This window comes from Stenella coeruleoalba (genome assembly GCF_951394435.1).
Source record: "Stenella coeruleoalba genome assembly, chromosome: 16".
Lineage (NCBI taxonomy): Eukaryota > Metazoa > Chordata > Mammalia > Artiodactyla > Delphinidae > Stenella > Stenella coeruleoalba.
Window position 1 is genome coordinate 28,185,632 of NC_137162.1, and position 229,553 is coordinate 28,415,184.

The window sequence follows — 229,553 nt, forward strand, 5'->3', positions numbered from 1 at the left end:
ATGTATTTTAACACACACACACACGCACCACTAGAAAGGAGAAATAGCTGATGAAAAATTTGAAATACCTCCACTTACAGTGGGGTTATGTCCAGTGGGGTTAAGCCCATGGTAATTTGAAAATATCCTAAGTCGAAAAACCATTTAATACACCTAACCTACCCAACATCATAGCCTAGCCTACCTTAAACGTGCTCGGAACACTCACATTAACCTACAGTTGGGCAAAATCATCTAACACAAAGCCTATTCTACAATAATGCATTGGTTATCTCATGTAATTTGTTGAGTACTGTACTGAAAGTGAAACCCAGAATGGTTGCATGAGTACAGAACGGCTGTAAGTGTATCGGTGGTTTCCCTCCTGATTCTGTGGCTGACCGGGAGCTGCGTCACTGTCGCTGCCCAGCATCAGGAGAGAGTATCCTAGAGCATATCGCCAGCCCGGAAAAAGATTGAAATTCAAAATTCTACTGTGGTTCCTCCTGAATGCCTACGATTTTCTCAGCATTGTAAAGTGGAAAAATCTTAAGTCCAACAGTTTTAGGTGGGGACCATCTGTAGAGGTTTATCTGTTATACGTTCACAGTGACAGACTTGTTCCATCTTCTTCAGCATCCCCCAGGTAGATCCCAGAAACTAGGCACAGAAATTCAAGCAACAAACCAAGCAGTGTGACTTTGAGGCCATTAATACACAAAAGGAATCCCGCGAGGATTCACGAACGAGTTAAAAGCGTGCTCTCAGCCCTGCCTAGTTCTTGCATTCTGCTGTTCGTTGCTCTTAAATTCTCAAAGGTGTCCTGAGAGACTTTCCTCAGAAAAAAATGAACAGACCGAAGTGAACGCCGAGTATTTGTGAGGTGATAAAGGAAACTGCCTCTGGGCAGCACAGAGGACCGCACCACAGGCAAGAACGGCATGCGGCTTCTCTAAATGGGATTTAACCCTTTTCTAGGTTGGAGCGGGAGTGTGGCGGTTGAGGGATCGGCAAGGAAGGAAAGGAGGTTTCGATCAGCGGGAGCTGCACGTAGAACTGAACGCTCCACGAGCAGCCAACGCTCGAGCTGCCCTAGCAGGGTCGGCGCCGCACCGCCAGGTGCCTCAGTTTCCCAGAATGGAGGTCCTGGGGCACCGCCCCCTCTGACGTAAAGGGGCGGACGCATCCAAGGCGGGCCGTCAAGGAGTGCGAGAGCTGGGCGGGCGTCTAAGGGGGTGGGCGCGCGGGTAAGGAGCGTCGCGCCCCCGGGCCGCGCGGGCCGCGCGAGGCGGAAGCTTGGGCGGGAGTCCGGAGGCGGGGCCGCCACGCTGAGTCACGCAGGATTGACCCGCCCGCCGCTTCCAGGGGCGGAGGTGACAGCGGGCCTGGGAGAGGCGGTCGTAGCTGCCCGCTGCGCCAAGGGACCGCCAGGCGGCGGAGAGCTGGTCAGGGGCCGGGCGAGGCCGGGCGGGGAGCCCGGGTCGCTGTCCGGGGACGGCGGGCGGAAGGGACCCGCGCCCCGAGGAACGCGCCGGGCGGCCAGGCCTGCGCCGCCCCTGCCCCGCCACGGCCGCTGCCCCGGCCGGGAGCCCCCGAGGGGCAGCAGGGCGCCGGGCCCTCGTCGGAGTTCTCCGGTCCAGGTCAGTCGGGCCCAGGGAGGTACCGGGGAGTTGGAGGCCGGGGGGCCGGCAGTCAGAGGGATGCAGACGTGGGCTTTTTAAATGGTGTCAGGCAAGCCCAGGGCTCTTTTCACTGCACCACCCTGCCACTCCGGCAATGAGGCGGAATTTGAAAGCTGGAAAAGAATCCAGCATTAGTCCAGCCCCCTTATTTAACAGATGAAGAGATTCTTCTGGCTTGCACAGAGTCACATTCAGTCGGAATAGGAGTCCGTGATTCTGTGTCAGGGAGACAAGGGGGGAATGGCTTACCGAAGCAAGAGTAAGACCTGTTTGGCTAGAGATGCAAGTTTGGTTATGGTGGAGTTTTGTACACCTGCATTCCTGCCGCAGGTACTAATGTCCACCAGGCATCAATTTCTCAGAGTATTTAACCTTGAAAAGGATGTCAGTGCTGTCAGTTGAATAAAGGAATATTGGGGTTACAAACAGGCCAGGTCTGCTGCAAATTAGGTGCTGTGGGGAATATATGGTGTATAGAGTTAAATTTTAAATGAAAAAAAACCCACTTTAAATGGAATCTCATTATCCTTTATTGTCTATGTCATTTATATTGATATAATAATGAAGGGCACTCACAACATTATTCTGTAATTGATAACTTGCCTTTAGGTCTATTTTTACAGTAATTCTTTTATAGTCATATGAGCGTCTTGTGTTTAAACACTTTCATAATCACCGATGCTGTGGTATGTGGCAAGCCAGTGGTAGCACTAATATTTAGCGTTTGAGCATAGTTTAGCTTCACGTGTTTGTATAGCTGAAGTTACAGAACTGATTAATCTGTAGTTGTATACTGAAAAGTGAAGTACCTGCCAGCATACAGGTGTGGTTTCTTAGAGTTGGTGCTGCGTTTATTACTTTCGTAGCATAGAATAGATTCCAGGTGATGAGCAAGTTAGTTTATCCCCAGCACCTGTTTTTCTCTACATTATTGAATCAAAGGATCTCTAAGACTACCTTCCATCTCCAAAGTTCCCTGATTTTTACGTGTTAATTTGAAACATATGTCACCCATTGTGTCAACGACACAAAGTTTTGAGAAAACATGTTTTTAAAAAATTCTGCGTGATGCATAGTGAATCTTCAAATTCACTGTTGTTCTCAACACTCCCAGTCACTTTATCATTATTGAGCTAACATAAGTGAAAAGAGATTTTTCAAATTACCTCAGTGTTAAATTCATTAAAGTCAGAGACTGGAATAGAGTGCTTTGTGTATGGTGGAGAATAGCTAAAATTTGGCCTGGGGATGGCGTCTGTGCAGCACACAGATAACTTTTGCAATAAGCCGAGAACATTCTGCCTCAGAAAATGTGATAAGATGTTTTTTATACAGTGTTCATATTGTGTGAATTTTCAACTGAGATACAATAATCTTCATAGACAATCTGTCCAAATATGTTCAAGTTATTTTGTCTTGCAGCCCCAAAGCAGAGCCTTTCCCATCTCTTGTTTCTTCTTTTCTGGGTCCTTTCTTCTTAGGGTCCCTCTTACTTCGAGAGACCCTTTCACATTCCTTTTTCATCCACATGAAAGAGGCAATTCAGAGCTTCTCTCAAGCACTGATTGAACTTACACTACTTTTTCTCCTCTTAAAGCACATGATAAATCATAATTCTTGAATTGTCATTTAGATCTCCTAAAAACTAAGAGTGGGTGCTCATTTTTAGAACATAGTGCAAGACTCCATGAGGCTCTCGTTCTGAAAAAGGGTTAAATGGAATGTGTTTAGATTTTTATTTTCCCTAAACTTGGAGACTGCAATTTAGGAAGCCTCCAGAGCCAGTAAACTCATTTCTCTCTGCCTCAGAAGGAAACCCTTTCTGCAGAATGCATAGTGAATCTTCAAATGCATTATTCTTCTCAACCCTCCCATTCACTTTATAAAGGTTGGGCTAAATAAGCAAAAAGTGATTTCTCAAATTTCAGACACTTCAGTGATTGTTCAGCTTACAGGTACTTTTTAAATTTGGGGAACTTTTTTAAATGATAAAAGCAATTAAACTACAATGCAAATGGAGGCTTGCATACCCACTGCCAGGTATAAGGCTTGAATTTTTTCTGGGTTTATTATTCTGTCGTTTCTGAAGTCGGTTAATGTATTACCTACCCCACAGCATTATTACAAGATTATCTGCTTTGAAATTCTCAATTGTTCTTGATCTTCAGCTAAAGCATCCTTAAAATTCATTCAGAATACTTATGAAAAGTTTTAAACATAAATTCAATTAATATTAAATAGTTTCTTATTATGCCTTGCTTAGGAAAACATCTGAATAAACTAATCTTCAAGATTGGATAACTTAGTCTCGTTTAGCCTCGTTGGCCAGGAGCTAATTATAAGATATCAGTCTCTTGCCTGGAAAGGCAGAAAGGTCTAAAGTAGCAGTCATGAAATCAGATCACAGATCAGCTCTGTGATGAAAGAGCTGTTAAACCAAGGCTCAACAAATAGTCATGGAGCACCTGTATCTGTTCTTGGTGCTGGGGATACAGCTGTGAACAAAGCAGACAAAGCCCTGCCCTCATGCAGTAGGTATTCTGGTGGTGTGGAAGCAAACAGGAAATAAATATGTGAATGGATCATGGTCACATGATTGTAAGTGCTGTGGAGAACCTGAAGGAGGCGTAAGGGAGAAAAAAAGTGGGGCGGGGGAGTACGCACAAAGTGCACAGTGGTCAGAGAAGGCCTCTACTGTAATCACTTTTGATCTAAGACTTGAGAGGAATGAGAGAGTGAGCAGGAGGCGGAGGGATGAGCAAGTTCCAAGCCCTGGTGTAGGAGCATGTTTGGCATGTGTGAGGGATGATGAGGTCACAGTGGCCAGGCGGTCCCCACGTGGGCGAGGGGAAAGTGCAGCAGATGAGAGGTGGTGGGAGTGGGGAGGGGCACAGCCGTGTAGGCCGTTTTGTAAGGATTTTGGCCTTTCCTCTGAGTGAGGGGGGAGCCAGTAGAGGGTTTTGAACAGAGAAACTTCTGATGACTTATGTTTTAACAGGATCACTCTGGCTGCTGGGCCAGAGAGACAGAAGGGGGACAAGGGCACAGTCAGTAAGAGCTTGCCTTTCATACCAGCTGTGTGAGCCTAAACCGCAGTCCTCCTCTGGCCTGTGTTTCCTCATCTGTAGAATAACCAGGTGCTCTCTAGCTCTAGAATTTTTAGATTTTAAATAGTGTGGAATCACTGTGAGGGGGCCAAAGGATTGTATATGAAGAGGTTCTGAAAGTAAATAGTTTCAAAGGACATGAAAACTTGACGCCAGCAACGTGTCTTGAGCTGAATCACTCCTAATCAAGAGGTAGTGGGGTCTTTTCAGTCAGGTTGTCAGGTCATGAGAACAAAAACACTGATTCGTGACTATTTTCCACTGATCCCTTTAGTACTCTGCTGATCCCTGAATTTTTCCCTTCCTGCTTGAAAAAGGATGAAAAGCTGTTACTCATCAACAGAGCTGGCAACCAAAGTTGCTTTTGTTGTTAGGAAAGTTGGAAACTTAGGGGAAGGAAACAATTCTAATTTTATTTTTATCATAGGTCATTTGAATTCTTTTTTAACATGCAAGGAGCCTAAAAGATTTCTTTTGTTTTTAATTCCCTTCTCCTCCCATTCACCTCATGCTTCACAGGTGCTCATTTGAACACATATAACGTTTCTTTTTGTCTGTATAGGATCTTGCAAAGTGGGGATATTTGTTTTATATGTATTTTAATTTGTAATGTATTTCATTTTGCTTCTTTTTTCTCTGAGTACTGTTTTTAAGATACACCTGTGTTTCTACATGTACATCTAGTTCTTTGCTTCCAAATGCTGCATTATATTCCATGCTGTGTGTGTGAACCACAGTTTTACTTATCTCCTCTCTGTGTGATAGATACTCAGGTTGTCTCTACTTCCACCACAAACATTGCTGCAGTGAGCATCTTCATACCGGTCCACTTATAAAGCTGTGTAATATACTTGTGGGATATACACTTCGAAGGGAATCACTGCGTCATAGGCTTGCATGTCCTGAATTTGATCAAACTGTGCCAGATTCCTCCCCACAATGGCTGCACCACTCTCTCTCCTGCCAGAAGTGTTCGAGGGGTCCTGTATCCTCATGTCCCAGCCAGCACTCAGCTTTCTCTAGCTCTCCACCTTTTATAATCTCATAGGTGCAAAGTGATACCTTGTCATTTTTATTTGTATTTCTTTGGTTACTGATGATTGTGAGCATCTCTTATGTATATAGTTTCATCTGTAAATTACTTATTCCTGTCTTAGCCTGTTTTCTATTGGAGTTACTATCTGTGTTGCTATTGACTTGTGGAAGACAGTTTATAGATGTTCACTTATCGTAACTTTGCAGATATCTTCTCATATGTTAATTTTGTCTTTGTTGTCCTTTCATCAAGAAAAATTCTTAATTTCAATGTAATCAGGTAAATAAATTCTTTGGCTTAGAGTTTTTCAAGTTTTGTTTAAGAAGGCCCTCCCAGTCCGTAGGTCATTTCTTTAATTCATCTAGAGCCCACATTGCACGTGGTGTTAGATAGGAATCCAGCCCTATTATTCTCCATTTAATGAGCCGGTTTTTCCAATAACATATCCAAAAACCCCATGCTTTCCTCCATTACATTGTGGTACCCTCTTTCTCCTATATGGTTCCCATGGATACACCAGTCTAGCTCTAAGCCTCTATTCTGTTACATTAGTTTGTCAGTTCTTGCTCTGTTTTTTTTTTGTTTTTTGCGGTACGCAGACCTCTCACTGCTGTGGCCTCTCCCGTTGCGGAGCACAGGCTCCGGATGCGCAGGCTCAGCGGCCATGGCTCACGGGCCCAGCCGCTCCGTGGCATGTGGGATCTTCCCGCACCGGGGCACGAACCCGTGTCCCCTGCATCGGCAGGCGGACTCTCAACCACTGCGCCACCAGGGAAGCCCTTTGCTCTGTTTTTTATTGCTCTGATTTTATTACAGTGATTTGGTAATACATCCTCATGACTGGCACAAGTGCCCCATCTCTGTTCTTCATTTTTAAATTTTCTTAGCTACTTCTGTGCCATTATTTTTCCATATAACATTTGGAATATGTTTATCAAGTTCCTCAAATTTTTTGAGGAATTTTTATTGGGATTACATTGAGTTTATCAATTATTTGGGAAAGGCTTGACATCTTTTTGATATTAACTTACTTCATTCAAGAGTATGTAATGTGTTTCTTCATTTACTCAGCTTATTTTTTTCAGAATTTTTGTTTTATTTGGAAATAATTTAAAACTAACAGAAGAGTTCTAAGATTAGTACAAAGAGCTCCTGTATATCCCTTACCTAGATTCACCAGATGTTAGCATCTTGCCGTATTTGCTTCATTACTCCCTCTCTTCAGTTCTGTGCATTTTGCTGACTCATTTGAGTTATTAGTTGCAGACATCATGACCCTTTACCCCTAAATACTTCATCAGTTCATTTCTAAGTCCTTTATTAGAACTTCAAAGTTTTCTCCATAAAGGTCTAAGAGTATATTCTTGGTTGAATTAATTTCTAATACTTGATAGTTTTGTTGCTATTGTGAATCATGTCTATTTCTATTACTGTTGTTTTCTAGTTAGCTCTTGGTAGTTTAAGAGAAAAGGTATTGATTATTGTAAGCTGATCTTGTATTTCACAGCCTGGCTTCACTGTCTTATTCAAATAGTCTCCTGTTTTCTGTTGTTTCTTTTCCCCCATAGTTAATCATATCCTTTGAAAATAGTGATAGTTTTGTTGTTCCTTTCTCATCCTTATACTTCTTATTTATCTTTCCTTTACAGCATTGACCAGAACTTCCAGGACAGTGTCAAAACAGTTGCTATGCTAGTGAACATCTTTGTCTTGTTCTCAGTCTTAAAGAGAATGAGTCTAAAGTTTCCCCATTTCATGTAATGTTTGTTTTAGGTTGTAGGTGTACCTTTGTCAGGTTAAGGTGTTCTCCTCTATGTATTCCTAGTTTACTGAGCATTTTCATCATAAATGGGTATTAAGCCTTGTCAAATACTCTTTCAGGATTTGTCTCCAAAGAAATAAGATGGCATCAGGAGGCTGCAACCCAAAATCCTAAGCTAAGCTTAAGCTTCAAGCATAAGAAGATTAATAAAAGTCTTCAATATTTTTGAACCCTATGTATATAAATTTATGGTAAACATCTCACAATTCCAATATAAGCTTATTTCACCGTTAGATGAGCTTTTCCCTCCTGCTTTGAGTCAGAATTTAAAAAGCTGTTGTGAAGAATGAGAGTGCCATACTCAGCATAACTGTAGTCGTCAGCATGATTGTAAATATAAGATATGTAAAATTATAGTTTCCTTACTCTGTGGATCACTCTCTGCTCCGGGTATAAATCTCACCTAAGTATATCTCACAAACTATTGACACGGTTCAGCAGGTAGCTCTTTAGCAGCCATAACTGCTAGGGTGTTGTGCAGTAGAGTCTCAGGGCTATCTCTTTTGGTTCATGATTGGGTTTTTTTGTTTTTTTTTTTTTTAACTATTTTCCCCGAATTATAAAAATTATACCTCTTAATTGTAAAAAATTTGCAAGTAGAAATGCAAATCTTTAATCCTACCTTTTAGCATCAACCCCTGTTAAAGTGTTTATTTCTCTCTCTCTGATCTTTTTTTGGGGGGGTGGGAATAGAGGGGCTACTTTGTGGAGGAGGAGAATGCACCTAACATTGGGCTATATAATTGTGTATCACCCCTCCTTTTTCAGCCTTAGGCCATCAACTCTTGTTTGTCTTGCTTTGATTGATCTTCCAAAAAAAAGCAATAAGAAAGATATGATTAGCTTATAGGGCTGGGGTTACAGTTTGCTGATGACTTGGACATTTCGAACAGGCTGTGTGGGAGTGCCCAGGCAGCCCGGCCTCAGAGTATGCAGAAGTCATAGGCCACATGCCAGCAGACCAAAGACTAGCTCGGAGGAGAGGAAGGGGAGAAGTCTATTTGATGTCACTTTGCTTCAGTTCAGTTAGCACCTTCCTTCTTTAGACCACATTTGCATTCATCTTTCAGAAAATAAAAAGTATGAAGAAAATAGTTGTATTTATTTTCTTTTGACCCTGAAATAAACCCAATGCTGTTGTCTTGTTTCCCTAATCACCTTCTGCTAGTGTGATGACTGGTGAGGGAGTGTCGTAATAAATTGCAGGAAGTGACAGAATTTTTAAGGTAACATTCTTATCAGCTGGTAGATTCAATATCCAACTGCCCTCTCCTCCTCACTCCTCATCCCTTCACCCTGCTTTTTCATTTTGCCAAAACACCTGTCACTTCCTAAAATGCTGTTGTCTGCCTTCCCCATCCCTCATGGAGGAAGTTCTTCAAGGGCAGGAACCTTTGTTTCATTCACTGATAAATCCCAAGCACCTTTTAGCCTTGCCTGGTACATAGCATGCCCTCAACAGATGGAACCCACAAAATGAGTCAGTCTGTAAGGAGGCAGCTCTGTGATACAGAGAGGGGAACTCTTAAGGGAGGGATAAGGGAAGAAAATTCTCTTAGCCTCCTTTAAATGCATGGGTTCAATAAACTAGTAGAGTCCCCATTTCTTCCTTCACCTTGTAAGCGTAACTGTCAACCCAGCCACAGAGCTAATTTCTCTACATCTGTTTTAGCCGCTCCTGTGGGGTCTGTGGTTTCTGAAAGTGGCGTGTGAGTGTCTGTGTTGCTGACAAGCACATGGTGGGAGTAGGGCCCCAGAGAGAATAGTCGCTGCTGACGTTCTAGCCGTGGGTTCTGGGCCCAGCACACACTCTGCATTGTTTTCATGAGGTGATTGATTCTCTTACGATAAATGATCTGTCCCATCAGCAGAAAAAGTTGCAGTGAATGTGCCGAGTTGTGCTGAACTCCCAGCCTCACACCCCGTGTCCTCCCGCTTTCTAGTTTATTCTTTCCTCCCATCCCCAGCCATGCAGAAACCTTTGGCATTTCTGTCTCATTTCTGGATCTGGTTCAGAATTGTCATGATGAATAGTCATGCTGCATATACCTGGTCACTTTATTGTAAAGCAAGGCTCAGTCATATGAAATAGCACTCTGTAGGGTGCTAAAGAAAAAAAAACTGGGTTGCCACAAATGCACCAAAATGCTGTCCTGGAGCCCAGTGCCATAGACCCAGTCTATCTTGTGTAGACCATTGTCTGAGTCATGGCCCTGAAATACTACTTTACTATTATTTTGCTTATATTATTCTACTGCTTGACACTTGTTACCTGGCCCTCGAATCTGATCCAGACTGTCCATATATATTCTAATTTACTTCCATGTCCCTATTTTCTACTCTAATCAGATATGTCTCTTTTTCTTTCCTACAACAATATGATAGCATTAAGTATATTATTAATTATAATTATATGTCTTTGGTTTCACTAGCAGTCTGAATTCAAATGAAGGGAAAGGAATATAAAACAACAACAATAATATAATAACAGCAGCTAATATTTTAGCCAGTCATAGTACTAAATGCATTCCTATTTAATCTTCAGAACAATTTTATAAAGAAGGTGCTGTTGTAATCCTCATTTTGCATATGGAGAAACTAAGGTACAAACTGGTTAAGAAACTTGCCCTAAAGTTTATGTTGCTGTCAAGTGATAGAACAGGAAATCAAACTCACATCTATTTTTCTCCAAAGCCCACCCTCTTAACCAGTGTGCCATAGCAGGCCTCAGGTAAGCAGGTGACTGAAGAACAGGAGTGACTTATATGGTCACATGGTTATTGGTAGTTGTGCTTTTTTCATGTTCGCCGCACTACTCACCAGTGCTCTGTGAGATGTGAAGGGGCTGGGAGGATTTTGTCTGCAGCTGGGACTGCTCAGGGAGCTCCTCCCTGGATCCTATGTGACGTCGACTCTACAGTCAGAAATGGGTGGCACCTCAAAACAGGAAAGGCTCTGAAACTACAAATCCAGGTAGCATTCTTTGGCTTTTTGACCTTTTCCTAATAATGTATTTAAGATTTGCAAAAATGAATAAAGATCAATACAATAAATGTCCATGTATCCAACACTCAATTTAAGATGTAGAAAGCTGGGCTTCACTGATGGCGCAGTGGTTAAGAATCTGCCTGCCAGTGCAGGGGACATGGGTTTGAGCCCTGGTCCGGGAAGATCCCACATGCCACGGAGCAACTAAGCCCGTGGGCCACAACTACTGAGCCTGCGAGCCACAACTACTGAGCTCGTATGCCACAACTACTGAAAGCCCGCGCACCGCAACAAGAGAAGCCACCGCAATGAGAAGCCCGCGCACCTCAACGGAGACCCAGTACAGCCAAAAATAAATAAAGTTAAAAAAAAAAAAAAAAAAGATGTAGAAAGCTAAGTTGGTTCCTGCGTTCCACCTCCCTTTGCCGTTTTGTAGATCCTCTGGTTCTAGCGACTTAGAAAACAAAAAGGATTCCCTTTTATTTATATATGACAACAGTACCATTACTGTCACCTAAAAAAAAGCAGCAGTAGTTCCTTAATATAATCAAGAAACTAGTCAGTGTTCAAAATTTCTGCCATTTGTCTCAATTTCTTAAACAATTGATTTGTTTGAATCAGGATCCAAGAAACGGCACCCATTGCATTCAGCTAATATGTTTCTTAAGTAGCTTTTAATTGATAAGTTGCCTTTCCTTCCATTTCCATTTGAATTTTTAAAAATTAATTAATTTATTTTTGGCTGTGTTGGGTCTTCGTTGCTGCCCGTGGGCTTTTTCTAGTTGCGGCGAGCGGGGGCTGCTCTTCATTGCGGTGTGCAGGCTTCTCGTTGTGGTGGCTTCTCTTGTTGCGGAGCACGGGCTCTAGGCACAAGGGCTTCAGTAGTTGTGGCTCACAGGCTCTAGAGCGCAGGCTCAGTAGTTGTGGCGCACGGGCTTAGTTGCTTCTCGGCATGTGGGATCTTCCCGGACCAGGGCTCGAACCCGTGTCCCCTGCATTGGCAGGTGGATTCTTAACCGCTTCGCCACCAGGGAAGCCCTTCATTTTAATTTTTGATTATAGTTTATTTTATTAAAGAATTTTGTCATATAGTTTCCCACATTCTGGATTTTTAAAAATGGTTTGTGATGCAACCTTATTGTCCTGTTGTGAGTTAATTTACATTTTTGTTAGTCACTCTAGGAGGTTCCAAGTTATTCAGCCTCCATAAATAGAAAGGATTCACCAGCCCACATATAGCTTGGTCTGGCCCAGAGGTCATTTCCAAGGAGTCTTCCAAAATGTTCCAGGTGACAGGGAATGACATAATCAACAGCAGACCATCTCTATTTAAAAACATTTTGCCTCAGAAGGAATTTTATATCTTCTCTTTGGCAAGGCATTTTCGTGTTCCCTAGAGTCAGAGAAGAGAATAGAGAAGCGAGTGAGTGGTCTGGTTTTCTTCTTTTAGACGTGTCTGTTGCTTTAAGGATTTCTGGGGCTCAGTGCCAGAACCTCCTTGGGATATTATCGTCTTACAGTTTAGATCTGCTTATCAGGAAACAGAACCCCTGGAGGATCAGGTAAGAGGAGAGTGAGTTTACATTAAAACCAGACCTTTGTTAGTTCCTGTTGGGGGTCCTGTATTGTATTCTTGAGCATGTAGCCAGACTGTGGAGCATAATACTAATACGTATGGTCTTCAGACCTATAGTGTACATTACCTGGTCTTTTTGCTGCCACTGTCTAGATGTTGTTCAGTAATTATAATATCTGGACCACTGTAGACATGAAGAAGTCCAGTTTTTGTTTTGTTTCTCTTGTAGTCTTGCTGCCTTGACCTGCTAGTCAACTGTGATAATTCTGCAGGGTAATCAGTCAATATTAAAGTAAAAAGAATGAAAGTTGTTGAAATGTGACGCTATATTTGGCTTTATTTAGTGACTTGACGATTGTAAGAATAAAGTATCTCAATGTCAGTATTTTCATCTAGTTTTAAAGCCGAACAGTTAACCAAGGCTAAAAATCTAACATAGAATGAGAAGGACATTTAATACATTTGTTACAGCCCTGCTTATACTTTTATTTTGAGATTAACTGGTTATCTTAAGTAAGAGGTTTGCTTTAATTAATAACAGTAAATTACTGGAAATCTTTGTGTTGAATTTTACCAGTATGTTCAAACTTTATTCTTTTTTTTTTTTTTAATATTTATTTGTTTGGCTGCACTGGCTCTTAGTTGGGGCACGCAGGATCTTCACTGCTGCATGCAGGATCTTTAGTTGCAACATGCGAACTCTTAGTTGTAGCATGTGGGATCTAGTTCCCTGACTAGGGATCAAACCTGGGCCCCCTGCATTGAGAGTGTGGAGCCTTAGCCACTGGACCACTGGGGAAGTCCCTCAAACTTTATTCTTATATTCCATAGGTGGGAATTAGGCTTGGTCAACATTCTCTTCTCGTTACTCCAAATACTTAAAAAGTAAAATATAATTATTATTCACAATAAAAGTGTCAGTCAGACACTGGCAAAAATATCAGTGATTTGCTAGTTATTGATTGCTCTTCCTTGCAGTGATCAGTTAATAAAAATAAGCACTTCATATTCACCCTGATCACAGGAAGCAACAGCACACACATGAGATAATATGTTTGAAAAGCAGTCTGTAGATGTATTGTGTTCTAATAATATGTGTTACAAAGCTGTACTGCCTTGCAGAGAACTGCCAGTATTTTGATGAGGCTAGAGTTTAGGGTGTATGGTGGGTGGGGAGTGTCCAGAAATGAGGCCAAACTTATGCATGGGGACCAGATCATGAAGAGTTTTGTACGATCTGCATAGGAGTTTTAGATACTTCCTACCAGTGATGGATGGGAAGCTCTTGTGAACTCCAAGCAGTAAAGAATTATGAGATTTTGTATTAAAAAACAGTAATCCTAGTTGCAGTGTGGAAAATAGAACAGAGGGAGATAAGACTGGTAGGGAACCAATTAGGAAGCTATTGCCATGGTCCCAAAGAAAAGACGGTGAGAGTCTAAAGTAGGGCAGTGGCCATCTTAAATTGTAAATGTCAAGCCAAAGAACAATTTTTCAAAGGTAGATGAGTTTGAAGGACTGAACGATAGTGTTAATGTTTTTCCTAGAAGTAGAGGGTTTTTTTAGAAGAGTAAATAAATTAATTTCATATTCCTCTTCTATCCCTGGAAGGCATTTGGCAAAGGTTTTCTTAGACCCATAGGCAAGGATCTTGTAAGTGAAACTGCTGCCGAATCCTTGTGGGAATACACAGTTCATTTAGAGCTTAGGGTAGAAGGGGATGCCAATTGCTATGTCCTTGTGACCAGTAACAACAGTCACATTACTCCCCCTTCCTCTCAAAAAGACAGTAACAGTTTTGAGCAGTTAACCCCACCCAGAAGTTGCTGCCTCATCTGTATTATTGTTACAATCAGTCTGCAGGACGATGACAGTTCTCCTTCTCCTCCCCCTTCATCATCATCATCATCATCATCATCATCATCATCACCACAATCCTCATAGGTGACATTTACAAAATACCTGAGTGCTTACTATTTACCAGGAAGTGTATTAAATGTTTTACCTATATGATCAAACTTAATCCTCATAACACACCATGAAATAAATTACTATTGTTATCTTCAGTTTACAGATGAGGAAACGAAAGTTCAGAATGGTTTAAGTGACTTACCCAAGGTCACATAGCTTGACAACCGGCAGAGCCAAGAACTGAACCTAATTCTCTCTGACTTAATTCTGAGCTCTTAACTGTTATGAATGTAGTTATTACTTAATACAATTTAGTAGCAAAAATGATTTCTCATCTTAAATTTACTCCTTTATGTAGCCATGCCCAGTGAAAGTCCACATAATCAAACACTGTATTACCTACCCTCCATTTGCAGCTAATAGCGAGGACACATTTTTAAAACATAAGTACAGGAAAATCTTGGGGATGGGGCAGGGCAGAAATAGGGAGGCTATTTAAATTTCTAGCTTTTTTCAAGGCAGGATATCCATGTATGCCTTCACTATTTTTTGCTTGAAGTACAGCAGTTTCTGAAACAAGAGAGCCACTCAGTTTTTAAAATTGAGATATAAGTCGCAAACCATGAAATTCACCCTTTTAAAGTATGCGATTGAGTGGGGTTTTTTGGGTCTGTTACAAAGGTGTGCAATCATCACCACTGTCTAGTTCCAGAACATTTTCATCACCCTGAAAAAGAACCTTGTATTCATTAGCAGTCATTCCCCACCTATGAAAAAGATTTTGAGACTATCTATCCATAATCTCCTCTTTAACGCAGATGATGATGATAACAACAGTAATAATAATAACAGCTAACTCCTGTGTAGTGCTTACTATATGTAAGGTACTATTCTAAGTGCTTTATGTATACTAACAAATATAAATTTCACTGTGATCCTGTGAGGCAGGTTCTATTACTAAACCCATTTTATAGGTGAGGGAATTAAGGCACAGAGAAGTTAAGTAACTTGCCTCAAATCACGTAATTTTTTTAAAAAAATTATTCTATTTTTGGCTGTGCTGGGTCTTCATTGCTGCGTGTGGGCTTCTCATTGAGGTGGCTTCTCTTGTTGTGGAGCACGGGCTCTAGGCGCGTGGGCTCAGTGGTTGTGGCACGCGGGCTCTAGAGCGCAGGCTCAGTAGTCGTGGCGCACGGGCTTAGTTGCTCCACGGCATGTGGGATCTTCCTGGACCAGGGCTCAAACCCATGTCCCCTGCATTGGCAGGCGGATTCTTAACCACTGCGCCACCAGGGAAGCCAAATCATGTAATTTTTTAAAAATTAATTAATTTTATTCCTTTTTTTTTTTGGCTGAATTGGGTCTTTGTTGCTGCGCGTGGGCTTTCTCTAGTTGAGGCGAGCGGGGGCTACTCTTCATTGTGGTGCACGGGCTTTTCACTGTGATGGCTTCTCTTGTTGTGGAGCACAGGCTCTAGGTATGCCGGCTTCAGTAGTTGTGGCACACGGGCTCAGTAGTTGTGGCATGTGGGCTCTAGAGCACAGGCTCAGCAGTTGTGGTGCACAGGCTTAGTTGTTCCGTGGCATGTGGGATCTTCCCAGACCAGGGCTTGAACCCATGTACGCTGCATTGGCAGGTGGATTCTTTTGTTCGTTTGTTTTTTTTGTGGCAGGTGGATTCTTGACCACGGCGCCACCAGGGAAGCCCACATAACTTTAATATGGGGTGGAGATAGGAGATAAATCCAGATAGTCTGGCTTTGTAATCTGTGCTCTTAATTATTCTTTGTGTTTTAAGCTGATTATATTTGTATTTGAAAATTATATGAAGACCTTGAAAATACCATGCTAAGTGAAAGAAGCGTGTCACAAAAGATCACATATTGTATGATTCCATTTATATGGAATAGGCAAATCTTTCTGTCTATAGAGACGGAAAGTAGATTACAGGTTGTCTAGGGATGGGATGGATGGGGAGATTTTATGGAGGGAAATGGGAAGTGACTGCTAGTGGGTATTGAGTTTATTTTTGAAATGATGAAAATGTTTTAGAATTGATAGTGGTGCAGATTGCACAACTCTGGGACTTTACTAAAACCTATTGGATTGTACACTTTGAATGGATTAATTATATAGTATGTCAATTATAACTCAGTAAACCTGTTTTTCAAAAATGATATGAAGGACTTCCCTGGTGGCACAGTGGTTAAGAATCCACCTGCCAATGCAGGGGACACGGATTCAAGCCCTTGTCCGGGAAGATCCCATTTGCCATGGAGCAACTAAGCCTGTGCGCCACAACTACTGGGCCTGCACTCTAGAGCCCGTGAGCCACAACTACTGAAGCCTGCTCGCCTAGAGCCCATGCTCTGCAACAAAAGAAGCCACCGCAATGAGAAGCCCATGTGCTGCAATGAAGAGTAGCCCCCGCTCACTGCAACTAGAGAAAGCCTGTGTGCAGCAACGAAGACCCAATGCACCCCCCTCCAAAAAAAAAAATGATATGACGATAAGTGACCAGGATGATTTACCTTGGAATACCTTTTTGTCTTCATCTGGAAAAAAAATTGTGTGTATACACACACACACACACACACACACACACACACACACACTTTTCCCCCTTGTATTTGGGGGTGCTCAGTTACTTAGAACCAGTTCTAATTCTAACAAATAAACTTGCTTATTTGAATATTTCAGGTGCTCCCAAGTACCTAAAATCAAAGCCCAACCTTCCTAATGTGGAAATGAATCCTGTGAGATCCTGTATAGCTCTGTGTGAAAGAGGAGCATGATCATTGGGAATATGAATATATATTTTGATATATAACTTAAAGTAGTTCAGTGTGTTAACTCATTAATTCTGCAACTATTTATGGAGGGCCTGCTACATACCAAGCAGTGCTCTAGGTGCTTGATATACATCGGTACATAAAATAGACGAAAAGAATCCCTGCCCTGTAGAGCGTGTAGGAGATAGGGACTAATTCTGTAGGCTTCATAGAGGAGGTATCATGAGTTGGGTCTTAGAAGATAATAGTTTACCCAGATAATAAGGGTTATGCATGTTTGATGGAAAAGTGAAGTGCTCAGCTGATCCAGTCAAAACAGCTAATATCACACTGTGTCCTTTTTTTTTTTTTGGCTGTGCAACAGATAACTTCAAAATCTCAATGGCTTATTACAACAACCATCTGCTTTCGTTTTCATAGGTTTGAGAGGGCTGAGATTTGTAGGTCAGAGTAAAGGAGGATAGACAGCAGCAAATGGATATAGGGGCAGGAATCTTCTTGGGGATTTATCTCAGGTCTTTGGCCAAGGGCTGGGCTGGGCATGCACAGGGCAAGCTTCTGTGAGGCCTGAGTCAGAGTTGCTTCTGTGGGGCCGAGAGCTGAGCAGAGATACCTGAGGGTGCACAGTGCTCAGAAATATTGGATTTATAGTCCGGCCAGAGTAGAGAGACCTTGATGAGCACTACAGGCATTCCTTTGAGACCCCAGCTAGGACAACTTTAGGAGTAAGAATAATACCTACAATAAATGCCATACCTTAAGACTCAGGACAAAACCCAACCTACATGCTATAAAACCAAGCCTAATAGGATCAAGAGGATCTTCCTGTAGTTTAACTGAATGTCAAAACAAAATTCAACACACATTAAAGGAACAGTATAATCCAGACCATCTATAACATATCATACACAATGTATATCATACAATAAAAATTACTAGAATACAAAGAAGTGAAAATATGACAAGCAAAAATGTGACACATACTGTAGAGGAAAAAATATAACTCATTGTGTGATGACTGAGATAATAGATTTAGCTCATGAGGAATTTAAAACAGCTAATGTAAATATGTTCAGATATTTAAAAGAAGAGATGGCCATAATGAATGAATAGATAGGGACCATCACCAGAGAAATGGAACTATTAAAAAGAGCCAAATGGAAATTCTGGAATTGAAAAGTACAACAGCTGAAATAAAAATTAACTGGATAGACTTAAAAGAGCAGGAAGGATACTGCAGAAGAAAGGGGCCAATGAACTATAAGACAGATAAATAGAAGTTATACAAGCTGAAAAGAAGAAAGATTGGGGACGGGGAGAACAGAGCTGTAGTGACAGTGAGACAGTATCAAGTAATTTAGCATGTCTAATTGGAATCACATAAATAGAGGAGGAAAGATGAAGAAATATTTGAAGAAATAATGACCAAGATTTCCCCAAATTTAGTCAAAAACATCAACCCATAGATCCCAAACTCTTAGTGAACCTCAAATATGGTAAATATGAAGAAAACTACACCTAAACACTTTGTAGTCAGCTGCTGAAAACCAAAGGTAAAAAGAAAATTCTTAAAAGTAGCCAGAGAAAAAAGATATTACATACAACAAAGAATGACAGCTGACATCTCATTTGAAATAGGCAGAAGACAATAGGACAACATCTCTAAAGTTTGAAAGAAGAAAAATAAAACCATGAATTCAAAATACTATACTAAGCAAAAAATCCTTGCAAAATGAGAGTAAAATTAAAATATTTTCAAATTTGAGCAGATTTGTTGTCAGCAGACTTATACTGCAAGAAATGCTGAAGGAAATGATACCGGGAGGAAACTCAGATCTATAGAAAGGAATGAAGAGCACTAGAAATGGTAATTGTACAGGCAAAAGTGAAAGACTTCTTTTCTTTTCTTAATTTATTTAAAGGACAACTGATTGTTTATAACAAAAATGGCATTGTATTATGGGATTTATAATATATTGCATTAATTATCTATTACTCTATAACAAATTTTCTCCAAAATTAATGGCTTAAAACACTAAATATTTATTATCTTACAGTTTCCGTGGGTTGGGAATTCAGGAGTGGCTTAGCTGGGTGGTTCTGGCTCAGGGTGTGTCACAAGTTGCCATCAAGATGTTGGTGGGGGCTGCATTCATCTGAAGGCTTGTCTGGGACCCTAGAATCTCCTTGCAAGATGCTTGCTCACATGCTTGTTGGCAGGAGGCCTCAGTTTTTTTACCATGTGGGCTTCTCCATAAGACTGCCTGAGTGTCCTCACAACCTAGTCTTGGAAATCACACACTGTCGCTACCACCTCATTCTGTAGGTTAGAGATGAGTCACTAGTATGGCCCACACTCAGGAGAAGAGGAGATAGGGAGTAGTATCAAAACATTTTTGCATCTATTTTAAAGCTACCACAAATATGTAGAAATAATATATATGGCAACAATAACACAACGGACAGGATGGTGTGGTAAATGGAATTATACAGTTATGTATCTCATACATTGTATGTACAATGGTATAATAGTAAATGTAAGTAGACTGTGATAAGTTAATGATGCATATTGCAATCCCTAAAACAACCACTTGAAAAATCCAGTGGTATAAATAAAAGCCACTAGAGGAACTAAAATGAAATACTAAAAAATATTTGATTAACCCAAAGAAGGCAGTAAAGAAGGAATTAAAAAATAGGACAAATAGAAACAAATGCAAGATCAGTAATTACATTAAATGGTCCAAATATTTTAATTTAAAAGTATAAATGATCCGACTTAACAACTGTCTAAAAGAGATGCACTTTAGAAATTCAGAGAAAGACAAATAACTATGTGATGTCACTTGTATGTGGAATCTAAAAAAAAGCCAAATGCATAGAAAAAGAGTAGAGTGGTAGTTTCTGGGGCTGGGGGGTGGGGGAAATGGGGAAATGTTGGTCAAAGAGAACAAATTTCCACTTATAAAATGAATAAGTTCTGGGGATCTAATATACAGCATTGTAACTATAATTAACAATACTGTATTATATACTTGAAAATTGCTAAGAGAGTAGATTTTAAATGTTCTCATCACAAGAAAAGAAATTGTAATTATTTGAGGTGCGTGATGTGTTAACTTACCTTATTGTGGTAATCATTTTACAATATATATGTGTATCAAATCATCACATTGTACATGTTAAACTTGAACAATATTATATGTCAATTATGTCTCCATAAAGCTGGGAGGAAAGAGAGATGTACCTTAAATATAAAGGCATAGGCATGTTGAAAGTAAAAAATAATAATAAAAAAATAAATAAAAAGAAAAATGTATACCAAGTAAACAGTAAGCATGAAAAGCTGGCATGGCTATATTAATGTCAGAGAAAGTAGACTTTAAGGTAAGGAGATAAAGAGGGACATTTTGTTATGATAACAAGGTCAGTTTATCAGGATGATAGAAAAACTCAAAATGTGCATTTACCTAGTAACAGATCTTCAAAATACATGAAGCAAAACTGACAGAATTAAAGAGAAAAACAAATCCCAATAAGTTAGGGATTTAACATTCTTTTCTCAATATTAATAGAGTAAGTAGATAAAAAATCAGCAAGGGTATATATGAGATGAAATAACACCATCAATCTTCTCAACCTAACTGACGTTAATAGAACACCATTCTCAACAACTGCATTCTTTTCAAGTGCACATAGAGCGCTCACTAATATAGACCATATATGCCAGGCCATAAAGTATCTCAATAAATTTAAAATAATATAGAGCATGTTTTCTGACCACAGCAGAACTAAACTGGAAATTAATAACAGAAAGATCTCTGGGTATTTGAAATATTTGGAAAGTAAATGTCACCCTTCTAAATAACCCATAGTTAAAAGAAGAAATCAATGGGAAATTAGGAAATTTTTAGCTGAATGAAAGTGAAAGCACTGTATCAGAATCTGTGTAGCTAAAGCAGTGTTTAAAGGGAAATTCATAGCTTTTGATGCTTATATTAGAAAAGAAGAGGGGTTGAAAATCTGTTATCTAAGTTTTCACAGGAATGAGAAGAACAGAGTAAACCTAAAGTTGAAAGAGGGAAATAACAAAGATACAATAATAGAGGAAGAAATCAATGAACTAGAAAACAAACAATAGAGACATTTAGCAGAGTCAAAAGTTGGTTCTTTGAAAAGATGAACAAAATTGATACACCCCTAGCACAACTAAGAAAAAAGAGAAAACAAAATTTCCAATATCATTATAGATCATACAGATATTAAAATCTTAATATAGGAATATTTTGAACAACTTCATGCAGCAAATTTGACAGCTTGGATTAAATGGACAAATTTCTTGGAAAAATACAACTTAACAAAATCAGTACAAGAAGAAATGAAAAATTTGGGTAACCCCATATGTGATAAAGCTATTGAATTTTTAATGAAAAATCTTTCCTTGAAGTTCTCCAGGCCCAGATTATTACAGTAACAAATTCTATTAAATATTTAAGGATGAAATAATACCAATCTTACACAGACTTTTTCAGAAATTAGAGGATGAAGGAACATTTTCCAGTTCTTTATGTGGCTAGCCTAACCCTTACTGGCAAATCTGACAAGGACACTTAAAAGAATATTACAGTCTAATATCCTTTGGGAAACATAGGTGTAAAATCTCCAACAAAGTAAATTTGCACTATATAAAAAGAGTAATACATCACGAGCAAGTAGGGTTTATTCCAGAAATGGCAGGTTGACTTAGTATTTGAAAATCAATGTAATTTGCCACATCGACAGAATAGAGGGGGAAAAATGATCATCTCAGTAGATGCAGAAAAAGCATTTAATAAAATTCAACACCTATTCATGGTTTAGAGAAAAAAAGCCAAAACAAAATAGTATGCAGAACTAGAGCAAAGTCCTGAACTATTTCCTTCATTCCTCTTGCTAGGAATCACCATGATCTGACATGCTAGCTGCCTGGATAGCCCAGCAAAGGGCTCTGAAATCTCTAGGATGTAGCTAATTAATTGGATTGTGATTTGTATGTATTTGCTGTTTGTTAAGGAATTAGTATTCTAGCTCATATCAACTACCAGGCACTACTTTTGGTTAGTTTCTGTATCGATTTTGTAATCTTATTATTAATATATCATCTTTGTTCTTCATCTCTCATGGCAGCCTGTAATATAAATCTCCCACCTGTTTGTTTCTCCTTTTTTCTTATCCTAGCTACAGTTCCTAATGTTTCACTCCTAGATTCACATGTTTCCATGTAGATACATTAGTTTCTTTACATATCATACCATTGCCCTTCCTTTCCTGTGAGAGATCTCTTTTAAATCAAGTGAACCTTTCCATTGTTGAATTTTAGGTTTGAACATCCTGACTTAGGACATTTAATCCCCATTGATACCATCTAAGGAATCCACCATTCACCAAGTTTGCTGTGTCTTGGCGTAACTCTCTGGTTCATCTTGGATAGAAACTACCAGAAGATCCATATATACATTTTCCTTTCAAGTATAGTGACTCTAGTTTCTATAACTAGAAGTGTTAGTTTTTACTTATTTGTATAGAGCTGCTGGTCCCTCTCTTCCACGGTCCTTGGAAGTTGGTACTGCGTAGAATGATCTAGAATCACTCACCCTGAGAATGGTCTCAATTATTTTTAACTCCAACTGCACAGTTTCTTTCCTCCCTATTTTTCTTTCTCAGAATCTTTAGTTTTCTAAATTCCTTTTCTGATTCTTTCTTACAAAATATCAAGAATATTTTATACTGTAAAAAACCTGAAGGGTAGAGAAACTCCTTGTCTTTTAAATCTTCTTTAGCCAAAAAAATAGCCTGTGCTTGAAAGAGATAAGGAAAAGAAAAAAGATGCTTACCTTGCAGATCTCTGTACTATTAATCCTCATAGCTTGGGTTAATAAATGTTCTTGGCATCTCCTGGAAACTGTCCTAAAAACTGCCTGTTATCACATGTTTGTTTTGTTCCTTGTTAACTGCAGCTTCACCCTGAAGTTTCACTTTATAGTTTCCAGTTAATCTGCACTTCTGCAGCTGCTGTCAGTTGTATTATCTGGGCATTTATTGTATACAAAACGTATCACAGCTGTTAATTTTAATAAAGCTCCTTAGCTCAGACATGTCCAATGTATTTACTTAGGAGTCAGTGATGCTTAAATTTCATAATTGAGATTCATGCAGGATTTAAGAAATGGGAACCCGAGCAAGTACTTAAGGAACTCTTAGGTTGACCCATTTGAAAAATGTTTCTTTAATGTAAATGTCCTCAAATTTGGTAGTCCTAAAATATTAGTCTTGGAACCTTCCTCCACCAGTGCAATTTGCCAAAAAAGACAAAATTGATGTAGAGATGTATAAGAAATTTTTAAAATAACTGAAAAGGGAGAAAAATATCAGCTTAATGTGGGGGAGAGAGGAGGGTGGAATCCTTCAAGTTACTTGAAACAGCTATTCCATAAGAGTCAATCCTGAAACTTTCTTAATTTAAATTGTCTTTTGTAAAAAAAAAAAAAAAAAAAAAAAATTAGTTGTTTTAGATGAGAGGTGTTCCGTTTAAATCCTGAAGAGGACTGAAGGGCCCTTCCATGATTGGCAGAAACTCTGATCTATGTCCTGTTCCATCGCTTGAGGTTGTTGCCTTCCAACTTGAGACAAGTTTGAAATAAGCAAAATATAATATAAACTGTAAGACAGTTTACAATAGCAGATTCCTTTTCTACCTCATTTCTCTGATCATCCCACCTAAGTCAGAACAGGCTTTTTATTTTTTCTTACAGTCCAACATTCCGTAACCTGTTTAGCAAAGTACATGTGAGTCAGTGCTGCTGTCATCAGGAGAGCACAGTGGGTTGGAAGAAGATACTTGTTGGAGGACAGCTAGCCCAGGCCATGCTGCTCAGCTTCATGGGGGCCACCATGATCTAGATGGGTTCTACTTTTCCTCTTCATCTGTTGCTAGTTCTCTGAGTAATCACCTGGCAGTGACTGCTGACCTTCTGTCCAAAATGAACTCTAGTGACATAAACCAGAGGAGGAAATAATGTTTTCCTAGCTTCTCTCATTTCCTTTCGGAAACAGATTTAGACTTCATTTTCTGACACCTCTTATCCTTTCACCCAGAGGAAAGAGCTCATTCTTTTTAGTCCTATATTGCCAAGAATAAGAGAACTGTGCAATTGCTTTTGAGGTTAAATATTACTTTTCATTGCTTGGACTTGAAATTTTTTAAATGGATTTCCATTCCCCAAAATGTTTTATGGAGAGTTCAGTTTCAAGACATAAGGAAATTTCCAGATGCTCGTGAAAGCATATTCCTTTGAAGGAACCTATACTGGAGAGTCCCTACGAAGAGGACCCTCTTGCATCTCTTCTCAGGTTGACAAAGATGTACCTCCCACTTTGTAGGCGCAAACAAGAAAGGAGAAACTGTCTTTTAGTTAAGGAAACTCCTTCAGAAATTTTCTTCTGAAAGTCCAGAATTTAGACTTATACTATGAATTGGGCAATATTAGGAAGAATGTGCAAGGTATCATCAGTGCTATTTGAAAGAATATAGTAAATTTTCAAAGCTCTCACACATTGTGTCCTACTTTCCTAGTAGTAAAATAGGTCACTCAGAATTTCAAAACAATTTAGAGTCTGGGTCTGATGCACCAAATCTGTCAAAAAAGTGGAGATTTTTTTGAAGGGTGGGTGCACAGGACCCCAGGCATCAATATCTTTCTAAACATGTTTTAAGCTTTCAAAATTTATATATCTACCTCTTATCTCTCACCTAGATTTAGAATGGTAGATTTAGGAAACTAACTTTATATAGTTTCCTATATTTTCTGTCTTTTTTTTTTTTTTTTTTTTTTTTTGCGGTATGCGGACCTCTCACTGTTGTGGCCTCTCCCGTTGCGGAGCACAGGCTCCGGACGTGCAGGCTCAGCAGCCATGGCTCACGGGCCTAGCCGCTCCGCGGCATGTGGGATCTTTCCGGGGCATGAACCCGTGTCCCCTGCATCGGCAGGTGGACTCTCAACCACTGCGCCACCAGGGAAGCCCTGTCTCTTTTTTTATGCGTAGTTCTCATAAATTCAGAAAATCCTTTTGGGCATGTATCTGTCAAGGGCTCAGCAGAATATAGAAGGCACACTCAAATTGGATAATTTGAGGAGGTCCCACTTGGAATGGACAGGTTTAGGGAAAATAACAGAGAATTGTACTGTACCCCAGGGATAGCAGGTGAGCCACCCAGACCTCAGGGGCAAGAAACCGGGTGGTTACCTAACCCAAGAGAAAGAGCTGTTTTGAGGGGGCTTTCTGATGGTGGCTGTGGCCTTTAGTAGAACAATATAGCCAACCCACAGCCCAGCAGGGAGGGACACATGGGAATAAAATACCCAACCTCACCATCCCTCTGCCTTCAGATCTCCTGCTGGTGCCACCCATTGGCTGAACCCAGCTGGAAGCCAGAGGTAGAAGAGCGCCTTGATGCAGTTCTTGGGGGTTAGCCTTGTAGAGCACAGAGCAGAGCAGAAGGGTGGAGGACAGACCTGGAAGGGGAAATGGAAGACACCCAGCACTGGCTTATTGGTCAGTGTTCTCAGTCTATCCCAGGTCTGATATCTGTGTCTATCAGGGGAAAAGTTTAGTTTGTTATCTCAGGAGATTTTTGTAGTAAAGTCTGTCCAGACTTGCATATATGTTTCTTATCAAAAATTATTGAAGTTTACCAGGCCTTCTTTCACATTCTCTCACATTTTATGACATAGATTTTTAAAATCTTTTTTCTTTTGGTAAATATATATATATATATATATATAACATAGAATTGACCATTTTTATGTGTACAGTTCTGTGGCATTAAGTACATTCACATTTTTGTGCAGCCAATCACCACCATCCATCTTCAGAACTTTTCCATTGTCACAAACTGAAACACTGTACCCATTTTCCTCCCCATCATCCCCTGGTAACCACCTTTCTACTTTCTGTTTCTATGGGTTTTACTACTCTTGATACATCATATAAGTGAAATCACACAGTTTTTGTCTTTTTGTGACTTAGCATAATATGCTCAAGGTTCATCTATGTTGTGGAATGTGTCAGAATGCTCTTCCTTTTTAAGGCTGAATAATATTCCATTGTATGTATATGCCACATTTTGTTTACCTATTAATCTTTTGATGGACACTTGGGTTGCATGATATACTTTTTTAAGTGTTATTTTTATTTCTGAGTATTTTTTTTAAGATGTTGGGGGTAGGAGTTTATTAATTTATTATTTATTTTTGATGTGTTGGGTCTTCGTTTCTGTGCGAGGGCTTTCTCTAGTTGTGGCAAGCGGGGGCCACTCTTCATCGCAGTGCACGGGCCTCTCACTATCACAGGCTCTCTTGTTGCGGAGCACGGGCTCCAGATGCGCAGGCTCAGCAGTTGTGGCTCACAGGCCCAGTTGCTCCGCGGCATGTGGGATCCTCCCAGACCAGGGCTCGAAGCCGTGTCCCCTGCACCAGCAGGCAGATTCTCAACCACTGCGCCACCAGGGAAGCCCAATTTCTGAGTATGTTTTCATTAATACATTCTCTCTCATGGCTGTAACTTTTACATGTCCAGTCTGATGTCTCACAAATCTACAAGGTGAATAAGAGCAAGGGAGCTGAGACATGAAAGGTGGAGGTGGGCTTGAGCAAGAGAGAAGGGCATCATCTGGAAGCAGTAGAGAGTGGGGAGAGTTTAAATGTGTGGACAGACAGTGGAACCCCCCATGGAAAAAAGAAACAGCATGTAAACAAAGAACAAGTTCTGGACAGAAAGTGCTTTATGGGAGCAGAGAGCATTTCGATTGGCTAGAACTGCACAAGGACTATTTATGAATAAGTGGGGTGAGAAACAATTTAAAAAATTTAAAGTTTGACTTGAAAAAAGTGTGCTTTGCCAGATAAATTTAGGAAAGCTGGATTAAAAAGTGATTCTTGCCTGGATTGACTCAGTATTTATTTTTTATGCCCCTCCAAGAGAGAAATATGGCTTATAGCCTTTCCCAGGTTTATAATGACCATAGAGCTCTTGTATTTGGGTGCAATATGATTAGTGTCCTCAGAACATATTTTGGGGAAGTGGTGGAGACTAAGCTAAGCTTCTTGGGGGCAGGAACTACAGCTTATATCATCTTGAGTATTCCTTGGTACATCAGGGGAGCAAAAATGGATTAAGAGGTAGCTGCCAAGGTCTTCAGTCCATAGAAAGTGTTAAAGTATCCTTGCGGCACTAAAAAAAAAAAAATCACTGCAGATTTAAGAATCAGGGAACTTCCCTGGTGGTGCAGTGATTAAGAATCTGCCTGCTGAACACTCTATGACATAAATCACAGCAAGATCCTTTTTGACCCACCTCCTAGAGAAATGGAAATAAAAACAAAAATAAACAAGTGGGACCTAATGAAACTTAAAAGTTTTTGCATAGCAAAGGAAACCATAAACAAGACGAAAAGACAACCCTCAGAATGGGAGAAAATATTTGCAAATGAAGCAACTGACAAAAGATTAATCTCCAAAACTTACAAGCAGCTCATGCAGCTCAATATCAAAAAAACAAACAGCCCAATCCAAAAATGGGCAAAAGACCTAAATAGACATTTCTTTAAAGAAGATATGCAGATTGCTAACAAACACATGAAAGAATGCTCAACATCATTAATCATTAGAGAAATGCAAATCAAAACTACAATGAGATATCATCTCACACCGGTCAGAATGGCCATCATCAAAAAATCTAGAAACAATAAATGCTGGAGAGGGTGTGGAGAAAAGGGAACCCTCTTGCACTGTTGGTGGGAATGTAAATTGATACAGCCACTATGGAGAACAGTATGGAGGTTCCTTAAAAAACTAAAAATAGAACTACTATACGACCCAGCAATCCCACTACTGGGCATATACCCTGAGAACACCATAATTCAAAAAGTCATGTACCACAGTGTTCACTGCAGCTCTATTTACAATAGCCAGGACATGGAAGCAACCTAACTGTCCATCAGCAGATGAATGGATAAAGAAGATGTGGCACATATATACAATGGAATATTACTCAGCCATAAAAGGAAATGAAATTGAGTTATTTGTAGTGAGGTGGTTGGACCTAGAGTCTGTCATACAGAGTGAAGTAAGTCAGAAAGAGAAAAACAAATACCGTATGCTAACACATATATGTGGAATCTAAAAAAAAAAAAATGGTCATGAAGAACCTAGGGGCAGGACAGGAATAAAGACGCAGACGTAGAGAATGGACTTGAGGACACGGGGAGGGGGAAAGGAAAGCTGGGACAAAGTGAGAGAGTGGCATGGACATATATACACTACCAAATGTAAAACCTATAGCTAGTGGGAAGCAGCCGCATAGCACAGGGAGATTAGCTTGGTGCTTTGTGACCACCTAGAGGAGTGGGATAGAGAGGGTGGGAGGGAGGGAGAGGCAAGGGGGAAGAGATATGGGGATATATCTATATGTATAGCTGATTCACTTTGTTATAAAGCAGAAACTAACACACCACTGTAAAGCAGTTATACTCCAATAAAGATGTTAAAAGAAAAAAAAGAATCCGCCTGCCAATGCAGGGGACACGGATTCGATTCCTGGTCCGGGAAGACCCCACATGCTGCCGAGCAACTAAGTCCACGCGCCACAACTACTGAGCCTGCACTCTAGAGCCCGTGAGCCACAACTACTGAAGCCTGTGCGCCTAGAGCACATGCTCTGCAGCAAGAGAAGCCACCAATGAGAAGCCCACACACCGCAATGAAGAGTAGCCCCTGCTTGCTGCAACTAGAGAAAGCCCGCAAGCAGCAATAAAGACCAAACACAGCAAAAACAAACAAACAAAAAACCAAACAGTTTCTGCTCTTTAGATCTCTCCCTCATTGAAAGATAAGCCTGAGTATCTCCTTCTAAGAGAGTGGTCAGGTTATCTGCAGGGTCTTATTTTGTCCTGTGTAGGGTGGATACCTTGGGATAGGAGTTGAGTTGCTTAGGACAATAGAGGAGAGTTTAAATGCTCCTGTCAGTCACCAACAGAATTAGAGAATAAATATTTAAAGAATATGGGGTTAAAGAGTCATCAAATGATTAGCAGAGCCAAATTTTTAGCCTGCGTGGGAATTTGATTGACTCTGTTTGGCTTGATTAATATTTGTTGAATATGTGAATGAATTATAGAGAGTAGGAAAACCTTGTAAATTCTTAACAACTGTGTAATATGTAAAGATTGACAGTTTAAAAGATTAACCAGGTTCACTGACAGATGAGTGGGGAGAAAAGAATCTTTAGCCAAGAAGAGAGGAAAATGGTACTTCCCCAAAAGAAAACAGACAAACTGTAAACAAATAATAAACTCTAGTTAAGACATATGCTGAAGTACTGGGGGAAATGTCTGTGCTTTATTTTGAAATGCATCAAAAATAAAATATATTTGAAATGCATCAAAAAATAACATGGACTGATAAATGGATAAAGAGAGAGATGGTATGTGATCAAGTGGCTGCAGTAACCTCTTAATGGTAGACCCTAGGTGGTGGGTGTAAAATTCTTTCAACTTGGCTGTTTGAAGATTTTTGTAATACAATATCAGAGGACTAAGGAGAGGAAAAAGGAAATCTAGAGATTTTGGAGGAAGAACCAGTGAGATTTAAGAGAAGTAACATTTATAGTAAAAAGAACATGGGCATTGGAGTCAAACAGACCTGAACTCTGGTTCTGGTTTAGCTCTTTGCCAGAGAGCTGAGCCTGCTGTCTGTGGGCTGTAGAAGATGAAGAAGTGCAAGATTTTAATGTTTGATCTGAAAGATTTATATGACACTGTTACTGAAGCCGGAAGGTAAAACTGTGGAGAAGAGATGGTTACTTTAGTTTCAGGTAAGTGGAAGAAGAGATTTTGATATGAACAGTTCCATGTGTTTTCCTAAAGTTCAATAAATCATTTGCTCACCAAAAATTACTCATTGAGCATTACTCCAGACCAGTGAACAAAACAGACAAAAATCTCCTCCCTCATAGAGTTTTACATCCTGTAAGCGTTTGAAGAATGAAGGATCTTTACACCTCAAATGCAGTGACTCTGCAAAGGTGGAAGGGCTGGCATTCACCAGCAAGAGAAGAAGCGTTGTTTTCATAGCAAACTTTCTGATGTCCCAGACTTTATGCCATACAGGCATTTATTTCCTCTGCTTTCTCTCAAGCCCATCTGCTTTCTGATTTCCAATGTAGTTCTTTTTACTTCCATCTGAAGTTGGTGGAACAGTTCATATATAAGCTAGTTATGATTGAGTTTCAAAACATATGTTTTGGGGTGTTTTTTTGTTTTGTTTTTTCTTTCTGTTTGTTTTTTGTTTTGGCTGCACTGTGTGGCTTGCAGGATCTTAGTTCCCTGACCAGGGATTGAACCCGGGTCACGGCAGTGAAAACACTGACTCCTAACCACTGGACTGCCAGGGAATTCCCAGTCCCGGCTTCTAAAATGGCCCAGACCAAAACAATAATTGTTGCTTTTTATAGTGTATACAGGGAAGACAGATGAAACTCATGATATTCCACATAAAACAGAGGACATAAAGATCTCCTCTCTGGTCTCACCCACAAATCATGTAGTTTAGCCAGGCTCTGATTTCATCACCCTTCCAGGGTGTGTATTACTCAACGATTACACACTCCTTCCAATAGGGTGGGAGGTCAGTCAGTAAAAGTATTTATTGAGCCAGACCCTCCTCTGCTTCTGAGTCATATTCTGGTAAAGCAGGAAGGTTCTCAGGGAGAAGCTTTAACTCTTTCAAATAACAGAGGTTACTCCTCCATGTAACAGGGTAGGTCTCTAAGTTATCCTGTGGGACTTATGCTAATTCTTTACTTGATACTTTAGATAATGAGGTATATATTTAGTCTGATAGTGAGATGGAATTTGAGAAAATACAGTAGTAGAAGGAAAATAATATCTACCTGGCTCAGCCTTGAGGAATTGTTTTAATAACTTATAGATGGCTAAGGGTTTTGAAAAGTATTGTTTGTTTTAGGGAAAAACCATTTATGGCACCACCCTTATGTGGAAATTTGACATCTGGAAGACAGCCATAAAGTAAGAAAGGGGCCTCAGAGCACATAAAAAATAACTGTTGAAGGACTCTAGCACTACCACATGTACTTTACCACTGCAGAAGAGTTTGTTAGCCTCTCATTTGGCGCATGTTTACTTTTTATTTATCTGGAAACTTTAAATAATTTTGGTGGGGTGTGTGTGGTCCTCCCACCCCCTAACAGATTATAAACAACAATCTAGAAAGAGGTAGAAAAGTTGACAGAGGAAATAAAGTGATAGCAAAGGGAAAGCTGACATTAAAAGAGAAAGACCTAAAAGTTACATAGTACTGGTATTTTGTATTACAGCAGAGTACAGTAAGGTATGGTCTTAATAATGAACTTACTAAGTTCATGTTCAGTGTCTTTTCTTCTACTGAAGAAGGCAAGGGTGTATATAATGTGCCTATTTTAAAACATGGTCAAAGTTAACCACGTTTTGACGTGTTGAAATGGTAAATTCTGTAGAGTTTATATACTTGAAATATCACATTCTGGCGATGCTGTATTGGTGGCACACATTTGATCTTGTAGCTGATTATGGGAATGATGTTTAGTAATAACTGCTAACATTTATTGAGCACCTAGGTGCTGGCTTAGGTCCTTCATACTATTAGCATACTGGTTAAGGCTTTGGAGACAGGCAGATCTGGGTTCCTATTCCATGTCTGACTGACTTTGTGACCTGGACAGGTTATATAAGCTCTCTGACCTCGTATCCTCACTAGCAAAATGGGAATCAATTATATACAATAAGGTTGTTGTGAGAACTCAATGAGGGAATTCATAGTACAATGCATGGCACATAGTAAGTGCTCAATAAATGTTAGGCATTCGTATAATTATTTTTATCATTATGATCATCCTCTTGATGATTATTATGAAAGTATGATTATCTCCATTTTTCTGAAAAAGGAAGCTGAAGCCCAAAGAGTTTAAGTAATATATCCAAGGTGAAAAAGCTAATAACTAGTGGAGCTGGGAGTTGAACCTTGATTTCTCTGACTCAAGGAGCCTCGTACTTTGCATTCACATTATGCTGCCTCCTCAGTGCGTGATTTTAATTCTATATTTTTTTAATACTTAAAGAAAATATGTGGTGGGAGAGGATGTGGGGAATGGTACTAGCTACTTCTCTTCTCCATTGTGTACCCAAGTCATATTATAGGAAAAAAAGTTTCAGTAACTCAAAGATAAGCTCTTTTTACTCAACAGTTCAAATTAAATATGTAATATGTGTGTTGCATGTGCCATTAAAATCTTATAGGCCCTTCACATTAACGGACTGAACAGTTTCTTGTGTGCCTAAATGTTTGTCCACATCATTTGTAGACTGTAAACTTAGAGCTATAACTATCCTTTTTTGTAATTAGACACTTAGTGCTTTTTGATGTTGTTTATTGTTATATGTGAGATGAAAGTTAGAATCCTCATCTCTGCCAACACCAAATGATACTTGAGGCAAATAAAGAAAAATAGGCTTGGGGCCTGGACACTCTGGAGATCTTCTGCCGCTCCTTGCAAAAGACCTTGGAGAAGTGTAAGGTAATCATGGCTGAAGGTAATCATGGCTGATGGCATATGCCCTCTATTTATTGCCTCCCTTTCTATTGCTTAACATGTCCTTAGGCTCCCTTGACACAAAGTAACAGACGCATTGTCTTATTACAGCACAGACACCATAAGATAGTATGCAAGTTTGGGCCGTAGGCGTCCTTGAACCGAAAACACATTCTTGATCTGGTATAGTGTACTAAAGCTTGTCTGGAGGCGCCATCTACATAGCCCTTTCTTATTCTTCTTATGGATTTGTCTTTTTCAGTGCATTTTAAATCTGGGCCACTGAGGTATGGTCCTGCTGCTGTTCTTCAGGTCAAATCGTTTTTTTTACAGGCACGGTCTCAGTAGGTAGAGGCCGGAATGCACTCAGTCTGAATCCTGGCCCTGCTGCTGTAAGCTCTGTGATCTTGCACAAATTTTCTAACTTGCTGAGCCTCAGTACCCTCATCTTTAAGATAGCTGTGGGGAGGGACTACACCAAATTAAAAAGCTCTCAGTCACTCCCCCCAGTGGTTGAGAGTCCATCTGCCAATGCAGGGGACACGGGTTCGAGCCCTGGTCCAGAAGGCTCCTACATGCCGTGGAGCAACTAAGCCTGTGCGCCACAACGACTGAGCCTGCGCTCTAGAGCCCACGAGTCACAACTACTGAGCCTGTGTGCCACAGCTACTGAAGCCCGCACGCCTAGAGCCCATGCTCTGCAACAAGAGAAGCCACCGCAATGAGAAGCCCGTGCACTGCAGCAAAGAGCAGCCTCCACTCGCCGCAACTAGAGAAAGCCCACGCACAGTAACAAGACCCATGGCAGCCAAAAATAAATAAATTTATATTAAAAAAAAGCTTTTGTACAGCAAAGGAAACTATCAGCAAAACGAAAACGCCACGTACTGAATGGGAGAAGATATTTGCAAATGATACATCCAACTCAACATCAAAAAAACAAGCAACCCAATTAAAAAACAGGCAGAGGATCTAGACATTTTTCCAGAGAAGGCATACAGGTGGCCAACAGGCACATGAAGGAAATGCAAAGAAAAACTACAATGAGATGTCATCTCACACCTGTCAGATTGGCTGTTAAAGATAATAAATAACAAGTGTGGGCGAGGATGTGGAGAAAAGGCAAACCTTATGCAGTGTTGGTGGGAATGTAAATGGGTACAAACACTATGGAAAACAGTATGGAGTTTCCTCAAAAAATTAAAAATAGGACTACCGTATGATCCAGCAATTCCACTCCTGGGTATTTATCTGAAGAAAGCTAATTCAGAAAGATATATGTACGCCTGTGTTCATTGCAGCATTATTTACAAAAGCTATGGAAGCAAGCTTAGTGCCCATTAACAGATGAACGGATGAAGAAGATGGAATGGAATATTCCATGACAATGGAATATTATTCATAAAAAAAGAATGGAATCTTGTCATTTTCAATAACATGGATGGACCTAGAGGGTGTTCTGCTAAATGAATAAGTCAGAGAAAGACAAATACTGTATGATTTCACTTATATGTGGAATCTAAAAAACAAATGAACAAACATAAAACAAAAAAAGTCATAGATACGAAGAACAAACAGGTGGTTGCCAGAAGGGAGGGGGGTGAGGGGAGGAAAGAAATAGGTGAGAGAGTTTAAGAAGTAACCTCCAGTTGTAAAATAAATGAGTCATGGTATAGTGTGGGGAATATAGTTAATAACTAGTATCTTTGTATGGTGACATATGACTAGACTTATCGTGGTGATCATTTTGAAATGCATAGAAATATTGAATCGCTAAGTTGTGTAACAGGAACTGACAGTGTTGTAGGTCAACTATACTTCAAAAATAAACAAACAAACTCATGGAAAAAAAGATCAGATTTGTGGGGACCAGAGGCTGGGCGGGCGGAGGGGCGGGAATTGGTCAAAGACAGTCAAAAGGTATAAACTCCCAGTTATAAGGTAAATAAGTACTAGAGATGTCATGTACAGCACGATCAATATAATTAACACAGCTATATGTTATGTATGAAAGTTGTTAAGAGAGTAAATCCTAAGAGCCATCCTCATAAGGAAAAATACATTTTTTTCTTTTTCTTTCATTTTGTATCTGTATGGGGTGATGGACATTCACTACACTTATTGTGATCATCACTTCATGTTGTATGTAAGTCAAATCATTATGCTTTGTACCTTAAACTTATGCAGAGCTGTATGCCAATTATATCGCAATAAAACTTGAAGAAAAAATAAAATAAAATACATGTGGAAATACAAAGGGAAAAAGATAAGCAAAAAAGATAGTTATGGGGAATAGATGAAATGCCATATTTAAAATCCCTACTTTTTAAATACCATATTTTAAGAGCACCCTCTTGCCTGGTACCTTAAAAATGTTAATTCCCATGTTGCCTTCTTCAAGCATATTGGAAAGTCTGCATTTCCAAGTTGCATGTTTTCTATTCCACATAGCTATAAGTCACTTTTTTTTTTCAATTCCAGAATAACTTGGAGAATTAAATGAAAACATATGAGGAAATTATTGTTTTTAAAGAAATGAGACAGTATTTTGAAAGTACAAACTTCTTATTTGCTTAGCTTTGACTTCATTATAAGTAGTCTTATATATACTTTATATTTTAGTAATAATTTATTATTAATAAGATACTTTATATCTTAATGATAATTCTCAAGATACCAATCTATATTACAGTGTCTTAAATACTTATGCTTTCCCATTTCTTTTGACCTTTCTTTCCAGGTTATGAAAGATGGAGGCTGGCTCAGTGGTTCGAGCCATCTTTGACTTCTGCCCTAGCGTATCAGAAGAACTGCCGCTCTTTGTGGGAGATGTTATTGAGGTGTTGGCAGTGGTGGATGAATTTTGGCTTCTAGGAAAGAAAGAGGATGTGACAGGTAAGAGGTTCATAATTCCTCACGTACAAAATAGACCACAGACCCTCCCTTCTTTCCATATTAAAAATAAAGGTTTGGGCTTCCCTGGTGGCGCAGTGGTTAAGAGTCCGCCTGCCGATGCAGAGGACACGGGTTCGTGCCCCGGTTCGGGAAGATCCCACATGCCACGGAGCGGCTGGGCCCGTGAGCCATGGCCCCTGAGCCTGCGCGTCTGGAGCCTGCGCGTCTGGAGCGTGTGCTCCACAATGGGAGAGGCCACAACAGTGAGAGGCCCGTGTACCACACAAAAAAAAAATAATAAAAAAATAAAAAATAAAAAAAATAAAAAATAAAGGTTTAAGGGGAAGCCCAATAAATACACTTCAGATCCTTTTGTGTTTTCTGTGTGTGTTTACTGTGGTTTCTGCCAGCAAGGAGAGAATGTCTGTTATCACTGCCTCTCTCCTTACTGGTTCCTTTAAAAGGTTGACATGGTTAGGTACCAGCTGCCCTCCTAGATTCCTGGGTGTCCTAAATTTATTAAATCTGCCCTCTACCCTAGATGCACTTAACTCCCACTTTCCATGCAACTGGTTTCCTTTTTTCTATTCTTGAAAAATGTTAGCACCAGTTTCTTTTATGAATTTGCCAAGGGAAGGCTGGAAGTTTTTCCCCCACACTATGCATCTATGTTAAATCCAATCTTTAACTTATATATATTTATGGAAGTCTGGGCTGGAGTATATCATACAGTCCTTAGAACAGACTCTTATTGTTACTTAAGCCACATTTGGGAGATGATAGATTATTTCCCAGTAGAAGTGACATCTCAGCTGAGATAAAAATGGTGAGTAGGAGTTAGCAAGGCAAAGAGGATAGGCAGAGAGAATTATTCAGAGGCCCTGGAATGAGAGAGAAAGAACATGGAAGGACTGAGAAAGTTCATTCTGGCATATGGAGTGTGAATGGTGGAGCGGGGGGAGATGGCATGGGGAGATGAGCAGAAGCTAGATCATGGAGGACAGCGCATGCCATGGAAAGGAGTTGTGGAAACAGGATACTGTAAACGTGCTTTAAGCACAATCAGATTTGTCTTTTAGAAAGCTCGATGCTGCAGATTGAAGAATGATAGGAAAGGGCAAAGCCAAAGGCAGGGAGGTGGGATGGGAAGTGGTTGCAGTAATCCAGTGAGAGGTGCTGATGGCTTGGACCGAGGTGGTGAATCTGGAGATAAGTGGACATATGCAAGAGATAGTTAGAAGGTGGAATCAACTAAACTTTCCGATGTGTTCCAACTGACAGGCCCTGTTTGTCTATTATTACTTGTTAAAACCCTGCCAATCTTCAGATTCAACTGTAGTCTTTTTCATAAAATTTTTCATTTTCTTCCTGACCCATTTCCTACCTTCTCTGAACTTCCATAGCAATTTGTGTACCTAGGATGTGACACTGGATTTCAAACTGAATTATTGTTTATGTCTGAATTAGATTTTATGTCTGAATCAAATTTTAAGATTTTTCAGGGCCAAGACTGTCTTACTCATTTTCCCCTCTGCAGTGTGCCTTTGACAGAGTGACACCCAGTAAATGCTCATTGAATTGAATTGCACTCTCTGTGTTCTGCATGCACCTAATTTTGTGCACTGCATGTTTTCTACACTATATTCTCCAGTGATGAGTACTCAGTGAGTTTTCAATTCAGGGTTTATAAATGGGATCACAAAAAAGGTTTTTGTCCTGGTACACAGACAGAAAAAAGGAATTTTAATATTGGAAATGTTTGCTTTTATTTTCAGGACAGTTCCCCAGCAGTTTTGTGGAAGTTGTTACCATTCCCAGTCTAAAAGAGGGCGAGAGACTGTTTGTCTGTATCTGTGAATTTACATCCCTAGAATTGAACAGCCTTTCCCTCCATCGAGGTAAGTTGATCATCCAAGAGTAGACTGTTCAAAATAAGATTGGTGGAGTCAGTCCATTTTGACAACTAGATCTTTTTTTTTGAATTTTTATGTGACTAACCTCTAGAGAGTCTTCAATAATACCAAGATAGTGCTGACAATAATAATGCCTTATATTTGAGTAGCATTTCATAATTCCCACAGCATTTTCTCTCACAAATACACTCTCATTTCATTCTCAGCACAGACCTGGCAGGTAGCAAAGTGGGTATTATTAACTGCATTTAAAAAATAATGAAAATGACTTCCTCCACTTACCGTAAAAAAAAAATGATAATAATAATGAGAATGAGATTCAAAGAATGTTACCTGCAGTTGAGAAGTTTTGGCCTCAGAATGTGAAGTTACATCACCTGATTATTTGTAAGCCCGGTATTCTCTTTCTACTGCCCCAGATTGTAGCTACACTTCAGACTACAGTTATCTTTTTTCCCGTAAAAATTGATATGACTTTGCTAACAACATACTATTTATTAATGCATAATAGTAGAGCAGGAATTACAGTATGCAAATTAAGAGAGAGATGCAAAACAGCCCCATTGCTATTCAACTATTAGGTAATGTTATTAAAGTTCTCATCAGAACCAGTTTAAAGGGAAGTGGTTTAAAACGGATGGTCATAGCCATGTCTCAGTGATATTCCAAGTATTTCTCACTTCTTACACTCTGATAGACATATGAACGTCTAAAGAGTGACTAAACAGTTTCGGCACATGTACTTGATTAAGTCCATACATTTCTGCATAAGCACAGAAGCCAGTAGTGTTCCACAAACTGAAGCTTATGATCAGTGCAATTTTATGATGACTCACAACAGTCATCAAAATTGTATAATTTATTAGGTATGTTATTACTGTTGTTACTTACTCTTTTGAGTATGGCACTAAAGGGATAGGCTTAATTTCTTAAACTGTGTACACATATGGGAGAGAGAGTGCAGAGGTGGGGAGAGAGACCTAGCAAAGTCCCTAACCCTTAGTCAGTGAGAAGAAAGGAATATTGGGCTTTGACCTTAATCCTCAAAATCAGCTTTCAGAGTTTCTTGCCTTCACTTTACACTAAGCCTCTACCTCTGTTCTGTGTGCTTTTTTGCTAATCCACGTTGGGAAGACAGACAGAAATAGATGAAGATGTTATAGGAGGGAGCCTCATATGTCCCTACTCACATCTCTCCCATAGGGGGGCTGAGTCCATGTCAGACCAGTCAGAGGGTCTGGTGGAAGCCAAGGCACAGTGGCTTCCACCAGAGCTGTGCAGAGGATGTGGGTGGCCTGGCATTGTTTTTTCCTACACCTGGTTCCTGGAGCAAATACTGTGTATAACAATGTACTATGTGGGAATATACAGTATGTCTACAACATTTGAGGAATTTGAGGAAGTGGCTTCTGGAATTAGTTTTTTTGCTTCATAATATATCTTGCATAGTCAAGTCTTAGGTACTAAACAGATTTTCTGCTGAATGCCTCTCCTGGGAAGACTGGACTGATGTGTTCTGAACTTGATTTGAAGTTAAAATCCACCTCAGGAATCCCAGAGCCACCTGAGATTCTCAGGGAAACCCAGTTGTGGACCTTTCAGCCACAAGTCACCTCTACCAAGACTGACTCAAGGTCAGGCTGGGTCCTGGAGTCTGTAGATCTTATCTTGACTATCTTTTAACAAGTTAAGGCTGTGGAGCTGAAAAACATAAGCAGAGCTCAAAAGAAGAGGATGCAGGGCAGGGGGCATACATAGGAAAAGAGACAATAGAAAGAGATGTACTAATTATTAGTGGTTTTATCTTCTGTGATATTGTGCTGCCAGTAAACACACTGACTATTCAGCTCTCTTTCCTTCTATGCTGTTCACATATTTTAGCTCTGTATGTCTTCCGATTTGAACATAATAATAGCCTTTGAGGATGGGGAAAGTAGGTGTATCTATACAATTTGTCTTTTTCTGGGAAGTTTAGCTTGAGACACAGAAATGATTTTAATTCCTCTTGTTTTCTATATATATATAACAGATATTTTACTAGTTAGAAACAAAACCACTAAAAAAAATGAAAGTATTGTTTTATACTATATATAGTTTATGACTTGAATCTAAGTCTACTGCTTGGAATGGCCCTTCTACTTCTTAGACTGAAAATGGCCCTTCTGCTTTTTCCATTAGATCAGTGTCTCCGCTCATGAGTATATACATTCCTTTATCCCTGTCCTCTAGTACTATTAATCCAGTTCCCTGTTGTTTCTTTGCCTTTCCTTTGGTCCTTCAGTGTAGCAGTGAAGCTTCTCCTCTTCTGTGATTTAATATATGTCAGGATGGATTTGGAAACCTTTAAGAGCATGTGGGATAATGTTTGAGATCTGTTTTGTTTTACCATGCTGCCTTTAGTTGTTATTTACTTACCTTTCAGAAATATCGAGAGTTATAAGAGAAAAAATTATATATTTTAACTGAAAAATTATATTATTAAAAATATATATGTATTTAGGGCAGGCAGTATAGTTTAGGGGATAAGAATTCTGATGGCTCTAGATTTAAATCCAACTTCACAACTCAATAACTGTGATTCTGTACTAATTACTTAAGTTCTTTTGGCCTCAGTTTCCTTGTCTACAAATAATAATACCAACATCAGGGTAGTTGTGAGGATTAAATGAGGTTATACATGTAATGCATCTGGCAGAGGGTAAGCACTCAATAAAGATTAGCTATTTTATTATTCTCAACCTAGGATTCTTGGGGTTCATGGATGTGCTTCGGGGGACCTTATTTTCTGATGATTATGTGAAGTTTTGTGTGTATGTACATTTTCCCTGGGAGATTCTATTTCGAATCCAGACCACCAGTAGTTCTTCCAGCAGGTGTCACCCTTTCTCCTTTTCCCGAAGCTTTCTATTTGTTTTGGTCTGTTCCCTGTATTTTGAGTTATATTTAAATTCAGAAACAAGTTTGTCTCTTAGATCAATGTAGGTGCTGTCCTAGAAAATAAAGAGGGGAAAAAAGAGAGAAAAAACAAAAGACAAAAACAAAACAACAAGGAAAAGACAGAGAAAGAGGAGAGAAAAAAAATTAGTGAGAGCGATGAAATATTTAATTGCCTGACACAACACAGAATGCTTATCCCTTGCCTATAAGCTCATGCTTCTAGGCCACCTCTCAACCCCCAGAAAAGACCAATGAAAATTGATAAACTTATTTACAAATAAATAGATAAATGATAATTATCAGTTAAAGCACTTGTGTCATAAGTCTGTGGTGCCATGTGTGTGAGATATCAGGATTTAGGTTCTGATATGGCTCGTGTGGAAACCCAGGTAAAGAGTGGTAGGTCTGCATAGAGTACAGAGTCCCTGGGCAGTAGATTTCAGTGAGGGACTTTATCCTGCAGGGTCAAACTACTTATATTCAGATTCTAGGACGTTCATTCTTTCTTATCATCTTATTCTTAATGCATTTCTTGTTTGAATAAAAAAATCTAACCAGAAGAAACAAGCAGTGTGGTGGCTGGGATTAATCGTGCATAAGCAAAAGGCTCAGGCTGACCCTAAGAGTCACCCCACTTCCTATTTTTTTGTTCACTCTATTCCAGGAGTTCCTCATATTGTTGTTTTTGAAGTTTAGAAATGATCACTAAGCAGCCTCTATTCCTAAGGCATAGGAATGCAAAAAACTCAGTAACAGGGCTGTAAAATAAAAGTGTTCACCAAAATTATCTCTAAAGTGCTTTTCAGGGCCTAAATTGTGACTTAAAACAAACAAACAAAACCTTTATTATATAGAAATAATCAGCAGAATGACAATCTGCCAGGTAACAAAGCTTATCAAAACAGTCACCCAGGGAGTTCCCTGGTGGCCTAGTGGTTAGGATTCCAGCCTTTCATTGCCATGGATCGGGTTCGATCCCTGGTTGAGGAACTGAGATCCTGCAAGCCGCATGGCATGGCCAAAATAAAAACAAACAAAATTGTTTTCGGACTTCCCTGGCAGTCCAGTGGTTAAGACTCTGTGCTTCCAGTGCAGGGGACATGGGTTTGATTCCTGGTCAGGGAACTAAGTCGTGCCGCATGGCCAAAAGAAAAAAAAAGAAAGAAGGAAAGGGAAAAAACAGTCTGAAAAAAACAACTGAAAATAGGAAAACAAACCCTATTATAAGGGTTTCATGAAGATTTGGTAAAACAAGAAAATATTCTAATTCTGCAGGTTTAAAAAAGCCAGTTCAGGGCTTCCCTGGTGGCGCAGTGGTTGGCAGTCCACCTGCCGATGCAGGGGACGCGGGTTCGTGCCCCGGTCCGGGAAGATCCCACATGCCACGGAGTGGCTGGGCCAATGGGCCATGGCCGCTGAGCCTGCGCGTCCGGAGCCTGTGCTCCGCAACGGGAGAGGCCACAGCAGTAAGAGGCCCACGTACCGCAAAAAAAAACCAAAAACAAAACAAAACAAACAAGCAAAAAGCCAGTTCAGGGACCTCCCTGGTGGCACAGTGGTTAAGACCCCGCCTGCCAATGCAGGGGACAAGGGTTCGATCTCTGGTCTGGGAAGATCCCACATGCTGTGGAGCAACTAAGCCCGTGCGCCACAACTGCTGAGCCTGCACTCTGGAGCCCGCGAGCCACAGCTACCGAGCCTGCATGCCTAGAGCCCGTGCTCCACAACGAGAGAAGCCACCGCAATGAGAAGCCCACACACCGCAATGAAGAGTAGCCCCTGCTCGCCACAACTAGAGAAAGCCCGCATGCAGCAACAAAGACCCAATACAGCCGAAAGGAAGGAAGGGAGGGAGGGAGGAGGGAAGGAAGGAAGGAAAGAAAGCCAGTTCATTTCAAAGCCAGGAGAGTGGGAGTTTTGGCACGCTTTTATTCTTTTTTTTTTTTTTTTTTGGCTGCGTTGGGTCTTCGTTGCTGCACGCTGGCTTCCTCTAGTTTTGGCGAGTGGGGGCTACTCTTTGTTGTGGTACGCGGGCTTCTCATTGCGGTGGCTTCTCTTCTTGCAGAGCATGGGCTCTAGGCGCGTGGGCTTCAGTAGTTGGGTCACGCGGGCTCAGTAGTTGTATCACGTGGGCTTTAGAGCGTAGGCTCAGTAGTTGTGGCACATGGACTTAGTTGCTCTGCGGCATGTGGGATCTTCCTGGACCAGGGCTCAAACCCGCGTCTCCTGCACTGGCAGGCAGATTCTTAACCACTGTGCCACCAGGGAAACCCACGCTTTTATTCTTAATCACCAAAAGACCTACTGTGTCTGAACAGTAGCCATGTCTCCAGTGAATTCCCTCTGTGGTCCTGATGGAATGGCCTTAGAACTAGTGGGGGAAAAAGTCACTTGTAATTCTCAGGACCCCAAGCTCTGACCAATGGATATTGAATCAGGAATTAAAGGAAAATAGAAATACAGGACCAAGACCTATTTTCAGGGACATCTAAGCAAAACAGCATGAAATCAGTGAAAATGTATTGGGTGCCTACCAGTAAATGCAAAATCTTACATTAGAAGCTGTGTAGTATATAAAAATACAAGTGTCAAAATTGTTGATATAAGTGATAATTTCTTTAGTAGGCTACAGATGGCCAAGATGTGTGTAGGCTTCTAAGGTTTCTCAGGGAAGCATGCTAAGGTTTCAGATGGAGAGGAGAGGCTTCTGTAGGAGACAATGAAAAGTCCCCTTGTGTGGAATAGGGTCTCAGAGGTGAGATAATATTGGATAGCTGGGGATGGGGCAAGGGGAGGTTGTGACTGGATGTGAATACCAGTTTGCACTGAGGTGAAAACATAAGAGTAGCCTTTTGGTAGCTTAGTTAACTAAACCTCTTTGGAGAGTGTCCACAGCAAACTTATTTTTTTAAATATATTTCCCATAGTAAGAATAGGATAATTAGAGTAGAAGCCTTAGGCGGTAGGAAGAAGCCTTCATGCCTCATGGTAAACGTTTGAGCAGGGGAGGGATATGATAAAATGGGTACATTTGTAATCTTAGTTTGGCATGAATCATTTGGTAGACTGGAAGAGACAGTGTCTGGGGCGAGGTTTAAAAGAGTGAGATATGATGGGAGTTGGATAAGGTAGCAAAGAGTAAGTGACGAATGGAATAAATATTTTGAGAGAAGAAATTAGAGGACAAAAGGAAGTTAGAAGCGTGGAGCTAGTTAAAAAAGTTAAAACTGATGATCTACAAAATGAATAGTTCATAATCAGGTAATTAAAAGTTTGCTGCAAAACAATTTGCTGCAAAACTATAGGGTAATTTTTTAACTGGGACAAATCCTTTCCTCACCTTCTTCAATAATAAGGCAGATGCTAACTGTTTAGCTTATATTTTGTGAAGATAGCCTGAAACAACAATATTGGAGCTACTGGTTATTTTCAAAAACAAACTGCTGATTACTAGAACATTCTTCTAAGATTTCATTATGATGTATTTTCAGGATAAGGATAGTTCAAGAAGGGCTCTAACCAAGTGAGAGAGTGGCATGGACATATATACACTACCAAATGTAAAACTGAGCTAGTGGGAAGCAGCCACATAGCACAGGGAGATCAGCTTGGTGCTTTGTGACCACCTAGAGGGGTGGGATAGGGAGGGTGGGAGGGAGGGAGAGGCAAGAGGGAAGAGATATGGGGATATATGTATATGTATAACTAATTCACTTTGTTATAAAGCAGAAACTAACACACCATTGTAAAGCAATTATACTCCAATAAAGGTGTTTAAAAAAAAAAAAAGAAGGGCTCTGGAGAAAATAAATGAACAGTTTGTTGTCCACACCCTACACTTCCAACCCATTCCTGAAGATTCTTTCTTTGTTCGATTTTTGATATTGAATATAATTTAGTGTGAGAAATTAGATCCATCTATTCAAAGGACTGTAGTGGCCATGACTATATTCTTCATCATTTATAAATGAATCCAGTGGTACAGACTATTGCTGGTAGTAGCATTTCTCTAACTTTTTGATCTTAGGATGCCTTTACATTCTTAGAATTTTTTGAGACCCTAAAGAGCACTTGCTTGTGTGAGTCTATTGATATTTACCATATTAGCTGTTAAAGCTGAGAAATTTTTTAAATTATCAATTTATTTTTAAAAACTCATATTAGCATTAATAACATAAATAACAGTTTATGAAAAATAACTAGTTTCCTAAACAAAAAAAATTTAGTGAGAAGAGTAACATTGGTTTGCATTTTTTGCAGATGTCTTTAATACTTGGTTTAATAGAAGAAATCTAGATTCTTGAATCTATATTCAGTTTGCCACGTTACATTGTTTTGACTGAAGTATATGAAGTGTATGAAGAAAATATGATAGTTTTGACCTCACAGACCCTCTAAAAGGATCTTAGGGATCCACCCTAAGTGTCAAAAAGTGTTCATGCACTTAAAACTCTAGGTTTATATTCCCTTGAATTTGGTAGCTATTTAAGATGATGAGTTGCACTATTAGTTATACCAGTATCCTGCTGAGGTGGTAACCGAGGTCATTATCTTTGCTTCTCTTCTCTTTCTTCAGGTGACCTAGTGGTTCTCGATGGCACTCCCACTGCCGGCTGGCTGCAGGGCCGGAGCTGCTGGGGTGCCCGGGGCTTCTTCCCATCCTCATGTGTTAGGGAGCTCTGCCTCTCCTCACAGAGTCGGCAGTGGCACTCACAGAGTGCCCTTCTCCAGATTCCCGAGTATTCAATGGGACAGGCCCGGGCACTGATGGGGCTCTCTGCGCAGCTGGATGAGGAGCTGGACTTCAGAGAAGGGGATGTGATTACCATTATTGGAGTTCCTGAACCAGGCTGGTTTGAAGGGGAGTTAGAGGGTCGAAGAGGCATTTTTCCGGAAGGTTTTGTAGAGCTTTTGGGGCCCCTGAGGACTGTGGATGAGTCAGTAAGTTCTGGAAATTGCGATGACTGCATTACTAACGGTGAAGTAGATACCAACACAGGAGAAGAGAGACAGCCAGAAGAGGAAGGCGAGCAGCCAGGCACCTACGGGATTGCCCTCTACAGATTCCAAGCCCTGGAGCCAAATGAGCTGGATTTCGAAGTAGGCGATAAAATCCGAATCCTGGGGACCCTGGAAGATGGCTGGCTAGAAGGATCACTGAAGGGCAGGACAGGCATCTTTCCTTACCGCTTTGTAAAGTTATGTCCTCAAACAAGGGTGGAGGAAACCGTGGATCTGCCACAGGAAAGCAGCCTCACCAACATCCCTGACACATCTTTGGATTGTTCAGAGGACTTCTTAGAAGTGGAAGGAAAAAAACATGAATCTCATGAGTATAAAGCAGAGAAGTCCAACTCAGTTATTTCTGAAACATCCACTTCCCCACTGGAGCATCTGACTTCTGAGTATGAAGAAGACAAAAACTCTCACTGGGACGTGGGCAGCTCAGAAGGGCCCCCAAGAAGCACAGGTTCAGGGCACGAACAGCTTCTTACCAAATACTCTTCCACAAAGGATCCTTCAGAGGTGGTAAATGGTGTTACGTCCCAAACTCCAGTACCTTTTCATCCTGAATTGCAGAAAAACCAGTATTATTCTATAGGAGGAGGAAGCAACCCCCGCCCCCACCAGTACTCTGACCCTCTTCCTCTAGAAGCAAGGACTAGAGACTACTCCAGCCTACCTCCCAGAAGAACATACTCCCAGCCGAAAACCCTTCAGAAGCCAGTGACACCTCTTCATAGCACCTTTTCCCGTTTAGCCTCCAGGGCAGTCAGACCCAGCCAGTTGAGCCCTCAGCTCCAGGGCATGGCGAGGTGTGTGAAAAAGCACCTCACACCCAAAGAAAATGCTTCCAGCTTTTGCTCTGCATCAGAGAAATCAGAGATGAAGCCTGGTCTGCAAGACGAGACACCTGCTGTGGAAGCAGTGGCACTTTCACAGGGAGACGGCAACACGGACCTGGATTCTAAGTTGACACAACAACTGATAGAGTTTGAGAAGAGCTTGTCAGGGCCCGGCACAGAACCAGATAAAATTTTGCGCCACTTTTCAATCATGGACTTTAACTCCGAAAAGGATATTTTCCGAGGTTCCTCGAAGCTGATCATCCAGCAGGAGCTGCCTGAGAGGAGAAAGGCTCTAAGGCCACCGCCACCCCGTCCCTGTACTCCAGCATCCACTCCTCCCCATTTGCCAGTGGACCAGAGCCTGAGACCGGAACCACCCTTGGCAATGCGACCTTCTCGCCCCGCTCCCCTGCCTCCCTCGGCCCAGCAAAGAACGAATGCAGTACCCCCCAAGCTCCTAACCTGTAACCGTCCTGGCTGGGAGAGCCTAGAAAAGGAGGGCCCTGAGAACATGGAGAAAACTTTGGACCAGACTTCCCAGTGTCCCTTAGTCTTGGTGAGGATTCAGGAGATGGAACAGGACTTGGATGTGTGCTGCAGGGCTCAAGAAGAGCTGAACTTACCGCTGGAGGAGAAGCAAGAGGAATCACTAAGGGCAGAGACCCCTGAGAATCTTGAGTTCTACGAGAGTAACATTGAGAGTTTGGATATGGAACTCCAGCAACTTAGAGGTGAGTGATGAGGAGATAGTATATACTTGTTTCTTGACACCCACAAGTCCAAGTAACAGCCTACCCAGGCTTTTAGCAATGTGTTATCATCTATGATGGACAATTAAGGAATGGTTTGCTTTTTATTACCTAATTTCTCACTCTGTCACCACAATTAGATGGCTCTGTCTGAATGTATCCTATGACCACTATAGCCTCCTAACTCCATTTGCTGCTCAGGTAAAAAAGCTCAGACCTCAGTGACATTTATACCTCCTATACCTCTGTGACATCCATAGCAGTTGTGCAGATGGAAGTCCCCAGATATAACTTTCTTTAACCAGACTCTGCTCAGGACTGAAGACTTCCAGGCTAAGACTCATGAGAAAACAGTATGTTGTATCTTTGTGGTCCAGGGACTAAGTTTCAATAATAATAACAAACATTTATTAATGTATTAATAAGCATTTGTCACAAAGAATCTTCACAGCTACCTTGAAGGTACTGGGTTAATTCATTTGGCTACTTTATAGATGAGGAAACCAAGACTTGCAGAGATTAAGTAGCTTGCTAAGGGAACCGGGAATCGAGCCCATGTCTTTAACTACTATGGTTTACTGTTTCCCACCTTGCATATTCAAAAATTGAAATGCTGTCTCTTAACTTGGGGGTGACCAGGCTCTGGAGACTTCATTTGTATTCACCAGCCTATCAAGAGAAATAATTTATAAAGTAGGAAGAAGAAAAGAGTGAGATAATAGCAACTGGTCTACAGCCTGAGGAGAGCATGACTGCATGCCCTTTGGCATGCGTGCCAGAGAGCTCTGAACCTACATGTCGTTAGGAAAGTCAATAATAAAAAGCACTCTGTGGATCTAGGAGTTGCAGGATCCTAATAAATAAAAACAAGGTAATGGTGGCCCAGAGAGACTAAATCAAGATGGCAGACCAAGTACACATACCAACTTCCCCTTGTCCTTTAGATCTCTAAAAGTGAATGAAAAAAAAAAATAATAAATTCCAAGAAGAAAGAGTATTATCAGAAGGCCAGAAGTCGAGTAACTTTCTGAAAGATGGAAAGCAGATGGATTACAGAAAGAGAGGAAACCTCTGTCTAAAATATGCTCAGGCAAGAATTGCTGTGCAAGTGGACACAGTTCTGCGGGAACTCCACACTCAGAGGCATGGCCCGGGAGGATGTCCTGGAGCACATGCAGGGTGATGAATTAGGGACCAGCCAGATCACTGGGCCCCTGGGTCATTTGTGCTCAACAGGACAGTGGTGACATTTGCTCTCAAGGTAAAGCACGAGGGTGAGCACCTAGACATGTCCTCAAGAGGGTGTTCATTTAATATGAGTATCTGAACTCTTGGGGAATGCCAGATGCCTTGACGATTTCAGAGTGCCTGAAAAGGAATCCTGAGGGAACTTTGGCTCAGCGCTACATCCTCAAAGACATAGCAAGCCCCAGATTCTCCATCACCTTCCATACATACAAGTTTTGAGATATACTTGTAAACTGTTCTTGCATTAGACATACAGGTGACAGAACAAAACTCTCCCAAATTCCAGGTAGCAAAAATTTCTCAATAATGATACTTATTAGAATTAGTAGTGTTCCAGAGAAATATTATGTCTTCTATGCATAAAAACAGTGTGCAGTGTTTTTAAAGGACTATATGGAGTAATGGACTGGTACTGAGGGATGAAATTGGTATTCTTTTTTATTCAATTGACCTTCTTTTTCAGGACTAATAATTCAGCTGGTGTTCTTACTATGTTTTTGGTTTTTTTTTAAGTTCTAAAAGTTTAATGCTGTGAAAGACCTGCAGTAGGTGGGTATAGTCTTAATCAGGAAACTGTTCTTTATTTGCATTCACCAAATACAGCATTGGCTGTATTAATATTGACTTGATTGCTTTTCAATAGGTGTATTATTTGTATCAATTGCTAGTATGATGAAATTACTTACTTCTTGCAATCACTGACAGTTCCTCTTAAGGTCATCTTTTTCTGTCTTCATAAAAAGTGTATCCAGCAATACAAGAAGTCCCTTGAAAGAGGCAGAATTAATCAGTTTGAGCACCAGGCTTTACCCCTCCAATCCAGTCCCATACAATCTCTAACCTTGAAATTTAAGGCATAAGATTTAAAGAACTTTTGATACAGTATTTATCTAATCCTGATTGATATTATATTTAGTTGTTTATATGCCTCTCGATGAAAATTTTAAGCCTAATGAAAAGACAGATACTGTACATTAGTTGGTTTGTCATTTCCCACACACCTGGTATAGTGTCCAACAGGTAGTAGACTCAGTAAATACTTGGTGAATTTAGTTTAACTGAATGAAGTTGAAGTTTCTGCTCTACCTTCCAGAACTTTCAAAGATCTCCTTCCTCCATTGTTATTTTGAACTTGGACTACTGGAGAGCTAAGGACTGTCAGTGCTGAGATGCTGGTCCCCTTGTCAGACACAGTCAATGGTAGCAAAATAGTCCAGTGCTGTGCCAGACCCAAAATTAGGTTCTTTATTGTAGCTATTGCTCCTCCTTCCTCTTCTTTTTTTTCTTCTTCTTTTTTTAAATAAGAAAATGTATGGACAAATGCCTAGCTATGCTTATCATGTGATAGGCATTTAATAGGGGTTTGAGAAATTAGAAGAAATATAATTAAGAAGCACTTCTAATTGCAAGACTTAAGTATAAGAAGAAAGGGTATGGCTTTATTTATTTGAACTGTAGTCAACTGAGGGCTCTGGTTTGTGCTTGGTGGTTTTAGAGCAGGATACACTTGACGGTTTGGTTTACATTCAGCTCCACCTTATGCATATAAGTGTGAATCTAGTTAGATCAACAGGGAATACATTGAATGGATTCAATTTAAGTATAGGATGGTATATAGATTTACATATAGCTCACACTTAAATATATATAGCCTTTATACTGTTCTTCATATTGCTCCTTAAAACTCTGGAATTATTACGTCATGAGGACTCATTTCCTAGAAGCTGTATTTTTTTTCAAATCTGATATGTTACCTTTTATAGTTTTCTGTTTCCTGTAGGTATCTTTCAGCTTGTTTTTTATTTTCTTTACCTATGGTAAGAATAGTTATTTTATAGTCTGCATATGATAATTCCAAGATATTAAGTCTTAGTGGGACTGTTTTTGGTGTCACATGGTTCTCATTCATGTGGTCTAGACTCCTTGTGTGTCTGGTTACCTTTTACTGTGTGCTAGTTCATAGTATTTAGAAAACATTAAGACCGGAGATGAAGGCACCTGTCTCCAGAGAGGATTTGCACTTCTTTCTGTCAGCTGCTTCTGGTCAGCTAATGTTTCCCAATTCCTGAAGAATAGTAATCTTTGAGATTCAGGAACAAGAAATTGGAATTCCTGAAATTATAAATTATTCTGTATTTAAAAAAAAACTGTTATTTACGTGTTCTTAAGTAATAACAGTAATGTATGTAATAATCAACAGTGAGCAATTTTCCTGTGTTAGGATTATACTAAAAGTTTCAGAGATTTTATGTATATATACACATATATATGAAATAAATGCATAATTTTTATTATTATGAACCAAAATATTATGAGATTATATATTTTAATGACATGTAAAATTATTCTCTACCTGATAATTAACTTTGAAATATTTTTTACTTTTTTTAAAAAATTTTATTTATTTTTGGCTGCGTTGGGTCTTCGTTGCTGCGCGAGGGCTTTCTATAGTTGCAGCGAGCGGGCTCTACTCTTCGTTGCGGTGCGCGGACTTCTCATTGCAGTGGCTTCTCTTGTTGCAGAGCATGGGCTCTAGGCACCGCAGGCTTCAGTAGTTGTGGCTCGTGGGCTCCAGAGCGCAGGCTCAGTAGTTGTGGCGCACAGGCTTAGTTGCTCTGTGGCACGTGGGATCTTCCCTGTCCAGGGCTCGAACCTGTGTCCCCTGCATTGGCAGGCGAATTCTTAACCACTGCACCACCAGGGAAGTCCCTATTTTTTACTTTTTACTTTAAAATAATTTTGGATTTATAGAGAAGTTGCAGAAATAGTAGAGTTCCCTTAACCCTAATATCTTACATAACTCAAAAATATTTATCAAAATTAGAAAATTAACATGATACTAGACATCTGATAATATAAAACATTAAAATAAGGGAATATTAACACAAAATAAATGTTAAATAAAAATAATTTAAAAACTGTAAAATCATACCACAAATATTTAGTATTTAAAGTGATTTTTAAAACAAAATTTTAAATACACAAAGTATTAGTTGCCCTGTCTGATGGGATTGATCTTTGTTTTGTGACTAATATTCCAGACATAGAAAAAAGTTTCCTTTGATGTTGGTTGAGTGTTAAGAATGTATCCAAAAACATCTTCAGGTGGGGCCATTAGGGTACATGTTGCTTTGCATAAGCTCATAATCTTTTTTTTTTTTTTACAGACAGGTTTTCTTTTTTTATTTTCTAGCAACTATTTGCATTGAATATTTCTTTTTTTAAAATTTTAATGAAGTGTAGGTGATTTACAGTGTTGTGTTAATTTCTGCCGTACAGCAAAGTGATTCAGTTATACATATGTGTGCTTATATTCTTTTTTAACAGTGAAAATATTTTGTCTACTTGCCCTGATTTTGACTTTGCCATTGGAATCAATATTGTTTTGCTAATTCAAATTTTAGACAATAAATTTATGACAACATTCACATCTTTGAAAAGTTTTTTAATTGAAATAATTAACATACAATATGATGTTAATTTCAGGTAATACAACATAATGATTCAATATTTAACATTCACATCTTCTCTGCATTTCTCTTGTTAAAATACTTACAAAGAACTATAGCCTATAGCAAATACAAACACTGGAAAACACTGAGCAAACATTTTTGAGTAGTATTAAAATAATGGAACATTTGCCTCTGAGCAAGATTCAGTGCTACACAGAATCATGTATCAGAATTGCCAATTTAAGGACTTATTTTACTTCTAAAATTTGATATTTCTTGGACCATCACTTACAAGGTTTATATAAAATATACTGTGCAAATACGCTTATTAGTATTTATTTATTTTTTATTTTTATTTATTTTTGCTGTACGCGGGCCTCTCACTGTGTGGCCTCTCCCGTTGCTCCGGACGCGCAGGCTTAGCGGCCGTAGCTCACGGGCCCAGCCGCTCCGCGGCATGTGGGATCTTCCCGGACCGGGCCATGAACCCTTGTCCCCTGCATCGGCAGGCGGACTCTCAACCACTGCGCCACCAGGGAAGCCCCTTATTAGTATTTATTTTATTTGCAAGAGTGACTCACTGTTAGCGCACAGGGCCATGAACACACGTGCTTTATAAACACATTCATAACATAGCAACAGTTACAAGCAATACTAACTGATTAGGTCCTAGTCACTTTTCTCCTATGTACTTTTGTCCCGGTCAACGTTAATCTTTACTCTGTGGGTCAGTATTTTCTGCTCTTGCTTTCAACTTGACACTGGTAGATTCTTTCTACCAGTAATGAGACCAGTAATGTCTCTACATTTATTGTTAAGCTTTATTCTCACAGAGAGTTATAGTATTTTCTCCTTTTTTTCCAGATTTCTCCGCTGATTTTTTCTTACGATTCAGAAATCGTAAGATCGTAATATAAATTATATAAATATTATCGTAATATAAATTCCCTAAGCAACGCTGAGGAGGAATTCCCACGTGGAAACGATATCATTCTGAGTCCACCTCCACCTTAAACTAATTTCAAGGCTTAAAGTACCTTGGACAGTGAAGGTATTAGAGCCCGAGATGTAATTTTGCAGGAGGGCTGGTCCAGTTCTGATTCTCTCTCAGGAGTCTCTGGAATCTTAGCTTATTTATAGAAAAGGTCTCCTTTTAGACTCCTTACCTTGCCTTGGGCTTTGGGTTATCAACCTCTTCTCCTCAGAGGGCCATTGGAACAAAAGCTGAGTTTTCTGGGACTGGTAGATGCCCCAGGGCATTGTAGTTTCTGTGGTTATTTACCCCTCTGGATTCTAGTTTTCCTTTTGGTTTTGGCCTGTACTCTACCGTCTTGTCATTGATGATAGTTTTAAGATTTTTAAATAGTTCGTCTAACTTTTTAAGCTTTCTTTCTGTGAGATGGTTGGCCTAAATGTCAATTATTGGAAATAGAAAGTCCTTTATTAGTAGTTTTAGATAAGCTAGTGTTTGGCTGTGTCTGAGAATTAGGAGTTTTAAGTCTGGAATTATCATGTAGAGTCAGGGTAGAATGCTAGGAGGCATTTGTGAGTATAGTGTGTTGGGGATGATATGTCATTGTAGGCTTCAGGATGCTATCGAGTCAGTCACTCATTCATCCAGCAAATGTTGGTTAAGTTTTTACCATGTGCCAGGCACTGTGTTAAGGGCAGCGTATATAGTAATAAACATAGATGTGTTGTCTGCCTTCCAGGAGCTTCTGGTCAGATGAGTTGCTAATTAACAAGTAGAAGTCCATATCTAAAACACAGTACCTTACTAGTTTGGGAAAGAATTCTTATACCTGAGGCATTCCAAGGAGTCTTCAGAATAATAAATTGCTTAATAATTTAAGCATATAATAATAATTGAGTTCCCTGGTGGCCTAGCGGTTAGGATTCCGGGCTTTCACCGCCATGGCCTGGGTTTAATCCCTGGTCGGGGAACTGAGATCCCGCAAGCTGCGGGGCATGGACAAAACAAAAACAAAACCAAAAATGATACCTTCAAATCTGATAAATAGTTTGGCTTCTGAAGCAGTAGAAACATTCAGCGTTAGTCCACAGACTTTTCAGATTTACCAGTACAAGTTACTTTTAGAAGCCCGTATTAGAACTACATCCTGTGGCCCTGAGAGAATCTCATTTTAGCATATAGTCCTTTTCTACCTCGAGGAGAGGTTCACATGCCTGAATTGGACAGTCAGGGTTGTACATTCATTTCTTTACTCAGCAAACATTTCTTCAGCACATAGTATGACCCAGGCACTGGCTATACACTGATTAATAAAAAGGATATAGTCATAGTATCATTCATATTTGTGTATCTTTGAAACTCTAGTGATCATACTGATATTGACCTCTGTATTTAATCACACTGTCTCTCTGTCTTGCTGCCTTTGAATTATGGCCATAGTTAATTTCTGTGTGGGCCAAGACCCTGTTGTTCTAAATCAGTGCCGTGGTTGGTAAATTGTAGAGTCAGCCTCTTCCGCATCAGGAACCTTGCTCCTGAACGTCTCCCCTTAAGGTAATGCCAGGAAGAAGGTTGGCCAGAGACACTCGGGGTAATTTTTAATTTGAATTTTAAATGACTGTTGCACATCAAATCAGAATGTTTTTCAGGAAAGTAACATTTTCCTGAAATGTTAGTAATGAAATGAAAGTAACCAAGATATTGGGTGAGATCTAAGGTCCACTAAAGAGAGCCATTAGGTTAACCAGTTGGAGAATGACTGATATGGAATAATAACATCTTTACACTGAAGTGATACATAATATTCCAGACAGATTTTTTAAAATTGAAGGTATGGTTTTTCTACATACAGAAGCAATTTATTATTCTGAAGACTCCTTGGAATGCCTCAGGTATAAGAATTCTTTCCCAAACTAGTAAAAGGTAATAGAGTTTAAAAGGTAAAACGTTTCGTGGTCTTTTAAGATATAAAAGTTCATGTAAAAGAAATAATGATTTTTCTTTCTAGTTTGTCAGTACATAAGAAAAAACCCAATATCCTCGGCTTTTGTAACATCTAGTTCAGGGTGCTGGCTCAGTAAAAATTAGCTCAGTTACTTGTAATGGATTTTATCTTGGTATATAAATCCATAAAACAGCAACCATAGTCAGAAGCCATTCAGAGTCCATGATGATTCAGGACAGAAGCTAGTTTTCCTTTTAGCAGACAGGGTTTAATGTATGTCAAGAACCGTAGCTAGGAATGGTTAACTTATAATTAGCCCGTGATGCACTAGTCTTTGCAGTTTGTAGTGTGGCTTTGTGAACATTTCTTCACCTCAGCTCCAGGCAGAGGGGTGGAGAAACTGGAATAGCTCCAGGGACTTCAAGTATGGGTTTCAGATTTCACCCAGGCTTTGCAGCACTTAGTGCTAGCCTCCTGCCTCAGCCACAGGCATTCCTGCTGCCACTGGCTACCTGAGCGTGTTGACTACTACTGTTCACTTTACCAGATGTAGCAAGACCCCAAAGATGAAAAACTCTGGGGCAGTCATTTATTCAATAAATACTGTTGAGCTCCTGCTGTATTCCAGGCAGCGTTCTAGAGTTATAGCCGCGATCTCTGCCCCCATGGGGAGAGACAAACAATAAGTAAAAATATGCGTATTATTAGGAGGCAAAAGAACCTATGGAATCAGGAAAGTGACTTTTGAGTGAAGATCTGAATGATTGTAGGAAGCCAGCCAAACCATTTTGGGGGTGGGGGAGATTATTTCAGGCAGCTAGAACAGCAAGTATAAGAGTGTGCCTGTTGTTTGAGGAATAGCAAGGAGGCCAGTTCAACTAGAGCAAAGGCATGGGCTTTGTAGCCCATCATTCGGAGTAAGACGAGAAGCCCCAGGAAGGTTCTGAGCAGGGGAGCAACATGATCTTAGAACTTTACAGAGTCACTCTGTCTGTGGCGTTGAGAAAATACAGAAGTGCAGAGGCAGAGAGACCAGTTAGGAGGCTACTGTAATGATCCAGGCAAGAGGTGATGGTAGCTTGCACCAGGATGGCAGAGTGGGGTTGAGGAGAAGTGCTCAGTTATTTTGAGCATCATATATAAGGTATATTTGAGTTGGAGCCAGTAGGACTTGCTGGTGGATTGGATGTGAGGTGAAAGAGATGAGGATGACCCTGAGATTGAGCAACTGGAAGGACTGGGGTTGCCAGTAATTTCTCAATTAATAGTGAAGAGTGCAGGAGACGCTGGTTGGTGGGGGAGGTGGGACAAGGCAGAGGTCAACCGAACAATTTGATACACAGGCCAGAGTTCAGAGGAGTTAGGCCTGGAGACATAAATTTGGGACAAATGAATTTTGACAGCACATAGACAAATTCTTTCAGCACATAGACATTATTTAAAGTCATGACATTTAATGAGATTACTTAAAAAAACAAAAAAAGTATAGATAGAGAAAAAGAGAAGAGGCCCAGGGAGTGAGCTGTCTGGAAGATAGGAACGGAAAGAGTAGGATGATGACAGCAATTATAAATAATTGAGTGCTTATACTTTGTCAAACAATGTGCTAGGTGCTTTTATACACTTTTTCCAGTTCCCCAAATTGTCCACAGCTGACAGATGAGAAAACTGAGGTTTGCCGAAAGTCTCACAGTTGGTAAGTGGGAGAGCCAGATTCAGATTCAGGTGGGTTTCACTGTACAGCTTTATGTACATTCTCACTGTGCCACAGCGAAGTGGCAGCGTGTTTTGACGTAAGGAGGGATTGCTTGACCTCTGAGAGTGGGTGGTAGAAAGCAACAGTTGGAAAACTCAGATCTACAAGTGCTCAAGGTGGAAGGATCCCAACTGACTCTTGCCAACTTACTTCCAAAATAATTTATGCCAACAGTAACATTTTTAGTACTCTGATTGGTTGAAAACTATTTGCTAAATTACATATATCTGTGGATTTAAGAGCATATATGTATGTATTGACATATATATTTTTAAAATATTTAATCCTTCCTCACAGATACACTTTTTTTGTGGTACGTGGGCCCCTCTCACTGTTGTGGCCTCTCCCGTTGCCGAGCACAGGCTCCGGACACGCAGGCTCAGCAGCCATGGCTCACAGGCCCAGCCGCTCCGTGGCATGTGGGATCTTCCCGGACCGGGGCACGAACCCGTGTCCCCTGCATCGGCAGGTGGACTCTCAACCGCTGCGCCACCAGGGAAGCCCCAGATATACTTCTGACTGTTGGCTTATCATGAAGTTATTTAAGTTTCCAAAGTGTTCACTCATTCATACTAGTAACATCCCCAAGCTGCTCACGGTTTCCAGTTTCTCTATTTGAACCCTCACCTAACTCACCTTTAAGTGCATCATAAGGTTTAAACTCTAAAACATCTTGAATGCTTCTCACAGCCCTGTCCATTTAGAACATCCTTCAAAGTATATCAGATCCCCCCAACACCTCTTATTTTCCTGTATTGCAGTCTTTATTTTTCTTTTTACAGTGCTCTCAGACTCTTTTCTCTGTTTCTGCCTTCCCCTGTCCCAGTCAGTTGTCTTTTCATTAGTCCACAGTCTCTTCCTTTACTGGGGAACTTACTTTTTGATCTTAAGTATCTGTCTTCTCCCTCATTTCCAGACCCTCTTCCCACTTAGCTGGAGGCTGTTGCTGTATTGAGATCCCTCAAGTTACTTTAACCTTAATGATAGGGTCTTCTTTACAGCTCCTCCTAATTAACCCTTAGGCTGAGAGGCAGCTGCACTAAGAGTGGAAACCACATTCCTAGTCAAGGAATTTCTTGAATTCCTTCTGTGTGCTAGGTAACTGGGTACAAAGGAAAAGACCTGGGGCAGCCAATGTTGGGAATGTGGAAGACAAGGGAGATGAACTAGCAAAGGAAAAGGAGCAGCCAGTTAAGTGAAGGAAGAGCTTCAGGAAAGAGGAAGTGACTCTGTCCAAAAGCTACTGAGAAGCCAAGTAAGATGAAGTCTCAGAAATGACCATTGGATTGGATGACCTTGTCAAGGGCAGTTTCAGTAAAGTGATAACAAAGGGATAAAAGCCTTATTGGAATGGATTAAAGATAGAGTGAGAGGTAAGGAAATAGAGGCATTGAGTATTTGGCTTGCTCAAGTCTTTCAAAGCAGAAGTTCTTTGTAAGATGGGAAACAGGACTTCCCTGGTGGCACAGTGGTTAAGAATCCGCCTGCCAGTGCTGGGGACACGGGTTTGAGCCCTGGTCTGGGAAGATCCCACGTGCCGCGGAACAACTAAACCCGTGCGCCACAACTACTGAGCCTGTGCTCTAGAGCCCGCAAGCCACAACTACTGAGCCCGCGTGCCACAACTACTGAAGCCCGCGTTCCTAGAGCCCGTGCTCCACAGCAAGAGAAGCCACCATAATGAGAAGCCCGCGCACCGCAACAAAGAGTAGCCCCCGCTCACCGCAACTAGAGAAAGCCTGTGTGTAGCAACGAAGACCCAATGCAGCCATAAATAATAAAATTTTTAAAAAGATAGGAAACATTCATAGGCTCATGAGACTGATGGTTAGAGGGGGCACACTGAAGTGCAGGAGAGGGAGGGCCTAATTGCCGAAACAAAGTCTTTGAGGGGTCAGGAGGGAGTGGATCAGTGAACCAACAGAGAGAGAGATTGGCCTGTTATCAGAGCAGAGACAGTTCTTCCATTCTAACAAGAGGGAAAGCAGAGCAGATGGGTACAGATGCAGGTAGGATGGTAGATTTGATGGTGAAAAGATGAAGAAACAGGCTTAGAGAGCTTAAGTAACTTTCCCAAGATGATACAGCTAGTTAGTGGCAGAGTCAGGATTCAAAAAAAAACCACAGCCTGTGCTTTTAACTTGTAAGCTCTCCTGCCCTCTGCCTCGCATCTAGCATGTGCCCAATAAATATGACCACCATCAACTCATTAAACATGGGAGTACCTCTTGTGCCCCACGTACAGAGCTGTGCTGGAGATTGGACTTGGTCCTTGCCCTCAAGCTTTCAGTGTAATAAAAGGAGGTAAACAAGTATAATAAAGTAACAGGTAAGATGAGAGGGATATTTGCATGGTGCTCTGGAAAATAGCAAGAACTATGGGAATCAGAGAGCGTCACTGGGGCAGAGTCTTAGAAAGTGAGGAGGAATTGATCATCAGGCTGGAGGAACCACGTGGGCAGTTACAGAGATACTGTGAAAAGTTTAGGTAATTACCTGTTCTTACTAGATTGATTTATTTATTTTTACTGTCTCCTCCCTTTTGTTCCTTTACCTTTCCTCTACTTTCTGCCTCTTTTCTCTCATCCTTCAAATCCTGCTGCCCCACCTTCGCTTCTAGCATTATGTTCAGAGAATTTCTATCCAGGGATGCTCATTGTAGCTGATCACCCACCCTATAGTAACCAGTAACAAACATCATGGCAGAGTACTGCTCAGGGCTTTTGAAGAGGGCCTGTGGAATGTGACTGTTGTTTCAAGTGAAAGGGAAGATAACTATCTACAAAGTTGTATTTCACCAGCAGGACTAGGACTGAGAAAAATAAGAAAGTTATTTCTCTGTTATCTCCTCATTCCCTTGGGCCACATTTCTTTGCACACAGATTTATCACATGAAAAGTGCAACCCATTCACAGCTTTCGATTAGTTCTGGGTCTCAGTAATGAGGCAAACCTGAGGCAGTTTACATTTTTATACAGACTATATCTTTAAAGTCCCACAGGCAGTAGGGCTTAGAAAAAGAGAAGAGGGGGTAAGGTGGGGAGAGGGGAGCTCCATATTATAACCAGCTCATCACTCTCCACTCATCCAAAGATCATTTCTTTTTACCTTTGTGTAACTTTTACTACTGGATTATTTTTATAACTAGTATCCTTCTTACCTGTAATTTATCCTCTTTTTATCTGTTCTCTTGGTCGATTTACTAGGTGTGTTTCTTATCATGCTAGCTTTATCAAAGACTTTAAGTTGCCAAAGGAAACTCTGTTTTCCATAACAGTTAGGGAAAGATAAATCTTTATTTTTAACTTAGAAATAAGTAAGATCATAGAATTTTAGATTTAAAGTGGCAGAGAAACTATTAACTTCTTCATTTTACACTAAGAAAACTGACAGCCAGAGGTTAAGCATAGCTACAAACTGGTTATTAGCAGAAATTGAACTTCTAGAAGCTAGCTGTCCTAATTCCCCCTCCTATGTGCCCTCTTTTACGCTGTTCCTCTGTATAACTCATAGTCAAAGCTGTCCTCCCAAATTATGTTGTCATCCTGTTGGTTTGTGAACCAGACCACAGTCTTTATTGGGTTTAGGCAGTAGGTTTTAGATTATTGAGCCGGCCGATACTGGACAGTCCTTCTGTAATGTGCTGGTACAAGTGCTCATCGCGGTTGGGTGGTGAGGTTCAGCACTGGGGCAGGGTGGAAGTAGGCCAGGACTGGAGACAAAGAGGGAATGGCAGTGTGGGCCGAGGTGTGTGCACACTTGCCTCGGCAGTGGTCCACCCCTGAATTAGACCATGATAGAGTGTACTTGTTTGTTTACTTGGTTTGAGGGAAATTAAGGCTTTCCTATGTTTTTGAGATACTCCTCTGAGCCTAGTGCCGTGAAGTCAGACAGATCTGGGTTCAAATTATGGCCCCTCCTTGTACTAGTTTATGTGATCTTGGACAGGTTTTTCAAAGTCTCAGAGATTCTTTATCTGTGGTAAAATAAAGATAACATAATATCCTCCTTACAGTTAGTGAAGATCAAAAAGCATTTATATCAACTTCCTAGCCCCTCATCCTGATCCTGGCACTTAATACACACTTGACAACACGGCAGCTGCCAGGGCTGTTGCTACTACTGCAACAGAACTATGGAACAAAAACCTTTGCATGAAAATCAGATTTAACAATCTAGAGGTTCATTCAGTAACTATTAGTGTAGAACCTAAAAGGTGTGTAACAGCACATTAGGTATTTGAGGAAAGGAAAAAGGAGTTGCGAGGAAAATAGAGCATGGATTTTTAAAACTGGAGGAATCAATGATGTCATTGAGGCCAGCTGCCTCATTTTATAGATGGGTTGGTTGAGTCCCAGAGAGAATAAGTGGTTTACCCAAGAGTAAACATCTCATTATTATTATTATTATTATTTTTTTTGGCTGCATTGGGTCTTCGTTGCTGTGCACGGGCTTTCTCTAGTTGCAGCGAGCAGGGGCTACTCCTCGCTGCAGCGTGCGGGCCTCTCACTATGGTGGCCTCTCCCGTTGCGGAGCACGGGCTCCAGCTGCGCGGGCTTCATTAGTTGTGGCACGCAGGCTCAGCAGTTGTGGCACACGGGCTAGTCACTCGGCGGCATGTGGAAACCTCCCGGACCAGGGCTCGAACCCGCGTCCCCTGCATTGGCAGGCAGACTCCCAACCACTGCGCCACCAGGGAAGACCAACATCTCATTATTGATAAAGCATATAACCCTGGTCTCCTTAGGGTACTTACATTGTTTCACAAATAGGGATTAGATAAAAGTTCAAGGATACTTGATAGATGACCAGATAGCTAAAAGAGTAATCTTACTAAAGACTCTCTTAGCATGTCACTCCCCTATTCAGAAACCTTCAGTGACTCTTTATTATCCATTGAATAAAATAAGTGGCATTCGAGTCCCTTGGGATCTGCTGCAACCTACCCCTCCAGCATGATCCCTGTTACTTATTCTTCAGAGTGTTCCCCATTACCTAGTTCTCCATATGTGGAAAGTCTTTGGAAACCCTGCTTATGCTTGAAGGCACAGCTCAAATGCTACCACTTCCATGAAACCTCCAGTTGTCCTACCAGGGACTTCTGCTTTGTTGCCATTGCCATTTGTGTTTGTCAAAGCACTTTTCACATGCAATCTTACTTTATAGTGTGTTGCTCCTGCATGGTAAGAGACAGAGACCAACTTCATCCTTTTCTCTTCCACAGTGCTTCACATAAAATAATCTAATGTTTGATGAATTCATAATGGTATTTTTATACCCACCTTTCTGATTTCCAACCTCATTCTCCAGTTCCTAAATATGCTATATGAATTAGATAGGAAAGAGATTTAGGAGATGAATGGTTTTGATGCTTCTCTGGCATGACAAGTATCAAGGAAAGTGTGAAAGCATATATAACTGTATTCCTCTGGGAAAGAGTCTTTACACTATAAAATTCCATACACCAGATCAGAATAAAAGACGTACTTTTTCTTTCCTGAGTGGGATAAGCCAGTGTGTCTGCAGACAGGAGCTGGAACAGCTTGTGATTTGAGTATACACTAATGGGTAACCTGAATCCCATAAAAGCAAAGCTCTCAAAGGCGGAAGAGTCCTGCCGCTGACTAAAGGGAAGGGGAATCCCGAAGAGTTTCAGATGTCCAAGGAGAGTAGAAAGCCAGACTGGGAGGACAGGTAGTGGAGGTCCCGTTTGAGCTGCACATGAAAGCATTTATTCGTACCCCTGATTGATTACTAAAGGATTAAAGAGGCAGATGAGACTGTTACATGATCTTACCTCGGGCTTTTAAAGGGGGCTCTTTCTCTTTCACTCTGCGTTTTCTGCAAAAAGAAATGCTTCTTACCTTCAGCTCATAAAGCAGCCAAGCCAGTTTGACCAGCTTGAGGGAAACACCAAACAAAGCTGCCAACTCCAATCACATGAACGCTAGTTACTAATTACCTTCTGGGCTCCCTGGGGAAAGATAGAGCAGCCCACTGATTGGATCCTGAGGTCGAAATAACCTCACATCTCCCCGTGCTCCAACTGAAGTAGGAAGAAGAACGTTTAAAGGGCTTTGGGAGACATTTTAAGACACTTTAAGAAGGACAGATTCAGGCTTAGGCTACACTGCACCTGTTCACATCTCCGTTCAACCCAGGTCCATGGAAGAGAGTGATAAAGCGTGTGTCTTTGAGCACAGTGAATATGTGTGAAACTCATGAGATGAGGAAAGAAAGAGAACTGGAGGAGAAAGGGCACTGGAGCTCCAGCTGGGAGTATGAAGATTGCAGAAGTCTACAGAAAAGGAACCTTAATGCGCTGGATGGACTTTACAGAGAAGGTGACTTGGATTCCAGATACCAGGCCACAGGGCAGAATCGACCTTACAGAAAAAGGCATTGTGGATACTGGGATTTTGAGCAGAGTGAACCAAGCTATATAGACAATGAGGAATCAAAGGAAAGTAGAAAGGACTGTATGCGCCACGGAAGTGTGACTCCAGGCTGTAATGATTATAAGAATTCAGAAAACGTAGATTATGGGAATCTGAACCCTGCGACTAAGGATGATTGGTTTGCAGGAAGCCCAGATGTAACCTGGAAAGCTGGAGGATGTGGGGAGACGAATGGCTGTGTAAATCGTAAGAATCGGAATCATAATCCTGAGGACTCTAAAGAAACTGGACAGTGGACTGGCTACAGGGGTCTGGATGATTCTGTGGAGAATTTTGGTCAACCTCAAAACCGGCATATAGACCGCAGGAATTTTAATTACAATCTTGAGGATTGTAAAGAAACTAATTTTTATTATAGAGACCTCAATGATTTATATCATGTTCCTGGGAATTATACTAATGGTCAGTCTGTGGACTTCCCAGACTTGAATGGTGTCAGTGAAGGTAATGAATTTGTCAAATACTGTGACAGGGACAGGAATGTTTATCAAAATGATAAAATCGATCTCAAAGTGAAGACTCATGCCGGGGATCAGAGTAATTTTGATATGGAGAATAGAGGCTCTGATACTCTATTTGCAAACTGTGAGTATAAATTTCAGAATTACAGAGGAACAGATTCTCTCCACCAAATGAAGACTTTGGAGTGTAATGGCATTGACAGACAAGGAATGATGGCACCTGGGAGCAGAGGGGTCATCCCGGAGGGTCTGCGGAATCAGTGGACCGGGGGCAACCAAGGAGAACATCATCGTGGCGTTCCTTGGGGCGATTCATTAGAGAAGAATAGCTGGCATTTAGAGGAAGAGAGAAAATTAAATGGCCCGGAGACTTGGAAAAGGAATAGCCGCTTCCGCAGCACAGCACCCAGCACCCTGAGATGCTCAGAATTTGTGCAAAACAGGAAGAGAGCCCAAGGTATGAACTCAGCCAGCCTTCTTAGAGGATAAGACCTGGACATAGATAAAAGGGGTGATGGTTCTACCAGGCACCGGGTACATTTGTATACTTAAGGAACCTGGCCCCCAAAATTCTTATTAAGTGTATCTTGAGTGAGAACAGCCTTAGAGATTTAATTCTTCTGGGTGGGACATCACAGAGCGAGAGTGTGCATAGTACTGTAAATTTGTGACATGGCTTTGAAAATCAGACTGTTGTCATGGGAACTCTCCTTTACCTTTCTTGGTTTTTGTCAGGGTCTCTAATCCCAGGTATCTTTCCCTTTTTACTTTAATATCTTTTGTTTGTCTTATGGAGACGGCAAGTCCTTTACCAGGGCACCAAGTGAAAATTTATTTTCCTGGTGTGTTCTTTCTCTCAATCCCTGCACTTTAGACATTAGGGGGTTAGAAGACTTAACTTGTTTTATAGTTTGTTCATTCCTTGACATTCAGGAATCTTAAGTGAATGGTGAGCACTAAAACCCTTGTGGAAATGAGAAGATTATTTATATTCTTCATGGTGCTTTGTACATGTTAGGTATTCAGATGGCTTCATCTCACTGAGCTTTAACTAAGGTATCTGTAAAATGGGGATATTAAGAGTCTTTTATCATTAGAGGTTCTTTCTTTCTTGCCAGTTTGTCTTCTCTTCTCCAGGTCTCAAATGAACTATGTTTATTTTATTTTGTTGTTCCTGTTAAGTCTTGAATTTTTTTTTTTTTTTAATATGTGTTATACTCATGCCAAACAGACTTTCTGGTTTTGGCCAGTTTGGGGGGAGTCCAGCATATGATGAGAGGAGAAGGATTAGAGTCAGAAAATGTGAACAATCTGGAAAATCCATGTCACACCTTCCTCCCAAGTGAAGCTTTCTCATCCAGGTCTCCTTCAGAATAGGCCCACCGGTTAGATTTGTGGTGGGGGCCACTGAAAACATAAGTCCCTGGTGTGATCCTGGAACTGCCAGTGGTTTATCCAGTGGTCTTTCAACACAGGCTTGACTTAACTTGAATTTCCAGGGCACCATTTTGGACAAAGCAGGCTTTCTACCTGTATTTATAAAGATAAAAATGAAACCCGGCTTTAGTTGGGAGGCTGAGATATTTAGCAGCTAGGTGTTTTTTCCTAGGTGCATTTTTGCTCTGAAATGATAGGGATTGGATGACTTCTAAATTCCTTCCAGCTCAAAAAAAAATCTGATTCTGTGATTCCTTAGGTTAGTTTTTGCATCGTTCTTTTTCCCTTCCCCCACAGCCGTTCCTTAGATGAACTTTGTTTCCTATCTTTAGTTCCTTATTGTATTAAACCTCCTAATTGTGTTTATTCTGTTTGACTTAGCAGTCAAACCCTTCTCTCTGGAGTGTTGTAATATGCCCTATGAGCTCTCTGAAATCAGCTCAGTTCCACTTTATACCATTTCCATTTTTACAACTCTCTCTCTACTTGAGGACTTAACTAACTTTTGATAGTATATTCATATTGACACCCCTTTTTATACCACTAATATCCTCCTTGACTTGTAACAAAATCTTAGTCTGTCCCAGAGATCTTTTTGTTTTCTAATGTTCTTTGCTAGCTGTTTTACAGCACATGTGCCACTGCCCTTCCTGAAAGTTCCACAGTTACAACAGTTAATTACAGAAAGGAAACAAGCTTTGGAGTTGGTCTTCTGCCTTGAATGCACATCTCAGCTCCACCATTTACTAATAGTGTAACTTTAGAGGAATTACTTAGCTTCTCTGAGCTTTGGATTTCTTATTTGTAAAATGAAGATGATCATACCTGTCTCATAGTAAGATAATATAAATAAAACAATCACATGTCTGGGACATAGTAGGTGCTCATAAGTTATGATTTCTTCATGTTTTATCTACCCACCTCTCATCCCCCTTACAAATCCTTCCGCTACCCCAATTGTCACTGCATGGTCCCCGCCCTGCTGAGATCCAGACTGACCCCCCTCCCCCAACTGGACAGACATCTGCCCTCGCACCCTGTGTTTGCAGGTGTAATTACCCAAGTGGAATGCCCGTGCCTTCCTCTCCCCCACTCTTCCCCACCCTCCACCTGCTGCATCTGAGAGACAAAGCGCTGTTCAGTGCCTGCTCCTCGACCATCTTCCAGGCTAGAAACCAAGTTGGTCTGCCAGGGTTTTTCCTTCCCCTCACCTTTCTTATCAGTTTCTCCTGTGAAGGCCTCAAGCTTAGATTTTTGTTAGGGCAGGTTTGTTACGGTTTTGCCCTTAGTCCTAGGGTATGGCTCCTGGGAGGTGGGCCTTACTCCTAAGGTGCGGCTCTGCAGAGGTTTCTAAGTGGAACACTGGACATATTTATTGAACTTCCTGATTTGAAGGGACTCAGATTTCAAACTGTCTTCCCAGCTGCAGAGAGTTCTGAATATCTGCCGGGCTCTTTAGCCTCCAGCTGTTATTGCTTTCTGCTGGGTTCCCTGGAGTCTCATCACTGCATGCACAGTTCAAGGATTTGAAGGGAATTTCTGCATAGATTTTGGGGCTGTCCTCTCTGCAGCATACTCTTTTGCAGGATTTCTCCCTTAACATCAAGCCACTTCAGAGCCCCAGAACCTTTTTGACTCTGCAGCCCAGTAAGATTACCACTTGCTGGCTCTCAGTTTTTGCTTTATTCTCCAGCATGCTGAAAGACTAGGGATTGCCTTGGGGTAGGGGGAGGAGGTATCAGGTAAATAGGGATCTTACCTAGTTTTCCAGCCATGTTTCGAGTCGTATCCCCTCCAGTGTCTGGCTGCTTTTGGTGGCTTTCTAGTGTCTTCACACAGTTATTTTTTAAAAAAAAATCTTGTCCGGGGGGCTTCCCTGGTGGCGCAGTGGTTGAGAGTCTGCCTGCCGATGCAGGGGACACAGGTTCATGCCCCGGTCCAGGAAGATCCCACATGCCGCGGAGCGGCTGGGCCTGTGAGCCATGGCCGCTGAGCCTGCGCGTCCGGAGCCTGTGCTCCGCAACGGGAGAGGCCACAACAGTGAGAGGCCCGCGTGTGGCAAAAAAAAAAAAAAAAAAAAAAATCTTGTCCAGAGTTGCTAATAATTTTCAGTAGGGAGGTTAGTACAATGTAGGTTACTCTACCATTACTAGACCAAAAGTCAACACTAGGATTTTACACTTGCTAATAACATAAATAGTTTTGATGGGAAGGGGACCTGGTGCTTCAAATTCCATGTTAACTAGGTTAATTTAAGTGATATTATGATATCTAAATGAAGAACTCTTACAGAGAGAAATAGAAAGCTGGAATCCAGATGTGAGTTAAGGCTAATGGTTCAAGGTTGGAAGGCTACAACACAAAATCCTCTTATATTATTACTAGAAGGAACCTGACATTTCAACAAGTCTAGTATTTTATACATGTGGGTAACCGCCCGTGATTGGGTTTTGAAGTCTATTTAGTGGGTTACAACTAGCATTTTTTGAAAAATAAAATAGAAATGAATAGAAAGTTTCAAGTACATCTCATGTAGTAAAAGTAAGCATGTAATACTTCTGAGTGTGTGTATATACACATACATACATGGATTAGATAAATGTATGTATGTATCTACTGAAGCACAATGTAAAATGTGAGTCACACTGTGAAAAAATACTTAAATCCAACTCACTCAGTTTATAAATGAAGAGACAGAGCTCAGAGAAGTTGAACCGTGTGGCCAAGGTAACTGGTCGATCCTTAGACCAGGAATAGAAACTGGGTCTCTTGATGCCCAGACCAGTGCTTTTACTACAGCACCACAGTTAAAGCCAGAAGTGCAGGTTTAGGTTCATTTCAAATAAATGAACATAGAAGAGCAGAAAAGTATTGTGTTATGGGAGCCAGAGAAGGGCTTCGAATGGAGTGGGTTCAACTGTGTTACATGCGGCAAAGCTATGAGAGGATGTGTTCTAAGTAAAGACCATTGGGACATGAGGTGAGGAATAGGAGCAACAGAGACACAAGGCATATTACAGGGAGTTTAGGAGGGAAGTGGTGATGAGGGATATATAGTCATCTCTTGGTATCTGTATCTGCGAGGGGTTGGTTCCAAGACCAACACCCTACCCCCACCTTCACAGCCTTGCAGATACCAAAATCCACAGATGCTCAAGTCCCTTCGATAAAATGGCATAGTATTTACAGGTAACCTAATGCACATCCTCCCATATACTTTAAATCATCTCAGTTACTTATAATACCTAATACTCTGTAAATGGTTGTAAATGCAGTGTAAATGCTGTTTAAACAGTTGCCAGTGTAGCAAATTCAAGTTTTGCTTTGGAACTTTCTGGATTTTAAAAATATTTTCTCTCTGCAGTTGGTTGAATTGGCAGAGGCAGAGCCTGTGGATACAGAGGGCCTACTGTAAAAGCGGTTCCTTAAAAGTTTGGACAGTAATTGCAGTGGAGCAAGAAAATCTTGTTTTGTTTTTCTCCCAAGATAAAAACCTGCGCAGATTTGAAGGCACTTTTCCCAGTGTTACACAGATAGTTCAAAGTTTTTAAGACTCTCAGAGTCAAGGTTTCTTTTCATTGCGAGTATGTGAATATATCTCTATAGCTACAGTCTGTATTCAGACTATTGGAATAAAATATCTGCCAGTCAATCCAAGACATTAACTTTTTTTTCTTTTAATATTTATTTACTATTTATTTGGTTGCATTGGGTCTTACATGTGGCACACGGGGTCTTCATTGTGGCGTGCGGGATCTTTCATTGTGGCACGCAGGCTTCTCTCTAGTTGTGGCATGTGGGCTCCAGAGCATGGGGGCTTAGTTGCCTCACAGCATGTGGGATCTTAGTTCCCTGACCAGGGATTGAACCACATCCCCTGCATTGGAAGGCAGATTCTTAACCACTGGGCCACAAGGGAAGTCCCCAAGGCATTAGCTTTGTATCCTTCTTAATTTCATAGGCTGCTTACAAGCCATGAGTATAGCAGGTGCCAAGAGGTCTCTGCCCCTCCAGAGACCAGGGGCCTGCTTCTAGGAATTAACTGGGCAGTAACAAAAGTTCAGCAGAATGAACTGTGGCATTTCATCATCAGCAGTAGTAATAGTGGTACCACTTTAATTTTACATGCTTTACAGTTTTCAGAGCCCTTTTTGCAGCTTTTATTCTAATTTGGTTCTGTTTTAACAAACATGAGCCATTCATGTATCTTTATCTAACAAATTTACTGAGTACCAAACACTGTACTATGTTCTGGTTAGACAGAAACGACCTTAAGACCCTGAGGAGGGCTAAGGCTGCTGTTGTAGTACAAGTGGACTGACGCCAGGTACCCCGTGGACCAGCTGTTCGCTTTCTCTGTATCCCTCTCTCACAGGCCATCTTTCCTCAAGATGTTTTTGCTGTTCTCTGAGCCTCTGCCTTGGTCTTCTCTAACCACAGACCAACACCTTCCACTTATATTTTCTACTCCTTCACTAGATTGCACATAACTATAGTTGTCCCAACACTCTCTGGGGCATTCTTGCAGCTTCTGCCTCTGTTCTATCTAATCTGCCTGGTAGTTCTTTTTTTTTTTTTTTTTTTTTTTTTTTTTGCGGTACGTGGGCCTCTCACTGTTGTGGCCTCTCCCGTTGCGGAGCACAGACTCCGGACGTGCAGGCTCAGCGGCCATGGCTCACGGGCCTAGCCGCTCCGTGGTATATGGGATCTTCCCGGACTGGGGCGCGAACCCATGTCCCCTGCATTGGCAGGCGGACTCTCAACCACTACGCCACCAGGGAAGCCCTGCCTGGTGGTTCTTAATTCAAATTCCCAGGAGAGAGTATAATTGACTCAGCTTGAGTTTTTTAGTTAGGCCTCATCATATGAATTAACCGTTCATTGATTAGGTATCCAGCCGTGGTCCAATGGCAGTAGTGAAGGCTGGGATGGGGAATCACCTAGCTTAAATCAGAGCTCTAGGGACTGTTGAGGTGTCGATTTGGTATGTAGAGGGCTCTGGAGGCGGCAGGCTTTCTGAGGCTTGGCGAGCTCAGCCCCAGCATTTGGAAATGGGTGGAGATATCTTTTGGTTGTCACAATGGCAGGGTGCAGGGGACTACTTGCACTTATGAGGCAAGGACCAGGGACACTAAATGTCTTCAGGGTGTAGGACCATCCTACACAGTGAAGAATTGTTCTGCCCCAAATGCAAGCCGTGTCCCTAATGAGACATTGGATAAGATGAATAAGACTTGTGCCTGCCTTCAGGAACTCACAGTTTTAAACAGAAAGCAGCATATAAGCAAATGATTCAAATACAATTTTATAACTGCAATAAGAAGAACTATTAGGTACCTTCCCCCACCTTGGCCCTGCTACCTGTGTAACTTTGTATAAATTATTTATTGTCTCTATGCTGCAGTTTCCTCATCAACAAAACCAGATAATGTACGTACATGATAGTATTATGAGGAATAGGTGAGTTTATAGATGTGCAAATATTCAGAATAGTGCAACAGAGCCTGGCACATAGTAAATGCTAAATAAACATGAGCTGCTATCATCATCATGAATCATACTATACCAGCACATAGATCCCATATCCCCTTTGAATGCAGTTCAACAGGTGTTTATTAACTAGTGTTTGTACTTAGCACTGTACCAAGCATTGGGGTATCCAGGGAAGGATACCTCCCCCTGACCCCTCCCCATCACGGGAGTTTATAGATCAGTTGAAGAGACAAAATGTAAAAATATGAATAATTAAATAAAGTAGAGAAGTATCTAGCATAGACAGTTAATGCTATGGACAATCAGAAGAGGAATACCTCAGTTTTTACTTGGGTTAATGGAAAAGACTTTAGGAAGATGTTTGAATTTGAGCTAAAGCTTAAAGGAGTAGTGGGGTTGAGATAGGAAGAGAGAAGCAAGGAGAAAATTCCCAGCTGGGGAAAGCCTATGAGCAAAGATGCAGAGTTGTGGTGACAAAGAGGAACACGGTGTGGGGAAGAACTAGCGTATTGAAATCTTACAAACCAGATGGGAGTTTGGACCAGAACCTGAGGAAGGAGTCAGAGCTGGACCTGCACGTGGTGATTCACCCTCTGAGATGTGATCACTGACACTGTGAGTGGATGACTTCTCTGAGGATGGGAATGGCTGGGGAAAGCACAAGCGTCTGAGAACTGGGCTTAGGGGACGCCCACAGCGTGGGACAGGAGGAGGAGAGATGGCAGGAACACTAGGGGAGGGCAGAAGAAAACCAGAGGACATAGAGTAGGAGAGAATGGCCAACACTTTCAGATGCTGCAGGGAAGTCAAGGATGATGCCGTGGGTTTGTTGAGGTTATCGGTTGACTAAAAAGGCAATATTATTGGAATATAGTGATGACACAATTAATTGCAAAAGATTTAGATGGGGGAGGGAGGTCATAGAGGGAGGGCATGAAGACCACTCTTTCAAGGCCTTGCATAGAAAGCATCAAAGAGGTGTGACTGTGGCTGAGGGGGGCACAGAGTTGAACAAAGTTTTCGTGTATTTACTTTTTAAAATCAGATGTCAGTGCTTGTTTGAAGATAGATGAGTAGGTAGGAAGCAAAGGAGAGGGAATGAGAAAATATGTGGAGGCAAAAGGGAATAAATGAAGGGCCCTATTTTGTCAAGAGTTGGGAGATAATCGAAGCTTTAGAGAAAGTAAGGCGGTCCTGCCTACTGGGATCATGTGTGGTAGTCTCAGTAAGCTAGACTGTCTGCTTTCTCCACAAGCTGTTACCTACATTATTTTTATGTAATGTTTCATCATCGATAAAGGAATATTGCTCTGGGAAGATCCCAGGTCTCTGTAAAAGCAAAAAGATAACCAGGAAAGGCAAGAAATTGAGGTAGGATAGGAAGAGGCAGTATTCTAGGGCATTGTCATTCCTGTGGACCTGAGGATGTTGAAGCGGGGGCAGTGGGAGGGGGGTGAATTCAAGCAGCTAACTTGCAGTGCCACGGCAGGCCCAGCCTTCAAAGGAGTGTTGGGCTGGGAGCTCAGAAACTTGACACTCCCACCCTAACACAGAGTTGTCCAATTTGATATTTCCTGAGAAACCAGAAAGTGCCCGAACTGTGTAAACATCAGGCTGTCAAGTCACAGGGGTGTGACAGTGCAATGCAAGTCATTTCTGGTGGGAAGATACACATTTGTGTACATGGCCACACAGCAGGGAGCTGGGCTAGATTCTAGATCACGGACCTCATTCCATGGTATCAAGAAACCCCTTCAAATCATAAGCTGAGAGGAGGCAAACAGATGAAATATATTGCATTTCGTTGAATCTAAAACACCATCTATTGTAAGACACTGAATAATTTATGTAGCATTAGAAAGAAAGAAGAGGAAATTCCCCAGTGGTCCAGTGGTTAGGACTCAGTGCTCTCACTGCCAAGGGCCCGGGTTCAATCCCTGGTCCGTGGTTGGGGAACTAAGATCCCACAAGCAGAGTGGCATGGCCAAAAATGAAAAAAAAAATTTTTTTTAATAAAAATAAATAAATTTTTAAAAATTTTTAAAAAGAAAGACTTCTAATTAGAAGCCTTTTTTTTAAACTAGTTCCTTTTAAAAATTAATTAATTAATTAATTTTTATTTTTGGCTGCCCCAGGTCTTAGTTGCAGCACGTGGGCTTCTTAGTTGTGGCACACGGGATCTTCGTTGTGGCATGCAGGATTTTTACTTGCAGCATGTGGGCCCTTAGTTGCGTCATGTGGGCTCTTAGTTGCGGCATGCGTGCAGGATCTAGTTCCCCAAACAGGGATCGAACCCTGGCCCGCTGCTTTGGGAGCGTGGAGTCTTATCCACTCGACCACCAGGGAAGTCCCTAGAAGACTTTAATTAACATGCTATTGATTGGAAAAGATATTTCCATTTCTGAAATGTTAAAATATGAAAAAGTACGCATCTTAGCATCTACTGAAATATGGAGATGCTTCCACTTACCATTGACCTCACAGCAATACTTAGGTAAAAATTATTGTAGAATTCCTCTAGTCCTTTCCTCAGTGATTTGGAGATATGGAATTCAGTTTCCTCTGCTCTCCACCCTCTGCCCCTCAGGGGAAGATTGAAACCTTATTTACCCCAGTGTCATAGGTATGGCAGCTAAGTACTTAAGACAAACAAAAATTAGGATATTTAATGATTTTTTAAAATCTTTGCATAGTGTTTTTCATTACAATCATGCAGAACAATGTGTAGGGCACTCTAAATAATAATAATAATTGGTGCCTTCTCTTAAGTGCTGGTTGCTGTGCTACCTGCTGTAAATTAGGTACAGATTAGGTATGCAGAAAAGTTCAGTAGACTCTAATCTCCATGATGGCAGTGAAGGTGGTGTTTCCAGACCCTTACATAGCATACAGTAGGTACTCAATGAATATTTGTTATCCAGTGAAATATTCTATTTGAGGGCACAGAACATGTACATCAAAAGATAAATAGTAAGTATTATTTTGTGTTGTTACTCAAGAAGTAAAGTTTAGAGAAAAGAGTAATCCAAGGACTAGAGAAGCCTTCATCTAACTGGGCTAAAAGGACAGTAGGTAAGCAGAAAAGCACAGAGACAAGCTGAGCTTGTTATGTTCAAGGAATAATAAGGAAACAAATACTTAAAATATGTTGTGCTATGTTCCGTAATAGCACAGACCTCGGGGAGGGGAAGCGACTAACTGCCCAGGTTAGTCACTAAGTGACACACTAAGTGACACTCCTTGTGGAGCTAGTTAGAGACTAGGGTAGTTATACCAAACCAAGAGGAGTAAGTGAAGTAACAGAGTAGGAAAGTACATAAGATTTTAGAGCCTGGAAGTAACCAAAGAGGCTCAACTGCTCTGTTATACACACCTGGGAACAACAGCCCAGAGAGGCTTGTGTAACATTTCAGGTAAGGTGGGGGCAGGGCTAGACCCCAGATCTTCTGACTTGTAGTCTGAGTACCTTAATTCACTGAGCCTGCTGCCCTCTCAAGATCTAGAAGCAGCTCCACATGTGTCCCTAGAAGTGGAAGCCTGGGGAGATATAGGGGAACAGAGTGACTATTGGGATGCTGAGAGCTCATTGAAGCCTGTACAGCATGAATGACTGGGGTCCCGGGGAAAACCCAATTTATGTTCCCTCATATTGAGGTTTTGTTTTTTTCCCCAGGTTTCAGCTAGAAAATAAGATAGTACTAACTGATATCCTAGGCTTAATCAGGTTTTACCATAAAAATATTGGATCACACTTGGAAAGAATCCTTATTTTGAAAGACTGGGTTCATCCTTTTAAATTAATGTAACCAAAATACGTAATGCTTAAGTTCATTCTATTTTGTATTATTGTTTTGTTTCATGAATTTATGTCTAACACCACCTAGTTTCACGCCACTTGGTTTGCTGTTCCTGAGGACCAGACAGATGAAATGACTTGCCTGAGACGGAAGAAAGCTTTAGAGGACTTTTCAGCTTTCTGTACTTTGCCCCATCTCCTAGCAGTCTGCTTGGTAGCTCTCTATTCAATATTTTCATATATTTTTGTAATTAAAACTTTGAACGGGATTATAACTCAGATCAACTGGTTTTTGTTTTGTTTTGTACACAGTTCTAAAAGATACATAAAATGTGAGAACAAGTGGAAGGAATAAAAGTAAACTAATAGAAGCTGAAGAAAATCTGGTTTTCTAGAGTAGGATAGAAAAATAACCAGAGGGTCCTGTTAATGAGCAAAATTTGAGACATCACTGTAATGTTATTATCAAAAATGGAAATACAGTGCAGGAAACAGCCACACTCATATCAAAAAGCCATGCAACCCAGAACAGGCCTTGACATTTGATGGAAAGCACCGGCTCGAGATGCTAGTTTTGAATAGTTATTAGCTGCGTGGTCTCAGGCAAGTCATTTCATTGCTTTTTGCTCTCATTTGAAAAATGAGAGCAATAATACCTTCCTTCAAGAGACCTGGTAAATAAAACATCAGATGTGTGTCTGAAAATAAAGTTTTCATGTAAAGTTTTATTGGCTGATTGTAATCAAAATTTGCTTATTAAACAGTGATGGTTTATTTCTAATTATTATTTTACAAAAACTATCTTTGCCTTCTTGGTTATTTCACTTCTGCTGCCTAAAGATTCAACAATAATAATAACCTCATAGTTTTAAGCACCCTAACAGCACACCTTTCTAGGATTTGGTGAGTGTTCAAAAATGGTGTTTCAGAGGATCTAGTGTTAATTTCGCTATCCTGGCAGCATAAGAAGTTGCAGACTCTTGTACTCTGGGCACTTGACTCTTGTTTGCTCTTCTTTTAGAGGCCAGGGTAGGCCCTGGTAGAAGAAGGGGGAAATGGGTTTCCCGAGGTGGAAACCCTCCCAGCAGGGATTGTGCTGGATGGAGGCTACTTGCCAAAATAGGCAAGGCAGTCCCTGAGCAAAAGGCACAGGGAAAGTTTTTTCAGTTACTGTTGAGATTTAGGACCAAAATATAATAGATTCTTCCCTGAAGTCTGGTGATCCGGGAAGAGTCTGCTATGAGTCCTACAGAAAAGTCAGGGACCACAGTGCTGAAAGTTTAACATTGAGCAGGATAAACTTTCTCCAAATACAAGTAACATAGGTGCTGAAGGAAAAGAAGTGGTGGGGCTAGGTGGGCCGGCTGGAGTGATGTGGTCACATGGAAAACCAGGACTTAATGATCCCCTACTTGGCCTGGTGGGAATATGAACAAATTTACAAAGATCGCTTCCTCTCAGAGTTTTCTAGACAGATTGCTAAGCAGGTGGGGTTTTTTTTTGCTTTTCTTATTAGACTAGCAAATTGTTATTTCAAGTGTTTTATTACCCATTTTCTTCAGCAGTTTGAAGGGATTAGGTCAGGAAAGAAATCTCAGATTATAAAAAAGTGAGGAAAGAATTTGAAAGGGATTTAACAGGGTAATTGAGAGAGGACTGAGTAGTAGAGTATTCTTGTTGTATAGCAAATGTTCTTTTTTCCACCTTATTATTTGTCATGTCAATATTATGTGTTCACTAGAGGAAAACTAGAAAATACAGTAAGTTGAAAAGAAAAGAAAAAAATCAGAATTTTGTCACCAAGACTTTTTCATTTTCAAATATGTGCATTGAAAATATTTTTCCCTTTTTAACAAAATTGCAGTTCTTTCACAAGCTCTTTTGTAATCTTTTTCCATTTAGCAACACACATGAGACAATGTTCTGTATTAATGAATATAAATCTGTATCTCAGTGGCTGTAGTAGCATTCTGCTATGCAGATACACAGCAATTTATTTAACAGGCCCCTTTTGGGAGAAATTTTGGTGGTTTCTAAATATTCTTTATGCGCTGATAAACATCCCTTCACTTGCACATAATTTCTGCCATAAATTGTCTGGAATACTATTGAATATTTACTGTGTATGACACTGCTAGATTTGATTCTGTCTGGGGGATTATTTATGTCATACTGAGTAGGGTTTTACAGCTATAATGATGTGAACATATGTATATGTGATTAAATACATAATTGTTCACAGTCTTAATGGTGGGTGACCTGTGGCTATACAGAGGTTAAGTGTGCTTTAAAATCACATCATTTTATCATTAGCTACCAGGTGGTCACCAAAACCCACAAGTAGATTTCCAGGTCACAGTTCCCAAGATTTGCCTGCCTGGAAAAAGCACTAGAGGCGGAGTAGCAATTGCAGGCTCTGGAGCCAGTGTGGGCTCACATCTTCCATATACTTGGCCAGTTACTGAATTTCTCTTCATTCATCAGTAGTGAGATGGGGACGATAGTAGGATTGTGATGAGGGTTAAATAAGCCAGTATTTGTAAAGTGCCTGAACAATGCTTGACACATAGAGTAAGTGCCATATAAATATGTGGTAAAATTTAAAGTTAAAAAGAGCTTCATTCGATGGTGGAGGGAAGCAACAACCCGGGAGTTAGGCACCATCCAGTAAAGCCTCAGGAGTCAATGGTGCCATCTTAGTGGCAGTGGGATGGCTCTTTACCAAAAGTTCTTTTCTCAGATTGCTTAAAATTTCACTAGTAGAGATGAATCTTGGCTAGCATGACAGTTTGTCTTAAATTACTGGCAATACATTAATAGATTCTTGTGAGATTAAGAAGTACTGATTCAGCTCAAGTCCCCATTGATCCTTCTATCCCAAATCCCAGTTCCCTCTCTGAGGCAAAACTCGCTGAGAAGTGTAGTGTATTCTCTTCCCAGACCTTTTTCTGTGAACTTACATATTATATGTGTGTATATGGAAATATGTAGAGGTTTTTGCATGTTTTCTCTCTCTTTTTTCCTCTCCCCTCCCCTTCTTCCACCTTCTTTTTTAAACAAAAATGGCATGTTGTTCGGCAACTTTCTTTTTCCTCACTTTCTTTTAAAATGTAAATGTTTGTGAGCTGTGAGCATGGCTCCCAATTCCAGTGAATTACTCTGTGCTGTTCTTGCTGTCCTGGGACCAGCCTGGTAAGATCTGCATTCTGATGGCGTTATGGTAAGGTACCTAGAGTACCAAGACCCCGGGGGGTGGGGGGGTGGGGGGAGAGCGGGGAGTGAGGCCTGTGCCTGGCCAGGGAGAGGGACTGCCTGCCGAATGAGAGGTCCTAAGGGCAGAAAAGTAGACAAATGCTGCCCCCTTAAATCCTTGCCTCTTACCATAAGACTGCTTCCCTGAAAAGAGTATCCAAAAAAACACAATATGTAGCAAGGCGTAGGAAAAAGAGATAAAACTCGTGATTAAAACTCCTGAAGTGGGCTTCCATGGTGGCGCAGTGGTTAAGAATCCACTTGCCAATGCAGGGGACACGGGTTCGAGCCCTGGTCTGGGAAGATCCCACGTGCAGCGGAGCAACTAAGCCCGTGTGCCACAACTACTGAGCCTGCCTGCGCTCGACAGCCCATGAGCCACAAATACTGAGCCCACGTGCCACAACTACTGAAGCCCATGTGCCTAGAGCCCATGCTCTGCAACAAGAGCAGTGGAAGTGGAAGCCCATGCACTGCAAGGAAGAGTGAGCCCCTGCTCACTGCCACTAGAGAAAGCCCGCACGCAGCAACAAAGACCCAACGCAGCCAAAAATAAATACATTAAAAAAAAAACAAACCTAAAAAAAAAACAACTCCTGAAGTGGAGTTTTGGCTGTTTTAGGACTAGGAAAGGAAAGCTAATAGGGAAAAGGCATTGAGTCTGAGCAGAGCTGGGCCCGCTCTTCTGCATCTCAGTCCAGGAATTGGAGAATTCCAGCTCCGTCCTTTAGAACAGGCCCTGTTGTGATAGCCTGGAGGACTCGGGACGATTCATATGTAAATATGGGAAAGCCTGGGGGAAATGCCTACCCTATTCAAAGGATTTTAGGGGGTTGTGGAGCATTCCAGAGCTCTGGGAAGATTCTGCTCTGGCTGCCAGCCCTTCCACCCGTGGGAACATTTGCACCAGAATTTTGGCGCTGCAGGTACGTTCCGGGGTTGCTGGAGCCTCACAAAAGCAGGTAGAACAGTTAGCCGCCTCATTCAAGTGCCGCTTGGGACCTCGCCGGGGTTCAAAGATTCTCCCCAGCAAAGACGGAGCCAGCTTTCAGAGGCAAGGGAAGAGTGAGCGGCTTTTCTCTTTAACTCTGCTTTGGAATGTGGTTGGTAGAGTTGTGGGAAGCTGCAGGTTAACTGAATCGCTTCCTAGGAACACTGAGGTATGAGCCTGGGACCATGCACTAACCTGAGGGGGTGAGGATATCTTGAGAAGGAATGGAATGGGGACTTTGCGGGGGAGGGGATGGGGTGGGACAAAAGAAAAAAAACAACCCATCCCTAATTGCTTTATCACAGTAGTAAGTTTGTGCAGTCAGCCCCAGCTCCTAACGCCTCCCGGGCCGCCCTAGGAAGAAAGTGGGGCTAGTCTGCAACTTTTATTGTTAGGCTGGTACTGGGCCTCAGTTTCCTCCATGTGCTTCCGCATCCCCAGATTTTATTGTTCTTATAGAAAAGTGGAACTTTATGGTATCTGAACCATTTCTCCTCGGTGCATTTTACCTTAACCTGGTACAGGTAGCATTTTCTGGCCCGTTGTGGGAGAACTAACTTGTGTTGAGTAATTACCTTGTTTAATTTGCTCAACAGTTCTGCAAAACAGGTATTATCATCCTCATTGTACGTATGAGGACGTTGAGGCCCAGAGGTGAAAATGGACTTTCTCAGGGTTCCCCCAGTTAAAGAGTGGGGGAGTGCGCGATTCAAAGGCTTTCAGGGTGAGGGGCCCCCTCTCTCACTTTGGTGTCCCAGATAGTAAAATTGTTGATCATTTTTCCCCCCTAGGGTATATTTGGAATAATGGAAAAACAATTTTACATTTGCAGCTATTTCAAGCCAGGTATTCCTAGTTTGATTTAATCCTTGAGTATTAATTCATGTGTGTGTGGAGCCTGGAGGTCACCTGCATCTTCAGAAGCACCTAGCATTTTGTTAAAACTGCAGATCCACCCAGATTTGCTGAATCAATCTCAGGGGTGGTGCCCAGGAAACACAATTTAGCAAAAACACCCCACAGGGATTTTTGATCGAGCTAAACTGTTTTCCTTTTTGTTTTTTAAAGTCTGTTCCAGAATTTATAAATCTACCTGCAGGGAAAAAATAGCATGCTGATATTTTAGAAGAATTGTTACCATTTCTTTTTCTCTTTTTAAATATAAATAAAAATCTAATTGTGTCTCTTAGGTTGTAAGTTGCTGACTTCTAATTGATGAGTGCTTGCTGGTATTTTATGCTTTCAAGTATTATAATTAGTAGAACTTTGATTCCTGAGAGATAATAGTTTCCAGGGAATTTTTAAGATTTGAAGCAAATAGGCCCTGACCTTTTTTTTTTTTTTTTTTCGGTACACGGGCCTCTCACTGTTGTGGCCTCTCCCGCTGTGGAGCACAGGCTCCGGACGCGCAGGCTCAGCGGCCGTGGCTCACGGGCCCAGCCACTCCGCGGCATGTGGGATCTTCCCGGACCGGGGCACGAACCCGTGTCCCCTGCATCGGCAGGCGGACTCTCAACCACTGAGCCACGAGGGAAGCCCCGGCCCTGACCTTTTTAAATTGAGATTCCAGGCTAGAGAGGCAGAATGGTGCAGGATTAAGTGGATTTAAATACAGGATTTGGATTTAAATATATTTAGATTCAAATTCCAGAACTGCCATTTACTCATCACATAGGCTGGGACAAGTTGGTCAGTCTCTCAAAGGCTAGGTTTTCTTATCTGTTAAATGGGAATAGTAATACTACTTTAGAGTTTTGATGTGAATATTAAATGAGTTCAGGGACATAACTCGTAAAGCACCTAGCACGTGGTAGGAATTCAGTGAGTGTTCTCCCTTTCCAGAGCTTTTTAGTCCTGTGTTTAAGGTGAATTTCTCTTCTCAACTTACAGCTTCTGAAACCATATTTGGGCCTGAAATTCTGTAGCTTTGAAATCACGAAGAAAATTTAAAATAAGGCCATTGAAAATCAATTTTTTGTACACTACAATTAATTTAATCATGATTTACTTAATTTCTGATGAAATAAGAGTTATGCTTGAAATTTTGTCATTCTACCAAAAAAGAGAAATTTTCTAATGTCTTTTTAAGTTTTATTTTGAATAATATCAAATTTATAGAAAATTGCAGTGGTACACAGATCCTCCTTTATTCACATTTGCCAGTATTTAACATTATGCCATATTTTTGTTTTCATTTTCTCTCTCGCTCACTTTCTCCCTCTCTCTCTACACACACACACACACACACACACACACACACACACACACGCACTTTTTTTTCTTTACTGTTTGAGACTAGGTTGCATATATTATGCCCCTTAGTAAGTGTCAGTGTGTAATATGGATATTTTCATACATGACCACCATAGATGTGCCATGTCAGGAATTTTTTTATTAAAAAATTTTTTAATACAATTTTTAAAGGTTACTTTCTATTTACAGTAATTCGAAAATATTGGCTGTATTCTCCGTGTTGTACAGTACATCCTTGAGCCTATCCTATACCCAGCAGTTTGTGCCTCCCACTCCCGCACCCTTTTATTGCCCCTCCCCGCCCACACTGGTAACCACTAGTTTGTTCTCTATATCTGTGAGTCTGCTTCTTTTTTGTTATATTCACTAGTTTGTTGTATTGTTTAGATTCCACATATAAGGGACTTCCCTGGCAGTCCAGTGGTTAAGACTCGGAGATTCCAGTGCAGGGAGCGCAGGTTCAATCCCTTGTCAGGGAGCTAAGCTCCCATGTGCTGCATGGAGCAGCCAAAGAAAAAGATTCCACATATAAATGATATTATACAGTATTTGTCTTTGTCTGATTTATTTCACTTTGCATGATGCCCTCCAAGTCTATCAGTGTTACTGCAAGTGGCAACGGTTTGTTCTTTTTTTATGGCTGAGTAGTATTCCATTGTGTGTGTGTATATGTATACACACCACATCTTCTCTATCCATTCATCTGTTGATGGACACTTAGGTTGCTTCCATGTCTTGGCTATTGTAAATAATGCTGCTATGAGCACTGGGGTGCATATATCTTTTTGAATTAGTGTTTTTGTTTTTTTCAGATATATACCCAGGAGTGGAATTGGTGGGTCATATGGTAGTTCTGTTTTTAGTTTTTTGAGAAACCTCCATACCGTTTTATACAGTGGGTACACCAGTTTACATTCCCACCAACAGTGTAGGAGGGTTCCCTTTTCTCCACATCTTTGCCAACGTTTGTTATTTGTGTTCTTTTTGATCATAACGATTCTGACAGGTGTGAGTTAATATCTCATTGTGGTTTTGATTTGCATTTCCCTGTGATTAGTGATGTTAAGCATCTTTTCATATGCCGTCTGCATTTCCTCTTTGGAAAAATGTCTATTCAGTTCTTCTGCCCATTTTGAAATAGCGTTTTGTTTTTTTTTTAATATTTATTAATTTATTTGGTTGCACCAGCGGGCTCCTTAGCTGTGGCATGCAAACTCTTTGTTGTGGCATGCATGTGGGATCTAGTTCCCTGACCAGGGATCGAACCCGGGCCCCCTGCATTGGGAGCGCAGAGTCTTCTCCACTGCGTCACCGGGGAAGTCCTGCGTTGTTTGTTTTTTTGATGTATAGTTGTATGAACTGTTTATATATATTGGATATTAATCCCTTATCGGTCATATCATTTGCAAATATTTTCTCCTTTCAGTAGGTTGTCTTTTCATTTTATCAGTGATTTCCTTTGCTGTGAGAAAGCTTTTAAGTTTAATTAGGTCCCGTTTATTTTTGCTTTTATTTCCTTTACTTTAGGAGATGGATCCAAAATATTTTGCTGCAATTTATGTCAAAGAGTGTTCTGCCTGTGTTTTCCTCTAAGAGTTTTATAATATCTGGTCTTACATTTAGGTCTTTAATCCATTTTGAGTTATTTTTGTATATGGTGTTAGAGAATGTTCGAATTTCATTCTTCTACATGTAGCTGTCCATTTCAGGAAATTTTTAATTGGTTTAATCATACACCCAATCTATAGTCTATATTCCAGTTTCATCAGCTTGTCCTATTAATGTCCTTTGTAGCAATTTTTTCCCCAGATCAGGATTCAGTTCAGGATCACACATTGCATTTATTTGTCATCTCTTCAGTTATCTTTTCTTCCTTCTTTCTTTCTTCCTTTTTTTTTTTTCCTGGCTGCACCATGTGCATGTGGGATCTTAGTTCCCCAACCAGGGATGGAATCCACACCCCCTGCCGTGAAAGCTTGGAGTCTTAACCACTGGACTACCAGGGAAGTCCTTCAGTTACCTTTAATTGGGAATTGCTCCTCAGGCTTCCTCTGTCTTTTATGACATGACATTTTGAAGGATGCAAACCTCTAGGTTTGTCTGATGTTTCCTCAAGATTCATTTCAGATTATGCATCTTTGACTGTCTTTCTATATAGGGATATTGTGTTATTTCTAGACCTGACATTTGGTAGCACATGATGTCTATTTGTCCCTAATTGGTCGTGTTAATTTTGATTACTAGGTTATGGTGTAACCCACTTCTCCACTCTAGAGTCACTTTTTCATTTTTGTAATAAATAATTTTTAATAACTAGTTCAAAACTATGTAGATATCCCGATCATCATCAAAACCCTACCACCAACACCAGAATCATTCACTGATGGTTTGTTCCTGAACCAAATTTTATTCCGATGATTGCAAAATACTGATTTTTCTAATTCCATTGTTCTATATTTATTAGCTGACATTCTACCATAAGAAAGAGCTTTCTCTTCTCCCCCATTTATTTATATACTTATATACTATCAATAAGAGCTCGTGGATTCTTATTTTAGTCAATGGATTACAATGCTTTGCTGTGCTTAGTTATTTTGATACTCAAATTGTACAGATTTGGCCAGTGGGAGCTACTTCAAGTTGGCTCCATGCCCTTTCCACATGAAGAATTCTGGTTCCTTTTACTGAAGAGTGGTTTTTAGAAACCAGAATCTGGGTTACACTTTTTAAACATTGGAATTCCTAAATTCTTAGAGAAGGAGCAGTGGGGAAGGTTTTTGGAGACTAAAATCTGCTGTGAAAGCCTAGTTTTCCATAAGTAGTTTGAACACTTGTGTTTTTGCTTCTTAGATCTGGGTAAAAATATTCTTGTAATCATACTCAGACTTGCTAGTATGTTTACTTACCAAATTTGTCATTTTTTAAAGTGGATCTTAAGGAATTTGAAGTAAACAGCAGAGATTGCTTCACTGTTGAAATTTTCTCAGTTGTTTATTTTAGCATTTAACTTTCATTTTAAATGAACAAATGCCATCTCATGCATAATAGTTCTCTCCTCATATGTATCTAAGTAACAGGTATTTGTAAAAGCTAATGACAAAATACATATTTGTTTTCATTCTTAGATCATGTGGTGTGGTTTTATAGAGGTTTTTTTAATTGAAAATACTATTAAAGAACTTCCTACTTATAGGACATTTGTATCTTCCAGGACATTTGAAGTAGCAAAACTTGCTTGTGAGTCTTCATTAATGTTTTTTTGGTTGTTGTTGTTGTTGTTTTATAAATTTATTTTATTTTTTTATTTTTGGCTGCGTTGGGTATTTGTTGCAGTGCGCGGGCTTCTCATTGCGGTGGCTTCTCTTGTTAGGGAGCACAGGCTCTAGGCAAGTGGGCTCAGTAGTTGTGGCTTGCGGGCTCTAGAGCGCAGGCTCAGTAGTTGTGACCCATAGGCTTAGTTGCTCCGTGGCATGTGGGATCTTCTCGGACCAGGGCTCAAACCTGTGTTCCCTGCATTGGCAGGCGGATTCTTAACCACTGAGCCACCAAGGAAGTCCCCTTCATTAATGTTTTGATAGGGAGAATCTAAACAGTTTTTACATATTTTATTACATGCTAATATTAATCCACCATCACAGTAACTGGAATAAGGTGGGCCCTACAGTCACCCAGATCTCAGACAGATAATTCCTACCTAATTTTTGTCTTTCCCTTAGTTGGCATTATTATGTTCCCCATAATATTATTTTTAATGTGCTGTATCAGTATTTGTAACTTCCAGCTTGGTATTTCTGCTGCTAAGTTCATGAAACGGGTTTTATACCTAACTAAGTGAAAGCAGTTCTTTTTATTTATTTATTTATTTATGGCTGCATTGGGTCTTCGTTGCTGCACGCGGGCTTTCTCTAGTTGTGGCAAGGGGCTACTCTTCATTGCAGTGTGCGGGCTTCTCACTGTGGTGGCTTCTCTTGTTGCGGTGCACAGGCTTCAGTAGTTGTGGTGCGCGGGCTCGGTAGTTGTGGCTTGCAGGCTTTAGAGCACAGGCTCAGTAGTTGTGGTGCACGGGCTTAGTTGCTCCACAGCATGTAGGATCTTCCTGGACCAGGGCTCAAACCTGTGTCCTCTGCATTGGCTGGCAGATTCTTAACCAAGCAGTTCTTTTTAAGAACAGCACCTCTTTCCACCTCTTTCCCAAGGAGGTTGTAGACGCTGATTTGTCCTCATAAAATGGGCCAGCTACTTGTTTTTAGGACAGATTCTAGAAATGGTATCGCAGATGGGAGAAGTTCTTTCTGCAGGGATGGCTTTCTAAGCTCTTCATCTTCGTGATTAGAACTGACTTGAGGATCAGATTTCCTGATGATTGACAATTGCGAGACCTTTGGTTCTCAAAGAATGTGTTCTTTTCAACTGAAACTATTGCAGAGGTCTGCTTTTACACCCAGAGCTACTGACCAGTTCTCTTTTCCTTTCTAGAAATGACACTCCTCTCCTCCCAGTCTTCAGCACTAGTGGCCCCTTCTGGGTCTGTGTCCACTGAAAGCCCAGAGCAGAGGATGCTGGAGAAGAGAGCCAAGGTGATAGAGGAACTTCTTCAGACGGAGAGAGACTACATTCGGGATCTGGAAATGTGTCTGGAGCGGATCATGGTACCCCTGCAGCAGGCACAGGTGGGAACTGTGGGAGAAAGTTAGCTTTGCCTTGAACGTGGTTCTCCAAGCCTGATGCATTAGGGTATGGAAGCTTTCACCACAAAGATTTATTGGGTTTGAAATAAAATTTATTGGGTTTGCTGCTCTTAATTCAAGGGCCCCAGTTTACATTTGTCATCAACTTAAGCGTTCACCATCCTGTCACTTATCAAGTCCAATATTAACTTATTAACTTAAGTTACTGCAATAATTCCTAGGACATTTCCTGTTTCTGTGGCTCCTGAAAACAGTTCCAGTGAGTCTGGGATTGTCACTTTACTGGGAGGTTGTGCAATAATATAATGAAGTCTGGGGATGGTGGGTTACCTGGCTGTAGCACCTGATTGTATAAGGTTTATTCCAGAAAGTCTTACTAATATGTGTATGCTAGACACTCTCTTAGATGCCGAAGACAGGGAAAAAACGTTATTGGTATCCCAGGGATTTACAATCCTATTGCTTGTTACTTGACCACTGGGCTCAGCTTGAGTGTGGACTCCTGGAGCAGTCACTCACAGAACTTCTCTAGGATGTGGACGGTGCCATCCGATTTTGGGTACTGGGTGGAATTTGTGTCCCAGTACAATTATAGAAATTGGTTCTACGGTCATTTTACTATGGTAGTGGGGGAGGGGGGAGCAGAAAGTAGTTGGATCAAGGACAGATGGTGACACTAAAGGCGATGTTAGATGTTCCCATTCTGGAAACTTCGTGAGAGTGAGTGAAGATAACCTTGAGCAGCTTTTGTATCATCCTTTGAAGAGATGTTCCTAATGTGAATGATATGCCGTTAATTTTATTTCTCTGCATCTTTGTTTTGTTTTCCTTTCTCAGATACCAAACATTGATTTTGAGGGACTTTTTGGAAATATGCAGATGGTGATTAAGGTCTCAAAGCAATTATTGGCTGATCTGGAAATCAGCGATGCCGTAGGTATGAGCCCCTGCCATTGTTTCAGAAGCAGGTTTTTTTGTTTGTTTGTTTAATTTCATAGGTAGGAGGCAGGGGAAGAAGGGCCCAGCTGGTACTGAGTAGTTTTGTTAGGAAAATTAAGTGTTAATTACTTAGTTCGAAGGTTATTTGGCCCCTGCTTCTCCTTTTATATACCTTGAGGTGATAGAGGATGCTTGCAATAGAAGAAATTTTTGTTGTCACATGATATGATGTTTTTCAGACCAACAGTTGCAGCCTGTTAGTGGGTCATGAGATCAGTTTAGAACCCAGTAACACAGTGGGTTTATCTTACAGCTAAGGAACCAATCACACTTAGATAAACCGCAGTATTATAGCAGGCTGCTGGCAGATTCGTCCAACTTTGTACAGGAAGAAGACATTGTTATTCTGGTCAGGAACAAACCTGCCGTCTGTCCAGGAAGGAGAATCTATCTCTATTTTCCAAGGCTTTCTGTTTTTATTAACATCCTTGGAAATATTATCTGGGACAAGAGCTGTCCCAAGTCATGTAGAAATGCCGTGGAGAATTGATCTTCAAAAAGTTGCCTTTCAGGCTTCCCTGGTGGCGCAGTTGTTGAGAGTCCGCCTGCCGATGCAGGGGGACACGGGTTCGTGCCCCAGTCCGGGAAGATCCCACATGCCGCGGAGCGGCTAGGCCCGTGAGCCATGGCCACTGAGCCTGTGCGTCCGGAGCCTGTGCTCCGCAACGGGAGAGGCCACAACAGTGAGAGGCCCGCGTACTGCAAAAAAAAAAAAAAAAAAAAAGAAAAGTTGCCTTTCTTGGGAATTCCCTAGCAGTCCGGTAATTAGGACTCTGAGCTTCCACTTCAGGGCACCTGGGTTCGATCTCTGGTCAGGGAACTAAGAATCCCGCAAGCCATGTGGCCAAAAAAAAAAAGGATGCCTTTCTTTATTTATAGTCTTATTAATAAAAAAAAAAACTACTGAATGGTCTCTAAAAAAAATTAGCACCCAATATATATTTTTCCAATAAAATAGAAGATATCAGAATGTACTGTAAATAATAACTATAGTTTTTTGAAACTTTTTTCCAATTCTTTGTATATGTATACTGAGTCACGATTTTTTTTTTTATTAATTTACTTTATTTTTGGCTGCGTTGAGTCTTCATTGCTGCACACGGGCTTTCTCTAGTTGCTGCGAGCAGGGGCTACTCTTCGTTGCGGTGCGGAAGCTTCTCATTGCGGTGGCTTCTCTTGTGGAGCACAGGCTCTAGGCTCGTGAGCTTCAGTAGCTGTGGCATGTGGGCTCAGCAGTTGTGGCTTGTGGGCTCTAGAGTGCACGGATCTAGAGCTCAGCAGTTGTGGCGCACGGGCTTAGTTGCTCTGCGACATGTGGGATCTTCCCGGACCAGGGCTCGAACCCGTGTCCCCCGCATTGGCAGGCAGATTCTCAACCACTGTGCCACCAGGGAAGCCCTGAGTCATGATTTTAAATGTATTTATTCATGTGGGTCATTGTCAAAATGTTTGAAAAACAATTATTTCTTATAAACAAGGGAATTGTGTTAGTTATCTATTGCTGTGTAATAAATTATACTAAAATTTAGTGCCTTAAAACTAGAAACACGTTAGATCACTTTCCTGTGGTTCAGCAATCTGGGAGTGGCTTAGCTAGGTGATTCTGGCTCAGGGTCTCTCATGAGGTTGGAGTCGAACTGTTACCTGGGCTGCTGTCATCTGGGGCTCCATCAGTGATCCAGTTCCAAAAGCTCACTCAGCTCATCAAGCCTCGGTTCCTTGTCATGTGAGCCTCTTCACCATCTTCATGACCTCAGGCTTTCCTCAAAGTGAGTGATCCAGGAGGAAGAGGAAGCTCAAGATGGGAGCCAGCGTCTTCTTTTTTTTTTTTAATTTATCTTTATTTTTGGCTGCGTTGGGTCTTCATTGCTGTGCGCAGGCTTTCTCTAGTTGTGGCGAGCGGGGGCTACTCTTCGTTGGGGTGCTTCTCATTGCAGTGTCTTCTCTTGTTGCAGAGCATGGGCTCTAGGCTTACGGGCTTCAGTAGTTGTGGCTCGCGGGCTCTAGAGCGCAGGCTCAGTAGTTGTGGTGCACAGGCTTAGTTGCTCCCCAGCATGTGGGATCTTCCTGGACCAGGGCTTGAACCCGTGTCCCCTGCATTGGCAGGAGGATTTTTAACCACTGTGCCACCAGGGAAGTCCCCCCAGTGTCTTCTATAACCTGATCTCAGATACTACATACCATCACTTCTGCCATATTCTGTTGGTCATACAGACCAGCTCTGGTGCCTTGTGGGAGGGGTCATCTTATCACTTTGCTATATTATTGGAATCATAGTGACAAGTTGCTACCACAGTTCTAGCCATTCCACTACACACATCACAACGTCTAGCAGAAGGAAAAATTGACCCTGTGTCATTTAATAGTAAGCAGCCTTTCCAGAGCCCCCTCACCAGAATCCTCTTTGTTTCTCATTGGCCAGAGCTGGGTCACATGCATATGCCTACACAGATCACTAGAGAGGGGAGTAGGCTCATGATGTTGACTTAGGCTAGGTGGTATTGACCTGACTTACCTGGGAGAGAAATGGACATAAGAACAGTCACGGCTCTGCCCTCCTGCAGGAATGGCTGTGGGATGTTAGGTGATAGTGCAACTTACATTTCTCTGGTATTTATTGTACTCCACACACCCTTTCAAGGTATGTCAAGCTTTATCACACTTGTTGCCTACAACAATCCTATGAGGTTTAGCTGCTATTAATCTTACTTTACAGACTGGAAACTGAGACTTACAGCAGGAAGTAATTTGCTCAGGGTCACATGGCTAGTACTTGATGGGACTGACATTCAGACTCAGGTCTTTTCTGTCATCTCTGCATAGGCTGTTAAATTCTGTACAGAACAGCTGCAAGAGAAACTGAAGCCTGGGGTCCTGCTCTCAGTTTAATTGGAGAGGTCAGAGGTCAGGGGGGTTGAGGAAGAAGAAGCACACATTGATTAGAGGTAGCCATGGTGACCCCATTTTTATAGAGGTCACCCTATAAAGCATAAAAGCCAATTTATAGGATTTCATAAGGCACTTGAAATAAGTATCTGTAGGTTATTAATTTGAATTATGAAAGAAATGAGAGAAACTGGTATCTGAAAGGAATTAATTATTAATCAAACATTTTTTCAATTTATTTTATTACCTGTGTATTATGACAACAATAAAAGAGGAAATGAAAACAGAATATCCATAATCTCACCCCCATACAATATCAGCTGTTTATTTTTGTTTTTCCCTTCCCCTTCTTGTCCCAAGACAACCGAGGATTTAGGTAGCCGACTGAGATGAGCTGAAGGCGTGTGGGGGATGGGGGAGGAGAGGGCCTAGGAACCGCTGGCTCAGAGCTTTACAAGGAGGGACAGTGTGCAGTGACCGTGGTATGCAATAGGCGAAGCCGAGGTTGGATGAGAGCACCAGCCTGGGAGCTCCAGTCTTGGTCCACCAGGAGGCCAAGCAGTGCATTCAGTGGAGAATTAATAAAGGACAAGGTTTTGAATGTCTGATAAGGGAAGGTTCTGAGAAGTCAGGGAAGGCAAATTAAAGCTTCGCTGAGCCACTAGCAAAGGGCAGATTGACATGAATTGCATAAGCAATGTTTTATTTTGCTTAAGTTTATTTTAATATATGATACATATTTTATATATATATATATATATATATATATATATATATTTTTTTTTTTGCGGTATGCGGGCCTCTCACTGTTGTGACCTCTCCCGTTGCGGAGCACAGGCTCCGGACGCGCAGGCTCAGCGGCCATGGCTCACGGGCCCAGCCGCTCCGCGGCATGTGGGATCTTCCCGGACCAGGGCACGAACCCATGTCCCCTGCATCGGCAGGCGGACTCTCAACCACTGCGTCACCAGGGAAACCCTGAGTATATTTTAAATGTAACTTATTTTTAATACATTCACATGGCACAAAATTTGAAAGGTACCAAGAACTGCTTAATGAAAACTCTTCTATCTGTCCCCTGCCACCCAGCTCTTCTCAACCAGAAGCAACTAATGTTACCAGTTTTCTTACATCTCCTTCCAGAGATAGTTTATCATAACAGCAATTACATATGTATTTCTCTACCCTGGTCCCCCATCCCCACTTTAAAAATTTATATAAACAGTAGCATACTATTCAAACTGTTCTGCACTACGCCTTAACTCCCCTTTTAATAAAAGTATGCCTTCCAAGCAGTTTTTATGATCCAGGAATAAAAATGGAAAAGTATACAGTGAGGGGATAACTTGGTGAAAATCCAGGGTAAACCAGGATGCTGGAAAAAGCATCATTGAATTAACTTATAAGCCTGATTGGAGAAGGATTCTAGTTACAGCCAGAACAGGGTCCACAGGGAAGGAGAGAATGGTAGGTGTTCAGGGCTTGGATGATTTAGAAGACGAGGAGGTTGAGATGAGGAAGAAGTACCAGGAGACTCTGGATATGTAGTAATATCTAAGGAACTGGCTTTTTTATTATTTTAAACATGTCCCACAGAAAGAAATACATTTTACCTAATGACCAGGATACATGTTTGTGTGTGTGTGTCTGTGCTTATTTTTACTGTGTTCAATGTTTTCTGTTCTTTTCTATTCCATTTTATTTCCTCAAAAATGTGTTGATCATACCCATAAAGTAGATTCCATGACCCATTCATGGGTTTTGACCCAAATTTGAAAGACACTGTAAATTAAGTTGTAGCTTTGTTAGTTTGTAGTTGATGTAGAAGAGTCACCATTAGGGAGGGTAAAACCCATGAATGGAGGACGTACAGTGTAACTGGTGTGAGAGTGAAGGTTCTGGGAGTGCTGGTGGGGAATGGAGACGTAGGGGAGAAGACAGGCAAATACCGGCTGGTGAAACTGGATAAAGACGTTGGTGGCTCAGGGATTCCAAAGGGGCCCTGAACGTCAAAAGGAAGCAGCCCCACTCTTAACTCCTGTGCCTGTTGAGTCACAGGATTAGACAAAGAAAGGCTGCCAGTTGGACGGCAGCACGAGTGTGGTTTGTATGGACACAGTCACGACTCTCTTTTGGAAGGAGCTATAATCAAGGAAATACATTTCATTTAAATAGAAAGTGCTCTGCATGAGAATAGGGAATTCCATAGGACACAACATGGAGGGAACAGAGGTGACCTTGTAGAGAAAGGGATGGGGTTCCCTGAGGGAAGGGGTTTATGCCCACAGCGGCTGGGAGAAATAGTTATAGGGGAAGCAGTAAGTAGGGTCCTATTTTGAGGGAGGAGCTCAAGGATGAGAGGACGTTGTTTTTTGGGGAGCAGTGCAAGCTGAAGAAGGAAGGACCAGGTACACAGAGGGAAGAGGGGCAAGAGGAAGAGCAGTTTTAACAATTCAGGGAATCGGCACATTCAGGCAGCTGATCTAAATGAAATTGCTCCGGGGAAGTTTGCTTAGGAATTATTCCTATGCCCAAATGGTGTAGACCAGGGGTCCATGAGTAGATTTCAAGTACTCCACCAACTTGTATAGAAGTTTCTTTATTTATAACAGAAATTTAGCATTGATTTAAGGTATGACTGTAGGGAACAGTGACTTTGTCACCAACTGAAGTCACCTGCTCGTATCACATTTAAGTTGTTGCATGCAGTATCTCGAAATTCCATCAATGACCAGAAACAACACGTTATACCAGTTTCTTGTGTCACTCATCATACTTTGAAATTATGGTGATTATTAGATTCATTGCTATGTTTTGCTATTCAGTGCTTTATCAAGAAGTACATATATTATTATAGATTCAGAGGGTTTATATTTATATAATATAGTATTAATATATTTATATATAATTTATATTATAAATTAATATATTTATTAATATGATAAACTTCATAGTCTTGTGTATTTACGTGCAAAGAAAAGGTTGGAAGCTGCTGCTGTAGAAGGATCTCTTCACCCCTGTGGAGATTTGGGGCTTAGAGAGCTGAGGGGTCTTTACAGGTTCTGATCACATGCCTATATGGAGAGTACTTGCAAATGCCTTACTCTGCCTGACGGAAAAGGGACTGGACTCTGTTTCAGGGACCAGCTGTGTGTGTGTGCATGCACGTGTGCATGTGTATGCATTCTGAAAAATAAATACATGGATGAGATAGTTCTCTTAAATTTTGCTTTAAATAAGTAGAATTTTAAGCTGTTACATGGAAATATCATATTAATTTGAAGGATAGTCTTATTCTCATTTCTTGTGATAGGATTATCTGGTATTAAAGTTTGGTTATATACCTTCCATTTAGTACGCTGAGAAGAAAGTTACTAAAAAACACTGTATGTTTGTGTATATTCCAAAGGACCGGTGTTTCTTGATCACCGAGATGAGCTTGAAGGAACATACAAGGTTTATTGCCAGAATCATGATGAGGCCATCTCATTGCTGGAAATATATGAGAAGGATGAGAAGATCCAGAAGCATCTTCAGGACTCCTTGGCAGATCTTAAGTAGGAGTTTTGAGCACTTCATTCCATCATAGCTCTTCAGTTCTGCCTTTTGGAAGTCACTCCCATGTCTATGTTATGGATCTATCATATTTTAAACATAAGTGATACATTATCGTAGGTCCTATTATGTAACTTGCCGTTTCCCATTCTATATCATGGAAATCTTAAGTAGCTTCCTGCTTGTAGTTTTATCCATTAAAATCACTTTTATCTATACACACAAAGTATTAAGTTAGCATTTTCAGGTAAGAAGCTGCCAGGAAGATAGTTTGGTCCAAATGAGAGAAAAGGTAAGAAGATAAAGTCAGTTATTCTTGACCATCAGGTGAGAGTCTCCTGTCTTAGGGAGGCAGGCTATAAGGATATAATATATGTCTAAGTAGGTCAAAGTGAAGTTAAGGGCTTATTGACTTTTTTTAATAGACTAGATATGCCACCATAGACATTCACAATTCCCCTTCTGTCCCATGTGGTTTTTGTCTGCCCAGCTAATAGGCATTAGTTGGACTAATATGTTCTGAGAGGAATGTGAAAATCAGCATCAGTATTTTCTTTAATCTGTTGTTTCTTCTTTTCATGCTCGCTGCCCTGTAGGAGCCTGTACAATGAATGGTAAGTTCTTGCCACTTGATGCAGAAGCTCATTTCATTATTTTCTTCCTTTATAGACAGAAACCTAGAAGTAGACCTGCCTTGCTGTACTTTCCTCCGTAGCACTTACCACCTAATGACACTTCATATAATGTTTGTTTGATTATTGTCTGCCTCTTTCCACTAGGGCAGGGACTTTTTTGGGTCACTACTAAATCCGCAGCACCTAGAACACTGCCTGGTGATTATTAGGTGCCCAGTAAATGTGAATGAATTAAGTTGGGAAGTAGGGTGAAAGAACGGAGCTATATTAGGAATAACAAATACTACCTGTAGGCCCTGTGTTACTGACAGTTGACTGAACTCTCTGTTTTTCCTTTTCTTGAAGGGGATGCACAAATTATATTAACCTGGGCTCCTTCCTCATCAAACCAGTGCAGAGAGTAATGCGCTACCCACTGCTGCTGATGGAGTTGCTGAATTCCACCCCCGAGTCCCACCCAGATAAAGTGCCTTTAACCAGTGCAGTCCTTGCAGTCAAGGAAATCAACGTTAACATTAATGAATATAAACGTCGAAAGGACCTGGGTAAGAAAAGCATACTTGCTGAGAAGGAGGTATACCCTTGAGAATGTTCTTCTCAAAAGAATTAATTACTTCACCAGAGGTGGACAAGCAGATGGTAGGTCATAGGGCTGTGATGAAGAAATGGTAATAGAATTTGGGGAAAATGAGATAATGAAAGAAAAAAAACAGTGATCATAGTAAAAGCACAACCATGCATGTTGGAAATAAGGCACCTGTGATAAAGCTTATAGCAGTGAGTCTTTCCTAAGAGATATAAAGACCTATTAGAGAATGGCTGATCAGGAGAGTTCCTTCAAGCATGAGTGATGGCCTTCTCAACTCACTGAAGGCAGTCCTCTTCAGTCCATGCTTATATGTGTTTGCTCCGCACGTCTGGTTGGATATTTCAGTGTTTCCACTTAAGCTAGAACTTTTTTGTGTTCTTTCAGAAGACTCGGGTTTGCCCACCTCCCTGGTCCCATCAGTCCTGCCTCTGGTCTGTGCCCCTCCCCTCCCCCACAGAACTGTGCAGTCAGTTGCCAAACACCCTCTCTTTCTTTATAATATAGAACAAACTGAACCGTTTCTTTTGTCTCATCAAATCTCTTGTTGAGACTTTGAACACTCAATGAGTATAGCACGGTGACCATGCTAAACTGATTTATTATTCATATCCTCAATCTATAATATAGCCTCTTTGCCTGTCTCTCCACTATTGTCCATATTTATCTAAAATCATTTTCCCCTTCTGCTTCAGCCATGACACCCGTGTTTAATGTTGACTGTGGATGTTAAAGCTCTCTGGCCATCTGGCCCTTTGTCTTGGTTCATATCTCCTCATGTAATGTCATCTTCATCTCCTACAACAGTAAAGTGTGCCTTTTTGCTACCACCCAGCCTTCCCTTGCTACCCTTCTACTCTTATTTCCAGGCTTTTCTGCAGACTGTGCCTGATGCATGACACATAGATTAATCAAAAACTCCTGCACAGCATTTCAGTATGAGACGATTGTATATAAATATCTCGTTTGTATATGAGACCATTTAAGGTGGTCTTATAAGTCAGGTACTGTTACTTTCTACATCTTATTGGAAAGGAAAATGGGGCTCAGAGAAGTTAAGTGACTTATTTAAGGCCACACCTTTTTTTTTTTTTTTTTTGGCCGTACCCCATGGCTTGCAGGACCTTAGTTCCCTGACCAGGAATTGAACCCAGGCCCTGGCAGTGCAAGTGCAGAGTCCTAACCACTGTACCACCAGGGAATTCCCTAAGGCCACACCTTGATGAAATGACAGACCCAGGCACTGAACTCAGGTTTCCTTGACTCCAAATCTTAGGCTCTGTTCTTTACACCTCTGCGACCTTCCTTCCTCATCTCTAACCTTCTCCAGTCTGCGCACAGTCTCTGCTGTTCTCCAGGTATCCGATCTGTCCATAAATGGTGATTTGGATTAACGTTTTGTGTACTCAGTTATAAGCTCATTGAAAACAAGCACTAGCTCTAGTTTGGGTTGTTAGTCTCATTTGTAGTCTGTCCATGCTCAGAAGAGGGCTTTCTTCACTCACCAATTTGACTCACTTCCCAGTCCTCAAGTACCGAAAGGGTGATGAAGATAGCCTCATGGAGAAAATTTCTAAACTGAACATCCACTCCATCATCAAGAAATCCAACCGGGTTAGCAGTCACCTGAAGCACCTCACTGGCTTTGCCCCACAGGTGAGGTTCCTGCGCTTGAAGGTTCAGCCTGTCTTTGGCTGCTTTTCAGGGCTCCACGGGGCAGCCTGCATGGTGTGAATTGGCAGGATTCCCCTCTTAGTACCTCCCCTGGTGTTTGCTAGCTGGTGGATACAGGACCCTGCAGCTACTGTTCATTTAGATCCATCCACCCAACCCTCCATCCGAGCCTTGGTGAGCTGCTTACAGTGTGTATAAAGGCAAATCAGGAGGCCAAATCGGTCACCATGTAATAGTTATCATGGTTTTAGACACCCATAAGGAGCTTATAATCTATTTGGGGAGACAAAATTAAAATTGTAGACATGTTAAGCTAGAAGGGATTTCAGAGATCACCCTGTTCAACACCATATGTCACACATGAGGAAATGTAAAGTCTAAGGTTTGAGTGATTTGTAAAACAGTTATCAACAGAGTAGATCCAGTCTCCAGACTTCATGCACTGAACCATGTGTATGTGATACAGTCAGTGGAAAATACCAGCTAAAGAATCAGTTGCTAAGCTTTGTAGTTTGTTCTCTACACGCTGTGGTACTTAAAAAAACTGGAGCTCCGTGAGAGTGTGCTTCATGTTGGCAAGAGATTTAATCTGAGTCTTAAAGGAGAGGGGCAGGTTTGGCATAGGGAGAGAGGAGGGCAAACCAGGCAAGGCAGCAATACTGGTGAAGCAAACAGCCTGACCAGCAAAGGGTTTCCATCAGGAACAGAGGGGGTCAGTTAGAGCCAGGAGGGCCTGTGTGTACTTATGAGCTCTGTCAAATCCAATTCATATGATTCAGGGAAACATCAAAGGCTTAAAATTTAAACAAAAGATGCTTTAAGAAAGATGCTTTTGCCAATAAGATCTATTGAGGGAGAGTCCCAATTTGCTAACAGCACTTTTTTATTTTGAACAGATTAAAGATGAAGTATTTGAAGAAACAGAGAAAAACTTCCGAATGCAAGAAAGATTGATCAAATCTTTTATCCGAGACCTGTCTCTCTACCTCCAGCATATCCGGGTGAGTAAAGACATCACTCTCATTAGAATCATGTACAGTGGGGAATTCCCTGGTGGTTCAGTGGTTAGGACTCGGTGCTTTCACTGCTATGGGCCTGGGTTCAATCCCTGGTCAGGGAACTAAGATCCCAGCCAAAAAAAAAAAAAGGAATCACATATGGTATAATTCCATCCGCTCTCCTGTTCATCCAGCATATTGCTTAATGAATGTGGAATAACCTGGACTCAAATGACCAGTATGCCATGACAGACTTTTTATTGGGATTCTTACAGATATAACTACTGAACGAATATCCTCCTGTTATTGTTTTATTTATTTATTTGGTTGCAGCAGGTCTTAGGTGCGGCAGGTGAGCAAGTTTTGGCTTGTCAGCTCCTTAGTTGCGACACATGGGCTCCTTAGTTGTGGCTCACGAACTCTTAGTTGTGGCATGAGTGTGGGATCTATTTCCCTGACCAGGGATCAAACCTGGGCCCCGTGCGTTGGGAGCGTGGAGTCTTAACCCCACTGTGCCACCAGGGAAGGCCCTCTTACAGGTTATTTAAAAGTTAAACAATGTCAGAAGATCAGTACTGTTGTATTCATAGTAAAGGGACCTAGCTCTTTCCTCCCTCTCTTTTGAGCTTCATCACCCTTTTTTCCCCCTGTCTCCTGTACCCAGTTATAGAAGAAGCACTTGTGACAGTTCATTTTGTCAAAATCATTTTGAAGATCAAATAGTAAGAGAATGGTTCCTGTGGGGTGTGCTTCCTAATAATAATATTTATTTACAACTGTACATAGGCCTCTAAGGTTGTTAGAGCCACGAATAGGTCTAGAGAGTTGCAAGAACTTGGGAGATCAGGCGGGCCCTGGTCTTCCTTCGCTCAGGCAGTGCTTCCTTCATGAAATCAGAACCAGGACTAGAATCCTTTCTCTTAAAACCTGTAATTTCTCTGTTGATTTAATAGAATAGTGTTTATGTAAGTATACCATGTACCCCTGTCCCTCACACAGGAAAATCTCATCCCATGAAACAAATAATTTCCTTTAAAAGAAATCCTTTGCTTTTTAAAAATCATTATTATTATTATTATTTTTTAAGTAAAATGGTACAAAATTCAAAAACTACCAAAGGGATAAGTATAAAGTAAAATAACTCCTCCCCCTCCCCTGTCTCCTAGTCATCTATAGAGGCAGACACATCTATCAGATTCTTCTGTCAGAGATATGTGTGTGAGGGAGAGAGAGAGACACACACACACGCACTGTTGAGCACCTTGGGTTTTGCATTTTGGAAATCGTTCCATATTTGCACACACAGAGCTGCCTTGTTCTTTTTTACAACTGCATAGTATTTAATTGTTATGGACATGCCATAATAAATTTAACTAGTCCCCATCGATGGATGTTTAAGTTGTTGCAAAAAGTTAGAAACATTGGCACGAGAAATATCTTTGCATGTAGATCATTTTTCTGATCTATGTGAGTATATCTGAAGGCCAGAGTACTAGATTTTCTGAGCCAAATCATAAAGCAATGCAAATTTCATAGATATCATACCCGTGAAAACTCCCCACCAGCAATGTATGAAACAGTTTCCCCATCCCTTGCTAACATACAGTGTTATCAAAATCAAAATGTCTTATCTTTGCCGGCAAGAAAGGTAAAAATTGCTGTTTTAATATAGTTTGAATTTACATTTCTTATATTATGAATGAAGTTGAGGATAGTTTTGTATGTTTAAATCATTATATTTCTTTTTCTGTGATTTGTCTGTATTTGGGGGCACTTATTTATTGATTTATTGTTCTTTTTCTTATTGACTGGTAGTACCTTTGTATATGTTGGAGAAAAGAGCCCTTCTTCTGAGATGCTGGCTTACAAATACCCCCTGCCCCAGTTTGTTGACTTTTGAATTTGCTTAAAATGTTTTCTGTGTGTAGAAGAGTTTTATTTTTGTGTAGTCTAACTAAACTTTTATGGTTTCTTAGTTCTGTGTCATACTTTAAAAGGTCTTTCCCATTCCAAGATAATTTTAAAAAGATGTCCTATGTTCCAGTACTTTTATCATTTTATTTTTTTATATTAGTCAATCTAGCTGGAATTTATATTAGTATATAGGAATCCAACTTTTTGTTTTTTATCTAGTTATCTGTCATTATCATTTATTGAGTAATACCCACTGATTTGAAGTGCTTCCGACACTTCTTTTAAATAGCAAACTCTCTCCATTCTTGTTTTGAAAATGTGATCAAGTAAAATTGAGGGCTTATAAGACTTTCCAGGAACACATTGGCTTAAAGCGAGAGATTTGACCAAGTATGGTTCCCTTGCCTTAGGACTTTAGCCTACAATTCCTCTAATTTTGATATCTCCCTATTGGCTATTTTCTCCCCATGTTATCTAAATGTGTAGCAAGTATACACCTGAGCACCCAACTCTTAAAAAGCCTTGTCTCCCTAGCAATGGGTGACAGCCCTTGGACGGGCAGGTCGCTTTGGTTCTGACTGCTAACTGCTATCTAGGATGAATGATGGAGGCTAGAAGTTCTGTCTGGTCTTACCTGTGTTTGTAACTGGCTGCAGGAATCCGCATGTGTGAAGGTGGTGGCTGCCGTGAGCATGTGGGATGTGTGCATGGAGAAGGGACACAGAGACTTGGAACAGTTCGAGAAGGTGCATCGCTACATCAGTGACCAGCTCTTCACAAATTTTGTAAGTGACTCTTCAGCCCAATTTTTTCAGGCTGGGCCTCTTCCCGGGGTTCTCTGTAACATCCAGCTCATGGAAAAGTTAATTCCATAGAGATACGCTTCCATGGACCAGGAATCCTAGTGTTCTTTAGCTACGTTCATATCAGAATTTTATATTCAGAACCTGACTTTCAATCAGCTGAAAGGACAAATAGGACCTGCATGTATGCAAACAGATTTTTTTTTTTTTTGCGGTACGCGGGACTTTCACTGTTGTGGCCTCTCCTGCTGCGGAGCACAGGCTCCGGATGCGCAGGCTCAGCGGCCATGGCTCACGGGCCGAGCTGCTCCACAGCATGTGGAATCTTCCCGGACCGGGGCACGAACCCATGTCCCCTGCATCGGCAGGCGGACTCTCAACCACTGCGCCACCAGGGAAGCCCTGCAAATAGATTTTTTTATAATTGTGATCAGCCCAGTTTCAGGGGATAAAGGAAAACCAGGAAATTTAATCTGGTATCACTACTGATAACTGATCAAAAGAAAACAACTAAAGAACTAATAACTTAAAACGGAATATTTTTGCATAGTTAAGAGATTAACAAATAGATTTTTGAAATGGCACAAACTATTTTGTAAAGACTACTAAATGCCAAATTGCTTGGGAAATTCTAAATATATATTCTGTATTCTCCTGAGTAGAAATGGGTGGGCTTTGATAGCTTCTTGGAGATCTCTGGATGCTTGAAGCATCTTTAGAAAACATTGGGGGAACTTGGGGGAACATATGGTTATTCTAACAGTAGCATCTTATTAAAAGTAATTTACTAAGCACCTATTTATGTTCTTTTGTGTCAATATTGTGCCCTCTATGTCTATCCCTCTAGAAAGAATTAGACAAAAACTTTTGAAAAGTGAAAACAGAGTATTACTAAGTAGTTATGAGTAGAAGAGGTATGATGGGTGTGTGAAAGTTTCTCTACCCCAGATTATGTAACAACTAAATCTTTTTAAAATTTATTTCTTATTGATGTATAGTTAAATTACAATGTTATGTTAATTACTTCTGTACAGCAGAGTGACTCAGTTATACATATATATGCATTCTTTTTTATATTCTTTTCCATTATGGTTTTTTTTTTTACACCAAAGAAAAATTTATTAAAGTATAGATTACTGGTTATTTAAAAATACATGAGAAAAGACAAACATACAAAGGCATTATCATACAACTGATTTCTAAACTCAATACTTTTGAAATACAAAACAATGATCATTACCTCCAAAAGTCAGTTTGAAACAAATTGACTTTTAAGTTGGCATTATAATTCTTTTCACTCAGTTTTGCTTACAAATGTTCTAGGTTTTTCAGTTTCATCACATATCAGAACTTTTTTTTGACGTGTTTACTTCTCAAAGTAGAATATAGTTATTTCTTGCAATTAATGTCAGCAACTATAGAAAGCTTCTCTTAAGTCACAAGGATTCAATATGGTTGCTGCTTTGGAAATAGTTACCATTCTGAGTTATCTATACTAAGACTCGTGCATTGACAGGCAAAATATTAATGGGCAAAGTATGGAGACTGAGAGCAGGAGGACTAAGGAAAGATACCTTTTACTGCAGACCTGCTAAAAAAAAGACTCCATTATTCACTCTGATAGTATTGCTAGAGAAGCAGTTTCTGCCAGATCGCAGGTTGGCTATGTAGTTGTCCATTTTAAATTTCCAATGCTAAAGAATGGCAGACTTCAACAATTAGATTGCTCAACCAAATCAGCAGAACTTTAAGTTACCATATACTTTAATTACAAGAAATAAATTATTTTCTTAATTGGTTTAGCAGCCTTGTACCTGGAAAGGCAGCAAAACCCACTTTGTTCCAAAATTAGAAGGCTGACTCAGAGGCTGCTTCTAAGATGCCTAACTATCTTCTATCATCAATCAGTCATGAAGGTGGACCTTCATGAACTCAGTAACTTAATAAATGTAAAAATGAACTCATCTATCAACACAATGTTGAGCCTGCAAAACCAAAAAAGTACATTCATAAGGTAGGAATTGGTTTGTGTAAAACAAGAGGGTATATATCCTCTTATATAACACAAGAGGAACATGCATGGTAATAAAAACAATCTATAATAAACTTGTAAAGAAATGATTCTGGTTTACATGTAACTCTGCTTAAACTGACCATGACTGAATGATTAAACATTTTCTTCTCCTAACATAATGCCCATTCATTATAAGCTAAGCTGGACTTAGTTTCTTATAAATCTCTTATTTCCTTGGATTTATCTACTACACCCTTACTTTATAGCCATTTAACTAAAGCCCCTCGTCAGAAGGATACCAGATTCATTAAAGAGAGGCATCTTCTCGTAAGAATCTGCGCTTCAAAACAGCATATGAAGAACCAGCAGTTGGCTCTCCAATGTAGCTACCTCTCATTTCACATTATCACAGAAACAGTGCAGTTTACTAACCACTCCTTCCTTACAGAAAACTCAGTAGCTGTAAAAAATTTTTGTTCATTTCAGAACACATTTCAATACTTATTAATTCCAAAGATCCGAACACCATGTAGCTGTGGCATTTTGGGAATTAGCACACTCAGGAGAGAAGCTGTGTTTAAGATGAAGTGAGTTGGATCATACTTCATATAGAAACTTGCCAGAAAATATAGAATTATTGGAGAAATTGTGAAAAACTTCCCTGAAGATGTAAACTGTACTCCATAGTCCAGTTGTTCCCAATGAGTTAGGAGCCTCGCTTTACCCTGGTCAGGAGTTTCAAATGGTGTTCCTTTTACGGCATGCAGAAATACATACATGCCCAGATTATGTATAACATTTGTTAAGGTCCAAGCAACAGGAACACTGAAGAAGGGAGTACTGAGTAAAACGATATGAAGCAAGCCAACTCCCAAAGCATATGTCAGCCACATACCCCGGCTGTTCATTACATGGGTATTTGGATTCACCTCACTGTGGGCAGCTCCAACATTCATGTTTGCACTGCCACCCCACTCCCGGCGGCTGGCTGGCTCAGAGCAGTATCAGCTCCGCGGTGGCTGCAGGGCTAACGGCGGCATCTCCTCCATTATGGTTTATTGCAGGATATTGAATATAGTTCCCTGTGCTACACAGCGGGACCTTATTGTTTGTCCATTCTCTGTATACCAGTTTGCATCTGCTAATCCCCAATCCCAATCCAAGCCTCTCCCACCTCCTTCCCCCTTGGCAGCCACCAGTGTATTCTCTATGTCACTGATTTTGTTTCTGTTTCATAGATAGGTTCATTTGTGTCATATTTTATTTATTTATTTATTTTTGGCTGCATTGGGTCTTTGTTGCTGCACGCGTGCTTTCTGTAGTTGCAGAGAGCGGGGGCTACCCTTTGTTGCAGTTCATGGGCTTCTCATTGGGTGGCTTCTCTTGTGGAGCACAGACTCTAGGTGCATGGGCTTCAGTAGTTGTGGCACGCAGGCTTAGTTGCTCCGCGGCATGTGGGATCTTCCCGGACCAGGGCTCGAACCCGTGTCCCCTGCATTGGCAGGCAGATTGTTAACCACTACGCCACCAGGGAAGTCCTGTGTCATATTTTAGATTCCACGTGTAAGTGGTATCATGTGTTATTTGCTTTTTCTTTCTGACTTACTTCACTTAGTATGATAATCTCTGGTTGCATCTATGTTGTTGCAGATGGTATTATTTTGTTCTTTTTTATGGCTGAGTAGTATTCCATTGTATATATGTACCACATCTTCTTTATCAATTCACCTGTCAACAGACATTTAGGTTGTTTCCATGTCTTGGCTATGGTGAATAGTGCTGCTGTGAACATAGAGGTGCATGTATCTTTTTGAATTATGGTTTTGTTTGGGTATATGCCCAGGAGTGGGATTGTTGGGTCATATGGTAATTCTATTTTTAACAACTAAACATTAAGTTAAATTCAAGTTATATATAGACACGTACACGTAAGTGATACCAGACAGATGGTCACAAATGGGTTGTAATGCAAACATCATGTTCATGTATGTAGTTTAGCATTTGTTATCAACTATGCAGCTATTTTGCACACTCTTTGGCATGAGCAAATAGTTGGGTGAAGAGTTATAAGCTGAGAAGCTTTGTAGAATATGTGCGTACATCTGGTGTCGGATCTGCATGGGTTTAGCTCGTGCACTAGGAGCAAAGCAGGTGGTACAGGACATAACAAAATCCACCTGAAGATAGTTTTGAGAATAACAAATTCGGGACACTGAACACCGTGCCTTTCTCTCCCCACAGAAAGAGAGGACAGAGCGGCTGGTCATCTCTCCCCTGAATCAGTTACTGAACATGTTCACGGGGCCCCACAAGCTGGTGCAGAAACGCTTTGACAAGCTTCTGGACTTCTATAACTGTACAGAACGGGCAGAGAAGCTGAAGGACAAGAAGACCCTGGAGGAGCTGCAGTCGGCCCGGAACAACTACGAGGCCCTGAACGCCCAGCTGCTGGACGAGCTGCCCAAGTTCCATCAGTACGCGCAGGGCCTCTTCAGCAACTGTGTGCATGGCTACGCCGAGGCCCACTGTGACTTCGTGCGCCAGGCGCTGGAGCAGCTGAAGCCGTTGCTCTCGGTGAGGCCCGCCCTCCCCATGGAGAGGTAGAATCCCAAGTTCTCCTGGAGTTTTTCTGGGAGTACACAGCCAGGTTGTCAGAGACATTATTAAACTAGGTAGATTAAGTATGTCACTGGGTCAGGCCTGTTGGGAATCAGAATTCTTGATCCCTTCATGGAGCCGGGGAACCTGTGGCCTTTAAATGGCTCTCTTTCCACCCTGAGAGATCCCGGAGGAGCCAGCCAGCTCGGGCTGTGGGCACTGGGCTGCGGTGTTGGTGGCTTACACTTGAGGAGTTTTAAGGAGACTGTGCCAGTCCTGGGATCGTTCACGTGTGTTCTCTTCTTTCCTCTGTCTCTGCTCTCCCTGTGCATGGACTCCAGTTACTCAAAGTCACCGGCAGGGAAGGGAACTTGATTGCCGTCTTCCATGAGGAGCACAGCAGGGTCCTGCAGCAACTCCAGGTTTTCACCTTCTTCCCAGAGTCTCTTCCTGCCACCAAGAGGTCATTTGACAGGAAAACTATGGACCGCCAGTCCACCCGAAAGCCACTCCTGGGCCTGGTGAGTGGAACTGGAGAGGCTCATATGGCCTGGTGGTTAAGGTGTGAACTCCTGAGTGAGACCGCCTGGGTTCAGATCCCAATTCTGACAATGACTCACTGTGTGTCCTTGAGCAAGTGCTTGATCGGTTTCCTCATGTCTAAAACACAGATAATAGTTATACCTACATCATAGAGTTGTTTTTTTGTTTTGTTTTGTTTTGTTTTGTTTTGTTTTAAATTTATTTATTTATTTTTGGCTGCATTGGGTCTTCGTTGCTGCATGTGGGTTCTCATTGTGGTGGCTTCTCTTATTGCAGAACACGGGCTCTAGGCACGTGGGCTTCAGTAGCTGTGGCACACGGGCTCAGTAGTTGCGGCTCATGGGCTCCAGACCACAGGCTCAGTAGTTGTGGTGCACGGGCTTAGTTGCTCTGTGGCATGTGGGATCTTCCCGGACCAGGGCTCGAACCCATGTCCCCTTCATTGGCAGGCAGATTCTTAACCACTGTGCCACCAGGGAAGCCCCATAGAGTTGTTTTGAGATTCAAATGAGTTAAAATATGTAAAACACTTGGACGTTGCCTGACACCATTATTAGTTAGCGTTATTCAAGTAAGCTATTATCATCATCATTATTATTATTAATATTGATGGACTCAGCTCTGTCTCTACAGATGAGCAATTTAATAGGAGTTTAAATATTTTATAATAATTGGAGAATAAAGGTTATTGAGTTCAAATCTATCATGCTCTCATTCATTCCTTCACTCACTATCACTAGGCACCACTAGTGTGCCTCCTGGTACAGACTTCAAAATGCCCTCTGAAAAGCATTCTTGGATCCTATCCTATACAATGAAAGGAATTATAAAGGATTAATATTAGTACTTTGATCAGTGAAAGGAACTGGCTTAAGGGTATGTTAATTCTGCCAGGCTCCCTATTTTTGATCATGTATTGGAAAAGGTGGTTATCTGATACACTGCCGAACAGTTAATGGCTGACCACTTTTTAACCTGGAGTTATTTTCTTTTTGAACTCGATTCTTGCATATTCTGAAAAGTACGGTAAGATATACCAGATTATATGGGGTAAAAACCTAAAAGACTGCTGATTTATCTGTGCTTACAATATTTTTGCCCCATGTAATCCCATAGACATTAATTTATATGATCTAAAAGAGGGAATCCGATTTTTTAATCACGTTTACTTTTTCTTATTTTTATGAATATTGTTTTTATAGATACGAAGTCTAGATAAGGAAAGTCTCAGTTGTTTAGATTCATACAGTAAAATAAAAGAAGCCCTACTCATGTTACTTAGATATTTTGATTCTTTAGGTGGCACTTTAATCACGTATTTTTGTCACAGGATAACAGATATAAAACTAAGGGTGTGTTAAATTTTCTTACTACAAAGGCACCAAAACGTGACCCAAGAGATTACAATTTTTACCTGTAGCCACATGGACTGACTCAGGCGCAAAGGTGTCTGATGGGAGTAGGGAGCTGGCTGTCATTGCCTCCACTTCTGAGACTGACAGCATATGGGATTAAATAGAGCTGCTGGGATAACGGCCAGGAAGGGGTTTTGATGATTATATTTCTTTTTTTTTTTTTTTTTTTTGCGTTATGCGGGCCTCTCACTGTTGTGGCCTCTCCCGTGGCCTCTCCTGACGCGCAGGCTCAGCGGCCATGGCTGACGGGCCTAGCTGCTCCGCGGCATGTGGGATCTTCCCGGACCAGGGCACGAACCCGTGTCCCCTGCATCGGCAGGCGGACTCTCAACCACTGCGCCACCAGGGAAGCCTGATGATTGTATTTCTTATATTGCCTTTCAGCCAAGTTACATGCTTCAGTCAGAAGAACTCCGGGCCTCCCTCTTGGTAAGGTATCCCCCTGAAAAGCTGTTCCAAGCAGAACGGAACTTCAATGCTGCCCAGGACCTGGATGTCTCACTTCTGGAAGGTGACCTGGTGGGCGTGATTAAGAAAAAGGACCCCATGGGCAGCCAGAACCGCTGGCTGATTGACAATGGAGGTAAGAACAGTAGGCGACAGATTACTGTAACTCTAAATGAGGAAAGAGTGATTTGGACTGTGCCTGAATCCTGGGTAGGCCAGAGAAAAATATGAGAGTGTTCGGTTAAAGGGAAAAGCAACCTTAAAAGTTCTCTCCATCTCTAGAGAGTGTAATGCTCAAGTCATTACTGAAACAAAACCAGTCTTTGATTTTGTTTTTGTTCTTTTAAAAATTCCAGAGGAGACTCCATTACTTACCTTGCAAGATCTTGCCTTGCTTCACCTTTACAGGCAGTGAATCCTGCCTGAAGGGTCCTTTGCCCTCTCGATCCTAACCTGAGTGAACCACAAGTTCTGTAGGTGTGCTCTCCAGACACATGGAGAGCATATGAATTTAAAACCTTTAAGAAGGGGTTGTTTGCTTTTTGAGTTACCCCTGCTCCCAACCAACAAACAATTTTACTTCATGACTATTTAGGGAATGACTTTAAAAACAGCTTACAGCTTTTTTTTCTGTTGGGAGTGGGGGTGGGGAAGGCATACAGAATTTTTTTTTCAACGTACAAAGAATAATAAAGAATAACAATTCCAAAATCTGAAAAGCTTTGAAATATCAGAGGTTTTTTTTTCAGAACTAATTTGCCAAAACCTGCCCTGATCTGAACTCATTTGGTGACAAAACCTGAACAAATGATGTGAGGCTGTTTATGATCATTACTCTTCCATTTTGGTGGGACTGGTCGCATACGTTTTGCTACAGAAACATGAATGGGTTTGACTATGGGGTGTTGACCCAGACCCTGCTGGGTATATCATGAAATCTATAGTATACTTGATTACCTTTCCTAAATCCCCAAATCTGAATTCCAAAACACATCTGGCCCCGAGTGTTTTAGAAAAGGATTGTGGGCCTCTATAATAAACATCTGTGTTCATACCACAAGAACTGAAAATTTTAACATTTCTCAGTTTCTTTAAAAGTGTTGTGTGGATTTTTTTCTCCTCCCCCAGCCCCCTGCTCTGCTTACCCAAAATAATAAAGATTGAAGTGGGAAAGGAAGGACGAAGGATGGGGCCCCCAGGGTGATGACAGGTGAGAGCCACTGATAGACAGATGAACTCCTAGTGAAGATCCAGGCTGTTTGAGCCCCCCCTGTCCTTGGGGTTCTTCCTTATCTACTAAATCCTGGTGAGTAAAGTGGTAGCCAGAAGCTCATAGCATCAGCTCTTAGACCCTCCACCCCTTGGCATCTGCTCAGGGGACTCCTCCCTATTGCCCAGCAGATAGAACAAGTGCAGGCCGGCCTTTTTTTTAGGTCCAGGAAACACTCTAAAGATCAAGACAGAGATGGCCCTTGCTCAAGTCGAGGTTACATACTCTGGGTCCCTGCCTTAACAGATAATTCTTTCCTAATAAATATAACAATTTTTCCTATGGATTAGGGATCTCAATCCCTAATCTATGCTTAAAAGTTTTAGCTGAGGGCCCTCTCTGTCCTCATCTTAGGCAATTTATTGATATGAACATGTGTTAGATGTGTATTCTAACTAATATAGGCAGCTAGTTCTCACAGTATTCCCACCTCATTCCTAAACCAGGAACAGAGATTCAAGTGTGTGGTTGGAGAGGGCAGGGAGGTGTATCCGAGGGGCTCTGTCATGCTGAGGATGGTTTTTAAAATCCCTTTTTACCACACTCGATGGACAATTGAACACATCCTTAGTTAAGTCTTCCCCTTAGCCTTTGTTCCCATGGTCTGGCCCTTCTGGTCTGTTTTCTTCATCTACTCATGCTCACTCAGACATGTGGTCTGTGGTTGTTTCTGTTACTGTCTCTTAATTCTCAGCAAAGCCCCTTGTCACTCACCTGTTGTGCGGTTGTAATAGGTGTGAACTGGCAGGAGGCCACAGCATCTTGTCTCTACCACTCACATTGTGCCCTGGGATGGTGTCTGTTCTGTTTGTCTCTAGGAATCTTATTTTGTCTCACTATTGACCTTAAACCATAGTTTCTTCTCTCCTGATTTCCGCCACCCTCCTCCTCCCACGAAAAGCTCTTCGTGTTTGTTTTTCCTGCCCGCAGTCACCAAAGGCTTTGTGTACAGCTCCTTCCTGAAGCCCTACAATGCACGCCGCAGCCACTCTGACGCCTCCGTGGGCAGCCACTCCTCCACCGAGTCGGAGCACGGCAGCTCCTCCCCCAGGTTCCCCAGGCGGCAGAACAGCGGCGGCACCTTGACCTTCAACCCCAGCAGTGTGGCCGTGTCCTTTAGCTCAGGGCCTTCCCAGAAACAGCCTCCAGACACATCTTCACTGACGGAATTTGACCAAGGAACTCTCAGCGCATCTTTGAACTCAGAGAGCAGCCCTTCCAGATGCCCCTCGGACCCAGACTCCCCCTCCCAGCATGGGCCCTGGGATTCGGTAGACGCTGCCAGAGACCTTCAGCAGCCTGCTCCCACTCTGAGGAGCTCCCGAAACCCCAGGCATCCAGAAATGGCTGGTTACTCGGTGCCAGGGCGAAACGGGCAGGGTAGAGACCTCGTAAAAGGATGTGCAAGAACAGCCCTGTCTCTGGATGACAGAAACGGACAGCTGGAAAACAGCGAGGCGGAAGGCAACCAGGTGAGTGCGGGCTGGGTACTGTGGTTACTGCGCCTGAGCAGATGCAGGTGATGCCCTCCCAGGAGTGGGTGAGTCAGAGGCTTACCCAGGGCCTGGGGGTGACCTGGAGATGGGCTCGCAGACAAATGCTTAAAGCATTTGTGGAAACTCGCTGCTGTAGGAGTGGGCAGCTCCACCCCTTCTGGGCCCTTCCCTGGCTGACTTCACAGGCTGTTGTGTCTTGGGGCATTTACAGGGTTTTACCATGAAGCTTTTCCCACTCTTCCAGTGTGCTGATTTTTCCATTGTATAAAGTCTGCTGTTTAACTCGTCCACTTAGTTTTTTATTCAAATAACTATATGTTTATTTCTAGAATTCAGAAATAAAAGTCTGGCTCTGTTTCAGTTTTTCCTGTTCTTTTCATAATGGCCTGCTCTTGTCTTTGTATCTTAAACATTTTAAACCTACATATTTTAAAGCCACTTTCACATCCACAGCTGAGGAATCCCTGGCCACCTGCCTCTTGCCTTTGCTCACTTGCAGCAGTGAGTCTCTGTGTGTGTCTTACCTTCGTCTGTGAGCTCTCTGTGGTTCTGTTACAAACCACAGCCAGCTCTGGACCCACCAGCAGGCAGTTTTTCTAGACGTGATAAGAGAGGAAATGGCCCTTTCTTAGATTCTGACTTTGTGCAAGGAGCTCACTTCTAGCCTCATAAACTCCAGTTCCTGAGCAGGTCCTAAACCCCAGCCTTCGGGTGTGTATTCATCCCTGTGCCCCTGCGGGCCTCCTGACTTCTCCTTCTGATCACTGAATACCACCCTTGCTTTGCATGATAGCTTTGTTATGGGCATCTAGAGAGCATCCTTTCTTACTTTGAGGTTAGTTGTGTTTTGGGTTTTTTTTTAAGTTTTTTAAATTCAGAATTTCTGTGTTAGGGGTATGGAAGGGCATCCTCGTGTCTCATCCATCTTCCATGCTGACTGCAGCTTCTTTCACTCTTTAAGGCAACTCTGAAAGTAAAAATATGTGAATTTTGGTTTTCTTTAAATCTGACCTGTTCATTAGGGTAGCCACAAGCCGTATGTAGCTATTTAAGTTAGGTAAAATTAAACAATTTAAAATTAAGTTCTTTCATTTCACTAGGCATATTTCAAGTGTTCAATGGCCATGTGGCTAAGGGCTGCCATATTGCATGGTGCAGATACAGATGGTCCCCATCACCACAGGAAGTTCTGTTGGGCAGCTTTGCTCTAAGCTGTTTCCCATTTCCTAACTCACTTTCTCTTCCTCACACAGGTCTATTTTGCTGTCTATACCTTCAAGGCACGGAACCCAAATGAGCTGAGTGTGTCAGCCAATCAGAAACTCAAGATCCTGGAGTTTAAAGATGTTACAGGAAATACAGAATGGTGGTTAGCCGAAGTTAATGGGAAGAAGGGCTATGTTCCATCCAATTATATCTGCAAAACTGAGTACACCTGAACCTGTTCTGCCTCCCAGTCAACCTTGCTGCCTTTGCTTCCTTCTGCTGAAGGGTCCTGGTGTCCACTGAGAGGGCGCCTGCTCTTGAGACACTGGCCCTGCCTGCATGGCTTAACCATGGCACAGTGGGGCACAAGATAAGTCTTGCTCTCTTTGATTGGGTTGTCAACCTTGATGCTTGCTAGAATTTCTAGAATTTGAAATGGACCCTGGGGCTTGCAAGTGATTCAGTGACCGTGAGAAGAGAGGCCAATCCTGGGGTCAGCTTTTGGAAACGAGAAATTTCCATTCAGAAGACCAGTATCCAATATATGCTGGAAGCTGTGCTATAGCATTAGAAGAAGTTGGCGTTGGTTGTGCCATACTGAGTTTGGGGTGGCCCCACGCGCCATGATCGACTGACCGGAAACCGACTTGGATGAAAAGAATTCTCTGGGAGCCCTTTCAGGCTGCACCTCTGCATGTGGCAAGGAGTTTGTCGACCTTGTACCAAATCTCGTGTTTTAAAACCTCAGTGTCTGGCACACATTCACACACACACCCCTTATTTCTAAAAGTCCCTGAAACGCTGCCACCTGTAATCTTTTTCTTATTTATTTCACTGCACTTCCAGATTGCTTGGGCAAAATTCAACTTTCTTTCTCCTTTTAAAAAATGCTTAGGGTCTTTCTTTTCCTTGAACCTTCATCTGAAAGGTTCTCTTCCCGTTAGGTGCTATCCTCCACACCGTGCTGACAGTCATCCTACTTTGTATGGTCTGTGTGTGATAATGTCTCCTGGTCTCTCTCCTGAAGCTCAATATCTGATAGACTCTCCTAGGAGAACAGGATCAGAGCTCTCGCCATTTCAGTAGAGGGACTCATTCTGCGATGGGCTGAAGCCAGTCTAGCCTGCTGGGAGACTGGATGCCTCTCCTCTTCATCCAAGCACACTACTGTCCACAGATGCAGAAAACATAATGCGTGTGTCTTATTTGAATTCGGATAAGCAGTCCCAGAAGTAGCTTATCCTAGACTTGGAAATAAGCATTTCCTGTTTCATCAGCCCCCGTGCTTCAGAGACCATGGTCTAAGCCAAACAGAATCTAAAGTGCCTGATTGTGCCTCCCTCCACCTCAGGAAGATATTTACTAATCCTAACACTAAGAATCTCCCCCTGAAGTTTCTATTTGAGCAGGGCTCTGATTCTTAAGGTCTGCCCCAGACAAGAAAGCCTACCTTGGAACAGGAAACCGTGAATTTTGTCTTTTAAGAAAGGGAATTAAGAACAGCCTTACAGCCCTTGCTCCTCCAAATGCACCTTTGCCTTAAAGTTATGATGAATTGGGAGACACCTGTGAACTCCTTGGCCCCCCTGAGTCTGCTGGTTGGTCAGAAGGAAGCAAGGCAAGAGTCTCTTGTGAATAGTGTTTGTATCTAGAGATGTTTATATTTGAGTAGTTATTTTATAAATAAAAGCATTTCTAAGGGCCATGAGTATGTTTTCTTGATTTCCCTCCATGTTTAGCCTGAACCTTCTCACGTTTCTGGGGGTAACTTCTTGACAATCCAGTAATGCTCAGATCCCAAGAGATGGGAGAGACTAACTGAAGAAACTCAGGTCAAAAACTCATTTTGTCGGGACTTCCCAGGTGGCGCAGTGGTTAAGAATCCGCCTGCCAATGCAGAGAATATGGGTTCGAGCCCTGGTCCAGGAGATCCCACATGCAGCGGAACAGTTAAGCCCGTGTGCCACAACTACTGAGCCTGAACTCTAGAGCCCGCAAGCCACAACTACTGAGCACGTGTGCCACAACTACTGAAGCCTGCACGCCTAGAGCCTGTGCTCTGCAACGAGAAGCCACCACAATGAGAAGCCCGCACACCACAACAAAGAGTAGCCCCCGCTCGCCGCAACTAGAGAGAGCCTGCGTGCAGCAATGAAGACGCAGCCAGAGATAAATAAATAAAATAATTATTTTTAAAAAATTCATTTTGTCAAATATAATTTCAGCAGAATCACTGTATATTCAAAATATGTCTATGTTGCAGGCCTCTTCATTAAGCCATTTCCTATGATAAAATCCTAGCAAAACACAAAAGCTGGGATCTTGAAGAGGTAAGTATTTCCCAGCCATGACAGATGTGGAAACTGATGCACTAGTGATGAACTAACAAGTCCACACAGCAGTTCAAGCCAGATAGGGGGTGGGAGGGGGAGAAGTGGCAGGAGCACTAGCGGAGGTGGCACTGAGGACAGTGGGTGACAGAAGTATCACCTGATACTGTTAAGGAATAGGAAAACTAGGTGAATAGACAGACTCCGTGGGAAAGAAACAGGCCAGTGAAGCCAACTCTTTCATTTTATGAGGTAGGAAGATGGGGTCCAGTGACATTGTGACTTGCCCAAGTCTCACATCAATTTTTGATGGATCCTGAATTTAAACTTATGCCTCAGGCTGAGCCTTTCCACCTTGTTCTGGAGCCAGACTGACTTCAGACACTTAAGAGCTTTGTGACCTTGGCAACTTACCTAACCTGTGCTTCAGCTTCCTCATCTAAAGTAGAGAAAATACTACTGTCCGCCTTACAGGGTTGTGGTACGGATGGAATGAGTTAATACATGGAGAGTGCTAGAACGCTGGCACATAGTGAACAATAAACTGGAGAGCCCCGAGGTCCAAGTCAAGGAATTTAGATTTCAAGAGAAACTCCTTACCTAGGTGGATTCCTTGTTGTAGGAAAGCTAAATGATAGCAGGATGATTTGGAGGGAGGACAGATCGAAGGCCGGAAAAATCTAATTAAGAAAGAGTTAACTGATGGGGCTTAAGATTGCTTGAGAATGGAAAAAAGCAACGTCCTATAAAGAATATGAAATTGAAGAAATGATGAATCCCTAACAAAGGGGAGGTCATTGGGATGGTAGCAAGTTTATGAAAAGATGAGTATTGTTATAAACACTAGATGTCTGCTAGGTCTTGCTTTTTCTTTATTTTTATTTTTAATTTATTTTTTATTGAAGCATAGTTAATTTACAGTGTTTCAGGTTATACAGAAAAGTGATTCAGTTATACATATATATTCTTTTTCAGATTCTTTTCCATTATAGGTTATTACAAGATATTGACTCTAGTTCCCTGTGCTATACAGTAGGTCCCTGTTGTTTATTTTATATATAGTGATGTGTATCTGTTAATTCCAAATTCCCAATTTATCCCTCCTCCATTGTCCCCTTTGGTATACCATAAGTTGTTTTCTATGTCTTTGAGTCTATTTCTGTTTTGTAAATAAGTTCATTTGTATCATTTTTTTAGATTCCACACATAAGTGATATCATACAATATTTGTCTTTGACTTCACTTAGTATGATAATCTCTAGTTGCATCCATGTTGCTGCAAATGGCATTATTTCATTCCTTTTATTATGGCTGAGTAGTATTCCATTGTATATATTTACCACATCTTCTTTATGCATTCATCTGTTGGTGGACACTTAAGTTGCTTCCATGTCTTGGCTATTGTAAATAGTGCAGCTGTGAACATTGGGGTGCCTGTATCTTTTCTAATTAGAGTTTTTGTCTTTTCCAGATATGTGCCCAGGAGTGGGATTGCTGGATCATATGGTAGCTTTATTTTTAGTTTTTTAAAGGAACTCTCCATACCGTTCTCCACAGTGGTTGCTAGATTTTTTTTTTTTAATATTTGTTTATTTAGGCTGCGCCAGCTCTTAGTTGCAGCACATGGGATCTTTGTTGTGACGTGTTTAGTTGTGGCATGTGGGCTCTTAGCTGTGGCATATGGACTCCTTAGTTGCGGCATGCAGACTCCCTAGTTGTGGCATGCATGTGGGATCTAGTTCCCCGATCAGGGATCAAACCCAGGCCCCCTGCATTGGGAGCATGGAGTCTTACCCACTGGACCACCAGGGAAGTCCCTAGGTGATTTTTTAAGTGTGGTCTTCAGACCAGCAGCATCACCAGCCGTGTACCCTGGGAGCTCACTGGAAATGCAGGCCCCACCCCAGGCCTACGGCATCAAGTTACCAGGTGATTTGTGTGCATGTTAAATTTGAGAAGCACCTGTGTAGGCAGTTATTTTTAGTAGAACTTTCTACTGTTGGAAAAGTAGGAATTACAAAAACCAAGGAAGGAAAGGGTGTCAGATGTTTCCTGTACAACAGAAGGAAATGTTGAAGAAAATTTCCAAATCCGGTTTGCCTGCTTACTTCCTGTCATGAATTTGCTCCCTTTCCTGCCTGGAAGTAGCTCTTCAATTATGCTTTCTCCCAAGTGTCCTCGGAGAACAGGGAGTGGTGGTGGGAGTCTGTCATCATCTGAAACATGTAGATTTCTGACCTCTCTCTCAAGATTGTTGTGAGAACAAATAAGATGATTCTGCAACTTTTTGTGAACTGTGAGTTCTAGAAATACATGGTTTTAGTAAAGATTGAATTTTATGTCAGCCTTTTACTTAGTTGTGAAGCTGGAACTCTGTGCATTTTGTTTCAGGGTCAGGAGTAGTGTGCTCTGAGTTGTGTTTCATTTGCAGAACCCTAGGCCTGAGGACCGAGAAACCTTGAGCATCATATACTTAATTCTAAATCCTCTCTCTGGTCGCTACACACAACTCAGGATTTTAAACTCTCCCATCTGTTAGTACATCATATTGATGCAGTTTGTACTGTTTCACCTGGGCTGGGTGTGGCAGACATTCAGTGCCACAGAGCAGGGATGATCACCTCCAATCTCCAGTTTGCACTGCTTTGTTTCATCCAGCCCACTGTGATTGTTAGTGAAGATCAATAGTAGTGTTTTGTGAGTATCAATAAGGGAGTTTTCTACAACAAATTGCAGGCTTTGCAAGCTGCATAGGAATATCTATTCCTTAGTACCACTCAGAGGTGACCCTGAAGGAGCAGGTAGTGCTTTCCCAGAGGTAAGTTGTGATGTGGTGGTAGGAGCGGGCAATGTGTTCATTCAGGAAGATTTATTGGTAGCGGGCAGGTGCGTGGGACTCAGCAGCAGACCGTGGGGGTCTGCAGACTCAGCAGGACCATGTCACAAGGCACTGCCTGTGCACCACCCGCCTGGGTGTCCCCTGGGACTTCAAGAGGAGTCAAGCTCTAATCCTTCCCCGTGGCAGCCCTTCCCCAGCTCCAGGATCAGGGAAGCTGAGAGTGAAAGATTACCGATCTGTCATGGCCGCCTCCTGTCGTCAGAATCACTGTGACTAATTTGAACAAAGGACCTTCCTGCAGCCTCTCAGGTGAGATCAAAAGATTGCCTCCAAATAGGGTAAGCTGAATAAGATCTTTGCAATTTGATAGAAGGGGTGATAGCCATGAGCACTGAGACCATTTCTAGCTGGGCTTTAAAGATAACATAATCCTCTACAAATTCACACTGCAGTGGGATTCAGTGAAGATCAATGAATTGCTAAACTGACTTCAGTTGGAGAATGTTGGCAATTTTAATCAGAGCTGCTTGGGCTTATGGTATTGTATTAGCTGGCTATTGCTGCTTTAACAAATTACTGCTAATTTAGTAGCCTAAAACAACAGAAATTTATTGTCTTACGGTTCTGGAGGTCAGCAGTTTGAAATCAGTCTCACTGGGCTAAAGTCAAGGTTGGTAGGGCTGGTTATTTACAGAGACTTCAGGGGAGAATCTGTCTCCTTGCCTTTTCCAACTTCTAGAAGCTGCCTATGTCTCTTGGCTTGTGTTCCCTTCCTCCATCTTCAAAGCCAGCAGCATAGCATCTTCAGATGTCTCTGTTTCTGTCATCACATCATCTTCATTTTAACTCTGACCCTCCTGACTCTTATTAAGGATCCTTGTAATTACACTGGGCCCACTTTGCATAATCTCCCATCTCAATATCCTTAATCACATCTGCGAAGTCCCTTTTGCCATGTAAGGTAAATCCCCAGGGTTTTGAGGATTCAGACATGGACATCTTTGGGGACCATTATTCTATCTACTGCAGGTATGGAGCCACATGACATTTTTGAGGCAAATTGTCTGAGAATGGAAACATGATCCAGTCCAGACTACACTGTTGATTCTGGAGCAGGAATTGGCAAACCTTTTCCATAAAAGGCCAGATAATAAATACCTTAGGCCAGCGGTCCCCAACCTTTTTGGCACCAGGGACTGGTTTCATGGAAGACAGTTTTTCCACGGACGGGGCAGGGATAGTTCAGGCAGTAACGCGAGCAATTGAGAGCAGCAGTTGAAGCTTTGCAAGCTTGCCTGCTGCTCACCTCCTCCTGGGCGGCCTGGTTCCTAACAGGCCGAGGACTGGTATGGGTCCACGGCCTGGGGCTTAGGGACCCCTGCTTCAGGCTTTTTAGGCCATACAGTCTGTCACAACTCAACTCTGCCATTGTGACATGAAAGCAGGTATAGATAATACAGAAATAAGTGAGCATGGTTGTGTTTCAAAAAAACTTTATTTATAAACAGCAGGCCATATTTTGCTCTTATGCCATAACCCTACGTCCTGCTAAAACAAAAGGGTTCTGTGCCACCATTAACATTGAAGCCACGTATGTGAAAAATTAGATGCTTTGATGAAAGAAAATGAAAAGCTAGCCAAAGTGGAATTGGTTTACAGATTTGAACTAATGTATCAGTCTAGCAGATATTTATGGAACTATGAGAGATCTTTATGATGCCAGAATGTAAACCCTGACAAACCAGATCACAGTGTTCCTGCAGACTAACAGAGGAGCCAGCAGGCAAGAATGTTAGCACCAAGTACCAGGGGAGATATCTGTGCTCAGAGGTACAACCAGAGGACAACTCAATAGGCTTTTTTAAAATTTTATCTTTGAATTTTTTTTTTTTCCTTGCGGTACACGGGCGTCTCACTGCTGTGGCCTATCCCGTTGCGGAGCACAGGCTTCGGACGCGCAGGCTTAGTGGCCATGGCTCACAGGCCCAGCCGCTCCACGGCATGTGGGATCTTTCCGGACCAAGGCACGAACCCGTGTCCCCCGCATCGGCAGGCGGACTCTCAACCACTGAGCCACCAGGGAAGCCCCTTTTATTTTTTTATACAGCAGGTTCTTATTAGTTATCTATTTTATACATATTAGATATAAAAATATATATTTTATACATATATATTAGTGTATATATGCCAATCCCAATCTCCCAGTTCATCCCACCACCACCCACCCTCTACTTCCCCCCTTGGTGTCCATATGTTTGATCTCTACATCTGTGTCTCTGTGCCTTGCAAACCGGTTAATCTGTACCATTTTTCTAGATACCACATACATGTGTTAATATATGATATTTGTTTTTCTCTTTCTGACTTAACTTCACTATCAGTCTCTAGGTCCATCCACGTCTCTACAAATGACCCAACTTTGTTCCTTTTTATGGCTGAGGAATATTCCATTGTACATATGTACCACATCATCTTTATCCATTCGTCTGTCGATGGGCATTTAGGTTGCTTCCATGACCTAGCTATTGTAAACAGTGCTGCAATGAACATTGGGGTGCGTGTATCTTTTTGAATTATGGTTTTCTCTGGGTGTCTGCCCAGTAGTGGGATTGCTGGGTCATATGGTATTCTATTTTTAGTTTTTTAAGGAACCTCCATACTATTCTCCATAGTGGCTCTTATCAATTTATATTCCCACCAACAGTGCAAGAGGCTTCCCTTTTCTCCACACCCTCTCCAGCCTTTGTTGTTTGTAGATTTTCTGATGATGCCCATTCTAACTGGTGTGAGGTGATACCTCATTGTAGTTTTGATTTGCATTTCTCTAATAATTAGTGATGTTGAGCAGCTTTTCATGTGCCTCTTGGCTGTCTGTATGTCTTCTTTGGAGAAATGTCTATTTAGGTCTTCTGCCCATTTTTGGATTGGGTTGTTTGTTTTATTTAATATTGAGCTGCATGAGCTGTTTATATATTTTGGAGATTAATCCTTTGTTGATTCGTTTGCAAATATTTTCTCCCATTCTGAGGGTTGGTATTTCGTGTTGTTTATAGTTTCCTTTGCTGTGCAAAAGCTTTTAAGTTTCATTAGGTCCCCTTTTTTTTTGTTTTTATTTCCATTATGCTAGGAGGTGGGTCCAAAAAGATCTTGCTGTGATTTATGTCAAAGAGTGTTCTTCCTATGTTTTCCTCTAAGAGTTTTATAGTGTCCAGTCTTAACATTTAGGTCTTTAATCCATTTTGAGTTTATTTTTGTGTATGGTGTTAGGGAGTGTTCTAATTTCATTCTTTTACATGTAGCTGTCCAGTTTTCCGAGCACCACTTATTGAAGAGGCTGTCTCTTCTCCATTGTATATTCTTGCCTCCTTTATCAGAAATACGGTGACCATATGTGCATGGGTTTATCTCTGGGCTTTCTATCCTGTTCCACTGATCTATATTTCTGTTTTTCTGCCAGTCCCATATTGTCTTGATTACTGTAGCTTTGTAGTATAGTCTGAAGTCAGAGAGTCTGATTCCTCCAGCTCCATTTTTTTCCCCTCAAGATTGCTTGGCTAGCGTAGCACACAGAGACCAGCTCAGTGCTTTGTGACCACCTAGAGGGGTGGGATAGGGAAGGTGGGAGGGAGACGCAAGAGGGAGGGGATATGGGGATATATGTATACATATAGCTGATTCACTTTGATATACAGCAGAAACTAACACAACAATGTAAAGTAATTATACTCCAATAAAGATGTTAAAAAGAAAAAGATTGCTTTGGCTATTTGGGGTCTTCCGTGTCTCCATACAAATTTAAAGATTTTTTTGTTCTAGTTCTGTAAAAAATGCCATTGGTAATTTGATAGGGATTGCATTGAATCTGTAGATTGCTTTGGGTAGTATAGTCATTTTCACAATATTGATTTTTCCCATCCAAGAACATGGTATATCTCTCCATCTGTTTGTGTCATCTTTGATTTCTTTCATCAGTGTCTTATAGTTTTCTGAGTACAGGTCTTTTACCTCCTTAGGTAGGTTTATTCCTAGGTATTTTATTATTTTTGTTGCAGTAGTGTATGGGATTATTTCCTTAATTTCTCTTTCTGATCTTTCATCATTAGTGTATACAAATGCAAGAGATTTCTGTGCATTAATTTTGTATCCTGCAACTTTTACCAAATTCATTGATTAGCTCTAGTACTTTTCTGGTGGCATCTTTAGGATTCTCTATGTATAGTACCATGTCACCTGCAAACAGTGACAGTTTTACTTCTTCTTTTCCAATTTGTATTCCTTTTATTTCTTTGTCTTCTCTGATTGCTGTGGCTAGAACTTCCAAAACTATGTTGAACAATAGTGGTGAGTGTGGACATCCTTGTCTTGTTCCTGATCTTGGAGGAAATGCTTTTGATTTTTCACCATGGAGAATGATGTTTGCTGTGGTTTTGTTGTATGAGGCCTTTATTATGTTGAGATAGGTTCCCTCTATGCCCACTTTCTGGAGAGTTTTTATCATAAATGGGTGTTGAATTTTGTCAAAAGCGTTTTCTGCATCTGTTGACATGATCATATGGTTTTTCTTCTTCAATTTGTTAATATGGTTTATCACATTGATTGATTTATGTATATTGAAGAATCCTTGCATCCCTGGGATAAATCCTACTTGGTCATGGTATATGATCCTTTTAATGTGTTGTTGGATTCTGTTTGCTAGTATTTTGTTGAGGATTTTTGCATCTATATTCATCAGTGATATTGGTCTGTAATTTTCTTTTTTTAGAGTATCTTTGTCTGGTTTTGGTATCAGGGTGATAGTGGCCTCGTAGAATGAGTTTCGGAGTGTTCCTTTCTCCGCAGTATTTTGGAAGAGTTTGAGAAGTATGGGTGTTAGCTCTTCTCTAAATGTTTGATAGAATTCACCTGTGAAGCCATCTAGTCCTGGACTTTTGTTTGTTGGAAGATTTTTAATCACAGTTTCAATTTCATTACTTGTGATTGGTCTGTTCATATTTTCTGTTTCTTCCTGGTTCAGTCTTGGAAGGTTATACCTTTCTAAGAATTTGTCCCTTTCTTCCAGGTTGCTCATTTTATTGGCATAGTTGTTTGTAGTAGTCTCTTATGATGCTTTGTATTTCTGTGCTGTCATTGTAACTTCTTTTTCATTTCTAATTTTATTGATTTGAGTCCTCTCCCTCTTTTTCTTGATGAGTCTGGCTAAGGGTTTATCAATTTTCTTTACCTTCTCAGACAACCAGCTTTTAGTTTTATTGATCTTGTTATTGTTTTGTTTCTATTTATTTGTGCTCTGATCTTTTTCTTTCCTTCTACTAACTTTGGGTTTTGTTTGTTCTTGTTTCTGTAGTTCCTTTAGGTGTAAGGTTAGATTGTTTATTTGAGATTTTTCTTGTTTCTTGAGGTAGGATTGTATTGCTCTAAACTTCCCTCTTAGAACTGCTTTTGCTGCATCCCATAGGTTTTGGAGCATCATGGTTTGTTGCCATTTGTCTGTAGGTTTTTTTTTGTTTGTTTTTTTGCGGTACGCGGGCCTCTCACTGTGTGGCCTCTCCCGTTATGGAGCACAGGCTCAGCGGCCATGGCTCACGGGCCTAGCCGCTCTGCGGCATGTGGAACCTTCCCAGACCGGGGCACGAACCTGTGTCCCCTGTATCGGCAGGTGGACTCTCAACCACTGTGCCACCAGGGAAGCCCTGTCTGTAGGTATTTTTTGATTTCCTCTTACACTTCTTCAGTTATCTCTTGGTTATTTAGTAGCTCACTGTTTAGCCTCCATTTATGTGTTTTGTTTTGTTTTGTTTTACAGTTGTTTCCCTGTAATTGATTTACAATCTCATAGTGTTGTGGTCAGAAGAGATGCTTGATACGATTGCAATTTTCTTAAATTTTCTGAGGCTTGATTTGTGACCCAAGATGTGATCTATCCTGGAGAATGTTTCATGTCCACTTGAGAAGAAAGTGTATTCTGCCACTTCCGGGTGCAATGTTCTATAAATATCAATTAGATCTTTCTGGTCTAATGTGTCATTGAAAGCTTGTGTTTCCTTATTAATTTTCTGTCTGGATGACCTGTCCATTGGTGTAAGTGAGATGTTAAAGTCCCCCACTATTACTGTGTTACTCTCGATTTCCTCTTTTATAGATGTTACTACTTGCCTTATGTATTGAGCTACTCCTATGTTTGGTGCATATATATTTATAATTTTTATATCTTCTTGGATTGATCTCCTGATCATTATGTAGTGTCCTTCCTTATGTTTTGTAATATTATTTTAAAGTCTATTTTGTCTGATATGAGTATTGCTACTCCAGCTTTCTTCTGATTTCCATTTGCATAGACTATCTTTTTCTATCCCCTCACTTTCAGTCTGTATGTGTCCCTAGGTCTGAAGTGGGTCTCTTGTAGACACAATATATATGGGTCTTGTTTTTGTATCCATTCAGCAAACCTGTGTCTTTTGGTTAGAGCATTTAATCCATTCACATTTAAGGTATTATTGATATGTATGTTCCTATTACCATTTTCTTAATTGTTATGTGTTTGTTTTTGTAGGTCCTTTTCTTCTCTTGTGTTTCCCACTTAGAGAAGTTCCTTTAGCATTTGTTGTAGAGCTGGTTTGGTGGTGCTGAATTCTCTTAGTTTTTGCTTGTCTGTAAAGCTTTTGATTTCTCTGTTGAATCTGAATGAGATCCTTGCCAGGTCTTCCCTTTCATCACTTTAAGTATATCATGCCACTCCCTTCTGGCTTGTAGAGTTTCTGCTGAGAAATCAGCTGTTAACCTTACAGGAGTTCCCTTGTATGTTGTCATTTTTCCCTTGTTGCTTTTAATAATTTTTCTTTGTCTTTAATTTTTGCAATTTGATTAGTATATGTCTCGGCCTGTTTCTCCTTGGATTTATCCTGCTGGGACTCTGTGCTTCCTGGACTTGGGTGGCTATTTCCTTTCCCCTGTTAGCAAAGTTTTCAATTATAATCTCTTCAAATATTTTCTCAGGTCCTTTCCCTCTCTCATCTCCTTCTGGGGCCCCTATAATGCGAATGTTGTTGCCTTTAATGTTGTCTCAGAGGTCTCTTAGGCTGTCGTCTTTTCATTCTTTTTTCTTTATTGTGTTCCATGGCAGTGAGTTCCACCATTCTGTCTTCCAGGTCACTTATCCGTTCTTCTGCCTCAGCTACTCTGCTATTGATTCCTTGTAGTGTATTTTTCATTTCAGTTATTGTATTGTTCATCTCTGTTTGTTTGTTCTTTAATTCTTCTAGGTGTTTTTTCTTTAATTTTTCTAGGTCTTTGTTAAAGCATTTCTTACATCTTCCCAATCTTTGCCTCCATTCTTTTTCCGAGGTCCTGGATCATCTTCACTATCATTATTCTGAATTCTTTTTCTGGAAGGTTGCCTATCTCCACTTCATTTAGTTGTTTTTCTGGGGTTTTATCTTGTTCCTTCATCTGGTACATAGTCCTCTGCCTTTTCATTTTGTCTTTCTGTGAATGTGGTTTTTGTTCCACAGGCTGCAGAATTGTAGTTTGTTCTTCTGCTCTCTCCCCTCTCAACTCGACAGTCTTTACAGATGGATACCAACAGGGTTGTTTCCCAGTGAGAACAAGTGACTATGGGTTTGAGCAGCAAATAAACATTCCAAAGCCTGCTGCTCCGACAGAGCCCATCATCCACAGGACAAGTGGATCTGAAATCAGTGACAGTGGTTATCTGAGGCAGAATAGCCAGATGGCTATCATGATGAGGACCAAGGTGACTAATCAAGAGATTACCAGTGTGTTAACCAGGGCCTTGACTTTTTTTTTTTTTACATCTTTATTAGAGTATAATTGCTTTACAATGGTATGTCAGTTTCTGCTTTATAACAAAGTGAATCAGTTATACATATACATGTGTTCCCATATCTCTTCCCTCTTGCGTCTCCCTCCCTCCCACCCTCCCTATCCCACCCCTCCAGGCAGTCACAAAGCACCGAGCTGATCTCCCTGTGCTACGCAGCTGCTTCCATCTAGCTGTCTACCTTACATTTGGTAGTGTATATATGTCCATGCCCCTCTCTTGCTTTGTCACAGCTTACCCTTCCCCCTCCCCATATCCTCAAGTCCATTCTCTAGTAGGTCTGTGTCTTTATTCCTGTCTTACCCGTAGGTTCTTCATGACTTTTTTTTTCTTAAATTCCATATATATATGTTAGCACACGGTATTTGTCTTTCTCTTTCTGACTTACTTCACTCTGTATGACAGACTCTAGGTCTTTCCACCTCATTACAAATAGCTCAATTTCGTTTCTTTTTATGGCTGAGTAATATTCCATTGTATATATGTGCCACATCTTCTTTATCCATTCATCCAATGATGGACACTTAGGTTGCTTCCATCTCCTGGCTATTGTAAATAGAGCTGCAATGAACATTTTGGTACATGACTCTTTTTGAATTATGGTTTTCTCAGGGTATATGCCCAGTAGTGGGATTGCTGGGTCCTATGGTAGTTCTATTTGTAGATTTTAAAGGAACCTCCATAGTGTTCTCCATAGTGGCTGTACCAAGTCACATTCCCACCAGCAGTGCAAGAGTGTTCCCTTTTCTCCACACCCTCTCCAGCATTTATTGTTTCTAAATTTTTTGATGATGGCCATTCTGACTGGTGTGAGATGATATCTCATTGTAGTTTTGATTTGCATTTCTCTAATGATTAATGATGTTGAGCATTCTTTCATGTGTTTGTTGGCAGTCTGTATATCTTCTTTGGAGAAATGTCTATTTAGGTCTCCTGCCCATTTTTGGATTGGGTTGTTTTTTTGTTATTGAGCTGCATGAGCTGCTTATAAATTTTGGAGATTAATCCTTTGTCAGTTGCTTCATTAGGAAATATTTTTTCCCATTCTGAGGGTTGTCTTTGGTCTTCTTTATGGTTTCCTTTGCTGTGAAAAAGCTTTGAAGTTTCATTAGGTCCCATTTGTTTATTTTTGTTTTTATTTCCATTTCTCTAGGAGGTGGCTCAAAAGGATCTTGCTGTGATTTATGTCTTAGAGTGTTCTGCCTATGTTTTCCTCTAAGAGTTTGGCCTTACATTTAGGTCGTAAATCCATTTTGAGTTTATTTTTGTGTATGGTGTTAGGGAGTGATCTAATCTCATACTTTTACATGTCCCGTTTTCCCAGCACCACTTATTGAAGAGGCTGTCCTTTCTCCACTGTACATTCCTGCCTCCTTTATCAAAGATAAGGTGACCATATGTGTGTGGGTTTATCTCTGGGCTTTCTATTCTGTTCCATTGATCTATATTTCTGTTTTTGTGCTAGTACCATACTGTCTTGATTACTGTAGCTTTCTAGTATAGTCTGAAGTCAGGGAGCCTGATTCCTCCAGCTCCGTTTTTCGTTCTCAAGATTGCTTTGGCTATTCGGGGTCTTTTGTGTTTCCATACAAATTGCGAAATTTTTTGTTCTAGTTCTGTGAAAAATGGCAGTGGTAGTTTGATAGGGATTGCATTGAATCTGTAGATTGCTTTGGGTAGTAGAGTCATTTTCACAATGTTCATTCTTCCAATCCAAGAACATGGTATATCTCTCCATCTATTTGTATCATCTTTAATTTCTTTCATCAGTGTCTTATAATTTTCTGCATACAGGTCTTTTGTCTCCTTAGGTTTATTCCTAGATATTTTATTCTTTTTGTTGCAGTGGTAAATGGGAGTGTTTCCTTGATTTCACTTTCAGATTTTTCATCATTAGTGTATAGGAATGTAAGAGATTTCTGTGCATTAATTTTGTATCCTGCTACTTTACCAGATTCATTGATTAGCTCTAGTAGTTTTCTAGTAGCATCTTTAGGATTCTCTATGTATAGTATCATGTCATCTGCAAACAGTGACAGCTTTACTTCTTTTCTCATTTGGATTCCTTTTATTTCGTTTTCTTCTCTGATTGCTGTGGCTAAAACTTCCAAAACTATGTTGAGTAAGAGTGGTGAGAGTGGGCAACCTTGTCTTGTTCCTGATCTTATGGAAATGCTTTGTTTTTAACCATTGAGGACGATGTTGGCTGTGGGTTTGTCATATGTGGCCTTTATTATGTTGAGGAACGTTCCCTCTATGCCTACTTTCTGCAGGGTTTTTATTCTAAATGCGTGTTGAATTTTGTCAAAAGCTTTCTCTGCATCTGTTGAGATGATCATATGGCTTTTCTCCTTCAGTTTGTTAATATGGTGTATCACATTGATTGATTTGCATCTATTGAAGAATCCTTGCATTCCTGGAATACACCCCACTTGATCATGGTATATGATCCTTTTAATGTGCAGTTGGATTCTGTTTGTTTGCTAGTATTTTGTTGAGGATTTTTGCATCTATGTTCATCAGTGATATTGGCCTGTCGTTTTCTTTCTTTGTGACTTCCTTGTCTGGTTTTGGTATCAGGGTGATGGTGGAGGGCCTTGACTTTTAAAGTTGAACAAAGGAGCAGTATTAGTCTTTTTTTTTTTTTCAGTGAGAACCACAGTAGTCTTTTTTTGGGCTGTGTTGGGTCTTCGTTGCTGTGCGCAGGCTTTCTCTAGTTGCGTCAAGTGAGGGCTATTCTTCATTCATTGAGGTGCACAGTCTTCCCATTGTGGCTTCTCTTGTTGCAGAGCACAGGCTCTAGGCATGTGGGCTTCAGTAGTTGTGGCACACTGGCTTAGTTGCTCTGCAGCATGTGGGATTTTCCCGGGCCAGGGATTGAACCCATGTCCCCTGCATTGGCAGGTGGATTCTTAATCACTGCACCACAGTGAATTCCCCCAAAATAGTCTTAAGAGAAATATTATATACTCTTTTTCCACTTCATTCCTAAATACTTTTTCACTGTAGCAGTTAAATTCTACAGCATAACCCATTATTTGCATACAAAGTAAAAAGGAATACTATGAAAATGGAGTGCTTCTTACAGCCAGTTCTTTCATGCATTTTTACAACTTTTGATTAGTCTTCAAACAATATGAAGCCTTTCAAAAACTGGTTTTAGTGTCTAATTTATGTGGAAGACTAAATCCACGTTGATAGTTGAATATGGTTTTTGCTAACTAAATCTAAGTTGCAGCAGTTTAGGGATTTAAATGTCAGTGTTTGTACAATGTTGTATGCTAATTTTTAGGTAAAGTCATGATCAGTGTGAATTTGTGATTAAATGTATTCATTTCTGTTACCTAAAAGGAAAAATTTCTTCAGAGGGTGTTTCAACAGATACTTTCACAAAATTAGCTGGCAAGAAATTTAGGTCTGATTGATTGGTATATTCTTTCTTTGTCATCTTCAATCCTGTTGCTGTACTCTTGGCATAAGTTTTTCCACTGTATTTTGTATAAATATTTTTTGAACACTCAAAAACAAGTGAGTAGCTACTACATTCTAGCCACTGGAGATATAAAACAGAGTAAATTATTTTCAAGAGGCTCAGAGCTTAGTGAGGGAGATACAAACAGAAAACTATCTAACAAAATAAATACAGTAAAAGCAAATTAAGTGTGCTGAGGAGCATTATTTAGTGTACACAATAATCCCCAAGTCGTAAACTTAAGCAGAAATGAAGTTTTCAGATAATAATAGGTTGCTCACTGACTCTTTGGGAGGATAAGCAAGCCAGATTTGAGTCTTTGAAGCCAGGAACGACTCTCAGTATCACACCACAACATCACTGGATCCTGCTCCTAATCACCACCCCTGCCTACCTCTGGACAATGACAGTGACTGTCACCTTTGCCAAAACACATTTCCCTCTTTCTTGTCTCCAGCAGCTGAATCAAAATCTGGCACAGGTGTGTCTGATTACTGGAAACTCATCACAGTGCTGCACCCTGGTCTCCCACAAAGAATCTTAAGTTGGAGGAGTCCATGTAGAACTGAGGTTCACGTGCAGAGCTGCCCAAAAGATTGAAAATCCACTGCAGTGCTGAAGCTAGCCTGGGGGTTGAGAGGAGAGGGAGTCAGGGAAGGCTCTTGGGAGAAGATGACTTCTGAGTCTTAATGAGTGAGTTAGAGGTAGTCCTGGGATTCCAAACAGAGGGGATAGATAAGGAAAAGGCTAGAGTCAAACAGTAATTGTGGGTATGGGGAATCTAAAAGCATTTTAATGTTGCTGGAGCTTAACATGAGGTACGGGAGTTGGAATAAATGAGACTGGATTGGATGCTGGGAGCTTCGTTATACCATACTAAGGAATTTTAACTTTATTCCAGATAGCTATTGAATGAAGGGTTTAAGCAGAAGAGTAACCTGGTCAGTTTTTCATAATAGATCACTCTGGTAGCCATTGGTGGGTATATTTGAGGAAAACAACACTGGAAGCAGGGATAACTATGCCCTCAGTCCAGGATAGAAGTGAGGAGAAACTGAACTATGGCAAAAACAGTAGGGGTGCAGAAGTAAAACTGGAATGGCTTGATGGCTAATAGATCTGGAAAGAAAAGGAAAAGTTGCGAGTGATACACAGGTTTTCATTTTGTAGGACTTGTATGGACAATGATGCCACCACTTGAGTTAGAAAGTACAGGCAAAAAATCTTTTTAGAGGGGAGGAAGAAATAGACAGGTCTGGGCAGACTCTGGGAGGGCTCACGCCATGGACTACTTCCCAGAACTTCTGCTGCTAGTGTCCTTGTCCCCATGGTGAGCCACAGCCACCTCCCAGCTCAGCAGGAGACCCTCCAACACTAGCAGAAAAGAAAACTTCTTCAAAGCATTGCAGCGACCAGTCGCTCCCATCAGGAAACTTACATAAGCTTCTTAGATAGCCTTATCCACCAGAGAGCAGACAGAAGAAGCAAGAATAACTACAATCCTGTAGCCTCTGGAACAAAAACCACATTCACAGATAGATAGACAAGATGAAAAGGCAGAGGGCTATCTACCAGATGAAGGAACAAGATAAAACCCCAGAAAAACAACTAAATGAAGTGGAGATAGGCAACCTTCCAGAAAAAGAATTCAGAATAACGATAGTGAAGATGATCCAGGACCTCGGAAAAAGAATGGAGGCAAAGATCGAGAAGATGCAAGAAATGTTTACAAAGGACCTAGAAGACGTAAAGAAGAAACAGAGATGAACAATAACTGAAATGAAAATTACACTACAAGGAATCAATAGCAGAATAACTGAGGCAGAAGAACGGGTAAGTGACCCGGAAGACAGAATGGTGGAATTCACTGCTGCAGAACAGAATAAAGAAAAAAGAATGAAAAGAAATGAAGACAACCTAAGAGACCTCTGGGACAACATTAAACACAACAACATTCGCATTATACAGGTCCCAAAAGGAGAAAAGAGAGAGAAAGGACTAGAGAAAATATTTGAAGAGATTATAGTCGAAAATTTCGCTAACATGGGAAAGGAAATAGCCACCCAAGTCCAGGAAGCACAGTGAGTCCCATACAGGATAAACCCAAGGAGAAACATGCTGAGACACATAGTAATCAAATTGGTAAAAATTAAAGACAAAAATTATTAAAAGCAGCTAGGGAAAAATGACAACATACAAGGGAACTCCCATAAGTTTAACAGCTGATTTCTCAGCAGAAACTCTACAAGCCAGAAGGGAGTGGCATGAGATACTTAAAGTGATGAAAGGGAAGAACGTACAACCGAGATTACTCTACCCAGCAAGGATCTCATTCAGATTTGATGGAGAAATCAAAAGCTTTACAGACAAGTAAAAGATAAGCGAATTCAGCACCACCAAACCAGCTCTACAACAAATGCTAAAGGAACTTCTCTAAGTGGGAAACACAAGAGAAGAAAAGGACCGACCAAAAAAAACCCCAAAACAATTAAGAAAATGGTAATAGGAACATATATATCGATAATTACCCTAAACATGAATGGATTAAATGCTCCAACCAAAAGACACAGGCTTGCTGAATGGATACAAAAACAAGACCCATATATATTCTGTCTACAAGAGACCCACTTCAGACCTAGGGACACATACAGACTGAAAATGAGGGGATGGAAAAAGATATTCCATGCAAATGGAAATCAAAAGAAAGCTGGAGTAGCAATACTCATATCAGATAAAATAGACTTTAAAATAAAGAATGTTACAAGAGACAAGGAAGGACACTACATAATGACCAGGAGATCAATCCAAGAAGATACAACCTATGTTGGAGGTGCTCCAACATAGGAGCACCTCAATACATAAGGCAACTGCTAACAGCTATCAGAGGAAATTGACAGTAACACAATAATAGTGGGGAACTTTAACACCACACTTACACCAATGGACAGATCATCAAAACTGAAAATGAGTAAGAAAACAGAAGCTTTAAATGACACAACAGACCAGATAGATTTAATTGATGTTTATAGGACATTCCATCCAAAAACAGCAGATTACACTTTCTTCTCAAGTACGCACGGAACATTCTCCAGGATAGATCACATCTTGGGTCACAAATTAAGCCTCAGTAAATTTAAGAAAATTGAAGTCATATCAGTATCTTTTCTGACCACAGGCAATCAAAAAATACCTAGAGACAAATGACAATGAAAACATGACGATCCAAAACCTATGGAATGCAGCAAAAAAAGTCCTAGGAGGGAAGTTTATAGCTATACAAGCCTACCTCAGGAAACAAGAAAAATCTCAACTAAACAATCTAACCTTACACCTAAAGGAACTAGAGAAAGAAGAACAAACAAAACCCAAAGTTAGCAGAAGGAATCATAAAGATCAGAGCACAAATAAATGAAATAAACCTAAAAGCTGATTCTTTGAGAAGATAAACAAAATTGATAAACCATTAGCCAGACTCATCAAGAAAAAGAGGGAGAGGACTCAAATCAGTAAAATTAGAAATGAAAAAGGAGAAGTTACAACAGACACCACAGAAATACAAAGCATCCTAAGAGACTACTACAAGCAACTCTGCCAATAAAATGGACAACCTGGAAGAAATGGACAAATTCTTAGAAAGGTATAACCTTTCAAGACTGAACCAGGAATAGAAAATATGAACCGACCAATCACAAGTAATGAAATTGAAACCGTGATTAAAAATCTTCCAACAAACAAAGGTCCAGGACCAGATGGCTTCACAGGTGAACTCTATCAAATATTTAGAGAAGAGCTAACACCCATCCTTCTCAAACTCTTCCACAAAATTGCAGAGGAAGGAACACTCCGAAACTCATTCTATGAGGCCACCATCACCCTGATACCAAAACCAGACAAAGATACTCTAAAAAAAGAAAATTACAGACCAATATCACTGATGAATATAGATGCAAAAATACTAGCAAACAGAATGCAACAACACATTAAAAGGATCGTACACCATGATCAAGTGGGATTTATCCCAGGGATGCAAGGATTCTTCAATATATGAAATCAATCAATGTGATACACCATATTAACAAATTGCAGAAGAAAAACCATATGATCACGTCAATAGATGCAGGAAAAGCTTTTGAGAAAATTCAACACCCATCTGTGGTAAAAACTCTCCAGAAAGTGGGCATAGAGGGAACCTACCTCAACATAATAAAGGCCATATACAACAAACCCACAGCAAACATCATTCTCAATGGTGAAAAACTGAAATATTTCCTCCAAGATCAGGAACAAAACAAGGATGTCCACTCTCGCCACTATTATTCAACATAGTTTTGGATGACCTAGCCATGGCAATCAGAGAAGAAAAATAAAAGGAATACAGATTGGAAAAGAAGTGAAACTGTCACTGTTTGCAGATGACATGATACTGTACATAGAGAATCCTAAAGATGCCATCAGAAAACTACTAGAGCTAATGAACGAATCTGGTAAAGTTGCAGGATACAAAATTAATACACAGAAATCTCTTGCATTCCTATACAGTAATGATGAAAAATCTGAAAGGGAAATTAAGGAAACACTCCCATTTACCATTGCAACAAAAAGAATAAAATACCTAGGAATAAACCTACCTAAGGAGACAAGACCTGTATGCAGAAAACTATAAGACACTGATGAAAGAAATTAGAGATGATACCAACAGATGGAGAGATATACAATGTTCTTGGATTGGAAGAATCAATATTGTGAAGATGACTATACTATCCAAAGCAATCTACAGATTCAATGCAATCCCTATCAAATTACCAATGGCATTTTTTTACAGAACTAGAGCAAAAAATCTTAAAATTTATATGGAGACACAAAAGACCTCGAATAGCCAAAACAGTTTTGAGGGAAAAAAACGGAGCTGCAGGAATCAGACTCCCTGACTTCACAGTATAGTATAAAGCTACAGTAATCAAGACAATATGGTACCGACACAAAAACAGAAACATTGATCAATGGAACAAGATAGAAAGCCCAGAGATAAACCCACACACGTATGGTCAACTAATCTATGACAAAGGAGGCAAGGATATACAATGGAGAAAAGACGGTCTCTTCAATAAGTGGTGCTGGGAAAACTGGACAGCTGTATGTAAAAGAATGAAATTAGAACACTCCCTAACACCATACACAAAAATAAACAAAATGGATTAGAGACCTAAATGTAAGATCGGACACTATAAAACTCTTGGAGGAAAACATAGGAAGAGCACTCCTTGACATAAATCACAGCAAGATCTTTTTTGATCCACCTCCTAGAGTAATGGAAATAAAAACAAAAACAAATGGGACCTAATGAAACTTAAAAGTTTTTGCACAGCAAAGGAAACCATAAACAAGAGAAAAGACAACCTTCAGAATGGGAGAAAATATTTGCAAATGAACCAACAGACAAAGGATTAATCTCCAAAATATATAAACAGCTCATGCAGCTCAATAGTAAAAAAAAACAACCCAATCCATAATGGGCAGAAGACCTAAATAGACATTTCTCCAAAGAAGATATACAGATGGCCAGGAAGCACATGAAAAACTGCTCAACATCACTAATTATTAGAGGAATGCAAATCAAAACTACAATGAGGGGCTTCCCTGGTGGCGCAGTGGTTGAGAGTCCACCTGCCGATGCAGGGGACACAGGTTCGTGCCCCGGTCCGGGAAGATCCCACATGCCGCAGAGTGGCTAGGCCTGTGAGCCATGGCCGCTGAACCTGCGCGTCCAGAGCCTGTGCTTCACAACGGGAGAGGCCACAACAGTGAGAGACCCATGCACCACACACACAAAAAAAAGTACAATGAGGTATCACCTCACACCAGTTAGTATGGGCATCATCAGAAAATCTACAAACAACAAATGTGGAGAAAAGGGAACTCTCTTGCACTGTTGGTGGGAATGTAAATTGATACAGCCACTATGGAGAACAGTATGGACGTTCCTTAAAAAACTAAAAATAGAATTACCATATGATCTGGCAATCCCACTACTGGGTATATACCCAAGAAAAGCATAATTCAAGAAGACACATGCACCCCAAGGTTCATTGCAACACAATTTACAATAGCCAGGTGATGGAAGCAAGCTAAATGCCCATCGACAGATGAATGGATAAAGAAAATGTGGTACATATATACAATGGAATATTACTCAGCCATAAAAAGGGACGAAATTGGGTCATTTGTTGAGACGTGGTTGGATCTAGAGACTGTCATACAGAGTGAAGTAAGTCAGAAAGAGAAAAACAAATATCATATATTAACGCACTTATGTGGAACCTAGAAAAATGGTACAGATGAACTGGTTTGCAGGGCAAAACTTGAGACACAGATGTAGAGAAAGTATGGACACCAAGCGGGGAAAGCGGCGGGGTGGTAGTGGTGGTGTGATGAATTGGGCGATTGGGATTGACATCTATACAGTGATGTGTATAAAATTGATGACTAATAAGAACCTGCTCTATAAAAAAAAAAGTAGACAGGTCTGTCAAAGTAGGGTGATTTGCATGTCAGACACCTGAAGGATATCCAGGTGATACTACCAGAAGCAAGTGAATATATGAATCTCAAAACTGGAGCAGAGGAAGAGGCTAGAAATGAGAATCGTATGTGTAGAAGTTGAAACCACAAGAGTGTATGAAATCTATTACAGAGAAAATATAGAGGAACTGGGGGGTCAAGGACAAAAGCTTAGGGACATTGTAATGCTTCAAGGATAAGCAGCGAAGAGGACCTCAAAAGGAAAGTAGGCAAGAGCGATCATGTTGTAAGTGGTCCATAGTGCGGATTGCATTACCGGGTCCTGGGCCAACAGAAGATCTGGAGGGGAGGAGTCATCATCAAAGTTTTGGATCCAGGTTGCTTCTGGTTCCCTCCACCTTCACTGGATGTCTGAGTCATCACTACTGAGAAAAAGATAACGCTTCCCCTCTCTTCATCTGCATCCACAGGAGAAGGTAGATCGAAAACCCTCTCCCATTATAGGAAAAAGAAGAAATCATTAGATCAAATCAGGAAGTTGGTTTCTGGCCCTGGCTCTGCCATAAACACTCATGTTTTGACTCCAGACATCATATAACCGTTCTCAGTCTGGTGCTTATCTGAAAAATAAGGGACTTGAACTGGATTATCTCCAAGGTTGTATCTATTCGGTTAGTCAGGAGACAAAAACCACAGGTTATTTTAACAGAACAATATAAAGAATCATTAAATAGGCATTGAAGAAAGGGCCAAAGGAAAACAAGTATCAGAGAGCTAGCAAGGGCAAAAGCAAACATCACAGGGCCACGGGAACAAAAGGGAAGAGGCTGGCGTCGCTAAAACTGAAACTGAAACCCAGACTTCCCAGAAGGGGGCGCTGCTCTGCTGGTGCTGGCAAGACCACACTGGTTTTGTGAGTATTGGAAAAACTGCCACTGCAGGGAAACCAACATTGCTAGAGTGATGCTGATGGGAATAGAGCAAATAGGAGGTAACAAGTCCCTTCCTCATCCTGCCTTGCAGCTGTGTAAGACCCTCATTTAGGAAGTTTAAGTCTCTGAGCATCTCGTTCAACAAATAGATACAGTGATGAATAAATAAAAATCTTTCATAACTGTATCACTGAAATGGAGGTAAGGAATATGCTGAACCCAAAATGATGTGACACAAGAAACCCTAGAAGGAGAAGAAGGGTCAAGGCTTAGGGTGACTTCTGAAACCTGGAGACCTTGACCTTTGTGGACAACAGAGGATACTGAGGCAAGAGAGAACGCCAAGGCTTGCCAAAGATGGAGAAGCTACAGGAGACCCTCTGACGAACCCAAGCCTGAAAGGGCTGTACCGTGGTATACCAGTAAGTGAAGACTAAACGCCGCCACGCGGAAGGAGTCAAGGCCACACATCCATCTCCAACCTGCTGCTAGATCAAGGGGACGAAGCTCCCTTGAGATTCTGTAAACCACAAGCTGGCTCTCGCACAGGACTGTGGTCTGAAGTCCCACTAACTGTAAAGTTTGAAACCCCTTAGTGAAGTATTTAATTCAGATTGGTTCTGGGTAGTGCCCCCAGGTGGCAGGCAGAAGCTTTCACAATTCCTCTTAAGAGAGCTCAGATTCAACTCAGGCCTCAAAGAATGTCCACAGGCAAAATGCTAACACAATATTGCAAATCAGCTACACTTCAGTTTTTTAAAAAATGCTAAGGAGATTGAGCAACTTAAGGTAAACATTCACAAGGTATCCAAGGAAACGAAGCACTGTGAACAAGAACCAGCAGACGCCGCATACGGAAACCTCAACGGTCACCAGGGAACTATACATTTAAAAGCCTCAAGGAGACACCAGTTCATACTCATCAGATTGACAGAAATGTTTTGAATTGGCATTAACAGTTTGGCGTTACCTCCTATATGCATTTAAACATATGCACACTTCCCATTCCTTTACGTTATGCCTAAAGAAACTCTTACACATGTATCTTAGGACTTATGTACCAGAATGTTCATAGCAGTACTGTTCATAACAGGGAAAAACAACAAAGCCTGGAAATAGCCCCACTGCTGACCAACCTAAATTGGATAAACTGGCGTTTTCACACACTGCCGTACTACAGAGCAGTGAGAATGAACCAGCCTCACGCATCGACGTGGATGAATCTCCAATATAATATTGAACAAAAGAAGTCATAGAAGAATACATGCAGTATGAGTCAGGCCGTTCGCATAAGCTAAAAAAATGGTACATGTTGTTTAAGGCAAGTGGTAAAACTCAAACAAAAAGCAAAGGAATAATTATCACAAAAATTAGGATGGTGGTGCTTTTTGTGGGGGGTGGGTAGCAAGGAGGTACGATCAAAGTGGATCGTCAGGGGTTTTCTGATGTAGCTGGTAATACTCATTAAAAAAAATCTTGGCTGGCAGGGACGTGGGTGTTCACTTACGATCCTTATTTAAAACATACATTTTACACACACTTTTATACGTATGATATGCTTCACAAAAAATAAGGAATGATCCTAATAGTCCTTCTCTAACCTGTAAGACTTGCTGTCAGAATGCTGTGCAGTTCGTATTTTCAATGCCAGCTTCTTGGGCCATAAAATAAAAGGGGCCAGTGTTTTTCAGCAGTTCTTCAGGGCTGCCATACTCTACAATCTTCCCGTTGTCTAGGACCATTACCCTGAAACAAAAAAGAGAGAAGTCTTAGAAAGCAGTGTCTCAAACCTTGGCATTTATAATAACCAGAACTAAGTCTCGATATTGTTACCAAGGCTGTTGCCCCAGAATCATACCCCTGCCCCTCCCTCAAATGGAAACCAAGTGCTCATATCTAAGTTTCAGGAGTAAGCTGCAAAGAGAAAAACAAGAACTGGTTAGAACAAGCTAGGCCCAAGGTGGTGGAAGATTTGATTTCCAGTAGACCTTGGGCCTCGTTATGCTCATTGTAATATATCAGCATGCTAAATGACACACCTACCAGCACCGTGATATGGACAATTGCCATGACAACAACCGGAAAAGCCCAGACAAGGACTGAAAAGGAGGGTTGCATCAGTTCCCGTTCAAACCACACCCCTCTTCTCAGATTAGTCATAAATATTCCTCCTACTCTTTCCAATTCCCTCCCTTTTCCCCTCAACCCTCCTATATAAATGGTGTCTCCGCCCAGATCGGGTTGAGAAAGTTGATTTGTGAACTAATTCCCACTTCTCCATTCTTTGGCCATTGAATAAAGCCTGTGCTGGAAAGTCTTAGCATTGGTTTTGTTATTGGCTGTGTGAATCTGAGCGGAAAAAGAAGCTCCCTGGCCAAGATGAGGGGTCTCTAGGCTAGGACACCAGCGCGGGTCCAGGTGACCAATACGATAACAGTATGTTTATTCATACTAGGCTACAATGCAGCGAGAATGACCAAACTGCGGCTGTCTGCATCAACATGGATTCCTTGTGGAATACTGAACAAAATAGACTTATACTGAATATATTCTTATACTATTTACGTAAGTTTTTTTCCTTTTTTTAAGGATACACATTAAGGATACGTTGATTTAAAAAGGGAGCCTTCCCCTTGGTCAAAAAAGGGAGCCTATTCTCTTCAGTTTTAAGATTACTGACCCCCCCCCCCATTTTGAATTGTCAGATTGTCAGAGTTAGAAGGAACAGAAAGCTTGTTTACAGGCAGAGCAGCTGAGACCCAGCTTAGTTGGGAAGGTCAATGGAGCAATATATATCACTCCTGGCTTGGGCCTCCTCCACCCCTCATACTCAGTTAATAGTTACAGTTTCCCATTTTACCTTCAAGACAGTTCCCTTAACCCTGTTGGCCTTCATTAGCTCGATGTATAATTTTGGGCAAATTACTTGCAATCTCTCAGCCTCCATTTTTTCATCAATAAAATGATGGTAGTTAAACCTGTAAAGAGACCTCACGGCTGAGGCTATCGCTGTTGGCTCTCAAGCTCTGTCCCGCGACTCACTTGTCACTGTCCATGATGGTGTGCAGCCTGTGGGCAATGGTGATGGTCGTGCAGTGGGAGAACTCAGTTTGGATGGTTGTCTGGATGAGGCGATCTGTCTCTAGATCCACCGCAGCAGTGGCCTCGTCCATGATCAGAATCTTGGATTTCTGAAGCAGAGCCCTGGCCAGGCACAGTAGCTGCCTTTGCCCTATGCTGCAGCCAGTGGAAGAAACAAAGCATTAGCCCCTAAGGACCAAGGGATAACCTGGGTTGGCGGTTGGAGGGGCAGATTTCATGTTCCAGATCAGACTTCCAAAACCCACACTTCCAAATTCCCCTAGAATGCCTTAGCCTCTTCCACTAGCTGTTTATTGTTACCAAGGGCAATGTTTGCCAAACTTTCTCAATTAATTGGAAGACCCACCGCAGGTACTTAATTTAAAAATTCCTATTTCTGGGCCCTGCTCTCAGTCAGAATGAGGAGGAGCCTAGGAACCTGTATTTTGAATACACCCCAGGAGATTTTCATGTTTAACAAGTTTGGAAAACACTAACCCTGGAATAGTGCTTTGCATTTAGCTACAGTGATGTCTCAGTACCCGACTTCAGCAGTATTTGACCTGACACCATTAGTATAGGGTGAAACCGCATGAGAATGCCCCAGTGGCATTTCTTAGTGGCCTTAGCAAATTCATTTGTTATTTTAATGTGTAATTCTAGTCTCAAGGCTAATTATTTGTTCAGGGCCTTCTCCCTTGATTAGAAACCATTGCTATCTAATGAACATGATGTCTTGGTGGGAGATGCAATGTTTGTGGAATTCGAATATGCCTGTAAAATGCAAATCACTTTAAATTGCTAAAAGCCAGTAATGAAGGCTGGACTTCTTACTTACATAAAGAACATTTGGGAAGTGATGTGGAGGAAATATTCGTGAATTTGGAATTGCTCTTTCCTGCTGTGGCCATTAGGGAACGTATTAAACAGGGGGTGGCTAAAGTTCTGTAATTCTCTGTAAGAAAATTTACGCAGGAGATGAGAAGTCACCCAAGATGAACTTCCAGTTTTTCTCTGTAACGTCAGAACAGAGACACTGAAAAACTATTTACTTAACGCTTCCCAACTCCCACCTCGTTCAGTTGGACTTCATAGTAACAGGCTGTTGCTAAGGTATCAATTTGGCTTTCAGCTGCTGACTCTCCCGAAGCTGACTGATCTCCAGTCGCTGATCAGGGAATTTTAGGTTTCAGCAGCCCACCAGGTCTGAAATCAAGGCGCTGGTAATGCCAGGTAAGTTTCTCCCAGCATTCACAGAGGATGGTGTGATTCTGTCCTTAGGCCCCTATCACATCCTGCTCACATGGCCCTGCACACCTGCAGCATTTACTGCACAGAATTTACTCACACGAGGTGTGTCTTCTCCATCACACTGTAAGTGCTAGGAGGGCATGGATGGGTCTGTGGCATTTTCCTCTGTATTTCCAGTAGGTGCTCAATATATGTTGACTGAATGTTTGAATGGCCTTTTTAATAGGCCTGAAGACCTACTTCAGTCCTGCTAGTTCCTAGATCTGTCACTGAGGGAAAACAAACATGCTGGTGTTCTCTACCAAGGCTCACAAGTGTTCCCTGGGGCTACACACTGAAATCACCTGGGACCCTGATTCAACCGGTCTGGGGTACAGCCTGGGCACTGGGACTTTAAGTTTCCCGAGTGATTCTAGCGTGCAGCCTACTTAAGACTCAACCTTCTAGGCAGTGCATCTCATGCTGTAACGTGCACACAAATTATCTGGGACTCTTGCTAAAGGGCGGATTCTGAATAGTAGGGTAGAGCCTGAGATTCTGCATTTATAACAAGCTCCCAGGTGAAGCCAGAGCAGCGGGTCCATTAATTGAGCTACTGAGCCTTCCCTTCTGAGCTCCAACTGCTAATGTTGCATGCCCTGCCCACCACTCTGAAGGCACCAGCGCTGCAGCAAGGCCGGCCCCTGAGCCACCAGCTTTGACTGAGAGCTGACCATCAGTGTGTGGAGGGAGAAAAGAGGTTGTTGTAGGGAAAATGCCAGGCCAACTTGTTAACTGACAGAAAATGTGAAGTGTCAACATATGAGGAAACACTTTGAAAAGGTAACAAGAACTGTGAAGCCAAAAGAGTCTTTGTGCTGGTTTATGGTGTTCCAAGGACCCTGCGGACAGCACATCTCCATCATCCACGTGCTCCTTAGATCAGGGCTTCTCAAACTGAGGTGCCTGTAACAACCCCTGGGATCCTTTAGAACTCCCATCTCCAGCAATGCCACGTACCAATTACATCAGACTCTCTGGGGCTGGACCAGGCATGGAGATTGTTTTCAGCCTGATTGCAGAGTGCAGCTGAAAACCCGCACAATGGTGGGATCAGCAAGCTCATGTTTGTAATGTCCTGTGAGGGTATGTTTACTGACAAAGGTTTTCAAGAGTTTCCAAGCACATTCACATCTATTTTAATCTTCACATCAAGTTCGTTTTACGCATTAGGAATTAGACCTGGAGAGTGAAAATTCTTTGATGCCAGGCACCACCATGCATGAGTAACAAAAGTAGTGGTCCCCTCGCTTCCTACACAGCCTGTGGGGGAAGTGGGTTATGAAACATTACCTCAGGTTGTCACCACCCTCTGTCACTTCGTAGGACAACCCAGCTTGCAGGCCGTCCACGAAAGATTTGAGGTGAGCAAGCTCCAAGGCCTTCCAAATCTCCTCATCTGAGTAGTTGTTGAAAGGGTCTAGATTCATCCTCAGGCTCCCAGAGAACAGGATGGGATCCTGCAAGTCAAGGGACAAGGGAGTTACTGGGGCTAATGTCAGAAAAGGAACAAGTAGGGACTTCCCTGGTGGTGCAGTGGTTAAGAATCTGCATGCCAATGCAGGGGACACGGGTTCGAGCCCTGGTCCGGGAAGATCCCACATGCTGCGGAGCAACTAAGCCCGTGTGCCACAACTACTGAGCCTGTGCTCTAGACCCCGTGAGCCACAACTACTGAGCCCGCGAGCCACCAACTACTGTAGCCCACGCGCCTAGAGCCCGTGCTCCGCAACAAGAGAAGCCACCGCAATGAGAAGCCCACACACCGCAACGAAGAGTAGTCCTGCTCACCACAATTAGAGAAAGCCCCCGTGCAGCAATGCAGCCAAAAATAAAATTTTAAAAAATTTTTAATAAATAAACATCTGGCTTTTAATATATATACACATATATATACATATGTATACATATACACATATATATATTTAAAATTTTTTTATAAAAGAAAAGGAACCAGTAATTCCTTGTGGCCAAGAAAGTGAGCAGGACTGGTCTGAGATGGAAAGCTGGTTAGTTAGTGGTCCAGCTTCTCCAAGATTTCCCCACTGCAGGCTTGGAGCTAAACACGGGGAGCTAAACACAGCATTAAGAGGAGTCCTTGGTTTTGTTTGGTTTTTCATTCTGAAGTTTATTTATGGATTTCCAAATTTGCCTTAGCATCCCTTAAAAAGATGAGAGGAACATCCCACATCCCCAAATGAAAACTCATGGAGGGATCAGGGGCAGGCAGGGGAAGGGGTCATATAGTTACAAGAGAAGAATTTCTTACGCTCTTGAAGAGGCTGGTGAAAGTGTAACAAAGGGAGCAAACACCAGACAAACCAAAGCCACCCCAGAGACTTGGCTGCAGCAAGCAGAGGACAGGTTCTGATGAGGACCCACATACCCCGAGAGCCTCCAGGGCAGTCCTTGTTTGGAAGGGTCTGGAGAGGAAGCTGCAGGGAAGACTTTCTTGCTGATGTGCTAACTATTCCGCTTATTGGCAAAACATTGCCACAAATTCCCTCCTCTGTCTTTTAACCATATCAAATGGGGAGTACAAAGCTTAATAGTTTCAAGCTTCAGCAGCAAAACTGCTAATGCTGATTGCAAAGGTCCTGCGAACCTTGATGGGCTATAGAAATGCTAAATAATCATCTGCTCCATTTGAGTCCTGCTGTGTTGCTGCCACCTACTGGTTAGATACTGACAGTCACACAAGCATATTACCAAAAAAATGTAAGATTTATTTTTGTAAGTTCTGGAAGCAATGTGTCTTAGGGAACTAGCTTAGGTATCCCAGGCAGACAGCAGAAATGACGCCACCAGATGAACACACATCAAGAAGAAGATGCACATGTTTCCTGTAGAACAAGCTGCATGTGACAGAGTACGTCCTACAGCTTACCTGGGGGATGATGGTCAGTTTCTCTCGGAGGTCGTGGAGCCCAATGGAAGCAATATCTACCCCATCAATGGTGATCTGGCCTCCTGCAGCCTCTAGGATTCTGAAAAGGCTGTTTGTCAGGGATGATTTCCCAGCTCCTGTCCTGCCCACCACGCCAATCTGTAAATACAGTTCCTTGGCATGTTAGTTCACCATGTAATTATTGAGGGCAACAGTTTAGCCAGGGACATTCATAATCACAGGTGGAAAAAGACAGTGACTGGCTACTTCATCTCTAAGACGTTAAACTGATTTTGGTTTTGGTGGGGAAAAATGTACTTGGATGTCAGAAAAGGATGGCTTTCCCATCCTACCTCCTAACTTGTTGCTTGCTGAGAACTACATTGACTGCTGGAAATGTACACATCTGTTGCAGTTATTCTTGGAAATTACAGATTTTTTAAAAATCCTTGTTAAAAGTGAGGAGAAGGGAAGGATTGGGTCTGCCATCAGGTCTGAGAAGCAGACCCTGACCTGGACCTGAGCATCAGTACCCAGACATATTTTTGGCCCGCCCTGCATCAGACCCCAAGTCCTCAGAGAACAAGAAAACCATACCAGGACTTTGCAGACCAGAGGGAGAACTAGGCCATTCTCTCTGCAGGGACAAACCTGCACACAGCTGTTCCCACCAGTTCCTTCCCCAGGCCGGTGCTTCCTCCTGACTTCCCCTCTACAAGCCTTGGCGCTTACAGGAAATGAGCCCAGTCAGCAGACAGGGAGTTAGGGGAGGGCTGAGCAAGAGAGCCCTTACAGGCTTAAGTCTGTTTGATCCTGTGTGGATATCCTGCCCTCTGATGGTGGCGCTGTGTCCCTACACCTCCCCAGGGCAGAGGAAGCGCCCCAAACCTCTCACTTCCACCCGATTAATGAAAGCCCAGAGTCCACTGCTCTCCACCTCTATGTTCACAAGGACTCACCCAGGCCTTTCTTTAGCTCCACCTACCTTCTCAGTGCTCTTAATGTCACAAGTGATCCCCTTCAGTACCAGATCCAGCTCAGGCCGATACCGTACTTGGTAGTTGCTAAACTGGATCTCCCCTTTGCTGGGCCAACCTTCTGGAGGCCTCTTATCAGTCACCCATGGTGCCTGGCAAGGTGACAGGAGGAAAAGTGCTTTACACAGTGACAACTCGCTCAACAGTCCCCACAGGACTCATGTCACAGAACAGGGTAGCAGTGTGCCAGCCACCCGTGAGCATCTGCATTGAATAGACTGAACTAGACTGGTACTTCCAGAAGGGTCCTACCTTATTCAATTAAAGAAACCCTATCCCACGAGGTTGTTCTGTGCATCTCCAGAATGAAGCCACCATTTAACCTGGTGCATCCCAAGACCTGACTTCTCCCAAACCATTACCTATTTTAGGTTTCAAGAAATTAGGTTCTTTCAGTTAGAGCAAGGGAAACTTCCAGAGAACCTTTATGACCCCATGTGAAATCTCTAGATAAGGTGAAGATGCATTCTCAAAGCGGTGGCTTTTTTTTTTGGCCTTGTCCCTGGCTTCCTCTGATTCCTCCTTACCTCATTTTCCACGTTTATGTACTCATTTATTCGCTCAACAGCCACAATGTTGGTCTCTATTTCTGACGTCATCCTCACTAGCCAGTTCAGGGTTTGTGTGATCTACAGAAAAACTGGAAGACTAAGGATCATCTCAGGCTCAGAAACCAACCCAACCAGTTAAACCACAAGGTCAATCTAGTGCCTACTCTGCACCCAGCACTATGCCGGGCTCTACAAGAGAGCAAGGAGAAGTATAAGAGACAATCCACACCTTCTTGGGGGAGGAAATGAGGCCGGTGCATTGAATGGTGGGAGGACAATTAAGTGCTCAACTGTGTGGTGCTCACAGGAAAGGCACTACTAGCTTGGAGTGGCCTAGGGCCAAAGCTGAGGCTGGAGAGGCTGGCCGTGGGTCTCCTGCCTGTAAGCCCTTAGGGGTTAGGGGTGGCATTCTACCAATGGGGAAAGCATAAGGAAAGACACAGGGTAGGAGAAGGCCTTCCAAATAGCTGCCAGCTCTACTCTCAACAACAGCTCCATTGAGAACCCAGCCCTCAAGGTGGGACATCCACATGGACCCCTGTCCTGTTACCCCAATGAACTCCAGGTGCCTTCCTGCCATTACAGAGATAACATCTAACCACTAGGAAGATGATTGTCATGATCTGGGCCAGAGTCCAGGGAATCCATGGGTTACTCAGGCAAGCTGCTCACATGCAAGCTTTTTTCAGGCAACAATGTAGTCCTGGCACATACACACAGGGAATCTTTGTAGAGCACATGGTGGTTAGAGAGAGGGAGAGCACAGGAGGCTGGGGACTACAAGTGACCACTTGGTGAAGCCTGGACCGTATGAACTGTTGATATTTGAATGTTTTTATTTTGGTTCAGTATAATAGTTCTCCAACTCTTTGCCCCATCTGTCCTAGGTTAATAAGCCTAGAAATGAGGGGATGAAAGGGCAGTGGCACAAGGAACCCTGTGATTCTGGTAAATGACAGAGTCCTTTTGGGTGTCCCGCCATGATCACCTTGGGCCTTATTAATGCCAACTGAAAATAGCACCATATAGAGCCTGCTGGTAACTGTGCAGACCCCCAGTATATTAGTTCAGAAAGAGTCCACAAAAGATGGCCAAATGACTCATTAAATGAGTATCATTCATTAAACATTTACCATAGTGCCAGTGGTAGCAAAGTGGCTGAGTGGTAGGAAATAACGTCTGATATCTATCCCTTAGTCAAACAGGGGATGCATTATATAGTTCTATTAGACTCTATATTCTTTATTAAAATTAACTCCAATTATTCTGTGATTTAACAAAATAAACATAGAAGTTATTTGTTCAGAAGAGTTTCTGGTTACTGCTGCATTATAATAGAAACTCATTTATTTTCTCTTTTGATTATAATCAAGCAAAGAGACAGGAAACTATTAGATAATCATCTGAGATTGCTTCCTTAACTACCCAGGGCAACACAATTTATGTCCAGTTACCCAGATGACACTGGTACCTACTTAGAAAGGGAAAGGAGCCTGTCCATGGGTTACACAGTTAGTAAGAGATGGAGCTAGGGTTTGAACCTCAGTCTCCCCTGGTCCCTCTGGATCTAGAAAGGAATCAAGAGCACAGACTCCACGGTATACCCGAGGCTCCATTTAAGAATAATGCATTAATTCAGCCAAACTCCCAACCTTCAGACTCACACTGAGTGCATTGGACAGCACAAAGCCCACAGTGTCCCCACTTAGGGTATCTCTATAAATAACCATCATCAAGGATGAAAAGAAGACGATCAGGTTCCCAATCAGCTCCAGACGAATTGCAAGCCACCTGGAGGGCAACAGAACCAGAGAAAGAGGTGTCACTGAGAGGTGTCCACTTCCTTACCTTACCCAGCAACCTAGGTGTTCCTAGAACATTCTCAGAGGGCTTGAGTTGGTAGGGCTGCATTCTTAGGAGGTGTCTCAATTTGACTATGCCATGTGTTCCTAAAGTCTTTTAAATTGGATTTTAGAACATAAATCGCATTTTAAAAGATACTAGAAGAGTTTGCTAAACTAAGGGAATCCTATAGTCCAATGTCTCCCAAACTTGCCAAATCTTAAGAATCATCTGGTGGCAATTGTTAAAATTACACAAATTCATGCAAAAAATTCCTGGACTCTTCCCCAGGAGATTCAGGGAATGGGTTTTAGGAATCTGCATTTTAACAAATGTTCCAAGTGAGTTCTTTTGATAGGCATGGGAAACAATGGCATAAAGAATCCAAATGTAAGGTTAGAAAGAAATCACCACAGGAAGGTTCAATGTACCCTGTCTGATTTCGTGATTTTTAAAAAGGTAGAGAAGCAGCTGGAGGTGGAGGGAAATTAGGTGTGAGCTGATGACAGGGAGGTATGTCGGGCTTTGTAGAGAACTGAATAGTGTGTAGATTGATGTAATTTATGAAAACTGACTTTCCCAGTAAAATGTATTTAACTAAATTTGAATAATTCTAGCACGTGTACAAATAAATATACATATTTTACAATGGGGGGTCCAAAAGAAAATTGACTCTTATGCCTGTTTCCTTCTTGGAAAGTATCTAAGATATAAAAAATCTTTACAATCAAATTTCTGACCTCTCCATGTTCCAGATAATACTAAGCATCATTAGCCTGCCCTTCACACCACAAGACAGTGTAGAAGCCACTCAAGAGTTTCCACTTCCTGAAAAAGACCTTCCTCCTCCAAGGACACATGACTTCTTGCCAGGGTCTAATGAAACTGGAGAAATCAAGAATGCTCACCCTTTTTGGATTCATCTCACAGGATGTGAGCTTTTCATTTCTGTCATCATTGATTTTGCCTAAAATTTCCTCCCTCCAACCTCTGCTTCTTTCACCACCCTACAAAGAGTGTCCTGCCTATGGAGAATCTCACATCCATTCTCAGGGAAGCAAACAGAGAATATCCAGTTCACCCAGCACGTGAACAGTACCTGGGTTATCAAATGCTCACAGATGTCATGTGACTCCCTCAATAAGCCTATGAGGTAGGTTGTGTTCCAGCCATCGTACAAACAAAGAAAATGAGATTTTCCTGAGAGGGGTCAAGACAATTCACCCCGCTTGGTAAGTGGCAGAGCAGACAGAGGGACCCCCAGTCTCTGACTCCAAAGCTCATGCTTTCTCCTCTCTACTCACGTGACAGGCGTGTTTGGCAAGAGTGAATTTCACAACACTGGCCATGCCTGCCCTCCCACAGCTAATGTCAAAAGTGCAGAACCCCGAAGCACATATTTGGGTGAATATCCAGGGGCAGCCTCACCTGTTGGAGGTAATCCAGGAAAAGACACATTTCTGGTTGGTGTCCGTCACCATCTCATTGTGCTTTAGAAACCGCTCCTGGTGCTCAAAAGCACGGATAACAGACAAACCTGACACAGTCTCACTAAAGTGAGAGTAGATTGGGGACCTGGTGACAGAGTCCAGTCGTCTCAGCTGGCGGGAAGTAGCCACATAAAATATCTGGACCCAAAAAAGTGAAGACTCAGTCATACAATCATATCACATACGCTGTACCTCTTCCTTCATGGCCGTGACCCAGTATTCTTTACGTTGAGGCCACAGCTCACATCTGAACAGAGAAGCGGCTCTGGTCTCATCTCTGACTAGAGGAGAAATGAGAGAGGCTCAGAGGAAGAGGATGCTGGGAAGATCTGGGGTTGGAGGGAACAGAGGAGCACGAAAGCACGGACACCACACCTCACTCAGCCCTAGAGGTTGGAATTTTCAAACCACATAAGGAGTTTTGTCAGCCTAATCCATATGGTCCCAAGAATCTGCACATATTGTCTAAATGACAGTTTTGTAGTGGTTAGAAAAACAGTCTCTAAAAGATTTTATAAATGCTGCTGGGAACCGAGGGGTGTGGAAAGTGGAGATGGGCAGTAAATGGTCCAAGAAAGGTATGCCAAGGTTTTGATAAAAATTAAATAATCAGGTAAGTGACCAAAATTGTGCTTTGACAGTGTGTGAAGGTAAAGATCGTTTGGAGGTGTGTGGAATGCTGAGGGTCTAAGAACTGGATGTAATAGCGCAGGCTGAAGGGGGAGGTTCAGTGGGTGGGTTAGTGGTGCTACTAGATTCCAAGAGGATTTGTTGAAACTAGGGAAGAACTGGGCATTTGAGTCAGAATCAAAATGTTATACCTGGAAATTTCCTCAAAGATCCTGCTGCTTTTTCTTTTTTTTTTTTTTTGCAGTACGCGGGCCTCTCACTGCTGTGGCCTCCCCTGCTGCAGAGCACAGGCTCCGGACGCACAGGCCCAGCGGCCACAGCTCACGGGCCCAGCCGCTCCGCGGCACGTGTAATCCTCCCGGACCGGGGCACGAACCCGTGTCCCCTGCATCAGCAGGCGGACTCTCAACCACTGCACCACCAGGGAAGCCCAGATCCCGCCTCTTATTTGTTGGTTTGTTACTGACAAAGATGACGATGTTCCTGAGGAACTCAACACAAACACCAGGTGGTGTCAACTTACCACAGGCCACAAGTCTGCCCTTGACTGAAGGGCTTCAGAATTGTTTTCTCAAGGTGATCAATTCATCCCAAAGGTAAATGGTGGAACAAGAATTCTCTCCACAGCTTCCCTCCCCTCCTCAGTTTTTATCATGGTCATGGAGCCCCTTACACTTGCTCTGGTTTTTCTGTGAGGCTTGGCTTTTAAGCTGTGTCCTCAAGAACACACTGGAATTGAGCCTAAGCCACCCACAGACACCCCAGTGAAAGGAGAACTGCCCTGAAGTGAAAAGAGACTGGGCTCCTGCTGAGGGACATCTCCAAGCAGATAATCCTAAGCCAACCAAGGAAGCAGCCTTAGCACAACTCCTCTAGAAGCAACCAATTACCTTACCATTGTGAAGGGTCTTACAGAGCTTCAAGACTTTGTCCAGAGCCAACCTCAAAGTAGTCTTGGATCCAAACATAAATATGCCCCACTTACACTTGTGGGGTGCGGGGCAGAAGTTAAGGTGAGATTGACCGTGAACTTCCACCCGCCCATCAGTGCTGACACTTCAGCTTCAGAAAGTGGCCTACGGGCTCCTTAGTATGTTATTATCTGGCTCAGTGACGAAGATGCTGGAGAGGGGAGAGTGACTAGCAATAAACACAAGAGAAGAGTCTCAGGAAGGAGCTTGGGCTTTTATGAGTAGAGAAGGAAGGAAACCTAGCCATTTCCAAACCTACCTGAACAGACACATAAATGATGCCAAGAGGGATGATGACGATGATGAAGACTGGAGTGGCCAGGCAGATCATGACCAGGGTGCTGATGATGCCCAGGAAGCACAAAATCCAGCTGCGCAAAGACATGGGGAGGGTGTCATCCACCGTGGAGATATCCTAGGGACACATAAGGAGAGATGGTGTGCTAATGAATTCCTATGACATTTTACATCTCGGTTCCAGCAGCGAATCTGCTCAGTCACATCAGAATGCAAATAACTATATGTCCAGGGTTGAAAGAAAAAAAGAAATCCTCACCAGCTATTAGTTCTATGCAGATTAATTTTGACCCTTACCTGGCACAGATTCTCCATCTTTCCTTCCTCCATCCCCTCCTTTATCTCCTCTTAAGGGCTCAGTCATCAGCTCCAGAGGACCCTAGGTATAATTCTCCTTTATGGTCTGAGCCACCTCCTCCGCAAAACATACTGTATAATTAATGACAGTTTCCTTTTTCATGCAGAAGCAGTTAGCAAAATATGACTGTTGCCTAAGTAACTCACAGTAAGATCTCTGTGTTTTTTTCGGAAGATTTTATATATATATATATATATATATAACAACAGTGGAAAAGAGTGTGCAACATTTGCAAAATTCCTGTGAGAAATCTCCCCATCCAAAATTGTGTACTTTTTTAGGTTCCATTTAAGAGCAGAAAGCCCATTTAAGTTGTCTCCAGTGACATCATGCCCACCATCTTCGTTCCACAGGAAGGTGACACGTGGGGGCCTGCCCACTTTTGAAGCAGTCACCATGTCCCCAGAACCTGCCTGTGGGCTGGGAGCTAGACTTTCTGTGTCTGCTCCAAGACCAAACAAATAAGGGCTCAGAGCTCCTCAGACATTTTTTTAAAAATGTGCACCCTCTTCTACAAACAGAAGACTGAAAATTCTGTTGGTGATAGTTGAATATTATTCAGAATTGTCTGGTTTCCTCTGTTCTTGAAATTTCCCCCTTATGTTCATTAAGAATCAACGACTTTGGTCTGGCCCATGGAAGAGAGCCATCTATATGATCTATAGCATTTACTGAGCATCCCAATGCCTAGTACAGTCCTTGGCTCATAGAAGGTACTCAATATATGTTGAATGAATGAATGCTAAGGGTCCCAGAATCTTCAGTCGATGGAGAACCCCATTAAAATTATAGGATTCCACAGTCCAGACCTTGTTTACTTATTTTTAAAGCATCAAAGATGGGAGATTCAGGGATGGAGGCAGCAACCAAGCAAAGCATTGTCCTGCTATCTCTTTTATTCACTGTCACACTAGTGATAGTGCTTTTACTTGTGTTTTTCCCTCTGCAGAACAATCCTTCACATCCTGCTTCTGCCACTCACCCATCCCCTACCCCCACCATCTCCCTGGCTAACTTCTATGAGTTAAGTCCCTCCTTTTCTGACATTTCCCACCCTCAATCACCCAGGTTGAGCTGGTATCTCTTTTCTCTGTCACTCTTTTGTACTCCAAGAATGCCACTGTACACATAGTTGTTACTGGTTTTCCTATATCCTATCATAATCCTTTACTTCCTTGGCCGTCCCCCTCACTAGATGGTGAGCTACTTAAAGGGAAAGAGTTGTTCATCCCTGTAACCCCAGGATCCTTAGGACCTCACACAAGGTGTTCAAGAATATCTGCATGCTGAGTGGACCAAAAAACTGGAACTGCCCAGTGTTGCCTAGGGACACATGAGAATTCTTTCCCTGTCAGAAATAAAAAGATCCTCAGCATATAAACACGTCTTACAACACTTGAGATACTTACGCCAGCAAACCTGTTCACTATCCGGCCAGTGGGTGTTGTGTCAAAAAAACTCATGGGTACTCGAAGGATATTGTTCAGCAGCTGCTTGTGAAGAATGCTTGCTGCGTGGACAGAACCATAGACACTCCAGAGATTTGCTATGAGCACAAATATACCTGGAAATGGAACCAGTTTAGTCAGCACCGTGCACAGGGATCCCTGAAGACTTGTGCAGGACATAATAGCAAATTTGTCATGAGTCCAGGCAAAGGACATGGACCTGACAGAGCGTCTCAGAGATGGCTGCCGTAGCTGTCACACATACCTTGTGCTAATCCCAGAGCTCCATAGACACCAACTCTCAGGTCCCTCTGAGAGGCTGGATAGTTGGTGCTATTGAAGGTTTTAGAGTCACGGGTCCAAGCACTGAGCCAGAGGTTCGATCCAATAAAAGACACGGAATGGAGCACAAACCCAAAGATAATGAAGAATATCGAACACCATCCTATTGCTTGTAGGTATTTCAGGTAGATGGAGAACTTCACCTGCAAAGCCCCCACCTCAATATTAGTAGAGTTCCTAGCGGCTTTTGGTGAGGAATTACCTAGAATACCAATCATAGGGGGAGTACAGTCCTTTGGAAAGTGGAGAGCCGGTGGCAAAATTTGGTAGTCTGTGATCACATTTCTGTACTGGGCCAGCATGATAATAATGCTGAAATATAATGCAGGGTAAATAACCATCAGATTATTAATGAGCTTCTAGATGCAAGTAAGAGGAAAAGATATAAAAACAGAGCGGGACAGATAAGGCTATACCACAGACCTTGGAATTTGTTTTATTAATGTTTAAGTTAAGATCTTAAATTTAAGAACTTGGTTTTAAGTTTTATTAATTTGAATTGTGTGCTATGAGCTTGATATATTGGTGTTCTCTGGCTCCCAGAATTGCATCTCAAAGCATTTTTGTTTTTACCACATATCAGAATGGAATCAAACACTCATGAAGTGTAGTATGAGGATATTCACAGGGAACATGTCATTCTTCATGGAAGTACAATTTGATAAAAAGCCCAGAGCCTCTGCTAACATTTCAATGATAAATTTAAAGACTGGCAAAGCACACAAGACATATCCCTCTGTAGATATGTAGTCAAGTCATCAAACTTAAAAATGTTCAAATCCCAAGCCTTATATCACCTCTAATGGTACTTTTTACTGTGGTGTTTACCTTTCCAGTTTGTATGAATTCCTTCTTAATTAGTTTTTGCCCTTTCACTGGTTCTTCCTCCTCCTTCAGGATATTCACATTCCGAGTTTTCAAGTCTTTTAAGGGCTTCAGACGCCTGCTACTGGACCTAGAACAGAGAGATTGAGAGGGGAAGCTTTCCTGAGCATGTAGATGCATCCCAAGGGTCTTCTTGCAAGCAGGTGTCACAGTAGCTCTGCTCACATCAAAGTGCATTTCAGAGCAGATGGTCATGGGGGAAACACCACCCCAACCCTCCTCCACATGCACAGAAACAAAAGAAGAGCTGGGAGCATCCATGTGGACACTCAGAAAAAGTCCACAGAGAAAAAGAGAATGATAAAATGGAACTATGGAAGTGATGGGGGATGCCAGCTGAATATATGACCAACCTGCGACTAAATGTTCGATGAAGACTGTTCTCTCTTTTCATGGACAAGGAGGCCACATCTTCAGGGATTTCCTCCACACTGGGCATCAGCCCATAGTCATCTTCTTCACTGTCCTCATTGACTAGGAGACACATCAAAGGTTAGGGAGATTGCTGCATAGAGCTGTCATAGCCCTATGAACAAGAAGAAAAGTCTTTTCTGATCTTGTTGGTCTTAATAAGAGATCCCAGATGTACACACAGGTTGGAATCTTTTACTCCAGAAATACTGTTTATTAGGACATCTCATTGAAAAATACCAGGATAAAGGAGAGGTGAGTTAATATTCCACTGGAAGAGAAACGGTCAAAAAGGAGAAGAATATTCCCAGAAGCTTGTAAGTTCCTTTGGAGCAGGAAAGAACTTTTAAGGATTACAGTAGACAAACAAAAGTGTCATAATCCCCAGAAATGTCTAAAAAGGTGAGCGTAAATTTAAAATGTTCTGCTTGAAATTCAAATAATTTGAGAAATTTTATTAATTTCAAGCATTTTAAAAAACATATCCTGAAAATAAAAGGTAAAACAGCTTGGTCTGTGAAAATGGTAGAGTTACGACCTCCAGAAATTGGTACCTCTGTAAAAGCAGTGAGCATACTAGCCAAAAAATGTCAAAATCAAATTTTCCGTAACTTTGAAATTAACCAAAGGCTTGCCACAATCCAAGGAGTATTTATTTAAGAAAAATAGCTAAATCTCAGAAAGAAAAGTAAGTTTTGTAATAGTTTAATTTACCCTATTCCTATTCCCCTCTCCTTAGATCTGCTGTAGCCTAGAAAACCAACAGCCACACATTCATTGTAACCATGAAAATCACCAGCCTAGCAGCTGCTGGAAGGAACAGACTGGGTTCAGAACATGCTCAAAACCTTACTTCTGGAGAAGTGTCATTATTTGACCTGTCTGGCAGTTCCCTGGAAAACTCCATTCACAGGGCTTGTCTTTATAGAACCTGACTTGGAGTTGGCTCTAACAACCAGCAGTAGTTGTTTAACATCACAGCTGCCTGAGGCAGTGATAACAGTTGGAGCAAAGGAGAAACTGACCAAGAACTTAAGAGGAAAAAAAACCTGGGGAATAAGATATCCATAGGGAGCTTTGATATCTTCAATATATTCCTGGCAATCGAGAATGTCATACACATGTGTAGGGTTGCACACATGCCAACCCAAGAAAAACTTGAGAATGTCCTATTCTCTTACCCCTGGCTTACCTTCAGACTCTGTGCAAGCAGGGGAAAAAGGCTGAGGCAGAACTATAAACTGCCTGCTGGCATGTTAAACAGACATGTCCACCCCCACCCCCCATCCCCACAGAGCCCCTCAGCAAAGGCTGAGTGACGTATCGGTTCCAGGCACTTGAGGAAATCTCTGTCCAATCGTTATCTGACCACTAAGCCAACCAAGCAGGGACTTCTATGGCCACATGAGACAAAGAAAGTAGACTTAACAGAATCAGTTCAGGAAACTAAACAGGAGGAACAACAAAAGCAAACCCTGGTTGAGGATGGAGGGGAGAGAGATCATATTTCCAGAATTGTTATGCTATTTAAAATGACCGGTTTTCAGTAATCAAGACAGTATGGTACTGGCACAAAAACAGAAATATAGATCAATGGAACAGGATAGAAAGCCCAGAGATAAACCCAGGCACATATAGTCACCTTATTTTTGATAAAGGAGGCAAGAATATACAGTGGAGAAAAGACAGCCTCTTCAATAAGTGGTGCTGGGAAAACTGGACAGCTACGTGTAAAAGAATTAGAACACTTCCAAACACCATACACAAAAATAAACTCAAAATGGATGAAAGACCTAAATGTAAGGCCAGACACTATAAAACCCTTAGAGGAAAACATAGGCAGAACACTCTATGACATAAATCACAGCAAGATCCTTTTTGACCCACCTCCTACAGAAATGGAAATAAAAACAAAAATAAACAAATGGGACCTAATGAAACTTAAAAGCTTTTGCACAGCAAAGGAGACCATAAAAAAGACGAAAAGACAACCCTCAGAATGGGAGAAAATATTTGCAAACGAAGCAACTGACAGAGGATTAATTTCCAACATTTACAAGCAGGTCATGCAGTTCAATATCAAAAAAAAACCCAAACCAAAAATGGGCAGAAGACCTAGACAGACATTTCTCCAAAGAAGATATACAGACTGCCAACAAACACATGAAAGAATGCTCAACATCTCTAATCATTAGAGAAATACAAATCAAAATCACAATGAGGTGTCACCTCACACCAGTCAGAATGGCCATCATCAAAAAATCTACAAACAATAAATGCTGGAGAGGATGTGGAGAAAAGGGAACCCCTCTTGCACTGTTGGTGGGAAGGTAAATTGATACAACCACTATGGAGAACAGTATGGAGTTTCCTTAAAAAACTAAAAATAGAACTACCATATGACACAGCAATCCCACTACTGGGCATATACCCTGAGAAAACCATAATTCAAAAAGAGACATGTACCACAGTGTTCATTGCAGCTCTATTTACAATAGTCAGGACCTGGAAGCAACCTAAGTGTCCATCGACAGACGAATGGATAAAGAAGATGTGGCACATATATACAATGGAATATTACTCAGCCATAAAAAGAAACGAAATTGAGTTATTTGTAGTGAGGTGGATGGACCTAGAGTCTGTCATACAGAGTGAAGTAAGTCAGAAAGAGAAAAATAAATACCGTATGCTAACACATATATATGGAATCTAAAAGAAAAAAGAAAAAAATGGCTGTGAAGAACCTAGGGGCAGGACAGGAATAAAGACACAGACGTAGAGAATGGACTTGAGGACACAGGGAGGGGGAAGGGTAAGCTGGAATGAAGTGAGAGAGTGGCATGGACTTATATATACTACCAAATGTAAAATAGGTAGCTAGTGGGAAGCAGCCACATAGCACAGGGAGATCAGCTCAGTGCTTTGTGACCACCTAGAGGGGTGGGATAGGGAGAGTGGGAGGGAGTCACAAGAGAGAGGACATACGGGGATATATGTATATGTATAGCTGATTCACTTTGTTATAAAGCAGAAACTAACACACCATTGTAAAGCAATTATACTCCAATAAAGATGTTCAAAAGAAAAAGATGTTTTCAACAAAAAATTATGAGACATACAAGGAATCAGGAAAGTATGGGACTGTACACAGGAAAAAAGCAGTCAAAAGAAACTGTACTCAAGGAAGCACAGATGTTGGACTTACCAAAGACTTAAATCAGCTATGATAAATATATTCAAAGAACAACAGGAAACCATGTCTAAGGATCTAAAGAAAAGTTCTCACCAAATAGAGAACATCTCTATTAGGCCCATTAGCATGGGCCCCTGATCCAATATGTCTGATGTCCTTGTAAAAAGGGGAAATTTGGACACTAATGCACATAAGGTATAACACCATGTGAAGATGAAGGCAGAGATTGATATGAAGGATGCCAGTGAATGCCAGCAAACCACCAGAAGCTGGGAGAAAGACCTGGAATAGATCCTTCCCTATTGCCTTCAGAAGGAACCAATCTTACTGACACCTTGATTTTGGACTTCTAGCCTCTAGAACTGTGAGACAATACATTTCTGTTGTTTAAGACACCCAATTTGTAGTGTTTTGTTATGGCAGCTAATTAAGAAATACACAGAGCCAACGTTGATACAGGTAACCTTTGCCCTCCTGACCTTCCCTTTATTCTACCGCCTTGTAGTCTGTACCTTGAGCCCCAGAGCCGACACACAGCATGCCAGGCAGTGGGGCTTATACAACTTCTCAGAAGTGCCCTATCTATGTTTCCCAGAGCAAGGGTTTAATGAGCTGTTTTGCAAACTGTCTTTTGTACACAAAAGATAGGATTTTTCAAAGGGGCTGTCTACCCATGGGGGTTTATAAACAGAACTTAGAAACTCAGAAGATCAAATCAGAAAAAGTTTAGAATTAGAAGGAGAAAACTGTCCAGGTTGTGGTGATGTGGTTGACTGAGCAGTAACTCAGGGGTATCCAGCATCAGACACTACCCTTTGCTGGAGATCTTCAGTCCCCAAGCAGGTACTTTTTGTTTTCTCCAGGCCTGTCCTGGAGCACATAAAGACTGATGGAAAGCTCTGACCCCTTCCTTTCTGTTGGAATCCCTGCCCCACTTTCCTGGGCTGGGTCCCAGTCCCTATAGCCCACACCATCGTATTCTTTGTTCCCGCCCTGTCCCACCAATGCTTACAGACTTCTTGGTTTAGGCTTTTCTTTCCGACTCTTGTGGTTTTAAACCATCACATGTCCTGACCTCAAGGCCTGACTGTGATCCCACTTGCAGGCTGTGTAGTTACTGCCTCTTCTGATTGACTTTCGGAATGCCCCTGTACCCTCCAGATCTTGCTTTCTCAGTCCTGACCTCCTGCTGATAATTGCTACCTGAAGCAGATACCCAGAACCATGCACAGGACTACTGCTGGCAGGTTCTTGAGAAGGACCCCAGAGACCAGGGCTAATCAGCGACCCCAGTGGTAGTGGTATTGGGTAGGGGCTATTCCTGTGGCACACTGTGAGACTATGCAACTGCCATGATTTTTTTTCTGGTTCAGAACACCCAGTGGCTTTTGGTGTATTCGTCAAATCCCTTTGTTAGGGCGTATCAACAATTCAGCAGTACATTATTAGTACCAGGTATTACAAAGCTGTCCAGGAAGTGGTTCTCATGAATTTGGGTAGATGGGGTGGAATATGTGACTTGAGTCAATAGAAGCAGGGCATTCCCTAAAAGGGGGCCCCTTGTGCCACTGGTGTCTCTTCCACAAGGGCTAATCACCCCAAATCTCCAGTCATCCTCTAAAGAGTGCCCTTTGATTGCATGTCAGAGACCAGATGAGCAGGATTATCCCCCAGTTTGGCTGAGATGTAAAGTTTCTATGTTTGTGTTTCTTTACAGAGACACAAAACACAGAAAGGACAGATATTGGATCTCTGGATAATTTATTTCCAAATTTAGTTCACTGGATACTGAACAGTTCAGGAGGTAAATAGTGGTGGTTTACTACTTCTACCCCTTCCCTACCCAAGTTCTATCCTGTTCCAATCCTCTTTACGTACCTGTGGGCTCGTCTTTAGGACCCGTCTGTTTTATGAATGTCTTCAGATTCTTCGCAAACAATCCTTTCTTGGCCAACAGAGTGCTGTAGGATCCCTTCTCCACGATGATGCCATTCCCCAAAACCACAATCTCATCCACTTGGGGAAGAAAGTGAATGCTGTGTGTCACCAAGAGTCGAGTCTGTAAAAATAACAGTAAGTTGTGCTGACTGCCCTGTGTCCACCATGTTCCTTAGCTTACTAAGGAAAAGGAAAAACAGAGTCACTGTGGGGCTTTCCTTCAAAATGTGGCCCTGACCACTTGATCTCTTACTTCCTCTTTACTTCCCAGCACCTCATCCTAAAACCTGACCCCATGTGTAAGATGAGACTCCTGTCATCATGGATATATTCACAGTTATTTTCCTGTAGTGACAATGAGGTTTGCCCCACACACGTTTTCCTCCAGCTTCCTGGTAGCCAAGAGTTGGGCTTAGGGACGTCACTTGAGATCAAGGGCTATCAGTATAATTGAGGCATGCAAAACTAACTGCCCCCCCACTAAACAGGTAACTGATCTAACAAGAACTGCCCAGATTGGTTTAGTATGTTAGAATCATTATAGGGCAAGAAATTGTGTCTTTGGCCCAGGCCCTCCCTGGCGTGGAAGACTTGGCATCCCTTGTATTCTTGTCTATTTATGGACTACATTGACTACTGAAACAGGGATTCCACTCAAAGAAAGATAAACACTCACAGATCAGTAATGAGACTCAGATAGGGTCTAGGGGGGTTGAGATGGGCCTCTAGAGAGACAGCCCAAGCCCACTGCCTCTGCTCTCTACTTCACAGCCCCACAGACACTAGGTTGCTCTTATCAGGAAGACTTGGGAGATGCTCATCCTTTGAGTCTCAGCTCAAAGCCAGCTCTTCCGGTAGCCTTTCCTGAATCCCCAGGCAAGAATTGGGTATTCCTCCAGTGTTTCCACGGTAGTTTGTATATTCTGCCATTAAAAATGATTCTTGTATTATATTATTATTGCTTGCTTTTTGGTTTGTCTGCCAATTCGATTGTAAGTTACTTGAGAGCAGGGATGAGACCTTTTTATCAGTGCGCCCAGTCTTTGCAATGAACCAGGCCCAGGGTGGGTATTCAGTTCATGAATGAATGGAGCCAATTAGCCTTATGGACAGAAGTCAGGACCAGGCATAGGAGGGAGAGTGAGTTCCTGTGGACTCACTGATCCAAGAGAGAGGCAAAAGGCCTCAGTGGGACAGCAGCCCAGTCAACCCTGCCACCCTCTGACTGGCAGCATTCAAAAAACCTTGAAGGGAAAAGGCCAAACACAGATGGAGTGCTGACAGCCCTCACACTAGACTTGCTACTGGTGAGAAGCATACTCAAACCCTCAAGGGGCACTGGGCTCTGTCAGCCCCTCTCCCATTCAGCCTACTGTGCTAACTTGCCTATGGTAAGGAAAGCCTATGACCAGCTCCAGTGACTTGCTCTGGCCACTTTATCTGTACTATCTCACAGGGGTATTGCAAGAATCAAATAAGACAATGCAATCAAAGTGCTTGGCACAGGCCTGCGACATAATGAATACCCAAAACATATAGGCTTATTTCTATATTCAGATTGAGTCATCCTTTCCAGGCATAGTGCTCCAACATCCTGCAAGAGTTCCAGGAAAGTGCCTTCTTAGAGTAGAGCTCTAATACTTGCAGGATGACCTGTGTCCCAGCAAGGTAAATTGTTGGGTCCTCTGGCATGTTTTCTGACACCAACCGGTTCTGAGTGTCCAACAGTTCAATTCTGACACCAGCTACCCAGAAACCCACAGCTACCCAGAGCCCACAAGACTGCCCTGACTTCTAATGCTAGCCAAAAGTCTTGGATCCCACCCATACTTCTGACCAACTAGCTATAAATTGAGGATTTCCATGGCCCCCTCCTCAGGTCTGATAATTTGCCAGAATGGCTCATAGATGCCAGGAAAATACTTTACTTACTGTTTACCAGTTTATTACAAAGGATACAACTCAGGAACAGTGAAATGGAAGAGATGCATAGGGTAAGGTTTCGGGGGTGGGGTGCTTGTGCAGAATTTCCATCTCTCACCAGGTGTGCCACCTTCCCAGCACCTTAATGTTCTCAGCAATCTAGAAACTCTCTGAATCTCCTTATTCAAGAATTTTTATAACACAATCTCCAGCCCATCCTCCTCTCCCATTGGTATGTGGGGCTGAAAGTTCCAATCCTCCCATCACTTGGTCTTTCTGAGGAACAGCCTTGTCCAGAGGCTATCTAGGGGCCCCTCCATAAGTCACTCATTAGCATAAACTCAGGTGTGATCTAAAGGGGCTCATTGTGAATAACAAAAGACATTCTTAGTATCACTCAGGAAATTCTAAGGGTTAGGAGCTCTGTGCTAGGACCTAGTGAAAAAGACCAAATATATTTCTTATTATACCACAGATCTCAAAGGACTTTTTATCATAATTAATCATCCTAAAAGGCTCAATGTTGGAGCCAGAGAATAAGACTCAAATTAGCCAGTTCCCACATAAGCTATGATCTCAAGAGGGGAGCCCTCACCAAATCATCTCCTGGGAGACCAGTCTGACACTGTATCTCCCCAGCAGCCCAGGGGGAAGGTAAATAAGGAAATCTGCTTCAGTACCCAGCAGTCCTAGGAGATGTGTTCCCCTCCTCACGTCTTCATCACTTTAAATAATTTCTCACCTTGCCTTTCAACAGGCCATTGGGACCCAAGACCTTATTAAAAATATGTTTTCCCACATGAGCATCCACAGCAGATAGGGGGTCATCCAGAATATAGATGTCTGAATTTTGATAGGTAGCTCTGGCCAGGCTGATCCGCTGCTTCTGACCCCCACTGAGATTTATACCCTGAAGAAGAAAATAATTTCTATTAAGTACTGAAACTGAGTCCCACTAAAATTCCTCCTCATAGATTCCTCTGGTGAATCTATGATTAACATCTCTATCCAAAACTTCATGACCTTTCTTCTCCCACACCTGTTCCCCTCAAGGGAGTATAAAAGAAAAGGGGGGATTGAAACCAAGCAGGACACTGCAGGGCCCTCCTGTGTACAAAAACCCCTCTGTGTCCCCCCTTTCTTGTTTGTAGAAAAAAACTTTAGTCTCCTAGGCCTTCCCTGAGTTCCAAGGAGCAGACTCAAGCCGTTACTAACTAGGGAAGTGAGGGAATGCAGAAACAAAGGAAAAGCAGTCAAGAAACAATAGTTCAACTATAAAACAGAGTCCTATCTCCTCTTCAAGGGGTATATGTAACAATTAGATGCATATCATTGAACTATTCTACAGAAACTAAGATTCTAACCCAGGTGGAGGATGGTTACTACATGTTGACCACAAGCACTTAGCCCCAGACTGTTTGGAACCAGAAGGTTGATGATTAAGATTCCTGAAACATCACCCTGCCACTTTACCACCAACCAATCAGAAGGAAGTCTACAAGCTGCAACCCTCACCCCAAATGTTGCCTTTTAAAACCATTCCTGGGGAATTCCCTGGTGGTCCAGTGGTTAAGAATCTGTCTTGCCAACATTAATCACACCAACATTCGAATTATAGGGGTCTCAGAAGAAGAAAAAGAAGGGGACCGAGAAAATACTTGAAGAGATTATACTTGAAAATTTTCCTAATATGGGAAAGGAAATAGTCAATCAAGTCCAGGAAGTGCAGAGAGTCCCATACAGTATAAATCTAAGGAGAAACATGCCAAGACACATATTAATCAAACTATCAAACTTAAATACAAAGAAAAAATATTAAAAGCAGCAAGGGAAAAGCAACAAATAACATACAAGGGAATCTCCATAAGGTTAACAGCTGATCTTTCAGCAGAAACTCTGCAAGCCAGAAGGGAGTGGCAGGACATATTTAAAGTGATGAAGGGGAAAAAACCTGCAACAAAGATTACTCTACCTGGCAAGGATCACAGTCAGATTCGACCGAGAAATTAAAACATTTACAGACAAGCAAAAGCTAAGAGAATTTAGCACCACCAAACCAGGTTTACAACAAATGCTAAAGGAACTTCTCTAGGCAGGAAACACAAGAGAAGGAAAAGACCTACAAAAACAAACCCAAAACAATTAAGTAAATGGTAATAGGGACATGCATATCGATAACTACCTTAAATGTAAATGGATTAAATGCTCCAATCAAAAGTCAGAGACTGGCTGAATGGATACAAAAACAAGACCCATATATATGCTGTCTACAAGAGACCCACTTTAGACCTAGGGACACATACAGACTGAAAGTGAGGGGACGACAATGTTTATTCCAGCACTATTTACAATAACCAGGACATGGAAACAACCTAAGTGTCCATCGACAGACGAATGGATAAAGAAGATGTGGCACATATATACAATGGAATATTACTCAGCCATAAAAAGAAACAAAATTGAGTTATTTGTAGTGAGGTGGATGGACCTAGAGTCTCTCATACAGAGTGAAGTAAGTCAGAAAGAGAAAAACAAATACCATATGCTAACACATATATATGGAATCTAAAAAAAAAATGGTTCTGAAGAACCTAGGGAAAGAACACAAATAAAGATGCAGACATAGAGAATGGACTTGAGGACATGGGGAGGGGGAAGGGTAAGCTGTGACAAAGTGAGAGTGGCATGGACATATACACACTACCAAATGTAAAACTGATAGCTAGTGGGAAGCAGCCACATAGCATAGGGAAATCAGCTTGGTGCTTTGTGACCACCTGGAGGGGTGGGATAGGGAGGGTGGGAGGGAGGGAGATGCAAGAGAGAAGAGATATGGGAACATATGTATATCTATAACTGATTCACTTTGTTATAAAGCAGAAACTAACACACCACTGTAAAGCAATTATACCCAAATAAAGCTGTTAATAAAATAAAAATAAAAAAAAGAAGATGTGGCACACATATACAATGGAATATTACTCAGCCATACAAAGAAACAAAATTGAGTTATTTGTAGTGAGGTGGATGGACCTAGAGTCTCTCATACAGAGTGAAGTAAGTCAGAAAGAGAAAAACAAATACCATATGCTAACACATAAATATGGAATCTAAAAAAAATGTTTCTGAAGAACCAAGGAGCAGGACACAAACACGCAAACATAGAGAATGGACTTGAGGACACAGGGAGAGGGAAGGGTAAGCTGTGACAAAGTGAGAGAGTGGCATGGACATATATACACTACCAAATGTAAAATTGATAGCTAGTGGAAAGCAGCCACATAGCACAGGGAGATCAGCTTGGTGCTTTGTGACCACCTAGAGAGATGGGATAGGGAGGATGGGAGGGAGAGACAAGAGGGAGGAGATATGGGCATATATGTATATGTGTAGCTGATTCAGTTTGTTATAAAGCAGAAACTGCCATACCATTGTAGAGCAACTATACTCCAATAAAGATGTTCAAAAAAAAAAGTGAGGGGATGGAAAAAGATATTCCATGCAAATGGAAATCAAAAGAGAGCTGGAGTAGCAATTCTCGTATCAGACAAATAGACTTTAAAATAAAGACTATGACAAGAGACAAAGAAGGACACTACATAATGATCAAGGGATCGATCCAAGAAGAAGATATAACAATTGTAAATATTTATGCACCCAACATAGGAGCACCTCAATACATAAGGCAACTGCTAACAGCCGTAAAAGGGGAAATAGACAGTAACACATTCATAGTAGGGGACTTTAACACCCCACTTTCATCAATGGACAGATCATCCAACATGAAAAGAAATAAGGAACCACAAACTTTAAAAGATACATTAAAGAAGATGGACTTAATTTATATTTTTAGGACTTTCCATCCAAAAACAACAGAATACACTTTCCTCTCAAGTGCTTATGGAACATTCTCCAGGATAGATCATATCTTGGGTCACAAATCAAGCCTTGGTAAATTTAAGAAAATTGAAATCATATCAGGTATCTTTTCTGACCACAATGCTATGAGACTAGATATCAATTACAGGAAAAAATCTGTAAAAATACAAACACATGGAGGCTAAACAATACACTACTAAATAACCAAGAGATCACTGAAGAAATCAAAGAGGAAATCAAAAAATACCTAGAAACAAATGACAATGAAAACACGATGACTCAAAACCTATGGGATGCAGCAAGAGCAGTTCTAAGAGGGAAGTTTATAGCAATACAGTCCTACCTCAAGAAACAAGAAACATCTCAAATAAACAACCTAACCTTATACCTAAAGCAATTAGGGAAAGAAGAATTAAAAAACCCTCAAAGTTAGCAGAAGGAAAGAAATCAAAGATCAGATCAGAAATAAAAAATGAAGGAAATAATAGCAAAGATCAATAGAACTAAAAGCTGGTTCCTTGAGAAGATAAAAAAAATTAATAAACCATTCACCAGACTTATCAAGAAAAAAACAGAGAAGACTCAAATCAACAGAATCAGAAATGAAAAAGGAGAAGTAACAACTGACACTGCAGAAATACAAAGGATCATGAGAAACTGCTATAAGTAACTATATGCCAATAAAATGGGCAACCTGGAAATGGACAAATTCTTAGAAAAGCACAACTTCCTGAGACTGAACCAGGAAGAAATAGAAAATATAAACAGACTGATCACAAGCACTGAAATTGAAACTGTAATTAAAAATCTTCCAACAAACAGAAGTCCAGGACCAGATGGATTAACAGGCGAATTCTATCAAACATTTAGAAAGGAGTTAACACCTATCCTTCTCAAACTCTTCCAAAATATAGCAGAGGGAGGAACACTCCCAAACTCATTCTACAAGGCCACCATCACCCTGATACCAAAACCAGACAAAGATGTCACAAAGAAAGAAAACTACAGGCTGATGTCACTGATGAACACAGATGCGAAAATCCTCAACAAGATACTAGCAAACAGAATCCAGCAGCACGTTAAAAGGATCATACACCATGATCAAGTGGGGTTTATCCCAGGAATGCAAGGATTCTTCAATATATGTAAATCAATCAATGTGGCAAACCATATTAACAAACTGAAGGAGAAAAACCATATGATCATCTCAATAGATGTAGAAAAAGCTTTCGACTAAATTCAACACCCGATTATGATAAAAACCCTTCAGAAAGTAGGCATAGAGGGAACTTACGTCAACATAATACAGGCCATATATAACAAACCTACAGCCAACATCATTCTCAATGGTGAAAAGCTGAAACCATTTCCTCTAAGATCAGGAACAAGACAAGGCTGTCCACTCTCACCACTAATATTCAACATAGTTTTGGAAGTTTTAGCCACAGCAATCAGAGAAGAAAAAGAAATAAAGGAATCCAAATCGGAAAAGAAGTGAAGCTGTCACTGCTTGCAGATGACATGATACTATACATAAAGAATCCTAAAGATGATACCAGAAAACTACTAGAGCTAATCAATGAATTTCATAAAGTAGCAGGATACAAAATTATTACACAGAAATATCTTGCATTCCTATACACTAATGATGAAAAATAGGAAAGAGAAATTAAGGAAACACTCCCATTTACCATTGCAACAAAAAGAATAAAATAGCTAGGAATAAACCTACTTAAGGAGACAAAAGACTTGCATGAAGAAAACTATAAGACACTGATGAAAGAAATTAAAGATGATATAAGCAGATGGAGAGATATACTGTGTTCTTGGATTGGAAGAATCAACATTGTGAAAATGACTATACTACCCCAAGCAATCTACAGATTCAATGCAATCCCTATCAAACTACCAATGGCATTTTTCACAGAATTAGAAGAAAAAAATTCACAATTTGTACAGAAACTCAAAAGACCCCAAAGAGCCAAAGCAATCTTGAGAAAAAAAACGGAGCTGGAGAAATCAGGCTTCCTGACTTGAAACTATACTACAAATCTACAGTAATCAAGACAGTATGGTACCGACACAAAAACAGAAATATAGATCAATGGAACAGGATAGAAAGCCCAGAGATAAACCCACGCACATATGGTCACCTTATTTTTGATAAAGGAGGCAAGAATATACAATGGAGAAAAGATAGCTTCTTCAATAAGTGGTGCTGGGAAAACTGGACAGCTACATGTAAAAGAATGAAATTAGAACATCTCCTAACACCATACACAAAAATAAACTCAAAATGGATGAAAGACCTAAATGTAAGGCCAGACACTATAAAACTCTTAGAGGAAAACAGGCAGAACACTCTATGACATGAATCACAGCAAGATCCTTTTGAGCCACCTCCTAGAGAAATGGAAATAAAAACAAAAATAAACAAATGGGACCTAATGAAACTTAAAAGCTTTTGCACAACAAAGGAAACCATAAACAAGATGAAAAGACAACCCTCAGAATGGGAGAAAATATTTGCAAACGAAGCAACTGACAAAGGATTAATCTCCAACATTTACAAGCAGCTCATGCAGCTCGATATCAAAAAAACAAACAACCCAATCCAAAAATGGGCAGAAGACCTAGATAGACATTTCTCCAAAGAAGATATACAGATTGCCAACAAACACATAAAAGAATGCTCAACATCATTAATTATGAGAGAAATGCAAATCAAAACTACAATGAGATATCACCTCACACCAGTCAGAATAGCCATCATCAAAAAATCTACAAACAGATGAAGACTTGGAGATTGGAGTGGCTTGCTCAGAGAGAACACAGAACTTCTGCGCCCTTTCCTCAGACCTTGTCCTGTGCATCGCTTTCATTGGGCTATCCCTTTTTGTAACAGAAATAAGAGTGATTCCAGGGGATGCCTCTTTACAGGAGCCAAACCTTGGAATGCAACGTCAGAAAGCTATTTCCCTAAAGTCTCCGATGTCAAGGAGAGGTGGCATCCTTTAGTCCGTGAGTACTGGAATTGGAGTCAGATATCCTGAAGTCAAATCCCAGCTCACCAAGAAGAACATGCTTACTTCACAGATCTGAGGTCTTGGATGAACTCTTCTTGTTTCCATCCACCTTCCTGAACAGCAGCAATGAACCTGTGCCTCAGATACAGATGGATAAACCAAACTGATTAACATGGAACTTACAAAGCTTAGCAGGGGGTGATCACAGGAGGCCAAAGCTGTCTTTCAAAGTCTTTGAGCTCTGAGCCATATGGATGAAAGGTTCTTGGTGCTGCAGCCAGGAGTCAGTGCTGTGCCTCTGACGTGGGAGAGCCAACTTCAGGACACTGGTCCACAAGAGACCTCCCAGCTCCACGTAATATCAAATGGTGAAAATCTCCCAGAGATCTCCATCTCAACACCAACACCCAGCTTCACTCAACGACCAGCAAGCTACAGTGCTGGACACCCTATGCCAAACAACTAGCAAGACAGGAACACAACCCCACCCATTAGCAGAGAGGCTGCCTAAAATCATAATAAGGCCACAGACACCACAAAACACACCACCAGACGTGGACCTGCCCACCAGAAAGACAAGATCCAGCCTCATCCACCAGAACACAGGCACTAGTCCCCTCCACCAGGAAGCCTACACAACCCACTGAACCAACTTTAGCCACTGGGGACAGACACCAAACACAATGGGAACTATGAACCTGCAGCCTGCAAAAAGGAGACCCCAAACACAGTAAGATAAGCAAAATGAGAAGACAGAAATACACACAGCAGATGGAGCAATATAAAAACCCACCAGACCTAACGAATGAAGAGGAAATAGGCAGTCTACCTGAAAAAGAGTTCAGAATAATGAGAGTAAAGATGATCCAAAATCTTGGAAATAGAATAGAGAAAATCCAAGAAACATTTAACAAGGACCTAGAAGAACTAAAGAGGAAACAAGCAATGATGAACAACACAATAAATGAAATTAAAAATACTCTAGAAGGGGGCTTCCCTGGTGGCGCAGTGGTTGAGAGTCCGCCTGCCAATGCACGGGGCACAGGTTCGTGCCCCGGTCCGGGAGGATCCCACATGCGGCGGAGCAGCTGGACCCGTGAGCTATGGCTGCTGGGCCTGCGCGTCCGGAGCCTGTGCTCTGCAATGGGAGAGGCTGCAACAGTGAGAGGCCCGCATACCACAAAAAACAAAAACAAATACTCTAGAAGGGATCAGTAGTAGAATAACTGAGGCAGAAGAACGGATAAGTGACCAGGAAGATAAAATAGTGGAAATAACTACTGCAGAGCAGAATAAAGAAAAAGAATGAAAAGAACTGAGGACAGTCTCAGAGACCTCTGGGACAACATTAAATGCACCAACATTCGAATAATAGGGGTCCCAGAAGAAGAAGAGAAAAAGAAAGGGACTGAGAAAATATTTGAAGAGATTATAGTTGAAAACTTCCCTAATATGGGAAAGGAAATAGTTAATCAAGTACAGGAAGCACAGAGAGTCCTATAAGGATAAATGCAAGCAGAAACATGCCAAGACACATATTAATCAAACTATCAAAAATTAAATACAGGGCTTCCCTGGTGGTGCAGTGGTTGAGAATCTGCCTGCCGATGCAGGAGACACGGGTTTGAGCCCTGGTCTGGGAGGATCCCACATGCCATGGAGCAACTAGGCCCGTGAGCCACAACTACTGAGCCTGCGCGTCTGGAGCCTGTGCTCCGCAACAAGAAAGGCCAAGATAGTGAGAGGCCCGTGCACCGCGATGAAGAGTTGCCCCTGCTTGCCGCAACTGGAGAAAGCCCTCGCACAGAAAAGAAGACCCAACCCAGCCAAAAATAAATAAATAAACCAATGAACTGACATTAAAAAACAAAACAACACAACAAAAAACCAACTCCTTGCCAGTATAATACAACAAAAAAATTAAATACAAAGAAAATATATTAAAAGCAGCAAGAGAAAAACAACAAATAACACACAAGGGAATCCTAATAAGGTTAACAGCTGATCTTTCAGCAGAAACTCTGCAAGCCAGAAGGGAGTGGCAGGACATATTTAAAGTGATGAAGGAGAAAAACCTACAACCAAGATTACTCTACCCAGCAAGGATCTCATTCAGATTTGATGGAGAAATTAAAACCCTTACAGTCAAGCAAAAGCGGAGAGAGCTCAGCACCACCAAAGCAGCTTTACAACAAATGCTAAAGGAACTTCTCTAGGCAGGAAACACAAGAGAAGGAAAAGACCTACAATACCAAACCCAAAATAATTAAGAAAATGGGAATAGGAATATACATATCAATAATTACCTTAAATGTAAATGGATTAAATGCTCCCACCAAAAGACACAGACTGGCTGAATGGATACAAAAACAAGACCCATATATATGCTGTCTACAAGAGACCCACTTCAGACCTAGGGACACATACAGACTGAAAGTGAGGGGATGGAAAAAGATATTCCATGCAAATGGAAATCAAAAGAAAGCTGGAGTAACAATTCTCATATCAGACAAAATAGACTTTAAAATAAAGACTATGACAAGAGACAAAGAGGGACACTACATAATGATCAAGGGATCGATCCAAGAAGAAGATATAACAATTGTAAATATTTATGCACCCAACATAGGAGCACCTCAATACATAAGGCAAATACTAACAGCCATAAAAGGGGAAATCGACAGTAACACATTCATAGTAGGGGACTTTAACACCCCACTTTCATCAATGGACAGATCATCCAAAATGATAATAAATAAGGAAACACAAGCTTTAAATGATATATTAAACAAGATGGACTTAATTGATATTTATAGGACATTCCATCCAAAAACAACAGAATACATATTTTTCTCAAGTGTTCATGGAACATTCTCCAGGATAGATCATATCTTGGGTCACAAATCAAGCCTTGGTAAATTTAAGAAAATTGAAATTGTATCAAGTATCTTTTCCGAACACAACGCTATGAGACTAGATATCAATTTCAGGAAAAGACCTGTAAAAAATACAAACACATGGAGACTAAACAATACACTACTTAATAACGAGTGATCACTGAAGAAATCAAAGAGGAAATCAAAAAATACCTAGAAACAAATGACAATGGAGACACGACGACCCAAAACCTACGGGATGCAGCAAGAGCAGTTCTAAGAGGGAAGTTTATAGCAATACAGTCCTACCTCAAGAAACAGGAAACTCTCGAGTAAACAACCTAACTTTGCACCTAAAGCAATTAGAGAAAGAACAAAAAAAAAACCCCAAAGTTAGCAGAAGGAAAGAAATCAAAAAGATCAGATCAGAAATAAATGAAAAAGAAATAAGGAAACGAAAGCAAAGATCAATAAAACCAAAAGCTGGTTCTTTGAGAAGATAAACAAAATTGATAAACCATTAGCCAGACTCATCAAGAAAAAAAGGGAGAAGACTCAAATCAATAGAATTAGAAATGAAAAAGGAGAAGTAACAACTGACACTGCAGAAATACAAAAGATCATGAGAGATTACTACAAGCAACTCTATGCCAATAATATGGACAACCTGGAAGAAATGGACAAATTCTTAGAAATGCACAACCTGCCAAGACTGAATCAGGAAGAAATAGAAAATATGAACAGACCGATCACAAGCACTGAAATTGAAACTGTGATAAAAATCTTCCAATAAACAAAAGCCCAGGACCAGATGGCTTCACAGGCGAATTCTTTCAAACATTTAGAGAAGAGCTAACACCTATCCTTCTCAAACTCTTCCAAAATATAGCAGAGGGAGGAACACTCCCGAACTCATTCTATGAGACCCCCATCACCCTGATACCAAAACAAGACAAAGATACTCCAAAAAAAGAAGATTACAGACCAATATCACTGGTGAATATAGATGCAAAAATCCTCAACAAAATACTAGCAAACAGAATCCAACAGCACATTAAAAGGATCATACACCATGATCAAGTGGGGTTTATTCCAGGAATGCAAGGATTCTTCAATATACGCAAATCAACCAATGTGATACTCCATATTAACAAATTGAAGGAGAAAAACCATATGATCATCGCAATAGATGCAGAGAAAGCTTTTGACAAAATTCAACACCCATTAATGATAAAAACCCTGCAGAAAGTAGGCATAGAGGGAACTTTCCTCAACATAATAACGGCCATATATGACAAACCCACAGCCAACATCGTCCTCAATGGTGAAAAACTGAAAGCATTTCCACTATGATCAGGAACAAGACAAGGTTGTCCACTCTCACCACTAATATTCAACATAGTTTTGGAAGTTTTAGCCACAGCAATCAAAGAAAAAGAAATAAAAGGAATCCAAATCGGAAAAGAAGAAGTAAAGCTGTCACTGTTTGCAGATAACATGATACTATACATAGAGAATCCTAAAGATGCTACCAGAAAACTACTAGAGCTAATCCCTGAATTTGGTAAAGTAGCAGGATACAAAATTAATGCACAGAAATCTCACGCATTCCTATACACTAATGATGAAAAATCTGAAAGTGAAATTAAGAAAACACTCCCATTTACTATTGCAATAAAAAGAATAAAATATCTAGGAATAAACCTACCTAAGGAGACAAAAGACCTGTATGCAGAATATTATAAGACACTGATGAAAGAAATTAAAGATGACACAAATAGATGGAGAGATATATCATGTTCTTAGATTGGAAGAATGAACATTGTGAAAATGACTCTACTACCCAAAGCAATCTACAGATTCAATGCAATCCCTATCAAACTACCAATAGCATTTTTCACAGAACTAGAGCAAAAAAATTCACAATTTGTATGGAAACACAAAAGACCCCGAATAACCAAAGCAATCTTGAGAACGAAAAACGGAGCCAGAGGAATCAGGCTCCCTGACTTCAGACTATACTACAAAGCTACAGTAATCAAGACAGTATGGTACTGGCACAAAAACAGAAAGATACATCAATGGAACAGGATAGAAGGCCCAGAGATAAACACACACACATATGGTCACCTTATCTTTGATAAAGGAGGCAGGAATGTACAGTGCAGAAAGGACAGCCTCTTCAATAAGTGGTGCTGGGAAAACTGGACAGATACATGTAAAAGTATGAGATTAGAACACTCCCTAACACCATACATAAAAATAAGCTAAAAATGGATTAAGGACCTAAATATAAGGCCAGAAGCTATCAAACTCTTAGAGGAAAACATAGGCAGAACACTCTATGACATAAATCAAGCAAGATCCTTTTTGACCCACCTCCTAGAGAAAGGGAAATAAAAACAAAAATAAACAAATGGGACCTAGTGAAACTTAAAAGCTTTTGCACAGCAAGGGAAACCATAAACAAGACCAATAGACAACCCTCAGGATGCGAGAAAATATTTGCAAATGAAGCAACTGACAAAGGACTAATCTCCAAAATTTACAAGCAGCTCATGCAGCTCAATAACAAAAAAACAAAAACCCATTCCAAAAATGGGCAGAAGACCTAAATAGACATTTCTCCAAAGAAGATATACAGACTGCCAACAAATACATGAAAGAACTCTCAACATCATTAATCATTAGAGAAATGCAAATCAAAACTACAATGAGATATCATCTCACACCAGTCAGAATGGCCATCATCAAAAAATTTAGAAACAATAAATGCTGGAGAGGGTGTGGAGAAAAGGGAACACTCTTGCACTGCTGGTTGGAATGTGAATTGGTTCAGCCACTATGGAGAACAGTATGGAGGTTCCTTAAAAAACTACAAATAGAACTACCATATGACCCAGCAATTCCACTACTGGGCATATACCCTGAGAAAACCAAAATTCAAAAAGAGTCATGTACCAAAATGTTCATTGCATCTCTATTTACAATAGCCTGGAGATGGAAACAACCTAAGTGCCCATCATCAGATGAATGGATAAAGAAGATGTGGCACATATATACAATGGAATATTACTCAGCCATAAAAAGAAACGAAATTGAGCTATTTGTAATGAGGTGGAAAGACCTAGAGTCTGTCATACAGAGTGAAGTAAGTCAGAAAGAGAAAGACAAATACCATATGCTAACACATATATATGGAATTTAAGAAAAAAAAATGTCATGAAGAACCTAGGGGTAAGACAGGAATAAAGACCCAGACCTACTGGAGAATAGACTTGAGGATATGGGGAGGGGGAAGGGTGAGCTGTGACAGGGCGAGAGAGAGGCATGGACATATATACACTAACAAACGTAAGGTAGATAGCTAGTGGGAAGCAGCCACATGGCACAGGGTTATCAGCTCAGTGCTTTGTGACCGCCTGGAGGAGTGGGATAGGGAGGGTGGGAGGGAGGGAGACGCAAGAGGGAATAGATATGGGAACATATGTATATGTATAACTGATTCACTTTGTTATAAAGCAAAAACTAACACAACATTGTAAAGCAATTATACCCCAATAAAGATGTTAATAAATAAATAAATAAAAATAGAACTACCATATACCCAGCAATCCCACTACTGGGCCTATACCCTGAGAAAACCATAATTCAAAAAGAGTCATGTACCACAATATTCATTGCAGCTCTATTTACAATATCCACGACGTGGAAGCAACCTAAGTGTCCATCGACAGATGAATCGATAAAGATGTGGCACATATATACAATGGAATATTACTCAGCCACAAAATAACGAAATTGAGTTATTTGTAGTGAGGTGGATGGACCTAGAGTCTGTCATACAGAGTGAAGTAAGTCAGAAAGAGAAAAACAAATACCATATGGTAACACATATATGTGGAATCTAAAACAAGTGGTTCTGAAGAACATAGGGGCAGGATAGGAATAAAGACGCAGACATAGAGAATGAACTTGAGGACACGGGGAGGGCGAAAGTAAGTGGGACGAAGTTAGAGAGTGCTATGGACATATATATACTACCAAATGTAAAATAGATAGCTAGTGGGAAACAGCCACATCAGCTCAGTGCTTTGTGACCACCTAGAAGGCTGGGATAGGGAGGGTGGGAGGGAGATGCATGAGGGAGGAGATATGGGGATATATGTGTATGTATAGCTGATTCTCTTTGTTATAAAGCAGAAAGTAACACACCATTGTAAAGCAATTATACTGCAATAAAGATGTTAAAAGAAAAAAAAAGCCTCTGTTGCAATGCAGGGAACACCAGTTCGATCCTTCGTTGGGGAACTAAGATCCCACATGCTGTGGGAAAATTAAGCCCACGTGCCACAGCTAAAGAGCCCAGGTGCCACAATTACAGAGCTCATATACTCTGGATCCCATATGCCACAACTAGAGAGAAGCCTGCACACGCACCACAAAGAAGTGAAGAGCCCATGCGCCACAACAAAAGATCACACATGCCGCAACTAACACCCAACACAGCCAATAAATACATAAATATTTAAAATATTTAAAAATAATAATAATTTTAAAATATTTTAAAATAATAATAATAAAAAAACCATTCCCTGAAAGCTATTGAGTTTGGGTGTTTTGAGCATGAGCTGACCATTCTCCTTGCTGGGCCCTGCAATAAACACTGTACTTTCATTCACCACAACGCAACGTCAGTAGATTAGCTGTGCTGTGTGGTGGGCAGCCAGACCCAAGTTCAGTTCAGTAACACAAGTTCCTTTATACAAATAAATATCTTTGATTCAAATAAATAACTTTAGGCCCAATAATTAAAAAGCATGGCCAACTTACCATTTTATATCATATAATTTACTTATTTTGTTGTTGTTGTTGCTTCTTCCCCATGAGAATGTAGAGCTATATCAGGGTAGATTTCCTCTGTTTGTGGATGTAACTCCAGCACTTAAAATAGTGTGTGGCACATAGTAGGTACTCAATAAAAATATGCTGAATTAATGAACAAAATCATTCTAGAGCTATATCTTCACTAGTCTTCTAACATCTCAAGATCTTTCCCCCAAAAACTGCTATATTCATGTTTAGTAATGGGGAAAGAGTATAAAAACATCCCAAATATGTAGTAATCAGGGATTTCTAAACAAATTATACTATATTCATATAATTCAAAACAGTCATTAAAAATTAATTTTTAAGAAAGGCATTTGACAACATGAGAAAATAATATACTCTAAATTTCTGTGTGTTCAAAGCAGATTATTAGAACCATACTCTGGTCCTCACTGGTATACAGAAGTAGAGTCAGGACAACTAGGCTCTGGTCTGCCTCTGGCCCTCCACCTGTGAGGTCAAATTTGGGTCAGCTGCTTCTTAGTTAACCTCTCAGGTCCTAGCCTCATCATCTCTCCTTTAGGTTACACAGTTCCTATATTTGCTTCTAGGTACAAAATTTTAAATTTCTGAGTTATTTGCACAAAATATTGTGCAAACTCATGTTTTCTGGTGTTTGTTCCAGGCTTGACCATCAAAATTGATCAACTATTTTACTGTCATGTACTTCTTCATCACCCTTACTCTTTTCCTTCATTATTTCTTCACCCTTCAAGGCCCCTTGGTGTCCCAAGTACCTTCTCTCCAATCTCAGCCAGATCTCCCCCAGGCAGCACTTCCAAGTCCGGGAAGAGGGCACAGGCCTCCAGAACTTGCTGGTATTTCTTTTCATCCAACTCTGACCCAAAAAGGATGTTGTCCTTTATGGTGCCGTTCTGGATCCAGGACTGCTGCGGGACATAGGCTACAGTGCCCTAGGATGGGAAGGGTCAGACCATATGACAGTTTTGTTCCTCTGGAAATGCAGTGTTGAAGGAGGGGGTGGCAGGAGTTGGGAGGAACAAATGGAATGTAGATTTTTTAAAAATGTCAGGCTGACTGAGCAATTGATATTTATAAAGGTGCATGTATTTATTGCACCATCCAGGGAGAAAGATTCAATATCCTATGCATCATTTGAAGTCTCCTTTTTTGGACTATCACTCTCTAGCCATGATCCAAAAAATGGAGGATGACTGCACGTGCTGCTTCTAGAACAGGCTTTTAGTCAGACCCCAAAGAGTTTACTAGGACCAACAGAGGGCCAACACTGATGGGGGAATGGTGTAGACAACATCTTAGGAAGCAAGAACTAAGAGATTGAAATTTGGGTGCCAGGCTGATGCACAAAACAGATCGGGTCAAATGAGAGATGGAGCCTGATAAACACCTGTGTTTGAGGACAAACCCAGTTATGAGTTAGCAAGAAAAAGCTTCTTGAAAGGAGTTAGGAGGCAGTTAAATCTGTAGAGGCTGCTCTGCTATACTGCATGTTTATTTAATGCAAATTATCTCATTAGTAATCAGTAAGTCAGGGAATAATGTCAGTATAATGTGGAAGAAGTGTTGGTTCTTAAAATTTTTCCAAGCATGTCAGTGTAAAGCAATTAGGGGCAAGCTTTCTTATAATTAAGAAGAAAGGCTTAGCAATATATGAAGATCTTAAGAAAAGCTAAAAATCTATAGACGTGCCTCTTTTTGGTGCGAGTAGTGGCTGGTTAAATGCTTCCAAATACCTGTAATTTCCCCTAAATTTAGCTCTCTGGGGAAGCTGAGAGTACTGATGGAGATGCCATGAAAACATTTCCTATTTAAAAAAATTATAATTGACGACATCTATACTCTATGTCATGTTTTTGTACTGGAAGCAAGTGCCCTCAAACACCCAGCTCTCGGGCTTCCCTGGTGGCGCAGTGGTTGAGAGTCCGCCTGCTGGTGCAGGGGACGCGGGTTCGTGCCCCGGTCCGCGAAGATCCCGCATGCCGCGGAGCGGCTGGGTCCGTGAGCCATGGCCGCTGAGCCTGCGCGTCCGGAGCCTGTGCTCCGCAACGGGAGAGGCCACGACAGTGAGAGGCCCGCGTACTAAAAAAAAAAAAAAAAAAAAAAAAATCCCAGCTCTCAAAAGAAGAGGTGAGAGGCCCAGAACTGATTGTGAAGCTGGGTGTAATTGTCAGTGTAGATTTTACAGTGCTACTGTTTTTTTTTGTTTGTTTTTTGCGGTACGCGGGCCTCTCACTGTCGTGGCCTCTCCCGTTGCGGAGCACAGGCTCCGGACGCGCAGGCTCAGCGGCCATGGCTCACGGACCCAGCCGCTCCGCGGCATGCGGGATCTTCGCTGACCGGGGCACGAACCCGCGTCCCCTGCATCGGCAGGCGGACTCTCAACCACTGCGCCACCAGGGAAGCCCAGTGCTACTGTTTTAATTGTTATCGCTGTTGTTGTTTTTGTTGCTACCCTGTTTACAAAGTTACATATGTTTTTAATGATCTGTTGCAACTCTTTCCCCCAGGTCCTATTATTTTTATTGTACAGTTTCGCAGAATGTGAGGTTTTCAGAAACACAGATATAGAATTACCTATACTTTGATAGAAGACATCTCTGTTCAAGTTTTCAAACTTTAGTATGCATATGAGAATCACCTGGGGAGCTCATTAAAAATGCAGGTTTTTAGAATCTACCCCAGAGTATGATTATATATGTGGGGTGGGGCAAAGAATCTACCATTTCTCCACGACCTCACCTACAGCAACATGACAGGAGTAGTTATCAGATTCTAGTTCATTCTCCCAATGAGAAGGCAGCGCCAAGAGACCACATTTGAGTGTCAGAAGTCTTCTCCTTGGCATTCCTTCTCACCTTGACCGTGATGTGCCCGTGGACATTTTCCATTTCTCCCAGCATGGCTGACATCAAGGAGGATTTCCCAGAGCCCACAGTGCCCACCACAGCCACCAGTTGGCCTGGCATAATGTCTAGGTTCACGCTGAAAGACAGAAGTGCACTTGAAAGAGAAGGGCGTGTGGAGGGGTGTTATTCAGGAGAAGTTCAAGCCACTTCTCAGACGCTCCATAGGAAGTCTGATTATTAGGAGATTTTCCCTCAAGATTGGAAAATTTGTCTTGCATATACAATACTCCAAAGTATTTCTCTAATGATTTTTTTTCTGTTCTAAGAGTTTCGAGAGTAAGTCTTCATATATAAGTTGTTTGTGCCAAATGTGAGTTTCCACTGGAAAAATTATTTTAGAACCAACGTGGTACCACTGAACAAGACCCTATTGGTTCAAGTCCCAACTCTGCCACTGCCGAGCTGTGTGATCTTGGAGGGCCACTTCTCCTGGACTCTCGTTTCTAAACTAATGGGGTTGGACAAGATTAATGTATCCCAAAGTTGGCCATTCAATGAGAATAACCATTCAATAAAACACTTGCTGAAAGCACAGATTCCCTGCTCCCCTCCCCCGGAGATCTGGCTGAGTCTGACTGGGGAGGGGCCCACACTGGGCCAGGCTCCTGGAAACTCTCTGTTCTGGCCCTATTATTTGAGTCCCTAGAACATTAGGAACATGGGGAGCTTGTTCACAGGCTTTCTGAACCTGCCCCTTGAGCTGGACTCCTTCCAGACTTATCCTACTAGCAAAGTGGGAGCTATGTCCACTCTACTCTCTGCAAAGTGAGGCTTTCAGGTTGGGAAGGTTCAGAGGTGGGGCTTCTTGCCTGACACATGCTGGGCAAGCTCCAGAGTCCATGTTAAAGGATCTAGAAATAGGAGAGAAATGTGGAAAGTTCTGGGTGTAGCAGGGAGATGATCAGGTATACTCAGTTGTGAAGAAAATATCTGGCCTGCTTGGGCTCCCGGTGTGCTCTGTGGTGCTGTGCTCAGTGGCTGAGTTGGCCGTACCAGTACATACAGTGCTTAAGGAACACATTACATGCAGCAATGTGGCAAGAAAGGGTTGGCTTAAGGCAGGGGAATGTGAGAATGGGTTATGTAGATGAAAAATTCCAGATCTGAAGTTGATTATAGAGGCAGCTCCCAACAACCACTCTGGGCAAAGAAGGCAGATTTTTCTTGATTACTATTCGTAAGTGAATAAATGAACTTAAATTGAGTTCAGGTTCTTGTGTGTATCCACTACCATTCCCAGAGACCTAGGCTACCTGCCAACCCTGCACTACCTCCATCCAGTCTGGAGAATAAATGTCTTCATAGGCTCTCAGCTGGACGCGCACTGTCCCACAGTAGGAAAGCAGGGTAGCAGATGTAGTTACAGGGACAGGGGCTCAGGATCTTTGCTGTCAGTTCATCCCTCCAAGAGTTTAGCCTGCACTAGTCTCTAACTGAACACATGCACATAGCTCGTTTCCCCATGTATTATATTACATGGAATTTTTCAATAACAAGACTGGCAAGGAGAATCCTAAAAAACAGCAAGAGGAAAAGGAGGCAACTCACTCTTGGATTGTGACTTCCGAATTGTGGTCCCAGGTAAAGGATGCCTCAGAAAACTGCACAGCTTTGTCTGTTGAGAAAAAGTCCCCTCTTTAAGTCAGATGTAGGTCCCCACATGTCTGTCTGCCCTTTCTCAGCCTTCAGGTGTCCCTCACTGCTTCCTCCAGCAGAGCCCAAGATTGCCTCTGTCAGGTGCTGACTCCTGAGCTGACAAGAGGCAAATGAAAGGTCCTGGGATGATACCAAGAGTTGCCTGCATACGGTGTCTTTTTTTTACTTAGGAGTCCCAAGCCTGTTGGTAGCCCAGATTCTTGATCTACAGACAGTCTGGGTACATTCCCAGGCCCTCTGTTGCCTAGTCCCGTATAAATTCCACTTCTGAATATAAACTCAGCCATTCCCTGCCCTGGATTCCAGACCCACTGCTCCTTCTGGCTGTGATGCCCCCCAGTCCTTAAACCTTTAGAACTTGTGTGTTCTTTCACTCCAGCCTGTCTTCCCAATTCCACATGCTTGGCTCCATTCTGACTTGTTTTCTAGATCCTTTGCAGGATTCCCTGCTTATCCTCAGAATAGCTGCCCCAGCTTAGCTTGGCAATCTGGCTAAGCAATCTGTTCTAAATGAAAGCATAATTTAAGTAATAATGGTATGGATACTGTGCAAATATAGGTGCAAGGTAAGTCCCCTAGCTTTCCCTTTCCATCAGTTTCTTGCTGCAAAGTACTGGTGCCAGCACTGTGAATATATATGGGATGCAACTTCCAAATTCACTTACCAAAATTGCAGTCATGTCGAATGGCAGATGTGTCCAAGTCATCCCCTCCCAAATATTTCTCTAGCCGTTCTACGGAAACACTGGCCTAGAGAAGGACATAAAGGATAAAAAAAACCTCAGTGACAAGCACAAGTAGAGGAGTTTGACTCCATCATCAGCCTTGGATGTGGAAGCAGATAGCCAACCTGCCAAGCTTCTTGCCCATGATTTGCTATTTGCCACACCTGGAACCTCTGGCCCCCTACCCTCAGCCCCCCTCCCCAGCGTGATTCAGCCACACCTCAGCCCTGGGGGCCAGCCCACTCTGAACAGAGGGAAATTAAGATGCTCTATTTCAGCCCCTCAGAAAACTCACTGTGGTGTGGGGGGAGGTCAGTTCTACTGCTCTCTTTGGACCTAGTTCCAGAAACTGTCTTCTGCCTTCTTCTAAGACAAAACTTCTGTCTGGTTCTGGTAACTGGGCCCCTGGCATGTTCTTCTTTAACTGAGTCCATGACCCATACGGTGCCTCACTGCCCACATGCCATGGTCATCGGGCCCCTTTGTCATGCAGGGAGCTGTCACCACTGCTGATCCTGCTTTTGCTCTCTATGCGATAAACTATCTGAATCTAAAAAGAGCATGTTATTTATCAGCCAAATCTATCAGCCTTCCTTAACACCCTCCAGTACCAGGAGAGGTCTTTTCCTAAACCCCAGTCCTTCCCATGGCCTGAGCGGTCCGAAGCCAGCCACCTCCAGGATGAATGCAGGTCGCCACACTTTGTCATCCTGGCTGCCTCACCAGTCTGCCACCTGCCCTGTGAACGTCCTCCTGAGGTCTGGTACCTGGTCTATCTCAGTGACTGTGCTCAGTTTTCAGGATCCAAACACTCCCTATGGCCCATTTTCTGACACCTTGAGGCTCCCAGGTTGCATTTGGTTTTACCACCATGTATGTGGCTTCATCCAAAGAGAAGCCTTTTCTCTCCTTTTGTGCCGTGTTTCCCATATGCTCCATAAATACCTCACAAGGAGATGGACGAGACTGGGATGATTATCCTCAGTTTACAGTCAGAAAAACTGGGGCTCAATGAGCTTGTGACTTTACTAAATCAAACTGTTGGTCTCCAGAGACCAAAAATATCTCTCTAATTGAAGGTTCACCAGCAGAAGCTAGAAATGAGGTATGACAGACCAGTCATTCTGGACTCTAAGGCTTTTAACCCGAGCTAATCAGTTAGCAGTGAGAGTTCCTACCTACCTGGAGCATGGTGGAGACTATCATGGGAAGCATGCTCATGGGAAAGCGCAGGATATTGAAGAGGGTGATGGAGGTGAAGGCCTTTTCTGCATCCAGAATATTACTGCTATCCACCAGGACGTAAACGGAAAACGTGATCACAGACACCTGGAAAAGCAAAGCCATCAGTGATTTATTCCTAAAAGGGATCAAGCAGCCTTGCTCTAAGTCTCAGGAACACAGTACTGTATCACAGTTGAAGGAGTCTTAGGGATTATCTCAACCCTCCCATGTTACAGATGAGAAACCCTGAGCCCAGAAGAGGAGGAAATATCTTGCCTGAGGTCATAAAGTCAACTAATGGCATTGCTGGGACCAGAGCTCGAGTCTCCTGGCTCCTGTTATCAGTGTTCCTTCCGCTACAGACCCACGCGGCCTCCCCAAGAAGATGAGAAGCCTTCCCACGCAGACCATGCCTGGATACCACATTCATGCTGAACCCCCTGGAAACTTGTTCTGGGCGGCAAGACCACCAAATTGTGCACAAGGGTGAAACTAGATTTGGGGACATGAGGTAGGAATAGCAGCATGAGGGCTTGATGAGCCCCTGGATTTCAGGGTCAGGCCTACAGGTGCAGGCAGTCTATCTAAACAGACCTTCTTCTCCAGAAAGCTGACCCAGCCCACTGACTCCTGTCACTCACCAGCACCGGAGTTAAGTATAAGAGAAATATCATCACAGACTGCAACTGCCCAAACGTCAGCAGGTTCCTGAGCTCTTTCTTACGAAGGTCGTGGACTTGGTTTTGGAATGAAGGTTCCCAGGCAAAATATTTCAGGATCTAATAGGATAGAAAACAGCACAGCTTACACTGGTGCCCCAAAAGGACATCAGGTGCATACCATCCACCCATGTTTCAGGATATGCTCCCCAAAATTGGGGAAGTAGAAATTCAGATTATAAAGTGTGATTACAGAAAGGTAACTTGTATTTGTTGACAACTTACTAGGTATACAACGTTTTATATACATTATCTTACTTAGTCCTAAGTGTGACCAACTGTCCCACTTTGCCTGGGATTAAAGGTTGCCCAGGATATGGGGCTTTCAGTGCTAAACCCAGAAAGTTCTGGGCAAACCAGGAAGAGGTAGCCACCTACTCTAACAGAATTACTGCATCCATTTTAACAATAAGGAAACAGGTTGAGAGAGACTAAGTAACTTGCCCAAAGTCACCATCCTAGCGAGTGGTAGAGCTGAGACCCGAAACCAGGTCTATGTTTTCATTTTGCCACATTGGCAAGAAGGCATATAGAGCTCTGTGTGGAGAAATAGCAGGATGTTCAAAGGGGCCTCTGTTTCATTTTCAAGAGGTTTACGGTAATAAAGTCCATGAATTCAAAAACAACGTATATATTAAAAAAGAATTTATTGGTCACCTCTGAAGGATGAAAATGTATTATTTTGAAATCTAGTAAATAGAGGAAAGAAGCCTGTATTTATCCTGCCTATCCTGTACAAACTTTATTTTAGGGTAACCAACTAGCTGATTAAAGATCATTCTTCATTACACAATTCCAGCTAAGCAATGGCAAAGGCATAATGGAATTAAAACATCACCCTTTTGCAACTACTAATGAAATAACAGAATAAGGCAATGATCATCAGTGGCTGCTAAAACCTTTATGACAGTGGTTTTCAACTTTGGCTGCATATTAGAATCACTTAGGGAGCTTTCAAAAAAAAAAATATATATATATATACACACACACCCCCAGAGAGTCCAAAAAAATGGTTTGAAGTAGGCCCCAAGCCTCAGTGGGTTTACAAACTTCCCAGGGGATTGAAATGTGCTGCTGGGGCCACAAATCACTACTCTGGGTGAAAGAACAGCAGGAAACACAATAAAGGATGAGTCAGGCTGACAACGCCTGGACCCCATAAACACTCATCATCACTAAGTTAGGAAGCAAGCACTCTCTGAAAGTATCCTTGCCCCTCAACCCCACCCCAAACAAACAAACACAAGAAACAAACAGGCCAAAATATACTCAAGCCTCTAGATCTAACCACCAATTTACAAGAAACATTGGAACAAGACAACTTGTTTTCTCTAAAATGACCAAATGACTACTGTAGATCAAAAGCACTGTCAACTAAATGCCATGTGTGGACAGTTTTTGGATCCTTATTCAAACTAACCAACGGTAAAATAAAATAAAATTAAAAACACATGTATGAGGTAATTGGGGAAATTTAATGGTATCAAAGGACTGTTTTTTTTTTTTTCAGGTATGCTATTGGTATTGTGGTTATGTTAAAAAATGAAGTCCTTATTTTAGAAATACATACCCAGTATTTACAAATGAAATGACAAAATATCTGAGATTTGATTTTAAATAGTCTAGCAGGGCATGAAGTGGAGAGTGGGGATATAGATGAAACAAGTTAGGTCATGCTGATAATTGCTGGAGCTAGGTGATAAATCCATGGGGCTTCATTAAACCATTCTCTTTACTTTTGTGCACATTTGACAATCTCTACAGTAAAATACAAAAACGAAACAAGCCATTTAACATAATTAAATAGAAATCATGATCAAAAGAGGTCCTGAGAGGAGTACCAGGACAAGAAACAGGAGACTTCCGGGCTAATGAATCAGAAGTCATGGGACACATCACAGGCCCAGAAGCAGAAGTCCACAACCTCTAGCAAGTTTGTTAAGCCCAAGAACCCAACGTTGCCGTCATTGTGCCCAGAGAGTCACCTACACTCAGCTTCTTACCTTGATCCCACTGAGAACCTCATTCATGATCTTTAAACGGTTGTCTTTATACTTCATATTTTTAACCTGCCAGGAAAAAGTGAAACAAACACAGAACACACTTCCATGTGAGAGGGTCCAGATTTGCTGCAGATACTAAATCTCAGTGGTGCTTGTGGCTGTCACTTGGTGAGAACTTGAGGTGCCCAGTGATGGGCTGTCTCTCCCACTCTCCTCCTTGCCTCCCCACCCCTGCCACACCCACCTTCTTTCTGAACCTGAACAGCCTTGGCCCGACTGTGCCCTCCTCCTAGGTTGTTTTTTCCATGGCTTCCTCCTTCACATTCAGGTTGGTGTTGTCCAGAGCTCAGCTCAATGTCCCCTCCTCACAGAGGTCATTCCTGATCCCATAACCTAACACTGCCACCCACCCACTCACTAGCATATCACCCTGTTGAATTCTCTGCATAGTACTTATCATAACTGACATTTTCCTTCTTTGCTTTTACTTGTTTATGGCCTGAATCTCCACCCCAAGTAGAACGTAAGTTCCACAAGAGCAAGAGCCTTGTCTAATTTGCTGCTGTGTTCCCCCCAAAATAGGATATACAAAAAATATTTTTAAAATATTTGCAACTAAATGAATGCAAAACAAATGGACTAAATGACATACGCCACTGAGTTCACCCATCCAAAATATGATTTCCGGCATAGCTAACAACTGTCCACATGGAGCCCTGCTACCTGGTGGTAGCAGGGTTGATTGCCAGGATTTAGGCCTAAAGTTTGGGTTGCTCATGTGACTGCTCTGTGTGGCTGGTTTGCATTACTATGATGGAGAAACAGGGCCAATAATCACTGTGCTAAGAACAGCCCAGTGGAGCAGGGTGTAAGAGTTACATGCAGGGTCCCTGGGCAGCTCTTCTCTTTCCAATGAGGAACATGAATCAAGACAGAGTATATAAACCCTAAGAGTGGTGAGAAGATGAAAAGGGAAGATAAAGCCAAGCTCATCTGAGACAGTGGCAAGTCTTCTACCAGCTTTGCGTTGCTCAAACTCCAATCACAAGTCAGAATAGAGGAAATAAAAGACTTTAGACTTTGAAGAACATAAACATGTCCCCAGTGACTGTTTCTTTACCTGAATAGCCCTATTCTTGGTGGCAATTACCCCATTAATTGGGATTAGGAGCACCATCACCCCAACACCTGCTAAGACTGAGGGTCCCAACTCTGCCCACAGGAAGTAGATGGACAAGGAAATCTGTAGAACATTTGACCACAGCAGGTGGATGAAGTTGGTCACGTCCATGAGCTTCTGGGCATCCACAGACATCAGGTTCACTGTTTCTCCAATGGTGTACTGCTTCCTGGCCTGGTTGGATAGAGTCAGCGCCTAAAAACAAAGATTGGAATTGGGACACCTGGACAAGGCCAAGGATACTGGGGAGTGAGAGGGAAATTCAGGAAGGAAGTGAAAGACAGTAGAAGGATGGGCTCCATATGGACACAACTTTTCCAAAGGGCTGGGATCTTCTTGCCACTAAATCTTTTTTTTTTTTTTTTTTTTGAGGTACGCAGGCCTCTCACTGCTGTGGCCTCTCCTGTTGTGGACCACAGGCTCCGGACGCGCAGGCTCAGTGGCCATGGCTCACGGGCCCAGCTGCTCCACGACATGTGGGATCTTCCTGGACTGGGGCACGAACCCATGTCCCCTGCATTGGCAGGCGGACTCTCAACCACTGCGCCACCAGGGAAGTCCTTGCCACTAAATCTTACACACAGTGTTCTCTCATTCTTGACCACTCTTTCCTGCTATTCCTACCTTCCCCAACATCTGTTCGTCCACACACTTTTTTTGCTCAGAAAAGTTCTATTTATCTCTTAGTGTCAACTTAGATGGAACTTCTTCTCAGAAGACTTCCCTGACTCCCAAGTTTAGGTGAGATATTTCTCCTGTGTATTCCCCTAACAACCCGTGCTTACCTCTGCCATGACATTCACGACACTTCACTGTGTAATTTTGTTTTTCTATTTCTCCACCAGGTGTAAACTCTGTAAGGACAAGGGCTACATCTGTCCAATTCACTACCGCTTTCACATGCACACAGTAGGGAAACCAAATACTGAAGGATGGAAGGAACGGAGGGATGAAAGGAAGAAGCATGTATTCATTCTTGCCTTGCAGACTTTAATGTGGCAATGTTATTTGGAGCCATACTGTGAGGAGGTTGCAACCATTCCCAAGGAGGACAGAGATCTTAGAATGGTGAGGAAAGCTGCGGGGTTCACACACTGGAAGCAAAATGACTTATTGTCAGGAATTTGAGGGCAATATCTAGATGCCTGAATCTTGCAGCATGAGCCTCTTGTTCTCTTGTTAGAGAGATCAGAAGGCTGACACCCACAGTCTGTCACTTACAGCAGTGCCTTGTACAAATGCTCCCAGACAAGGGGCTGGGGGGTGGGTGGTGGCTGCATGAAACCAGCTTGTACTACGCTCACCGAGCCACCCTCTGGTGTGGGCTACATCTTTCCAGAGGAATGAAAGCCTTCTTCTAATTCCCACAAGGCAGTATACGGGCTATGAGTGGCCCTAGAGATCACCTTCATCCTCCTCCTAGAAGCTCTACTGTCATCTTACTCCATCAATAAAGTCTTTAGACTATATCAGGATTCTTGGTTGTACAGTAAAAAGAAGGAAATTTCCTAAAATGTTAGGCTACCAAGGTTCTAGAGACATCATTTCACTGCTATGCCTCCCCTTTGGTATTGAAAAACAAAAACAAGTAACATCTAATTACCCTTCAAGGTAATCACTATACTTTTCTTTTTTCAATAAATCTTTGTAAAGTGGTAAAGTCATTAATTTAGTCCCAATAGCCCTTGTCTAGAGGCAGGTCCTGTCTATGTGATTCTAGGCATCGAAATGATCTAAGCCCTACTTCTCTGTAAACTAGGGGTAATGCAGTTACTAAGAATTGATAATGGATGTAAAAAATGTTTCATAACATTTCATAAATGAAGCATAATCTAAACATATAAAATTAGTCAATTTTAAATTCTATTTTAGGGACTTCCCTGGTGGTCCAGTGGTTAAGACTTCGCCTTCCAATGCCCAGGGTGCAGGTTCGATCCCTGGTCAGGGAGCTAAGATCCCACATGCCTTGGGGCCAAAAAAACAAAACATAAAACAGAAGCAATACTGTAACAAATTCAATAAAGACTTTAAAAATGGTCCACGTCAAACAAAATCTTTAAAAAAAAAATTCTATTTTAGTAGCAATATTTATTTGAATGAAGGTCTCATTAAGGGCTCTATCCTTATGGATTGTAACAGTTGCAAAACTTGGAACATATCAATATTAAGAATCAAAGTAGTGGAAATGAATCATCACAATTGTAAAAGTGTACGTTCATAGAAATGTCTGAGACAGCCTGGTTAGTGACCTCATATCCTGCAAACCAGCAGAAATACAGTATCTCCAGAAGGAATAAGGGGATTAAAATTTTAATTTTGGAGAAGACAAATTCCAGTGTGAGGGTATCTGGAAGTTCAAAGAACTTGACCAGACTTCTGATCTAAAGACATTTGGATCACCTCTCTGGGTCTCTCGACGAGTCAGCATCTACTCAGGAAAGACAAAAGACACACTGGAGTCTTAAGAGAGGAAAGCAAAGGATAAAATCAGGAACTGTAACAGAGAAATCACTATGATGGAACACTCCAGTGGTGGATGAAAAAGAGGAAGAAAAGGCAACCGACTGATGTTCTGACCTATAAAAAGTATCATCATCTCCTAATGGATGAATTTTCTCCTCAGGCTTGTAGTCACTATTTTCATTTCTTTTTATTTATTTTTTAAATTGAGATATACTTGACTCTACTTTCATTTCTTAAGGGAAAAAATGAGAATTCACCTTGGTGTCTAGGACGGAGGGAAATAAAGTTGCTCTGAGAAAGTTCAACATTAAAAGCAACGTGTCAGAGGGAAGATGGGGAAAATCATCTTAAGGAAATGGAATAGCTCCCAAGTCTGCAGAACTTGGGAAGCTATTTACAAATCCAAATATTGAAGGTATTTACAAATCCAAAAAAGGAATCAGGCAGAGGATGTGTTGGTCGTTACTCAAGACTGAGAAAAAGAAGTTGCTAGGCAAAAGTCAGTCTGAGGAGATGGAGTCCTGGTTCACAGAGCGTTCTAGTCTATGGCAAAACTGTGATTTGAGATGGACACACCAGGTCTTATGAGCCAAGTTTCATGTAGTATTTGGTTTAAATGTTGGTGATTTGAAGAGTTTGCCCTTGGCCAGCTTCTTTTCTGACTTTACATTCTGTCCCAAGGTGTTGTCACCTTGTGGAGAGAGGAAGGAAGAGAGGGACGGTATGCAAGCCTTCAAAGCTGGAAGGCAGATCCCGGGCAGAGAACAGCTTGCCGGCTTTTCCCTGGAGTGCACCCCACCCCACACACACAGACGCTCTATGTCTGTATACACACTTTTCATTTTCATCTCCAAAGAAATATCTAAAGAAGGCTGTGTGTTTAGCCAAAATCCAGTGTTGAGATCAGTTATCATTTCCGTCAAATTTTCCTGTATCTGGGAGGAAATGCTCACGTTTACAAAGGGGATTTTCTTTGGTGATGCCTGGCATAGTCCACTTACCTTCTTATATACAGAAGCCATGATGGTGGTCCGTACTTTCATGCCCAGCATAAAGCACAGTTTAAAGTAATACTGAAGGCAGACAGACTGGATGAGGGCCACGGCGAAGAAGAGGATTGAGTAGAGATACCCAGTCCACAGATATATGTCATGGTCATTTGCAAAGGAGATCAGCAATCTGCCAGAGCAAAACCAAGTAAGTGGCGCCGTCAAGCCTCCGAGGGCTCTTCACCCTCCTCGTGCACAGCCAGCTACGCTATCCTACCCGGTTGGTAACAAAAGTGACCAGAATTGTTCAATGCTCTTGGAAGACTGAGCTCCACAGCCATGCCAGCACTCTTGCCTTTTTTAGAGATAGGCAGCAAGGGCTAAGGGTTGACGACCCATGACCGTGAGACGGGATAACGTGTGCTCCACAAAGCTGCCACTGCAATGCTTTCTTTGACGCTCTCTTTCCCTACCCTCTGGTAAAAGAGGATGTTATGTAGCAAGTTGATTGATTCCTGGAAAGGAATTAGGACTTGTATCCAGCGTGAGTTAGAAGGGTTTCCCCTGGAGGATAGTTCATTCCATAGATCCTGGCAGACTGAAGTCCTGTCATGATTAACCCGAACCTCCCACTGAATGCGTGACTGTGGAGCAATGAGGTTACAGAGACTATGTACAAGCCTCTCCTGGGGTATGAGGCCCACGTTTTGGACATGAATCGGCTCACAGCAGTTCTGTTTAAGAAGAAAGCACCCCTAAGAAGCATCTGGCTTCCTACGAGGAGAAGGACATGGAAAAGAGGGAGGCTAAAGATCTAAATGATTTTTCAGATCATTTTAGATCTTGAAAAATGCCTTGTGCTTTTCATGAACACAAAGCTGTAAGGTTGAAGAAAATTATGAGCATTTTAAAAAATGGAAACTCAATAATAGTCTCCTGCCTGCATATACAAGGGGCAAAAAGCAGAGTGGCAGAGGAGGCCCTGCAAGGACAAGCCAGGGCCTGGGGACTCACTTCAGCAGCTGAGGATTCAGGAACATGAGGATGTCATACACCAGCTTCAGCAGGAATGATTTCAGGAGGATGACGTAGAAAGTTTTGAAGAGGGCTTTCACCAACCAGGACCTGGGGAAGTCTTTAGTGGTCTCAGACTTCTTTTTATTCTTTTTAGTTTCTTCCTGGGTACAAAACCAGACAACATCAGTGCTTGCAGAGCTGCGTGGTGGAAGACTTTGTCTTTACTGAACAGTTCCCAAGTGTTAGCCCCTGAGCCCTGCTGCCCTCTTTGTACAGGTTTCGGTCTTCTCTCCACTGCCTGATCCCATTCACCCTTTTAGCTACTATCACTGTTCCCCCCTCTCTCCCTCCTGATACTTCGGATCTATTTTGGATTAGGAAAACAGGCAACAAACCTGGTGAGAATACCATGAAAAAGCAAAGAACAGCCTCTGACTGGGGGACTGTGGGGCATCGTGGGAGGGAAGGGCATGGGCGTGATTTTATATATATATATTTCGGATGCTTAAAAGCCTTTCCATTCTCTTCTTGTTCATGGTCATTGTGGGATGTTATGGGTCGAATAGAATCCCCCCAAAAGTTATGTTGAAGTCCTAACCCCCGGTGCCTTAGAACGTGCCCTTGTTTGGAAATAGGGCCTTTGCAGATGTAATCAAGATGAGGTCATTAGAGTGTGTCATGGAATGGGTCTTACTCCAATATGACTGGTGTCATCGTAAGAAGAGACACAGACATGGGGGAAGAGGACACATGATGACAGAGGCAGAGAGTGGAGTGAAAACATCCACAAGCCAAGGAACACCAAGGACGGCTGGTAAAACCCAGAAGGTGGGAGAGGCAAGGAAGGTTTCTTCCCTACGGGTTTTAGAGGGAGCATGGCCCAGCTGATGCTTTGATTTCAGACCTCTGGCCTCCTGAGTTGTGAGACGATACATTTCTGTTGTTTTAAGCCACGCGGTTCGTGGTGCTTTGTTTCTTCGACCCCGGGAATCTACTACATGCAATATCACCACCCACTCTCCCGCCTCTTCCTTTTCCTGTCTCAGGAGTCCCCACCAGGCCCCCAATTCCAGCCTCTCAGCCTCAGTGACATCCTCTTGTAATTCCTCTCACTGAGGTCCCATCTGATTTGTCTCTTGCCTGAACACCTGCCTCAACCTGCTTCCCAGCTTCCACTTTTGCCTCCCAACCATCCGTTCTCCTGGCAGCTGCTTCAGTGGGCTTTTAACAATGTAAATCTGACTGCATTACGCCTCTGCTCAAAACTTTCCACCGGCTTTCCATCAGAGTTAAAATAAAATCCAGGCTCCTCACCATGGCCCATGAGGGTCTACATCCCTTAATCCCTGCCCCTTTCCCCGAGCTCACCTCACCCCTCACTCAGCCTCTCTCTCCATGCTCCCGCATCCTCTTTCTCTTCTTCAAACAAGCCAACCATGTTCCCCTCTCTGCTTCCCCCATCCTGCGCCCTCTGAGTGAAATACGCTTCCTTCTCATGGGCTCTTTTCATCGCTTGGATCTTTACCCAAATGTCATCTCCTCTGAGAAGCCTCTCCTGTTACTCTAAGGAAGCACTTCACTCCAGACACATTAACATGTTTTCTTAATACTCTTTCAGGCTGATCCTTATACCTGTGCCCAAAATGGTCTCTGACACACAGTGGTACTCAATAAATATTTTCAAGTGAATAAAAAAATAAATTAGCTGCTAATGCTAAATCCCACCAATGTGTAGATTCTAGTAATGCTAAGGTATTCTTTTATTTTTCTATTAAAAAAAAACATTTTATTGTGGAAAATTTCAAATATACCCCAAATGAGAGAGATCAGTACTACATTATACTCCCATGTAACCATCACTAAGGTACTATTAGTATTGTGAATATTACTAATAATATAAAATGCACTGTAAAGTATAAAGTGCTGTCAAAATGAAAGGACAGATTCACCAGGACATTGGTGTCCTCTTGCCAAAGACATACAGCACATTCGAACAGACACTCGTGGGAAAGTTACCAGGACAAGGACATCTTGGCTTTGACTCTGGTTCTTGTCCAAACCATGCAGCCTGGCTCCAGGGTTCCGCTGGGAGTTCTTCTGCTGCCGTTTCTGGAATGCCTGCCGGGCCTTCTGCAGCTCTCCTGCCGTGTACTTTTCAAACCTGCTGACTAGTGTCTTTGTTTTAGTCTCTTCATCAATATCCCAGATATCTTCAAGCGTCAGAGGTTTCTTGAAGCCTTTCAGAACGATGCTGGAACAAGAGTGACCCACAGGCTGAGGCCCTGCAGGTGGGACCAGAGTCTGTCTCCTCGCTGCCTCTGTGAAAACCATTCAGTCCCAGGATGGAGGGACAGAAGAATGGGGCTTCTCCCTTGCTCTACTATCCCAGCTCCTAGCTCTTGGAACTCGAAAGAGGAGTGGGGAGAGCAGAAAAGGGAGTGGGTGGGGGTGATGGAAGGTGGGAGAAAACAAGAGAAGGGGAAGAAGTCCTACTGAATTGAGAGCCAAAAGCGCATCACCTCCCCCGATCCTGTTCCTTCCTTCTCAAACACTGGCTGCCTCTCTGCTGCCCTGGCATCTCCCTGAGGAGCCTCCACGATGCCCTGAAGGAACTGAGCAGACCTGGGGGTGCCTCTAATACTCTCTCTCTAGATCAGGGCTCCTTAACCTGGGATTTGAGAACATGGATGGAAAATAAATTACATCTTTACTTTTATTAGCTTCTAACTGAAATTTAGCCTCTCCTTCTAATATGAATGTAGTCAACCCACCACAGTTCTAAAACAGAGTACTTGTTACCAGGTAACAAAAGTCACAGATGTTTTCATGGCTCATTTACACTCATCACTGCTTTGAAACTATTAAACCCAGCCAGCATTAGGTCTTGATATTTAATGCATTAATAAAGAAGCACATGTATTACTATATCACAAATTTGGTAACTATATTTCAATATATTTGTTTCCCTTTATAATCCCATGTCTTTTATTGTACACATTTAAAACATCATCTGAGAAGGGATTCATGGGTGTTACCAGGCTGCCAAAGGGGTCCGTGGAACTACAAAGGCCAAGGACGGCTGCTGCAGATCCTCTGGAAGCCCAGAACAGCTATTTCATCCCTTACCCGAGTCTGTGCCACACTCCTTGACCCCAAATTTCCCTTTTCCTGTCCTACTGCCTTTTTCTCCTATCCTTTTTTTTTCATGGAACTCCTCAGGCTACCAAGAGCAAACCCCCCTCCTTCCTCTCCTCAGCTTCCCCATCCGCCCAGTGAAGGGACTGCAGTAAACTGATCTGTATGTTTTAACATCCTCTGACGCTAAGTAGAGGAGAAATGGAAGCCATGGCAGGCACTTTTAAAATTAAGATTTCCATCACTTTCAGGAGAGTGAGGGGGGAGGGATACAGACAAGCCACACTCCAGGTATTTCCTACCTGTCATACCAACTAAAGGTGATGCTACTCAGAAATGAAGCTGTGGTTGAAGGATGCTGCAAGACACACAAAAAATCAGACAGTAAATCAATTAGAAACAGGAATTCTATGGAACTCTAAAATCAGAAGCTGAGTTTTCTAAATATGATGTTGTGCTAGAAACTAGACATGACACTGAAGTAGGCTGGTCAACGTGTTTGTTTGGAGACGCTAAGGTCACCAGTAGAATGATAACCAGACTTTTTGGCATAGATGTAGGAATTAACTGTCTATGCTGAAGCTTGGTGGGTCAATATAAAAGTCAGTGTTTCCGGGCTTCCCTGGTGGCACAGTGGTTGAGAGCCCGCCTGCCGATGCAGGGGACGCGGGTTCGTGCCCCGGTCCGGGAGGATCCCACATGACGCGGAGCGGCTGGGCCCATGAGCCAAGGCCGCTGAGCCTGCGCGTCCGGAGCCTGTGCTCCGCAACGGGAGAGGCCACAGCAGTGAGAGGCCCGCATACCGCAAAAAAAAAAAAAAAGAAGTCAGTGTTTCCAAATTCTAGTCACTTTGTTTCCTTACATCACAAAATGGACTATACTAGTATATTCTGGGCTTGTGGGACCTTCATGAGACCTAGACATCTCAAAGTTACATCTGTCAAGATACCATCCAATTAAATAATATATGAAGTGGTCATATTTAGAGTCTCACTTTTGATGAGTCATTTTTTTCTGAAAATGCTGAAAGGATCAGGACCAGGATCTGGAGTGCATAGCAGATGAGGAACACGCAGGAATAGGCCAGGTTAGGGTTGCTGCCCTATGGGAGGGGACAAAGAAAATGAGCCTTTTATCTGAATTAAGTCTAAACAGCCCCTATGTATCAATGCTTGTGATTAAAGTCTGTTATCAAATCCCCTAAATACAATCCTACCCTGCAACTCAATTTACCTTATGTCATTTACTCCAACTTAGAAGTTGCCCAGCGGTACCTCCTCATATCACCATCTCTTTCCTCCTTACCCTTAAGAGTGTCCGGATCAGAGTCTGAAACTGGAAAGTGCCACAGAGTATTGAGAGAATCCAGAACACGGACAGGAACCAAGAGTCCTTCTGTACACACCATCGCCTGCTGTGTTGGATCAGCAAAACCAGGATCTAGCGAGAAATTCACATCATGTTTTGAAAAATATTGTCACTAACACCAAGGACAAGAGGAAAGAAGGATGTCAGAGAACAGGGGAAGAAACGGGGGCTGAAGGGGGAGATTGTTGTAACTAATCTGACGCCAAATAGTACATTTCCTCCCTGATACCATCCGACTTTTTCTTTCAGGACCCCAGTGCTCTCTCTGGAACTCCCTTCCCTATCCCATCTCTATTCACCACACTTGGGCAGGGAGTCAGAGAAGAACGCAGAGGGTCACCACCTGCATCTAAATGGAATAACTTTGGGAGCCAGAAAAATCTTTCTGAGGCCCAAGAAAATAATTTCAGGCACTACAGTAATCAGGTTGGGGAGGCAGATTCTGCTGAATAGGTGCAAGGCGTCTTATCACAATATTTTCTAATAATATTAGACTAAGCAATTAGCAACAACAAAAAACTTTGCCTCGCATTATTCACTTAGTTACAATTAATTAAATGTTGTTTTCCCAGACCCAGTTTTGTGCTAGTAAACGGGCATTCTGAAAACAAAGCCATGATTTGTGGCATGTGTGAATTTCCATGGTATAAATACTCCCACCGTGGTGGATTTCAATCTCCAACATGATGTCACCAAACTCAGGATTGGGAAGAGAGGCGCAGTCAGCTCCGTGAGCTGGCTCCAGCGCACTGCTCTCTAGACTCTTCTCTGCTTTATAACAACAGTGACAAAACGAAGTCCTTACAGGGGCCAAGCAGAGCATGTTACTGAGTGAAGTGAGGGTGGAGGACAGTACTGAGCACATACCTGGTCTAATGCAACCAACTGCTACTCAGTCCTAGCTGACCGCTGCCCTGTGGGAATGTCGGCCCAAAGTTGCCAGGCATTCTGATTTTTCAAGAAAGTTTAGGAATCAAAATAATTATGTTGTATCTTCCTCTTTCAAAATGATGGTAACGGGGCTTTCCTGGTGGCGCAGCGGTTGAGAGTCCGCCTGCCGATGCAGGGGACACGGGTTCCTGCCCCGGTCCGGGAAGATCCCACATGCCGCGAAGCGGCTGAGCCCGTGAGCCATGGCCGCTGGGCCTGCGCGTCCGGAGCCTGTGCTCCGCAACAGGAGAGGCCACAACAGTGAGAGGCCTGCGTACCACAAAAACAAAAACGAAAAACAAAAAAACAAATGATGGTAACGGGAATTCCCTGGCGGTCCAGTGGTTAGGACTTGGCACTTTCACTGCTGGGGCCTGGGTTTGATCCCTGGTTGGGGAACTAGGATCCCACAAGCCGCTTGACGCGGCCAAAAATAAAAAATAAATAAAATGATGGTAACGAATTCAATTTTTTTTTAAACACTGTACAGCTCTCCCTCCCCCCACAAAAAACCCTGCCTGTAGGAGAGACACAAGTTTCTGTCATCAAATTTACACAAACAAGTCTAGACTCAGTGATCCATTGATTAGAGTCACCAATCAACTTAAAAATGTTTACAGCATGTAGAAAATTCTTTTACATCAAGAAACTTGGATTTCATCTGTGATCCTTAGATGGCAAGATATGAGGGCATAAGTTACATGTTAATCATTAAAGCTAGTACTTACCTTAGGAAGAAGGCATTAAAAGTAGTGTTTAAAAGCAAATGAAAAGCTAAAATTGGTTTCACCCTATTACAACCAAGCTTTGCTTCATCATAGGTCCCTTGAAAAAGGTAGATGAAATTGGACTTTATTTCATTCCATAGGAGCAAATTTCAGCTGGATGGCTATGAGTAGAGAGAAGATAAACAGGATAGAAGTGATGATGGGTCTCACCCATGTGCCCAGGTAGAGGCTTGGATTGGTATATCTAACGGCAGGGACTGTGGCTTGTCCAGTGTCTTCTGTGAGTGCAAGGGCCAGATCTATGACTGCCAGAATAAGAAGAAACCCAACAAGCACCTGAGAAGGCAAAAAAAAAACACTGTTAGGAAGATACCATTCTTAAGAATAGAATGGTTCCCAGTAATGGATGGTAAAAATAGTAGGTAGCACAAGATATGGAAGCAACCTAAGTGTCCATCAACAGATGAATGGATAAAGATGTGATATACACACACACACACACACACACACACACACACACGCACGCACGCACAATGGAATACTACTCAGCCATAATAAAGAATGAAATTTTGCCATTTGCAGCAACATGGATAGACCTGGAGGGCATTATGCTTAGTGAAATAAGTCATAGAAGGACGTATACTGTATGATATCACTTATATGTGGAATCTAAAAAATATAACAAACTAGAGAATTTATATTATATTCTTTTTGTTATCAAAAAAGAAGCAGACTCACAGAGAACAGACTAGTTGGTTACCAGTGGGGAGAGGGAAGAGGGGAGGGGCAATATAAGGGTAGGGGATTAAGAGGAACAAACTGTTAAGTATATAATAAGCTACAAGGATATACTGTACAACATGGGGAATATAGCTAATATTTTATAATAACTATAAATGGAGTATTCACCTTTAAAATTGTGAATCACTATATGTACATCTGTAACTTATATAACATTGTACATCAACTATACTTCAATAAAAATGGTAGGCAATGATTCAGATAACACAATAATTATGGAATCAATGATATATATATTCAAGTAATGGAATAAAGTTCAAAGTATGCTAAGTGTTGTTAAGGAACGTTGATTGTCATGGTTTTAAAATACGTCCACAAATTCTCCAATACTCCTCCCTTCAATAGATAGCTTAGTTCCCCTTCCCTTGAGTATGGGCTGAGCTCTGACTCACTTGTAATAAATAGAATATGGCAGAAGTGACAGTGTGCGACTTCCAAGATTAGGTCATAGAAAACAATGTGGCTTCCTCTTTGTTCTCTCTCTCAGATCACTCACAGCAAGGTAAACTTCCAGCCTCATCGTGAGGACACTCAAGTAGCTCTATGGAGAGGTCCACTTGGTAAGGAGCTGAGACCTCCTGCCAAAAGCATGTGGGTGTGTCAATTTAGAAGCAGATCTTCTAGCCCCAGTCAAGCCTTCAGGTGACCTTAGGCAGAGCCTGCATATTAATAACAGCAACCTCATGACAGACCCTGAAGTCAGGTAAGCTGCTCCCAAATCTCTGACCCATAGAAACTGAGATTTAAAAAAAAAAAATGTTTATTTTTAAGCCGCTAAGTTTTGGACTAATTTGTTCCATAGCAATAGATAACTAATAAAACAGATTTAAAGGGGGAATTCCTCCAACCCAATTGGGACGGCACTATTCCCTTTCCTTGGTCATTACTCCCAGCCTTCTCGCCATGTAAACTTTGAAGTTAATGACTGCAACTCTGTGACCCTAAGATGACTCCAAGTCTGTCAAATATTTGTACTATGAGCTCATAAGACATGATACACATCTTTTTGTTCTAAAGGACTACCGCCCACCCATCAGGAGGGAGAATTATTACCTCCACTGAGGAGGTCCACCAGTACCTTATCCCTCAAGATGATGATCTTTAGTATCAGCTCCCCTACCCTCACCCCTCCCTACTCCCATCCATCTATGCCTACTCATTCCATAAGCCTCATTCATCCAGGATGGCTCAGGAAGAGATATTGGGCCCTTTATAATTAAAACCAGCAAAGAAAGAACCTTTAACTAATAGGATAAGCGCTATTATTTAGCAGAGAATTCTTAGGAATCAATCCCATTATTGCTAAAATAAAGGCTCTTTAGGATGATTAAAAGAAAAAATTAGGAAAATCTCCCAGAACAGAGGGGAAAAGAGAAAAAGAAATTCTAAAGAGTTGAGAAGGAGGGTCAATTCAGCGAGTCCAACATCTATCTAACAAGAAGTTCTAGAGATAGGGAATTTTAAAATTAGAGGAAAGGAAATGAAAAGAATAATATAAAAATTTCTCAGAGATAAGACATGAGTCTTTCAGTTAAAAGTATAGAACCCATTGAATGAAAAGAGACCCATGTAGACACTCTTATGAAATTTCAGGACATCAAGAATAAAGAGGATAAAGCTGCTAGAGAGGATAACAAGGAATGAGAAGAATTCTAACTTGGTAGCACAGGACTTGGGGGAACAACATAGCAACAACTTCAAACTTCAAAGAAAAATTTTTTTGAACCTAGCATTCCACAGTCAGATCAACATTTTCAGAAAGCAAGAACCTAGAGACTTTATTTACTATTGCTCGTTCTGAAAATTTTATTGGGAGCGCTAAATCTCTTGTCTTACACAAAGGGGCACTGAGATGAGGATATAATGTACAGCAATGGTGACTATAGTTTAGAACTTTCAAATACACAATACAGTACTGTTAAGAAAGTAGGTATTGAGGGCTTCCCTGGTGGCGCAAGGTTAAGAATCCACTTGCCAATACAGGGGACACGGGTTCCAGTCCTGGTCCGCGAAGATCCCACATGCCGCGGAGCAACTAAGCCCACGAGCCACAACTACTGAAGCCCGCATGCCTAGAGCCCATGCTTTGCAACAAGAGAAGCCACCACAATGAGAAGCCCCCATACCGCAACAAAGAGCAGCCCCCGCTCGCCACAACTAGAGAAAGCTCGCCTGCAGCAATGAAGACCCAAGGTAGTCAAAAATAAAAATAAATAAATTTATAAAAAAAAGAAAGTAGACATTGAAAGTTCTCATTACAAGAACAAAAATTATGTAACTATATATGGTGATGGATGTTAACTAGACTTATTGTAGTGATCATTTCAAATTCTTATGCTGTAACAGCTGAAACTAATATAATGTTATATGTCAATTATGTCTCAGTTTTAAAAAAGACTATAAACTGAAAAAAAAATCTCATTTGATCTCCAGAACTTATTTATCTTCTAACTGCAAGTTTGTCATGCGCTTGTGATTATAGTCAAAATACTGTATCACATACTTCAAAGTTGCTAGGAGACTAGATCTTAAATGTTCTCACACACACACAAAGAAGATAATTATGTGACATGATAGAAGTGTTAGCTAACAGTATGGTGGTAATCATATTGCAATATATAAACGTATCTAATCAACACACTGTACACCTTCAACTTATACAATGTTATATATGAAATAAGGAAAAAGAAAGGAAGAACTAGAGCCTAAAATTGATGGGAAAAAAAAAGGAGGGGGAAGGGAGTTCTCTGACGATCCAGTGGTTAGAATTCAGGGCTTTCACTGTCGTGGCCTCAGGTACAATCCCTGGTCGGGGAACTAAGGTGCTGCGAGCTGTGTGGCGCGGCCAAATAAATACAATAAAATTGATGGCAGATTACTTTTAGGTATAAAGGTAACCTACAGAAGAACAGAACATAATCACACAAAATTAAAAGACTGAGAGAAAGAGGAAGAGAGAAAAAGGAAGCTAGGGAGCTGGGTCAATGAGCTAAATTCTTTGTCTTTCATAGAGGACAGAAATAGATATTTTTTGAAGTTGATGGATCAAGAAATACAGGTATAAACACATTATTTATAGATATGGACGTAACCATCAAAATAATTTTAAATGGCAGCCTCTGGAGAACAGGACTAGAAGGTAGAGGGTTGAGAAAGAGTCTTTTTCTTTTCATTTTGTTTGTTTGTTTAGTTTTTTAAAGAGAGTAAAAGGAAACATCGCAAAATGTTAACAGGAGTATGTCAGTGATACAATTATCAATGATTTCCTATTTCCCTAGAGCTGACAAACTTTCTACAATAATCAAATAAACTTTCTACAATAATGCATTCTTTTTATAATCAGAAACATACTATAGGCTTCTCTTAATCACAGTCTGGGAAATATTGTGGTTGTTTAATGATTACCAAGTCCGTAAAAAGTCTTTGCCCTTGATCTCTGAATCACTGGAGGAGTTTCAAGTACACGTGGAGTTTACTGAACTCAACTTCCTAAAGAGACACAATATCATTGGTATTAAAAAAGAAAGTATGGGGACTTCCCTGGTGGTGCAATGGTTAAGAATCCACCTTCCAATGCAGGGGATGTGGGTTCGATTCCTGGTTGGGGAACTAAGATGCCAGGTACTGAGGAGCAACTAAGCCCACGTGCCACAACTACTGAGCCCATGATCCACAACTACAGAGCCTGCGTGCCTCAACTACAGAGCCCAGACACTCTGGAGCCCATGGGCCACAATGAAAAATCCTGCATGCCGGGATTCCCTGGTGGCACACTGGTTAAGAATCCACCTGCCAATGCAGAGGACACGGGTTTGAGCCCCGGTCCAGGAGGATCCCACATGCCATGGAGCAACTAAGCCCGTGTGCCACAACTACTGAGCCTGCACTCTAGATCCCGTGAGCCACAACTACTGAAGCCTGCATGCCACAACCACTGAAGCCCGCGTGCCTAGAGCCCGAGCTCCGCAACAAAAGAAGCCACTGCAATGAGAAGCCAGTGCACTGCAATGAAGAGTAGCCCCCGTTCACCGCAACTAGAGAAAGCCCGCACACAGCAAGGAAGACCCAATGCAGCCAAAAATAAATATTTAAAAAGAAAAAAAAAGATCCCACATGCTGCAACTAAGACCCGATGCAGCCATAAATAAATAAATAAATAAATATTAAAAAAAGCAAAAGGAATTCCCTGGCAGTCCAAGGGCCCGGTGCTTTCACTGCCGAGGGCGTGGCTTCAATCCCTGGTCCGGGAACTAAAATCCTGCAAATCATGCGGTGCAGCCAAAAAAAAAAAAAAGGAAAGGAAAGTGGTTTGGCCGTATTTAATATCTTTCCACCTCTGCACAGTCCTCCTTTTCCCAGTGCTTTATGAAAGCACTCTGGTTGAACTTTTGACCCATTACAGAGGGTGTCTATTTCCATCACTTCCCTGGCAGACAAACGTCTAACTTCAGTTTCACTATTTTCAGGAACTACATCCCCCAGCAGACCATTCTACTATCAGACAGTTATTACTGTAAGAAAGTTCTTCCACCTTTGTAATGGTCTTCACAACTGAACTTATTTAAAACCCTCTCAAAGAAAAGTCAACTGATAAAGCTGTCTCAAATTTAAGTGCTTAAACTTTGGTACAGCTGAAAATAATTTACTTATCTTTGATTTTCTGTCTTTTTTAAGTTTACGTAAGAGTAAGGGATAAAAAGGGTAAATCATCCACAAAAAAATAAAAAAGGAAAGAAAGAAAGTTCTTCTGTATGTTTGGCTAAAGGCAGCTCCCCTGGAACAAGCTACACTGACTTCCCTCGATTTTGCTCTCTGAAACTTTCCAGAATAAGCTAGGCAGTCTTCTATGTTAGACTTCTACAGATACTTGAAGATGATTCCCATGTCTCACTAACTCAACAGTAAGTCCACTTTTGCTGCACATCTGACCTCAGCAGATCCACAACCTCCACAACAATACTCCTCTTTTGTTACCCTGGGACTAAATGAGCTCCTCCATTCATTCATTTTTTAATTCAATTCATTCAATTACCTACTATGCACAGGGTGCTTCGCGTAAGGGTGTACCTTTAAACAAACTAGTAGAGCTCTCACTAGCTTAGGCAAGCAAATTGACTTAGTCCAGATGAGGTAAACACTGCACTAATGACCAAACAGCAATGACAGTTCAAGAGAATCAGAGAGGAACAAACAGCCCAAAGGCATGTAGAACAGGAAGTGAAGAAATGAAGTTAAGGAGTGATCCAAGAAGAAGGTTCTCATAGAAGAAGTGAATTTTTACTTTCTGAGGAATTATACTCCTGTTTCAGAGGAGAAACCAATTATTCTGAAATTTTTAAGAGGATGCTACTCTGTGCCTATCACTCTCAGGGTGGAGGACAAAAGAAAGTATAAATTATAAACGAAGCTCCTGAAACTATGAGCAAGGGTGAGTGGATTATTAGTTACAGGAAAAAAAAAAAGCTAATACATTTCTTTTTATCTACAGTTTTATCTATAGAGATTTGTGTTTATAAAAGTTAAACAAAACATGATATATCCATACATTGGAATATTAGGGATGAGCCTTAAACAACATGTACGAACCTTGAAAACCTTATGCTACGTAAAAGAAGCCAATAATAAAAGATCATGTATTATATGATTCCACTCGTATGAAATGTTTAGAATAGGGAAACTATAGCGACAAAGAGTATACTAGTGGTTGCTTAGGGCTAGGGGAGATGGGGAGATGGGGGTTGATAAAGGATTTCTTTTTGAGGGAAAAAAATGTTCTAAAAGTGACTGTGGTGATGGTTACACATATCATGAAAATACTTAAAAAGAAAAGAATTATATTTAAATGGGTGAAATTGTATGCTATGTGAATTATTTCTCAATAAAGTTGTTTATTAAAAGTTAATTAATAGCTATGATAAAAATGGGATACTGATTTACTCATTACTCAACCTTTTCCTGGAAGCTCCAGAAAATGACAGAAGCCCTCTAACTTGACTAACCAAAAGCTCTCTCTCATCCCTAAGGGTACTGAAGCATGCTGTTCAATGTTCAGTCTAACACACTCTTGACTCAATCCCTATTCCTAGAGTGCATTTAATACCAACAATTGTGTACCAAGTGGTAAGCCCTGTGCTGGGCACTCAGGTCAGCGAGGGAGACAATAGCCCTGCTCCAAGCTCTCGCAGACTGTTCTTCTATCCAGAGTAGACAAAACACACCACCACCCCACCTCAGAGTGTCAATGCAAATCCAACTTCCTTTGGCCAAATTTCTTCCTTCCTTCTTTTTAGACTGCAGTAACCTGAGGTCATTGGCCTGTATGCTTATAGAACACCGAATCTAATTTGCCTCTCTAAAAGCCCTGTTTAATCATCAGGATAGAAAAAACCTAGTGAAAAGAAGCAGATGATAGATTTTAAGAGGTAGTTTTACAATCTCAGTAGAGGATCTTTCGGTTCTCACAAGACCTTCTCTGCATTAATCAGTGCAGCTGGCTGAGAGGCTCCTACCCTCATTCCTCCTGCAGCCCCTGTTCTTTCCATTATTTCCCTACTCAGGCATGTCACCGTGAGCACACACCCTTCCTCTCTCTACTTTGAGCGAGCATCCACACTCAGGGTTGACTTTGGGAAAATGGAAGCCCCATTTCAGATCCAACCCTGGGGAGAAGAGCAATGTTTGGATTGGCTGAATGGAGCAGAGGACACATTAAATAGTTCATTTTTACTTCATGGTAGATGCCAACTGAATTATAGTCTCCTGATTAATTAGAACAGCTTAAAGATAGATAATCCAGTATTTGCTTCTCAAATGCTGAAAAGACCACAACTATTCAACTGACTGATTACTCATCATTGGTGTTTCCAGAGTCCAATATCCATAGGATTTATGAGTCATTATTCTTATGCAAAAATCAAAGTAACTTAACTAAGAAGTACGGCAGGGGGCCAATGAGGCATAGGACAGATGGAGACAGGGACATCCAGAGCATGGCTCTACCTGGAAAAGCTGGTTAAAGACAGGGAAGAAGACACTTGAACCACCAAGAAAATGTCTCTATTGTGTACCACAAAATTAGTTAGAAAATAGTGGGGTTCCCATACCTGCTTAGTAAGGTAGAGTTTGGTTATAGAAGATTTCTTGGTCCTGGATCTATACACATAGAGAAACTGCCAAGGGGCCAGGAGCCAAAGGAAGCCCAAGGGAATCCACACCAGAACAGTTTGCTCAAAACAAAGTGGCAGGTCCACCTCCGGGCTATCCAGGAATGAGGAATTCTGGGGGACCAAAATGGAATGATTGTTGGATACATGCATTTTAAAAAAGAGAATACCAGCCCCCAGCTCACACCCATCCCCCTACCCTTGCTTCCAAACAATTTTAACCCAGTTCTATATCCATATTTAGCCTGACCCTTTAACTAGCTGTATTTTCCTATCCAACTCCATTGATATAAATTCACCATTAAATGTCATTTAGTAACTTTTCTGACCAATCCACCCTCTAAAAACCTTTCTTTCTGTGATTCTAAGTGAATTTCTCCACCATCTATTATGATTTAATTTCACCACCACATTTGCCAAGTTGTGGGAAGAAGAAGGACCATTCCTCAACCTAAAGGGGAGAACAGTCCTGGGATATAAAAACTTCTTATTCTAGGGCTTCCCTGGTGGCGCAGTAGTTGAGAGTCCGCCTGCCGATGCAGGGGACACGGGTTCATGCCCCGGTCCAGGAAGATCCCACATGCCACGGAGCGGCTGGTCCCGTGAGCCATGGCCGCTGAGCCTGAGCGTCCAGAACCTGTGCTCCGCAACGGGAGAGGCCACAACAGTGAGAGGCCCACGTACCACACACACACAAAAAAAAAAACCTTATTCTAGTTTTTAGCATTGATTGAACTCACTGGCAGACACTCAAACCTAACCTGCAGGTAGCAGAATGCTTAGTCATACTTTGGCAATTAAACTCCTATAGCCCTAGGGGCTTAAGGTGGATCGTGAAGAGGCCTTAGGTACAGGAGCAGCAATGGCACATTGGAGGGAAGGCTTATTCCCAGCAAGTTTTCTACTGGTCTTTGCACTCTGCAATAAATAGAAGTATCTTGTGAGGTGAAGGTGGGGCGCCAGTTCTTACATCTGAGTCATGTGAGGGTAGATTATTCTCTTCTTACAAATATTTTTTGCTTTGTTCAGCTGTTTGCACAGACTCTTTAAAGACTGAGGTGCCCTGACCAAGATGATCGGTCAGATGATTCTCAGAAAGAATTCTCTTGAGATGGCCTGGTGAGATCCTGGGGCATGTTAAGCCCCACCTTCCTGTGGTATACATGTCCTGGCCTCGAGGGCCTTGGGGTCCAGGTTCTTTCTAGGATGGGAAGTGCTGTCCACGTGCTCTGTTATCTCATTCCTGCTCTTCTCCTCTCCCCATAAAATTATTTAACTTTAGAATTCAGAAGAATTACCTAAGATAGTTAAACCAGTTTAACAAGCTCCAGATGATTCTGATCCTAGGAGTCTGCACACCACACTTCCTCAAAATCCCTAAATTTCTATTCCACTAAACCATTTGGTACCGATGCTCGTTGTTTTGAATTCTCTGCTCTAATGGTTCAAAAACTGTTTCAGTGCTCAGGATGCCCAAATTTGCATCCCTAGCCTCAACTTCCAGTCACACCACTAATTGCTGGTTCCTCTAGAACATATCAGTATTATTTCAACATCAACATTTCTCAGCAAGACTCAATCACAGGCCTTCTCTTTGTCTTCATACTCCACAAACAATTCCCCCTCCTAACACTGATGAAATTGGAAGCCTTTCCCGTATTTCTCTTTAGAGAAGGCAATTTTGCAGCTACCTGGTCCAAGAAAAAAGAGTGTGGGATACGATAAACGTATTTTAGAGCAGAAATATATTATCTCCCCCACATAGAATATCCTAGGGAGATATTATGACTTATCTTAAAAAAAAAAAAAGAAAAGAAACCCTGAACTTTAGACCAACTGCACATCTAACTTTTCTAGTTCTTATTAGTGGTCACTCTAGGCTAATCTACTACTTGTTCCGAGTTGAGGAGAGTCAACAGTGAGGACAAGTGTAATTTCTTACCCAAAAAGTAGAGTTGCAGAACTTCTCCAGCATGATTCCTAGATCACTTCTGGAATGAAGACTCTTGTATGACTGTGTTTCTTATTTACTCTTTTCCTCAGAGAAGGTAGAAGGCAAGTAGCAACATATATCTCCCATTCTGATGTTCTGATGTTCCAAAGGCAGGCCTTCGACCTTTCATCCCAACAATTTAATCATTAACCTTGCTGAGACACATATTTACATTACCCCACTGGATAGACATGTGACTGAAGAGCCCCAGGGACAGGTAGACACACCAGTTCCCAAAGTACCAGAAGCCTCTGTAGATGGGTTCATACTTAAAAGGAACCACTGAAAGATGTCATTACAGCTGGCTGACAAATCAGGAGTTGGGGAGCCTTTCTTTCCCCTGAGGACACATGACCTAAGCAGAGAAGCATCAGTGGAGGGGCATGTATCCCTAAAACGTGCCACTGCACTTCTGTCTTGAGGCCTTAGAGTTTACAGAAATGTGAAACATCCTACTTCTCATTTTCAATTAAGAATATAGAACTTAAAACATGGTTAAAAATAGTGTAAACTTTGTTTGAAAAAGTCAGGTTATTAAGCAGCAAATCCAAATATGAACCTACACATAATTTGTGCATTTGTGTAATAAGAAAACTCAGCAGTTAGGATTGTCAGTGATTTTATTTTCCTTTTTGCTTGTCTGTATTTACTGATGTTTCCATAATTATCAGGTATTATTTATGTAATAATACTTTTAAAGCAAATTTTTGTATTGTGATAAAAAATGCATAATGTAAAATTTACCATCCTAACCATTTCTAGGTGTTTCTAAACTGAAACTCTATACCCCTTAGGTAACCACTCCCCATTACCCACTTCCCCTAATAAAGCATATGTTCTTCTAAAATCAGGACACCCTAAAATAATAGCAGCCAGACATGCTTGCCAACATCTTAAAGTGTAAACACCATCATGTGGAGGATCACGCAGAGCCATTTTGGTTGTCAACACAAAAAAACCCACTTTGCTCTGTGGGTATATACGACTACCTACAGAGATTAAGACACATATTAATCAAACTATCAAAAATTAAATACAAAGAAAAAATATTAAAAGCAGCAAGGGAAAAACAACAAATAACATACAAGGGACTCCCCACAAGGTTAACAGCTGATCTTTCAGCAGAAACTCTGCAAGCCAGAAGGGAGTGGCAGGACATATTTAAAGGGATGAAAGGGAAAAACCTACAACCAAGATTACTCTACCCAGCAAGGATTGCAATCAGATTTGACAGAGAAATTAAAACCTTTGTAGACAAGCAAAAGCTAACAGAATTCAGCACCACCAAAGCAGCTTTACAACAAATGCTAAAGGAACTTCTCTAGGCAGGAAACACAAGAGAAGGAAAAGACCTACAATACCAAACTCAAAATAATTAAGAAAATAGTAATAGGAACATACATACCAATAACTACCTTAAATGTAAATGGATTAAATGCTCCAGCCAAAAGACATAGACTGGCTGAATGGATACAAAAACAAGACCCGTATATATGCTGTCTTCAAGAGGCCCACTTCAGACCTAGGGACACATAAAGACTGAAAGTGAGGGGATGGAAAAAGATATTCCATGCAAATGGAAATCAAAAGAGAGCTGGAGTAGCAATTCTCATATCAGACAAAATAGACTTTAAAATAAAGACTATTACACAAGACAAAGAAGGACACTGCATAATGACCAAGGGGTCAATCTAAGAAGAAGATATAACAATTGTAAATATTTATACACACAACATAGGAGCACCTCAATACATAAGGCAAATGCTAACAGCCATAAGAGGGGAAATTGACAGAAACACAATCATAGTAGGGGACTTTAACACCCCACTTTCACCAATGGACAGATCATCCAAAATGAAAGTAAATAAGGAAACACAAGCTTTAAATGATACATTAAAAAAGATGGACTTAATTGATATTTATAGGACTTTCCATCCAAAAACAATAGAATACACTTTCTTCTCAAGTGCTCATAGAACATTCTCCAGGATAGATCATATCTTGGGTCACAAATCAAACCTTGGTAAATTTAAGAAAAATGAAACCATATCAAGTATCTTTTCCAACCACAGTGCTATGAGACTAGATATCAATTACAGGGAAAAAATCTGTAAAAAACACAAACACATGGAGGCTAAACAATACACTACTAAACAATCAAGAGATCACTGAAGAAATCGAAGAGGAAATAAAAAATTACCTAGAAACAAATGACAATGAAAACACAACAACCCAAAACCTATGTGATGCAGCAAAAGCATTTCTAAGAGGGAAGTTTATAGTAATACAATCCTACCTCAAGAAACACCTCAAATAAACAACCTAACCTTATACCTAGAGCAATTAGGGAAAGAAGAACAAAAAACCCCAAAGTTAGCAGAAGGAAAGAAATCATAAAGATCAGATCAGAAATAAATGAAAAAAAATGAAGGAAACGATAGCAAAGATCAATAAAACTAAAAGCTGGTTCTTTGAGAAGATAAACAAAATTAACAAATCATTAGCCAGACTCATCAAGAAAAAAAGGGAGAAGACTCAAATCAATAGAATTAGAAATGAAAAAGAACAAATGACACTGCAGAGATACAAAGGATCATGAGAGATTACTACAAGTAACAATATGCCAATAAAATGGGCAACCTGGAAGAAATGGACAAAACCTTAGAAAAGCACAACCTTCTGAGACTGAACCAGGAAGAAACAGAAAATTTAAACAGACCAATCACAAGCACTGAAATTGAAACTGTGATTAAAACTCTTCCAACAAACAGAAGCCCAGGACAGATAGTTTCACAGGTGAATTCTATCAAACATTTAGAGAAGAGCTAACACCTATCTTTCTCAAACTCTTCCAAAATATAGCAGAGGGAGGAACACTCCCGAACTCATTCTACGAGACCACCATCACCCTGATACCAAAACCAGACAAAGATGTCACAAAGAAAGAAAACTACAGGCTGATATCACTGATGAACATAGATGCGAAAATCCTCAACAAGATACTAGCAAACAGAATCCAACAGCACATTAAAAGGATCATACACCATGATCAAGTGGGGTTTATTCCAGGAATGCAAGGATTCTTTAACATACGCAAATCAATCAATGTGATAAACCATATTAACAAACTGAAGGAGAAAAACCATATGATCATCTCAATAGATGCAGAGAAAGCTTTCGACAAAATTCAACACCCATTTATGATAAAAAGCCTCCAGAAACTAGGCATAAAGGGAACTTATCTCAACATAATAAAGGCCATATATGTCAAACCCAGAGGGAACATCATTCTCAATGGTGAAAAACTGAAACCATTTCCTCTAAGATCAGGAACAAGACAACGTTGTCCACTCTCACCACTATTATTCAACATAGTTTTGGAAGTTTTAGCCATATCAATCACAGAAGAAAAAGAAGTAAAAGGAATCCAAATCGGAAAAGAAGTAAAGCTCTCACCGTATGCAGATTACAAGATACTATACATAAAGAATCCTAAAGATGATACCAGAAAACTATTAGAGCTAATCAATGAATTTGGTAAAGTAGCAGGACACAAAATTAATGCACAGAAATCTCCTGCATTCCTATACACTAATGATGAAAAATCTGAAAGTGAAATCAAGGAAACACTCCCATTTACCATTGCAAAAAAATAAAATAGCTAGGAATAAACCTACTTAAGGAGACAAAAGACCTGCATGAAGAAAACTATAAGACACTGAGGAAAGAAATTAAAGATGATACAAACAAATGGAGAGATATACGATGTTCTTAGATTGGAAGAATCAACATTGTGAAAATGACTATACTACCCAAAGCAATCTACAGATTCAATGTAATCCCTATCAAACTACCAATGGCATTTTTCACAGAATTAGAAGAAAAAATCTCACAATTTGTATGGAAATAAAAAAGACCCAAAATGCACAAAACAATCTTGAGAAAGAAAAACGGAGCTGGAGGAAATCAGGCTCCCAGACTTCAGAATATATTACAAAGTTACAGTAATCATGACAGTATGGTACTGTCACAAAAACAGAAATACAGATCAATGGAACAGGATAGAAGGCCCAGAGATAAACACACACACATATGGTCACCCTATTTTTGATAAAGGAGGCAAGAATATACAATGGAGAAAAGACAGCTTCTTCAATAAGTGGTGCTGGGGAAACTGGACAGCTACATGTAAAAGAATGAAATTAGAACACTTCCTAATACTATACACAAAAATAAACTCAAAGTGGATTAAAGACCTAAATGTAAGGCCAGACACTGTAAAACTCCTAGAGGAAAACATAGGAAGAACACTCTATGACATAAATCACAGCAAGATCCTTTTTGACCCACCTCCTAGAAAAATGGAAAAACAAAAATAAAAAAATGGAACCTAACCAAACTTAAAAACTTTTGCCCAGCAAAGGAAACCATAAACAAGACCAAAAGACAACCCTCAGAATGCAAGAAAATATTTGCAAATGAAGGAACGGACAAAGGATTAATCTCCAAAACTTACAAGCAACTCATGCAGCTCAATATCAAAAAAACAACCCAATCCAAAAATGGGTAAAAGACCTAAATAGACATTTCTCCAAAGAAGATATACAGATTGCCAACAAACACATGAAAGAATGCTCAACATCATTAATCACTAGAGAAATGCAAATCAAAACTGCAATGAGATATCACCTCACACCAGTCAGAATGGCCATCATCAAAAAATCTACAAACAATAAATGCTGGAGAGGTTGTGGAGAAAAGGGAACCCTCTTGCACTGTTGGTGGGAATGTAAATTGATACAGCCACTACGGAGATCAGTATGGAGATTCCTTAAAAAACTACAAATAGAACTACCATATGACCCAGCAATCCCACTGCTGGGCATGTACCCTGAGAACACTAATTCAAAAAGAGTCATGTACCACAATGTTCATTGCAGCTCTATTTACAATAGCCAGGACATGGAAGCAACCTAAGTATCCATCAACAGATGAATGGATAAAGAAAATGTGGCACATATATACAATGGAATATTACTCAGCCATAAAAAGAAACAAAATTGAGTTATTTGTAGTGAGGTGGATGGACCTAGAGTCTCTCATACAGAGTGAAGCAAGTCAGAAAGAGAAAAACAAATACCACATACTAACACATATTTATGGAATCTAAAAAAAAAAAGGTCATGAAGAACCTAGGGTCAGGACAGGAATAAAGACGCAGACGTAGACAATGGACTTGAGGACACAGGGAGGGGGAAGGGTAAGCTGGGACGAAGTGAGAGAGTGGCATGGACATATATACACTACCAAATGTAAAATAGATAGCTAGTGGGAAGCAGCCGCATAGCACAGGGAGATCAGCTCAGTGCTTTCTGACCACCTAGGGGGGTGGGATAGGGAGGGTGAGAGGGAGACGCAAGAGGGAGGAGATATGGGGATATATGTATAGCTGATTCACTTTGTTATAAAGCAGAAACTAACACCATTGTAAAGCAATTATACTCCAATAAAGATGTTAAAAATAAATAAATAAAAGACTCAAAAAAGAAAAAAGGATGGACTTCCATACTTCTCTGTGTGTTTATTACAGCAGAAAATGATTTAGGCCTTGAAATGAGATCAGATCCAGGATCAGATAAAGGCATGACATTATTATAGTGGCTTTGGAACAGACCTCTGACCGTACAAACAGAAACAAGCTGGAAAGATGATATTATAGATTTTTAAAAATTGGGGCTCCCCTGGTGGCGCAGTGGTTGAGAGTCCGCCTGCCGATGCAGGGGACACGGGTTTGTGCCTCGGTCTGGGAAGATCCCACATGCCGCGGAGCGGCTGGGCCCGTGAGCCATGGCTGCCGAGGCTGTGCGTCTGGAGCCTGTGCTCCGCAACGGGAGAGGCCACAGCAGTGAGAGGCCCGCGTACCGCAAAAAAAAAAAAAAAAAAAAAAAAAAAAAAAAAAATCCACCAGTGAGGATACAAAGAAATCTAAATGAACCAAACAAGAGGTTGATTTGGCCCATGAGCCAAATTTATCTGACTCCTATTTCTGTCTGGTCTCGGAGCTAAGATTGGTTTTTACATTTTTAATTATAAAATGTGAAAAAGACTATTCAATATGAACAGCCTTTCAGTAAGAACTGCTCAATTTTGCCCCTTGGGTCACTCAGCCCCAAATATTTACTATTTGACCCTTTAAAGAAAGGTTTGCCAACTAAACTCCAGAAACGACAAGACCTTTATAAGACAGAAGAGAGCCACAGCAGCTTTCATCTCTGCCTGAAATGGAGCAGGGAGTAGTCTACCATAAAGGGGGTTCAGCAGAAATCACTATCTTCTAACAAACTTTTCCAGGCCATGTGTGGGGCTGACAGATTATACTCTAGAGGAGCCAGAGAAACAGTCAGAATGAAACAGGAGAGAAGGGTGCAGGGCACAACCCTTTAAGAATGACATAACCGTTGTGGATGTGACAATAAACTGGTTAGAACCGATTAGGTCCAAGATGGCGGAAGATTCAACTTCCAGTAGACCTTGAGCCTCGTTATATGCTCATTGTAATACAGCAGCATGCTAAATGACAGGGCCATAGGCACCATGACAGTTCCAAGGCTGACCATAAAAGGCTAAAAGTGGGCAGTGGCCCAATTCCTGGAAATCCCTGCCCCTTCCCCCAAACAGTTGGAATAATCCTCCCACCCATTAATCTGTGAAATTACCCAGTCCAGAAAAACTAACCACCCCATATTTCGGGGCCTCTCACCTTTTGAGATGGACTGCATTCTGTCTATGAAATGTGTATCTCTCTAAATAAACCCACTTCTTACCTATTACTCTGCCTCTCACTGAATTCCTCTGTGCTGAGAAACAAAGAACCTGAGCTTCATTAAGCCCTGAGACCAGGTGTGCAACCTTAATTAAAAGACAGTGGACTCAGGGACTTCCCTGGAGACACAGTGGTTAAGAATCTGCCTGCCAATGCAGGGGACAAGGGTTCGATCCCTGGTCCAGGAAAATCCCACATGCCGTGGAGCAACTAAAGCCATGAGCCACAACTACTGAGCCTGCGTGTCACGTGTCACAACTACTGAAGCCCGCCCGCCAGGAGCCCGCGCTGGGCAACAAGAGGAGCCACCGCAATGAGAAGCCCACCCGCCGCAATGAAGAGCAGCCTCCACTCTCCAGAACTACCGAAAGCCCTTGTGCAGCAACAAAGACCCAGTGCAGGGCTGCCCTGGTGGCGCAGTGGTTGAGAGTCCGCCTGCCGATGCAGGGGACACGGGTTCATGCCCCGGTCCCGGAAGATCCCACATGCCGTGGAGCGGCTAGGCCCGTGAGCCATGGCCGCTGAGCCTGCGCGTCCGGAGCCTGTGCTCCGCAACGGGAGAGGCCACAACAGTGAGAGGCCCGCGTACCGCAAAAAAAAAAAACAAAGACCCAGTACAGCCAAAAAAAATACAGAATTAATAAAAAGACAGTGAATTCGAGTTTCAGCCCATGGGTTCAATCCCAATCTGGGTTTCGGCTGGGTTCAAGTCCCATCTGAGTCGTGCGGTTTCAAGACTGCACTGTCCCCAATTCTTTGCCACACTGGTCTTACCAAGTGCTGAGAACAGTACAACAAAATTGGAGAAGGCAGTTAGGAGAGCTGAGAGTAAACACCGAGGCGTTCTAAGCTTTCACCGACGGAAAGTTAGGGCAGAGGCAGAAGAGCTGAGAGAAACCCCTCCAATGCAATTCCACCTTCACAGAGAGTAAGACCACCACAATCATGCTTGGAATGGGCAAGGAGGGCAGCAGCAGCAGGGCTGAATAAGATCTCCCAAGAAAACAGAAAGCAGGAAGCAGCAATGGAGGTAATCAACCCAGAGAGGTTTACCAAGACTTTCCCACCTGAGTTCTATCATCAGAGCCAAGAGAAGTATACAGCCTGAAGGTAAACCTCATTCCAATGTTGAACCCATAGGCCCACAGCTCACCTTTCCTGGGTCTTCTGGTGAGTGGTGTAGATAATGACTGAGCTTTTGGCTCTCACCAGCCAAGCTGCTTTTCAGATTTGCATTTATCAGATTATTCTTCCCCTCTGGTGTCAGTAATGTGGGATTTTGGCTGTCTGACCATCAGTGGCAATTTCTGTCAGGTGGCATTCAACAGAAACCCATTCCGTGGCAGGTGGCAGACAACAGGAAATCTTCATTTGTTAACCTTGCTTGTTTGCTTTTGTCTGTCATAATTCTGGTATTTCTGTTACCGAACCAAACTTGGGTCTACTGGCCCGCGCGCAGGAGAGCCCATCTACTGACACTGGGTTGTGGTGAAGGAAGGTGCAGCGTTTATTGCAGCGCGTCAGCAAGGAGCCCAGGAGCGCTGGTGCTCAAAACACCAGAACTCCTCGATGGGCTTCAAAAAGCATTTTTAAAGGCTAGGTGAGGGAGGGGCTTCCCAGGGTATGCAATCAGCACATGCACAATTCTCTGATTGGTTGATTGTGAGTAACAGGGCGGTGTCAGAGGGGTTAACATTATCGATCCTTAGGCACCAGTAGGTCTGGGGGCTACGTGCTCATGATCATCAAGTAGTTAATTTCTTCCATTTGGTGGTGGTTTTAGCATCTGTAAAAAAAAGCTCAGGAAATGTGCATAAAGACTATTATCTGGGTACTTCAGAGAGGAGCTAAAGCAGAGGATATGGGGGAGGGGTCTGTCCTAGGAAGGTCCCACAGGGTCCTGCTGGGTTACATTTACTGGCATTTAAAACTGTATGTTTGAGAAGTTATTATCATGTGCTTCTGATCAGAGTTAGAATACACTGTGTATATTATACACCAGTGTGTGATTCTAAGGCTCAGAGCCGTCTTCCTTCCTCTGAACCATTAGCTTTTTTCACGTTTACCCATTAGTTGTCAATATCTGCAAAATGGAATTCCTTTACCAGGGATGATAAAAATATGCATAAACTTCTATAGAACTTCCGACTTTATTAAAGGACAATATCTAAGGGGCCTTAGAAAGTCTCTAGCATACAGGAGTCAGCTTTCTTTGATTAGCATACTAAAGCTTCTAAATTAACACAATTCCAATTCATGTCCCTTCAGGACTCTTTAAATAGGCTCAAGAGAGTGAGAAGAAACTATGTTATTAAAATTTAGGCAAGTTAAAAATTTAAATGAAGACCCGTTATATAAATCAAGATTTATAAATTGCCAAACTCTAAGCAAGTTCTACTCTTTTAAAAAATTGATTGAAAAGCAACACCAGTATTGCAATTCTAACAAAATACCTGTTATTCTCTGACAATGATGTTAGACCTCCATTTCTCAAGCAAATGGAGGAGGATTTATTGACTGCATTTGTGTAGCAAGTAAGTTGTGAGAGCAAATTAGCTATGCTTGGTAATGTTCATGGAGATTTAAGAGAGGACCTGATGCGTGGTATTCTAAAAATACAATGAAACCCCCATGATGTCTCTTGCAAGTAAGAGGAACCAAAGGTGACTAATAGAGATTATAATCATGTTTTAAAACAAGCAGGGGACTTCCCTGGTGGTCCAGTGGTTAAGACTCTGCACTCCCAAAGCAGGGGGCCCGGGTTCGACCCCCTGGTCAGGGAACTAGATCCTGCATGCCACAACTAAAGATCCCACATGCGGCAACCAAGATCCCATGTGCCAAACTAAGACCGGGTGCAGCCAAATAAATAAATATATATTTTCAAAAAAAAAAAAAAGCAGGATTTGTACTTGTTTGTGCTTAAACATTTTGTGTAGCCAAAAAAAAAAGAAAGTTGAGGATCTAAATTTCATTAAAACAAATGCTTAGATTATGGAATACGTACTGACCCAGGTGGAATATATATATGTTAAATGAAAAAAGAAGTGCGTGGTTCTGGCATGAAGGGGCGTGAAAGTTACCATTCCATTTTAACAAGTATAAAGCTAAACAAACTGAAAAGTCAAACATTTTTCTCAGGGCTTCCCTGGTGGCGCAGTGGTTGAGAGTCCACCTGCCGATGCAGGGGACACGGGTTCGTGCCCCGGTCCGGGAAGATCCCACATGCCGCGGAGCGGCTCGGCCCGTGAGCCATGGCCGCTGAGCCTGCGCGTCCGGAGCCTGTGCTCCGCAACGGGAGAGGCCACAGCAGTGAGAGGCCCGCGTACCGAAAAAAAAAACCACAAAAAACAAAGACCCAGTGCAGCCAAAAAAAATACAGAATTAATAAAAAGACAGTGAATTCGAGTTTCAGCCCATGGGTTCAATCCCAATCTGGGTTTCGGCTGGGTTCAAGTCCCATCTGAGTCGTGCGGTTTCAAGACTGCACTGTCCCCAATTCTTTGCCACACTGGTCTTACCAAGTGCTGAGAACAGTACAACAAAATTGGAGAAGGCAGTTAGGAGAGCTGAGAGTAAACACCGAGGCGTTCTAAGCTTTCACCGACGGAAAGTTAGGGCAGAGGCAGAAGAGCTGAGAGAAACCCCTCCAATGCAATTCCACCTTCACAGAGAGTAAGACCACCACAATCATGCTTGGAATGGGCGAGGAGGGCAGCAGCAGCGGGGCTGAATGAGATCTCCCAAGAAAACAGAAAGCAGGAAGCAGCAATGGAGGTAATCAACCCAGAGAGGTTTACCAACTTTCCCACCTGAGTTCTATCATCAGAGCCAAGAGAAGTATACAGCCTGAAGGTAAACCTCATTCCAATGTTGAACCCATAGGCCCACAGCTCACCTTTCCTGGGTCTTCTGGTGAGTGGTGTAGATAATGACTGAGCTTTTTGGCTCTCACCAGCCAGGTCGCTTTTCAGATTTGCATTTATCAGATTATTCTTCCCCTCTGGTGTCAGTAATGTGGGATTTTGGCTGTCTGACCATTCGTCAGTGGCAATTTCTGTCAGGTGGCATTCAACAGGAACCCATTCCGTGGCAGGTAGCAGACAACAGGAAATCTTCATTTGTTAACCTTGCTTGTTTGCTTTTGTCTGTCATAATTCTGGTATTTCTGTTACCGAACCAAACTTGGGTCTACTGGCCCGCGCGCAGGAGAGCCCATCTACTGACACTGGGTTGTGGTGAAGGAAGGTGCAGCGTTTATTGCAGCGCGTCAGCAAGGAGCCCAGGAGCGCTGGTGCTCAAAACACCAGAACTCCTCGATGGGCTTCAAAAAGCATTTTTAAAGGCTAGGTGAGGGAGGGGCTTCCCAGGGTATGCAATCAGCACATGCACAATTCTCTGATTGGTTGATTGTGAGTAACAGGGCGGTGTCAGAGGGGTTAACATTATCGATCCTTAGGCACCAGTAGGTCTGGGGGCTACGTGCTCATGATCATCAAGTAGTTAATTTCTTCCATTTGGTGGTGGTTTTAGCATCTGTAAAAAAAAGCTCAGGAAATGTGCATAAAGACTATTATCTGGGTACTTCAGAGAGGAGCTAAAGCAGAGGATATGGGGGAGGGGTCTGTCCTAGGAAGGTCCCACAGGGTCCTGCTGGGTTACATTTACTGGCATTTAAAACTGTATGTTTGAGAAGTTGTTATTATCATGTGCTTCTGATCAGAGTTAGAATACACTGTGTATATTATACACCAGTGTGTGATTCTAAGGCTCAGAGCCGTCTTCCTTCCTCTGAACCATTAGCTTTTTTCACGTTTACCCATTAGTTGTCAATATCTGCAAAATGGAATTCCTTTACCAGGGATGATAAAAATATGCATAAACTTCTATAGAACTTCCGACTTTATTAAAGGACAATATCTAAGGGGCCTTAGAAAGTCTCTAGCATACAGGAGTCAGCTTTCTTTGATTAGCATACTAAATCTTCTAAATTAACACAATTCCAATTCATGTCCCTTCAGGACTCTTTAAATAGGCTCAAGAGAGTGAGAAGAAACTATGTTATTAAAATTTAGGCAAGTTAAAAATTTAAATGAAGACCCGTTATATAAATCAAGATTTATAAATTGCCAAACTCTAAGCAAGTTCTACTCTTTTAAAAAATTGATTGAAAAGCAACACCAGTATTGCAATTCTAACAAAATACCTGTTATTCTCTGACAATGATGTTAGACCTCCATTTCTCAAGCAAATGGAGGAGGATTTATTGACTGCATTTGTGTAGCAAGTAAGTTGTGAGAGCAAATTAGCTATGCTTGGTAATGTTCATGGAGATTTAAGAGAGGACCTGATGCGTGGTATTCTAAAAATACAATGAAACCCCCATGATGTCTCTTGCAAGTAAGAGGAACCAAAGGTGACTAATAGAGATTATAATCATGTTTTAAAACAAGCAGGGGACTTCCCTGGTGGTCCAATGGTTAAGACTCTGCACTCCCAATGCAGGGGGCCCGGGTTTGACCCCCTGGTCAGGGAACTAGATCCTGCATGCCACAACTAAAGATCCCACATGCGGCAACCAAGATCCCATGCGCCACAACTAAGACCGGGTGCAGCCAAATAAATAAATATATATTTTCAAAAAAAAAAAAAAGAAGCAGGATTTGTACTTGTTTGTGCTTAAACATTTTGTGTAGCCAAAAAAAAGAAAGTTGAGGATCTAAATTTCATTAAAACAAATGCTTAGATTATAGAATACGTACTGACACAGGTGGAATATATATATAATATTAAATGAAAAAAGAAGTGTGTGGTTCTGGCATGAAGGGGCGTGAAAGTTACCGTTCCATTCTAACAAGTATAAAGCTAAACAAACTGAAAAGTCAAAAATTTTTCTCAGATGGATAAGAGAAGTGAGGTCACAGGGGAAATTGCTGTCCCCCAAATCAGAGAGACAGGCAAATACGGAGAATCACTATTTACCGGAACAAATATCCATGAACTAAAATTTCTGTGGAACCAGTGCCAAGGTAGGAAAAGCTGAACTATAATTGACTAATTGATAGAACCTCAGTGTCAGAGAGTCAGGGTCACTGAGAGGTTTTTGGTTTTTTTTTAAGCATGCAAAATATTTATTAAGGGCTTCGCCTACAGAGGCACGACATAAATAGAGTAAATTCTCCTGAAATGTTATTAGTGTAGCCAGTTGATATCATCCAGTTGATAATTTGTGGTGGAAAATGCAAGACCTGGGACTAGGTTCCCACATCTGAACTTGGGTAAGTGAAACAGAGAAGGACCCTATGGTCCTTGTCCCCCATGTTCTCAGCCTGCCTTTTGTCTGTGAAAAAACTTTAGCCAAAAAATAAGCTTAATCAGAGAAGTGAGAAAATACAGAAACAGTCAAGGGAGACCAAACAATAATAATTTAGTCATTAAGCATAGTCAAGGACTTTTAGTCCTTCTCAAGGGCTATAGATAATAATTCTGAGCCATATCCTGTGAGCTGTCTTGTAGATACTGAAACCCCTACCAGGTGGAAGAAGTTAACTACATGATGACTAGACTGTAGCCATGACTTAAGCTGCCACAGTTCCGAGAACTGGCCTCGAAGAAATGGGAACAAACAGACCCTGGAACTAAAGACTAACTATACTTAAAACAATCAAGATGACACTGATCAGACCACTGATGGCCAATTTCAACATGACTGTCAGAGCTGACTGTGCTGCTTCTGCATGTAGCCCCCTCCCTCTGTCTATAAAGGTTCTTGCCCACTGATTGTCAGTGGGGGGGAGTTGGCCTTTGGACAGGCGTCCACCCCCTGCCCCCCACCCCCTGCCCCGGTTGCCGGCAACCAAAATAAAGCAAACTTTCCTTTCCACCAACCTTGCCTCTTTATTGGCTTTTGAGCTGTGAGCAGCTGGACCCCACTTTCTGTTACACAAGTGCATGAGCAAAGGCTCTGCTCCAGGAGCCACTCCCTGCAACTGCTATTCTGCCATTGCCTCTGCCAAGTCTGTTAGGCAAATACAAAAGCACAAGCAGGACTTGCTCCACAAACAACCATCCCAAGGCAGGGGGCACTTAATTCACACCTTCAAATCCTTGTGTATCTTCCACAACCACAAGTTTCTCTCATAAATCTTCAAAGGTTTCAGCTGGAGATAAGTCAAGGCGATTAAAGCATGTGTGAGCTCTGGGAAGTTTTCCAGGACTTCTCCATTGCTATATTGTAAACAGCTGGGGACCACTGGAACCAAATCCATTCCTGGGTACTCAGGATGTTTCTGTGACAAACTGCAGCAAAACTGGATATGCTTCTCAGTGTTCATCAGCAGCACAGCCTTCCAGAACCACTGAATGACAGGGTGGTCTGGGCAGTAGTCCTTCTTGTATATAAATGTTGCCTCCAGTCGTTCACGTCCACGTTGCCAAGGCTGCACATCAGCAACTCCTTTCATCTGCAAAGCTCACTTTCATCAGCGTTTTTAATCAAATCAGTAGGAGGCAGTTCTGTGAATCCCTCTAGGATGGCATTCATTTGCTTCTAGATCTTGTTCACAAATCTCCACTGGATGACTGAGTCTCAGTCAAGTCTGAAATATCAAAAAGATCCACGGGGACTCAGTTATAGGGGAACCCCGCACACTTTTGTGAGTTTTACCTTGAGGAGCTTCTCACAGTGAATGTCAGAGAAAAATCTCCTAATGCTTCTGGTGGGGGAGGGGAAAATTAACCATTTGAAATATACCAGAGCATTCTCTTCTTCTTAAAGTCTGCCCTCAGAAGAAACTACTTAACCAGAGCTTAATCTGCTGGGTTAAGCCTAACCAACCTGGGGGGAAGAGAAATACCCAACTCCAGCCCACTCTAGCCTTCTTGTCCCACCTAAGGGAGGGAGCTGAGAAGCACTTGTGAAGTTCACAGTCCAGAGGCACAGTCTCACTAAAAAGGCTGAGATCTAATCACTGAACATAAAACATTTCCTCTCCCTCCACTCTTACCACCACATTACTAAAGGCCTATTTTCAGCTGTTCCTTTTACCCAGAATGTCATGTCCAGCTGTCAAGAAAAAATTACAGGGCATACTAAAAGGCAAAAAACACAGTTTGAAGAGACGGAGCAAGCCTCAAATATGGCAGGGATGTTGGGATTATCAGACTAGGAATTTTAAACAGCTATGATTAATATGTTAGGGGCTCTAAGAGATGAAGTAGACAGCATGCAAGAGCAGATGGGCCATGTAAGCAAAGAGACAGAAATTCTAAGAAAGAATCAAAATGAAATGCTAGAGTCAAAAGCACTGTAATAGAAATGAGTAGAAATAAAGAATGCATGTAATAGGCTTATTAGTAGACTGGACACAGCTGAGGAAAGAATCTCTGATTCTTTGGTCCAGTGGTAAGGACTCTGCATTTGCACTGCAGAGGGGAAGGGTTTGATCCCTGGTCAGGGAACTAAGATCCCACCAGCTGCACAGCATGGCCAAAAAAAAAAAAGACAAAAAGAGTAGAAGACAAAAATAAGAACAAAGAACAAGGGCAACAAGTATAAAACAATAATAAATATGGTAGATATTAATCCAACTATATCAGTAATCACTTTAAGTATTAGTGGTCTAAATATACAAATTAAAATAGAGATTGTCAGAGTCAGTAAAAAACAAGACCCAACTATGTCTATAAGAAACACACTTTAAATATAAAGACACATATAGATTAAAAGTAAATGGATGGAAAAAGATGTGCCATGCTAACACTAATCAAAAGAAAGTGAGAACAGCTATATTAATTTCAGAACAACTTCAGAAGAAGGAAAGTTATGTGGGATAAAGAGAGACATTACATAATGATAAAGGGGTCAATTCTTCACAAAGACATAACAATCCTTAATGTCTATGCACCTAACAGAGCATCAAAATACATGAGACAGAGGCTTCCCTGGTGGCGCAGTGGTTGGGAGTCCGCCTGCCAATGCAGGGGACACGGGTTCGTGCCCCGATTCAGGAAGATCCCACATGCCACAGAGTGGCTGGGCCCGTGAACCATGGCTGCTGAGCCCGCGCGTCCGCAGCCTGTGCTCCGCAACGGGAGAGGCCACAACAGTGAGAGGCCTGCGTACCGCAAAAAAAAAAAAAAAAAAAAATACATGAGACAAAAACTGATGGAACTGCAAGGAGAAACAGATGAATCTACTGTTATAGTTGTAGACTTCAACACCCCTCTATCAGAAATAGACAGATCCAGCAGGCAGAAAATCAATAAGGACATAGTTGAACTCAACAATCCCATCAATCACTACATATAATGGACATTTATAGACTACTTCATCCAACAACAGCAGGATACACATTCTTTTCAAGCTCACAGGAACATTCACCAAGATATACCACATTCTGGGCCATAAAACACACTTCAATAAATTTCAAAAAAATAGGAATCATACAATACTGCTCTCAGACCACAATGGAATTAAACTAGAAATCAATTACAGAAAGGTAGCTAGAAAATGCCAAAATATTTGTAGATTAAACAACACTATACTAAATTACACATGGGTCAAAGAAGAAATCTCAAGAGAAATTTTAAAATATTTTGAATGGAATGAAAATGAAAACACAAATTATCAAAGTTTGTAGGATGTAGCAAAAACAGTCCTTAGAGAGAAATTGATAGCATTGAATGCATGTATGAGAAAGGAAGAAACCTAAAATCAATCATCTTAAGTTTCCCCCTTAGAAAAATAGAAAAAAGAAGAACAAATTAAAGCCAAAGTAAGCAGGAGAAAAGAAATAATAAAAATTAAAGCAGAAATCAATAAAATTGAAAACAGGAAACCAAAATAGAAAATCAATGAAACCAAAAGCTAGTTCTTTGTAAAGATTTTTTAAAAATTGGTAAGTCTCTGGCCAAACTAATAAAGAAGAATGAGAGGACACAAATTACTAATATCAAAAATGAATAGAGGCACTTCCCTGGTGGCCCAGTGGTTAAGACTCTGCGCTCCCAATGTGGGAGGGGCCTGGGTTCGATCCCTGGTCAGGGAACTAGATCCCACATGAAACAACTAAAAGATCCTGCATGCCGCGACTAAAAGATCCTGTGTGCTGCAACTAAGACCTGGCACAGCCAGACAGATAAATAAATATTTAACAACAACATCAACAAAATAAATAGCGAGGACATCACTACAGATCTCATGGACTTTAAAAGGATAATAAAGGAATTCTATGAACAATGCTATGCCCACCAATTTGATAACCTAGATGAAATGGACCACTCTTTGAAAGACACAGTGGGCCAAAACATGCAGGAAGGAAGAGACAATCTAAATAGGACTGTATCTATTAAAGAAATTGAACCAATAACTTGTCACCTTCCAAAACAGAAATCGCCAGGCCCAGATGGGTTCTACCAAACATTTAAAGAAGAAAATATACCAATTCTCTATAGTCTCTTTCATAACATACAAGCAGAGGGAATATTTCCTAACTCATTCTATGAAGTCAACATTTCCCAAATACCAAAACCAGACAAAGAGATCACAAGAAAACTACAGACTAATATCTCTCAGGAACATAGATACAGACATTCTCAACAAAATATTAGCAAGTCAAATCAAACAATATATAAAAAGAATTACACACCAGAAACAAGTGGGATTTATCCCAGGTATGCAAGGCTGGTTCAACATTCAAAAATCAATTAATGTCGGGACTTCCCTGGTGGCCCAGTGGTTAAGACTCCGCGCTCGCAATGCAGGGGACCTGGGTTCGATCCCTGGTCAGGGAACTGGATCTCACATGCCACAACTAAGAGCCCACATGCTGCAACTAAAGGAGCCCACATCCTGCAACTAAAGATCTCACATGCTGTAACTAAGACCTGGCGCAGCCAAATAAATAAATATTTGAAATAGTGGTTGCAAATTGGAGGTCCGTGGGCTGAATTCAGCCTTTATAAGTGTTGTGTTTGGCCTGTACAGTTAAAAAAAGTTCTTAGAAAAGAAGCAATTAATGTCACCCATCACATCAGGCTAAAGAAGAAAAAAATCACATGATCATATCAATAGATAGATGTAGAGAAAGTATTTGAAAAAACCCAATATGCACTAATGATAAAAACTTTCAGAAACTAGGAATAGAGGGGAATTTCCTCACTTGATAAAGAATATCTACAAAAGACCTATAGTTAACATTACACTTATGGTGAGAAATTAGAAGCTTTCCCACTAAGATCAGGAACAAGGCAAGGATGTCCCTCTCACTACATCTTTTCAACACTGAAGAATTCATAGCTAAGGATAAAAACAAGAAAAGGAAAGAAAAGATACACTGATTGGGAAGGAAGTTATAAAACTGTCTTTGTTCTCAGATGACACGATTGTCTATGTAAAAAATCCAGAAGAATTGAAAAAGAGCTCCTGGAACTCATAAGTGATTATAGCAATGTAGCAGAATACAAAATTAACATACAAAAGTCAATCACTTTCTTATATACCAGCAATGTACAAGTCAATTTTGAAATTAAAAACACAATACCATTTATATTAGCACCCCAAAGAAGAAATACCTTGGAATAAATCTAACAAAATATGTACCAGGTCTATATGAGGAAAACTACAAAACCCTGATGAAAAAATTCAAAGAAGAAATATTTCATGTTCATGGTTAGGAAAACTCACTATTGTCAAGATGTCAGTTCTTTGTAATTTGATTTGTAGATTTAATGTAATCCCAATCAAAATCCCAACAATTTATTTTGTGGATATCAACAAACTGATTCTAAAGTTTATATGGAAAGGCAAAAGACACAGAATAGCCAACACAATATTGAAGGAGAAAAACCAAGTTGGAGGACTAACACTATCTGACTTCAGGAATATGATGGAAAAAAACTGACAAATAGATCAATGAAACAGAAAGCAAGCCCAGTAATAGATCCTTATAAATATAGTAAACTGATCTTTGACAAAGGAACAAAGGCAATACAATGGAGAAAATATAGTATTTTCAATAAGTGATGTTGGAACAACTGGAAATCCACATGCCAAAAAAAAAAAATCTAGATACATACCTTACACCATTCCCAAAAATTAACTCAAAATTGATCAAAGACCTAAATGTATAAAACACAAAACCATAAAAGTCCTAGAAGACAACAGAGGAGAAAATCTAGATGACCTTGGGTTTGGCAATGACTTTTTAGATACAACACCAAAGACATGACCCAAGAAAGAAAGCAAAAATTATTAAGCTGGACTTTATTGAAGTTAAAAGTTTCTGCTCTGCAAAAGACACTGTTAGTTAGTCAGGCACCCTGATTTCATGCTATATTACAAAACTACAGTAATCAAAACAGTATGGTACTGGCACAAAAACAGAAACATAGATCAACAGAACAAGATAGCCCAGTAATACACGTATGCAACTATGGTCAATTAACCTACAACAAAGGAGGCAAGAATATACAATGGAGAAAAAACGGTCTCTTCAATATGTGCTGGGAAAACTGGACAGCTACATAAAAAGAATGAAATTAGAACATTCTCTAACACCATGCACAAAAATAAACCCCAAATGGATTAAAGACCTAAATGTAAGACCAGATACTATAAAACTCCTAGAGGAAAACATAGGCAGGACACTCTTTGACATAATTTAATTTCCTTTTTGGGCAGCAGGTGTAGCGTATCTTGAACTCAGCAAGGCACCTGACAAGATACATCATGTTTTCTATGGACTGGATGAGTGCATATTTACATGGACCTTTAATTGCTTGAACCACTGTATATTCAAATAAATTAACAGAATGATATAAATGATATAACCGGAGGAAGATCTCTACTGGCATTCCAAAAGGGTCTGCAGTGGCTTCAGCACCTTCAACATTTTTATCAATGATCTACAGGCATTAAGAGAACTCACATTTAATGGACATCTTATATGTCAACCTCACATGGGTTTCTTAAATAACAAATACATTTCTATGTTAGGCACTCTAAAATTTTTATGTAATTTAATCCTCACAATAATCCTATGAGATAGGTATTTTTACTCCAATTTTACCAATTAAGAAACTGAGGTTCAGAAAGGTTAAGAAAATTGTCCTACATTCCACAACTTACAAAGAATAATCCTCCATATTGGTACAGCAAAAACATCAACAGATGTCCTCCCACACCTTTACAAGGTAGAAAAGACTGGAGAAAATATGCTCTGGGGAGAAAGTCCAACTAGAAGATCTCTAAGATTTTACGATTTAATGTATATAAAATTTTACACAAAGACAAAAATAGTGTGATGATTCCCTTTACCCAAGGATACACCACAGGATTTCTTTAAATCACAAGCTCTCCTACTGCCCTGCAGATGTAATCTGAATATGTCAAATACATGCACATTTTCAGGAAAGCTCCTATTCTATCAGACGAGGTGTGCTGTGAATTCTCTCTTTTAAAGTGTAATAATTGATATTTAAAGACTCTACTAAGAAAGACTGCAGCATGTTAAGGAGTCAGGAAACCAGGCTGGATTCTGGCTTTAGCTCTGATGGTCTTGGGTAAAATGATTTCTCCCAGATCTCTTCTTAATGGTTTCCAAAAATCTCTGCTTAATGGCTCAATGTGTGTCTTCTGTAAATAACTGATTGCATAGAGGTAATTCAGTAGAAGGGAACATGTGATCATAGTGACTCAGGGAAAAATATGCTCTATCACTTCTACTTAGTAAGCAAATGTTGATTAACAAGTGGTTGCATTTAGGTTACTTTGAAGAATCTACAAAAGTTCAATGTTCAAGATAATCAAAGAGTTGCATACTTTTAGTTAATGATTACATATGAACTTAAGAAAGGTTTTCTTTCTTGTGCAATATCTTAAAATAGATATCCAGTGGTAACAGTAAAAATATTTTTTCCCTTTGTATTTTTTAATTGGGTCTAACATTCATCTCCTATAGCATAAACTAAAAACTATAGTATGAATTAATCAAATAATTACTTCCAAACTCTCCCAAGATGATCTGTACATTTTTGTGTGGCTAAAACAAACAAAAAAATTTAGAATAACCAGAGACCAAAAGGGATGTACAAGTAATTGATTTTTAAAATATTTTTACTTATGGTAAACATATTTTTTTAATATTAAAACCTGAAATATATTGAAATTCTTCTGGAAGAATAAACAAATTGCAAAGCATAGATTTAAATAATTAATAAACTCATTGAACTAGATTTAAAGCCTACCAGAAAAAGAGTCAACTACTAAAAGATGTAGTTTTTAAAAAGAACATGTACTTTAAAAAATAGTAAAAGTTATTGACACTACAGAATAATGTTCCTGGTAGAGTCAAAGAATAAGCTTTTAACTGTCGACAAACTAGAGAGAATTGGATGAGCAGTTTGATGTTTTTTAGACAGAAGCATATTAGAATAAAAAAGAAGTAATTGAGAATTCTCTGGTGGTCCAGTGGTTAGGACTTGGTGCTTTCACTGCGCTGGCCTGGGTTCAATCCCTGGTTGGGGAACGAAGATCGTACAAGCTGCATGGAGGGGCCAAAAAAAAAAAAAAAAGTAATTAATTTAGGTCTTTACTTCACATCATCCCATTAAATAAATTAATTAATAAATTTTAAATGTCTTCAAGGAAGACATGGAATCTGTTTTTTCCATAAATTTGTTTATTTATTTGTTTTATTTTGGGCTGCGTTGGGTCTTTGTTGCTGCGCACAGGCTTTCTCTAGTTGCGGCGAGCGGGGACTACTCTTCATTGCGGTGCACGGGCTTCTCACTGTGGTGGTTTCTCTTGTTGTGGAGCACAGCTCCCAGCGCACAGGCTTCAGTAGTTGCGGCATGCAGGCTCAGTAGTTGTGGTACACGGGCTTAGGTGCTCCGTGCATGTGGGATCTTCCCGGACCAGGGCTTGAATCCGTGTCCCCTGCATTGGCACGTGGATTCTTAACCACTGTACCACCAGGGAGGCCCATAAAATATATTTTTGATAGGTCATAAAACAAGAGAATAAAATGGGCTAGCATAAAAAGATGTGCACTGGAGAGAATAATACTCTTCTGAGTCCTGGAAAAAAAAAAAGTGATATCAGAAAACAGAAAGTGCCTACACAATTTTTTTTTTTTTAATGTTCAAGAGACTTTTATAAAACAAATACAGTCAGCCAGGCCTCTGTATCCTTGGGTTCCACATTCACAGATTCAACCAATCACGGATCAAAAATATTTGAGAAAAAAAAATTCCAGAAAGTTCCAAAAAGCAAAACTTGAATTTGCCATTCACTGGCAGCTATTTACATAGCATTTACATTGTATTTATAACTATTTGTATTTACATTGTATTAGGTATTATAGATAATCTAGAGATGATTTAAAGTATACAGGAGGATGTGGGTAGGTTACAGGAAAATACTACACTAGACACATGGGACTTGAGCATCTGCAGATTTTGGTATCCAGACCAGAGAGGTCTTGGAACTAATCCCCCCTAGATACTGAGGGAAACCTGTACTAATACGAAAGCAACCAAACAGGAAATATATCTGATAAAAATAACATGGAGGGGCAATATAAATAGTAATTATCACATGGAAAACCACATAGCTTTACCAGCAATTAAATACGAGTAAATTATAAAAATTTCTGGAAGGATACAAAAGAAATTGTTAATGGTGGCTGCTTTCAGAAGAACTGGAGGAATGAAGAAGATAAGCTAAAAGAAAGTATACATAAGGTGTTGAATTCTGTGGATACTGATTCCCCCAAAACAGTACCAAAACAACCTGTTAAGACAGAGCTGAGTTCATTCTTATCACGGTAAGGGATAGCACTACCTTAACATACACTGGCCTTTTTACTAGGAAGTTATTTAAATTCATAATACCAAATGCATTCTTATAATTTATGATTGGACTAGTACTATTATTATTATTATAGACAGTTTTGTGAATTAAGAACATGAAAATAGCCAAATTAGTGAAAATTTGCTGGACAATATCTTTAAGCCTAATGCCAAGACTGTAAAAAATGCATTTCTCTGTATGTTCATGTTTGTTCACACATATATGTAGAAATCTGGGGAGTGATTTTAATAGCACTTAGTTTTTTAACTTATTTTGGGGACATATATGAGAGAGATTACCAAGTGGTATTTGCAAAAGGAGTTTGAAGAGCCCCATATTTTATTTAAAGGAAAAATCTGTAATTTCAATCATATAATTTCAACTTTAAATTCTTTCACTATGGAGGTTGTAGTGAAAGTATATAGCTCATATCTGTATGTAGGCATACGGATATGAGCTATATAAATAAAATGTGCTATTCTCATAATCATTACTTTTGACCTGGGTTCCTCTTTGATCTATAAAGGGAAGGGCCATCTCTTTGGCATTTGTGAGTGGACCCCTGTGAATGGGTTGAAAGATCTCCAAATAGGATGAATTATTTATGGTGTCCTTCCTATCTTCAAACACATAAACTGTAATTGACTTCAGAGCAATTTTGAAGTATAAAGTGTATTCTCTAAGATAGGAGTCTGAACTTCATTGAACTCTTTTTTTTTTAATATTTAATTTTATTTATTTTTGGCTGCTTTGTGTCTTCGTTGCTGCGCACGGGCTTTCTCTAGTTGTGGCGAGCGGGGGCTACTCTTCATTGTGGTGCGCAGGCTTCTCCTTGTTGTGGCTTCTCTTGTTGCAGAGCATGGGCTCTAGGCACGTGGGCTTCAGTAGTTGCAGCACGCGGGCTCAGTAGTTGTGGTATGCGGGCTTAGTTGCTCCAAGGAATGTGGGATCTTCCCGGACCAGGGATCGAACCCATGTCCCCTGCATTGGCAGGCGGATTCTTAACCATTGCGCCACCAGGAAAGTCACAAGCTCTGACTGTTTTAATTAAGCTATAAAGAGGTTTAGAGGACTTTGAGCTCAGTCAAGCCAGTGGTTACCAGTAAGATTGTTTTTCTAAAGATAGGACTTCCCTTGCAATTTTCAAACTGTATACAGATTTGGAAAGTTCTTAACCCTATGCAAGAAGGTTGCTATGAAACATTCATAGCAACTGCTGGAGGGAAACTCACTCTCCAATTTTTTTTCTTTTAACCACCTTTACCCATTTTTTCCACCTCCACCTCTAGCAACCACCAATCTGTTGTCTATGAGTTTGCTTTTTTGTTTTAGATTCCACGTGAGATCATACACTATTTGTCTTTCTCTGACTTATTTCACTTAGCATAATTCCCTCAAGGTCCATCCATTCCACCATATTGTTGCAAATGGCAGGATTTCTTTCTATTTTTTTATGACTGAATATTTCATTATGTCTATGTGTATGTATGTGTGTATGTACCTTATGATTTATTTATTTTTTAAATTTTTATTGGAGTATAGTTGGTTTACAATGTTGTGTTAGTTTTAGGTGTACAGCATCTTACAATTTCTTTATCCATTCATTCATTGATGGGCACTTAAGTTGTTTCCATGTATTGGCTCTTGTAAATAATACTACAATGAACATGGATATCTTTTTGATAGTGGTTTCATCTCCTTCAGATAAATACCGAGAAGTGGAATTGCTGGATCATATGGTAGTTCTATTTTAAATTTTTTGAGGCACCTCCATACTGTTTTCCATAGTGGCTGCACCAATTTACATTCCCACCAACAGTGCAAGAGGGTTTCCTTTTCTCCACATCCCCACCAACAATAATTTGCCTTTTTGGTAATAGCCATTCTAACAGGTATGAGGTGATATCTCATTGTGGTTCTGATTTGCATTTCCCTGATGATTAGTGATGTTGAGCACCTTTTCAGGTACCTATTGAACTTTGCTTTTTCTTCTTTGAAGAAATGTCTATTTGGATCGATTCTTCTGCCCATTTTTAAATCAAATTGTTTTTTCTATTGAGTTGCATGGGCTCTTTATGTATTTTGGATTTTAACCCTTTATCAGATATATGATTTGCCAATATTTTCTCCCATTCCATAGGTTGCCTTTTCATTTTGTTGATGCTTTTCTTTGCTGTATAGAGATTTTAGTTTGATGTAGTCCCACTTATTTTTGCTTTTGTTGTCTTTGCTTTTGGTCGAATCCAAAAAAACATTGCCAAAAATTCATTCTCCAATTATATTAGAACCCTTATAAAGGGTACACCCAATTTACTGTGGCTCGAATGAAAATATTTATTGGTTCACTTAACCAAAAGCCCAGAGATAATGCAGTTCTCAGGGTTGACTTATTCCAGTGGTTGTGCTCCATTTCCCTCTCATTCTTTCGGCTTTGCTCTCTTTTGGCATCAGTTTTATTCTCAAACAGGTAGTGGGACAGCTGCAAGTTTCAAGAGTCATATTCACACATAACATATAGGAAAAGAGAGAAAGTGTCATTTTTCAGCAAGTGTCCTAGAACTAG

The 229,553-nt window shown here is 41.4% G+C and overlaps 3 protein-coding genes across 7 annotated transcripts; 1 reads left to right on the top strand and 2 right to left on the bottom strand.

Annotated features, from left to right (window-relative positions):
* Positions 1 to 1,276: 1,276 nt before the first annotated feature.
* On the top strand, positions 1,277 to 140,553 carry DNMBP (dynamin binding protein). Of its 5 annotated transcripts, none has more exons than XR_013824309.1 (19): positions 1,277 to 1,619; positions 35,314 to 35,468; positions 37,244 to 37,366; positions 44,895 to 46,898; positions 84,908 to 85,101; positions 85,957 to 86,056; positions 92,414 to 92,561; positions 93,156 to 93,173; positions 93,540 to 93,739; positions 95,306 to 95,436; positions 96,351 to 96,455; positions 99,023 to 99,151; positions 103,425 to 103,757; positions 104,123 to 104,302; positions 106,124 to 106,322; positions 108,387 to 108,928; positions 110,206 to 115,636; positions 136,543 to 136,652; positions 138,301 to 140,553. XR_013824309.1 is itself a non-coding variant. In XM_079900320.1 (17 exons), exons 2-17 carry the CDS (start codon positions 35,324 to 35,326, stop codon positions 110,389 to 110,391), a joined length of 4,737 nt encoding a protein of 1,578 aa, XP_079756446.1. In that variant the 5' UTR covers positions 1,277 to 1,619; positions 35,314 to 35,323; the 3' UTR covers positions 110,392 to 119,320. The 5 variants fall into 5 exon arrangements, 3 of the variants coding, with proteins under 3 accessions (XP_079756446.1, XP_079756447.1, XP_079756448.1); XR_013824310.1 differs by lacking the exons at positions 136,543 to 136,652; positions 138,301 to 140,553 and having other exon boundaries at positions 110,206 to 112,488; positions 113,464 to 113,520; positions 113,960 to 119,320; XM_079900320.1 differs by lacking the exons at positions 136,543 to 136,652; positions 138,301 to 140,553 and having other exon boundaries at positions 110,206 to 119,320.
* LOC307175314 (ORM1-like protein 1) lies at positions 100,593 to 102,327 on the bottom strand. Its single transcript, XM_079900292.1, has one exon. It carries the CDS (start codon positions 102,137 to 102,139, stop codon positions 101,678 to 101,680), a length of 462 nt encoding a protein of 153 aa, XP_079756418.1. The 5' UTR covers positions 102,140 to 102,327; the 3' UTR covers positions 100,593 to 101,677.
* ABCC2 (ATP binding cassette subfamily C member 2) lies at positions 132,473 to 204,296 on the bottom strand (the record flags this gene model as incomplete). The annotated part of the gene is made up of 32 exons (XM_079900323.1): positions 132,473 to 135,833; positions 137,130 to 137,324; positions 139,752 to 139,918; positions 141,346 to 141,504; positions 142,331 to 142,474; positions 142,910 to 143,011; positions 144,598 to 144,724; positions 146,204 to 146,403; positions 148,126 to 148,281; positions 149,931 to 150,085; positions 150,235 to 150,454; positions 151,140 to 151,266; positions 151,550 to 151,670; positions 156,679 to 156,859; positions 159,404 to 159,571; positions 174,070 to 174,246; positions 176,170 to 176,296; positions 177,769 to 177,835; positions 178,542 to 178,626; positions 179,784 to 179,930; positions 180,467 to 180,604; positions 182,548 to 182,613; positions 183,668 to 183,922; positions 187,192 to 187,369; positions 188,194 to 188,357; positions 190,213 to 190,447; positions 191,634 to 191,689; positions 192,326 to 192,433; positions 192,637 to 192,771; positions 194,568 to 194,693; positions 202,262 to 202,435; positions 204,264 to 204,296. The coding sequence occupies 32 exons, from the start codon at positions 204,294 to 204,296 to the stop codon at positions 135,704 to 135,706; spliced, it is 4,623 nt and encodes a 1,540-aa protein (XP_079756449.1). The 3' UTR covers positions 132,473 to 135,703.
* Positions 204,297 to 229,553: the final 25,257 nt, after the last annotated feature.

What these genes read in the sequence shown, in the direction of transcription:
- DNMBP (XM_079900320.1), top strand. Translation starts at nt 35,324, where the DNA reads ATGGAGGCTGGCTCAGTGGTTCGAGCCATCTTTGACTTCTGCCCTAGC. An exon ending in CTGGCTGATTGACAATGGAG is followed by an intron (nt 106,323 to 108,386) that starts GTAAGAACAGTA and finishes TCCTGCCCGCAG; the next exon opens with TCACCAAAGGCTTTGTGTAC. An exon ending in GCGAGGCGGAAGGCAACCAG is followed by an intron (nt 108,929 to 110,205) that starts GTGAGTGCGGGC and finishes TTCCTCACACAG; the next exon opens with GTCTATTTTGCTGTCTATAC.
- LOC307175314 (XM_079900292.1), bottom strand. Translation starts at nt 102,139, where the DNA reads ATGAATGTTGGAGCTGCCCACAGTGAGGTGAATCCAAATACCCATGTA.